Here is a 285449-nt window from a genome sequence, read left to right as displayed (position 1 = left end):
ATTTTTCTGCCAACACCATGCTGTTTTGATTATCATGGCTCTGTAGTATAATTTGAAGTCAGGTAGTGTGATATCTCTGGCTTCATTCTTTTTCCTCAGGATTGTTCTGGCTATTCAGGGATTTTTTTATGGTTCCATACAACCCTGGTAATTTTTTGTTCTATTTCTTTAAAAAATGACATTGGGCCTGACCAGGCGGTGGCGCAGTAGATAGAGCGTCGGACTGGGATGCGGAAGACCCAGGCCGAGGTCGCCAGCTTGAGCGCGGGCTCATCTGGCTTGAGCAAAAAGCTCACCAGCTTGAGCCCAAGGTCACTGGCTCAAGCAAGGGGTTACTTGGTCTGCTGAAGGCCCGCGGTCAAGGCACATATGAGAAAGCAATCAATGAACAACTAAGGTGTTGCAACGAAAAACTGATGATTGATGCTTCTCATCTCTCTCCGTTCCTGTCTGTCTGTCCCTACCTGTCCCTCTCTCTGCCTCTCTGTCCCTGTAAAATAATAATAATAATTTTTAAAAAATGACATTGGGATTTTGATGGGGATTGCATTATAAATTTGTATATTGCTTTGGGTAATATGGCCATTTTAACTATGTTGATTCTTCCAAACCATGAGCATAGACTATTTTTCCATTTCATTGTATCATTTTCAATTTCTTTCAATAATGTTTTGTAGTTTTCAGTATGTAGATCCTTCACATCCTTTGTTAAGTTTGTTCCTAGGTATTTTACTTTCTTGTTGTAATTGTAAAAGGAATTGTTATTTTGAGTTCATTATCCAAAGTTTCATCATTGTCATATAGAAAAGCAATAGACTTTTGTATATTGATTTTGTGTCCTGCAACTTTATTGTATTGATTTATTGTTTTTGGTGGAGTCCTTGGGGTTTTCTGTATATAGGATCATGTCATCTGCAAAAAGTGATACCTTTACTTCTCCTTTCCCAATATGGCTGCCTTTTATTTCTTTCTCTTGCCTGATAGCTCTGGCTAAAACTTTCAGGACTGTGTTGAATAAGAGTAGAGAGAGTGTGCAGCCTCTTCTTGTTTCTCATTTTAGAGGAAAAGCCTTCAATTTTTCTCCCATTTAGTATGATATTAGCTAATGGTTTGTCATATGTGGCCTTTGTTATGTTAAATTACTTTCCTTCTATTCTTATTTTATTGAGTGTTTTAAACGTAAAGAGATGTTGTATCTTACTGAATGGCTTTTCTGCATCTATTGATAGGATCATATGATTTTTGTTCTTTGTTTTGTTAATGTGGTGTATTACATTGATCTATTTCCATATGTTGAATCATCCTTGAGCTCCCACTTGATCATGATGTATTATAATTTTTTTGTATTATTTTTTAAATGTATTTAATTTGCTAATGTTTTGTTTAGGATTTTTGCATTTGTATTTATTAGACATGTTGGTCTGTAGTTTTCCGTTTTTGTGTTGTTCTTGCCAGGTTTTGGTATGAGGGTTATGTTGGTCTAATAAAATGTGTTGGTGAATATTGCTTTTTCTTCTATTTTTTGGAAGACTTTGAGAAGGATAGGTACCAAATCTGCTTTGAATGTTTGGTAGAATTCACTAGTGTATCCATCTATTCCTGAATTCTCATTTTGGGGGAGGTTTTTTTTGTTTTGTTTTGTTTTGGTTTGGTTTTTTTGTATTTTTCTGAAGCTGGAAACAGGGAGGCAGTCAGACAGACTCCTGCATGCGCCCGACCGGGATCCACCCAGCACGCCCACCAGGAGGCGATGCTCTGCCTATCCAGGGCATTGCTCTGTCGAGACAGAGCCACTCTAGCGCCTGGGCAGAGGCCAAGGAGCCATCCCCAGCGCCCGGGCCAACTTTGCTCCAATGGAACCTTGGCTGCAGGAGGGGAAGAGAGATACAGAGAGGAAGGAGAGGGGGAGGGGTGGAGAAGCAGATGGGCGCCTCTCCTGTGTGCCCTGGCTGGGAATCGAACCTGGGACTTCCGCATGCCAGGCTGACACTCTACCACTGAGCCAACCGGCCAGGGCCTTGGGGAAGTTTTGTTTTGTTTTGTTTTGTATTTTTCTGAAGCTGGAAATGGGGAGAGACAGTCAGACAGACTCCCGCATGCGCCCGACTGGGATCCACCCGGCACGCCCACTCCAGGGGGCTATGCTCTGCCCCTCCGGGGCGTCGCTCCATTGCGACCAGAGCCACTCCAGCACCTAGGGCAGAGGCCAAGGAGCCATCCCCAGCGCCTGGGCCATCTTTGCTCCAATGGAGCCTCACTACAGGAGGGGAAGAGAGAGACAGAGAGGAAGGAGAGGGGGAGGGGTGGAGAAGCAGATGGGCGCTTCTCCTGTGTGCCCTGCCCGGGAATCAAACCCGGGACTCCTGCACGCCAGGCCGACACTCTACCACTGAGCCAACCGGCCAGGGCCCTTGGGGAGGTTTTTGATAGTTGTTTTTATTTCCTCCCTGCTTATGGGTCTATTTAGGTTTTCTACTTCTTCATGACTCAGTCAAGGAAGATTGTATAGTTCTAGGAATTTATCCATTTCCTCTAGGTTGTTGAATTTGGTGGCATGTAATCTTTCATAGTATTCTACTATGATCCGTTGTATATCTATAATGTCTCTGGTAATCTCTTCTCTTTCATTTTGGATTTTGTTTATATGAGTCCTTCCTCTTTTTTCCTTAGTGAGTCTAGCCAGTGCTTTGTCAATTTTGTTGATCTTTTCAAAGAATCAGCTCTTTGTTGCATTAATTTTTTCTATTTTTTTTTGTTTTTGTTCTCTATTTCATTTAGTTCTGCTCTAATTTTTACTATTTCCTTTATTCTGCTGACTTTGGGTTGCCTTTTTTCTTCTTTTTCTAGTTCCTTAAGATGTGATGGTAGGTGGTTTACTTGAAGATCTCTCTTATTTCTTGATATAAGCCTGTAATGATATACACTTCCCTCTTATTACTGCTTTCGCTGCATCCCAGAAATTTTGATATATGTGTTGTCATTTTCATTTGTCTGTATATATCTTTTGATCTCTGCTTTTATTTCTTCTTTGGCCCATCACTTTTTAGAAGTATGTTGTTGGTGGTGGTTTTTGTTATTTTGTTGTTGTTTTTTTTACAGAGACAGAGAGAGAGTGAGTCAGAGAGAGTACAGATGGACAGACTGACAGGAATGGAGAGATGAGAAGCATCAATCACCAGTTTTTCGTTGTGACACCTTAGTTGTTCATTGACTGCTTTCTTATGTGCCTTGACCATGGGGCCACAACAGACCGAGTAACCCCTTGCTCAAGCCAGCAACCTTGGGTCCAAGCTAGTGAGCTTTTTGCTCAAACCAGATGAGCCTGCGCTCAAGCTGGCAACCTCGGGGTCTCGAACCTGGGTCCTCTGCATCCCAGTCCGAAGCTCTATCCACTGCACCACCACCTGGTCAGGCTGTTGTTATTTTTTAAAGACTTTATTTATTCAGTTTTCAGAGAGGAGAGAGAGAGATTGATGGAAAGAGGGAGAGAGAGAGAGAAAAGGGGGAGGAACAGGAAGCATCAACTCCCATATGTGCCTTGACCGGGTAAGCCCAGGGTTTCGAACCAGCGACCTAAATGTTCCAGGTCAATAGAAGTATGTTGTTTAATATCCACATTTTTTGTGGGTTTCTTCATTTCCTTTCTACAGTTGAATTCTAATTTTAAAGCCTTATGGTCAGAAAATATGCTTGGTATAATTTCAATCTTCCTGAATTTGTTGATGTTAGTTTGTGGCCCAACAAATGGTCTATCCTTGAGAATGTTCCATGCACACAGGAGAAGAATGTATAATCTGACATTTTGGGATGAAATGTCCTGTAAATGTCTATAATGTCCATTTGGTCCAGTGTGTCGTTTAAGGCCAATATTTCTTTATTGATTTTCTGTCTGGATGATCTATCTAAAGCCATCAATGGTGTGTTAAAATCTCCAAGCATGATTGTGTTTTTGTCTGCTTCTATTTTTAGATCAGTTAGTAGATATTTTGTATATTTTGGTGCTCCCTGGTCTGGTGCATATATATTAAGAAGTGTTATGTTTTCTTGATGCAATGTTCCCTTTATCATTATGAAATGTCCATCTTTGTCTCCGTCTTTGTTACCATTGTTGTCTTGAAGTCAGGGTTGTCAGATATGAGTATGGCTATACCTGCTTTCCTTTGGATATTATTTTCTTGGAGAATTGTTTGCCAACCTTTGACTTTGAGTCTACTTTTGTCTTTGAGACTTAGATGTGTCTCTTGAAGACAGCATATGGTTAGGTTTTACTTTTTGATCCAATCTGCTATCCTGTGCCTCTTTACTGGCAAGTTCAGTCCATTTACAGTTAAGGTAATTATTGACACTTGAGGACTACCTATAGCCATTTTATGTTCTGTTTTCTGGTAGCCCTGTGTCTCATTTGGTTCTTTTCTTTTTTGTTTCTGTGTTGTTTTTGTTTGGTGGTATTCCATACTTGTTTCCCGTTTCTTTCTTTTTTTTTTTTTTTTTTTTTTTTAAGCTGTGTGTTTCAGTTGTGGCTTTCTCATGGGTGGTTACCATTAGGTTATTAAGAGAACAATGTTCTTATGTATAAGAGTGCTTTGTCTTAAGAGTGCTCCTGCACTCCATCCTCCTTTGCTACTGCAGATATTCATCCTCTCCCCTTTTATGTTATTGTTGTTACAGATTATCATTGTTTTTATTGTGATCTTGTTGGAGCTTTTACTTGTATATTTGATTTGTTTTGTTCTTTGTACCTGGTCAAATAACCTCCTTGAGTATTTCCTGCAGTGGAAGTTTTCTGGTGATAAATTCCCTCAGCTTCTATATGTCTATAAAAGTTTTTATTTCTTTTTCATATTTGAAAGATAACTTTGATGGATATAGTATTCTTGGCTGGTAGTTTCTCTCTTTCAGTACTTTGAATGTTTGGGTCCACTCTCTTCTGGCTTGTAGAGTTTCTGCTGAGAAGTCTGATGATAACCTAATGGGCTTTCCTTTGTATGTTATGTTCTTTTATTCCCTAACTGCCTTGAGAATTCTTTATTTGTCATTGACTTTCTTTTCCCGAAGTTAGAAGTGGGAGGCAGTCAGACAGACTCCCACATGCGCTCAACCAGGATTCACTCGGGATGCCTACCAGGGGGTGATGCTCTGCCCATCTAGGGCATTGCTCTGTTGTGGCCGGAGCCATTCTAGCACCTGAAGCCAAGGCCATTGAGCCGTCCTCAGTGCCTGAGCCAACTTTGCTCCAATGGAGCCTTGGCTGCAGGAGGGGAAAAGAGAGACAGAAAGGAAGGAGAGGGGGAAGGGTGGAGAAGCAAATGGGTGCTTCTCCTGTGTGCCCTGACCAGAAACCAAATCCAGGACCTCTACACGCTGGGCTGACGCTCTTCTGCTGAGACAACCAGCCAGGGCCTCTTTGTCATTGATTTTTGACAATTTTATTATGATGTGCCTTGTAGTAGGTCTGTCTGGGTTGCAGTAACTTGGTGTTCTGTTTACTTTTTGGATTTGAGGCTTTAACTCCATAGGCTTGGGAAATTCTCATCAATCATTTGTTGAATAGGCTCGCCATTCTCTTCTCCCTCTCTTCTTCTTCTGATATGCCCATTTTTCTTATATTGCTCTTTCTGATGGAGTCAGACAATTCTTGTAGAGCTCTCTCTTTTTTTAAATTTGTGAGTCTCTCTCCTCTTCTCTCTGTAGCATCTCTAGTTGCCTGTCTTCAATGTCACGGATCCTTTCCTCTATCTGGCTTGTTCTATTAGCCCAAACTTGCTACTTCAGTTTTCAATTTATGTATTGAGTTCTTCATCTCTTTTTAAAGGTTCAATCTCCTTGGTGAGGTGTTTGCTTTGTTTTCTGAGCTCATTAAGTTGCCTTTTGGTATCTTCTCACGTCTCATTGAGTATTTTCAGAACTTCAATTTTGAATTCTCTATTATTTAACTCCAAGGTTTCCATGTGATTGAGATTTTTTTCTGAAGATTTTTTATTTTCTTTCTGAACTATATCTCTGTCTTGTGTAGCCATAGTATTCTATTTCTTCTTCCTTGATGGCATTTGAGAATGGCATTTGAGTTAAGAACCCTAACAAAAAAACAACTAAAGAAAAAAAATTTTAAATACAATAAAAGTTTAAAAAATTATGACAAGTAAAGAAGAAAAACTACAGGAAACAAGATCAAAACAAAAAAATCAAGAATAAAACATCCAGAAGAAAATAAGAATAAAATATATAAAAATGAAAGAAAATGAAACTCAAAAGATAAAAAGAGAATAAAAGAATAAAAAGGAAAAAAATGAAGGCAAATCAATTTCAGTTTTGAGAAGTTTCTTCCAATAGGCATTGCTGTATTACTTTATTATTATTAGCTCTGTGAAGTTCCTGGGCTGTCCTCCACTGAGACGCTGCTGTTGCAATGATGTAGGCAGACTACAGTTGTATTGGTGGGTGGGGCATGTTGTGAGGGCTTTATGGCTTTGGCTTTCCAGCTTTATGGCCCTAGCAATGGTGATCTCAGGCTTCTAGGTGCTCCTTCCCAGGTCTCAATAGACCTGGGGACTTAGACCTGGGGACTAGACGTGGAGAGAGTGGCTCTGGAGAGCTTGCTGTGGGTTTATCTCTGCTACTCTCCTGACCGCAAGGTGAGGGAGGAGGGATCTGGGAGTCTGGTGGCCATACTTTAGTTTTCTTTGTCTCTGCTGAGTGCAGGCTGCAGGCAGACTGTGGGAGCACTGGCTGTGACCCAGTGCTCTGGCCGCTTTGGTTTATCTTCCCCTCTGCTCCTCTGTCTTACCACTCCTCCCAGCAGAAGGAGACCCAATCACTCCGGGTTTCCCTCTCTGTACCCCTAAGACAAAATCCAAATAGCCTGAGCTTCCTTCCTCCCCATAGTCCGGTAGAGGAGGGGAAAAAAGTCACTCCGGGTTTGTCTCCTCTTCAGAGCCCACCACAAATGCGTTTCATCTTCTGCCCCCCTTTCACCCTCTCCCACCTTTCTTTACTCCATTCAGTGCACAGATCTTTCAGGTGCACCTGCGAGCCCAGCAGGGGTTCCTTTGCTGCCTTATAGTTGTTCAATTTGTTGAAATTTCAAGGGCAGAGATCAGGAGCATCTCTCACGCTGCCATTACTCTGCAGCTTCTATTTCTGATCTGCCCAGATGTCCTTCCTTGTAGGCTCTTTTTTTTTTCTGTTGGCTGATATGGGAAGACCTAGGTGCAGTGGTGGGATTCAGCCCATTCACACCAGTTCAGCAGAATCGAGACCTAATTTTTTGTTGAGTTTGGTGAACCTGTTGTTAAAATGGCACTTGTCAGGGTTCTCTCTAAGGTGGGCGCCTGGGTGGCCACCCAATGTAGAAATCACAAATTTACATTCTTTACTCTTTTTTAATGTTCATCTGTGCAAATGCGTATTCTAAGCCCCATAATAATGTTCATTCTATCCACAGGTGAAAACAATTGCAAGTGAGGACGCCAATCAAGAAGCAATATGGAAATATCTTAAGTTTTATTGTTTTTTGTCAGGTATTAATTTTTTATTAGTATTTTAAAATTCTTTCTTATAATATGATCTAGTTTTGTGTACCTTTTTATTGTCTTGTTTAAGTATTAAATGTATGAAATAATAAACTACCTTTTGGTATATCTTTTTTTATACTTAAAATGGCCATTAGGACAGAGAACTGGCTGTTAAATTATTTTAATCCCACCTAGGCTAGGTGAGTGGATGGGCAGGAGACCTGGGCTCTAGCTTGGCTCTGCCCTGACCTGCTTTGTGCCTCTGAGCGAGACCTTGGCTTCCCTACCACACTCTGTCTCCTAGAGTGGTTGTCCTCGTCGGGAAATGACCTCATGAATCATGGTCCTATTCAAACCTCTTAGTCTGATGATATGGTCTGTCAAACCCCAGATCAGGGTTTGGTGACCAACTCCTGGGATGAACGAGCCCGGGGATTTTTCTGACTGTACAATAGGCCTTGGAGGGAGGGCCCGGATTTGACAAGGAGAAGTGGAGAAGAAGAAGGGCAGTGTCCAGAGGAGTGGGTGCAAAGAGCTATGGGGCATGAGGAGTGAACGGGGTGTGGGTGGGCGGGGCGTGGGTCAGGAGAGCACCCAGAGACCAGTGGAGCTGACGGCAGGGGCCTCAAATGCCAGGCTGAGCACTGTAGGAAGCACAGATGGCTTCTGAGAGGGGTGGGCATTTCAGGTGAGCACAGGATCACCCTGGCAGCTGGTGAGAGGGTGGATGGGGACCGAGGCCAGGAGAGCAGTGAGGAAGTGAGAGATGGTGGAGTCCCAAATTGAGAAACTTCAGTGGTGGGCAGGAAGTGGGAATAAGAACCCACTTATCGGTTTTGGTGTTTGGGGAACTTCCGCCTAGCTGCCAGTACCCCTTCTGCAGAGGGCTTGGAGCAGCCCTCGTGGGACCTTCACAGGGTGGCCAGGAGCCAGCAGGAGCAGTTTTGGATTCCATTTCTCAGATGGAAAAACTGATCACCCTGCCAGGCAACCTTTGGCTTGGTCTCCTTCTGTTTGGTCTCCAGTTTCATCCAGCTGGGAGCTCCACTGATGGGCAAACACCACGCAGAATGTGCCGAGTCCGTGGCCGCTAAGGCTGGTTTCAGGCAGTCCCAGAGGCAGGAAGTTCTTTGTTTTTCTTTTTAAGGTCTCACTTGCTGAGTACTTACTCTGTGCCAAGTACTTTGTCAGATGTCTGGCACAAGAACTTCATTTAACCTCACAAGAACTCTGAGGAGGTGCTATTATCCGCATTCAATCGATAAGGAAACTGAAACTCCTCCAATGACTTGCTGAGGTCACACGGCTATTAAATGGCAAGGTCTAAATTCAAGCTCAAGGCTGTCTGACCCCAATGATGACACTTCACCAATGGCCATGGAGGGCCCTAGTAAGTGCAGGGAGCTGGCTGCAGGGCCAAACACAAAAACCAAACCAAACCTCATGCCAGTGCCCAAAGCTAAGGGGGACAGGGAGGACATTGGGCCCATGTCACAGGGATTCCTGTAAGGCTCCCCTGGGACTTCCGCTCCAGGGGGAGGAGACAGTTCCCAAGAACCAGAGCCCAGCACCCTTGGGCCCCTGTGAAACAGGCAGGATGCCTCACGGGCAGCCCACTGGCTCCCAAACAAACACCCTGTCCTTCCAAGCAGAGACCCCTTCAGGAACCTGAGCCCCCTCCCTCTCCCTCCCTTCCCCCAGAGCTCCTCTCACCACTGTCCTGCTCAGACCCTTCCAGGAAAGCTAGCGTCTCTAGCTGGTGAGAAAGCACACACACCCAGATGCACAGAATGTACACGCAGTGTTTTGTTTTGTTTTTAACTCAAGAAAGGGCTTTTATTATTTTTAACTCACTTCCTGAGAAGTTAATTTTTTAAACACTCTTATGGAGTCTGTTCTTCACTTGTGCTACATTCAAAAACAATGATGCCAACCAAAACTTTCAGTGGTGGGTAAACACCCCGTCCAGGCAGTGACCTGGGCAATGAAGCCAGGCCCACCCTTGAGCTCTGCAAGAGCAAGTCCGATGGATGTCACCCTCTCGAAACCCCACCTTGCCAAACCCCAGTGCAGAGATGTTCAGAAAAGAACTTGCAGATCTGTGACTGGCCTCCCGTGAACTCTTTAAAAGTGTTCTTACAAACAGTACCAGATTATTTGTTAAGCCCTGGGTTACATTACCTTAGTGGAGATGAGCAGGGAGAAATGTGGGCCCACTGACACTGGGCCACATTCTGCTCACAGCCTTAAATAGACAGAGAGACTATATTACAGATGCATGTGCTAGTGCAAGACATGCAAGTGCGCTGTGTACAGCAGATGGGCACGCACATGTGTATGTGCGTGGAGGCGCGACGGACACCCACAGGCACAGAGATGATGTGTAGGATGCGGGTACCAGCCCGGCCTCCCTTCCCTTAACACAAGTCCTCCAGCGATTTGAAACCCATGCCAATGACTGTAATCCTTTGTTTGGCCCACGTTTTCGGGGGAGATATCTGAGTTCTGCTTTACTTTTCTTTGGGGGTCAATCTCATTGAGCATTTGGTCAGTGAATGCCGAGCCATTGAGTGATCCCAGGGAGATGATGCTTGCTCCAGCCAGGCCAAGTCCATACACACACTCCAGAGCTCCAGCTCTAGGCACGCTGATGTCGACTGTCCCTGGGGTGAGGCAGTGGCAGAAGGCCCCGTCTCCATGGCCACCTGCCAGCATGTACACCCCACCAAAGCCCTACTTCTAGTGTGGCCTCCAGCCTGGGCTGCTTGTCCTTCATTGTAGGAATGTGAGCGCAGCTTCTGGGGCCGGATGGGGAGGCCAGTGTAGGATTGGGGGTTGGGTTCCAGTTACTTTCGCCTCTGCTACGCTATAGCCCTGAGTCCAGGGTCCTCAGTCGATGTCGGCCCCTGGTGTCTCTTTGACAGCCGTGGCTCTGAGGAACCACAGAGGGAGGGAGTGATGCGGGCAGGGAAGATGTGGTGTTCCTGGTTCAGGTCTCTGCTCAGAGCTTTAGTTCAGCCCATTCTCTGGATAGTGCTGAGTGTGAAACACAATCCACGGAGGTCAGTCCAGCTCACCTGGCTGCGATAATGGTGGGGTGCACTAGCAAACACCCAAAGCTTCGGAGAGGTCATTTGATATTCCCAAGCAGATCTTTGTACCCTCTTGCCCCCATGTTAAAAACAAGAGTAAAAGGCAACAAAACATGAATCTGAATTCTCCAAAACTGGCCCCTGCCCCAGTGAGACCCAGGAACACCCACCAAAGACTCAGAGACTCCATGTTCTCAGCAGACATGAGGCCTGGCAGCAGCCCCCTGAGGTAGACAGGGCAGACCCCTCCATGTGCGTGTGGCAGCTAAGCCAGGCCTGCCCAGCCCCCAGCAGGAGGTCTGTGCAGTGCTGGGAAGCCAGGCTTCCGCCGGCCATCTTGGTTTCTTGCCTCTTGCCTCAGGCCTTGCCAACGAGCCAAGTGGAGTTTCTAAGGCAACATGTGTACCTACCTCCTCCACAGCCTGGGTCCCGCCAGAGAGTCAAGACGAGGAGAAAGGGGGCCCTGCCTGCCAAACCCCAGACGCTACACATTCTCATCCCGTCCCTGGACACACGCAGAGGTCATGCAGCATGATCGGGGAAGGGGAGCCAGGGGAGGGTCCACAGTCCCCAGCCCCCTTCCCGCAGGGGCGGCTGTCAGCAGGAGTGCAGCGGGCCTTCGGCAGCGCAGGATGAGGGTGCTGCTGGGTGGCCCTGGGCGCATGCAGGGGCTCAGGATGCAGCCTCATCTTCTTGGACACCGGGAAGCTCCAGGTTCTTGACCCCTTCACCACACCCATCTTTCCTGTTCAGGGGACACAAGGGGCACAGGGACCTCAGGAGTCAGAACACATGCCCAGGAAGGACACTCTAGTGCACACTCACAGGCATTCATTCCCACCGGCTCTCAAACCCCCCTCAAACACTTCCCCAAGCCCACCACCCTGCATTGTGGCCCCTTATTGGTCTCCCAACCCTAAACCTCTGCCTGCAACTCTCCATGGCTCCCTATTGCCCAGAGGTGAAGTCTAGGCTCCCCAGCCTGGCTTCTGGAGCCTCTCACGATCTGACTCAGCTGACCTCCCTGTGTCCTCAAGCACCCCACAGGCCTTCCGTGCTGGCCTAGACCAGCCCCACAGTCCTGAGGAGAGGGGCTCTGCTGCTACATTTTCTTTGTCTGGTGCACAGGGTAGAGAATACCTGTCAGTCTTGGGATGATGTCATGTATTCAGCAGATTCTGGTATCTGGTATCTGATTCTCCCCCCCCCCAAGACCGTTCTTTTGACCAATGAACAGATTTTGATATCTTAAAAAAGGATCAATCTCATTTAACTCTACTGTAGAGCTTCAATAATTATCCCAAAATGTAAAACAGAGAGTTGATCAAGGACAAATTTGGGATTCTATTATGAAGTAAAACCTGCTTTTCATAATTAAACTTGGGTTACAGAATTCTAGAATTTTATAACTGGAAAGTATTAAGCGTAATACTTAATACAAGGAAACTGGCTTGTTTCCCCACTAACATGTCTATAAAATGAGAATGATTGCCTTCCTCACTTGTATTCTTCCTCCCTTGCAGTCCAGCCCTGTGCCAGGCTAGGTAGATGCTGGATGTGTCTTTAGCCTGTGACTAGCCTGACCCACCACTAGGGGGCGTGGAGTCACAGGCTCTGAACTAGTGTGACCAGAAGTCCAGATTTTGGCTATGCATGTAGTCCTGGCATAGTTAATAATAGCTTCCTCTTTCACTCTCAAAAGTGGCTTCATTTTCACCCTGGCCAGTTGGCTCAGTGGCAGAGCGTCGACCCAGCATGTGGAAGTCCCAGGTTTGATTCCCGTTCAGGGCACACAGGAGAAGCGACCTTCTACTTCTCCACCCTTTCCCCTCCCCCCTTTTCTCTCTTCCACTCCCACAGCCATGGCTCAATTGATTCGAGCACATCAGCTCTGGGCACTGAGGATGGCTCCGTGGAGTCTCTGCCTCAAGCAATAAACATAGCTTAGTTGCAAGCATGGCCCCAGATGAGCAGAGCTTGGGCCTCAAATAAGGGTTGCCAAGTGGATCCTGATTGGGGCACATGCAGGAGTCTGTCTCTCTATCTCCCCTCTTCTCACTTGGAGAAGAAAAGAAGAAAAAAACAGTGGCTTCATTTGGATGTCAAATATGTGCTCCCCTACACTAAGCCCAATCCAGCACAGGGAAGCTCCTCCCCCAGCCCTGGCCAACTCACTGAAGAGACAGGAAACAGGAAGTTCAGTGACACCAAGGCGTGTCCCAAGTCCCACCCCTCAAACCTCACTGACCAGAAAGTTTGGCAAAAGGTTGGTACATGAACATCCCTGAGGGTAAGCAACCTCTGGCAGGGAGCAGACACCAGCTTGTCCATGGGACCCGGCACGTCTAAAGAACCCGCTTACAAGAGGGCAGCCTCATACAGAACCAGTCTCTGGGTCACTTCTGCACGGCACAAGTGAAAGTACTTCTTCCTGCCTGATTAGGCAGTGGCACAGTGGATAGAGCATTGGACTGGGATGTGGAAGACCCAGGTTTGAAACCCCAAGGTTGCCAGCTTGAGCAAGGGCTCATCCAGTTTGAGCACAGGGTCACTGGCTTGAGCATGGGATCATAGATATGACTCCATGGTCGCTAGCTTGAGCCCAGAGGTCGCTGGCTTGAGCCCAAGGTCACTGGCTTGAACAAGAGGTCACTCACTCTGCTGTAGCCCCCCAGTCAAGGTACACATGAGAAAGCAATCAATGAACAACTAAGGTGCCGCAATGAAGAACTGATGTTTCTCATCTCTCTTCTTTCCTATCTGTCCTTATCTGTCCCTCTCTCTGACTCTCTCTGTCAAAAAAAAAAAAAGTACTTCTTTCTGAGAGGCTGAAGTACGTGGGCCATGTCTGGCGCTCCCTCTCTGGGGAGCACGCCTCCACACGGTGGGCTGGAGACATAACTCCTCCTCCCTACAGCTCCCTTCACAGGCCAGAGGAAGCAACTGACTTCCCGGGCCATATGCAGGCCCAGGACCCTCTCACGGCTTTCTGTCTGCAGGTCTCTGCAAAAACTCCAGCAGACTTTGTTGGCATCCCCAACTGACTCTTATTTATTGGGAGAAGATGGACAAGCTGAAGATGAGACTCTCAGTGGTTTGGGGAACTACTTTTCTGACTTCTTGTAGCAGGTGGTAAAGGCACATGCCTGGTTCACAGCAGGGAGGCTTCAGCAAAGGAGGGTTCCTCTTCCCTGGCCCAGTCAGCTGGCCTGTCCAGGCTTACTCCCTGAACAAGCACTTACACAGCGCTGACTAGGCACACGGCCTCAGCAATGGCTGGAGGTAGCATGGGCCGCTCAGAAAAGCAGCTGCTAGCACTACCCCACGCCAGGAAGAGTTGTCAAAAGTGCTCTCCCTGCACAGCCAAGCCATCCTTTTGTGAGGAACAGACATGAGGCCTATCTGCAAACCTCTACCAGGCTGCCATGGGCTGAGGAAAGAGGTACAGATGGGGCCAGCCAAGTCCCCAGGCTCTGGCATCAGCCTGCACAGCCCAGTGACAGTGAGAGCGGCCCCCAGCCCCAGGGAGAGCCCTGCCTGTCTCAGCCCATCAGTACTTACGACAATAAGTTTCCTGGAGCAGACATGGACCGCTCTTCCTTCCGCGCTTGGGGCTCAAACGGGTTTCCAAAGGAACGCTTTCTCAGCATAGACTTAACCAGGATCTAGGCAGGACACATCAGTCAGCATGAGGAGCGCAGGCCTCCAGGCTCCCAAACACGCTGGCAGCCTCTGCTCTGACTCCCGGGGAGCAGCGCTAGCTGGGTCCTGCGGAGGCTCCCTTTCCATGGGCAGAGAGGGGCAGAGTATTCCAGCAGAGGCAGACAAGAGTGCAGGGTGTTGGTGGAGGGTGGATACTGGGAATTGAGGGGAACCCGAGGCAACTGGTGCATGGGGTCTAAAAGGCCAGGAGGACACCATGAGGCATCTGGGATGCCAGGCTGAAAGTGGGGGCTTTATCCTGAGGGCATGGGACATGCCTTCTGGCGAGGTGGGAAGGATGGAGCAGAGGAAAGGCTGTGCCAGGCAGCGCAGAGGAGGCTGTGCAGTGGCCTAGGGGTCATACCAGGAGGGGCTGTTGCACCCTGGCTCTCTGACTTTGTCCCTCCTGCTATAAGGACAGTTCCAGGCCCCTGCCACATACACACAAACTCACACACACACATGCATAGCATCAAGGGTTCATTCACTTGTTTATTCTTTCAATCAATCACTCAATCAATCAACTGTTTATTGAGCACCTACTATATGCCAGACACTATTCTAGGCCCAGGTGATGATACATGCTAAGGCAAAAATTCTTGCCCTCATGGGGCTTATCTTCTATTTGGTGGGACAGGCAATACATAAGGCAAATGGATGGTAGTTAATGATTAGTGCTAACAGAGAAAAAAATAAAACAAGGATGAGGATAAGGTATGACAGAGGAGGCTGGAACCGTAGGTAAGGCTCACTTCTCGCTGAGAAGACGACTGTGGAGTAAAGACCTGGAGGGAGTGAGGTACGGGCCCTGTGGGTGGCCGGGCAGGAGCATCCTGGGAGGGGAGGAGCAGGTCAAAGGCCCTGGACCTTGCAGGCAGCAGCTTATGTCGCATGTGGTCGAAGCTGAGCAAACGGAGGGAGGACAGGAGATGAGGTCATCAGGGGATATGGGGGCACTCAGGCCGTGTGGAGTCTTGCAGGGCAGTTACTCTAAGTGGCTTTTACTCTCAATGATATGGGAACAGAGTCTGAGCTGAGAAGTGACATGGTCAGGTCACCAGGACCCCCTGGTTAAGGGTGAAGGTGAGGGGGGAGGCAAAGTGACAACAGTACTTTAGGAGAAAGGGGACGGTAGCTAAGACCAGGGCAGTGGTCACAGGGACCCCGTGAGAGCTGACTGGCTCCAGGAGCCCCACAGAGCCCCGGAGCTCTACCGAGTACAGGACTCGAGCCGACAGGCCGAGCCGGGCCTGACCCAGCAGACCTGTGGAGCTCTACCGAGTACAGGACTCGAGCCGACAGGCCGAGCCGGGCCTGGACCCAGCAGACCTGACCCACCCACAGCACGCCCAGCTCTCCCCTGGCCTGCGCTCGCTGGGACTTGCTGCAATGCCTCAGTGAAGGCCAGGCCATGTCTCACGGCTTCCAAAACCTCCAAATGACCATCAGGGGCTACAGTAATAATTTCCAACTGTTAACATGGAAGGTGTCCAGAGGAAGAGGAGAAAAACTACAATGGGAGAGGAGAATGAAAGCAGTATACAGGTGGTGCCCAACCAACATGCAGGGGGCCCTGGGCCGCTTCTCCAACGCAGGTTTCCTAGGCCTTGGCACCTAGTGCAGTACCTGGAAACTAGTTCAATAACTGTGGGGAGGAAGGAAGGAAGGAAAGAAGGAGAGAAGGCAGGCAGGCAGGAAGAAAATGCTTCTAGTTATGGTGAACGGTGGCACTTAGCAAAGGCAGTCTGTTTCTTTAAATCATTCGTTCTCCTCACCAAGCCTCCTGGTCTCCCCACCGCAAGGCTGAATTATGCGGCCTCTTTCCCCATGGGCCTCCAGCAAAACAGTGGACTCAGTGGCCTAAAATCGAGGCTGGCCAACCAGGTGGCCTGCTATACCCCCAGAGGGGGTTTAGGCTCTCGCAGAGCAAGTCTCCAGCAGGTGGCCACGCCCTCCCCAGGCCTTCCAGGACAAAGAAGCCATCTGCCCCTCACTCTCTTACCACCGTGGTCCAGCTGGGGATGAGCTTGACCAAGTTCTTCACCTCCTCCTCGGTCACCTCCACCACGCTGCAGTGCTCCTCCTCCGAGGGAAGGGGCTCGTCCCCATTCTTGGTCACCCAGGGGTGCAACTGTGGAGTCAGGAGGGCAGGGAGAGGTCAGGGCCATGGGCACGGAGACCCAGTCAGCCAAGGACCCATGGGCATTTCATGAACAATAACCTTGAGGGAGCCCAAAGTCCTCAAACCCAACGCATGTATGTCCTGGGGTAGGGCTCTCCACAGGGAGAAACTGAGGCCTGTGTGCTGTGTCGCAGCCCAAGCCCTCTGAGTCCCCCACCTTGATGTCCGGCACTCCAATTCTCCTTTCGGGGTTCTTGTCCAGCATCTTCAGGATGAGGTCCTTGAGCTCCTCACTGACCTTTGGCCTAAAGAAAGGAAGGAAGGAGATGAGAGGGAAATGGTTGATGAGGATCCTTTTCCTCCCACCTCTCCCTCCCCACCCTGCTCCAGGGGTTCCCTGATTAGCACCCCAGGGCAGAGGCCCGACCCTCCTTTCTCAGACAGCAGGCGGGACACCCCCCGGGTGCCCAGGTGGGAGGAGGGAGTCTCAGCACAAGTGTATGGACAGCCTTCTTTCTGAGAAGGAAGTAAAGCAGTCTCCCTCCGGAGGCAGAGACCACAGACACCGAGTTCCAGGGCACCAGACACCCTCCCTGGGGAAGCAGTGACGGTGAGGATAACGGGCAGCAGTGACGGTGAGGATAACGGGAAAAGAGTCACTGTCTGGACACCAGGACACCTTTACTGCTGCTCACCACCGTATCCTCTCCTCCACCAGGAAAGAGTCTCACTTGACAGAGGAGACCGGGGCCCAGAGAGGTGAGCGGGTCAGGACACTGCTGCCCAGAGCAGGGCGGGCAGGGAGGAGAGGCACAGGGGGAAGGGAACCAGGACCCTCAGCCCCACACCAGCCTGGACTTCTCTGCCCAGACTGCAGGCTGCTTTGCTACCAACACTCTTGGGGAGCCCGTCCCTCCAAGCCTGCAGGGAAGGAACCCACTCTTTGGACTGCTGGCCCCGGTTCCCTCTGCTGTCCTAGACACTGAATCCCGTTCCCAGGGCCTGGGCCGGGGAGACGGCCCGGCAGGGAGCACCGCAGGAGGAAAGGCACGGGCACAGGCAGTGACAGGGAGGGTCGGAACCCAGCGGGCTCGTGCCGCCAGGCAAGGAGGCCACGTGGCGGCAGAACTCCGAGGGTCTGGAATGTCCTGAATTCCTCTGCCTGTGGAGTTCAGGAAGCCTCGTAAAAACTTTAATCAGAAGATAGGGTGACATTTATTATACTTTATCGAGGTCAGCCTGGCCTGATTGTGGTGGCTGGACTGGGCGTGACCTGACCCAGGCAGGTGCACAGGTGGCAATCCAGCCAGGAGACATATAAGAGGTGGAACTGAGGGGGCTTGGGGACCAGACAGGAAGTGGGCACAGGGGATCAGAGGAAATTGAGGACAACTCCCAGCTCAGTTTGTGGCCTTGGGCACTCTGAGCAGGTGGCAGAAGGGCCTTGAAAACGAAGGAGCTGTGGTAGCCAACATCATTATTGAAGAACCCTGAATGAACAGGACAGTCACTCCGGGCTGAGACCAATTCAGTCACAAAGGAAAGGAGGGAGGAGGGACTGGCTTCAAATGCCAGGCCCACTGATAACTCTCTTCAAGAGACTCCACTTTTCCATCTGTGAAATGGGGCAGCATACTGGCATCTTGAAGCTCCCGAGCACCCCATATGGGGGAGGTGAAGGTTCCATATGGGTCCAAGGTCTGCATGGGGGTGATGCCATTGCCCCTACGGAGGCCTTCAGTGAAGGAGCAATGTGAATGTGTGACATCAGTCACCCCTGCCAACTCCCGGCCTCAGAGCTCCATCTGCACAATGAGACCCATCCGACCCACGTGTCTCAGGGACCCTGCTCCACAGTCCCACCTCTATCTGCTCAGGGGCCCCTCCCAGGGAACAGCAATCCCACCTCCAGATCTGCAGGCGGGGGGTGGGGCCTTCAAAGGGCAAAAGCTCTGCTAAAGATGTGCTTCCCTGGGGGTGGGCAGGAGCCCCCTTGGTGGGCAACTCACTCCTCAGGAAACACCACGTCTTCACTCTTGATCTTCCTGTGCAGGGCCAGGATGTGATCATCGATGAACGGGCACTGCGGGTGAGGAAGCAAAGGATGTAGGCCCAGGGCCGCCTTCACTTGAGACTGGCCCCGCCTCTCCGGGCATGGAGGAAGCTCTAGACCGCATTAGTCAGGAGTAACCTCATCTAACTTTCTCAGAACCTGACTCACAGTAGGTGCTCAACAAACACTGACAGAACCGATAAGTCATTAAGGAAATCATGAGGCTGGATGTACCCACCGGTGTGACAGCCCCCTACAAACAGGTCTCCATTTGTAGGGCCTGGAATTTGGGGACACGTTCACTGAGGTCCCCTCCTGCCCTTCAATGCAGTCACTAGAGTGGGAGCACCTGAGGACAGGGATCTCAGCCAAGTCAGCGTTGGGTGTGTCCCCAAAGCCCAGCTGACTCAGAGCAGGAGTCAAAACCAACTTGTTAAATGAATGAATGAATGAGTGAACGTACGAATGAATGAATGAATGAATGGCATCAAGGGAACCGAAGGGTCGGGAGCACTCTGGCTGGAGAGGTCGTGACTCCACCATCTATATCTGCCCGTGGGATGTCTGCAGCCCCAGGCCTCCTTCCCCTACCAAGGGACTAAGAAAAATGGGAAAACGGGAAAAGCCTCCTTTTTCTTGGTCTTCTCTGAGCCAAGCGGCCTCTTTAAAATGTCCTTTTACTTCAGGACACAAAGGAAGGACCTGCTCCCGTCATCCTTCCTGGTTCAGCTGGTCCCAGCCCACGGTGCCTGCCCACCCATTACTCACCTTCCCATAGACAAAGCAGTACAACGTGACCCCCGTGGCCCACACATCCAAGGCCTAGAAAGGAAGCAGCTCGTATCAGTCCCCCAAAATGAACCAACACCCCTTGCCTAGCCAGTTCCGGTGGGCTACTTGAGAGGGTGTGCAGGGAACCTCCTTCCTCAGTCATGTATTCACTTAACAAACACTCCCAGGCCCTTGCTCCATGCCCGACTCTGTGCTGAGCACTTGGACACAGGGATGACCCAAACAGAGCCCCTGCCCTTCTGGGATTCAAAGTTTCTTTGGAATAGGCCCAAACCAGACACAATGTCAATTCAATGTGTACAAAACTTCCTTCATCTACGAGCTCACCGTCCCTAGTCCCAATGATCCCCTGGAGAAGCCACCGTACATTCCTTCTGACCCCAGAAACAGCGCCTATCCACGCCAAGGCTCGCGTCCTTGACCACCTCCACAGCTCTTCCCAGCTCCCCCACGCTCCGCTTCTAACACGTGTTCTCTCTCCATTTCCCCTTCTGGAACCCCGCCTCCTCCTCTCCGGGTACCTGCTTTCTCTCTTATGCGAATGATTCTCAAATCTCAACCTACATATTCTTGCCACAGATGCCTCATCTGAATCCAATCAGGGAATACCAGACAAATGCAAACTGACATTCTACAAAATAACAGGCCTGTTCTCTTCAAAATGTCAAGGTCAGGAAAGAGAGAGAAGCCAAGGAACTCTGCCAGATTAAGGGGACACCAGAGATGTGACAAGTGAATTAAGCGATGGACCCTGGATCCGATCCTGAACTGGAAAAAAACAAAGCTTTAAGGACAGTATTGGGACAACTGGTGAAATATAAGGTTGATTAGATAATAGTCTCTTGTCAATGATAGATTTCCTAATTTTATCATTGTACTGAGGTTATGTAAGAGAAATGTTCTTGTTCTTAAAAAAATATTCACTGAAGCATTTCATGATAAAACGGGATAATGTCTCCAACTTGACTCTCAAATGATTCAGAAAAATGCCATATATGTACATGTAAATATAGGGAGAGATGGTGAAAAGGTAAATAGGACCAAAAGTCAATAATGGTGAATCTGTGTAAAAAGATACATGTGAATTTTTTTGTACTATTCTTGCAATTTTTCAGTAAATTTAAAATTATATCAAAATTAAAAATTAAATACAAAATCTCCATCTACACTCCTGACCTCTCTCTTGGGCTCCATACCCGCACATGCACCCAAATGCGTCTTGGTCATTGACTCCTCAGCAGGGCACAGCGGGCAGTAGCCTCCCGCAGGCGAGGACAAGCATGTGCCAGTGCCACCCTGACCTGCAGCCCCCTGTTCAGAACGCTTCGCTCACTGCCTCTGTCACTCAGAAGAAAGCCCACACACCCAGGCTTTAAGGCTGCCTAAGCCCCATCACTCCCCAACCCTGTGCCTCTAAGGTATCTAACATGTTCTCTGGGCTCCACCTCCTCCTCAAACCCTCCCCATTCCTCAAAGCCTAGTTCAAGCCCTGCCCTGTCCAAGAAGACTGAGGGCGGCCTCCGACTCCCACACACGCACCCCCTGCCCTGTCCATCGTCCCCAGAAGGGCAGAGCACTGGGCTGTCTGGGCTCTGCCTGCTTCCCAGCACCGTCCAGGACTCAACACAGAGCAGCTGGCATGAGAAACACGGGGACATTTTGCTGGAACACAAGAGAGGCCAAAGTTGGGAAGTCTGTCGGACTCTAGGGAGAAATACATGTGAAGAAGGGGACTGTGTTCGGTGTTCACCCCTGAGACACAAGGACCCTGGCATTCTCAGGTTGGACATGTGGCCTCGCTGTAAGCTACCCCACCCCTTCACCTGAACCCCAACCCAGCCCAGGCCCTGGAAGCCACCTTCCCACTGAAGCTCTGGCCAGAATCAGAAATGGCCTCGGGGGCCATGAATGCTGGGGTCCCAGCCGTGCTGGACAGCTGAGCGTCGTTCCCCTCAAACTGGTTGCTGACGCCAAAGTCGGCGATCTTCACGTGCCCATCGTCCCCCAGGAGCAGGTTGGAAGGTTTGATGTCCCTGTGGATGATCTTCTGGTAGTGCACTGCAGAGAGAGGCAGCTGGAGCCCTGGCCAGGGGACTGCTAGCCGGGGGGCTGCTGCCCGGACCCCCCACCTGGCCGGGGAAGCCTGTCTCAAGCTTCAGGTGAGGAGGAGCCCACACACACACACACCCTTCTCAGGAGGACCTCAGGAGAGGACTTCGGCAGTGAAGGCGCTGAGGCCAGCCCTCGCGGCCAGCAGCAGAGCCACAACTGGGCTCTCAGGAGCCTTTAGACTCCAAGTCCAGTGCTCTCTCCGTGGCAATCAGGGCACCTGTGCTCAGGGGGCAGGTCAGAGGAAACTGGGGAGGAGAGTTCTTCGTAGGCCATCTTTGGCTCACCACCTGAGCACTGTTTGTCTGCAGGCCCACAGCCCATTAAATCTTTCCCCCGCCCACCCCCCACTCAGCCTGGTCAGAGATGCTGCTGCCCCTTGGGCTGAGGGTGGGATTGTGGGGTATCCTGCAGAGGCACCGCCTCAGCCCTATGGCTCTAGGCTGAAGGAGATTCAGAAAGAAAGGGCACCTAAGGTCTGGGGACTGCTGGGATGAACATGGCTGGGTAAGGCTCGACCGTCTCTACCAGGCTGGGAACTCACCCTGCCTTCTGGGCTCAGCACTGCTGGGAAGACACGGGTAGCTCACGCTGAGACCCAGCTGCCATCCACTATAGGCTCCTCACTCAGTAAGTCCTTTCCCCTGGACCAACAGTCCCCAGGATGTTGGAGAGGAGGAGAGATGGAAAGGGAAGCAGGAGAGGGGAGAGGCGTAGAGGAAGGCTGGGGGCCTAGGGAATGAGTGTTATATAACAACAACGAAATCAATGGTCTGTAGTGATTGCATGTGTACCAGGCGCACACAAGGGATCTGACGCCTCAAGGGGCTGTGTATTTGACCATGGCAAGCGGTCTCAAATTCTTATCTCAAACCCTGGCCTCCTCCTTGAACTCCAGGGTCTTTATCCACAGTAGACATCTCACTATATATTTCAGTATTTCTCAAGAACACATCTAATCCAGAACTTGATTTCTCTGTCGGTAATCCCACCACCATCCCTCCTCTCCTCCTCCTCTGGTCTTGTCCATTCAGCTAAGCATATTACCCATTGCTCAGGTCTCTCTCTCAGACCCCACATCCAATTCATCAGCAAGTCCTATGGAACCAACCTCTTAAGATATATTTCAGATCCAACTGCTTCTCATACCTGCATCATTGCACTGGCCCCATCTATGTATCATTGCACTGGCCTCATCTATAAGAATCAGGCCTGCACTGGCCGGCTAGAGCCTCCACTGGGCTCAATTCCCCCAGAATCCCGAGGCAGGTCCTCAGCATCCGGTGCCTCCATTCAGCTGCCTGTCTGGCCCCTGGTACTCACCAATCCACACAGGAAGCCCTTCACCTTGATGACCTGGGTACTGATGAGACTTAGCTTATTTGTTGCTGTTGGTGTTGTTTTTGGGTGGGGTGATAGAGAATGGGATATAGACCCTCAACTGAGAAGTCCCAGGATAGGAAGGGGGTGGAAGACAGGCTGGTAGAGGGTGGTGTCCACTGGTGACCACACCCAGGGTAAAATGCCCCCTTGCTATACCTCAAGGTCCTGACTGGGGACTTTCCACAAAGGCCTCCTCTCTCTGTGCCTCAGTTTTCCCATATATACACAAAGAACATTAATCTGAGGGCATTGGAGTGGCTCAACTAAGATAAAGACAGTCCTGGTTCCTGTCACCTCAACTAGGTCCTCGTTCTGTCCCCCTGGGGAAAGAATATGCTCCTGACAAACCAAGCTAACAGTTTAGACAGACGAGCCCCGCTCCTGCTCCCAAACCAGGCCAGAAGCCTAGGAGTCTGCGGGTCCTCCCCAGACCAGCGCTGGCTATCCCACCTCCTTCATGTCTCCTCCCACTGCCATTGTCCTAATCCAGGACTCACCATCTGTCACTCGGCTACAGCCACAGCCTCCTCCCGAACCAGCTGGTCACCTCTCACCCTTTATCCAGCCACCACACAGCTGCTAGACAGAGCTTTCTAAGATGCAAATCCTATCACGTCTCTCCCCTACTCAAAGCCCTCGGCGGTTCACAGTGCTGACGGAACGAAGTCATGCAAGTCCTCCGTGGAGGCATTCCCAGCCTCGTGGTGTGGCCTGAGCGGCCTTTGTACATCAGTTTTCACTACTCTCCCCACCTTGTGCCTCAGTGAGATTGAACTTCTCTCCATTCTCCAAGAGTATCTGCCAGCTCCCCTCCGTGCCTCTGCCATGTGGCTCTCTCTGCCTGCTGCACTTCCTCCCATCCATCCCTCAAGGCTGGCCAGCGACTCTCTACTCGTCTTCCAGCACCCTGGTCGCAGGTGGCATCCTCCGGGAAGCCTCCCGTGGTCCCTCGGTGCTCTGACAGCCCCTCTGACTCCTCAGCTTCAGCAGGCACTACACTGCATCATCTCCCTGCTTAGATTCCTGTCCCTCCTACTAGAATGTGAGATCCTTAAGGTCGCATCTGGGTCCTCGTCACCTCCCTGCCCCCAGTCATCACTTAGTAGGTACTCATAAATTAATAAACAAACTGAATGAATGAGTGAAGAAAGGAATTTTGGAGATGGTGGCTATGCTAACATCCTCCCCCATGAGCTCTCATCACCTCAGGGCTCCTCACAGGAAACTCGCTCTGCCACTACCCACAGGCTCCATGGCAGGACAGACTCTGGAGCAGCGGGACATAATCTCCTTCCCACATCTCTTGAGGCCTTGTAGACAGAGCCTGAGCCTGGCTAAGAACTCAGCAAAGGAGACAACATCCAAGGCGCAGAACGACTTGATGAGCAGGCCCCAGGAAGGACCTGGCACAAGCCAGATGAAGTGGGTACCACTTCCTTTCTCTCCTCTCCTTTCAGGAGGTTTAGCCCCGCCCCATGTCTATGACCCCGCCCCCAGCTGAAGCTGACTGGCAGATCTGGGCTGACTGACAAGAACTGCTCAGAGCCTTCGCAGCCTGGGCTCTGCCCTCTCTGGTGTTCCATTCCAGGGTCCCCTAACCCCTGTTTCAAGGCAGGGGGCAGGCAGCCCCTCACTCACAGTACTCAAGGCCCAGAATGATGTCTCTCAAATAGAGGCGAGCTTGTTCCTCCAGGAAGGGCTTGTCACAGGGCACCTCCATGACCGGCCTGCGGAGGGAGGGGAGAGGGTGTTCAGCTGAATCAGGTTGAGTAAAGGCAGATAGTGGGTGAAGGGAACAGAGGCTGGGACCTTCAGGTCACTTGGGACCTTCTGGGAGCTCTCTATGCTCAAACAGGTCCCCAGAACTCAAGGTATTAGCTTTTTCCTCCCATATGTGATGAAAATTTAAAAACACACATTGACGCAAATATCTCTGTAATCACTGTAATCTCAAATTAGCTTTATCTTAATTTCAGATTGGCTTGATATTCCTTCTTCTAAGTACTTAATTATCTATTATCAAACAGTTGCAAAGATGCCATATAGAGCAATGTTTTTCAACTGCATGACCCTCGGGTCATGAAATCAATTTAGTGGATGACTACCTCAAGCTCAATCCTCAAAATGCTCTTTTTTCTAATAAAGAAGAATATATCAGAGTATATCATGTAATAATGATATGTGCTGTTTTGTAAAACTTTGGTTTCAGTTACAGATATAAATGGCAATGTGAAACATATTTCTCACTCTGAATGGAGGTCAAAACATTTGAAAGCCCCTGAGTCTTAAAGGGACACCACTGCCTGCCCCCTCCCCACAAAGGTCTTTAGGAAGTCCCTCGGCAGAGAGACAAACCATAGCCTGTATTCAAGGCCCTGGCAGTTAGGGCTTCCAATCCATCCAGGCCCATGCCCGCTATTTCATGTCTGCTGCTTTACAAATATCCTGAGAAAGCTGAATAAGGCAGACATGAGTCAGAACCCTGGGTTTCATCAGTGCCTTGCTGTGTGATGTTGGGCAAGCCACTTAACCCCTCTGAAACTCAGCTTCCCCTCTTGTAAATGAGAGGAAATGAAGTCCCACCCATCCAACTCACGAAATTGTGAAGCTGAAAGAACTCTTTGGGATTTGAATATAGGTAAGAAGTGAATCCCTTCTTACATTTTTTTCTTGAGAAACACTCTTTTCTTCTCCCTCTCTTCCATCAAAATCTTCTTTCCAGATCTTCAAAGCCTGATTCAAAATCTACCCCCTCTTCCAGAGGCCTCCCTGACTATGCTTGCCTCACTGACTTCCACCAGCCTTCCAAGAACTTTCCTCTTGTTCTCTCATTTGCCCCCAGACCAGAGCTTCCCAAAGGCAGGGCCTGGGCCTCTGCTTTCTCCTAGAGTAGCCGACCCTAGGAATAGGGACACAGGAAGGGAAAGGAAGGTCTGGATGAGACTCGACCTGCCTGATTGGAATGGGGAACTCACCCCTTTCTCAGGAGGTCAAACACTGAAAGAAAAGAAAAGAAAAGAAGGTAAGGTGCAGCCAGGCTGGCAGAGCAGGCGATGCCAAGGTCCCTCCCTGTTCTGGAGGGTGGGAGAGGAGGCAGGCATCCGGACATATTGAGGGAGGGATAGGACAGGGTTCCCACAGTATCAGAGAAGGTAAATGGGTAAGAATGGGATCTACTATAAACCTGCCTTATTTGATTCAGCACGGACCCCTTTTCTGGGGCAATGGTGGGATAACTGAGGCTCAGAGAAGGGGCAGAAACTTTCCTAAAAGTCACAGCAGATCGGCAGGTAGGAGAGGGAACGGACACTGAAGCCTTGGCCTCTAATTTGTGAGTCAGCGTTTGTTTCTTCTGCCTCCTCTCCTAAGGGCCTGTAAAGTTCAACCAGGAACCAGGAACCAGGAACTTAATTTAAAATTAGCATTAATAGCTAATATGTCTTCAGAGGCGGATTAAGGTCAGTTGAGGCCCCAGGCACAGAAGAAAATATTGGGCCCCCTTTCATTAGAAAGAAGTGTCAAGTTGAGGTTTTGTGGGGCCCTTCAGAAACCGGGGCCCAGGGCGTGCGACTGGTGCACCTGCCATTAAATCCGCCTGTATGTCTTACATATAATAACTCATTTATTCCTCATATCAACCCCATGAGGTAGATACCATTATTATCCCCTATTTTACAGGTGAGGAAACTGAGGCACAGAGCTATTAGACAGAGTCTGGGAATGCTTCCTGTTTCTACCCAACCCACTGTCTCTGATCAGCAGAATGGGGGCTTGGGAAGATCTGTTGAATCTAACAGGATATTTTGAGCCTGGTTCAGCAGGGCTGGGCAATGGAATCCAGGGCTGGAGAACATGTATTTCCTCCTTGCCCCCTGGAGGCCATGTGCGTCCCCGAGTAGCCCGTGGACCAACCCAGGTAAGCTGCTTTGGGAATGAGCTGGGTCACTCACCCAAATAGAGGTTGTCCTCAGCTGGGTCATCCAAGACCTGATCAGAAGGAGCAGACATGGGGGTAGGGCTTGGGGTGACAGCCCCAGGCCTCCTTGTCCTCACCAGCCCCAGGACCCCCAGTATACTTTGCAGCTATCCCAGACAATGGAGCAGGCACTGTACAGGCACAGACAGATGAGGCCTCAGAACTCTGATGCTTGCCCTCAGCGAGGCCTTGAGAACATCCCAGAGCAGCCTGAGATGACCCCCCCGAAGCCTCCCTGCAGTCCCTGCCCCAAGTGTGTCCTTGGAGGCCTCAGCCACATCTGCTTTCTCAGCAGGATCCCTGGGTCTGTGCTCTATAGGCCCGGGGCACAGTACCCGCCCACTCACCACCCTCCTACCTCGATCAGCTTGACCACATTCACGTGGTCTAGCTTCTTCAGGATGGCGATCTCCTGGTATACCCGTTCCAGGGGCAGTAGCTGCTTGGCTGGTCCTCCCTGGGCGGCCTGGGACCCTCTCGGGGGAGGGCGACCTGTGGCCAGGAAGGGGAGCCAAGCCCCTGTTTCAGGAGTCTGGGCCTCACCGCGGCCCTGCAACCAACCTCAAGCAAAAGTCTTGTAAGACCATGGTCTTGTCCCCAACCCACCAAACCCATGTCCACCCCGGCCTCTGTGCATGCTGTCCTCCCTCCAGTCCCAGTCCTACACAAACTAGCTAGGGACTGAGTCTGCTACCTCTGCTCCCCGGCCAGCCCCCAAGCACAAGACCTGAGAGATACATACGTGGAAAGCCGTACTGCTTCAGTAACTTCTTTTTGGAAAGAACTTTCATTGCCTGAGGAGAGAGGGACAGAAGTGTCACTTGTGTGCAGCCACCAGGGGATAGAACAGGCTGGTTACATGTGGACTGCACTATGTGCCAGAAAGGCACAGGGGGCACCTGCCATCGGCACTAAGGGTATGGCTGGGTGTGGTTAAGCTGGGTGAGGTAGTCACATCTGAGTATAGGCCTTACCCCTCTTCTCCAAAAGCCTTTCTGGGGCTCTCCCCTCAGAGGTATCAGCCTCTGAGTTCATATTCCCAGGGTCAAGAAGCTCACTTCCTTGCATACCCGTAGGGACAGGGAGTTCACCCCCTTCAGTGGCTGTGTTGCCCTCTGTCTTCCCAGAACAGCTTCTGCCCCCGCCCAGGTTTCTAGGGCCCAGCCTGGGCAATGCCTCCCTCCGATCCCCACACTCACATAGTGCCTGTCTTCACTTTCGTTATAGGCCAGCCGCACCACGCCGTAGGCACCCTGCGAACAGACACAGGTCAGCCCTGCCCGGACAGAGCAGCCTCCCCCAGGGCTAGTTCAGGAAAAGGAGAGCTTGAATAGCTCCAGCCCCTCCTGCATCCCATCTCTACCCCCACCACCAACGTGCATAAATTTCAGGCAGATGAAGAAAGGGCCCCTGCGCCTTGGCAACTGCCCCTGCCTGGCTCAGTGCAGCTCCGTGCCTCCCCCAGTCCCTTCTTGTCTTCCATCAAAAACTCTGGGAAGCCTGACCAGGTGGTGGCGCAGTGGATAGAGCGTCGGACTGGGATGCGGAAGGACCCAGGTTCAAGACCCCGAGGTCGCCAGCTTGAGCGCGGGCTCATCTGGCTTGAGCAAAGAGCTCACCAGCTTGGACCCAAGGTCCCTGGCTCCAGCAGGGGGTTACTCGGTCTGCTGAAGGCCCACGGTCAAGGCACATGTGAGAAAGCAATCAATGAACAACTAAGAAGTCGCAACGCGCAACGAGAAACTGATGATTGATGCTTCTCATCTCTCTCTGTTCCTGTCTGTCTGTCCCTGTCTATCTCTGCCTCTGTAAAAAAAAAAAAAAAAAAAAAAAAAAAAAAACTCTGGGGAGTCAGGAATCAGGGCTCATCTCTAATCTACCCCACCTACACCAGTTATTTCCTACAGAAGACAAAATTTTCCTCACTCCCAGGCCTGGGCCTTCCTGTCCCTGTCACACATTCCCAGAGAAGAAGGGATTGCACCAAGCAGAGGATCCTGACAGGCTGCCTTCCGAAAGCCCCAAGTGAAGTTCCCACAGCACCTGGCCTGCCCTGGTCCTACCTTGCCAATCTCACTCTGAAGCTTGTACTGGTTCAGCTGCACACAGTCCTGGGAGAAAAGAGGAAGCATCAGGTAAAGCTTGATCCAGAGGCAGCACTGCTCCCATGTCAGGAGCCTGTTCAGGGATCAATCCTGGCGCCAGGCCCCTCACTCCCAGACCCCAGGTCTTATCAACCTTTCAAGTTGGGGTGGGAAACTTGGTGGTGTTAACACCACTGAAAGTGACAAGAGAAGCCTCATGAATAGGGAGCCATGGCTATGCTTTGCTCTCTAGGAAATAGTGAAGTAAAAATGCCCTTATTTCTGCCTGGATGCTGGGGTCTGGGAGACTCAAATCTATAAGACACCCATGAGCACGTATTTCAAGAAGCAGCTGAATGTGAGACCTAGATTGCATGGACAAGAAGGATGAGAAGAGGGGCAAGAGACCAGAGCCCTTGCTCAGCCATGAAAAGTCAGCCTCTGAAGCCTGTAGACTGCTCAGTGTTGAAATTCACTTTCAGATCTAAGTGGCAAAGACAGAGCCAGGGGGAGCCCAGAGGTTGGAAACACGCTGGCAGCTTCTGAGTCAGAGCAGACCAGAGGAGGCAGGATTAGAGGCGGAAGTTCAAGCTGCGGATGTCTTGGGGTGGGAGGACATTGTGTCTGTCTTCAAATCTCTGAGAGGACTTCTTAGGGGACAATGGAGGGGTTTATTTCCAAGGCCTAGACTGGGTGGGGATAGGAATGGTGGGATTTATAGGACTCAGAGACTGGCTCAGATGGAGCTCCCCTGGGTGAGAAGAAGACTTATGAGGTAGTGAGCTCCTCAACTCTGGGGGTATGCAAACTAAGGACTACTAAGGAGCTCATGAGCACCCCCTAGTTCTTCCTCACAAACCTCTGTATCTGAGATGGCCACGTGGTGGGACTCGATGGTGGGCCTCCGCCAGGCCCGTGGGGAGACGCGGCTGTCAGGCCCTGTGGTGTATGGCCCGGTCTGGGCCTCCAGGCAGCTTCCCGCATGCCGCTCCTGCAGGGAGAGCTTCCTAGCTGAGAGGCTGGGCCGGGCTAGCGGGAGCCTCGAAGCACTGCCAGGGACCAGGGAGGAAGCTCTGGCTCGTGGCAGGGGTTCCACACCATTCCTGGCAGGCCCTGGGCTGCCATCTGCCTCCTCCAAGCGAGCCACATTGATGGCAGCCACTCGTTCCACCAACTCTGTCCGAGGGTCCTGGCAGCAGACTGCTGGGCCCCCCTCCATTGCCACAGTCAACGGGGTCTTCTATGCAGCCTTATTGGGAACCTGAGAAATGAGGGCAGAAAATGCTTCAATTCTGGCCATGGAGCAAGGAGGTCAAATTTCTAGGCCCTTCTCCCATTGTGGCCACAACTCTAGGCATCCTACCTCCATGCTTCGCCCTGCCTATTCACTCTGCCTGGGTTGCCAATATCCAAACTTGGGCCTGTCTCTACTAACTGACGAAATTCCAGGAAATCATCTGGCTCTGTTGCTGCACACCAGCCCTCTAGACCTCAGCATTCCTATCTGTAAAACAGGCATATTCACATCTGCCTTTCTGGCTTCACAGGGAAGCAGGGAGAATCTGATACTCTGGAGTCAGAACAGACAGACATGGGCAGAACACTGGAGGCCTAGCAGCCTTGGGAGAAACAGAGGCTAGGGTCAGCTCAGGCCAGGATCCAGCAGACAGCCCAGTGACTCACCGGCCCCACCCCCTGACAGTAGAGCCTTCCAACTCTGCCATTGCCGCCTGGAAGCTGAGCCAGGCACTGGTAATGCAGAGGCCTCCCTGATGCTCCAGGCCCACTCACCTCCTCCAGGGAGGCCTCTGTGATATTCTAGCCCCCTATCCAAAACCCCTCTCACTGCTTCCAAGAAGAGTTCCCTGGAGGTCCAGCCTCTCATTTCCTCCAGGGAGGTCTCTCCAGGGCCACAGGCCAAGTGTCCTGTTATTTATTTCTCTGCCCCAGCAGAGCCGAAGACCAAGATAGGGTCTATCAGAGGAGGGGCTGCTGCTTTGATGGCTGTCACTGTACTAAAAGGCCATTCCTTATTTTTCCTGGTTTTTCCTTCCAGTTTATTCGTGTGGCCAAAATATTGGCCACATTTCCCCTGACCTGGCCTTACACCCTTCCTGGCCCTAGTGCAGTCTGAGCCCCAAACCAGGCCAGAGATCAAGAACTTGAACCCCAAATCAACCTTTAAACTCCAGCCCTAGCCCTCATCCTTGATCATAGTCCTGGGCTGAACCCTGACACTCAGGTTGGGACTCAGTTTCTGCCTCAAGCCAAGCACAGCTGCCACCTCAGCTCAATGCCCCTCCCCGGGCCAAACTAGGCATCCTCTCAAAACTAGGAAGTGAGTGGACTCCTGACTCTCTGCTCTTCCTGCCTGGTGGTAACTTCCTCAGTCCCCATACAGTGACTTTGAGAAAACGGGTCTCTGTTTCACGCCCCATTCTCCCATCACCTTGTTTTGACAGATGTCAAGGAGGCAGGGCTCCCTAGAGTCCACTGGCTGCAGAGAAGCCTGGGCTGGGTTCTGGTCCTGCCTGCCAAGTAACTGTGGAGCCCTGGGCAGGCTCCTTTCTGACTCTGAGCCCCAGTTTCCCCACCTGTACTATGGACGTGAGGCGTTCCCTTCCCATACTCACTAGGGCCACAGCAAGGCTTGGAGATGGATCATGGGTAGCGGTGTGTTCCAGACCCCCGTGCCCGGCACACAGATTGCTGAGCGACTGGAAGCCGTGCTGTGCTGGAGCTGATATTGACATGCAGAAAGGAAGGGGGGAGGGAATACAGATGGGTAACCGGAAAAGGCAGGGAGGCGGCTGCACCTAGAGAAGTGGACGGGGGGGGGGCACTGGTGAAGCTAGAGCATCAAGGAGGCCTCCTTGGAGGTGATGGAGGAGTGATTAGGGTTGGAGCATCAGAGAGGCCTCTCTGGAAGAGGTGAAAGGGGGCAGTGACTGGGTATCAGGAGGCTTTGGGAACCAGGCCCCTTGAAGGAAGGAAGAAGCTAAAGTTGAAGGGAGCCCACACATCCAACCCCTCCCTGTAGGTGGCCACCCCGCTGCTGCCCGGCCCCCTCACTCTGCAGGCCCTTTATCTCCCACCAGAATTTAAACTCGACACATTAGGGCTCTTGTCTGCCTTGTCTCCATAAGATCATTGGTGTCTGCAGCAGTGCCTGGCACAGAGTAGGAGCTTGAGAAGTATTTGTTGAATGAATGAGTGGTTGCCATAGTGATCATTACAGTCCTATCCCCATTAGGACAGATGGGAAATCAGCCTCAGAGAAGGGACCCCCAACAAGCCTAAGGCCCCAGCCACAGCAGGGAATAAACCAGTGATGGGAGTTCCTGCCCTCTAGTCTGGGACAGGCACCAAGGCACAGAGCCATTACCCACAGAGGGCAAAGGCTGTCCTAGAGCATAAAATTTGCATTATTTCCCTGAGGCTGTTACCCTAGCCAGAGGCCACCCTCATATATCTCCCTTTCCCTTTCTTAGAGGGGAAAAGAGGCCCAGCAAAGGGCAGAGATGGCCCTGGGAATACACAGCAAGTCAGGACAGAGCCTTCCAGTTCGCCCTGGGGCCCTGTTACTTGGATTAGGCTCTGCACCTTTCTGGCTACAAGCCCACAGGAGATGACTGCGCCATGAGCCTGGGTTTTCCTCATCTGCAGAATGGGGTTTTACTGGCAGCCTCAGCTCCCCGAGCCAGTGCTTGTGAGGAGGAAAGGAGTGAACACCCATGTGGGGGCTCAGAGCTGGGCCCGCCACAAAGGAAGCCCGTAAAAAGGAGTTGTTGTGCTGCTGTTGTTGTGACTGCCTGGCACACGCTGCGGCCCAGATGGATGTGCGGGCGGCACCAGGCGGCTGGGAGGGCTGACGTCAGACCTCCACCCTCCCTCCCGCCTGGAGAAAATTCAGGTGACTAAGCACGTCCTTGCAGGAGGCGGCCCGGGAGGCCCCAGGTTCCTGTCTCGTGTCCAGGCGACAGGGCCTGGTGCCTGAGGCTGTGCATGTGAGTGCATATGTCCACACATGAGAGAATGTGTGTGTATGCGCAGGGCTCTGGGCCAGGAGTGACAGCATGTGTCGTGTGTGTGTGTGTGTGTGTGTGTGTGTGTGTGTGTGTGTGTGTGAAGGGTTCACACATAGGCTTGCGTCTACATGGACGCAGAAATCTATCAATGTGGTGTATATGGGTGTATAAGTGTGAGCATGTGCACTGGGGGGTCATGGGAACCTGAACACAGGTCAAGTTTGAACTTCCCACACCATCACCTACTCACCAGCCTGGGGCTGCCCGCGGGGCTGGCTGTGTGTCTTGGGCAGGACCCAGGCCTCTCTGGGGAATCCTCCAGGGGGTCTCTCAAGGCCCTCCCCAAGCTTAGGCCCCCGTAGATGCTTTGTAGAAACTGATTCAGCAGATAACTAGGGGTCACACGGGACATGCTGGGACCCAGACCCAGGGCAGAACAAGGACTCTTCTGGGCATGGGGAGCCTCCAGGGTCAAGCCTAGTCACACTCAGGTCTTCCTTCATTGGGCAAAGACACACCAATGCTGTCTGCGCAGGCTGGGGCTGTGTTGTCTCAAGTCATTGAGTCTCTTGGAGCCTCAGCTCCCTCCTATGTGAATCAGGTAAACAGATACCGTCCTGTTAACTCCCAGGGCTACAAAAGGAAGTGGGTAAGATTGTGGATAACGAAGAGTTCGTGCCCGAGCAATGTGGGACTGGGTTGTGATGGTGTCAGGAAGCCACCGAGCAAGAGCCTTAATATACAAAGTACAACCCCATACCTGTCCCCTGGCCCCAAGGAGGCCCGACACACTACCCCCTTAGACTCCTCCCCCAGACTATGCCCCCACCCCCCCGACGTCTGGCTACTCCCAAGGGATGCAGACTCTGGCTCCAGATTCTGCTTGGCCAGGCCTTTTCCCTAGGCTGTGTCCTATCCACCTGGGTCCCTCAGAGAAGGCCCGGAACAGGATAAGCAGCAGATCCTGCTCTCATCACAGCTGGCAAGCAGCCCTGGCTGGATGACTTCTGGCAGTTAGGCCTCATTCCGAGTGCTGGAAGGCTGCTGTGAATGTCAGGGCCAGGTTGAGCAGAGGACCAACTACAGTCCATGCAGAGAGGACATGGCCCTGACTGGCAGAGGACTAGCCAGAAGGGAAAGCTGTACGGTGGTCTAGCCCCCCAGGCCTAATACAGAAGGTAGCCCTGACGTTGATGAGCTGTGTTTATGCTCCTGACAAGTGTCTGAATGGCCCAAGCACTGGGTACCCTTGGCAGCTCCCGCCTCTGCCTGGGATGACTCAGTCCCCTTAAGGAAGGCCCAGGCGTGTGCTGCTAAGTCATGCTTGAGGATGCCTGCTGCGAGGACACCCTCTTCCACCATCCCTGGGGAGGCCCCAAGCACCAAGGTGGGTCCCGCCCGAGCCTGCACAGGAACCCTCAGCGCAGCCTCAGTGCACCTTGGCTGAAAGTCTCCAGGCTTGACCCTCCACCTCAGCACCTCCTCACCCCCACACTAGGTCTGCGCCTCCGGTCCCGTCTCTTCCTTTCCGTGTTCCTGGGCAGCTCAGACTCAACAGGGCCCTTATTTAACTCAACATGCCCTCCAAGTCTGTTCTTTCTCCTCTGTCTCCATCGCAGAGATGGCACAACCATCCTCCCAGTTCTCGCAGGCCAGAAACCCAGGAGCCCGCCTCATTGACCACCTTCTCCCTTCCGCCCAGCCTCGCTCCCCCGACCCCAACCTTACTCTCTGCTACTCGCAGCTCCCTGAACTGCACACTGGGTTGGGCTGTCAAGAGCACGCCTCCCTCTTTTGTTGCCAGAGGACAGTTCAGACCTCTCTGGGAGCCCTTCCAGATCTCCCCACTGCTGAAGATGTTGATCCCCTCTAAAAGTCCAAATTCAGGCCTCCACTTTCCTTCCCAACTGCTTCAGCTACACAGGTCTCCCCACCTCTAAGCTCACGTCCCAACTGCACCCCACCCCATCCTCCACACCAGCTACTAGAATGTCTCTATCATGTAAATATGGTCAGTTGTCCCAGACCAGGAACTTTGAATCTGGAGGACAGAAGGGCCGGAGACCGAGCCTCAGACTGGGGGCTCACAGACTGGGGAGCAGCCAGGGACACAGACTCCTGGGACGCAAATCCAGAATCATTCATTCATGCAACAAACACTAACTGAGCAACTGCTATACGTGCTGGGTGCTGGGAAATAAAGCAATGAACCAAAAAGATAAAGTCCCTGCTTCAGTTTAATTTCTACTGGGGATAAAAATTAAAAAAAGGAAAGCTTGTAATTAACAGATGATATATCAAGTGGTACATACTACGGAGAAAAATACACTCGTGCAGGGGGATCAAGAGTGAGGGACTGAGGAGTGTTATTTATACAGTGTGGTCAGGAAAGGCCTTTCTGGTACATTATTTGAGCAGAATATGAAAGTGAGGGAACAAGCAGTGTGGATGTCTGGGAAGGGCATTTCAGGCAGAAGAACCAGCAGCTACACAGGCTGTAAAGTGGAACAGTGCTCACTCTGTCTGAGGAACAGCAAGGAGGCCACCGGGGCTGGAGCAGGGTGTTCAGCATGTGACAGGTACCCGATGGCCATCAGAGTTACACCTGAATGCGAAGCCCTGTCATTCACTGTACCTGGCCTCAAGGGTGCCTTCCTGGAAGAGGTAGCATTTAAGCTCTTTCATGACCACTGAGTAAATATTTCAGAGGGGAAGAAAATGGAAATTTACACTGTGCATGACAGACACTGTTTCCTGGCTGGGATTCAGGGATTGGCTAGGGGTGGAGGGGTGTTGTAGACAGAAACCAGAAGGGCCTCAAAAGCCAGAGGAGGGTTTTGAGCAGAAGAATGATTCAGTCCAATGAAGTTTAAAATGATACCTCTGCCTGCTGTGGGAATTGAGGGTGAGAGACCAAGGAGGAAGGTGAGAGACCAGTGTGTCACTGGTCTGTGGGCCTAGGGCATAATCTGGCACACAGTGGGTGCTCAACCTGTATGTGCTGAATGGAGGGAGGGCTATGGGGGAGGCAAGTGCATATTCCCTGGCATCCTCAAGGGCACAAGCTGTGTACTCCTCCTGAACTCCTGGGCCCACCTGGCAGATATTCAACGCCCTACGAACCCACTGAGGTGCAGTCCTGTGACCTGTGACGTTACCTGTGCCCTCAAGACACACACCACCCCTCCGGAACAAAACACATGCCAATGTCCCTGTAACTCGCTTTCACACACCACTCTATCCCTGAAATGCACGCCCCCCCCACACACACACAGAGGCATACTCCATTGCCCACGTGACACACACACACCACACCCGCCTCCAAACACCACACACAGGTTCCCGCACACGTGTGCGCCCTCTGAGCCACCAGTTCTGTGCCAGTCTGGCCCCAGAAACCGCAGCGCCCGCCTCCGCCTCCACCGCCCCCTCCATCCCCTTCCACCCCGCCCCAGACAGGCGAGGCAGAGTAGCTAAAGCTACGCGCTCATCCGTCCCATTCAGCGCCGCCCCCGCCCCCCCCCCACCCCAGTTCTTGAAGGAAGACTCAGGGGAGGGCGGTGTGGGAGTGCTCCACGCAGATCCACACGTGGGTGCACCCGTCTGGGCCCACACCGCACAGACACGGCCTCCCAACAAGAGCTGGAGCGGAGGTGGGTAGGGTAGTGCGCCGGCCATGGACGCAGTCCCGCAGACCTGAGCTAGGGAAAGACGCAGATGGCGGAGCGCTCGCCTAGATGCGGCCCCTGTTGCCGGCGCAGACATAAGCAGGTTCTAGGAGAAACCGCGTAGACCCGGCCCCCAGACATAAGGGATAAGGATCACCGCACGGTCAACGTCCCGGTTGCCCTCGTAAACTCAGCCTGGCAAACCACTCTTCCCTGAAGGCTCCCAGCAGGCGTTCGTCCCCTCGAGCTCCCCAATCCAGGTCTCCATGAAGACCCCTACCTCGGAGCCGGGTGACAGTCTTCACCGCCCACCGGGCAGCCAGGCTCGCTCCCGCGGCGCGCGCCCTGCCCCGCCCGCCTTCCCGGGGCCGGGTTCGCCCAGCTCAGACCGCGGGTGCCCGGGCTCCAAGCAGCGCCGGCTCCCCAAGGCAGCGCTCGCTCCCCCGCCCGCCGCCGCGCCGGGCCCTCTCTCATTGGTCAGACGGCGCGGCCTCCCCGGAGCCGCCCAATCAAAGCCAGGGATTCCCGCCCTCCTGGAGGGGTGGGGCCGCGGCCGGCCCGCGGTTCCGGAGGGGCCCTCTCCGGGATAGGGTCTGGGCCTTGCTATGCTCCCGACGCCCCGAAGCAGGCTGCTTGGAGTACCCCCAAACCCCTCCAGGCCGTGGTCTGGGCTTCCTAGCGGGGCCTGGAGAGTAGGGGTGCTGCCCCCAGAAAATTCTTTCTCCCCTCCAGTTTCGGGCTGGCTGGGGAAAGAGCGCCCCTCCCGGGTGCGGGGGGCGGAGGGTTGAGGCGAGGTGCGTACTAGGGGAGGGTCTAGGCAAGATTGGCGACAAAGGATGGGGTCGTGGGTGAGTGCCAGGAGAAAGGCCTTGAATGGTAGTCAGCAGTTTAGCCATTTGCTGGCTTGGGGGTAAGGGGGACAGAAACAGTTTCATATTTGGGGAAGGGCTCTGTGAGCAAGCGGTAGGAATGGCCTGGCTGAGCCAGAGGAATGGAGGGTACTCTACAGGACAGCCTGACCTTCAAGTGTCTGTTTCTGGGAATTTTCCCCCACATCCCCCTTGGTGAAATCTTGTTCAGTTATGCTTTCTCCACTTGTGAATCCTCTGGCACCTCACACTACCACTCGCCGGAGAAGAGCCCCATATCACTCCCCCAAACCTGGCCTCTTGTGTTTCTGTCTCAATCTGGAGTCAGAAACCTGGAGTCACCGTAGGCTGCCCCTTACCTGCCCCAACCAGTCCATCACAAAGCCCTGCCCATGCTGCCTCCATAATAGCCCTGGAATCCAGCCACTTCTCTCTACCTCTCTGCCCCTCCCTTAGCTCAGGCCACCCACATCTTGCGCCTGGATTGTGGCAGCAGCCTCTTTAGCTTTCCACCCCTATCTAGCTTTACCACCCCATCCATATCAGCTTTCTCTACCTGGCAGCCAGAGCAATCTTTTAGAAACAAGTCCAACTAGTGAGCTCCTGCTTAGAAATCTTCCATGGTTCACCAGTATCCCAAGAATAGGTCCAATTAGCCTGACCAGGCGGTTGCGCAGTGGATAGTGTCGGACTGGGGTGCTGAGGACCCAGGTTTGAGACCCCAAGGTCGCCAGCTTGAGCACGGGCTCATCTGGTTTGAGCAAGGCTCACCAGCTTGAGCCCAACGTCACTAGCTTGAGCAAGGGGTCACTTGGTCTGCTGTAGCCCCCTCTCCCCAGTCAGGGCACATATGAAAAAGCAATCAATGAACAACTAAGGAGCTGCAATGAAGAATTGATGTTTCTCATCTCTCTCCCTTCCTGTCTGTCCCTCCCTATCTGTCCCTCTCTCTGATTCCCTCTGTCTCTGCAAAAAAAAAAAAAAAATTTAAGTCCAATTAAGCCCTCCATACCTCATAACCTCAGTCCTAACTCATTTCAGGGCTTGGTTCAATACTCCACTGCCAGGAACCCTTCCCTCTGACCTCACTGCCCAGTGTGGGTTACCAGCCCTTCCCAGGGACTTCCTTGTAATGAGCATCTGTTTATCTGCCTGTTCCCCCTCTTGGGAGCTCCTTGAGGGCAGGGACTGTGCCTGACTAACCCAGCACAAAAAAATCAAAATACATTTATCAAAAGAATAATTGATATGGTAATTAGGGGGTGGGATATGTGGGGTTGGAGTTCAGGAAAGGAGGCTTGGCCAGAGAAACAATATTGGAAGTTGTCAGAAAGTACCCATAGTTGTATGTAGAGCAATGGGAAAGGGTGCCATAACTCAGAGCAGTAAAGCAGGGGCCAAGGACAGAACATTTGCTTTTAAGGCGGAAAGATTTCTGTACCAGTTTTGACTTAGGCAACAGAAATCCCACATAAGAGCCTCAGGGAAGACAGTCCTGGGCTGGTATGTCAGTTGTGCTCGACAAACACTTTCCAGATGTGGCTCTTTCCACTTACTGCTCCAGCAACCTCTGGGGTATAACACTTATCCTTGTGGTTCAGGATGGTGGCTAGTGCTCCAGCCATCACATACGCATTCCAGGTAGTGGGATGAAGACAAAGGTGAAGAGGAAGAGGGCAAAGGATCCACACCACCTCTCTTTTAAGGAAAGTTCCCAGGAGGTGTCCCATGACAATTTCACATATATTTCATTAGCTGAAACTTAGTCACATGACCTGACCTAGCTGCAAGAGCAGGTTGGGAAATGCAGCTTTCATTTTCAGTAACTACATATTCAGCCAAGAACCATGGGTTGCATCACTATCGAGAGAGCAGATATCAGGACACTTGGTGACTCCACCATGGAAAGAGAGGATAGAGCACTACCGTGTGCCAGTCTCTGTGCTGAGCACTTTTCATATCTTATCCCAACCTGAGTGGAGGCGGTTATTATCCCTGATTCACGGAGGAGGCTTGGCATGTTAAGCAACTTGCCTTAAGGACACACAGTAACCCGAGGCAGGGCTGCAATTGAAACCTGTCTTTTCCCTGCACACCTGGCTGGCTAGAAAATCAGGAGAGGGTCAGTCCTAGAAACTGCCGGAAGGAAACCTTTCAACAAAAGAGGATTTGGTCAACAGTGTCGGAGGTGGACAGGCCACACAGGTTACAGCTAAAGTGTCTGCTCAGATTTGGAAACAAAGGCTGCCGGTAACTTGGCAAGAGCATCTAGAGGTAGGGTGGGGCTGGGGGCTAATTGCGGAGGGTTGGACTCAGAGGGAAGTGTAGACTGGACTTTCTGTAAGGGTAGCAGTGAAGGTGGAGATCTTGACAGCTACAGGATAAGGCACAGAGGGGAGCCAGTGCAGGAGTGGGAGCGGGGAGAGGCAGCCTTTGCTGGGGAGCTCTCTGGATTGGGTAGAAGGGTTGGATACAAAAGAGGAACCCTCTACTCATTCAGAAGATGCAAAAGCAGGTGTGTCTGGAGAAGGAAGACAGGGAAGGAGAGGGAGTTCCTGTCTTGTAAAATCTGAAGTATGGTTCTTGGCTGGGGAGGAGGGCAGAAGGCCAAAGGCCTACAAGCCTGTGCTTTCCAATGTGGTAGCCACTAGCCGTGTGTGGTGATTTAAATGAATTAAAACTGAGTAAACTAAAACATTCCATTCCTTGGTTGCACTAGCTACATTTTAAGTCCTCAATGGCCACATGTGGTTAGTAACTATTATATCGGGCAGCACAGATGGAAAATGTTTCATTATTACTCTTGGACAGCACTGGTCTAGACGGAGCATGGTGATGGGGGTGCCCCGAGACCCGGCCCAAGCTGCCGGTCATGCCCACAGCAGGGCCCTTGGAGAATCCTTCCACACTGTCTTCATTGAAGACCTTCCTGCCCTCTTGGGGATTCCCTCAGAGCTCCCTCCTGGGACCGCTGGCCCCTTCCTCACCTCTGCTTCCATGAGGATACTCCTGAGGTTGGTTCTGCTTGTCCCAGTGCCAGGCCTCCTACCGCATGGGAGGGGCTGTGGAGGATTGGGAAGAGCTCCAGTGTTCAGGGCTGTGCCAGGACAGTGGCCCATGGATGGAGGTGAGCCAACCCCCAGGACTAACCCTGCTAGGCTCAAGGCAAAGTGTCATCGCATTCCCACCCACCAACAGATCCAGAAGGACCTCAGAGATCACTCCGTTCAACCCCACAGTTCACAGATGGGGACTCTGAGTTTCAGAGAGAGCTGGGAAGAAAGCACAGGAGGGGTTTGTCCTCATTTCTTTTATTGTTGTATTCCATCCCTTGCTTTCCCCAGACCTTGTGTTCAGGCAGAGCCGGGCAGGCCTTGGGAGCTGGGGCTGGGCCACAGGCAGGGAGCCCAGGGTTTTGCCCAGGCTCCCACCTGAACAGAGGTAGCTGAGTAAGAATTCACAGCTGAAGGGGCTGTCCTGGCCTGACACACTTGGAGAGAAGCATTTCCCATGGACGTGACATGGTATGAACCAGGGGGTTGTGCTTGGGGGTGTAGGTGTGTTCAGATGGTTGTGTTAGCAGGGCCCTAGCTGTTCAAATACAGTACACAGTGTGGATAGAAGGGGGACGTGCATTCAAGTGAGTGTGCACATCGGGGGCATGTGCACAAAACTCTATGTGGCTGTGAGCACATCACACACCTGCTCACTACCAGCACCTGCCAAGTGATGCTGGCCTAAGCTGTCTGATAGCTGATCAGGAACATTTTAAATGCAGGTCCTTAAGGTGGCCTGAGGAGCTTGCTGCCCTTGCAGTTCATGTGGCCAGCCTCAGACACTCTGGGGCAGGAGGAGGTCTGGGGCAGGCCCAGGGGCCTAGGTGGTTGATAAGCTCCCCGCAGCAGCCTGAGGCCCGTGAGAAACAGGGCTCAGGCAGAGCTCTCCAATCGACCTTTCAGTGGCGCTGAAAATATTCTGTACTGTCTAATATGTCAGCCACCAGCCACATGTGTCTACTCAGCATTTATAATATGGCTAGTTTGAGGTACAAGTTTCTATTTTATTCAATTTTCATTAATTTAAATTTAAATAGTCACCCGTGGCTAGTGGCCGTCAAAGGGGACAGCACGTGTCTAGGCACGGGCAGGGGGATGGAGGGCCCAGAGAGGGAAGCACGAAGCTCCAGTTTAGGAGTGTGAGCGGGGCCCCGCCGGCCCCAGCACCTCGCAGCGGGAGAGGCTGGGCTGGGCTGAGGGTCTCCTGGCAGGGTGCAGAGTTGGAGCCAAAGCTCAGAATTGCACCGGTCTCTCCCAGGGTCCACCCTGAGCTGCCGGCAAGCTAGTGTCTGCCTAGCTGAGAGGGCAGGAGAGTCCCTGAGCAGACCCCTCTACCATGGCTGGGACCCCACCGGAGCCCCCGCTTAAAGCCTCATGCTGCTGCGTCTAGTCAGGAGTCCGGGGCTGAGGGTCAGGACATCTTCATGTTCTCCTGCAGGCCCAGGGTGGAGCTGGTGGCCGCAGGGTCGCGCTCGCCCTGTGTGAGCATTGGGGGGATAAAAGTCAGCTTCAGGGGAATGGCTGACTCTTCACCAGAGTTACAGGGGCCTGAGGCCTCTGAAGGGCCTGACTCAGAGAGTTCTCTTACCACCTCTGGCCCCATGTCCTCCGCATACTTGAACTTCTTCTGCTTGTAGTAGTGCCTCTTGGGCAGGATGTGGAGCAGCAGCAGGTCACAGAGGACCGTGGCCTGGGGACCAGAGCATGGGGATCCTTACTGACTGTGTGACCCTGGCTGCACTCTGCCCTCTGCAGATCTCAGGTCCTGGGAGGGGATGAGACCCTGCAGATCCCCTGGGGGGACCGAGACTGCCCCATCGCACCTCTGTCCTGCCCTAGCTTTGGGCCTCAGTTTCCTCAGACATACAGTGGCTCTCGGGGGCTGGGGTGGGCTCAGTGACGATGGACAGTTACAGTCAAGTTATGGGGTGAGACACTTGTTGCTGCTACTGAGATGTGGAAGAGGAAGGACTGACCCCAGCACAGTGACCCCATGTGCCCAGCACTTACCACTCCGAAGATGCCAATCCCAGAGCCAATGGTAGTCATTGTGGGGATGATGTCAAACTTCCCAGCCTGGTGGGAGGGGAGTGAGAAAAGGGTTAACAGTCCAAAGGGCCCAGTTGGACAAGTCTTCCTCAGAAGCCCTAAGGCCAGGCCTGGGGCCAGGGGGCATCCTCCTGCACTGTCAGCTGGCCCCATAGCCCGCTGCCTGGGGTTCGGCTCTACATCGTGACTCAGCTGCTGGTCAGGAGCCCTGGGTTTTGATCTTGGCTCTGCCTACCTGGGCACCGTGAGATTAGTGGGGGAGGTGTGGCCAGAGGCTCGAAGCCCTACCCTCAACAGTACCCAAGCCCATATGTTATTAGGAGAGCTGCTGTATGAAGTCCACACAGCTCTCTGTTGTCTGTAACTGCAGGTGCCCAGTAGGTGCTCACAGGACCCGGGAGTGTGTCTCTGCTGGCTGCCCTGCACACTGACACTCACCTTGCCGTCCACGAGGATGTCAAAACGAATTCCAAACACCTTGAAGAGGTGCCGGTGGTTGGTCCCGTTCTCCACAAAGTACCTGGCAAACCTTGGGGAAGGGGTGGGGTTGCAAGGGAGATGATGGTGAAGCATCTTGGGTCAGGATCCCAGAGCACCAGGAATGCAGGGGCCCTCAGAGGTCCGTGAGGACAGCCCCCACCCCGCCCCCAACTTTCTAGAGGGGGAGCCACAGGCAGGATCCCAGGCCTCACTCTAGAAATGCTCTACTGAACCCTCACCCTGACTCCCGGTGGCAGCAATCTTCCAAGCCAGTCCTGGCCGGGTCGGCCTCAAGGAGACCAAGAGCCAGGGGCAGGGCTCAGGCCTCTAAGACCTTTCTCTGCTGGCTCCCTGCTCGGTCACTCCAGGAAGTCAGGAGCTGCCCAGGCTCCTCTGCTCCCTTCCCAGGCACACTTGCTTGCCCTGAGGGTTCTGGGGGTATAAAAGCCCACAGGACTCCAGGGAAGGGGACACTGGTGGGGGCCTGGCAGGCACCTGAAGTTAAAGCCTTGAGACAGATTTTTCTCCTCATACAGCCCATGGAACGCGTAGACGGGTTTGCAGTGTCGTACATGCCAGTCCAGGTCACAGTTCCAGTCGATGGTGATGCCTATCACCCCGCCCTGCAAGGACACAGGCATGTAAGGGCCAGGGTTTCGGTGTCAATACGCTACTATCTTACAGGTGGTGCCCGTAGTCTCTTGAAGAGGAGACATTATCTGGCTCAAAGAGCAATACTGAGAAACTGCTTCAGGGTCGATGTCCTGTCACCCTCACTGTCCCATCTCCCAACCATCACCCTCTAGCTTTCTGACAGTTTCTAAAACCCACCCGCTTGGGGCTTTTGCACCCGCAGCTCCCCCTGCTCCCCACAGGGCTAGCTCTTGCTCATTCTTTGCTTGTGTCCCCTACAAGGCCTGCCCTGACTACCAACCCAGTCTAAGATCTGTCCCTTGTCATTCCCTCTGTGTTTTCTTCAGGAACATTTGTCACTTTTAATCATATGTTTATTTTGTCTGGTTATTTATTAATACGTTTCTCCGAAGGCTGTAAGCTCCGTGAGGGTGGGGTTGTCTTTCATTCCCTGACTCCCAAGTTTCTAGCACAAGCCGTAGTGTGGGAGGCAAGTGAATAGTTGTTGAATTAGAGAGAGAGTCTGTAAAGACTTGGGTTCGGAGGAAGAAACTTGAGAAAGCAAAGCTCCTTCAGGCTAGGCAAGGATCAGAGACAGGTAGGGGTGGGCTGAGCAACAGGAGGGTCCGGACCTGGTCGGAGCAGGGCAACTAGGTGGTACGCCAATACCTATAGAGGACGGTGGTGGGTGAGGAGTTCCTAGCGGGGGGTGGCATGGGGATTCTCAGGGATAGGGAGCCCTAACATTCAGCTTTCCGGTCCTGGGCGTCGCTACAGTGTAAACCTCCTCCAGAGGTGGGAAAACTAGGTCCAAAGGCCGACTTTGTTTACCTATTGTCTGTGGCTGCTTTAGCAGCTGACCTGTGTAGTTGAAGCAGAGACCATGTGGTCTGCAAAGCAGAAAATACCTCTGGCCCTTTAAAGACAAAGTTAGCTGACCCCTATTCTAGACAAATGCATTGTGAATTTTTGTATGTGCATGATGTCACAGAAAAGGGGCTGATTTCCATCCCAGAATAAATGACGCAGGAACAGGATAATAACAACCACATGGGAACACAGACACAGGTGGCCACGTGGCGGAGGCACTGAAGTGCTGTCCCACTCCTATACTGTTGCTGCCTCCACTTTGCAGGCACAAAAGCTCAGACACAATGAAGGTAAGAGATTTGTCTGAGGTCCTACGCTTTATAGCAGTGGTAGTCAACCCGGTCCCTACCGCCCACTAGTGGGCGTTCCAGCTTTCATGGTGGGCGGTAGCGGAGCAACCAAAGTATAAATAAAAAGATAGATTTAACTATAGTAAGTTGTCTTATAAAGATTTATTCTGCCAAACCTAGCAAAAATCCGACATAAAGTACTTGGTAATTATTATTATATGCTTTAACTTGCTGTAACTCTGCTTTATAAATTTTATAAGGTAAAGTTAATTCCCTACTTTATAAATCAGCATTACTGTGGAACTGTGGGCAGTTAGAAAATTTTACTACTAACAGAGATACAAAAGTGGGCGGTAGGTATAAAAAGGTTGACTCCCCTGCTTTATAGGGACAGAGATGGGATTTGAACCCAGACAAGTCTATATTCCTTACAAGATACTGCTTCTCTCAGAACCCCAGGTTGACTGCGTGGGTCTTGGCCTCTGGAATTCCCAGGATTTCTCAGGACCAAGGGCCATGGGATTCAAGGGGCTTTTATCTACTAGTTTAAGAACAGTGAGAGTTCAGCAGACATCCAGGTGACAACATCTGCCCACGTCCATTCATTCTGGGCACTTCCTCTGTGCCGGGTGCATGCCAGGCCCTGAGGAGAGGCAGGCCTGACCCTGTTTCCCCAATGTTAGGGGATAAATCCATTATACTTGTCCCACACCAGGGAGGCTGGCAGCTGGATTAATAGCCTGAAAAGCCTTTATGGGCTTGATGATCCCAGGCCCCAGCCCTCTCCACCCGCCTGGTACAATACCTTCTCAGCCAGGGTGCTGAAACTCTGTCCTGACTCTTTTGCCACATAGCCGAGATTAAAGACAGGACACAGTGGGTGTGAGATCTTGTGATAGAGGCACCTCTTCATGTAGGTGGCATCCACCTCCTCCACCAGGTTGCGCCTATGGAGCGGAGGGCATTGGCGGCAGCAGTCTGCCAGCTGGGAGGGTGCCCACCATGCCCTGAAGCTCTGTGGATCCCTCATGGGTTCCAGGAAAAGCCCTTCCACAGCCCTTAGAGACCAAGGGCAGCCCAGCCCAGGGGCCCACTTCCAGAGCTGAACCCACAGGAGCAGAGGGTGACAGAGGCAGTTGAGAGCAGCAGGAGCAGCCTCAGGGAGCCACCCGCATATGTGCCCACTTTTCCCACGAACCTGTTGACCTCGAAGCGTGGGAAGCTGATGCTGTTCTTGATGAAGAGAGTGAAGTTCTCGGCCTCTCGGAGGAGGGCAGGGCTAAAGGAGACCATACTCACTGACCACCTTCCCCAGGAGTGCCCGCGCACCCACCCACCAGCGTGGCGTGGTGTGTGTAGGTGTAGGGGGTGGTGTGAGAGCCTGTAGGGTGCTCCTGTGGCCTTGGGTGAGTAGAGGGTGGGTATCTTGCGATGGTGGACTCTCGGGTCCCTTGATCAGGGGATCAGGGGCCGGGGGGTCTTTGGCCTGGGCTGTGCAGATGGAAAGAGGGTGGGGTTGGAAGGAGGGTGACCTAATCTGTTCCAGGATACGATCCAGATGCCCCCCTGCCTGGGCTTGGGGACCCTGCTCTCAGCTCCCTGGGAGGATAAGGCGTTACCGTGGGATGTCATCATCCACTTCCACAGGGCACCAGCCAAAGATCTCACACGTCCGCACGGTGTCGTTGAAGGCCACACACTTGCCTGTGCGGATGCCTGGAATGGTGGAGAAACCCCTGGATGCCCACCCGAAGGTGGGGGTGCAGAGGAGGCCCCCAGGCCCCACCCCTAAGAGTCCCCATTGATGAGGCACACACAAGCAGAAGCCTGAGGACAGAAACGTGGCTGGGATAGGCAGCCCAAGGTCAGGATGACAGGAGGGGAGAGGGCAGAAAGGGCTTCCTGGTGGAGGAAGTCTGCAGCTGAAAGGGGCTCCGGAGGGGTGGGTCGAAGGGGGCCGGCCTTACCTTGGGCCTTCCTCTCTGCCTTCCCTGGGGTACAGCCGCTGTCATCCTTGCATGTGCCCCCTTCCGGATGCTGGGGGAGGGGAGAGCAGCTGGCCCCAGGCCCCTTGGCTAGGATCCTGAGAGGAGCCCCTCCCGCCCCCAGGGCCCTAGGGAGGGTGTGGGCAGAGTCTCAGAGGCCTTTGGGGTGACTCTTGCTCAAGGACCCTTCCCCCAGAGCCCTCCTAGGAACCCTCTGGGCTCGTGCCCAGCTGCCCCATTGCTGATGCCAGCCGGCAGGGGGTGGGAAGGTTGGGGCTTGTAGGTGGAGCAGGCATAGAGGCTCAGCATCCTCCTTGGCACACAGCCTGGAGGGAGCCTCAGCACCTTCACTGGAGGCCTGTCACTTTATGGAAATCCATGCTGAAATTCCACCACTGGGTCCCTGCAGGAAGCCTATCCAGCTCCATCTTCAACACCCAAGGGGACCTCCTCTTCCATGTTATTTTCCCCTTCGGGCTGGAGAAGGAGGGGTGGGTAGCAGTCCTCACCTCTGCACAGTAGCCCTGGGCCTGATGGGGGGTCGCGATGAAATTGGTCATGACCACGAAGGAGCTGTCCCCCTGGAAGTGAGGGGCAGGACTTGAGCTGGGAGAGCAGCCCCAAGAACCCCAGTACTGCCCGGCAGCTCCCAGAACCCACATGACACGCAGCACGGCACTCCATGCCCCATGATGTCAGAGTGGGACGACAGCGGCGGGCTGTTTCTGCCCCTCATTCACAGTGAGGGAAACCGAAGCCCAGGGAGAGATAGGAGCTGACTGGTCCCACAGGGAGATGGGACAGAGTCCAACCCGGCTGGGAGCCAGACCTTGTGGGTGGAAGGTGTATCCTTAAATTAGCTCACCTGGGCTGGGAAGACGTAGTCAGCCACATCCCAGACCTGGGGGCCCAGGCCTGGGAGCTGTGTCACAGCCAGACCCTTGAGTTTCACAGACACACTGCTGATGAGGCCACTTGAGGTCTGGTAGCCCTTCTCATAGACAAAGACCCACCTGCAGAGAATTCGGAGCAGAGAGGTCATTCAAGGATGGCATGTGGGTATGTGTGCCACTGCCATTTCTGGTACCAGCTGGACAGGTCAAGTCCTTTCCTTTTCCCTCCCCAGATGCATTTCTGAGCGCCTCTCTGCTTCTAAAGCTGCACCTTGGGCTGGAGGCTGGAGAGCCTCACCTGCTTCCCCAAAATGGCCAGGGCCTGAAGTTCCACCATTCTTCTCACTATGAAAATACTAACTCCCAGGGAGGAGAACCACCGAAAGCCTCTTTCAGATCCTTTTCCAAGAGCAGAATTTGCTGGCGCCTGAAAGCCAAGCTTCTTGAACCCTAATCCTCGTTCAGAGTCCTCCTTCCTTCCCGAGGTCCTCCCACTGAGAAACGGCACAGCGTGAAGGCTGAAAGCCTGGGAGCCTCTGGCCCCAGTTGAGGCCACTGTGGGAGTGGCTCAGGCTGGAGGCCTCCCAGTTTTCTTGGGGAATTCAGGCCTCCTCTTCCCAGCATGGAGAACCCCTGTTCCTTTGGGTTCTCCACTTTCCATCTGGCAGTTTCAGCGGGGCCACTTCCCTCTTAGCCCCAGGGGCAGGCACGTGATCAAGGCTTGCCACTCTATGTTCCCTCACCCTAGCAGCAGTGATGGGGCTAAGGGTGGGCACATGATGTGGAGTTTCTGCAATGAGGCCAGAGTTTTTCTTGGAATTACTGGGAAAGAGATATCCTCTTTGCTGGGTGGCTAAGCAAAGTGGCTACAAGACCAAGATTACGGTCAGTTATTTTTGCTGCCTCACAGAGTAAGCTTGAAAATGAAGCCAACTTGGAGGACAGCCAGGCAGGAACTGGCGAGGGGGAGACTCCTACAATGTTGTTTTAGCCCCTGGAACCAGCCATACCTAAAAGCATGAAAAATCTACTTCTGGACTTTTCGGTTACATGAGCTAATAAATTCCCTTCCTTTATTTAAGCCAGTTAAATTCTGTTTCTGTTGCTTACACCTAAAAGTCCTGAAACGCTTCTCTCTGGAGTGTGGTTCTCTCCCTCAAGGGCAGACTCTTCGTGGTGATTCATGTAACTCTGCGTGTGTGCGTGCGTGCCTCCACAGTGCCCATCAGAGTGTGTAGCCTTGATTCCCCCGGGGGCAAATCTGTGAGCGCACCTATGGGCCGGTCTGACTGTGGGCAGGGATACTTTTATACACCCTTCACCCCTCACTCTGCCCTTAGCGCACTTGTCCAAGTAGAGCTCAAAGCCCCTCTCCTGTGCCTTAGAGCTCAAGCTTGGTGACAGAATTCTCCAGGCCTCTTCGTCCCAGAGTCACCGCTAGCGTTCTAGGGGCTGTCATTCTGATCCAGGCCCCAGGAAGGCAGCCCACCAACGTCCTCCTCTCACTTCCCATAGTGCACTCCTCTTTCTTCAAGTCCTTCCCCGTCTTGGCACTGGAGCCAAGCCACGGGCACCTCTAAGTCTGAGCATGGTCACTACTGCCCCCTGCAGGTCCCAGACCCTTGGGTGAGGCATGACAAAGGCTCCCTATTCTCAGTGTCCTGAACCTGTCTCACTGCCTCCGGCCCCATAAGGGAAAGTGGAGCATCACCTACTCCCCTCACCCTCCTTACATTTCTTCCTCCAGGATGGCCTCTGGCTTCATGCTCAAGCTCAAAAGAGCTATTGGGAAGTGGTGTGGAACCTGCTTCATATTCTGAGCTCCCCGCAGGAGAGGTCACTGGCCTCTCTCTTGGCACCCCGATCCTCAACGTCAGCCGCATTTCTCTCTTTGCCTAATACCAATTCCTGACAATATACTATAGATGAGAAAACTGAGGCCTGGGGAACATCTTTTCTTTTTTTTTTTTTTTTTATGTTTTTTTTTTTTTTTTTTTTTTTTGTATTTTTCCGAAGCTGGAAAAGGGGAGAGACAGTCAGACAGACTCCCGCATGCGCCCGACCGGGATCCACCCGGCACGCCCACCAGGGGCGACGCCCCGCCCCTCCAGGGCGTCGTCCTGCCGCGACCAGAGCCACTCCAGCGCCCGGGGCAGAGGCCAAGGAGCCATCCCCAGCGCCGGGGCCATCCCCGCTCCAATGGAGCCCTGGCTGCGGGAGGGGAAGAGAGAGACAGAGAGGAAGGAGGGGGGGGGTGGAGAAGCAAATGGGCGCTTCTCCTGTGTGCCCTGGCCGGGAATCGAACCCTGGTCCCCCGCATGCCAGGCCGACGCTCTACCGCTGAGCCAACCGGCCAGGGCCTGGGGAACATCTTTTCTGAGTCAGAGGCAGACCCCAGACTCAGGGCCGCCAGCCCAGGACTCTGCCCCACTCTGCTGAGCATCAGTGTCTGCCAAGAACCAGAAGTGGGGGGCAGAGAGCAGGCAGCAGAGGCACACAGAGGCCAAACATTGGGGCTGATGCAGCCGCTCTTGTATTTCTGCCCTGGGTTTGTCAGCCCTGGGGATCAATGGAAAAAATCAAATCTGGCATTGGCCTGGTCTGCAGTGGTGCAGTGGAGAGAGCATCGACCTGGAACACTGAGGTCGCCGGTTCGAAACCCTGGCCTTGCTCAGTCAAGGCACATACAACAAATGATCAGTGAACAACTAAAGTGAAGCAACTATGAGTTGATACTCCTCATTCCTCTCCCTATACCTCCTCTCTGTGTAAAATCAATAAATAACATCTTTAAAAAAAAATCTGGCATCAATGACTTCACTTCTGATCATGATAGAATGACCATGGTGCCAGACCCACACCTTCAAAGCCTTGACCCAGCCTTGCTGTCACCACTCTGGGAGGCCATCATGGGGACCTGATGCCAAAAACACCGGCATGTTTAGAAGTCCCTCCCTTTCCAGAAATTCTCTTTCTATGTTCTTCTCAGCAAAACCCTATCATGAGTCGCTCTTCTCCAACAGTCCCTCATGGGAGAGGCCACATGTTGGAATGGCCAAGAGTGGCCTCTGGGGCACAGAGGCTGAGGTTCAGGTATCAGCACTGCCACTGTCCAGCTGTGTGGCTTCTGGCTAAAGACTAAACCTCTCGGCCCTGGCCGTTGGCTCAGTGGTAGAGCGTCTGCCCAGCGTGTGGAAGTCCCAGGTCTGATTCCTGGCTAGGGCACACAGGAGAAGCACCCATCTGCTTCTCCACCCTTCCCCCTCTCCTTTATCTCTCTTCCCCTCCTGCAACCAAGGCTCCATTGGAGCAAAGCTGGCCCGGGCACTGAGGATGGCTCCATGGCCTCTGCCTCAGGCACTAGAAGGACTCTGATTGCAGCGGAGCAATGCTACAGAGGGGCCGAGCATTGCCCCCTGGTGGGCATGCCAGTTAGATCCCAGTCAGGCGCATGCGGGAGTCTTGTCTATCTGCCTCTTCCCACTTCTCACTTTGGAAAAATACCAAAGAAAACACAAAAAACTAAACCTCTCTGAGCCCTGGCTTTCTCAGCAAAACGAGGTGATGCCACCTAGTACAAAGATGCTGTTCATTCAGCAATTATAAGCAAGGCCCATCATGCACGAGCAGTGGGCAGGGCCCCAGGAAGAAGAGTCTGATTGTTTGGGGGATGTTCCTGTGAGTTTCCTTTAAAGAAATTAGCACACATGGGCACATAATAAACAACCCTATTTTCACTGTCTTTACTCTGCCTTCACCGATTCTTTCTTTTCTTTTTTTTTTTTTAAAGATTACATGCTGGTGTTTTTGTTTTGTGTTTTTTTTTTTAAAGTCTATAGGTATTCTTTTTTTATTTTATTTTATTTTATTTATTCATTTTTAGAGAGGAGAGAGAGAGGGAGAGAGAGAGAGACAGAGAGAGGAAAGACAGAGAGAGAGAGAAGGGGGGGAGGAGCTGGAAGCATCAACTCCCATATGTGCCTTGACCAGGCAAGCCCAGGGTTTTGAACCGGTGACCTCAGCATTTCCAGGTCGACGCTTTATCCACTGCGCCACCACAGGTCAGGCACCGATTCTTTCAATGTCCATCTTCCCATGCCCTGGCCTCCACTCCCAGCCCACGCAGAACCCGTGTGAGCCATCACAGACACACTGTATTCCAGGCTTCTAGCTCTACTCTTGATCTCCCCCGAAACTCAGTTCCACACATTCATTTAGTCATTCAATAAATATTTATTTATTGAGCCCTTATTATGTGTCAAGCACTGTTCTAGGCAATAAAAATACAAGAGTGAACAAAACAACTCAAAAGTCTGCACTCAAGGATCTTACATAAATATCTACGTCGCCCGATGCCTTGCGACACACATTCCTTCCCCTGTCCTGCCTCCTGTCCCAGACATCCCACAGATACCTCAAACTTCAGTCAACCCTTTGGAAAAAGTCTGGCAGTTCCTCAAAAAGTTGAACATGCAATTCCCATTTGACCCAGCAAATTCCATTCACAGGTATATGCCCAAGAGATCTGGAAACATATGGCATGCACAAACTTGTACATGAGTGTTCACAGCAACATCATTCATGAGAAACAAAAACAGAAACAACCCAATGTCCACCAGCCTGTGAGTGGATAAACAAATGTGGTGTATGCGCACAGGGAATATTCCATAAAAAGGAAGGAAGTATTGGGACATTCTGCAACATGGCTGAACCTTACAAATAGTATGCTAAGTGGAAAAAAACAGACCCAAAGACCACATATTGTATGATTTTATTTATATGAAATGTCCAGAATAAGCAAAGCAGAGTGTAGGAGGGGGAATGGAGAGTGACAGCTAAGGGGCACAAGGCAGGTTTTTGGGGAGAGTAGTGAAAATGTCCAGAATTAGATAGTGGTGATGGCTGCACAAATTTGGGATTACACTAAAACCTAGTGAATTGTATATATATATATATATATATATATATATATATATATATATATATATATTTTTTTTTTTTTTTTTTCATTTTTCTGAAGCTGGAAACGGGGAGAGACAGTCAGACAGACTCCCGCATGCGCCCGACCGGGATCCACCCGGCACGCCCACCATGGGGCGACGCTCTGCCCACCAGGGGGCGATGCTCTGCCCATCCTGGGCGTCGCCATATTGCGACCAGAGCCACTCTAGCACCTGGGGCAGAGGCCACAGAGCCATCCCCAGTGCCCGGGCCATCTTTGCTCCAATGGAGCCTTGGCTGCGGGAGGGGAAGAGAGAGACAGAGAGGAAAGTGCGGCGGAGGGGTGGAGAAGCAAATGGGCGCTTCTCCTGTGTGCCCTGGCCGGGAATCGAACCCAGGTCCTCCGCACGCTAGGCCGACGCTCTACCGCTGAGCCAACCGGCCAGGGCTGAATTGTATATTTTTAAATGGTGAATATTATAGCATGTAAATTATATCTCAAAACAGAATTTCAACAGAACCAACCTGAATATTTCATTGGCCCACAGAATTTGCTTCTCTGGTACCCTCAGGAAGGATGGCACTAGACCAGGGGTCGGAAACCCTTTTGGCTGAGAGAGCCATGAACGCCACATATTTTAAAATGTAATTCTGTGAGAGTCATACAACGACCTGTGTACGTTAAGCATTATCCAATAAAAATTTGTTGTTGTCTCGGAGGACAGTGGTGACTGGCTCCAGCCACCCGCAATCATGAACATGAGCCGTAGGAAATGAATGGATTGTAATACATGAGAATGTTTTATCTTTTTAACGTTATTATTATTATTATTATTGTGTGTGTGTGTATTTTTCTGAAGCTAGAAACAGGGAGGCAGTCAGACAGACTCCCGCATGCGCCTGACCAGGATCCACCCGGCACGCCCACCAGGGGGCGATGCTCTGCCCATCCGGGCTTCGCTCTGTTGTGACCAGAGCCACTCTAGCGCCTGGGGCAGAGGCCATGGAGCCATCTCCAGTGCCCTGGCCAACTTTGCTCCAATGGAGCCTTGGCTGCAAGAGGGGAAGAGAGAGACAAAGAGGAAGGAGAGGGGGAGGGGTGGAGAAGCAGATGGGCGCTTCCCCTGTGTGCCCTGGCCGGGAATCGAACCCGAGACTTCTGCACGCCTGGCCGATGCTCTACCACTGAGCCAACCGGCCAGGGCTATTATTATTTTTTTTATTAAAGATTTGTCTAAAAGTCAGGTGCAGCCACCAAAAGAGCCACATCTGGTTCGTAAGCCATAGGTTCCCAACCCCTGCACTAGACCAACTCAGTCCCCAGGCTTAACACGTGGGCATCATTCTCACGCCCTCCCTGTCTTCGTGCCCACAGTTTTTGGGTCTCTCCATCTTTCCTGTCCTCCCTTGGCTTTCCTCTGAGGACCCAGGGGGGCTTGCTGTAAGAGGCCGAGAGGAGCTGGGGCAGATGCTGGGGCGACGCCGGGGCAGCTCTGGCATGGAGATCGGGGGCAGGTCGTGTGCCTGGTGGGACACAGGGTGCAACACGGGCCACAGGCAGGAGTTGACCGGACCTGGCACATGCTGTGGGCAGAACAGACTTGGGGAGGGGCAAGACCAAACTCCAAGTCAGAAGAGACTAAGATCAGAGCTGGGCCCGTACTGGGGGCTCAGAGGTTAACCAACATGTAGTCTACAGACAAGTCAGGCTGACAATTTGTGTTTTTAAATTTTTGACCAGGTAAGCCCAGGGTTTTGAACTGGCAACCTCAGTGTTCCAGGTCAATGCTTTATCCACTGCGCCACCACAGGTCATCAGGCTTGCATTGATTTCTCAGTTACATAAGTCAATCAGTATCTCCACTCTTCCTTTTAAATACGGTTTGATCAGGTTTCTGTCTCTAGGAACCAAAGGAGTTCTGGCTAATTCATCCTGACCTCCTTGCTCTCCTTCTGCCCACCCTGTACCCCACCTCTGTCCCATGGAGCCCAACACAGCACCAGGCACAGAAAAGATGTCGTAGAAATGTCTCCAGATACGTTTCTCCCGGCAATAATTTGTATCTGTCCTTATCCCTGGTCAGTGTGCTCCAGGATCCATTTGGAAGTCTCAGGAGCACATGATTTCAAGAGCTCTATGTGGAGGCGCAGGAGACGGGTAAGGACTGAGGTGAGAAGAGAAGAGGCCGGGTGGGGTGCTGAGGAAAAGCCCCTAGACTTTTGTCACCTCCCCCAGGAAGCCTTTCCAGCCTCCCCTCCCCAAGCACATTCACAAATTCCCCTTAGGAATGTATGTGCCACGCTCCTGTGTGCCACAGAAAGATCCTTATCCTCCCCAACCAGAACAACCCCAGGCAGGGACATGTGTCCCTTTGCAAGCCTGCTAGATCACGGATGACAGCCCACTGCCTGCACATCTCCAGTTCCGGAGAGCTCATTACTGCACGGCAGACAGCTCTAACTACAGGTTAACCACCACAATGTCAGCCCCAAAGAATCTTTGCTCAGCCTGCCAGGATCTCGGGCCCACCTGCTCCCTCCACGTGCCCTGGACTTCCTGGAACAGTGCGCTAGACGAGAACACAGCTGCAGTTCCCCGCCTCGGAAGCTTGTCAGGTTCTCAGCATCTCAGCCTGTCTGCCTCTGTCTCAGTAACCCTCTCTCTCTCTGTTCCTAAGTCTCAAAGCCTGTCTCTTCATCTGAGTGGTTGTGCTCCAATGCCTGTCTCTCTGTTCAGTTCTGTCTCTATGGGTGCCCATTCCCTACCTGGGCTGTGCCCTGTCTCTGGTGTCGAGAGTCTGGCATTTCTCCTATGCCCCGTCTGTCCCCCTGTAACACCCAGAAGCCTTGGACAGAGGTGTGTGTGTGGGGGGGGGGGGTCGGGGGAGGGTAATTAAAGAAAGGCTGTCCTTGCCTGACCTGTGGTGGCGTAATGGATAAAGCATCAACCTAGAACACTGAGGTCACCGGTTCGAAACCCTGGGCTTGCCTGGTCAAGGCACATATGGGAGTTGATGCTTCCCGCTCCTCCCCCTTCCTTCTCTCTTTCCTCTCTCTCTAGAAATGAATAAATAAAAATCTTTAAAAAAATAAAAAAAATAAAGTCTGTCCTTCAGTGGTGGGATTCAGCCCATAGTGCTAGTTCACATCAAAATTAGATACCCAATTTTTGTTGAGTTCAGCAAACCGGTTGTTAAAATGGCACTTGCAAGCAGGGTTCTCTTTAAGGTGGGCGCCTGGGCACTTGCCCAATGTAGAAATCACAAATTTACATTCCTTATTCGTTTTTAACATTCATCTGCGCAACAGTGTATTCTAAGTGCCCATAGTAATGTTTATTGCATCCATAGGTGAAAAAATTTGCAAGTGAGCATGCCAATCAAGAAGTAATATGGAAATACCTTAAATAACAATTTTATTCTTTTTTTTGTCCGATGTTATTTAATATTTTTAACTAATATTTTAAAACTCTTTCTTATAACATAATCTAGTTTTGTGTACCTCTTTTATTATTGTTATTTAAGTATTAAATGCATGAAATAATAAACTACCTTTCAGTATATATTTTTTTATATATACTTAAAACAGTCATTAGGGCAGAGAACCGGTTGTTAAATTATTTTAATCCCACCACTGCTGTCCTTCCTTGGGAAAGAGAAATTGTTGAAACTCTGTATAATGCCTTTAGAAGGGTTTCCCCCACCCCTGCTCGGTGGAACAGTTGGGAAATTGAGGACTGAGAGAGTAAGACCAAATCCAGGCTGGTTTCAGGGTGTAGCAGTGGGCTCCTAGCGGAGGGGTCAGTGCAGCTGTGGGCAGTGACCAGACGAGGGCGCCAGAGACAGCAGGAGTCACAGCCCAAGCAGGAGCAGAAGGCTGGACTTGAGGGTGGGACTGAGGGGTGTTGGGAGGGACCCTGCATTCCTGGCTCTGCTCAGTGACTCGGGAGGTCAGTCTCCCTCCCTAAACAGGTTTCCCTTCCAGGATATCGAGGCCGACTTTGGAGCCACACTGTTAGATTCAAATCCTGGTTCAGCCTCTTTCTAGCGGCGAGATCCAGGCTAAATACTCAGTGTCTCTCAGCCTCACTGATGCCAAGGAGACCACATCTATTTAGAAACTGAGTAGATCTTGGAGGGGGGGAGAGGAGGAGAGAGGGCGCGAGGTCACTGGAGTGACTGCTCAGGACTGAACGGTAGCTTGAGGCATATGCTGCACAAGGTGGGGTGGGAGGGCTGTCCCTTCCCCTCTGACAGTCTGTGATCAGCACACAGGAGGTCCTGGCACTGCTCCCAGTGCTGACCTGAAAGCAGACAGAGGGAGCCATAAGGGTCAGAGTGAGGACAACACTCTCCCAGCCTCTGGGTGAGGGGTGAGCGGGAGAAGGCTTTCTTCCCTGCAGGGTCAGAAGTACGTCTCCCGTCTCACGGTGGAGTTTCTGGCCTGTTGCGGGTCAGGCATCACACCACCAGTGCTCCATTAGATAGGAGCCCTTGTAAGGTGGGATAGGGGAAGGCAGAGCTGAGGCCCAGTGGTCAGGAGGCCTCCCTGTGACAGGGACTTACGGCTGACTCACTGGGTGACCTGGAAACCTCACTGCTCCTCCCTGAGCCTCAATCTCCCTCACAAGCTCAAATGACATTGCAGATGTCACACTGGTTTATGAATAGGAGAGAGGAAGAAGCCGAAAGGTGTCATTCCCTGGGCCTGGCTAGGCGGGGCAGAGGGAAGGCTGTTTTGGATGCCACAGGTCCTGGGGGACCAGGACTCTGTTAAGCCAGCCTGGGCTCCAGTCAACAGTCCTGGTCTGGCCCTGCAACAGAAGTGGGGACATGGAGACCAGAGGGGCAGGGGCCTCAGAATCACACAGCAGAGTCAGGTGGGGGCTGCCAGCCACCCCAGACTCCCCAGCAGGGGTTGAGCTCCCTTCAGTGGCCCTGGGGCCTCCAGGAGCCCTCTGAAGAGTTCCTGTGAGTAGACATGACGCCCCCCACAAGGGGGCACATGCATTAGGCACCCAGCTACCTCAGCCACAGGGCATGGACATGTGGGCACCCCAACACATGAGGGCACATGCACCCACACAGAGCTCTGGGTATGACACACATGCATCCACATACCACACACACACACACGTGTGCTCACACAAGCCGCTGCCAGGCCAGCCTTGGCCCCAGGATAGCCAGACTGATTTCAGGAAGACGGCCTTTGCATGGTCGCCAAATTATCCAGGCTGCAGAGGAGTCCCACCCTGCTTCTGTCCCTTACTCCTGGGACAATGGGATAAGTCCCAAGATGTCCAGAAAGGAGCTGTCATCCCTGAGACCAGAATGACCTCCAACCTTTGCCTGATAGACCCCCATTAAGGCATCAGGTGTTTCAAATTTGAGGGTTTCTCTCCTCCAGAAATCTCAGATATCCCAGGATGCCCCTCATTCAGGCAGGGCCCGTGGGAGCAGGGCCTGTCGGATAGGGTGTGGCCTCTCTCAGTACAGGCCTGGTTTAGCTAGGAGGTCAGAGGTAGAGGGACTCTAGCTGTGGCTCACTGGGGCCCTGGCCTCCAAAGCCACTCACCACTTGAGAGAACTGTCACTAGTGTCAGTTCCTCAGAACCCAGCAGCTTTGCATCTTGTTCACCGGAAGACCCAGGATGGCGTTGCTTGCCTCTCTGTGCCTCGGTTTCCCCAGCTGGACAGTGAGTTAGCAGGCTTGCATTCCTTCTCAACAGTGCCATGGTTTGTCAGGAAGGATGACAACACTTGGAGAGGAAGAGGGGCTCCTGGGAGTGATGGGGGGCGTCCCAGAGCCTGGAAGACAGGCCTGGGTATAAGAGGGTAGCAGGGAGGGGGCTGGACTCACCCAACAACGTAGACCAGAACCACCAGCTGGATCAAGCGGAAGATGACGCCCACCTTCTTGTTGCGCACGAGCACCATGCGGGGAGTGTCGTACTCGAAGAAGAAGGCAGCCAGCTCGTCCCGGAGCCGCCGTGCCATGGCGGCCTGCCCGGGGCTGATCGCTGAGCCCCTGCACAGCCTTTGCTCTCTCGGTGAGCAAACACCCTCGTTCACAGCAGTTTCTAGGGCCTTCCAGCGCCTTACAAAGGGCGGGGCAGGGCAGGGCAGGTGGGGCCAGAGGTCAGGAGTCAGAGGTCAGTTGGAGGCTCTTGGGCTAGGAGGGAGAATCCTTGGATGCCAGAGCAGCTTTTGCTCCCTGGCAGGCAATAGACTGTTGGACAGCCGCGCCTGTGGACAAATAAATTCCCAAAGATGGATAAGGGGCGGGGCTGGTAGGGCCACCCGGGCCCAACCCCCTCTGCCCCTCCTGGCTCCGCCTGGACCCTGCTTGGCCTCCGGAAACAGGAGCTGTTGGCAGGAAACCACAGGCCACCCATCACAAGGGAAAGATAAAGCTGTCAGCCCCCTGTAAACCTGGCAGAACAGGACTGGGGGCTCTGGCCAGGGTTTGGGTGGAGTGGCTATAGGATAGAGCCCTCCCCAAACCAGGGACCCATCCCCATATCCAAACATCCTCCCCACCCTACCTCTTCCCCAGGTGGGGAGTTCAGCCCCTGGGGCCTACAGCCAGGAGGGCAGAAGAGGAAGGAGGGCTGCTTCCGGTCCAACTGCCTGACACTTCCGGAGCCGACGGCAGGACCCCCCATCATTGTCTTTGTAGGCCGCCTTCTATCCACCGTCCCTGAGTCCAAGCCTGGCCTGTGCCCAGTCACTCTCAGCGTCAGGTTGGCATCTCCCTTTCCACCTTTCCTACCATCTGCCCTGTCCCAGCCACACCTCCACCTCCCCGAGATGAGCAGAGGGAGGCTGATGCCCAGACAGAGCAAGGGCCACATCTGCCACACATCACTGTTGGGCTCCCTAAGACCCAGCTGGGCAGGCCTTACATCAGCCGGGCCTCAGTTACATACCTAGCTCTGCCACCTGCTGCCTCTGGGGGCTTTGCTAAGTTTTCTGTCCTCTCCAAGCCTGCTTCCTTATCTGTGAAATGGGGACAATAATGGGATTTCCCTAATGGCTGACAATCCTGAGTTCAGAGAACTTGAAGCCACTACTGAGCTTAGGGCACAGCCCCTCTGCAGTCTCTGCCCTCAACTGCCCTCAACCCCACCCCAGGCCCTGAAGGCAGGGATCCTGGGATTCGGATGGGGTGGGGGTCCCTATCAGGTCTCAGAACCCTTAGCGCTGGAGGCCTCCCTCAAACCCCACCTCATTTGCAGATAAAGACAGTGGAGCTCAGGAAGGAGAGATGAGTTGTCCAAGCTCACCCTGGGCTGTATGAAGGACCTGGGTTGAAGCAGAAAAGCCTCTTTGGCTGGCCCTCAATCTAAGCTGAGTGTCCTTAGGGCTTCCTCTGAAGATGAGATGAGCCTGGGTGTCCTCAGAGCCTCCTTGTCCCCAAGTCCAAGCTGCCTCACTCGGAAGGCTGATAGGAGTCTTCTTCCTGGCACGCAGGCTTTTAGCTAGGAAATCGTCCCGGGCAGGGAGCCAGGCCCTGGGCTGGGAACCCTAGCTGTCTGTCCAAGTAGAGCCACTGCTAGACAGCCAGGGGCCCCACAGAAGGCAGACCAAGGGCCCCTTCCAGCACCCCGGGTCGGTTCCCCTGTCAGGCGTCAGGCGGATCAGCCTCACCCCACACAGAATTCCTGCATTCCTGCCAATCTCAAGTTCAGCGGTCCGTCCGACGCCACCTTCAAGGGGGCCAGTAAGAACCACATCCTGGGCTTTTCTAAGGAAAAACTCAGAGATGCTGGGACCAGAGCTGTGGTGGCCACAGCTCCTCAGCCTGGTCTTGACCCCAGACAAAAGGGCCTGTCCCTTTCCCAGCTGACCCTAAGGCACTTGGAACAGCAGGCCTCAGGATATGACCGGCTTGCAATGGGGAGTCGGGTGGATGCTGCCACTGTGTCTGAGCCATCTCTGTGTCCACTCACACATCCCCACGGGGACACCATGCTCAGGAGGGTGGCAGTTGCTAAATAAGGGGAGGAAGGGGGAGAAGGGAAGGGGAGAGAAGGGAAGGGGGAGAAGGGGAGGGGGAGAGAAGGGAAGGGGGAGGGAGAAGAAGGGAAGTAAGTCAGGCAGTCATTCTCCAATCAGTGCCTGTCCCTTCCACACCATTACCATGACCTCCTCCTCCCCTTCCCACCTCACTGCTTCTCCTTCTCCTCCAAGGATCTAGGCTTGCTGAAGGGCAGATGGACCAACAGACAGATGGCCTCCCCTGCCCGGCTAAATTTAGCAGCTCTGTGGTGTGTGGAGGGGGCCCGTGCCTTCAAGGGGGTCTGCACAGGCTCCAATGGGTCCCCTTAGCCCAGGGGTCCCCAAACTTTTTACACAGGGGGCCAGTTCACTGTCCCTCAGACCGTTGGAGGGCCGAACTATAAAAAAAAACTATGAAAAAATCCCTATGCACACTGCACATATCTTATTTTAAAGTAAAAAAAAACAAAACGGGAACAAATACAATATTTAAAATAAAGAACAAGTAAATTTAAATCAACAAACTGACCAGTATTTCAGTGGGAACTATGGGCCTGCTTTTGGCTAATGAGATGGTCAATGTGCTCCTCTCACTGACCACCAATGAAAGAGGTGCCCCTTCCGGAAGTGCGGAGGGGGCCGGATAAATGGCCTCAGGGGGCTGCATGCAGCTGCAAGCCAGGCCGTAGTTTGGGGACCCCTGCCTTAGCCGCTCAGACAGACTTGCTTGGGGTGCATACATGTGCTGCTCTTAGCCTCGGTTCTGACTCTGATACTCAAAACACAAACTGGCAAGGAGGACTGTTTCATTGGGGTTGTTATCACATCCAAAATGTGTCCAAACGAAAAAGAAATAAAAGCAATTACTTTTCTCTTCCCAAATCTCTTTTCTTGCTAATAACTCCCCAAGAGAAACTGATAAGGTCAATGTCTCATTAGTTCCAAGATGCACCTTTCCATCCGAGGCCTGTGCTTTCCTGCCCCTGGACCCAACCCCAGCATTCTGGGGACAGACACCTGTGTTTATTCTAGGCATTGTGGAGGGGGCGGCCCAGAGGTGGCCAAGGTGGGGGTAAGAGTTTATAGGGACACAGTGTTTTTGCCCTCGATAGGTTTTTTTAAAACAGCCCCATGAGGTAGGTGCCAGAATCTTATTTTACAGAGATAAGGAAACTGAGGCTCTGTGAGTTGGGTGCCTTGCCCAAGGTCACACAGCAAGTAGTTCCTATGTCTGCTGGTGGCCAGGACGGAGACTCCCCAAAGTCTGAGCGCTTGGCCCAGTGCCCACCCCAAGACTCCAGCACTTGGGATTCTCCAGACCAGCCTTATAAGCCCAAAGGCCGGGTGGCCAGCTTGGGTACCGGCCGGGCCTTGTAGGGAGACAAGGCTGTGCTGCCAAGCGCTCGGCCCAGGACAGCCTCCCCTGCCTGGCTAAATTTAGCGGCTCTGTGGAGTGTGGAGGGGGCCTGTGCCTATCCTGGAGGCCAGCCCAGGCCTCCAGGGGGTCCGCACAGGCTCCACTGGGGTCTCTGTAGCCACTGAGAGTTTCCAAGGTTGCAGGTGTTCAATCCAACTCTGCCTACAGAGTTCAATCCAACCCCCCACGCCATCTGGGCCTCCCTTGGTGTCCCAGAGAGTCACCCAATGCCAAAGCCCACCAGAGGCCCCTGGAACAGGGCCCTTCCCCTCCCCCCCAATGTAGACTGTCTAGGAAGTTGGGGAGTAGGCATCTGTGGTGTGGCTGCAGCAGGGCCCCCGAGGTTGACTTCTCCCCTTTGCCCAGACCTTGCACGGCTTCTCCGGCTTCTTCTACCCCCTGCTGCTCTGAGCCGGGATTGGCTGGAGCCCCTCTCCTGAGTATCGGAGGCATCACCCTCCCACCACCACCCCTTCTGCTGCCTTTGGGCCACTTCCTCTTGGTCCCGGCCTCTTCCTACCCCGGGATGTGGGTAGGAACACTGAGCACCCCTTAGGAGGTTGGTGTCCTCCCCATCTACTGAGGATGCCGACAGCTTGGCACCCACATAGTAACTGTGTGCCCCCCACACACACACACACCTCCTCCGGCTCCTTTTCTTCTAAATCAAACTGTAATGAGCTATATACTTTACATACAATTCAAATGTATGCATGTTAGGCACAGTTTGCTGAGTTTTGACAAATGCATGTAACCCCTGCCCATCACCCTAGAATGTTCCCTCCTGCCCTCAGCTAGCACTCTCTCCAGCCCCCAGCCCCTGGCGAGCTGCTCTGCCCTACAGATTTGTCTTGTCTTTTCTAGAACTTCACGGAGGTGGAATCAGTGTTCACTGCCTTTGCGTCTGCTTCGGTGACTCAGCCCCGGGTTTGAAGCGCCTCCCATGCCGCTGCTGCTGCTGCTGCATCTCTGGGCTCGCTCCTTTCATTGCCCAGAAGGGTTCCGTTGTGTGGACACACTGCTGTCTGCCCCTCTCCTGTTGGTGCGCATTTATTTGGGCTGTTTCCAGTTCAGGGTTATGATGAATAAAGCCGCTATGGACACCTGGGTTCAGGTCTTGCATAGACGTATGTCTTCGTTTTCTGTTTTCGACCCCCCATTTCTCCCAGTGCAGCCCCCGGTGGGTCCCTCCTGCCCCTGTGAGGGTGCGGCCCGGGGGTGCGGGGAGCTGAAGCGGGCAGAGGAAGGCCGTGAGCATGCTGGCAGCTGCCACTCCTGAGCCAGTGGGAAGCGTGCTGGGGCTGGCCCTGGAATTCCCTCCTGCCCCTGGCGAGCGGTGCTGAGGTGGGGAACCTCTGTTTACCTTGGCTGCTCCATCTTGGCCTGTCGAGCTCCAGGCTACGGGCTGGACAAGGCCAGACTCAGGCCAGCCTGGCCTTGAGCCCCAGTGGTGGCTGGGAGCACCGAAGCCGGCCCACCTTCTCCGGAAGCCCCCTAGGCTTGTCTTAGCTCCCTGCGCTGCCTGTCCACCATGATGCGGCCAGCCAGATGGTCAGACTCTCAGGAACTGCGGGCTGCTTGTCTGTAGGATGAGCCCTAACCCCTGCCTGATCCATCTCATGGAGATGATTGAGCGCCCTGGAGATGAGGTTGAAAAAGGCTTTGTGATCTCAGAGGTCTTCTAGATGGACCTTGTAGAAGGGAGAATCCTGCTGCCCACCCTTGGCTCTATGCCCCCGATCTTGCCCCGTCATCCCAACTAAACCCTGGCAGTTCCTAAAGGCAGGCCCTGTCTTCTCAGCTCCAGCTGGCTTCATGGATGTGTGACCCATGCAGTCACACAGGAGCCTGTATTCAGAAAGGCTCAGTGCTTGGTTTAAGGCTCTGCTGTCATTGTTATGAAATTCTTAATTTTTGAACAAGGGTCTCAATATTTTCATTTTACAGAGTCCTACAAAAGTATGTAGTCAATCCTGCTGCTGGCTGTGTGGGCAGCGCCTGCGTTGAAAAGATGCGGAAACTTCTACAGTGAGTCTGCCCTCTAGAGGGTAACAAGGGGACGTGAGAACATGGCTATTCCCTCCCCAGAGACCCTCCTCCCAGGGGGCAGGGCCACCTGGGTGACTCAGAAGTTGATCTCAAGCAACCTGGCAAAGGCCCCCCAGACAGTGTAAACCAAGAGAGAAGCCTTGGAGACGTACATTTGAGCTGGGCTTAGAGGGCAGGTAGTGGGTGGCATCCTGGGGTTCGAGAGGAAGGAAACAGAGCAAGACTCGGAGACACAACCTACAGAACAGCCAAGGCTGGGCCCTCTGTGCAGCACAGGAGCCCCTGCTGGTCAGGCTCCTGGCCCAGCCCTGCCTTGGGCCAAGCTTTGAACCCCTCCCAGCCTCAGCTTTCTCAGTGGTGACGTGTAAAGTTAAATTTATGTAAAGGTTGTGAACACGTGCACAGTCAAGTGCTGCTCCTGGGAGGAGCAGGCAGTGCTGCCTCTTCCGTCCGGTGTGCCTTGGGAGGTCAGTGCCTCTCCTGCGCCCGGTTTCAGAGGACGACAAGGATCCCTGGCTGGCGATGTGGGAGCCCCAGACGTCTGCTCAGGTTTCCCGGGGTGGGGAGTGGGTCCCGCGGAACCCCAGGTAGATACCCAGAGGGCAGATGGTGGGGCCACCTTCCAGGAACACAGACGCTGACGGTCCTCCGGTGCCCCAGGCACTCAACCTTTATTTCTCTACCAAACTGCAGGCTAGCAGGTGGGAACAGGGTCCTGTCCCCTCCTGCTCCCACTGGGGTCTCCCACCCCTCCCCCCCCAGCAGGAAAGAAGCAGAGAAAGTGCGCTGGCACCAGGAGACCGGCCCAACTCCGCTTCTCTCCACCCCTCCAGAACCCGATGGGGTGGGGGTGGCGCTGCAGAACCTGCAGCCCACCTGTCTGCAAGGCAGGCTGAGGACCAGGACAGCAATGTGAGTCTTGATTTACATATAAAATAATCACTTTGTACACTCTGTAGGAAGGGAGAGGACACAGTCATTTACTCACTGCTTTCTTCTACAACTAAATTTTGTCAAAGGGGCAAAAGCCGAGTTAAAAGATCATTTCTGTCCATCAAACGCTTTTCCTCTTGTTTGACACACTCCACATGGACATGGGTTCCTCCGGCAAGAAAAGGGAGGGAGAGGAAGTGCCCTTTCGTAACTAGCCATTCTGCGTGACACCCTTTCAAGCTCAGTGTGTGGGGTTGGGGCAAAGAGTGAGGCTAAGTCCAGGGATTTAGAATCACTCCGCCGTGCAGACCATGAGATGGTCAAGCACAGGGCTGGGGTGGTAGGCTACAGTTGTCAGGAACCCAAGAATGTCGGGGGTTTCAACTGCCAGGGATGTGGAGGGCAAACCCGGCCCCTCTTGGTAGACTAGGTAGACAGAGAGGGCGTCTGTCGTTGGCTTAAGACAAAACCTGAGTCCAGGAGTGAGCCAAGCAGAGGCAGTGAGGCTGCTATCTCCCAGGAAAGGGGGTCCTTGCCTAGCCTCCTTCCCCCAATCCTGTCTCTCTCTGACCCTTCAGCTCCTTGTACATATAAACAGAAAGAGGCTTAAGCCCTCATGACCCGACTTTGTGGAAGCAAAACAGAGTGCATGGCGGGGTTGCCTGCTGTTGCTGTGCACAGCTGGGCCCAGATGTCCCCCCCTTTCACTCCCAGCTGACCAGGTCCCAAACCAGGCAGTAAGCAAGAGGTCACAGCTGGACAGACTCGCCTCCAGGAGTCCCCTTTTAGTACAGAGATGCCTGTCACCAAGGAAATGCCCAGCCTCCAAGCAAGGGGGAGCAGGCTCCAGAGAGTGCTTGTGGATGTGGGGGAGGGGCAGGGCTCTGCATCTCTGGATGGGCTTCTGGGCAGGCCTCTCCCAGGCCAGAGCTTCGGAGGCCAGCTTCCCAGGAGAGTCCCAGGCAAGTGGAACTGGCCTGGGGGTGGCCATCCCAGCCTCAGAGGGCTCAGCAAGCAAGCAGGCCAGTGCGGTGGCGGGCAGGGCAGGGCGCAGGGCGAATGCTGGGGCACCGTCAGGCTGAGGTACACGCTGGAGACTCCACTGGACTCCCAGCACTCACTTGTGGTCCTTTTCTTCTGGAAGAGAACCCGGGGAATGTGTTAACGTGTATGATGAGCGCACACTTCCAGGTTGGCTCCTTCTGGCCTTTCCATCCTCCATTTCTCCCACGACAGCGCCACCCTCCCACGGCATCCCGCCGTGGACCCCCAGTGGACCCCCAGCCCCTCTGCATCTGCCGAGTTGCCGCCCTGCATATCATACCCGGTTGCTGCCCAAACACATTCCCCCGGTGTCCCCCGACCCCCTGCACTCCGTGTTCCATCAACCCCCAGCCCATCCCAATGCATCGTGTCTTCTTGTATTTATTATTTATTTATTTATTTATTTATTTATTGACAGAGAGAGAGTCAGAGAGAGGAATAGACAGGGACAGACAGAAAGGAATGCAGAGATGAGAAGCATCAATCATTAGTTTTTCGTTGCGCGTTGCAACACCTTAGTTGTTCATTGATTGCTTTCTCATATGTGCCTTGACCGCGGGCCTTCAGCAGACCGAGTAACCCCTTGCTCAAGCCAGTGACCTTGGGCTCAAGTTGGTGACCTCGGGGTCTCAAACCTGGGTCTTCTGCATCCCAGTCCGACGCTCTATCCACTAAGCCACTGCCTGGTCAGGCTCTTCTTGTTTTTACTATTAAGAACCACATCCCGCACCATGAAATCTAGACACCATGGCATCCCTGATGCCTCCACTATCCCATATACCCAGGCCTGCTGATTTTACCACCTACATCTCATGAGCTCATCTCTCCCAGCTGCCCCCAGGCCTCATGGCCTCCCAGCCCTGGCCTTAGCCTCCATTTTACCTCACCATCACCCTCCTGCCCCTGGCATCACGCTACAAATGCAGCTCATCAGTCCCTTGGATGGTTCCCCACTGGACTCAGAATAAAGTGCAAGCCGCCTCCCAGGCCTGTCCACACTCAGCCTGTCCACGCTTCCCCTCCCCTCAGCCCGGCCCAGCCCGCAGGCCTCTGCCTGACAGCTGCTCAGTCACACCTGGGGAGAGCCAGAGGGCGGGGTGAGAGGACCCCCTCAACGCCCTGGGGTTGACCCAGGATCCACAACTCTCCCCAGGACACATCCCTCATAAATCACGGGGAAGCCATGAGCATCAGGCCTCAGCAGAACTTCCCTAAAAGGCCACCAGACTGTCTTGGGAACGTAACAGGGTCCCCTCTCTCACCCCCGCGCCGTCTGGCTTGAGGAGGCCCCAGGGACTGCAGCTGCACAGTGCAGAGCTGTCAGGGCTTCCAGCGACAGCAGGGCACCACCCTTTAAAGCCAAACCTCTCCAGGACCAAGGTCAACATCCCAGGTTAATGGTGGAGGTGGAGCTGTTTCCTGGGACCAGCTCCCCCTGGGCTGGGACTCAGTGTCTCCTCCCCGGACCAGCTCAGTGTAGCTCAGCAGCCTCCCTGCCTTTAGTCTCAACCCATCCCGTCCACCCTCCATGGTCACCCCAGCCCTTCCTGTGCTTCTACCCTCTGTGGCTCACACTGCCCTGAGGATAATGTCCAGAGTCCCTATCTTGGTATTTGAGGCCTTGCCCCACCTCTGATCACACCTCTCCACCCCGCACTCCAAGCCCCAGCCCCACTAGAGATGCCAAGCCACGCTCACCTGTCCCTCTTCCACTGGGCTCCATGCTCCCTTCTCAAACCCCCATCAAACCCCACCTTTTAGAGGACCCACCGCAACCCTGCCCCAGCCCTCCCCGCCAGCGAGGGGCTCCTCCGCCTCCGCCTGGGCCCACTGTCCCGCAGACAGTGCTAGGACAAGCCAGGTAGCCAAGCCAGTGCCCTTGCCCAGGACACAGACTTTCCCTACTGGCCAAGGAAGTTTCTCACTATTAAGTTTTCTGAAGAAAATGTGCCGAGCCCCTTTGGCAGCTGTGGCAGCTTGGGAAGGCTTTTGAGGACAAGAGAGCTGCCGGACCTAGCCACATCCCAGGAGGCTGGCCTCCCAGCTGAATCAGTGTGGTTACAGTGGGCCAGAGACTTACCCGGGAGACCACCCTTGAGCCCTGGCCAGAGCCGGGATGCCTCGGGCTCCGTGGGTGGAGCTGCAGACCTATTTCCCTCTCTTCACCTCCCCAGGGGTGTCCACAGAGGGTGGGCCAGAAAGAACCACTCGAGGGCTAGAATGCCTTGTTCGGCTCCCCCTGCCCCACCCGCAGGCGCCAGCAAGCCTTGCTTCAGCTGAGCACCAACTCCACCCACCTGTGCTCCCCCAGCCCCAACATGCTAGGTCACCCTTTGGACAGAACTGTGGTGGGCCTGCTCCAGAGAGAGAGGGAGAGAGGGAGAGAGAGAGGGAGAGAGAGAGGGAGAGAGGGAGAGAGAGAGGGAGAGAGAGAGGGAGAGAGAGAGGGAGAGAGAGAGACACACACACACACACACACAACTTGTTTCAGTTTTTTAAATAAAATTAAATAAAATACTTGCAGCACCCAGGAGGGCTGGCCAGCGTGGGAGATGGGGGCCAACTGCATGCCTGGTCCCCGTGGAATGACAGGCACAGGGTTTATTTATAGCTCTCCCAGGCACCCTCCCCTGGGGCCGGAGACATTCCTGCCAGAGGTGGCTCTCAGGGACCCAGCGCCCCAGGGCAGGCCGGGCCACTGCTGCCTCTAACCCAGACGCTGAAGCAGTCTGGCCAAGGGGCTACTTCCTTGGCGCCAACTCCCAGGAGCGAGGAATTTCTCGGCCCTGCTTCCTCCCTCTCCGTGCTGCTCTAACTGTGAGCATCTTTCTCACCCGCTCTGAGACCCTCTGGCAGAAGCAGGCAGACGGACACCATGCCCCAGACTACTCCTCTACATGCCGCCCCCATCCCTCTCCGGGCTGCTCTGACTGTGAGCATCTTTCTCACCCGCTCTGAGACCCTCTGGCAGAAGCAGGCAGACGAACACCATGCCCCAGACCGCTCCTCTACATGCCGCCCCCATCCCAGCCCCCGCCATTCTGTCTTCCATTCCTGAAGTAAGGCAGACCTAGAACTGTGAATTCAGAAACAGGATAATTCCACCTTTACCCATCCACAAGGTGGCACCAAAGAGGCCAACCCAGTGTCGTCTGGGGTCTGGGAGGTCAGTGGCCGCCCATTCCATACCTGAGAGACTGTCCCGGGTGGCAGCAGTGAGGTGAGCGAGGCAGCAGCCTGAGCAGTGCTCACCTGGCTGCCCAGTGAACCCAGGGCCCACCCCCTGCAGACGCCTCGGAGCCCCTTCGTGTCCTTCACCTGGTGAGTCAGGAGCACCCCCCATCTGCTCACTGCAGCCAGCTGGCAGATAAAGGCGGGTGGGAGGGGCTGAAGCCTGTCACTCACCATCTACGTGGTTCCGGGACAGGTACTTGAGGGCCTCGTCCAGCAGGATGACGGGCAGAGATATCTGGAGCACCACCACCCATTGGCGCCCGCTCAGTGGGGTCACCTGGAAAATGAGCTGCAGGGGGACGTGTGGTTAAAGGAAGGACTGTCCCCCGCCCCTGCCATCCACCTGCTTCATCCACCCAGGCAGGCTGCAAAGGACTCTTCCTGAGTGCATCCAAGACGCCCCTTACGGTTCCCCCTCCAGATCTCTGTTGACTCACTTCCTCCGCCTGAAGTGCCCTCCCCAGTCCTCACCCACAGGACAAAGGCCCATGGGTCCCATAGGGCAGTGGGAGGGATTCTGCACCAGGAAAGAACGGAGGTCATCTTTCCTCCTGACCCAGCCTTGGGAGATTCCCCACCTCCTCTGTTCCCCAAGAAATCTGGGGGCTCCTGAAAGTGGGGGACACACATGGAGGATGGTCCAAGCACAGGCTTCATTCAGTGAACATCTCACACCTCCCTCTTCTCTGTCCTCCAGGTGCTCCCGTCACAAAGGGGCTCAGGACGGCCCAGCCACCAGCCCTGGCTGCCTGTCAGAGGACTGGGACCTGGTCACCCTGGAGCTGGAGCAGGGCAGGGCAGGGCAGGGCAGGGCAGGGCAGGGCAGGGCAGGGCAGGGCCCGGACTCACGGGCAGGGGCGGCACGAGCAGGATAAAGAAGTGCAAGGCCATGGACACGGTCACCGCCGCCAGCAGCCAGGGGTTCAGCCAGGGTGGCATCCGCAGCAGCGACTGGTTCTCTGAGACACTGCCCAGGGTACAGGGCACTCACTTTGGGCCAGGCCGCAGGCCGCCCCACTGTAGGTCGTAGATGCCCCGTGTGGAGGTGCAGGGCGTAGCCTGAGCCTCAGCATGTCCCTGATCGGGCCTAAGGACTGGAGCACTTCTGGGAGGTCAGGGCAGTAGAGGTGTGTCACGGCTGCCTGCTCAGCCCCCAGTGGCCTGGCCCCTCTCTCCATCTCTCAAACCCAATCCTGGCCCCTCTATTTCTTCAGACCTCTTTGTCTTCTGGGTCCCAGTTCTGGCCCTCATTGACACTTAGAACCCTTTATCTTCAGACCCTTTATCTTCAGACCCAGTCCTGGACACCCTGACCCTCAGACCCCAATCCTGAAGTCCCTGACTCTCAACCCCCAATCTTGGACACCCTAACTCTCATAGAGCAATACCAGACACCTCTGACCCCAATCCTGGGCCCCAGCTGACCCTTAGCTCCCTACTCTGAAGCCTCAGGCCCCATGCCCTCACCCCCAGCGCCAGGCCCCGCAGCCCGGCTCACCTGTTGAGAGCGTTGCACATCTCGATGGTCACCAGCACAGACAAGGCCATGGTCGTGGGGAAGCGGGACTCGAAAACTTCGCAGTCAATGCCGGCAAAGAGCGGGTTGTCTTCAGAGCACTTCAGGAAGTTCCTCTGAGGGCACGGTGGTGGGGGCAGGCGGGGCAGGGAGAACAGCGGTCAGGGAAGGCGCTGGTGTGCGGGAAGAAGGAAGCCTCTCCACCCGCGGCCCACACTGAGGACTCAGGACCAGCAGTGAGCAGCACGCCGCACGGGGTGGGTTGAGGGAAGGGCGCTCAGCCCAGATGGGGGCAGATGGACAGCACCGTGCCGGGGAGAAGGGCAGACCGTTCTGGGGCAGGGGGACAGTGGGACGGAGAGAGCAGGGCATTAGGCTGGGGAGTACAGCAGGGGGCCCTGGAGTCAGGGGGCGGGGCCGGGCTCTTCCTGGAGTGGGAGTAGTGACTGAGAACACTGAATAAACAAACACATAGGAAAACCAGTCGGTAAAACCATGCTTGCATAGAGTTCTCCTCTGGTGGGTAGAAGGGCAGGGCTACACGTGCCCTGTTCAGCACTATTAAGATGGATTCCATTCACGCCTCCTTCCATGTACGCCACTGACACTGGGCTCTGCCAGACCTGCCCTTTGCTTCGGACATGACTAATGAACTGCCAGGCACGGTCTCACTATCCCGCTTCTATCTAATCAACAAGAAGCTCTCAGGGTTGATAAGGAAGTGGCCCTCACCCCTGCAGCCTCGGGGGAGTTTTCTTCCCGCCCGTCAGCCTGGCTCACAGGATCGGGGTGATAAGATGCTGGACTGAGGCCGGGCCTGAGGACTGGGCTTATTCTCTTGCACATCACAGGGCACAGGCGAACATGTGTAACCATTAAACAGCTCCTTTGTCCCGGACCATAAATTTGTCCTCTGGAGACTCCTCTGAACTCAAGAGGTCTTCTAAGCTAAGGGGTTGAGAAACTGGGCCACATGCTGTGAAAATAACCCTCAAAGAGAAACCTGTGAAATGACTGGAAGTCTGACCTCCATGTTCCCACACTGCAGAACTGCGGGGGAGGGGACTCTATCAGCCAGAAAGGGCCACTGACACTGTCCTCTTCTCTTTCATGCAGGATATGAAAAATTATAAACAACTATGGCTTGGCTAGATTTCTTATTTTAATAAAAAGATGGAGAGTCTTAGTTAAATCAACAGCAAGATTTTCTCCAAAAAGCAAGCTCCAGGGTTTTGGACAAGTACATGTTTTTATTTGGTGCTGATCATAAACTTTGAACCCACCCCATGGCCAGGAAAACCAAGTGCTCTGCCCAGTTGGGCCCTCCCAGACTGTAGTGGCCTATGCATACACGCGCGCACACATGCAACGCACTCCTCCCACCTGGGCACGTGCACACTCAGATCCTTATGCACATGTGCACAAGGGAGAAATTTCAACAGGATCCTATCAAGATGTTTCCATAGATCTGTTGCTCTTGTCATAAATACCCTGCCCAGTTTAGACCTTCTGGGTTTCACCAGTGAGCACCTGCCGTGCATGCATGATACTCAGGTCATAGGTCACAGTGAGGCCTCCTAAATTGTTAATTATGAGGTGCTCAGGGTGGGAACTCTGTCTAACAGGTCCGCTGGGAGCCCCTGTGGAAGTGGGGGCCTGTTTTGTTGGGGGGAAGCCACTGCTCTGCCTACTCCTTTCCTGTGCCTCCCTGGCTATTTCCCATTTACCTTATCCTGCAAAGCCCTTCTGGATTAAGTGTATAACTTAACACTTACACAGCTCTTGCTATGTGCTGTGTTGGTCTAATCACTTTACAGGTACTTAGTTAATCCTTTCAATAGCTCTGTGAGATAGGGACCATTATCCATAGCAGGGGTCCCCAAACTACGGCCAGCGGGCCACATGCGGCCCCCTGAGGCCATTTATCCGGCCCCCACTGCACTTCCAGAAGGGGCACCTCTTTCATTGGTGGTCAGTGAGAGGAGCATAGTTCCCATTGAAATATTGGTCAGTTTATTGATTTAAATTTACTTGTTCTTTATTTTAAATATTGTATTTGTTCCTGTTTTGTTTTTTTACTTTAAAATAAGATATGTGCAGTGTGCATAGGAATTTGTTCATAGTTTTTTTTTTATAGTCCGGCCCTCCAACGGTCTGAGGGACAGTGAACTGGCCCCCTGTGTAAAAAGTTTGGGGACCCCTGATCCATAGCCTGTGCAAAGTCACAAAAGCTAGCATGTGATAGAACTAGGCTGGGAACCTGGGCCGGCTCCAGACTCCATGTTCTGTGCTCTGAACCGCTCTGCTGCCTTTTAGCAGCTTAGTCCAGGAACCATGGGGCTCTGGGCTCCTCTCCAGAAACTCCAACTAGAGCTGAAAGTTCTACCTTAGGTCTAACCCTTGATCACCTCTGAGTCCCACAGCCACCTGCCTTTTCTCTGATCAAGCACTTGTCACCTTGAATTGAGACTGCCCATTTCCACGGCTCTCCCTCGCCAGATTATCACTCTTTGCAGAGACGATGCCTGCTCAGTCACTGCCACAGCCCTAGTAATCTGTGCCTGGCACAGAGTTGGTGCCTAACAGCCATTACTTGACCAACTGGATAAATGAGAAATGGGATGACCAGAGGACTGCTGGGAAGGTAGCACTAAGGGGACTGGAGACTGTAGTGTATGCCGAGCATGACCACCAGGTGTCTGGTTTGGGTGACAGGTATGCAGTGAAACTGAGATACAGACGGAGGAGATTATTTAGTAGAAAGGTGATAGATTTGATTTTGGACTTGGTGAGTGTTACAGGTCTGGGGCTATCCCAGAGGTGATAGCCAGCAGGATATATCAGGGTGGGGTCAGAAGATTGGGGGGTGGGGCTTGGTCCTTGAACATTTGAGATCTGCAGTTTGAAGGATGGTAATAAAGACAGGGTGGACCTGACTGGTGATGGCGCAGTGGATGGAGCATCGAACTGGAACACTGAGGTCCCAGGTTCAAAACCCCCCGGTCGCTGGCTTGAGAGCGGGCTCAGCCAGCTTGAGTGTAGGTTCACCAGCTTGAGCGCGGGGTTGCTGGCTTGGGCATGGGATCATCAGTATGATCCCAAGGTTGCTGGCTTGAGCCCACAGAATGCTGGCCTAAAGCCCAAGATTACTGGCTTGAGCAAGGGGTCACTGGCCCACAACTAGCTTTGCTAGAATGCCAGGAAAGCTCTTGTAAGCAAAGGAGATACACTGGCTGCTCAGTCAGAGGGACAGACTGACAGAGCTGAGGGTCTCCTTGCTTGCTTCCAGAGCTGTGCTGAGCTACGGCAGCCCCATGAAGGGTATCTGTCAGCCAACAGACTTCAAGAGATCAGTGGTCCCTTCCCCGAGAAGCATGTTAGTTATGGGGGGGGGGGCTGGCAGATTCCTGATTTCCTCAGTTTGACCCTCTGCCTGAAGTTCCATTATTGAGGGGCTCATATTTCTGAGCCTTCAATGTTTCGGCGTTTCCTCAATAAAGGTAAGACATTTGTGGGCAGTTATGCCCCTTGAGTCACACCCCCAACCCCAACTAAATGACAGGAAGAGGAGGCAGACTCTTGTCTGGCTTGAGGGTTGGGCTGTTCTTTCTAGTTTTTTCATGGCTTCTTCTTCTTCTTCTCTTCCTTTTTTTTTTTTTATGTGATAGAGACAGACAGAGGGATAGATAGGGACAGACAGACTGGAAGGGAGAGAGAGATGAGAAGTATCAATTCTTTGTTGCGGCACCTTAGTTGTTCACTGATCACTTTCTCATATGTGCCTTGACCAGGGGGCTACAGTAGACCGAGTGACCCCTTGCTCAAGCCAGCGACCTTAGGCTCAAGCTGGTGAGCTTTTGCTCAAACCAGGTAAGCCCACACTCAAGCTGGCGACCTCAGGGTTTCAAACCTGGGTCCTCCGCGTCCCAGTCCGACTCTATCCACTGCGCCACCACCTGGTCAGGCTCCCGTGGCTTCTGAGCTTGGCACTTCAGGTGGCGAATGTCTCTATGTGTGCATGGGGGTGGGGAAAGATAGCCATGGGCCAACCACAGGGTTCTGGACCCCTTTTCCCCGAAACTCCCACTCGGCTGTGAGTTCTACCTCAGAAATAACCCCAGCAAGACTCCTCAGCTGTCCCTTGCTCACCAGCTGGTAGAAGGTGATGTGAGGTCCCTCGGCATCATACAGGAACCACCAGGTGGCAGCAGCCACTGTGGCCAGGCCGACGTACACTGCAGGGGGGGGCAAGAGGAAACCAACTACAGAGGACAACAGTGGTTTTCTGGAATTCAAGTCCCCTCCCTCATAATGCCCTGAATTTCTGTCAGGGAACCACCCTCTCCTTCTCTAGGCTGCGTAGTCTTCAGACACCGACCCTCAGTGCCAGTGGTGGGCGGTGACTGGCGATCAGTGATTGGCTAAGAGATAAACAGGCAATTTGGGCCAATAAGAACAGGCCTGAGACTTCTATCATACAATGGAGGAAGTAGGATAATAGGCTCTTTCTTCTGTTGAATTTGGGATTGTCATAAAGGAGGCAAGAGGTCTGGAGCTGCAACAGCCCTTCCGCCGCCACAAGAAGCATGGAGCTGAGGTGGAGCCAAATATGCCACACTTCTGTCTGAGGCTCCGATCCAGCCATGCCTGAGGCATGCTCTAGCCTTTTCAGTTACTTTTGGCATAAGCCAGGCTGAGTCATCCTGTCTGCGATTTGCAAGCCTAACTGCCACAGGGTCTTAGGAAACTCCCGAAACCTCACTGAGGGCGGGGCCCCCACTTACCTCCAATAGCCAGATACCTAAAGAAGAGCCAGCCACTGATGAGGGCCTCGCGAGGGTTCCGGGGCAGCTTCTCCATGATGTCCAGGTCTGGTGGGTTGAAGCCCAGGGCTGTGGCTGGGAGACCATCTGTCACCAGGTTAACCCAGAGCAGCTGCACAGGGATCAGGGCTTCAGGCAGGCCCAGAATTGCCGTGAGGAAGATGCTGGAACCAGAGTCATAGGCTCTAGCCCCCACAGATGGAGGACCCAGCTCCTGCTCTGCTCCATAGCCTGCCTTGCTCTGCTAGTTCTGATGTGTATATGCAACTCTGCCTCACACCGAGCCACCCCTGCCTCCCCCAGTCCCAGCCCTGGAGCCTGGACATATCTGCTCTTCAGGCCTCTCCTATTTCGGACATAGTCCTCTATTTTATCTTTTTAAAGTAAATTTATTGAGGTGATACTGATTAACATAATTACAAAGGTTTCCGGTATATAATTCTACAACACATTTCTGTTCACTGTATTGTGTTCACCCCCAAGTCAAATTTTCATCCATCACCATTCACTCCTGACACCCTCCTCTTTAGGGGATACACATGTGGGCAGTGCATGCCTAAGCATATACACATTTGTTCACAGACATGAGCAAAGACCTTGAATGGGCCACATAATCTCACAGACACAAGCAAACACCGACACGCTTGCCCCCATGTGCAGAGATGCAGAATTTACATGTGTCCAGGCACATGTGTGTTCACCATTCCCCACAGCCACCTTTCACATATGAACCTAAGCATGTACACAATTATACCCCTACACAAATCCTCTGTGCTTGAACTCACACCCAAAGATGCATCAGAACACACATGCACACACGTACACATACTTCTCACTCAGGTACACACATCATATGTACACTACATGGACACACACAGACACATTACTGCCCAAAGGTGGTCTAATTCTCCCATCTTGTGTGACTCTGAAAGTGGAAAGGTTAGGGCTGGGAACTAAAGGATGACGGGACTTTTTAGTTTCTTATCTCCTTAGGGACTGGGGCACACCAGGGCCTCAAGAAGAACAAGGTGTCCCTGTATTGGACCACCCGAAGTGTGACCCTGCAAGGCCCCAGCCAGGGCATCACAGGTCCCTCCATCCCTGCAGGCCCCTCCCAGGAACAGGCATTTCCCTGGACCTGGCAGAGCTGGTCCAGGGGACTGGGGAGAGGCCTCACCAGACGACCTCACCGACATTGGAGGAGATGAGGTAGCGGATGAACTGCTTCATGTTGCTGTAGATGGCCCGGCCTTCCTCCACCGCAGCCACAATGGAGGCAAAGTTGTCATCTGATAGTACCATCTCTGCTGCTGACTTGGCCACAGCTGTGCCGGAGCCCATGGCAATGCCGATCTCTGCTTTCTTCAGGGCTGGGGCGTCATTCACGCCATCTCCAGTCTGAAGGCCAAGTTAGGTGGGTTCAGACCTGAGGAAGTTCCTTCTACCTCCCCAACTCCTCTCAACTCGGCCTATCACCAAGCTCAGAGGATGTCCCCAAGAAAGCAGACAACTGAACAGAACAGATGGTGAGGTCATGAGCGTAGAAACCGGGCTAGGGATGAGGCTAAACTGAAGGCAAGAAGTGCGAACAAGGACAAAGCTGAGGAGCAGATCAGGTCTAAGGTTGGGGAAGATGGGGAAGTGGGATGGGGATGAGGGCGGGTCAACGATGAGTGCAGGGATGAAATTTAGTTTGGAAGTAGGGCAGAAGATAAAACTGAAGTTAGGGACAAAGTTCAGGTCAAATCAGGAACGAGGTCAAGGTTGTAGCAGAGGTCAAGGACTAGGTAAGTATTGTAGTCAAGGTGAAAGTTGGAGCCAAGATGAAGGTCAGAGCCAAGCCTGGACTCAGGCTCAAGATTAAAGTTAGATTAAGGTAGAAGTCAAGTCAAAGTCAGAGGCCAAATCAAGGCTATGGTCAATATCAGGAGTGATGTTATGGTTGAAGTTGGAGGTTAGTCAAAGTCAAGATTAAAAGCCAGATCAAAGTTGCGGTCACCATAAAGTATTGGGTTAGGAGAAATCAAGATCAATGTCAGGGATCAAGTCAGGGTCCAAGTCAAAACTAGAACCCATATCAGGGTTGGGCTAAAAGTAAAGAATCAGGCCCTGGCTGGTTGGCTCAGCAGTAGAGCGTTGGCCTGGTGTGCGGGGGACCCGGGTTTGATTCCCGGCCAGGGCACATAGGAGAAGCGCCCATTTGCTTCTCCACCCCCCCCCCTTCCTCTCTGTCTCTCTCTTCCCCTCCTGCAGCTAAGGCTCCATTGGAGCAAAGATGGCCTGGGCGCTGGGGACGGCTCCTTGGCCTCTGCCCCAGGCGCTAGAGTGGCTCTGGTCGCGGCAGAGCAATGCCCCAGAGGGGCAGAGCATCGCCCCCTGGTGGGCAGAGCGTCGCCCCTGGTGGGCGTGCCGGGTGGATCCCGGTCGGGCGCATGCGGGAGTCTGTCTGACTGTCTCTCCTCGTTTCCAGCTTCAGAAAAATACAAAAAAAAAGATAAAATAAAATAAATTAAAATAAATAAATAAATAAATAAATAAAAGTAAAGAATCAGATTAAAATGGTTAAAGTCAAGGTCAGGGACCTTCTTTGTGAAGGTCAAAAATAAAGTCAAGAACAAAGTTTTAAGCAATCAAGTCAAGGTTGGTCCCTAGTTCATTATCCAGGTCAAGGCTGAACCACAAGTCAGGATTTAAGTGAAGGCAAAAGCCTGGGTTAGGCTGGAGGTCAATATTAATAATGGCCAGGTCAGGGGTGAGGTCTAGGTCAAAAGTGGGATCAGCCTGATCAGGCAGTGGTGCAATGGATAGAGCAGCGGCCTAAAACGCTGAGGATCCAGGTTCGAAACTCCAGGATCACCAGCTTGAGCACAGGCTCACCAGCTTGAGCTTGGAGTTGCTGGCTTGAGCATGGGATCATAGACATGACCCCATGGTCACTGGCTTGAGACCAAAGGTTATTGGCTTGAGCAAGGGGTCACTGGCTCAGCTGGAGCTCCCTGGTCAAGGCACATATGAGAAAGCAATCAATGAAAAGCTAAAGTGCCACAATGAAGAATTGATGCTTTTATATCTCTCCCTTCCTGTCTGTCTGTCCCTGTCTGTCTGTAAACAAACAAACAAACAAGTACATAAAATAAATAAAATAAAAAATAAAGTAAGTGTGACCTGTACTGATGTCTACAACTTTGAAATGCATTTAAGAAAAGATGGATTAGGCTCTGGCCAGTTGGCTCAGTGGTAGAGCATCAACAAGGCATATGGAAGTCCCGGGTTCTATTCCGGACAGGGAACACAGGAGAAGTGACCATCTGCCTCTCCTTCCCTCCCTCTCCCCCCTTTCTCTCTCCTCTTCTTGCAGCAAGTGGCTCAACTAATTCAAGCATGTTCGCATCGGGCGCAGAGGATGGCTCCATGGAACCTCTGCTTCAGGCATGGTTGTGAGCACGGCCCCAGATGGGCAGAGCATCAGTCCCAGATGGGGTTGCTGGATATATCCCGGTCCAGGCGCATGCGGGAGTCTGTCTCTCTGTCTCCCCTCCTCTCACTTAAAAAAAGATGGATTAAGGATAGACAGATGGGCCTGACCAGGCGGTGGTGCAGTGGATAGAGCGTCGGACTAGGATGTGGAGGACCCAGGTTTGAGACCCCGAGGTTGCCAGCTTGAGCACAGGCTTATCTCATTTGAACAAGGCTCATCAGCTTGAGCTCAAGGTCGCTGGCTCGAGCAAGGGGTCACTCGGTCTGCTGTAGCCCCCTGGTCAAGGCACATATGAGAAATCAATCCAAGAACAACTAAGGAACCACAACGAAGAATTGATGTTTCTCATCTCCTTCCCTTCCTGTCTGTCTGTCTGTCCCTATCTGTCCCTCTCTCTGACTCTCTCTGTCTCTCCCACAAGAAAAAAAAAAGGGTAAACAGATGGATAGGTATGTGGTAAAGCAAGTACAACAAAATATTTGTAGAATCTAGATGGAGGATATACAGGCAAAATTATTTCAATTTCTTTTTGTGTTTGAGATTTTTGTAACAAAATGTTGAAAAAAACCAAGAATGAAGCAGAGGCAGGTGTTCACGGGTTGCTCTTTCCAAGCCCTGTGGCAAGTGCTCCCCCCGCTCCTCACGACCTCTCCCAGGCTCCCATCTAGTGGCCTCACCATGGCGGTGATCTCGTCAAAGGACTGGAGGTACTCCACGATGCGGGACTTGTGTGCAGGTTCCACACGGGCAAAGCAGCAGGCCTTGCGACAGGCATAGCGCTGCTCCTCAAGGCTGAGGTCATCGAATTCACGGCCTGTGTAGGCCTTGCCTTCCACGTCCTCCGTGTCCTTGAAGATGCCAAGTCGACGGCAGATAGCTACAGCTGTGCCTTTGTTGTCCCCTGTGATCATGACCACACGGATGCCTGCCTGGTGGCAGCGTGCGATGCAGGCAGCCACCTCAGGCCTCGGAGGGTCCAGCATGCCCACGCAGCCCACGAAAGTCAGGTCCGTCTGCAGAGAGGGGGTATATGCAGGTGGGGCCTGGGCTATCCTCAACAGGCTGCCTGCCCAGCTGCTGCGGGCAAATGCACGCTCCAGCTCGGGGGCCCTGCCTGGTACCCACCTCGTACTGTACAAACTTGCTGCAGTCATCCAGCTGCATGTCTTCCTTCCTCGGGGGTGCATCCCGGGTGGCCAGGACCAGGCAGCGCAGCATGTCCGAGCCTGAGCCCCAATCCCGGATCTTGGCTAGGATCTGCTCCCTGGAGGTGGTGTTCAGGGGTACTGTGCGGCTCCCCACTCGGACTGAGCTACAGCGTTCGATCACACTCTCGGGAGCCCCCTGAAGCATGGGGAGAGAGGCAACTCCATCAGTCAGGATCCCCCCAAAACAATTGAGGAAACTGAGGCCCCAGATATAGGAAAGGCCACCCAAGGGGATACACAGCAAGGCAGGGAACAGAATCCATTTTTTGGAAGCTCAGAGTGGGAACAAGTGGGCCCCACTGTGAGAACACCTGAAGAAATTGTGGGTCGGGTCACATCCGCCCAAGGGGGGCACCCTTCCCTGACCAGCCTGTCCTGGGAAGACAGCTGCAGTATTTTAGGGGTGACAGCCCTCCCGCAAGGCCTGCCTGTCTGCCAGCCTGGTGCAGCTGGGATCCCAACTCTGTAGAGGGCTCAGCAGCGGGAGGCAGGCTGGGCCCTGCCTGGGCACCAGAGATAGAGCCATGCTGAGGATGCGGTGGGTGTGGCTCTGGGAAGGTGCCTTGGGGGTGGTAGGCTCCTCAGGGACCTCACCTCACGCCTGATAACAGCCTCTAAACATTCTATCAGTGCCTTCTCTTTCCCCCAAAGGCACTGCTAAGTGTTCAAAGCAGCCCAAGCTCCCCATGCAGAAGCCTTTCATTTCAAAAGGGCCCAAAGCCTCCACTGTAGGGTGAAGTCAGGGCTGTGATTCCTACTTCAGGTGCTGGTGCAACACAGGAGGTGCTGCGGTCAGAGGTCTGGGTGGGGCTAATTCCTTCCCTCTCTGGATGGAACAAAAAGCACCAAACACAGGCACCACCCACCTCTACACCCCCAGTCAAAGGTTAAGGGCTTCTGAAACCTTCTAGCCTGCCCCTGATATTCAGATGGGGAGACTGAACCCCACAGAGGAGGCTGGGTGACCCCAAGGTCCTATGACGAGGCAGTGCCGCTCCTCTCAGAGCTGGGGCTACGGCAAGGGGCAGGCTCAGCTCCTGTCCCTGGCTTTACCTCCACTGAGTCTGGATCCTGCTCCCAGTTCCCCCAGGCAGGCTGAGCACCCTCGTTCTGGATTCACTGCTTTGTCAGTGGGCCTTACACCTCCCTTAGTCTCCCACAGCTGCAGTCTTTGGCTCTAAAGGATTAAAGACCAGGTACCCTCGGGGACCCCAGGTGCGCAGAGGCCCCAGGTCAGTCAGACAGGTCCCACCTTCACAAACATCTTGCTTCCCTGGGCCAGCAGGCCAGTGCGGGTGGGCGTGCAGTACACCGACATAGACTTCCGGTCTCGGGAGAACTCCAGGGTGAACTCCTTTCGCATCAGCTGATTGATTACCTGTGGGGCCCAAGTGGGTCAGGGTGTGAGGGGCAGAGCCAGAGACTCACTGCTTTCTCACCAGCTGCTCAGCCCCAGAACAAGCCTCTTGTTTCCTGTGGGATGATGTCTCTCCTCCCCTGACCCTGGCCTTTGAAGCCCCCATCTTCCTTTCCAGCCCCAGAAATGCCAAAAAGTTATCAATTTCTGACGATGACGTGCACTTCCCAACTCCATCTTTGACCACACCCAGTCTTTTCCTCTCTTTTCTTCCTAGCCAAGTATTACCAGGGTCTGAGGTCTTTCCTCCTCCCAGAGGCCCCCCAAGATTTCATTCTCCTCTCTCCCTTCTCCAGACGCCCCAGCAGGCCCAGCCGCATGACTGTGGCCTAAACCCCCCACCATGCTCACAGCATTGCAGGCGCCAGCTCGCTCCACCCGGGACAGCACTTGCAGGTTGGTGTCAAACACATTCATCTTCTCCACCAGGCAAATCAGGGCTGTCTCTGTGGCCTCTCCCACCTTCTCATACGTGCCCTTGGCCTAGCAGGGCACAGGATGCAGGGAGTGAGAGGTAGGGTGGCCCTCAGAGGGGCTCCCAGCTTCACCTCCCATTCACTCCTTGCCCCCTGGAGCTCCTTCAGAGAGTCACCTGTAACCTCCTTTGCACCAAATCGTAAGCCCTTCCCAGCCCAGCTTACCTAGGGGCTGGGTGGTGCCTGGCACTGGTGTTCACATTCCCTTCCGACCCTCCTTTTTCCAGACACCAATGGCCTTGCACCCTCCCTGCCCTCTGCCACCTCTTTGCTGGCTCCTGCTCAGGCTCCTTCCCCAGTTTCCTTCCTCCTCCTAAGCCCTGCTGCCTGGATCTTGCTCCCACCTTCTCTCCCTGAGGTCTCATGTGCCTCCTGCCGCCACCACTTTTCACGTGTTCATGACTGCCAGTGCCCAGCGGGCCAAGACGTCTCTCCTGAGTTCCATGCCCACCTTCCAATTGCTGCCCATTGATCTCTGTTCTCTGGGGACCTCAGGCTGCCTCTCCTCTCCCTACATTTGCCACTTTGGTGACAGTCCCAGCCAGGAAGCAACCAAAGCAACCCTGACCTCCACCCTCTTTTTCATCCAACCAGTTACCAAGTCCCAGGATTTGGGCTCTAAGTCTCTCTCTGACCCATGCCTTCTCCCATCTTCCTCCGGCCTGGATGACCACACAGGGCTCCCTGGCTGCTGGCTCCCATGTTGCCCTGTCTGATCTGTCCTCCACACAGAAGCCTGAGTGATATTTTCCAATTTAAATCTGACCATATTGCCTCCTTGCTTAAAACGCTTCAGGGGCTATCTCCTAGCCCAGCCTGGCATTGGGCCTGACGTGGTATGGCCAAGTCAGGAACACCCTCCTGCATGCTCCATTCCACGGCTCCAGCCACAGGGAAGAGCAGTCAACGCCTAAATCACATCATGGTTTGCTGGCCTTTTCTGGGCTGTGCCTTCTGTTTTATACACCCACCCTAAGGGTCCTGCCCCTCAAAGCACAGCTGGCCCGTCAGCCCTTATGTTACAGCCCCCACACACACACAGTCCAAGCTCCCCAAGGCAGGGTTCCAAATCCAGTCCAGAAACAGGGAGGGGTGGCAGTGCTTCTGGGGTGTGGTACTCCAGAAGAGCAGGAACCACCAATTCAGGGAGCTTTGAGACTGGGCGAAGAGTCTGTCCTGGGAGCTTGGGCACTAGGAAGATCATCAAAGGGAGTGGGGACCCACCTCGTTGTAGTCCAGTGCGGAGTCGTTGCACAGGGCACAGATGGTCGCCAGCTCCACCAGCCCATCGAACTGCCCGCAGCGTACGGGCTGCTCTCCCTGCAGCCTGAGGAGCCAGGCGGTCAGTACACCGGCCTGGGCCCCGCCCCTGGAATGTGCCCACCTTTTGGCCCCGCCCCCAAGAGGCTTCGCCAATGGACAATTCTCAAAGATTTCCTACGTAGCCCTGCCCACCAGGGAACCCCGCCCACCCTCGCCCACCACTCACACTTGGCCTTCGGGAGCATAGGTGGTGCCAGAGATTGTGAACTCATGCAAACGGCAGGCGTCAGCTTCTGCCTCGGCTACAACGAACATCTGGGGATGGGGAGTAGAAGGGCATGCTGAGGTGGGCCCTCACTACCCTCCTCCCTGGGCAGCCAGTCTGATCCCAAGTTGGGTGCCTGTGGGCCTCCCCCTTAGAGCACCCGCCCTTCCCTCCCCCGAGCGCAGGGAGATGCAGTGTAAGAGTACAGCGTCGGGCTGAGGCGGAACCCCTCTGCTCTGCCCAGGTGTGTCCAGTTAGGACTTGTCCGTTGGCTCTAAACCCCTGAGGGCTGTGTGTGTGTGTGTGTTTAACAGAGGGGGGAGGGGCAGATAGGGACAGACAGGGAGCGAGATGAGAAGCATCAATTCTTCCTTTCGGCACCTTAGTTGTTCATTGATTGCTTTCGCATCTTTGCCTTGACTGGAAGGGCTACAGCAGACCAAGTGACCCCTTGCTCGAGCCAGCGACCTTGGGCTCAAGCTGGTGAGCCTGTGCTCAAGCCAGTGACCTCAGGATTTTGAACCTGGGTCTGCCACGTCGCAGTCCGACGCTCTATCCATTGTGCCACCGTCTGGTCAGGTTAGACTACCCCCCTCCACCCCACCTGAGGGCTTTACAAGACACTTCAATGTTCTGGGGGCAGCTCCGAGCTTGACAGAGGCCTGAACTGGGGCAAGAAGTCTGGGTCCTTGCCCATCATGCAGTGTGACCCTGTAAAGCACCTGAGCCTGTTTCTGTACTGGTAACTTGGGGAGAAGGTGTAATCAGCACCCAGCTGCCCCTCCTTTCCCTTTAAGGGGATGAGATGAGTTCCTGGTCTCCAAGGGTGGAAACCCACACCCTGTCCTGGGCACAGACCCCTCCTGCCCAAAAGTGTCTGCAAACAGTGAGTTCCCGCCCGCCGGCAATGCCTACTGGGTCACCCAGTCCCTACCTGTGCACCTCACAGATGGGAGCTCTCCCCTCCCAGAGCGGCCCGTTTCCTGTGTGTCAGCCAGCTCTGGCAGGGAGACAGTTCTTGCTTCCTAGAAACTTCCTCACTACACATTCCCAAACCAATGGCCAGCCCAACACCCAGCAGGGGCTCAGTAAATGTCCTTGACTTCACACTCTCCTCCCTGCTCCGAGGGGCAGCCCTCCAGTCAGCACGGTCCCTGAGAAGCCCATCATCCAGCACGTAAGATCTCTACAACTTTCCTGTAATGTGCTTTTCATGTCTTTATTTCAGTCAAGGACCACTCTGTTCAAATGAAGTCCTACTAGGGATTTTAGCGAGTCAGGAGCTACAGAACAGTCAAGCTGCTGGTGCTCCCATTCCCTGCCGCAGCCTCTGATGGGCTTTGATAGTGTTTTAAAGTCTCAGATACAGAGCCTGAGTATAAGGCCTGGTGGGCAGATTGTGGGAGCAGGGTTGGGACAGGACCGACAGGGGATCCAGAGACGGGTGGCAAATCCACAACCTTCACCATCCACCCCACCGACCCTTCTGTTCTATGGGCCTGCTTGAGTCTCAGCCAAAATCCATGGAGCATGTGAGCAGCAGGCCCAGGATCTGGGATCAAGTACCAGGGAATGAATAATTCCTGCCCTGGCCCTTCCCAGGTCACTGGAGCTGGTATATCTGATGACAGGCACTGACCACAGAGAGTCACGGTAAAGCAGGGCAGAACCGGAGTCTAGGCCCAGCTTGGCTCAGATGCCTTACGGCTGTACTTGACCTCCTCCTGTGTCCTTTACGGTTACCTGGCAGGGCTTACACACCCAAATGTCAGATGAGGAAACTGAGGCTCACAGATGGACAATGACCTGCCAGAACCCTACAGACCACAGGTCCTAGAGACACATGTCCAGCCAGGCTTTGCTGCTCTGCCCCATGAAACCCTGACTATTCCCCACCATGGGGGCAGCCTATAGGTTTTCTCCTTCATCCCCAGCCAAAAAGAAGCCAGGGAGAGACCCAGAGAGGAGCTCAGCCTGCCAAGCAAGCACCACACAGCAACACCAGTGGGACCCCAAGCTGGCCGTGGACACTGACCCGGCAGACAGACATCTGGTTGGTGGTGAGTGTGCCTGTCTTATCAGAGCAGATGACTGAGGTGCAGCCCAGGGTCTCCACAGAAGGCAGACTCCGCACAATGGCGTTCTTGCGGGCCATGCGCCGTGTGCCCAGAGCCAGGCATGTAGTGATGACAGCTGGGAGGCCCTCAGGGATGGCAGCCACAGCCAGTGCCACGGCAATCTTGAAGTAGTACACAGCGCCTCGGAGCCAGGAGCCGCCGTGTGCTGGGTCAGCAAAGTGACCAATGTTGATGACCCACACAGCCACACAGATCACGGAGATGGCGCGGGACAGCTGTCGCCCAAACTCATCCAGTTTCTGCTGCAATGGCGTCCGCTCTGGCTCCATGGCCGCCATCTGACTCCGGATCTTACCCAGCTCTGTGTGCAGGCCTGTGGCCACTGCCACGCCCACCGCCTTGCCAGATGCGATGTTGGTGCCCTGGCCAAGGGATGAGGGAACAGCTGTTTAGCATTCGCTCAAGGGCCCGGGACCCCTGACTCTTTCAGGCCAGAGTAGGGCTCTTCTTCCTCTGCTTGGCTTTCTTTCACTCCATGTCACTTAGTGTTCCTGGACTTATGCAACTATGCAGTATTGAGTTATTGCTGTCGTCCCCAGGATAGTGTCAGCTCAGTGAAGCAGGGACTTGGTGCAGCTTATCCCCCAGTGCTTAACATGGGGCCGGGCACAGAGCAAGCACCAGACCAACACTGACATTATGATCAACCAGCACAGCATAGCACCAACCCATCAAAATATCCGTAAACAATGCACCCATACAGGAATGTGACTGATTGTGAACCCCAGTAAACCACCCATAAATATTTACTGAAGAATCCAGAAAACTTGATCTTAAGTCCATCCATTCCCAAGGCCCCAGGAAAGTCCTGAGAAGTCAGGACTTTAAAGGCCACTGTAAGGGCCAGCCAGCCTTGAGCTTCTGTGTCCTTTTCTGAAAAATGGTCCATCAGAGGCCCAAGACACAGCTGCTCCAAGAAGGCTAATAATTTAGCACCCCTTCAGACAGGTGCACTGGGCTGAGGCTGGAGAGGGTGGGTGCTGGTGGCCGCCTCAGCTTCTCTTCTGCACTGAGAACGCAGCTCCCGCCCCCCACCTGCAGGCCCCTCAGCTAAGGAAATGACCTGCAGTTAGCCAGGGCATCCTCCTCAAAAAGCTCCTTAGAGACAGCTGCTGATTCCTGAGCATGCTCCTTTGAGTATCCTCCTCCCCACCCCGCAAGGCTTCCCTGCATCTAGGCAGGGCACAGTCCTTAGGAAGAGCTGTGGTTCACTTCTGGGGAGGTTCTGTGGTCCATTAAAGCTTTGTGCCCTGGGCCACTGCTGACTGACCCAAGCCATCCTGTGGCTTCCGTGCTCAGCTTCAGGCTGTTGTCGGGCAGCCTGTGAGCATCACTAGTTAAGTCCCTCTGTGGCCACAGGGCAGGTCACTCCCACCAGGGCTGAACTCATTCCTCTCCCTGAAAAGAGCCAGGAGGCTTGGTGTTGTGACTTAGGGGGTTGGTTTTCCCACAGGAGAAATTCCTGCCATCCTCCATCACGTTAGCAGTCCTCTTCCCTCTAGATTCTCCGTTGAATGACTGTAAACCAACTCTACCCCTTTGCAGATTAAGGCAGGATAAGCCTATGAGGTAAGAGGAGACGCTCTGGAGTCGGAATGTCTAAATTCACATCCCAGCTCTGCCACTCACTGGTTGTGTGACTGGGGGCCACTTAACCTCTCTGCTACTGTTTCCTTGCTAGAAAATGCATATTAAAAAGCCATTGTGAGGTGTAAATAAATTAATGTGGGCACAGCCTTCAGTAAACACAAGCTACTATTTTACGTTATGAATTTGTATATATTGGCCATAATTGATGAGATTCTTCCCTATAGAGCTTTAACCGATTCATATAAATGTTATTCCAGGCAAAGGCCCAAGGACTTACAGAAAATAGCATGTTCTTCTTGTCCTGGTTCACAGCTCTGGGATCTGGCACGGCATCTGTGTGCTTGGTCACGGACACAGATTCGCCTGGTCATGGAATCAGAAGTCAGGAGCCCCATGTGAAGACACACCCATCGGTGCCAGCCCAGCCCCCACTCAGTGCAGCCTCAGGGCCTCACCTGTCAGGATGGACTGGTCCACTCTCAGTGTGGTGGACTTGATCTCAATGAGGCGGAGGTCAGCGGGCACTTTGTCTCCCACTGTGGAGAGAGAATGGCTCAGCCGAGTGTGGCTTTGGGTACCCCTGCCCCAGGTTCCAGGGAAAGCCAGGAGGCCCCAAGGCTGGGGCCGTGAAGTGGGGCCCTAAGCTTTGATCCCTCAGGTGGACCCTGTCCCCTGGCCTACAGTCTCACCTGTCCAACAGGGTTTGGGCTGAATAGCTTTGGAGAGATCTACATATACCACCAGAAAGATGTGCGCACAGAGAGGAATGGGCTCGCTAGCATCACACAATGAAAGGAAGATACCCCCAACGTACCCGCCACTTCCACAATGTCTCCAGGGACGATGTCCCGCGCACGGATCCTCTGCACGCCAGGTCGGTAGGAGCGGATCACCTTGCCCATCTCAGGTTCATACTCCTTCAGGGCCTCGATGGCACTCTCGGCATTGCGTTCCTGCAGAACACGAGGCGGGCAGTGGTCAGCCCCTGCCGGCCCCAGCAAGCCACCCTCCTAGAGTCACAGCCTTGGGGGTTGGGGTGGAGCCGGAAGCAGAAAGACCTGCCGGACTCTAGCACCAGGTAGAGGTCACACCTAGCAGCCCAGCCCCACCCCCATGTCTCCCACCTGCCACACGCCCACGACTGCATTGGCCACAAGGATCAGCATGATGACCAGGGGCTCCACAAAGGCGGTCGTGGTCTCCTCGCCCTCCTCAAACCAGGCCAGCACCTGCCGGGATCAAAGCTGGTGAATTTGGGTTACGCTGTGGGCCAAGGTCTGCTCACCACTTCATTTGTGCCCTGGGTCTCCTGTCTGCTCCCCTGCTTTGGGGGAAGATACCCCTGGGAAGCCTTGGGCTTAGAGGGGGCTGCTTGAGAAGGCCTTGGCTTAGACACCGGCCTCTGCAGGCAGTGACCGCCACAGCCCAAGTCCCACGTGCCAACTTTTAGGGAGTGGGGCAGTTGACAGCTGCGGGTCTCACTGTCTGCCTAGCTGTGGCTTTTCCAAGTGTGCCCATATCACCCTTGGGAACTTGTTAGAAATGCCATTCTGGGGGTCCATCCCAGATGTTCTGAGTCAGAAACTCAGGGGTGGGGCCCAGCCGTCTGATTTAACAAGCCCGGATGACCCTGCTATAGAGGCTCACTCTCGAAGTCCGATGGCCAGAGAAACACGATTCCAGCCAGAGCCCAGGCCTGAAGGCAGGGGACCTAGTTCAATCTCATCCCCATCTCCTGGCCTCATTGGGCACTTGTCAGTCCCCTCTACTGTGTCAGTGTGTCCTTCTGTACCAGCACCCGTTTGGCTCAGCCATTTTAAGATAAAATGTCCTCGGTTTCCACAAGGACAGTGAGTCTCCAGGGGAGCCAGACACAGCTGGTGAGAGAGGAAGAGTCGGTCCCACCCAGGGCCCCTGCTGGGCACAGGGCGGGAGCAGGAATCCTGTCCACCCTCAGGGCAGCCATTTGCCTGCATTACCCTTGGGTCCCTGCTGCTCAGTCACTGATGACAACGATGCCCCTCCCGACCAGCCCACCCTAGCCCCATGGCCGTGCGGGTCCAGGAAGAATCTGGGCAGCAGGGTGGGGCAAGAGCAAAGGGGAGCAGCAGCCCCAAGAAGGCTGCAAGAGGTTAAGGTCCAAAGTCTTCTGAGGGGCACAGGGAGCCACAGAAAGGGGCTGTTCTTTCCTGGCGACATATGACAACCTCTGGAGATTTGCTTGTCACAACTGGCGGGGGGGGGGGGGGGGGGCTGTCACTGGCATCTGGTAGATGGAGGCCAGGGATGCTGCTAAATATCCTACAGTGCATAAGACAGCCCCAAACAAAGACTCATCTAGTCCAAAATGTCAGCAGTGCTGAGGCTGAGAATGCCTGTGCCAAGACAGGAAAGGGCCGACGCTCTGACAGCCAGGGCGGACAGATGGGAGTGGGGTCCACCGAGGGGGCTGCGAGGGTTCACAAGGGACGCTGACATCTGAGCAAGGCAGGGGTGGGTGGGGCCAGGGGTGTCAATAGCAGAGAGGACAGCCCTGTGCCCAGAGCCTGAGGCTCTGAGCACCGCCCGACCTGGCTTTCCCCTCCTCCCACCGGGCTGCCCGATGCCGTGGGATGGGGACCTACTTACAAAGGAGACCAGGGCGGCCAGCAGCAGGATGCGCACCAGAAGGTCCTCAAACTGCTCCAGCACCAGCTCCCACAGCGACTTTCCTGAGAATGGGAACACGGTGTGAGACCCGGGCCCCCGACCCCCTTCAGAACCAGGACACCCTCGAAGACCACCTGGCCTACTCCCTCTCTCCCATTCAAAGAGGGAGAGCCTTGAGAGGCAGAGCTCAGGGGCTCAGTAGGGCCTCACTCTGTCAGGGAGGGGAGGACACAGCATGACAGTGAATGGCCCCAGTGAGTCTCAGGCCACCCAGTGGCCTCGCCGCCCACCCTAGCTCAAGCCTCACCTTCCTCGGTCGGGAGCTCTGCAGGATCCAGCAGTCACGGGAGCCATGCGGAGACAAGAGATGACTGGGTTATGCAGTGGGGCCTTGGAGGGTTCTGAGCAGCCCCTCCCACCCTGCCCACCTGGACCACGGCGAGGGTCTGGACATGCCCCACAGCACTGTGCCGTCACAGAATGGATGGTCCGAGCCCGGGCGGGGGAACCCCCCACCCCCAACCCCGCTCTGGCTGCGGAAGGTCTGGTGTGGCCTGGCTTACCTTAGGACCAGCCCTTCCAGGCCCTCCAGTCTAGAGGGGAAAGGAAGCAAACCGGATAAGGGACCCCATAGCCACACAGCAAGTTGGTAGCTGCCTTGCACGGCTCTTTCTCAGATGGCTACCTTGTCCTGTTCAATGTCTCCCACCCTCACCACTCAAATTTCGAACAGGAGCTTGGGCTGCCTCTGACACACCTGCTCCTCTAGGACCACCAGGATGAGGTCTGCAGCACAGCCCGCCCTCTGCGCTCCACCCCACCCAGGGCGTCCCCAGCACGCGACCCCAGCAGCCAGCAGGCAGGCCCTGAGGAGCCCTGCACGGTTCAGCTCCTAGTGGCCCGGCCTAACCAAGCCCTGCCTCCTCTTGTCCCTTGCTCCTCCGAGGACAGACTCCAGGCCAGCGGCGCTGGCATCACTCCGGAGCGTGTCCCACTCTGAGGCCCCACCCCAGGCTGGCTCTCTCTTCCTCCTCCTCCTTCCTGACACAGGTCCTTGCACTGTCCACCTGTTTTTGGCTTGAGTACCTGCCAATCATTTTTCCCATTGGAGCCCTCTCCCAGACCACCTGTTGGGAAGGTCTGGGGTCTGCACCTGGCAGCTAACCCATGCAGAGTACCAGGCAGCCCACTGGACTTCAGGAATCCAGCAGGGAAACATATAACCTAAAAATACACTTTCTAGCATTTTCGCCAAAGTCCTATTTTAGGACAACGGCTGACATTTTCCGTGGAAAATGTAATCTCCAGTGTCCTGAGTTGAGATTAAAATCAAACAGACTTTTTCCTTCTGATCTATTTAGCTGAAGTGAACAGGAAAGGCGGGGGCAGGGCCAAGCCTGGTTTCTGGGCCAGTTCTCCCATGGAGTAGGGTCCTATAGAGGTCGCCTCAGCCACGTTCCAGCCTCCGCACAGAACAGTGCTGACCTCAGGGCACACAGCCACTTCTGCTGCGCCACCCAGGAGACTCCGAAACCCCTCACCTCCGCAGGTACCTTCAGGGCTCCTGACCAAAGGGACTTTATCTAGAAGTCTCACTTGAACCCCTCCTGCTGTCTCCCTGACCCCTCCCTCCGTCAGGCTCATATTCCCTAGAATACCTTATTCCTTAGGGCATTTTTTTCTGGCAGGAGCAAGGCCTGGGGTTGGGAAGCATGTCCTGGGACAACAGACCAGCTTTAGTCTCCCTCGAGCCACCTTCCCCTTACCCCTCAAATTCTTCCCACACCCTTCGGCATGGGTCCCCGCTTCTGCTCTCTGACCCACAAGCTGGCCCAGGACCCGTTCTTTGGTGGCCATTATGCTGTCCCCCAAATACAGCACGTCCTCGAATGCCATTTGGTTCAATGTTACGTTGTAATGTTGATGAAATGCCACAGGAACTTAATCCTTGTTTCTATCAAGCAGCCTGTGATAAAATTGGTTTTGTTACATATCGTTTTGCCAGTTTCAAGAACCTGTGGACATTAGCGGAAAACCTGCAGTACTTCTGACTCTCCCACCTGCAGGTACATAGTAAGACGGCACTTCCCAGCTCCCGTGTGACTGGTGAAAGGAAGGACCTTTGTTAGTTCCAGGCTGTTGCACTGAACTGCTGGTGGGAGGCGCCACGAGGGTGCCGTGCAACAGGACTTCTGTGGCGATGGAAGTGCCCACAACTGTGCCACACAGTAGCCACCAGCCACAGGTATCTTTTGAGCACTGCGGATGTGGCTAGTGTGCCCGAGTAACTAAATTTCAAATTTTACCTAATTTTCATTCATTTAAATTTAAACAGCCACATGCAGCTAGGGGCTGCCGTACTGGACAGCGCAGGTCAGGCAAGAGCTTTGTCCGTCTGCCACAGAAACCAGCAACCTTTGAGACGGTGTCTGCTCTGTGAAACTGCCTCACAGAGTGCGGAAGACGCAGAGCCCCAGATCACCTGCCACTGGCATACATGCATACATACAGAGTGAGTGCGAAACGACCTCTACTATTTTAAGCCATTGAGACTTGGCGGATGTTACAGCAGCAGAGCGTAGTTGATCTTGACTGATTTCCCCTTCTCCCCAAACCTGGCTCCTACCACAGCGCTCCCCTTCTACCCTCACCCACTGTCCCTGGGGGAGGCTCAGCCAGGCAGGAGGTCACAGCCGACCTCGCACTTGCTCTCACACAGGCACATACATGTGCTTCTAGTCCTGCCTGAGCAGCTGGCTCCCTGTGGGGCTACGGGCCTCATTTGGAAGATGAGGGTCCACCCTACCCTGAAGGGCTGCTGTGAAGATTATCATTAACATGAATAAGAGCCCCTCTTACTGAGCACCGGGTGTGTACCAAGCAGTGTGCCAGGTGGAAGGCACTGGGTGCCGGTGCCTGAGAAGGCACTCCATGATGCAGAGCAGCAGAGTTACCCTGTATTAGCGCTGAGTATGCCAGGTGCCATGCTAGTTCCTTGTGTGCAGTACTCTGTTGTGATTCTCAAACATGAGGAAGATACAATTATTATTCCTTTTTTACCAAGTGGACAACTGAAGCACAGAGAGGTTGAGTGACTAATTCTTGGTCACCCAGCTGGGAAGTGGAAGTAGCAAGAAGGGTTTTGAGCTCAGGCAGTCTGGCTCTCAGCCCCTGCTCAGGATGTTCTGCACTAACTCCTAGGCTGTCTTGCCTTCCCACCCTGGTCTCTCTACTTCCCCCAACCAAGGTCACCTGAAAACACCTGGTGTCCCACATCCTTATTGTTGAACTGGATGGTCTCATCCCATCAACTGGCTCATCCCTCTATTGTAGCCCCCGAGCCACCAACTAAAATCATCCCTGTCCTAAGGCTCTGCTGTGCTCACAGGGGCTGTTTGGAGGTTACTAGGCCCTGCCAGCACAGGCCTGGTCTGCTGCAAACTCCAAGCCTGCCAAAACCCTAGACGACCAAGTCTCCTCCTACGTGACTGAGTCCCAGGGCTATGGAGCACCTTCCCAGCCCCTCTCCAGGAATCCCTGCAAGATGCCGGGTCCCCTTGCTATGTAGTGGCGGGGAGGGCTGAGCCAATTCACCTGTCAGACACCGACTTGTTAAACGGGGAGAATGCCCCACCCTGTCCACCTCTTGGTGCCATCCACCAGGTCACACAGGCAAAGGCAGTAACAGGAGGTACTGCTCCTTCCCAGGTCCCGACTGGGCCAGCCCAGGGGCGTGCAGCCCCCCGTTCTTCTGGAATAGTAGACCTCTGGACCTCTCACTAATGGCCTCCCCGCTGACCTCTACTCTGGGTCTCTGCTGCCAGACGGAGAGAGCCCACGCCCATAGATGCCTGGTGTGGGGCTGGCCTGGGGGCGGGGGGAGTCTGTGAGTTAGCCTGTGGGTCCTGGGGGGCAAAAGAGGACGTGGTCAGAGAAGCTTCATGGCTTAGAGCAAGGAGTTGGTCCAGAGGGCTTGAGTTCAAATCCTGTTCTATCTCTTGGTAGTTCTGTGAACCTCTCTGTGACTCAGTTTCCCCCCCTGCAAAATGGGGAAAATCACAGTAACTACCTCATAAGGGCAGTATGAAGAGGAAATGGTATGCTATGCATAAAACACTCAGAATATGCAGAGCACACAACACACACTCAATAAATATTAGCCAGAACGATAGTTATCAGAATGTAAGCTCCATGACAGCAGGACTTAGTTAAGTGCAGTGTCCCTAGTACCTGGAACAATGCATAGGTGCTCAATAAAAATCCATAAATGAATGAAAGACCCTGTCTCTGCCTGGCTTATAGACCTTCAGTGGCTCTCCCTGGCCTGCAGAATAAAGACCAACCCGAGCATGGCCTTCAAGGCCTTCCTAGATCTGGCCCAGCTTGCCCTTCCAGAATTACTCCCGTATCTCAGACATACGAGATACGGCCATCAGCCAGCCAAGCTAGATGCCTCAGGATCGCCACTGCCTCCCCTGGCATCCCCCCTCCAAGATTTTGCTGGGGCCATGTGCGGGGTACCCTCCCGCATCTCCTAATCTAAACCCCAGCCTCCCAGGAAGGTTTCCAGGGGGAAAGCCCCTCCCTCCCCTGGTCACCTGGCCCTCCTCTCACCAGTCATCAGTACAGGGGCTGCCCCACCTGGGTGAAGCTGAGTCACCCCTGAGTCCACACAGAGCTTTGCAGAATTGTTTACTCAGCCCAGGGCCCAGGAGAAGGCAGGTACAGAGCCAAGGCTGCCCCCAGGATCCAAGCACCACCTGCTTCCCTAATTCCCGTCTCTTGACTCCTTCCTTCTCCCTACATTGAAAACTGGTATTTCAGCTTCTAAATGTCAGTTCCAGCTGGGAGAGGCAAGTGCTCACCAAGGTCTTCCTCAAAGTAAATTTACAAAGCAATTAAATTGTCACTTGCAGAATAAGGGAGAGGCCCTACCTGGGCAGCCCCGCCCAGCCCACCTGGCCCTACCCAGGTCTCCAGGGCCCACCTAGAGTGGACGACCTGTCCCTGCACTGCAGGGGGCCTTGGGAAGCACATCTGGCTCTACGGGGTCCACAGCCTGCACAGTGATCTGGAACTACAAAACCCGCAAAGGCTGTGCTCAGCATCAGCGCACCAGCTGTGCTGTGGACAGAGCTGGCCCTGTCTCAGGAAGTTCCACGGCACGGAGAGTTCCGAGGGGGCGGACCTAATGCTATCCCTGGAAGATGCTCAATTTGCCCAACAAGGGCATAAAAACCAGGGTGAAGTCGGAAAGACTTGGGGCTTCCAAATCCCTGCAGACAAGCCCCGCACTCTCAGATTCAAGAGTCATTTCATGTCTGCAAGGCCCTGAGGGGTCTCCTCGGGACGCGGAGGCCAAGGACAGGGAAAGTCTGCCTGAGGCTGGCAACTCAGATCTCTCCCTCCTCCCTGACTGGCCTCACTCCTCCTGGCCTGGTTTCTGCGGGCTTCCCAAGAGTTCCAGTGGCCATTCGGGGCCTGAGCTGAGGGCAGGAGATTCGACCAGAGCCGACACCGCCAGCAGGAATCTATATTCGGACCATCCCTCCCACCTGGCAGCCGAAGCCGTCATACCCACTGCACAGATGGGCTGTGAGAGGCCCAGGAAAGTGGCTCCAGCCCCATCCCAGCCTCTCTCCCAGCTTCCCTCACTCCCACCCACACCACTGGGCTTTCCAGGACCCTCGGGTGTTGGCCTGCTTGACAGGACATGCCCGACCCAGTCTGCCTCCTGCCTGGCCTCACGTCCAGCAAAGGTGATGGGCAGCCTGTTCACGGACACAAGGAAATCAAATGGCTCCTAAATAATGGGGGGAAAAAGCCCAACCTGACTTGGAAGCAGAGAAATGTAAAGTAAAACCATGAGAGGACACTTTTCTATCAGATTGGCACAGATTAAAATGTCCAGTAATGCACTGCCTTGGTCAGTTGGTGCAACTTTATGGAGAACAATTTAACAAAAACTGTCCAAAGTTAAAATGCACACGCCCATTTTATCCAGCATTCCACTTCTAGGAATTCGTCCTTTGGTGATATTCACAAGTGTGTGAAATGACATGGGATCAAGGATATGCCTTGTAACATGTGTGACTGCAGAGGCTGTGGAACAACCCAAGCACCATTAAGCACAGGTGAAGCCTTGGCCAGATAGCTCAGTTAGTTAGAGTATCATCCTGATACTCTAAGGTTGAGGGTTCGATCCCTGGTCAGGGCATATACAGGAACAAGTTGATATTTCTGTCTGTCTCCCCCCTTTCTCTCTCCAAAAATCAATAAATTAAAAAAAAAAAAAGCACAGGTAAAGAAATGCTGGAACAGCCACACGGTGAAGCCCAGCAAAGCCACTAGGAAGCCCAAGGAAGCTCCCCAGGGCACCATCTCCCAGAGTGATTGTCACATGGAAAGCAGGGGTGAAACAGCACTAGCAATCCACCCTTTTGTGTAAAAAAGACCATAAATCACAGATTCGGATGTGTACATGTGTAGAATATCTTGGGAAGGAGACACAGAAACGGGGACACTGGGAGTTCATGGTTGGGGACAGGGCTGGGGAGACTTTACTGTATACATTTTTTACCCTTTGAATGTTGTCCTGTGTGCACACTTTTTTTTTAATTCAAAAAATAAATCTAAAGGCTGTAGAAATCCCCCCTGCCCTAAGGAAGCTGAGCCTTGGGCACCCGCAGGGAAAGTCGGGCTCACAAGAGGCGAGGCGCAAGGCACCTCCTGCTCACTGTCCTGTTGGGGCCTCAGGGAACACATCTCTAGGCCAGGGTTGGGACAGGCAGTGTTTGCTGTGCACAGGGGACTCCTGGCTGGTATACACTGACCACACAGCTCTGAGGTAGGAGGGCAGAGTCCCCAGCCCTCGCCTCCCCTGGCAGAATTTGCAAACTTCAGGACTTAAGCAAATGACTTCCTTGTGGTTTTGAGCACTAAAGACCTTGCAGGTGCATAGATTCCTGGGGGGACGCTAGGCCCTGGGTGTTTCCCCCCACCTGCAGGTCAAGCCTACCCCCCCCCCCAGCTTCTGGCCCAAAGCCAGGCTCAGTCTCCTCTGCTACAAGAACAGATGATTTGTTGTATATGAACTCTCATAAACCACACTGTGACATGGGTCCTGTTGTAAGCTCTCTTAGGACAAAGAAACTAGGTGCAGAGAGGCAAAGTCTTATCCAGGATCACACAGCTAAAAACAGGCAGAGAGCTAGGGTCCAAACCCCTACCAGCACCACCCTAGAGGCTGTGCCAGTAGAAACTACAGAACACCCACGCTGCCTCCTCAGGCAGGAGCTGGGCAAGGGAGGGTGAGGCGAGAAGGGACAGCTTCCATCTATCTCCTCACTGACCACTTCCAGAGCCCTGGAATGCTTCCTGAGGAAAAGCCATCAGTGACCCGAGAGAAGAGCCCTCTGGGGTTCCACAGGGGCTGGGGGGCACAGGTGGAATAGCTCCTGCCTACCTGACCCCAACTTCTAGCACAGGCACCAACACCAGGGTCCCAGGGCCTGTAGAAACCGTGAGCCCCTTGTACAGACAAGTGAGGCCCAGAGAGGGACAGCCAACCAGCAGCAGCTCTACCACTTGCTCTGTGACCTTGGGCAAGTTGTCTACCTTCCTGGTGCTTCAATTATCTCTTCTGTAAAATGGATACGATAACAGTTGTTTTCAGGAAAAAATATGAGATGAAGAGTGCTAAGAACAGTGCCTGGCACATAGTAAGTGCTCAGTGAGCATTAGCTTCTAATTACTGCTACTCCAAATGTACTATCAAAGCACAGAGGAACCAGAGGAGCAATTAATAGCCCCCTAAATTTCCCTAATACATATACCCTGATGCACCCCCCCCCCATGCACATCTACCTCTGTGGACCTACACACCATACCAACAGCCTCATCTCTCATCTCACACAGATGCTCAGTGGCCAGGCCACCTCGCCCAGACAAAAGAGCGTGGGAGGAACTAGGGACTCCCTCCTCCCCAGCCAGGCACCTTCTGCTGGACCCAACCAAGGCATGGGGGCTAAAAAGGAGAACAGTGTTGGCTAGAGTCATACAGGGCAGAATCTGTGTGATTCTGGAGGCAGAACCAAGGGCTGGGTCTCCAGTTTCCCTTGGAAGTCAGGACTCCCAAACTTCTCAAGCTGGAGGCCGCAGCGGCACAGAGGCCACAGCGGCACAGAGGGAGGCCACAGCGGCACAGAAGAGGTTGTGGACCCTCAGACCTGCTTCCCTGACCTCCACCCACGCCAGGGTCGGAGACAGGCCCAGCAGCCTGCTGTCCTGAAACGAGGACACCCTCCCTGCCAAGTCACTAATGGGGGATATTAAATAATATTTATCTCCCTAGTTCCTCCCACAGCGCAACTAAATATAGCAACTATTTTTTTTGAAAAAGGATTTCTGCTCCAGAAAGATAATATTTATATAAGAGGTGGTTTTTATACAGCAATACAAAACCCACACTCCCTTTCTGACAGCTCTTCTTAATTTTTAGCCATTTCGGAGCAGTGAGACACTCCGGCCAGAGCACCTTCCCCTCTGGCTGGCTGGGAACCCTGAAAGAATGAGGCTCCAAGTCCCTAAAGGACACAAGTGCAAGATGCACTAAGGGATGGAGGGCACATTTCCACCTGGATTTCCAGCACTCTGCAGGTGGATGAAGGGGTGGAAAGTTCTGCCTGCAAGTCACTTGGGGAGGGGTCCTCTACACCTTCCACGATCACAGGGCCTCCAAATGTGCTAGAGACAACAACTGGACAGTCCCTGGCATTTGTTGTGCCTTTTGGCAGATGGAGAACCCCACACTAAGATGAGGAAGAAATGATACCTCTCCCACCCAGACTGTAACAGCTTGAAGGTTCCCTCCCTGCCCAGAGATGGGCAGGCACCAATCTGGGTCACCCCGGAGTGAAAGGCCTCCCCAGGCAACTCCCTAAGTGAGGCCTTGAATCTGCCACCCCCGGGGGGGGGGTCTCTTGCCTCTGCAGTTCAGAGCCCCCATCGACTCCCGCCAGCCACATCCGCCTCGGGTAGCAGAAAGAGGAAGACCTGGGGTTGGGGGTGGGGGCAGCAAGGCTGCCAGCGGACAAGCTGCACCTTCTGAACGTTTTATTGAACTCTCTCAGGGGAGACCCCTGGGGACAGGCTGGTTGGCTGGGCCTGAGTTCCTGGCTGGTCTCCCGCCAACCGAACTCAGTGTGTGCACCTGCACGACGCGGTTGGGTTGCAGCGCGGCTCGGGGTTACATCGCGCTGACCGCCGGTGGGGGTGGGCTAAGCCTTGCAAGAGTGGATGGGGCCGGGGTGGAGGTGGGAAGTCTGGAAGGACTGTACAGGTCCCTGCGGCTGGAAGGAGGGAAACGGGGAGGGGAGCCTGGCGTCCGGTCCCAAACCCAGAACCCGCCCACCCACCACCCGCCGCAAAGGTGGCCGCGCAGCCTCGCCGGTGCCCCAGGAGTATCTGCAGAGGTTTCCGGAGCCCTTGCTTCCTGCCCTCCTGCGGGAGCCGAAAGCTGGGGGTAGGGGTGCTGCTCCGCGGCCGCGGTGCTGGGGGAAAACTGAGACCGCGGCGCGCGCGGCTCCCGCTGCCCCGGCCCGGCCCGCGGTCTCACCGTTGGGGCCGTAGCGCTCCCGCGCGCTGGTCACCTGCGCTGGGCTCAGCCCGGCCTCAGCAGTTACCGAGAAGTGGCTCAGCACGTCGGCGGCTGGGAGCAGGTGCGCCGCCTCCATGCCGCCCGCCCGGCCGTCTGCGCCGTCGGCACCGTCGAGGCCGCCTCTACGTGGGGCTACTGTGCGGAGCGTTGGGGGCTCGGGCCCGAACGGGCACCGCGCAAGGCCATGTCTGCACTGGGACCTCCCCGGACGGCAGTGACAGCGCCGGCCAAGGCCCGAGCCAGGATGCTGCGCCCCGGGCTGCCTCCCTGGGGCGGGGCGGCGAGGAGCCCGCCCCGCACTCACACCCCTTCCGGCCGCCCTCAGAGCCGGCCGCTCCGCCCCCGCAGCGCCCAGGGGCAGAGAGGCCCGGCCACCGGCCCATTCTGCAGAAGAGGTAACCGAGGCCGCTGGCTGGGAGAAGCCAAGGGCCAGTGGCCCGGAGGGGACTTGGCTTCTGTTCTGCAAGAGTTCTGGGGGCCCCCAAGGGCCTAGAGCCGGGCGGGCTTCGGAGCCCGGGGTTTCTGAGCTCTTATTTTGAGCCTTCGGTGTTCTGGGAAGTTGCAAAATGCAGTTGTGCATAGAAGGGCTTCCTACCCCCAACTCAAATTCTGCAGACCCTAGAGGAACCCAGGAGGCCTGTGAATAAGCCTTTCTCCTCCAGAGATTACTTGATGTTTTCTTCTTTTAACGTTCGTGCTTTCTTCTTTCTTTTCCAGATATCCATAGATTAGTAGTTATACCTCATACAAGAAGAACCTCTAACAATGAGCCAGTATATAAGAAAGTAAACCAGTCTTGTTACCTTAGATGCACATCCTCACCCCAGCAGGAAATGTAACTGCCTGGGCGGGGCGTGGGGCTCCTTAGAGACGCCTGAGGGGTGGGGTGGAGGCCGCTGGCCTGGGTCCCCAGGGACAGTGGCCCTGCCAAGGAGGGGAGCGTCAGAGGAACCCCCCTCTAGTGCGCCCTGAGCTCCAGCCTCTCCAGTGCTGCCAGAAGAAGGGGCTGCAGTTAAGTGAGTAAATTGTGGGGAGGCAGAAGCACTCACCCTGCCAATAGGAGGAACAGAGAGAACAGTCTGTTTGGCATTCCCTCCATCTTGAGAGACGCAGTCTGTCTCACCCCACTGGCCATCTTAACCCCCACCACTTGGCCTCTGCTGCCAGAGCCTCAGTCTCTGGGATCCACCTTGGCACACCAGGTCATGGATTCCAAGATTGAGCCCACCCAGCCAGCTGTTCAAACCCCAAACCCTACAGTGCCTCTGCAGCCAGCAAGCCTTCCCAGATACTGCAACTGTGTGTGCGTGTGTGCGCGCATGCGTACACACACGCACACATCCCAGCTTCCAGGCTGGCCCCAGCTAGCTGAGACCTACCCAAACTATGTGTGCTAACAGCTTCCGACCTCCTCCTTCCAGGACAGGGATGTGGTGCTCCTCCTCTGTCTCCCCTTTGCTATGCCTCTTCGAGCACAGAGACACTTAGTGATGACCTGGGTGGACAGAATGATCCAAGCCTCTGCTGCCTTCCATGGTCATCCAGACTGACTCCCAGGACCTCAGCTGGGTCTCAGCCTGCACCATGGAGGTAGGGAATGCTGCTGGGTTTTTGGCTGTGGCTCCTTCCAGCCTGACATTTTAGATCTCAAGTAGAATATCCCTGGTATTTCCACCCTGTCCCTTTCTTCTCACACCACTGTGGTCCATAAGGACAGCCCCACCTGTATTCCTCAGTTGCCAGGAAAAATGTTAGCCAGGGCTAGGTGGAGACAGAGCCCTACAGCTCCCTGCTAGAGCTCTCTCCCAGAAACATGAAGCCTTAGGCATTCAAGCAGCTGTGCCTCTTCCCGCACATACACATCCTGGGGAATGACTCCCCTGTGCAGCCCCAGGGACCTTAACCCCAAGCCTCTCCCATTTCACTCTACCCTCAGGTGTCAGGGTGTTCGCTAGAAGGCAGAGCCAGAAGGCCTGCCTGTTTGCTCTGGCAGGCTAGCTTATGTTCCCCTTCTCCAGCCCACTCCACCCCACTCTGCCTCCAAACCACCAAAGGCACGGCAACAGCTGCCAACAACTGTGGTCCCACCTGGCAGGCTCACACACCTGTCAGTCTGCCCACCTGTTTGGCTGCCCCCATGACAACTTCTGGGCATGCCTCCAAGCTTCCACAGAATCACACACAGTCATTTCACACTCAAACTACCTGTCTGGTTGCTGGTGTACCCCCAATCATGCCCTCTGTCTGTATCTAGACAAACAGCTGGTGGCCAGGGTGACATGGTCACAGGCATGCTGCCCAAAGGACAGGTCTATCCTCCCTACCTTCCAGTTGCCATGTACAGAGAGCTCCAAGCTTGGCACCCAGACCCAACTCTTTCTAACTCCCTCACAAGACAGATGGTGGCAGAACCTACCACCTCTCTGGCATGCCTGCCCACCTTACCTGAGGGGGCCAGATGGAGCGTGGGGAGACAGATAGCTCTTCCCTGGAAAGATTTGGACACACGAAGATAAGGGTGTTGCAGGCAGAAAAAGTAGCCTAAGTTGAAAGTGGGAAACCTCAGCTGTGTGCCAGAGACAGTGCTTCAATCCCTTAATATGGCTGGATCACAAGGAGCATGAGAACAAGTATTGGGAGGGTATATCAGAGAGATAGGGGTAGGACAATGAAAACCTTGATTGTCCAATAACAGTCTGGATTTGTACTGCAGGCTTTTTAAGCAATAAAGATATGGGGTCAGATTTTCCTTCAAGAAGCTGGTGTGGGGGAAGGAATTGAACGAGATAGCAGAAGCTGAAAGAACCCCACATATTTCTGGGGAAAAAATGAGAAGATCTGGACGAAGGCCGAGTGGGGACACGATGGACAGGACCTGGTAATGGATTAGATTCAGGGATGAGAGGAAGTGAGGAGTCACAGCCAACCTCTGAGTTTCTGGCTTCACTAACAAGTAGGTGAGGGGTTCAGCCCTGAGGTGGAGAAGCAGCAGGTTGAGGTCCTGAGAGGAGTCAAGGAGTGCATTGGGGACCCAGTGGAGTGTGACGGGTCTGGAGGACTCTAGGTGGAGGTGTGTACAGGCAGCTGTGTGTTTGGGGTTGAAGAGGGAAGCCATGGAACCTCCCGCACTCCAGCTGGGTAGACAGGAAGGGCCCTGATGAGGAGTCACTCAGCCATAGGCAAATGAGCAGAGCCCACCTAACTCTCTCTTGAAACTTTAAGCGTTGACCCAGGAGGACCATGGGTGCTAAGACCAGAGTTAGAGCACTAGAATGAACATCACCTGAAATATAGTGGTGGGAGAGCAGGGAGGAAAAGAAGTCTATGTGAAATAAGAAATTGAGACAAGATACCATATGGTGTCAGAGAGAGAGAGAGATTGAGAGAGATTGAGAGAGAGATTCGTTGTTCCACTTATTTATGCATTTACTGGTTGATTCTTTTATGTGCCCTGACCAGGGATCAAACCTGAAACCTTGGTGTATCCGGATGATGCTCCAACCAACCACGCTACTCACGTTATTTCCTTGAATTCACCAACCACTTATATTAAAAATGATGCCCAAAAGGAAAGGGAAAGATAGGGCACCCGAGAGCTCCCTGTCCTTTCAGTCCTTCCTGACCCACCAGTAAGCCTGCAGTAGAGTTGGGGTAGGATGTGTGCATATTAAGAAGTGAAGTAGCCCTGGCCTTATAGCTCAGCTGGTTGGAGGATCACCTCGATGCACAAAGGCTGTGGGTTCCTTCAACAGTCAGGGTGCAGACAGACAGATGTTCCTGTCTCTTTCTCTCTCGTTCTCTAAAATCAATCATTTAAAATAAAAAAAAAAAGAAGTGAAATAAAACATGTAAGAGCTGTGCAGCGTTCCCACGGTTCTGGTCAAAACAAAATACGCATGTGTGACAGGCTACGAAATACAATTTGTGTAATTTTAGTGACTACACATATGAAGTGCACTTAATATTGCTTTTTTTTTTTTTACAGAGACAGAGAGAGAGTCAGAGAGAGCTATACATAGGGACAGACAGACAGGAACGGAGAGAGATGAGAAGCATCAATCATCAGTTTTTTGTTACAACATCTTAGTTCATTGATTGCTTTCTCACATGTGCCTTGACCGTGGGGCTACAGCAGACCGAGTAACCCCTTGCTCAAGTCAGTGACCTTGGGTCCAAGCTGGTGAGCTTTTGCTCAAACCAGATGAGCCCGCGCTCAAGCTGGTGACCTCGGGGTCTCGAACCTGGGTCATCCGCATCCCAGTCCTACGCTCTATCCACTGCGCCACCGCCTGGTCAGGCTTAATATTGCTTTTAATACTTAATATTGCTTTTATTTCACAAAATAAAAATGAATGGTAAAATTCATGTTAATAATTTAAACTTTGAGCCTGACCTGTGGTGGCGCAGTGGATAAAGCGTCGACCTGGAAATGCTGAGGGCGCCGGTTCGAAACCCTGGGCTTGCCTGGTCAAGGCACATATGGGAGTTGATGCTTCCTGCTCCTCCCCCCTTCTCTCTCTCTGTCTCTCTCTCCTCTCTTTCTCCCCTCTCTAAAAATGAATAAATAAATAAATAAATGAATAAAACTGTGTGTGTCAACTATTAAAAAAATAATAATAATTTAAACTTTGAATTTTTTGTTACTTAGAAGATTAAATAGCAAATAAGAAAAACACCAAAGCCAGTAAAGAAGGGACTGCAGAAAAGAGGAAAAGTTTTGTATTTTAGTATCTTTAACAGCACTTTTCCCCTTTTTTTAGACGGGTCCCACATTTCCATTTTGCTCTGCATTTTGCTCTGGGCCCTGCAAATTACGTAGCGGGCCCTGTCCCCATTTCATTGAAAAAGAAAGGTTCTGAGAGGCTCCAAGAGCCTTAGTGACATGCTCAAGGGCACTCATTGGGATTCAAACCCGGGCTAGTCTGACTCCAGAGCCAGTCGCCTAAGTACCCCAGCAGCCTGCCTGTCTGGGAGCCCCTCCCAACGTACAAGGTCAATCGAGTTCTGACTGGGCAGAGAAAGGTGTTCTCCTGCATGCTCCATTGCCCCTGCCTTCTGCCTAATGCCACCACCTGACCTCAGCCCCACCTCCTCTCTCAAGCTGAACCTTCTGTTCCTGGCCTCTCTGCCTCTGACTTACCTCCATATATGAAGATTGCCCAACTGAGCTGATGTTGTCATTACTTTACTCCTCTGCTCAAGAACCCTCCTGAGCTCCCTATTAGCAGCAGGACAAAGTCCAAACTCTTCAATCCAGCGATCACAGCCATTTACCAGTTGGCTCCTACCCATGTGCAGACCAGCTGATCTCAAGCTGCCCCAGACTAGCCTTGCACACCCTAGTTCCCCTCGTTGTTCACGCTGTTCTCTGGCCGACGGCTCCTGCAGCTCTTCTCCCTAGAGCTTCTCCCCACTTTGGAAGCTCCTTTCCTTGGCTACCCCAACCTGTGTGCTCACACTCTTCCCTGCACACTTTTGACTGTCTCTGAAGGAAGCCCCATAGATCAGCGCCTACCTCCCCCTTGTACACAAGGGGAAACTGAGGCCCAGAGAGACGATGGGACTCAAATGGGCAGGGAGCCAGGAAGGCCAAGGCAGAGCTTCAGCTGGAACTCCCTGGCCATGTATCCTGTCCTGGTGGCCAGGGCAAGGACAGTCTCCTCCAAGGCCCGGGAGTGACACTAGGATAGCCTGGCTGTACAGGGGCTCCACCGCTGCCCTAGGGAAGGGTCTTCAGTAATAGTTCAGGGGACAGGTGCAGGGCTAGGGTTTGGGAGGGCTGGAGGCAGAAGATCTGGGTTCTAACCCTGTCACAGATTGCTTACTTTCTTCTTTCCTTCTTTTCTTCCCTCCCTCCCTCCCTTCTTTCCTTCCTTCCCAAACATTTATCAAGGACCCAGTCCGCAGTGGCACAATGCCAGGCCCTGCAGCGATGGCCCTTCTCCCTGAGCTCACTCCCAAGAAGAGAGTCGCTAATCCCAAGCAAACACAGGTACAAACAGACTGCAGGGTGGTCAGTGGTGCCTTGAGAACATGGCAGGGCGGGGAGATGTCTCCCAGGCAGGGAGGTGGGGGACAGCTCCTGGAGAAAGTGACACTTTTGCTGAAATCTGAAGGAACAGGGGAGGGAAAGGTGTTCCAGGCCAAGGGAATAGCCATTGCAAAGTCAAGTTAGCCTTGAGGCCTTGGAGGTTCCTGCCCGTCTCTTAGCCTCAGTTTCACTAGCTGTCATGTCAAGGCAGGGTGGGCAGGGGGAGTGGTCCAGGCAGTGGCCATCCTTCAAGAAGACAGGCTGTGGTTACTCTTTCACCCCAGTTTGGTTTGTAAACGGGTTTGACTTGAGATGCAAATGGCCCTAGAAACCCGGGAATCTCCCTCCTCTTCCCAGGGTCATCGGGACTCACGGGCAGGTGTCCCAGGCTCCCAGCGCCCCTGCTGTCCACTGTCGGAGCCCCCTGCCCACCCACTTTAGCAGTCTCCCTCTGGAGGAGGGCAGGGAAGACTGCCTCCCAGCTGTTCAGGGTGGGGGACCCCAAACCCAAGTACTTTTATTTTGAAATTTCGGGCTTGGGGACTCCTGAGCAAGTCTCTGCCGCACCCCCCTCCACACTTCTCCCGGTCCTAGGGGCCCACTTGGCCTGGAGCCACCCTCCAACTTCGTCCTCAAAGAGGGTGACCCCCGCTCTCCCCTGCTCTCCCCTCCCCTCAGCCCTGGCCCTCAGGAGGTGTCAGCTTTCTCAGCCCACCATTCGTCCTCACCACTTCCTGTCTCCACCTTGCCACTCTGGGGCCACTCGAGTTTGCTGCACACGGGAAGGTCTTGCGCAGGCTGTCCCCTCTGCGGGAGCAGCCCTGCTTTCAGTGCTCACTCCTACTAGTCCTTAAGGCCTGGAAGCCGCCCCTCAACCCTGAGGCCAACGGGGCTCCTGTAGCCCTCATGATCCCATCAAGCCCATAGCACCCTGGGGTTCACTGCCTGTCCACAACCTCGAGGGCTGGCACCTGGCCCAGCTCACCTCAGTTCCCAGGAGATGTCAGGGAGGGTGTTTGAATGACTGAGTGAAGGCAGAAACACTCCAGAGCCGCTCCCTGAGAAGGGGAGCACACTGGCCTCGAGGGTCTGGGGAAGGAGAAACTTGTCAGCCGCAGGACAGAGCAGGCACCCAGGACCCCTCTACTGGCCCGGGACACCTGGACCGATGGCCTCCTTCCCCGTGCATCCACCTCTGCAGGAACGCCTGCACAAGGCTGGAGTGGGGGCCTCCGGCCAGGCTGCTCACTTCTCAGCTTCTTTAGGCAACTTCCTGTCCTTGCCCCCTTATCTCCTAGGCCAGGCTGAAGATAGGAAGTCGTCCTCTCCCTCCCAGTGGTGGACAGAGACACCCGCTGGACCTCAGGAAGGGGGGAGTGTATCATGTGAGGGTGTGCCTGCTCTTTCCTGGCCTGCCTCCTCTTGCTGCTGCTACCAGATTCCTCTTCCTGAAGCAGCCATGTTGCTACTCTCTTGCTCAAGTGTCTTCCATGGCTCCCTATGGTCTTCCCAATTAAGATGAGGTTCTCAGCCCTGCCCCCTCAGCACCTTGAACTTCAGTCACTTTGACCTGTTTTCCCCATCCCTGCTCCAAGATTTCCGCCTTCCTGGTCTTTGCTCATGCTGTTACCTCTACTTGTTCTTCTCATCTGCTCCTGTCTAAACCCTCCTCACTCGTCAAAGCCCGGCTCAAATGCCCCCTTCTTCAGGAAGTCCTCTTTGACCCCTTGTAACAGAGTGAAATGCTGGCTTTCTCTGGCTCTTATTTCTAGCCTGCATTTCTCTCACTGCCTTCAAGGGAATAGATATGCTAATTATTAGATGAATTCTGCTTGAGGCTGGAGCTTTTGGCAAAGATCTACAGAAGCCTCCAGACTGACTCAGATCAGCAGTGGTCAAGGGACTGGGAAGCAAAGAGATTTAGAGACCCCTCCCCCAACTCAGCCCCTCTTCCTTGGATCCTGTTAGTGCCTGGGTGTCACACACGGCCCATCTCGCCCGTTTTCCCTTCCCTGGACATAAAAGAAGACTGAATTCTGGGCTCTCTTAAGATGGATTTGGGGAAGCTATAAGATCCCATCTTTGCAAGCAGATACCTTCTAGATCAATAAACCTTTCCCAACTCCACCCAGACTCTGACGTTTTAAATATTGGCCCTTTGAAACATTGGGTGCCTGACCTGTGGTGGCGCAGTGGATAAAGCGATGACCTAGAATGCCTGAGGTCGCAGGTTCGAAACCCCTGGCTTACCTGGTCAAGGGACATATGGGAATTGATGTTCTCTGCTTCTCCCTCTTTCTCCCTCTCTTTCCTCCTTCTCTAAAATGGATAAATTTTTAAAAATTTAAATGAAACATTGGGCATACAAACCTTGAATCTGTTACATCCTGAAATGGGAGCCTCCTGAGAGACCCGGCATTTGTGCTCCTCCGTATTTGCCTGAATCCTCATCTGCAACATCCAAGCTGCGTGTCCCTCCAGGACAGGAGCTGCTTTTAAATCATCTCAAATTATTATAAAGTTTCCCTCTAGATTGGGAATCTCCTGAGGACGAAACTGAGTCCATAGCACTCTTCATTTTATCTCAGTGCCTAGCCCCTGCTCTGATACTTACTAGACTCTCAAAGACATTGGTTAATGAGCAAGTTTCTAGCCAGTGCAATAAAAGAAGAAAAGGAAATAAGGTGCAAATACTGGAAAGTGAAAGACTAAATGAGTATAATCATATCCACAGCTGTGAACATATATCTACCTAAGGGATATATCAGAGTTAACACTCCTATTGTATGCCTAGGTGTTTAAGGCCCAGTGAGAGGCTGCAGTTTGCCCAGGGTCACACAGTGGGTGGGATTCCCTCCCAGCTCTGAGCTTCTTCCTCTGCTACAATATCTGGCCCTAAAGCATACTCCCTCTGTTAGTCTAGGGCCGTGCCTCTCAGCACCTGGCCAATGAGGTAAGAGGCCCTGCCTGGCTGGGAGGGGGCTTATTCCAGGCCATGCCTGACCGGTATGCCCACAGGGCCTCAGCTGGTAGTGGGTTGTAAAAAGATAAAACACAAAACCCCTATTTGCCTTGTAAATGGTTACACCAGACCAGGCTGTAAACCTCAGGCATGACTTGAAAAGGAATTGGAGATCTGAAACTTGCTTCCTGGTGTGGGGAAGGCCTTTGGCCTGGGGGCACCTGAGGGCAAAGCTTGTCTTGGTCAGTCCATGGGCCTGAAGTGCTGTCCCTGTCCCTTGTGTGTGAGAACAGAGGCAGCTGGTTCAGCCTCACCAAGAGGGTGCCTCCAGGCCTGGCACTGAGCAATGGGGGCTGGGCAAGTCCTCAAGCAAGGCTGGGTCCTCCTGGGCACTACCCTGGGCACAGAATCTGAGAAAGACCTCTGCCCTCTGCACCCAGGGTCTCTGTGCAATGAGGTTGGGACAGACGGTATCTGGAGCTCATGAGATTCCTGGTAGGAATTTGCTCACACTGCCCACACAGGCGCGAAACCAGGCTGAAGTGGCTGGAGACCTGGGCCTGCCCTTGACTCCTGGGCTTGGGGCAGAGGAAAAACTCAGGTCTTTTTGTGGGCCCCTCACTACCTGTAGTCATGGTATCCATGAGGACCCTGGCCTGTGCTTTACAACACAGGGCCCGGGCTATGCTGGCCTTCCCTCCTCACTGCCCTTTCAGGCTTCTCATCAGTGGTGCCAGGTCTCCGCCCTGGTGTTCCCTGCATGGCAGCCAGCCCAATCCCCCGGGGATATCCTGTCATTGTGGCCCAGAGCCTGTGCGCTCCCTCTCTCCAGGTCAGTGCCAGTACTCTGGGTCCTTTTCACATCCTCAGGTGGGGCCAAGAGAGGTTAGGGAAGTTGGCAAAGGTACCCAGAGCTGGGCACTGGGCCCAAGACACCTGATGCGTGGTACGTGGTCAGCCCGCGGGCTGACACACAGGCGGGGCTCTCTGCCCTGTTGCTAGCCCTATGGGTGACCTTGTATGTCTTTTACTTCTCTGGACTCCCTCCCTGAGGCCATGACATGGCAGACCCAGCCCAGGCCCAGCTGACCCAGAAATCTGTGTGACCAGTGAGTATGGTATCTTCAGAGTAGCTAGGTGTGCTGGCCTTCTGGACCAAGAGTAGGGGGAGTGGGGGTGGGAGGGGAGCTACAGATGGGCCCCATCCCTGGCTTCCATCAACTACTCTCCATGAAAATGCCTACATTTGCAAGTTGCATTCCATTTGCCTTTAATTTCCTGGAGTCACACCCACCTCATTGGCATACCCAAATCAGCTTAGGCCCTTCTGGGACTTTTGTTCACAAATCTAGCTGCTGGGTAGGAGGGGAGGTTGGTATCCTGAAGGGGAGGTCTGCCTTGGGCACCTCACATGCTCTGAGGGTATAAAATAATAGCTAATGCAACCTCAGTGCTGTTAGGTGCCGAGCACTGGGCTGAGTGCACTGTTTAATCTTTACAAACAGCCTTTAGAGCAGATTTTCTTGTGCTCCCACTTTACAGAGTTGTGCCATGAGGTAAGGACCACACAACTTGTACATGGGAGAGTAGCGCTTTGAACCCAGGCCATCTGGCCCCAGAGCCCAGGCTTTTAACCACTGTGTCATGGGTAGAAAGAAGAGTAGCATATCCCTTGCCTCAGGTCCCTAAACAGTACAAGGCTAAGGTCCTAACATGGCTCTGACTCAAGGCTCCTGCTCGTGATCACTGAGTCAAGTGGCCTGGTGAAAGCTCTGAGGATGGGCCAGGAACCCCTTGGCCCTCAACATGCCCTCAGTACTCTCTTCAAGGTCCCCAAGATAGTAGTCACCCCCCAAGATAGTAGTCACCCTTGACTGGGGAAAAAACTCCACCTGAGAAGTCCATGGGCTTTGGTTTTTAATCTTAACTCTGCTGTGTGATCTTGGACAGGTGACTTCACCACTCTGAATCCCAGTTACCTCAGCTATAAAATGGGAAACATAGTAGTCCCAATTCCACAGGTCATTATGAGTGCTAAGTGAACTAGAGTATGCAGAGTGGTCAGAGTGGGCCTACTGGGCCACAGATACCCGTCTTTTTCTTGCATCCACTCCCAGGGACCCAGTCTGGTTCTGTCCTCTGCTTCCCAGACACCCCTGCTCTGATCAACCATCTGTGACCTGACCAGGAAGCGGGCCAAGGGCAATACCCTCCCAGATCCTGGAGGCAAGAAGCCAACAGGCAGAAACAAAGAATTTTCCGTGGCTCCATGGTTAACGACGAACCGACACTCTCAGGGCCTCAATTATTCTTTCACCCCCCCCCCCCCCCGCTCCTTCCCCCAAATTTCCATCCTTGGTGATATTTACATTGGAATTCTTCCCAGAACTTTAGGAACCCAGAATGGGTACGTGGAAAACAATGCAAGAGGAGAGATAGGTGTGTTTTCTAAAGGTAGTGTTGGCTAGTTTGTACTCTCTTGGTTTTAAAACATATTTCAAAGCAGCAAGTATCAAAACTAAACAAATCTGTGTTCAAATGAATGCAGCTGGGGCTCCATCAACTGGAAGACGCTGTAGAAATACAAAGGTGAAGAAAATGTGGTTCCTTCCCCCAGGAGGCTCACGGCCTGTGGTGGCTACGCTCTCAGAACGCGCTCTCAGAGACAGACCCAGGATTACACCCCTAGTTGTTCCCAGTCGTGTGATCTTGGACAAGGTACTAAATGGCTCTGAGTCTCTGTTTCATCATTTGTAAAATGGGAATAATACTAAGCCCCACCTCAGTGGACTGTTTCGAGTTTCACTGAGAAAATACACGGCATTGTTAGCTGGCTATCCCGCATAGGTGCCTCCTTTTTGCTAACAGTCCTGACTTTCTCTAGGTAGCAAACCATCCCAGCCCAGTACATGAATCATGACTAGTTTAAGCCAATCACAGCGATGCCTGTCCTCTTTCCCAGTTCTTTGGCCACTGAAGACAGCAACGAAACCCACTTTCTGGCCAATGTGGTATAAGGGGGCTTCCTGCATAAAATAGAGAATGAAGCCATGATTTCCCTGCTACCTGCCTGGGAAGACTAATGATACCTGGAGCTGCAGCAGCCGTTCTGTGCCCATGCGGCATCCAGCTTGAGGATGTGAAGCCCACATCCTGAGGACAGCCAAGGGGAAGGAGGTGGGCAGAGGAGGCACTGTTGAGCTGCAGAACAGCCAGAGATGACCTACATCCAGACTTCTTGTTCTGAGAGATGATTTTAAAAGCTTTTATCCAAAGCATACACACACAAAAAGATGGCCTTGGGTGTGGCTCCACTGGAGACACCAGGACTATCCCAGGCCTGGCAGGAAAGCCAGTCTGACAGGTGAGGGCATCTGGCTTCCTACCCGTTCCTGGAGGGTTTCAAGGAGAACATCATTCACCCTCAGGTTTTGCTTGTGCTCTGACTTTGGAATGGTGGAAGAAACAAACCCAGGCATGTGTTTGAACCAGACCTGCCAGAGTTACCCCAGCTAGATGGCACAGCTGGGCAGAAGCCAGCAGACCAAGGGGCTGCCCCGCCCCGCCCCCAGTTCTCCTAGGGAGAACAAAGAAAGGAAAAGGGAGAAACGCAGCCCGCTTAGAACCTCAGTGATTAATTACAGTCTTAATTTATGAACAAACTATGTTCCCTACCATACGCCCTCCTGTGACTTCTTGCGATGTCCCAGCCTGGAGTTAACACAGGCTCTGAGGTGAAACATCTCAGGAGCCGGCTGAATTTTACATTAAATGTCAGTGAAGGTGGGGAGGGTCTGAAACTGTGATAAAGGGCAACGTCCAATCAGTATGAATCCCATTTGGGGTCCTGTCCCCCCCCCCCAAAGCTTTCTGATTAGCTCTGGGATGTAAATATTCCAAATCAAGGATTTTTTTTTTCTTTTTAAACTGGAGGGGGGGTGGTATGGAGATTAAGAGCACAGGCCATGGGGGTGCAGTGGGGAAGAAGGCTGTGGCTCTGTCCCTCACCCTGTAAATGACAATACAATAGAACCTCAGGTATCTGACCTTAGTGCCCTCCCCCCACCGTTGCACAGATGCGACGCGAATCCAAAAGCCAGGGACCTTCCCCCCCCCCCATGGGATGCCAGGCAGGCCACACAGAGGGGCAAGGGCTCCAGTACTGACGAAACAGGGGGTGCTGTCAGCGAGACAATAAAGGAGGGCAAAGGAACACATGACTTGTTTGTGTGATGACATTTTCTGCCATAAATGTCAAGAGAACAGCTACAGATTAGGAACCACGTGGGTGGGGGACGCTGTTGGCAGCAGCCACACACTCTTGCTCACGTGTGGCAATGTCGGGACCTGGCCCCAGCTCGACCGGCGCCCCCAGAGGCACACGCAGCCGGGCGTTGCTGGGGAAAGTGGAGACTCTCCCTGACGATGAAACATACATAAGTGCACACAGCCTGAGAGGGCTTCCTTACGAGCCTATTACACTAACAGTCAGGTGAAGATAATAAAACAGTCCTGTCAGGGCAGGAGGAAACAGTGTACTGCTAGGGTCTTGGATGTACTCATTAAATTGGTCATATCTTTCTAGAAAGCAATCTAGACCCATGCAGCACAGTCTATGCCCTTTAATCTGATTGTTCTCAACTAGAAAATATGACCTTTCCCCACCTCTTTCCCGCCCCCTCAGCCCCAGTCCATCACCGCCCAGCCAGCGCCCGTCTAGCTGCTGCCAGGAGGACATCAGTGTGGTTTCAGCAGCCCAGGCCCAGGTTGTGTGCCGTGTCCTCCTTCGGCCTCCTGAGCAGAGCCTGGATCTTTCCCAGGGCCCAAACCAAATGTCAGTAAATTCGCATCACGAAGCCCTGACCTCAGCCCCAAAGTTGAACAGTAAAGCGCTGACCTAAGGCTAAGTCTGGGCACCATGGACTCTGCACTGCCAGCCCTGCCAGCCCTGCCCGTGGGCACAGCTTGATGAACCACAGGCCCAGTCTACCCCCAGCCGGCCTGACAGGGGGCCCTGGGGTGGGGGATCCCCTTGCAGGCTGCAGGACCGAAGTGTTGGCTTCTCAGTAGCATGGCCTGGCTTGGATGGGCAGCCGGGTTGCGGGGGGGGCTCCCGGCAGCTGTTGAAGAAGGTCCTTGGTCCTCCCAGGGGCAAATTCTAACCGAGGGCCTTATCAGGGGCAGGGGTGCCCTTGCCCTCAGCTGACAGGTAGACACTGTGCCAGTATCTGTGAATCCCCATTTCAGCACCAGGAGAGGATGAACAAAGTCCTCAACCCCTGACCTGGAGGGAGGATGAGAGCAGGAGCTGTGGAGGAAGGGAGGGGGCTGGGAAGGGTGGAAGACCCCACACCGATCATCACAGGGAGCCTGCATTGCTGGGGCTCCGGGAACCACAGCTGCAGGGGCCCAGCCAGGGCTCAGCCCTGCTCCCAGGCTTCCTGTTCACTGTGTGAGCTGTGGCAAGTCCCACCGGTCTTAGGCCTGACTTCTTTTCTGAGGCGTCTCCTTCTCCAGGGGAACTAGGAGCACTTGTAACAGAACATTCCGACCCCTCCCAGCCTGGGGACAGATGCACAGACACCTGGTCAGATGGCTGGCCCTCACCCGCATGACAGCAGCTGCCTGCCCTTTCCCCTCCAGCCCGGGAGCAGGAGATGCCCGGCCCAGTCTGCGCCTGGGACCACACCCGCTGTGCAATTTCCGGCAGATCCCAGCCCCTCTTTGGACCTCAGTTTCCCCTCTTGCACAGTGACTGGGGATGGAATGTATAGGCCTGTGATGTTTTCATGCTGTTTTAGGCAGAAACTTTTTCACAAAGGAAGCCTTCCACAGAGAGATAGCAGCAGGCATGGTCTTGGGGGTGGGGATGGGGAGGGGATGGAGAAGGCGGGGAGGCTGAAGCTGGAGCCTCACTTGTTCCCTACAATCTCTGAGTAGAAGAGTCCCTCTCAGCCCCTTGCCCTGTGGAGTCTCTGCCCCTCTGGCCTCGATCACCTCGGCAGCACAGCAGCAGCTGGACAGGATGGTCTCGCGAGCCCTTTAAGTCTCACTCATCTCAGGGCCTCGTGAAGTCTCCCCAGCTGCAGCTTGGGCTTCCTCATGCCCTGGGACCAGGTGACTGTCCTGCGCTGGCCCCCACAGCTCCACAAGCACCTTTCCTGGTTTGCCTCCATCCTTCTGGCCTAGCTTCCTTGGTCCCCCCAGTCCTTAGTCTAAGTGAGGAGCGACCGATAGAGGCCAGCAGGAAGCCGCCACATTCCTGGGATCTTCCAGAGAAAGGGGAGGGTTATACAGAAGGTCCCGCCTGACCTGTGGTGGCGCAGTGGATAAAGAGTCAACCTGGAAATGCTGAGGTTGCCAGTTCAAAACCCTGGGCTTGCCTGGTCTAGGCACATATGGGAGTTGATGCTTCCTGCTCCTCCCCCCTTCTCTCTCTCTCTCTCTCCCCTCTCTATAATAAATAAAATCTTAAAAAAAAAAAAAAAAAGAAAGAAATAAGGCCCTGGCCAGTTGGCTCAGTGGTAGAGCATCGGCCTGGCATGCAGAAGTCCCGGATTTGATTTCTGGCCAGGGCACACAGAAGAAGCGCCCATCTGCTTCTCCACCCCTCCCCCTCTCCTTCCTCTCTGTCTCTCTCTTCCCCTCCTGCAGCGAGGCTCCATTGGAGCAAGGATGGCCTGGTGCTGGGGATGGCTCCTTGGCCTCTGCCCCAGGCGACAGAGCGACGCCCCGGAGGGGCAGAGCATCGCCCCCTGGTGGGCATGCCGGGTGGATCCCGGTCGGGCGCATGCAGGAGTCTGTCTGACTGTCTATCCCTGTTTCCAGCTTTGGAAAAATACAAAAAAAAAAAAAAAAAAGACGGTCCCCATGGGCCCAGGAGAGTCTGGGCTGGACATGGTGGACCAGTCAAGTCTCTTTCCGCATCCCAGTCCAACGCTCTATCCACTGCGCCACCGCCTGGTCAGGCTCGAGTCTCTTTCAATTGCAAGGGACACAAACCAACTTAAATGGACTGAAGCACAAAAGGAGAATTGATTCATTTCACTGAAAAGTCCAGGGGAAGAGATGGCTTCAAAAATGACTAAATCAAGGATTCTCAAATTATGCCTTTAGGAATTTGTCTCTCTCCATCTCTGGCCTATTTCCTCTGTGGTGTCTGTTTTCAAGAGGGTTCTTTCCTCGTGGTGGTAAAAAAGCTGCCAGCACTCTACCTACCTTCCCACTTACATGTCCATTCCAGAGGAAGGAGATTCTCCTTGCCAACAATTTCATCAAAATACCCTGATTTAAAACAGCATGGTATTGGCAGAAAAATAGACACTCAGACCAATGGAACAGAATAGAAAACCCAGAAATAAAACCACATATATATGGTCAAATAATTTTTGATAAAGGGGCCAACAACACACAATGGAGAAAAGAAAGCCTCTTCAATATGGATCAAAGATCTAAACATAAGACCTGAAACAATAAAGTACATAGAAGAAGACATAGGTACTAAACTCATGGACCTGGGGTTTTTTTTTGTTTTTTTTTGTGTGTTTTTTTTTTTTTGTATTTTTCTGAAGCTGGAAACGGGGAGAGACAGTCAGACAGACTCCCGCATGTGCCCGACTGGGATCCACCCAGCATGCCCACCAGGGGCAACGCTCTGCCCACCAGGGGGCGATGCTCTGCCCCTCCTGGGCGTCGCTCTGCCGCAACCAGAGCCACTCCAGCGCCTGGGGCAGAGGCCATGGAGCCATCTCCAGTGCCCTGGCCAACTTTGCTCCAATGGAGCCTTGACTGCAGGAGGGGAAGAGAGAGACAGAGAGGAAGGAGGAGGGGGGGGGTGGAGAAGCAAGTGGGCGCTTCTCCTATGTGCCCTGGCCGGGAACCGAACCCGGGTCCCCCGCACGCCAGGCCGACGCTCTACCGCTGAGCCAACCGGCCAGGGCCATGGACCTGGGTTTTAAAGAGCATTTTATGAATTTGACTCCAAAGGCAAGAGAAGTGAAGGCAAAAATTAATGAATGGGACTACATCAGACTAAGAAGTTTTTGCTCAGCAAGAGAAACTGATAACAAAATAAACAGACAGCCAACTAAATGGGAAATGATATTTTCAAACAACAGCTCAGATAAGGGCCTAATATCCAAAATATACAAAGAACTCATAAAACTCAACAACAAACAAACAAACAATCCAATAAAAAAAATGGGAAGAGGACATGAACAGACACTTCTCCCAGGAAGAAATACAAATGGCCAACAGATATATGAAAAGATGCTCATCTTCTTTAGTTATTAGAGAAATGCAAATCAAAACTGCAATGAGATACCACCTCACACCTGTTAGATTAGCTATTATTAACAAGACAGGTAATAGCAAATGTTGGAGAGGCTGTGGAGAAAAAGGAACCCTCATACACTGTTGGTGGGAATGTAAAGTAATACAACCATAAGTATGGTGGTTCCTCAAAAAACTGAAAATAGAACTACCTTATGACCCAGCAATCCCTCTACTGGGTATATAGCCCAAAAACTCAGAAACATTGATACATAAAAGACACATGCAGCCCCATGTTCATTGCAGCATTGTTCACAGTGGCCAGGATATGGAAACAACCAAAAAGCCCATCAATAGATGACTGGATAAAGAAGATGTGGCACATATACACTATGGAATACTATTCAGCCATAAGAAATGATGACATCGGATCATTTACAGCAAAATGGTGGGATCTTGACAACATTATATGGAGTGAAATAAGTAAATCAGAAAAAAACAGGAACTGCATTATTCCATACGTAGGTGGGACATAAAAGTGAGACTAAGAGGCATTGATAAGAGTGTGGTGGTTACGGGGGGAGAGGGAGAGGGAAAGGGGGGGGGGAAGGGCACAGGGAAAACTAGATAGAAGGTGACAGAGGACAATCTGACTTTGGGTGATGGGTATGCAACATAATTGAACGACAAGATAACCTGGATATGTTATCTTTGAATATATGTATCCTGATTTATTGATGTCGCCCCATTAAAAAAATAAAATTATTAAAAAAAAAAATCCCCTGATTTGAGTGTCATATTGAGCTCCCATGGGACCAATCCTTGTGATGTTCCAATTGGCTACATGGAGTCATGTGCCCTGAACTGAAGGTGGGCGATGCAGGCAGGGGAAGAGGTCAACACAAGGTGCTGAGCTGGGGTTGCTTCCCCAAAGCACAGTCCAGCTGCTGAAGCTGGAGGAAAGGGTGCCGAGCAAGCAGGAACATGGAGGGCCACCTCTGCTGCGGGAGCATGGCAGGTCAGGGACCTCCTCAGGGGCGCTGAGAGTGGGCCAGGTCTGTCTGAGCTGCTTTGCCAGTGCCTGAGATGAGGGGAGGAGGCTACAGGCTGGCCTCAGACTCCAAGGAGCCTCAGCAGCAGAGCAGACCACCGAGGAAGGCGGGACGACAGCGAAGGGTGGGCGCTGAGCGAGGAGCAGCCCAGGGACAAAGCCTGACGGGATGATGTGGGCCCGTGGCCTTGAACAAGTCTCTCTCTTGGGAGGCTGGGAGACTCTTGAGGGAAATGTTTTTCATTAGTCTTAGAAACTGGAAGTAGTAACTTTCTTAGACCAAACCAACACCATCCCCAAGCCCTGAGAGGGTTCAGGGGTCCAGCCACTGCCAAAGACATGTGGCTACAGCTCTCATGAGGAAGCACAGTTTGGAAAGCCACCGCCTGCCTCTCTTTCCAGTTCGAACCTCAAAGTGCATTATCATCCATTTCTGTAAACATGCCCCTTCATTGGCCCTTCGTAAGGGAGGACAAGAGGTGTGTCATCATGTCGTCAGTTTTATCCATTCCACTGAAGCTTTCTGATTCTAATGCCTTCCGAATGTGAATACCTCCGAGGAGCTGACCCTGCCCATCCGCTCCTGCATCCGGTGTGCCAGGGTTTCCCAGACACTAGCGTCTCCCTGGGGATTGAGAAGGGCTGTAACTAAGCAGCCCAAAGCAGTACTGAACTACACCCAGTTCCACCTGGGTATTCATGGCTTCTTGCTCTGGGTGTCTTTGAGGTCAAGGTCTGGAAGATGAACGATGAGGGCTGTCCCCAAGTCCTTCTCCAAATGATAGTTCAAACTGAAATTCCTGCTGTTTCTCTACAGCGCCTCTGGCTGGGAGAGCAGGGGGCCCAGTGGTGAGCGCTGAGAGTCCAGGTGCTGCCCGGGGCCTTGGCCCTGGCTCGCCGGGTGAATTTGGGGCCCTCCTCAGGCCACCCCTTGGGCCCTCCAGGTCTGTGTTGGCAGATTGCTGGCTCCACTGTGAGTGTAGGCCAGGCCGCAGCCTCCCTGCCCTGGCCTCCACTGCCACCTCCACCCGGCGGTTCCCATGGTGGCGGCCCGGTTCTCTGTTTACTCGGCTCTCTGTGTGTGATTTTTCCACAAACGGCCATTGAGAACACAATGCCAGCTTCCCCTCAAGGAGGTGTTGCCAAGCCCACGCCCGCCCGTGGCCAAACAGAGAATGTGACTGCAGGGAGTAGGGTGGGGGGGAGGGGGATGCTGACACCAGGCAGCTCAGACTCCCCGGGCCCCTGGACCTAGACCTTGCCGCCTGGGAGGGTGCAGAGAGCCCACCTTAGAACGGGTTTCTTCCCCAGAAAGATGCGGAAAACCCTGAGCAAGTCACCTCCCCTTGGAGATGACTCCCAGGCCGTAAAATGGGTCACATGCCAGCCTGGTGGCAGCTGGGAGGCTCCAAGCACTCACACGGAGAAGGGTCTGCCCTGGCTCCTCCCAGAGAGGCAGCCCCAGAGCTGAAGGTCGGGGAGTCCCAACAGCAAACACTTCCTGCGGCGGCTGGCTCCTGACCAAGCCCACAACCAGCCAGCTCAGGTCAAACTGATAGCGCGGCCTTCGCCCTGACCTCCTGTCCCCAGCTGGGAGCAGGACTGGGTTAAAACGCCAAGATACGAATCCTACTCCTCGTTGGGTCTTCTGTAGCATTGTAAAATAACAATAATAGTAATATGCATGGAAATAATTAGTAAATAAGTGTCATTAAACATCCTGGGCACCTGCTCCTCAATTGTCCTAAGATATGAACTGATCCTTGGCATACAACATGCGCGGGGCATAGTCTAGGCACTTTGGATGACTTGACTCTCTTTACTCCCCTGAGGTGTTCATCCTTGACAGCTTATCCACGGGCTCAGGGGCCCAGAGGCTCAGAACAGTGAAGTGACTTGCCCAAGATCGCACAATCGAGTATGGTAGATCCGGGAACTGAATGAACCCTGACAGGTGGGTGAATTCTTGGGCCTGCTCACTGCATTGTGCTGCCTGGAAATGCTGATATCCATTGTTTTGATGTGAGAGGTAGGACCGATTTTTTTTTTTCCAGGAGCGGAGAACAGTCAGGGAGCTGCTTAATGCTTAAGCCTTTGTCACCCTCTGAGGATTCATATCCCCAGGGTTGGACAGGCAGCGTGAGTGAGGAGCCCCGGGTTCCAGCCCTCCTGTCTCCTCAGTCCTGTCTCAGCCTCACCCCACCCAGCCCCAGCCTCTGGGCTCTTGGCTCAGCTGACCTTCCCCTTGCTCGGTGGGGGGCTCCCCTCCTGAAGCCAGCTTGCCTATCCTGATCCCCTCATTTCAGTGCCCTCCCACTTCCCCAGCTCATTCCCCTTCTTGCTTTGTCTTCTTGTCCTGCCATAATATTCCTTTCTCCTCATCTGTCCTTTCCTATTCTTTCAGACCCAAACCATCCTGGCCTGAATTGCGTCTGGCATTTAGTAGACCTATCTTTTCTAAAATGGTGTGTGTTCCCTCCCATCAAGGTTTGCTGGGAAACTGGGAGACACCTACCCTAGGGTCTGTGTGTCTGGTCAACTGAATACCCACATGCAGAAGAGTGAAAGTATATGTTACCACATATAACAATTAAATATTCATATGCTCTGGCTGGGTATCTCAGTTGGTTAGAGCATCATCCTGATATGATAAGGTTGTGGGTTTGATTCCTGGTCAGGGCACATACAAGAATCAACCAATGAAGCATTGGCCAGCTAGCTCAGCAACAGAGTGTTGGCGCGGCGTTTGGAAGTCCCAGGTTTGATTCCTGGCCAGGGCACACAGGAGAAGTGCCCATCTGCTTCCCCCTCTCCTTTCTATTTCTCTCTTCTCCTGCAGTCAAGGCTCCATTGGAGCAAAGTTGGCCCAGGTGCTGAGGACGGCTCCATGGCCTCTGCCTCAGGCACTAGAATGGCTCTGGCCGCAGCAGAGCAATGCCCCAGAGGGGCAGAGCATCGCCCCCTGGTGGGCATGCCGGGTGGATCCTGGTCTGGGGTATGTGGGAGTCTGTCTGCCTCCCTGCTTCTCACTTCAGAAAAAATACAAAAAAAAAATAAATTTAACCAATGAATGCATAAATGTGTGGAACAACAAATTGATGTCTCTCTTTCTCTTTCTTTCCTTCACTTTCCTCTCTCTGTAAAGTTGATAAATAAAAAAAAATTTTAATTAACTATTCTTGACCTGACCTGTGGTGGCACAGTGGATCAAGTGTTGAAAGTGTCGACCTGGAATGCTGAAGTTGCTGGTTCGAAACCCTGGGCTTGCCTGGTCAGGACACATATGGGAGTTGATGCTTCCTGTTCCTCCCCCTTCTCTCTCTCTCTCTCTCCTCTCTAAAATGAATAAATAAATAAAAATGAACGGTTCTTAGAGAAAATGGGTAAATCTTCATAACCTTGAATTTTACATTAGTTTCTTAAATATTATAGTAAAAGCAGAAGCAACAACAAAAAATAAGAAATTGGATTTCACCAAAATTAAAAACTTCTGTGCATCATAGAAACTATCAATATTAAGAGAGTGAAGAAAAAAGTTCACAGAATGGAAGAAAATGTTTACAAGTCATATATCTAATAAGGGTTTAGTGTCCAAATGTCACAGGATAAACAGAGTGTATTTTACTATTACCCAAAAGTTTCTGGAGAGAGCATTGCTTTGATGTTAAGACATAATGGTAGAGAATAAAAATTTACATAAAATTTAAGCTACCATGGAAGCTATTAAGAATTTGGAACCTGAAGTCCTACATTTGGGGCAATGTGAGTGCAACTTCTTGCTCTTCAATGAGGGAATTGTGTGGGAAAGTTCCCACAACCTGCAGGACTTTATGGCTGGAAGGATCCAGAGGGCTGGCTTGCTGGGCAGGCTGTTAGGGAGACCGCAGGCAGGGACAGCAGCCAGGAGGAAGCCTGGACCTCCCTGGGCTATGGATTCTGAGAGGAAGAGACTGGGTCTGCCCCATCAGCACTGTGTCTCTGGGCCTAGCACAGCACCTGCCTCCTAGTTCACTGAATTAGTTAGGTCTTTTTTGGTTGCAAGTGACAAAACCCCATCTCAGCCTGACCTGTGGTGGTGCAGTGGATAGAGCGTGGCACAGCAAGGTACATATGAGAAGCAATCGAACAACTAAAGTGAAGCAACTACAGAGTTGATGCTCCTCACTCTCTCGTCACCCTGCAAAACCAAACAAAACAAAACAACCCAAAAAACAAAAAGCCGTCTCAGAGTGGTTGTGCAAAAATGGGAAATTCTTGGTTTATGTGACTGAAAAGCCCAGGGTAGCTGGCCTCAGGTTTGCGACACCAGAAAACAAAACATCAGTGGACTTCATTGTTAGGCTCTTGACAGGGGCTGCAGAAGGGCCACCAGCAACTCCAGGCTGCTGCTCCCTTCTCGCAACAACCCCAGCAGAGCTAGAACTTTTCTTTCTTCATAGTTACCGCTGAAGTCCCAGGACCGAGTTTCATTGGAATGAATTGGGTCCCCTGCCCAACCCTGGACCAGTCACTGTAGCAAAAAAAACAGAAGGCTCTGATTGGTGAGGCCTGGACCACATGCCTGCCACTGCCAGGTGAGCCACAGGGAGAGAAAAAGTTCTATGAGAGGAGGGAAAATACCAAGAGCAGAGGCTCAGCTTGCAGTGTTCACATAAACGCAGGTGGAATTAAACACAAAGGCCAGGATGCCCGGTTCAGTGGAGAGTGGGGTTGAGGCCTGCCCAGGGCAGCAGGGCTGGTGAGGGGCTCAGTGCCCATGCAGTGTGCTGACAGGCCCAGGAGGCTGTCCAGAGTCAGGGCTCTGTGAGAAAAGGGCAGCTCCTGTTTGTTCCAAACTCCCAGTGCCTCTCAGGCAACCTGGAAAAACACAATTCCCCAAGCAGGAAACCGGAGCATATTCCAGCCTGGAGCCCAGAAAGCCAAACCCTGTGACAAATTTAAAAACAAAAATTGAAAAAGCAAACTCTCACAATAGAACATTAAAAAAAAACCCTTTACTTTCCTTTTTTATTATATAGTACTACACATTGTAGAAAAGATTTCAAAGTACAGATAAGCAAAAAAGATAAAATTTCCCATAATTTCACTACCAATGATGACCAATGTGAATATTTTACTGCAATTTTTGTCAGACTTTTCTCTATAGGTAAAAAAAATTTTTTGTCAACATTTATAATGTTTTCTCACTAAGTAATATATTGTGAACATTTTTACATGTTAATAAATACACATGTACAATATTATTTAAAACACCTACATAATATTTCATCTTTTTTTTTTTTTTTTTTTTTTTTTCATTTTTCTGAAGCTGGAAACGGGGAGAGACAGTCAGACAGACTCCCGCATGCGCCCGACCGGGATCCACCCGGCACGCCCACCAGGGGGCGACGCTCTGCCCCCCAGGGGGCGATGCTCTGCCCATCCTGGGCGTCGCCATATTGCGACCAGAGCCACTCTAGCGCCTGGGGCAGAGGCCACAGAGCCATCCCCAGCGCCCGGGCCATCTTTGCTCCAATGGAGCCTTGGCTGCGGGAGGGGAAGAGAGAGACAGAGAGGAAAGTGCGGCGGAGGGGTGGAGAAGCAAATGGGCGCTTCTCCTGTGTGCCCTGGCCGGGAATCGAACCCGGGTCCTCCACACGCTAGGCCGACGCTCTACCGCTGAGCCAACCGGCCAGGGCCTATTTCATCTTATTTAATAAAGTTTCTATGTGGATGTTTTCAAGGTCTTCAGTGTCAGAAAAGACACACCTCAGCACGTTGGCCAATTATTCCACGGATGAATTTCCAGAAGGGGCCCATTGGGTTCTAAGGTCTTGCTCCATTAAAGCTCTAACCTTGCTGCTGAGGCCTCTCTGGACAGTGAAAGGGGAGGCTCAGGCTGGCTCCCTACCAGCACTGCAGGGCCCGGTGATCCACACCCACCCATGTGCAGCTTTTTAAAATCCTTGCTGCAATTTCTGGTAGGTAAACAGTTGCCTCTTTTTTTTTTTTTTTTTTTTTTTGCATTTCTTTGATTACTCTTGCAGGTGAGCATTTATCATTTGCTTATTGGTCATTCTATATTTTTTCTTTTGGGACTTGTCAGTTTCTCACTTCACCATTTTTATTGATGGGTTGATCTTTGCCTTATTGATTTGTAAGGGATCCTTCTAGATTATGGAAAACAACTGTTTGTTGTACATGTTGTAGCTATTTTTCCAGTTTATCACTGATCTGTATGTCTAGCTTTATGCCAGTATCACACTCTCTTGAAATTCTGTTGCTTTGTAATAAGTTCTGAAACTGAGGGCTTGAGTTCTCCGATCCTTTTTCAAGATTCTCTTGGCTATTCAGGGTCTCACATGAATTTTAGAATTAGCATGCAAATTCTTCAAAGAAGTGAGGTGGGAATCTGAAAGAGATTGTACTAGGTCAAATTGGGGAGTATTGCCATCTTAACAGCAATAAGTCTTCTGATCTATACACATGAGACTTTCTATGTATTTAGATCTTTATCTTAGCAATATTTTGTGGGTTTTTGTACTATAAATTTTGCACTTCTTTTAAATTTTTCTTTTTTTTCTTTTTTTTTTTTTTAAAGAAAAGAGACAGGAAGGGTAAGAGAGAGAAAGGGAGAGAGATGAGAAGCATCAACTCATAGTTGCAGCACTTTAGTTGTTCATTGCTTCTCATACGTGCCTTGACTGGTTTCTTGAGGTAGTTTTGATAGTTTGAATCTTTATACAAATTTGTTCATTTTATCCAAGTTAGCTAATTTATTGGGATGCGATTGTTCATAGTATTAATTTATAATTATTTTTATTTCTGCAAGGTTAATAGTAATGTTCTCTCATTCATTTCTGATTCTAAGAATTTGAATCTTCTCTCTTTATTTTCTTGGTCCAGCTAAAGGTTTGTCAATTTTGTTGATCTCTTCAATGAACCATCAGTTTCACTGATTTTCTCTGTTTTTCTATTCTCTATTTAATTTGTTTCCACTCTAATCTTTTTTTTTTTTTTTACAGAGACAGACAGAGAGAGAGTCAGAGAGAGGGATAGACAGGGACAGACAGACAGGAATAGAGAGAGATGAGAAGCATCAATCATCGGGTTTTTTTGTTGTTGTTGTTTTTTTAAACCTTAGTTGTTCATTGACTGCTTTCTCATATGTGCCTTGACCATGGGCCTTCAGCAGACTGAGTGACCCCTTGCTCGAGCCAGAGACCTTGGGTCCAAGCTGGTGAGCTTTGCTCAAACCAGATGAGCCCCCGCTCAAGCTGGTGACCTCGGGGTCTCGAACCTGGGTCCTCTGCATCCCAGTCTGATGCTCTATCCACTGCGCCACCGCCTGGTCACGCGTTTCCACTCTAATCTTTATTCTGCTTTCTTCAGGCTTAATTAATCTTTAGGCTCTGATCACTGCCTTAAAGTAGAAGGTTAGGTTATTGATTTGAGATCATTCTTCTGTTAATGTAGGCATTTACAGCTATAAAAGTCCCTTCACTGCCTTAGTTGCTCGTTGGTTTTTGTATCTTAATTTTATTTATTTAATTTTATAATTTTATTTTTGGTTTGACCCATTATTTATTTAGGAGTATGTTGTTTAGTTTCCATATATTCGTGAATTTTCCAAATTTTTTCAACCAAATAACAATTTATTTCTAATATCATTTCAGTATAGTTGGAGAATATCCTTTGTGTTATTATATCCTTTTAAATTTATTGACATTTGTTTTATGGCCCAGCATATGGTCTGTACTGGAGAATGTTCCATATGCATGTGTACATTCTGCCATGGTTGGGTGAAGTGATCTATGGCTGTCTGTTATGTTAAGTTGATTTATACTGTTGTTCATCTCTTCAAATTCCTTTATGATCTCCTGTATCATTCTTCTATCCATTATTGAAAATGGAGTATTAAAGTCTCCAACTATTATGGTTGAATTGTTTATTTCTTCCTTCTTTTCTGTCAGTTTCTGCTTTATGTGTTTTGGTTTTCTGTTATTAGATGCATATATGTTTAGAATTGTTCTATCTTTCTAATGAATCAACCCTTTTATCATTATAAAATGTCTCTATCTCCGGTAGCATTTTATTTTTTGGGTCTTAAAGTTCTTTTGGTCTATTAGTATAGCCACTCTAGTTTTCTTATAGTTGCTATTTTATGACATATCTTTTTTTAAATTTTTATTTGTTGAGTCCCTGGCCAGTTGGCTCAGAGGTAGAGTGTCGGCCTGGCGTGCGGAAGTCCCGGGTTTGATTCCCGGCCAGGGCACATAGGAGAAGCGCCCATTTGCTTCTCCACCCCCCCCTTCCTTCCTCTCTGTCTCTCTCTTCCCCTCCCGCAGCCAAGGCTCCATTGGAGCAAAGATGGCCCAGGCGCTGGGGATGGCTCCTTGGCCTCTGCCCCAGGCGCTAGAGTGGCTCTGGTCACAGCAGAGCGACGCCCCGGAGGGGCAGAGCGTCGCCCCTGGTGGGCGTGCCGGGTGGATCCCGGTCGGGCGCATGCGGGAGTCTGTCTGTCTCTCCCCGTTTCCAGCTTCAGAAAAATACAAAAAAAAAATTTTTTTTAGTTGTTGAGATTAGAGAGAGAGAGAGAGAGAGAGAGAGAGAGAGAGAGGCAGGAATATCAATCTATTCCTGTCTGTGCCCTGATCAGGTATTAAACTGGCAACCTCTGCATATCAGGGCAATGCACCAACCAACTGAGCTATCTGGCCAGGACTGTGTGACATATCTTTCTCAATCTCTTTACTTTCAATCTACTTGTATTTTTAAATCCAGTCTGATAATTTTTCTTTTGATTGCATTGTTTGATTCATTTGCATTTAATGTTGTTGTTGATCTAATTGGATTTATGTCTGCCAACACTTTTTGTTTCCATATGCCTCATATTTTCTTTGTTCCTCTATCCTCCTTCATTGCTTTCTTTTGCATTAAGTGAATATATCTAAAGTAGCATTTATGTTTCTTTAATTATTTTTTTCACTATATATACCTTGCATTATTTCCTCAATTGTTGTTCTAAGGCTTACTATATCTATCTTTTTTTTTATTCATTTTAGAGAGGAGAGGGAGAGAGAGAGAGAGAGAGAGAGAGAGAGAGAGAGAGAGGAGAGACAGAGAGAGAAGGGGGGAGGAGCTGGAAGCATCAACTCCCATATGTGCCTTGACCAGGCAAGCCCAGGGTTTCGAACTGGCAACCTAGCATTTCCAGGTCGATGCTTTATCCACTGCGCCACCACAGGTCAGGCCTTACTATATCTATCTTAACAGAATCAATTTCAGATTTATAATACAGGGGGTCCTTGGATTATGACAGTCTCGACATATGAAGTTTCGAGTTTACAATGCTCAGTCCCATAAAAACTTTAAAACAATTGAGACGTGAGCATTTCGATTGTTATGGATATCTTCCAATGTTATAGGCAGATTTTGGAAGATGAAGTCATCAACCTTCCAGACTAGCCAGGAACAATTCTTTAGGAAAGTAGTGAGGCCTGCAACAGATCCTGTACCCTCCACATCAGCTGCTTCTCAAGATGAAACACCTGTAGTGCAGGTAGAATCATCTCCAGCATCTCCTACATGTTCCTTAGGCAATCCTGATTCTCCTGACCCCGTATCTCCAGCACCTTCTGCAGGTTCTCCTGCCTCCCCAGCTTCCTCCTCCCATATGTCACTCTCTCCCACCTGGCAATGCCCCTTCCAATTTGCAAGCCAACCACAGGAATAAAGGTAAGGAATCTTTTTACACTTATTTTTTTCTGTTACTACAGTACAGTATATTTATGTCCTTTTCTTTTTTTCTGAGGCTCAGTTGTGTTTTCATGTTCTAGATTATGATTTTACAACTGTGATAGGATAGGCAAGTGACTTAGGTTATGGTGTGTTTCGACTTACACCAAAATTCAGGTTACGTCACTGTCATAGGAACGGAACTGTGTCATAATCCGAGGACCCCTTATAACTCTAATGTCTGTGAAAACATATAGAAACATTACTCCTATATAGCTGTTTCCCCTCCGCCTCCTTTTCTGTGGCATCATTGTTATATGTATTGCATCTATAAATGTTACAAACCCAACAACAGGCTGTTATAATTATTACTTTACATATTTTTATGACATTTAAGAAATCTGAGAGAAGATGAGAGCAAGTATATATTTATAGCTTTTATTATATTAATCTTTTATTTATAATTCCTGGTTCCATTCATTTGTTCCTGTGGATTTGAGTTACCATCTGGAGTCATTTCCTTAGCCCAGCATAGCTTTGCTCCCACCCATCTCCTTTTCCTGTTATTGGCAAATATATATATATAACATTTCTACATGCAATAGGCCCAACAATACATGATTACATATCATTTTATACTATTGATGCTTAAGTCAGTTTAGAAAGGGAAAAAATTCATCTATATTCAGTTTTATATTTACATTACTACCTATACCAGTTCTCTGTGTCTTTTCAGATGGATTCAAATTACTATCTGGTGTCACTTGCTTTCAGCTGTTATTCTTATTGGGGTTCCCTTCTCAATGACACATACGTTTTCTCTTGCTGCTTTCAAGGTTCTCTCCTTGACTCTCAGCTTTTTTTCTGTGATGAGTCTTTTGCGGGTCTCTTTGTATGCATACTACTTGGACTTCATTGAGCTTCCTGAAAATGTAGGTTTCTAAAAATAAATTTGGGAAGTTTTCAGGCCTTCTTCCTTTGAATATTGTTTTCTTCCCCCTTCTCTCTCTCCTCTCCTTCTGGTGATCCCATTTTACATAGGAGGTTCTGTTTATTTTCCTTTATTTTTTTTTTCTGTCTGTCCTTCGACCTGCATACTGTCCATCCATCTATCTCCAAGTACACTAATTCTCTCTTCTGCCAGGTCAAATCTACTATTGAGCCCCTTGAGTAAAATTTTTATTTCAGCTACTATCCTTACCAACTCCAGAATTTCCACTTGGTTCTTTTAAAATAAATTCTATTTATTGATATTATCTATCTCTCTCTGTTCTTACCAAATCTTAGTAGATTTTCTCAGCTAAGTGTTTCTTCATTTGCTGCACATTCTCAGGACTATATCCAGAGAGTTTAAATGGTAGAGTGTTTTAAAAATAGTTTTACCAGTTTTACTAGAGAGTAGTGCTATCGGATCCTCCATTAGTGGATATTTAGGTCTTTCTGTTTTTCACTCTTACGAACAAGCTGCAGTGAACATTGCGATACACATTTGAGCACACGTCCTAAAGTTTCTGCAGGGTAAATTCTTAGATGTGCAGTTGCTGGGCTGAGGGTAAGTGCTTTCAGCATTTGGATAGATCCTGCCAAACAGTCCTCCAGAAAGGTAGCACCAGTTCACACTCCCACCCACGTGCGAGCCTTCTGAGTGTGGTAGAGTTTTCTAGTTTTTGCCAGTCTCATGGAATAAGACAATGGATTTACATTCCAATTACAAATAAGACTGTACATATTTTTAATCTGTTTATTAGCCCGTTGTATATTTCCCCTCTGGAATTTATAATGATGTAAAGTGTGACATAGGAATTAAAATTTATTTTGTTTTCAAATACAATTCAAAATGCTTACAAGCTTTCCTCCTCTTCGCAATAGTTCTAACTTTTATATAGACAAAGTTGTTTTGCATAGTCTCTTGTATGGCTTCTGTCTTTGCTATTATGCTCATTGCCATTGTCCCTGTTGAGCAGAGGTCTTTATGCCTAGCTATCCATGGGCCTCCAGTGGTGAGGCTCTCACTCAAGTTCTTACCAGAGGCCTGACCTGTGGTGGCGCAGTGGATAAAGTGTCAACCTGAACCGCTGGGGTTGCCGGTTCAAATCCCTGGGCTTGCCTGGCCAAGACCCATACAAGGAAGCAACTACTATGAGTAGATGCTTCCTGCTTCTCCCTCTTCTTTTTCACTGCCCTCTTTTCTCTTCCCCCTCTCTCTAAAAATCAATAAATAAAATCTAAAAAACAAAATGTTTTTAAATAAATCCTAGAGTTCATAAAAAATTTGTTTTAAAAAAAGTTCTTACAAGAGGCTCCCCTTGCTTAAGGAGCAGCTCAGGGCCAGCTCCCTCAACACAAAGAGAGGGACCGGGTTGCTATTCGTAGGAATGATGGTGGGTCATGTTTGGGACCCACGCTCATCCATTTTGCTTTTTTTCTAATCCATTGTTTTATTTTATTTAATTAATTATTTTTAGAGAGAGAGAGAGAGAGAGACAGGGACAAACAGACAGGAAATGAAAAAGATGAGAAGCATCAAGTCATAGTTGCGGCACCTTAGTTGTTATTGATTGCTTTTTCAAATATGACTTGACCAGAGGGGGTTGGGAGCCCAGCCAAACCAGTGATCCCTTGCTCAAGCCAGCGACCTTGGACCATGCCAACGACCATGGGGTCATGTCAAGCTGGTGAGTCCGCGCTCAAGCTGGTGAGTACATATTCAAGCCAGATGAGCCCGTGCTCAAGCCGGCGACCTTGACGTTTCAAACCTGGGTCCTCAGCATCCTAGGTCAATGCTCTGTTTACTGTGCCACCACCTGGTCAGACAATATTTTTTAAAAGATTATTTCATTGATTTTAGAGAGGTAGAGAGAGAGGGGGTAGGGGAGGAGCAGGAAGCATCAACTGATAGTAGTTGCTTATCATATGTGCCTTGACTGGGCAAGCCCAGGGTTTCAAACTGGCAACCTCAGCATTCCAGGTTGACGTTTTATCCACTGCGCCACCATAAGTCAGGCATAATTCATTATTTTATTTTTTAGGTATTCTTTTATTGCTTTTTGTTATCTTGCCTATGTTTATTTTCCTTTTTGATTTCTAACTCCTTGACATAAAATTTTAGTTCATTTAATTCTGCTTTCTTTATACTAGAAAAAATGCACTTCTAGTTAAAATTTTCCTAGAACAAAACTTTGACTACTCCTACTCACTACACACACACATTTAAAATATATATATTTCTTCACTATCATTAACTTAAAAATAATATGTAATTGCAGTTTCGACTTTCTTTTGTCACTAAAGAATGACCTAAGAATAGCTCCCTCCCAACCCTCATGGTTGGGTTTCTAAACCTTTTGTTAATAATATCTGGTTTTATGGCATACAATTTCTGTTTTAAATTTGTTATTGAGATACATGTGTAACATAAAATTTACCACTTAAAAGAGAAACACAATTCAGTAGTATTTAGTATATATATTCACCATGCTGTCCCCCTATCCCCACTATCTAATTTCAGATTATTTCTGTTATCAAATTTCTGCTTCAAAAAATATTTAATGAAAACTCTCTCATAGGTGAACACACAATACAGTGTACAGAGAGATAGATGTGTTGTATAATTGTGTGCACCTGAGACCAGCTAACCGTTAACTAGTGTCACTCCAATAAATTCAATAAAAAGGAAAATAAAATACAGAGAAGAAAATCCACTCAAGTAAAAAGGGGGACTCTCACAGAAATAAAATACAGAAACAGTAGCTGGACTTCAAAGGAAAATAAAGTAACAGGTCTGAGCAGGCGGTAGTGCAGTGGATATAGTGTTGGACTGGGACACAGAGGACCCAGGTTCAAAACCTCAAGGTCACTGGCTTGAGCGCGGGCTCATCTGGTTTGAGCAAGGCCCACCAGCTTGAGCCCAAGGTCACTGGCTTGAGCAAGGGGTGACTCACTCTGCTGTAGCCCCCGGTCAAGGCACATATGAGAAAGCAATCAATGAACAACTAGGTGCCACAACAAAGAATTGATGCTTCTCATCTTTCTCCCTTCCTGTTTGTCTGTCCCTATCTGTCCCTCTCTCTATCTCTGTCAAAAAAAAAAAAAGAAAGAAAGAAAAGAAACAGGAAGCCACTCTTGGGCTGTGAATCATTATTGGACCTCTTTTTTCTTATTTCCAATATCTACCCTGCAGATGAGCTTCCTTTGCTTGAGCATGGCCCAACATGACCATAGCCCCAACTTTACATAACTCCTTAGATCCAAAGTTCACTACAGTATTGGTCTCCTAAAACTCGTATTTCCAAAAGGACCAGATTGCCATAGTTTGGTCAGGTGTTCACTCCTGGTCCAATCACCAATGTGGCCTTCAGGAATGATTACTTGCTCACCCCTCCAGCTGGCTGGGAATGAGGTCATGCTCCCTTAAAATGATTATTTGGGAAGTGACACAATGTCCAGCATATCTAATAGAATGACCTGAAATAGGACCCACTTTTAGGAATCTTCCGTGAGCACTAAAATAGAAGGCCCTCTCTGCGGGTACAAAGCATGCACACACGCACACACAAACACAGGTGCACACCCATACTTACCAGATCAGTGGTAAACTGCTGCCCTAAGACTCTTGTACAGATGGATGGTGGTAACCGTGTTGTGACGTAGCCAGCATGTTGGTGCCATGAAGTAAAGTTGGGTGGATCAGTGTCCCTGTATAAACTGGGCATTCCCACTGCCCATTGGTCTGAGAAGAACTGGACCTGGGAGAGAGTGAGGACTTGAGACAGAGGCTGGTCTGAGTGCTTCAGACAGTGGGAAAGGCGATTCCTTCGCCCTCCTGAATCCTGAAGGGCACACCTGTGTGTGTGGAGGGCATGTCCTCTCAGTGGGGAGCCCCTGAGCTATGACAAGAGCTAGCTGGTCACCTGCAGTAGACTTGGCTCAGCTGTGACCCCTGCCTGTTCTACCTTGATGAAATGAACTTTGACAAGCTTTTCAGCCCAGCCATGGCTGTGTGTTGTGGAGATCAAAGGAAAGGTCTGTCCACACCCAGCCTGCAGGGTAAAGGAAGCAGAGGGCCCGCAAGCCAGCATTACATGGCCTCAGGATCTCCTGAGACACCCCCACCTGAAAGGGAACCCTCAGGGACAGGATGCAGGGGTCAACTGCCCCTCCTCTCAGGAAATTCTTCCTCCATAGCCAGTCTTGGAGAAGGGGAGCTTTGTCATGAAAGCTTCCTTACAATGCTGCTGTTCATTTTTTTTAATAACCCGCTAGTAACTGAGAAAGATGGTACTTCCCATTACTATGGTTTGCCCAATTCTCCACACATTTCTAGCAATTTTATAGCTTGCCCAATTCTCCACACATTTCTAGCAATTTTTGCCTTACATAACTTCTTGTGGGATTTGGTGCAGAAAAGTGTTATTTTTTAAATTGCAAATTAAACTATACATAGAATATATTGATACATAAAATGACTTTTGGCCTGGTTGAATTTTGTTCCTGAGTGACAATGCCTAACACCAAATGACCATGACTTTGTTTGCATCTGCTCTGTACCCTTGTGCTCATTCTTCTCCATTTCACCTGTTTGTTTTTGAATTGGTAGTTTGGGGCTGTTTCTCTCCACTTAAGTGGTAAATGTCTACACTAATGGATCTGCTGCCCCCATATTCTGGGGCACCTTACCCGGCAGGGTAGCTAAGTGGTTGAACAGATGTGTTGATGTGGCTCACAGGGTGTGTGGGGATCTCCCAGGCACATGTTCTGCCTCGTTGTCGTGGATGTGTGTTGCTCAGCAGTTCTGGGATGACAACTTGCAAATTCATGGGTCTCCCAAGTAGTTTTTTAAACATTAAGCTAAATCATAGCTAGAAAACATCAGTTAACAACTTAGGGAAGCCTCACATGAAGACAGTGAGAAGCCCTCTCCACTGGGGAATCAGTGTGGTCAGCACTCAGGTCCAAAAGGAGAAGAGAACCATCACCTGGTTTTTCATTTTCACCGTCATGAGAACCCAACAGGGAGGCAGAGCAGGGGAGTGGCGGGGAGGGAGTGGACTTGGTGGGTGGGGACAGACAGACTGACCTGGCATCATGAGCCCTTGGAATCTGGAGCCAGATGCAACTCTTGGACCTTCCAGTTTTGTAAATCAATAAATTGTTTTTAAGTTAGTTTGGAGTGGGTTTAATGTGCAACTGAAGCAGACCCTGGGAACTCAGGCAATGCAAAATAACCCAAAATTATTGCGGAAACTCACTGAACAGGAGCCAAGGTGCATATGCAAGAATCCCTAAGAAAGAGAAGAAAGTATAGGAAATGTCAGTCTCCTGAAGGCATATGGTCAGACAAGAAAGAAGCCTTTAGAGTCCTTTTCCAGATAGTTGTATTATTTTTTGATACAGTAAGACTTAATTAAACATGTGGTAATTTTATAAAGGTAAGCTGCTATATGGACTCTGAATTCTTATCAATAAATTATTATAAATAGGTTTTAAAGAAAAAAAAGGTCTTGGTAATTGCTTCAGCTTGATGCTGTCTGTGGCTCAACTAGACACTGTTGGGGCCTTTCTGATTTCAGGAATCTCTATGTATTTACTTTTCCATATACTGTTCATATTACTGTGATAAGACAGAGAACTGTGACAGTTTTTCAACCTATTGGAGCCAAATTGTTGCATAAATTTGGGAAATTCTTTCAGTTGTAAAGGATCACCCAACAACAAACATTCTTTGTCTCTGTCTCACACATATACACACACTAACCTACACCTGCAGGTTGTCAGTTCTAGGGGTCAATGTTCAAATAATGTAATTAAGGAGTCTAAACTCTTCTGCTCCTACAACCTCCAGTTTCCCAGAGGGCGACAAGATTGCCGTAGGAGGGCCATGTGGCATGCTCTCCTACCACAGTCAAAGGGAACAAAGCCAGATAGCTGCCTTCCCCAAAACCTCCCCTCGGCTTCAGCTTAACTCTCTCCAGCCAGAACCGGGCTGCACAGGTATGCTGCTGGCGGGGGGCCGGGACACTGAGCATCCAGCAAGTAGAAATGGTTACCGAGAATGGTTTAAACTGATCATGACTTTCCTCATGAGGTAGTAGGTCCTTTCTTGAGATTCAAGTACCTCCAGTCACCACCTGCAAAAATCTGGATGTTAGCAGGAAGTAGAGGAGGGTGTAGGAAAGGGAAGCTAGGTGAGAGAGAGGGTCCACCACAGGCACATTGGGCCATGTGTAGCTGTGGCCTCAATCTTGACCAGGTGGCTTCTAGGCAGCTCCAGCATCCAGCATACTGCTGATTTATTGAGTGAATGAGCACCTGCACATAGTGGTGACAGCTTTGGGGCTGAGCATCAGAACTGAGCTGGTCTGGCTCTGCTACCACTTCCTGTGCGACTCCAAGCTGACCTCTTATAGCTTCTAGTTCTTCTGAAATGAGGAAGCTCAACTGGTTGAACTGTTTCCCTTCCCTTCCATTCAAAATTGCCTTTGAGCCTGACCTGTGGTGGCACAGTGGATAAAGCATCAACCTGGAATGCTGAGGTCGCTGGTTCAAACTCTGGGTTTACCTGGTCAAGGCACATATGGGAGTTGATGCTTCCTGCTTCTCCCCGCTTCCCTCTCTCTTTCTCTCTGTCTTTCCTCTCTAAAATGAATAAATGAAATCTAAAAAAAAATTTGTTTTAATTACCTTTGACCTTTGCAACTTTCTATTGTTTATTCGTGGATTAGTCTCAGCAGGTAACCTTCACACTTCTGCTCCTGATTTCTAGGCAAGCAATCAGTCACTCATATCAGCAGCTCCGGGCTCAGATAGACAGACCAAACAGCCTGGTTCTCCTGACCAACTTTTCAGAGTAAAGGCCCAGGGTTCTCAAGCCCTTGGTGAGGTGAAAGAGGATTAAAATGTTATCACTAGGACCTAGAGACTTGGGGTTGCACAGGCCCTGGAAGCATCCAGTTCTGCTGAGCCTCAGGCCCAACCAGCTTTCCTTCTGGTCTCAGGGATCGTGAGGGCTGAGGCTGTCCCGGCCTCCCGGGATTCCCTGGAAGGCAAGGCAGTTGGGGGCTTTAGGGGGATGTGTCAGTCAGATGCTGTCAGGACAGAATAGGCCATGAAGGTTAGTTAAGTCCAGCCCCAACCAAAAAGTCTATCTTCTCTAATTCCCAAGAGATAGCCCTCAGTGTCAGGAATGCTGAGCAAGAAGTGGCCAGCCAGAGAATTGAGCGAGGAAGTTGAGACCCAAAGGGAGGCCCAGCTCTGTATTTAGTGAGAAGCAAGGTTCAGAAGCACGTGACAAGATGCTTAAGGAACAGCAGGCCCAGGATTGAACCTGTCTTCCTCCTCTCTGTTGGCTGCACACTGTGTCCTGTGTGCCACAGGAGGTAAAAGATGAGCAGGGTGGGGGTGGGGGGATGGGCTGGGGAGGGCTGACTTGGGGATGAGAGCACGCGTGAACCTGAGCAGCTGTGCAGAGGGACAGACAGGCCTGCAGTCCAGGCTTATTCAGGTATGGTGGGAGGTGCAGCCGGGAGCCTAGAACCTTTCTGTTCCTTTCAACCCAGAGGCCTTGAGATTCTAGAATTTCTATCAGTTTGGGATTGGTAAAAACTCTTAAGTATAATCTTCACAGGAGAGGCAGAAGGAGGGGAAGGAGGAAAAAAAGGCCCACACACAATTTTACTTTTTTATATAGAATTTGTACAATATATTTCTCATTTGCATATTTTATCCACACCTTAACATCCTTTTTACAGGCTGAACTCAGCTGATATAATCAAAATTGTTTCTTTCAACCAAATAGGAAAAATTCAAAATCGTAAACCCGTAAGAAAACAAATTAAAGACGATGACGAAAATAAGTCACTCCTCATTAGGGACAGTGTCTGTTATACATGATTTGGAACAGAAGTTTCTTTACAGATTAGGCACATGTTTCCATACCGTCTTCATTCCTGCCAGTTCCATCTCATCCCGGGCCGTCCTGCCTCCCAAGAAAGATCGAAGGGATGTTGGTATTGATGGAAATGTTCGGTCAGATACTGCTGGTACCAGCTGCGGACCAGGAGCTTAGGGAGTCACCTGCCTCAGGAGCGCCAGGAGAGCAGAGCCTGGCTCGGCAGTGCCACCCAGTGGCTGGAAGCAGAGGCAGGGTGGGATGCAGAGATGCCAGGCCAGGAGGGCCTTGCCAGGAGAGAGCAGCAGTTGTGTGTGAAGGGAAAACTTCGGCTTGTTCTATGCAAATTAAGTACAGAGAGACCAGAATAACAAGAGTGGTATATAGAGAGAAGCTGTGAGGAGCCCCGTGTTTATTTACAATTTATCTTCTTGATGGGACGATGGGAAGCAAAGCTGGTGGCAACTGCCATGAGGGGCGTGAGCCCTGCCCTGCCTGCCGGTCCCCACTGTACAACGAGTCAGTTGAGGTATGGAGGGGTGTGGGTAGCACGGCAAGGTCAAGCAGTGAGCTGCACCATCTCCACGTCTGTCTTCCAGGGGTCCATCAGTGAGTCTGAGCCCTCGGTGGGGACCTCTTGTTCTCTGGGATTTCCCTCCTCACTGTGAATCCTATTTGGGTCTGGGTGCTACAGAAGGTATGGCCTCCTCTGAGAATGCAGGCAGAGCAAAAGATGTGAAAGGAAACACTTCTACCAAGCCAGTGGCACCTGTCTTATCACATCCTAACACCGCGGCCAGGCTTGGGCTTTGCTGACGTCAGGGTCATGAGCCTCAGGTCACCAAGTTTCAGGACCTGCTCCCTCGGTTTGTCCCCTTTGGATTCTTCCTTCCACAACGTCTCCCCAAGCAGCTGGGGTCTGGCTGAGGACCTAACTCTAGGGCTGCAGGAGGTCACTACCCCTCGGCCTCCTGACCCAGAAGGCAGAGTGCTCTTGCAGTGAGACCTGTCATCCTCGGCCTTTCCAATCCAGAGACGCGCAGAGCCTGCGGAGGGGGCTTTGGAGCCTATGGCAGTGCTGACCCGCTCAACCTGGCCCTGGCTACGAGCCTTCCTTGAGTTTGGTCCTGGGTGGTGAGACCAGCTGAGGCCCAACACCTGCCCTTAAACTGCACAGCCTCAGGCATTCTTCATGCCCACGAGCCCCACTGAGGCTGTGTACAGCCTATATGCCAACCCAGCTTCACAAGCCAGAGTGTGGCTTTGGAAAGAGGATAATAATCAGCACTTCAGGGCAAGACTACACCATAAAAAAGAAAGAAAGAAAGAAAGAAAACAGCATTCATCAGAATTAATGTAATTATTGCTAGACAAGTGATAGCCAAATAACCACGCAGAGTCCCAGAGGTGGATGTGCTGAATTACTGCGACTTTGGGGCAGAAATAAAATCATCATGTGGTTTTTGTTTTGTTTTGCTTCTAAAATAAGTTCTCCTCTGATAACACCTCAAAAGTTTCTTTAGGTACAGAAGCTAGAGAGATTCCTCAAGTTCTACTGTCACACAGACCAGTTTGTCCCCTGAATGACTGTCCCTCTGGTCATTCCCTTGAGGCCCTCTCAAGGGAGTCAGTAGTGTAGTTCTGTTCTAAAAACATGAGGTGGAAACTGAAATATATTAAAACAACAACTGAAAAAACTTGGATGTGCTGGGAGCCAGTGTGTGAGCGACGCCCATGCGGCCTGCTGGCAGTTCCCAAGGGCACTTGTTCTCACCGAGGATTCTCTGGGACGGCTGTGGCTGGGGAGCTGGCATGGCACACCGTCCCGTGCTAAATGCTGGGGACCAGGTGGTGGCAGGTGGGCTCTCACCGGTTTTGGGTTGGATTACCAAGTCTCAGGAAGCAAAAGCAAGAGAGGAGCCCCAGACCGGTGCTGCTGCCGGAGGCCTTGCTGAGAGAGACCGGCTCCATGCGGGCCGGTCTTCACCTGAAGGCCAGGTGCAGGCAGTTCCAGCGCAGCTGCGAGAACCTTTCCAGAGAGGCTGCTTCCAGGTCTTCCCTGGCCTGTGGCTGCCGCAGGGACAAGCCCTGGAGAAAGGTGGTCTCTGAACGACCTTCTCCAGGGCCTCGCGCCAGCCCTTGCTGAGTAATTTTGTACTGCTATGCTTATTCTCACATGCTACGGTGTGTGCAGGTGTCTAGCCTGGGACACGGGAAGTTCTTGGAGATGTGGCTGCTCGGCGTTCTGATTCGAGTGGACGTGGGAGCTCAAGGAGAGCCGGGCACTGACCCCACAGGACCTTTCCTGAATGAGCTCAGATATCTGCGCCAAGATCCCTGCGGTCAGAGGAGCTGGTTCCATGCACACCATACCGAGAGCTAACACTCGACGTTCCAGAGGCGGGTGGCCTTGTTTGGGTAGTTGATGGCCAGGCTGACAGCAGCAATGTTTTGCAAAGCCTGAGGAGAGAGAGAGTCATTGCCAGTGACCAGAACCATTTCCTTGCTCAGCTCCTTATGTGCTGGCTGAACAACACCCTTAGTTGAGCACTTGAGGGGGGCAGGGGCAAGGAAGCCAGAAGCCAGATACGGTTCCCCTCATCTGGAGGGAGAACCTGAGTCTGGAGAAAGAGACAAAAGCTACTGAAACCGCACGAGGACTTCACATATAAGGCAGAAATCATCACTGCTCTAAGAGAAGGACAGGTGCAATGCTGGGGGGCTCCATGACACAGAGGACACTATCTGCGGGGGTGCAGGTGGGGGTCTGGAAAAATTCTTTAGGGAAAGGGAACAGCACAGAGGTGCAGAAGGGAAGACAGAGCAGCCAGTGCTGGGGACCAGGAAGCAATGTTGGGAGGCTGCTAGGAAGGTGGGTGCCTTGGAGCCAGCTCGAGGCTGGTCTCCAAACTCAGCGCAGCAGGAATGGAGGACTGGCTGGAGGAGGAAGAGGCAGCACTGGTCCAGCAAAATAGATGGGCTGTGGGGAGGGTTTGGAATGACAGTGAGGAGTGGGACATGGGCACAGGCAAAAGGGAGGAGCCCACAGGGATATGCAATGTTAACCTTTCAGTGCCAAAATGGTCAAATCTCAAAATTTCATTTTGTGTCACACAGCTGGGGGTAGTGGTGGCAGTGCTGGGAGACATCTGTTAGGAGGGGAAGGGGTTTTTACTCTGCTTACAGGTTTCAGGAGAATTCACACAAACTCTTCCACAGTTGATGGGGGGACCCCTGCTTTTAAGCAGGCATCTGACCCTTTTTTGTTGGAGGAAGAGTTCACTGAGAAAGCTTGGCAGGAAGAGCGGGAAGCCCTGGCTGGGAGTCCCTGCCAGATGCGCACTTGAGTGTGACCCTGGGCAAATCTCTCATTTCTCCGAGTTTCAGTGCCCCTATCTGCCCGCTGCGGCAGTGGGACCACGTGCTCTGTGATATTCAGGAGTCTGTGAGCCTGAGGGTCTCAAAATGGAGTCTGGGGCCTGCGGGTTCCTGAGACTCGTTCAGATAGTAAAAACTATTTTCACAATAACACTAAGACGTTATTTTGCCTTTTTCCCTTTCATACTCTCACAAGGATACTGTGGAACTTCCCAGAGGCTAGTGTGTGGTAATACAAGTGAACACAGGAGCCTACACGGGCTCCAGCTGTCTTCTATTAAGGCGGACATTGAAGAGAGCTGCAAGAACGGAACACAATGCCACCCCTCTGCCTTTCACAAAACATGTCACTCATGTTAACATGAAATGGGTTATTTTTTAAAACAAATTGATAAGTAAACATTTAAAATTTTTGTCTTAATTTCTAAATTTCAAATCTAATTTAATTTCCAAGGGTATATTTCAATATATATAATGCACATAAATAAAAGCTTTTTGGGATCCTCAATAATTTAAAAGTGTAAAGGAGTCCTGAGACCAAACCGCTGTCAGCAGAGGAGTTCTAGCAGGGAAGAAAGTTACATCCCAAAATATCTGAAATCTAACTCTATGGAAACTTCAAGGATCTGCCAAACTGTAAATTTAAGGCATTGGTTGTTTTGGTTTAAAAGACACAAATTCTTGCTAGTGTCTTCTGACCCTACAGTTTAATATGAATGACACTGATAAATGGGCCTCAACTGCTCTCTCTGACACCAGGAGGAAGTGACTGAATTGGAACGGTGCTCCGTGTAAACCCTGGGTGGATTCTGTATGCATGCCCCAAGCTCAGAGGCTCTTGTCCTGGCCAGGGTGATGGGACAGCCCCCGCAGGCTGGCAGCCACCTAAGGCCAGCTCCGAGGGGAAGAGTACCTGAGCTGCACAGCGGAGAAGGTGGTCATCGGTGGTTAAGGCCAGCAGGTAATCCTGCAGCAAGCCAAGCTCCTGTGGAGAGAGCACAGTGCAGCTTTCACAGGCCACCTAGGAGACCCCCACCCACAACCACAGAAGCCTCGAGTGGGTGATCAGTGCACAGTACACCAGCACCTCACAGAAACCTCCTCACTCAAGAGCCATGGAAGGAGCTGGGCTGGAAGGAGCCAAGTGCTGGTTCCAGGGGGCTCTGCCCAGGATGACAGGGTGGGGAACCCCTCCTTGGATCAGTGTCCTCATGTATAAAATGAGGGGGGATAAGCTCAAGAACTTTGAAAGGCCCTTCAATCTCTCATATTCAATAAGTCTTTTGTGCTGAGGGGAGGGAAAAAGAGGAGGAAGAAGAAAGAACCCATCCGTTTTATTTTCCAAAACTTACTGTTGTCAAGTGCTGGTCCACACAGTTTTCCCTTGGCCTTAGGCCTGATAAAATAAGCATCCCGGGTGTTGCCCAGGCTGGGAGGTAAGAGCCTCAGACTGCAGCCCCTCAGCCTCCCTATGTGGCTCAGCAGAAACCTCAACCATACATACTCAGGGATTGGGATGGGGCTGGGGTCTGAGCCCTGCCCTCTGGCCAGGGCAGCAGAAGTAACAGAAGTACGTGGTGGTGCTGAGCCCTGGCCCAGATACCTGGGGCAAGAGGCGGGGCAGGGCCCTCACCTGCGCGCGGTTCTCGGTGACAAAGAAGAGCTCGGTGAGGGCACGGTGCAGGGGCAGGAGGATGCCTGGCTGTGTCACGTCCTCAAACAGGCTGTACTCCATGTGGGTGAAGAGCTGCCACAGGGGCTTTAACAGCGAAAGGTCACAGAGGTCGCTGTGGGAGGAAGTGGGGTCAATTTACTGAGGACCATGTCAGACAGATGGTAGGTAATGAGAACTGCAGCTAGGACTCTCCCTTCCCCCACATCTAAAGTTATTACAAGATAGTCCTCTAAAAAGTAGCCAAAAAATATTCACCACTAGCAAAAAAGGAAAGGGGCAAAACCAAAACTGCAAAACAGGACTCCAAGGAAACAGGGGGTCCTGAAGCATATTCATGTCCATCAACTGCGCATTTCTAAAAATAGCTCTCAAAAAGAACTCCCAATGAGAATGAAAAATATTTCAAGTTAAATATTAAGTGAAAAAATAAAACTGTTTATATAAAATAAAATTTAAAATGAAAAAAGAAAACTGCATTCACAATATTGTATAACCACCTTAAAAACAACAGTAAACAGCCCTGGCCGGTTGGCTCAGTGGATATAGTGTCAGCGTGGTGTATGGACATCCTAGGTTCAGTCCCCAGTTGGGCACACATGAGAAGGTACCGTCTGCTTCTCTTCCCCCTCCCTTCTCTCTCTTTCTTCCCCTCTTACAGCCAGTGGCCTGATTGGTCAGAATGTTGGCCTCAGGCACTCAGGATAGCTTTGTTTGAACATCAGCCCCAGACGGGATTTTCCAGGTAGATCCCAGTTGGGGGGCATGTGGGAGTCTGTCTCTTTAATCTCTCCCTCCTTTCACTTAAAATTCCCATTTACAATAGACTAAAAAGAATAGAATACTTAGGAATAAATTTAACAAAGGAGGTGAAAGATCTCTACACTGAAAACTATAAAACACTGGTGAAAGAAGTTGAAGACACCAATAAATGAAAAGATATTCTATATTCATGAATTGAAAGAATTAATATTGTTTAAATGTTCATACTACTCAAAGCAATGTACAGATTAAAAATTCTAATAGCATTTTACACAGAAATATAAAAAATAATTCTAAAATTCATATGGAATGACAAAAGAGCCTGAACAACCACAGAAATTTTGAGAAGAATAAGGCTAGAATTATCACACTTCCTGATTTCAAACTATATTATGAAACTACAGTAATCAAAAGAGTATGGTATCAGCTTAAAAACTGACAAAGAGATCAATTGAACAGAATAGAGAGCCCAGAAACAAACCCCTGCACATATGATCAATTAATTTTTGACAAAGGTACCAAAAATATGCAATTAGGAAAGGACAGCCTCTTCAATCAATGGTATTGGGAAAACTAGATATCAACGTGCAAAAGAATAAAACTGGACCCGTCTTACATCATACATAAAAACTGACTCAAAATGGACTGAAGACTTAAATGTAAGATCTGAAACTATAAAACTCTTAGAAGAAAACAAGGATAAGCTCCTTGACACTGGTCCTGTCAATGCTTTTTGTATTTGATGCCCAAAATGAAAATAAACAGTGGACCTACACCAAACTAAAAAGCTTATGCACAGCAAAAACAATAAATAATCAGCAAAATGAAAAGGCAACCTACTGAATGGGGAGAAAGTATCTGCAAACCACAGATCTGACTAGGGGTTAGTATTCAAAATATGTAAGAAACTCATACAACTCAATAACTAAAAACTAAATAGCCTAATTTAAAAACGGGCAAAGCATCCTGGTGGCAGCAGTTCTTTGATGCCAGAATGTCCTCTTTTGAGACACCTGCCTAATAGAAGCTGATGAAGCTGATTCTAAATTAGCAAAACAAAGCTATTCTACTTGTTTGTATCCTTTTGAGGATTTTACGACAAAGATTCAAAGTAAAATGAGTTGAGCACTTTTTAAATACTGATTTTAGGCTCATTTTCTATTATCTTTTAAGTGGATCTCACAATACTTCTAAATGCCTTACATGTGAATTAGGGAGTCTGGGTGTTTGTATTAAGAGAACCATGACTGCTGCTGCTTCCGTGGTGATGTTCCTCTGATGATGCAATATGTAGACCTGGTGGTACTCTTTGTTGGGTCTCAGTTCAGAGGATCTGCTAGTAAAGGGATGAACTGACTGTTCTAGGAAACTGGAAAGGTCAATGGAAAGAAAATGTGGATAATATTTGTGTAACAGGAAAGGCTCTGCAGAGGAAAAAATTGGGTAGAGGATCCAAACAGACATTTTTCCAAAGAAGACATAAAAATGGCAATCAGGTACATGAAAAGATGTTCAGTATCACTAATCATCAGGGAGATGTAAATCAAAACCATGATGAGATACCACCTGATGGATCTTATCAAAAAACATAAGAAATAACAAATGCAGGCAAGGCTGTGGAGAAAAGAGTGAACCCTTGTGCCCTGTGAGGTGACAGGTGCGCTAGCTCGATGGCAGGAACCCTTTCACAGTGTATATATCTATCAAGTCATCATATTCTATACTCTAAATATATTACAATTTTATTTGTCAGTTATACCTCAATAAATCTGGAAAAAAGAAATAAACTAATTCTAAAATTTATGTAGTCAGGCAGGGTTAAAAATAGCCAAGACAGTATTGAAGATGAAGAACTATGCTGAAGGATGTGTACTATTATATATGTAAATCTGCTATAAAGCTACAAGATTTAAAAAACAATTCTTTTATTTATTCATTTTAGAGAAGAAGAGAGAGAGAGAGAGAGAGAGAGAAGGGAGGGAAGGAGGAAGGGGGAAGAGCAGGAAGCATTAACTCTCTTATGTGCCTTGACCAGGCAAACATGGGGTTTCGAACCGGAAACCACAGCATTCCAGGTCGATGATTTATCTATTGTGCCACCACAGGTCAGGCAAAGCTACAAGATTTAAGACAGTGTGATACTGGCACAAGGATAATCAAAAAGACCAGTGGAATAAGAGACTAGACACAGATCCATGCACATATGGGTGCTTATTTTGTGGCAAAGATGGTACTGGAGTGTCCTTATAAGTCAAGTAGAGACCCATGTGAAAAAAACTAATTTTAACCCCTGCACCTAATTATCATTCACTAAAATTCATTCCACATTGATTGTAAATCTAAATGTGACAAGGAAAACAAACTTCTTGAAGGTAACATAGGAACATATCTTTATGAGCCCAGTGTCAACTAAGGCAAAAATGTAAGACAACAAAAGCACTAACAGCCTGACCAGGCGGTGGCGCAGTGAATAGAGCGTCGGACTGGGATGCAGAAAACCCAGGTTCGAGACCCAGAGGTCGCCAGCTTGAGCGCGGGCTCATCTGGTTTGAGCAAAAGCCCACCAGCTTGAACCCAAGGTCGCTGGCTCCAGCAAGGGGTTACTCAGTCTGCTGAAGGCCTGCGGTCAAGGCATATATGAGAAAGCGATCAATGAACAACTAAGGTGTTGCAACGTGCAATGAAAAACTAAAAGTGAACGGGCAAGCCATTGTGATAGTTACAATATAAATACCCAGTAAAAGACTCGTAGCCAGAAGGCAGCTTACCTGTGGGTGCAGCATCGCACGATCCTCAGAAGTAGGTGAATGGCTTTTAACCGCTGATGACCAGTCTGGCGACAGGCCACACCCACCAACCATTCCCAAATTTTGGCCAAGGGGAGGTGCGGTACAACTCTTTCTTCTGACAACATTTGCTTCAAAATCTCAAATCCTGAGTAACCCCACAAAACAGATATTTTAATAAATAGGATATAACAATTGATCATTAAATTTTGCCTGAAATTATACCTTTTGTAAAAGCAACAAAGAGACATTTTCATTTCCTCTGTTTTGCAAAAATGCCCTAGCAAATTCTAAAAGAACAAGTGTCTTTCTTAGGTGGTCTTCTCTCTGGCCATTCAGGTTTACAACTAACCAACTAAGACATATTCAAGAGTGACAAATGTGGGGTTTGTGAGACAAATTTGTGGTATTCTTAGAGAAAAGTAGCTGCTTTGATTTTAACAAAGATCAATGACATAATGGCACTTACACCCACAGTGTGTCCCTGGCAGGGAGCTTATGCAAACAGCAAGAGAGAGGCACACACCTGTCTGGAATCGGCCCAGGTGTCCAGCCGTCACAGTGAACTTGTAGCCCCACTCAGTGTTGCTCATGTCAGAGGTGAAGCGGTAATATAGAGTATCACCTGGGTCACATAAAAATCATAGACAGGTCAGGACAGTGCAGTAACAGGGAATGACAGCAAATGAGGCATTTCTGATGAAATATAATAAACCTGGTTTTAAATCCTCCTATAATTTCCCTTGTATTACATTTAAAACTTAACATTAAGAGTCGATATAAGCAAGTATAGCCTGATCAGGCAGTGACGCAGTGGGTAGAGCACTCACCTGGGACACTCAGGACCCAGGTTTGAACCCCCAAGGTCATCGGTTTGAGTGTGGGTTCATTCGGATTGAGCGTGAGCTCAACAGCTTAAGTGTGGGTCACTAGCTTGAGCAGGGGATCATAGACATGACTCCATGGTCGCTGGCTTGAAGCCCAAGGTCGCTGGTTTGAGCCCAAAGTCACTGGCTTAGCTGGAGCTCCCCAGTGTCCACATATGAGAAAGCAATCAATGAACAACTAAGGTGCCGCAACAAAGAATTGATGCTTCTCATCTCTCTCCCTTCCTGTCTGTCCCTGTCTGTTCCTCTCTCTCTCTCTCTTGCGGGGGGGGGGGGGGGGGGGAAGATAACTAAGTATACCTGGAAGCTCAAAATCTTTCCATTTCTGTTGAGACCCACTGAAATTGTGTCGATCCTGCTGAAAGTCACTGCTGCTGGACATGGCTAATTCATCACAGCCTTCCTCTGTATTGCACTGAGAATCAAATTTGATTGAGAGGTAGATTGCACCAGGAATGTGGACTTTATCCTAGGGAGGGGAAATGAGAACACTTTTGTCATTACTGGTCAGTAACTGAGGGCTTACCTCATGCTAAGTCCTGTGACTGAAACTGAGGCTATAAGAATGAGTGAGTCCCAACCCTGCCTGCCAGGAGCCAGGCCTAGCCAAACAGGGAGTGTGCGCATGGGCTGCACACACAGTAGCAACGACACCTGTGCAGACTGGGGCATGGCAGGCAGGCTTCACTTGGAGGAGAAGGGGAAAGTAGAAAGAGTCACAGCAAAAGGATGTCTGGGTTGTTTTGAAGAATGATGAGGACAGGAGGGGCTTGTCAGAAAAGGACGACTGGCAGGAAACAAGGTGAAAAGGGGATATGACTGTATGGGGTTACACTTCAGGCAAATGGAACAGCTCTGGAAAGTCTGATGTGTTTAGGGAACAGCAAGGAGCTATGGCTAGGATAAAGGGTGAACTTTGTGAGTCGGTACTCTTGGGCGGTGGGACAGGGGTAACATGTGACCCTGGAGAGACTGGCAGGAACATATGTGAAAGCCTGGTGCACTAAATAAGGTGTTTAGACTTTTGAGTGGCAAGAGCTCTGGAAAAGCCGTAAGCAGGAGAAAGCCTCAGGTTTGGTGTCATGTGAGGAGCATTCTGACAGCTGTGTGAAGCCAGGCCAGGCTGTGGCAAGGCCAGTAGTGGAAGAGTGAGGAGGCCAGAGAAGGGGAGGAGAGTCAGGGTGAAGATAAGGTGACCCTCTTTGGGGTAGAACTTGGTAACTCACTAATGTGCCTACACAGGGCTGGGGGAGTTGGACTGGACCCAGGAACATGGAGAGGTTAGAAGGAAGAAAGTAAGGAGGTTTACATTTCCGCAAAACAGAATCTCAGCTGAGCAATACCCAGGTTCTACACAAGTTTCTCTGTCATCCACCACTGTTGTGATAGGATGCTGGACCCTCAGAAGTGTATGCCTTGCCACCCCCAACATTTGAGCAGGGCTAAAGAAATGCAAACTCCTACCTCCCCCTGTCCAGGTACAAAGTTAAGGACGGAAAAGATAAGGCCTTTCAGTTCTGAGTCATTATACAAAGGGGTGTAGTCCCCAAGGTATGCCAGGTCATCAGGAGACAAGTAGAGTAAGGGCTGAACCCAAACCCACACTCAGACCCACTGCTGGAAGACACCAAGGATCCACTCCAAGGACCTTGCTGTAGGAAAAGTACACTTTCCTCCAGGGCCAGTGGCCCACTGTTGTCTATTAAAACAAGGTCAGGGTAAGAGAACACTTGGTTGTACAAGATCTCAGGCTTTAGGGAGGCAGACTGCAGCTAGACTCACTAAGCACTTTCCCAGTGAGGGCTAACCAGAGGAGAAGAGCTGCTTGGGAGGCAATGAGATTCTTGCTCCCAGCAACCCTGTGGGTCCTGACAGCTGCACACCCTGAGGCTGGGCGAGCCTGGCCAACCCTGGGCCTTACCTCAAAGTTGGTGTTGTTGTTATATGGGTGTTTCGACTCTCTCACTTGCACCTCCATTCCTGGCTCCTCCATGAACTGGCAGGCAGCCAGGGCCATGGTCCCCAGCATGTTTTCTCGGCAGCCTTGGAGCACCTTCTGCAGAATCTGGCGGGACACGAGGCAGGGAATGTCAAGGCCTGCCAGTGGCAGGGCTGTGGAGCTGCCCCTTCAGGAAGAAGGGAGAGTCTATTTCAACCCAAGACCCTTCCAAAGGGGCTGGTATCCTGCACCCTGCCCCTAGTCCCTCAAGCCACCCTACCAGCCAGCTCTCAATGGAAGGGGCCCTTGCTGTAAACCACGACACTGCAGCACTTTCAGAACAATTCTTCTTGAAGGAGGTCTGAAAGAACCAACAGGACTAACCAGAGAGGGTCCTGGTCCCTGAAGAGTCCTGAGCCCAGCAGGGGGATAGACATGCAGATACACAACTACAGCACAATGGAATAAAGGCCCAGACTGAGGTACAGGATTAGCAGCTCCATGGGGCAACAATAAGGGGAGGGCATGTTCAAGACGGTGACTAGCAGGGGCTAAATTCCTTCCTTTTATCACTTCCAAATGAGAAGTGACATGCCAGCCATTCCAAGGCTGTGAGGCTGTGAAAGGATCTCAGGGACTTAGAAATGAGTGGTATTCTAATGAGATAGGCAAATTAAGGGTTAGAGGATAAATTCTAATGAATCCTCATGTACTGTGTGCGTGCATGCGTGTAGGTGTGTAGCGAGAGGACAGGATATGGATGAAGAAGGTAGTAAGTATGGCTTACTACCTGCATTTGGAAACTGGGAAGGTGGTGATAAAACTTTCTAGTTTGGCCAGAGACAGTGCCTAGGGTCCCTGAGTTCTAAACCCTTTTCTGCTATGTGGATCCTTCATGTCTACACAGTAGGAGGTAGAAGAGATGCTTCGAGACCTGTGAAAGATAGCTAACCCAGCACTGCTTTAAAAGACCAAGTTGAAGATTTGATTTAAAAAGAAAATAGGCCCTGGCCGGTTGGCTCAGTGGTAGAGCGTTCGATTCCCGGCCAGGGCACACAGGGTTGTCTGCTTCTCCCCCCCCCCTCCTTCCTCTCTGTCTCTCTCTTCCCCTCCCGCAGCCGAGGCTCCATTGGAACAAAAGATGGCCCGGGCGCTGGGGATGGCTCCTTGTCCTCTGCCCCAGGCGCTAGAGTGGCTCTGTCGCGATAGAGTGACACCCCGCATGGGCAGAGCATCGCCCCCTGGTGGGCGTGCCGGGTGGATCCCGGTCGGGCGCATGCGGGAGTCTGTCTGACTGCTTCCCCGTTTCCAGCTTCAGAAAAATACAAAAACAAATAAAAATAAAAAAAAATAAAAAATAAAAAATAAAATAAAAAATGGCCTCTACCTGTCAAAACTGAACCTAAAATCAGAGCATTGGACTTAAGAGACTGCAGACCCAGATGAGCCCCATGTCTGCTGCCCGGAAGCGGGAAGCCTTGCAGAAGCCTCCCAGCTTGATTTCTTCACCTCTGGATTGCAATGCAACACAAGTGTAAGTGCTGGCACAGTATCTGACCTGAGGTAGACATTTTAGGAACGATGGTTGAAAAGAGAAGACACAAACCATCCTGGAAGTCTTCCTGTATTATGGAAACAGGGAATCAGAGTTGTAATTAATCCTGTCCCCTGGGCTTCACACTAAGTGAGATGCTGGGGGACACAAGAAGAGACAGGCTAACAAAAAGAGTTAGATTCCAAAGTGTGAAAACAAAAAGGAAGAACTGCAAAGACAGGTTTCATGAGGTCATTATTCCGAGCACCAAGTCTGTCCTAAGGCTGAGAACTCAGCTCTAGGCCAGTACTTGGGAAAGTTCAACAGTGACCCTATCCTGCCTGTGTTGCATTCACACCTGTCTGGGAGTCCTAAAGCCACACAGGTAAGCTCGCTCCCAAAGGCACTTGCTAGAGAAATTTTGTTCAAACACTGGGGGTGGGGGTGGGGAAGGGACAGAGGAGGAGCAAGTGGGAGAAGTGACCAGCTTGGCCTGCTCAATTACCTTCTCCCACCGGTGCTTTTCTTCCAGTTGCATGAACATATCAAAAATGTAGGTCATATGGGCAGGGCCACTTAGCTCCAGGATGTCCTCACTCACTGGCACGTGCCTAGGCCACTCAGCGAGCAAGGATGCGAGCACGTGGCGGGCATACAGGATGGCTGTGGCCTCATTCACACGGAAAAGGTAGTCCCGGACAGCCCTCTTGCTCTTGCAGTTCAGCTCCTTGTGCAGGAGGGTGGCGCTCTTGCTACGGCGCTGCTTGGCGTAGCTCTGCTGCAGTTCACTCTCTGTGCTGGAGATCAGCTTCTGGGTCACGGGGTTGGATTCAGCAGTGGCCTTGTCGCAGAGTGTGGGCCGGGACTGCAAACCCAAAGACACCACCATTACAGAGGCCTACCCTTCTCACAATTGGGGGTAGGGTGGGAGTCAGGGACAGACATTTTGTTTCCAAGGTGGAGGCGACATACCAAGCACGGTAAGATAATCATGTCTGTATCCACAGCTTTGGCACTCTGCTCATCCAGTCTCAGACTCCTACTGGGTTGCCACTTCTGAGCCAGCGTCCGTATCCTTTCATCTGTGGTGAGCTCATCGCCATCAAATCTTGAAAGAAGAAACACAGAGTTGAGTATGTAAGTTATTGAGCAAGGCAAGAGTTTAACCTGCAGTGAAACTTGTCAGAAATGTTGATCAGAGTTATTTCTGTTACTTTGCAATTACACTGTTACTTTCCATATTTTGCAAGCTAGATTCACAGTGTTCATTTATACTCATGCACACAGATGTGCACATATATGCCTTGTGGCAGAGAATGCAAATTGTCCCTCAGGATCCATCCCTCCTTTCTTTTAGAACAAAGTTCCCTGAAGTTTTAGCAAGATACAAAATCAGCCAGCAAGAGACATGGTTCCCACCCCCTTGCAGCTAGAACTTAGGTTCTTACTAATGGGAGGCTAGGGAGGTCATATGTGCCACTTCTAAAACCCACCCTCAGACAAGTGCACTAAGGAGGCGTTCCCTTCCCCACTTTCCCCCTCTCCTCTGCACTGGAACAGAGAGGTGGTGTGAGTGAGTCAGCTCTGACCACACAAATGAGACCAAAGTGGGTCAGTTTGTGGAAGAGAGCTGCCCACTCACCCTGGACTGCTGTCTATCCCTAGACTGTTCCCTCAGAGGAAAAACAAATTCTATCTTCCTTGACCCATGACATTTCTGAGTTTCTTAGTTACAGCAGCTTATTAGGCTGTGCCCTAACTGATGCAACTCTGCTTCATCTCACAGAGGATTTGAGAGAATATATAAGAAATATGTATGGGAAAATAGAAATATGAAATAAAAAATAAAAGAAACATCAAGTTGGAATTGGATATAAATTAGAATAGTTAGTCAAAACTAGGATATGGGGATAGAGGATATTAGTTGCAGATAGCTAAAGTTCTACATAAATTTAAAAGCTGGGCCCAAGAACTCGCTCTGAATTTCCTGTCCAAGAGAAAGGAAATATTGTTAATTTTATAATAATTCTTGAAGAAAATACATGAATATGCAGTGGTAAAATAATAAACAAACAAAATAACACTTTTGAAAAGAAGGCTCTGCATCCACTCTGCATTGCTTGCTCCCTGGGATGACTGATATACAAGAGAAACCTTGGTATCTGTCTCCATTTCTACATCCATAATGAGTTTACTCTCAGAAGCAAACTGTAAATGTAAGTTTTTCCAAAGGAACATACAACACAATTCAAGACAATCCATGCAGTATATCACAGCCAATTTTTTTTTTTTTTGACAGGGAGAGTCAGAGAGAAGGACAGATAGGGACAGACAGGAAGGGAGCGAGATGAGAAGCATCAAGTCTTTGTTGTGGTATCTTAGTTGTTCAACAATTGCTTTCTCATATGTGCCTTGACTGGGGGCTACAGCAGAGCAAGTGACCCCTTGCTCAAGCCAGTGATCTTTGGGCTCAAGCCAGTGATCATGGGGTCATGTCTATGATCCCATTCCCAAGCCAGTCACCCCATGCTCAAGCTGGTGAGCTTACATTCAAGCTGGTGACCTCCCGGTTTCGAACCTGGGTCCTCTGCGTCCCAGGCTGATGCTCTATCCCTGCGCCACCACTTGGCCAGGCAGTACAGCCAATTTTCACATCAGCTTATGAAGAACTAAAAGCCAGTTCCACTCCTGCTTCTTGGCCTATCAGGAGTTTTTCTCCAGCTCTAGTTGAGGAGATTAACAACGTTCTGCCCTCATGTGTTCTCATACTCACTACACGTCAGCTGCATCTAAATGCCCCTTACCTTTTCTGAACTTCCAGGAAGAAGGAATCCGTCCTTTTCATCTGCAGTTCGTATATGGCCCGGAGGATGTGCAGAGGGGCATTGAGGGCATCGTGAGCCATCTGCAGGCCATGGAGAGGAAGTGGTAGAGAGACAATTTAATGTGCTCTAACATATTATCCATAATCTAAACTCAAAAGTGGTAAAATAATTATTTTATCCAGTTAGCACAGGTTATAATTTAAGATCATATGAGGAACTAAAGCATATAAAATTATAAGCCCTAAAACATGGATTGTAAAATTTGCATTACTATTCTAAATTCAAAGGAAAAATATAAAACATAGAAGCACCAAAAGAAATATGTTAACAGAATGCAACCCTAATAGTCAATAATTATCCACCACACTATATTCATTGCTAGCTTCTCTGTAGCTACCTCACACTCAAGTTAGACAACTGGCACATAAATCTAAGTATATTGTACTTTCTTCTAATTTTTTTTAAAAAAAACTGTACTTGTTTTTCTGACATCCATCCCATACTGTTTTACACTTCATATAGTTAGACCCTTTGAGCTCAAGCCCTCACCCATTTTCATATCAATCTGAGGAACAGTGGATTATCCAGGGAAAGTAAAACAGTATGTCTGAGAAACTGATTTGGGGATTTATGGATGGGCCTGGAAATTACATGCCAAATTTTACATGTATATTTGAATGTGTAGTTTATAGGAGAAAAGATCTAAAGCCTTTGGGTCCATGAACCAAAAATATTAAGAACTACTATGGTAAGGGCCTTTCCATTCTTCAGAATCCGTGCTGTACAATACAGATCGATTCTTTTTTTTTTGTGTGTGTGTGTGTGTGTGTGTGTGTGTGTGTGTGTGTGTGTATGTGTGACAGAGACAGAGGGAAGGACATATAGGGACAGATAGGGTCAGACAGACAGGAAGGGAGAGATGAGAAGCATCAATTCTTTGTTATGGCACCTTAGTTGTTCACTGACTGCTTTCTCATATGGTCTTGACCAAGGGGCTACAGCAGAGCAGGTGAACCCTTGCTCAAACCAGTGACCTTGGGTTCAAGCCAGCGACCTTGGGCTTCAAGCCAGCAATCTTTGGGCTCAAGCTAGCGACCATGGGGTCATGTCTATGATCCCAAGCTCAAGCCAGTGACCCCGCACTCAAGCTGGTGAGCATGGGTTCAAACTGGATGAGCCCACACTCAAGCAGCGACCTTGGGTTTTCGAACCTGGGTCCTCTGCGTCCCAGTCTGATGCTCTATCCACTGCACCACCGCATGGTCAGGCAGATTAATTCTTTATGAAGTAAATTTTCAGGACATCAGACTGAAGCATTTTCATGTGGAGGGTAAAACCATGATCCAAGCCAAAAAGAATCCATTCCTTAAATTCTATTTCTGTGCCCACACCATGACCCAAGAACATACCAAGAAACAAATTCTGGTAGGCTCATCCAGGCTTTCGAGAGGGTCTAGTTTCTTCTGCTCTGGCTCACTCGGGCTGCTGACTGACCGTTCCACCTCCTCCTCTTGGTCCACTCGTTCATCTAGCTCCAAGTCTCCACGCTCAGCCAAGGTGTTGATCTCCTTTTTTGAGGAGTATAGCATGATGGACAAAATCTACATAGAAAGAAATTTATGCAGGGCAGGAAAGTGAGTGTTTAGTAGGTAAGACAATTACACATATCTTTAACCCTCAAGGGGTAGAAACTATTTGACTTAACTTTTTAAAAGATGTCAGAGTTCACAAAAAAGAATGGAAAATTAGTAAAGAAACATGAAAACATGTTCAATTGTACTTGTAATCAAATAAATGCTAACTAAAACTATAAGGGAACTTTGTGTTTATTAACTTTGCCCCTGATAGTTTAAATTGATACTATCCTTTTAGAATGCATTTTGGTGAACTGAGATCACCTGATAGACATTTTTCTAAGTTGCTAGTTTTTATAACCACAATTTTTAATGGTTGCATATGATATAAGAAGGTGAATTATTTACCTAACGAACTATAAAAATGTTTGTAGTCTCTGACCCAGTAACTCATCTTTGAGGAATAATGTAAAATACATAAAAAGTTATATTCATGAAGCATTAATGATGCCAAAAAATTGAAACACCTGTACACATCATATGGAACCATTAAAAATGATGGTTATGAAAACTAACAAATTAGAAAAATGGTTATCAGGTGACCTCAATTTATCTGAATACCATGCTAATTGTGCAACCTAAATCAATCAATCTATCTATCGATCTACCTATTACAGATACAGAAGAAAAAACCGAATAAAGAAATACACAGAATACTAATGGTAGCTGTGTTTGGGGGGTAAAATTGAGTTTTTCTTTCTTTTTTTCAAATTTTCTGCAATGTGATTCTATTACTGGAATAATAAAAACATTTAATTTAAAATATTCCCTAAGAACAAGAGCTCAAATCTTCTCCAGGTTATCAATTAATATGTTTCAGTATATTTTCTGAAAACCTAACCAAATCCTCTGTTTCAACTGCGAGCTGTTTCTTCAAGTGCAGGCCTCTGTGGGACTGAGAAAGGCCGGCTGAGCACTCCCAAAGAGCAGCAGCCCTTCCTGGACCTGAAGCTGGCACTTGGTACAGAAACTCCACAGCGAACCATGTTCTATTAAGAACAATCTAAGGCCTATGGGGAATAGTAATAGAATGAGAGTTATCAACTAGCATCCTACAAAAATAAAAGTGATGACAGATTTAGAAACTGATTTTAGCTCAAAGGAACTTTAAAGGGAAATAATAATTCAAGGGAACACTTTATTATCAAGACATAATGTTTCCATAAAGTACTTCTTTTCCAGTGTCCTTTGAACAAACAAAAAATTCATTTTCCCTGACAAGGGAGGACAGGTATCATATTCCTATTTCCAAAAGGGAAGGTAAGACAGTTTTGACAACTGAAGAATGAGAGTGCACAAGAAGAACAGCTATAACTATCTGATGAGCCTAACTCCCAGGCTGGCAAATCTGCACCAGTTAGCAGCAGGAGGGGCCACCTTTATCCCTTACTTCCAGGTCCCGGAGCAGCCACGTTTTACTGAAGCCAGTCCCTTTGCTGCACCTTTTCACCAGCAGCTTCAGCAAATCAGTCTGAAAGAAGGTAGCATGGGTCTCTTCAAAATCATGAGTCTGCCGAACAGAAAAAGAATGCTTTACAACTGCCTCAGAATGAGGAAGGTAAGGGTTACTAGGGAGAAACAAGTCTCCTTCAGAAACTGGTCTCAGCCAGTGGCCCAAGGTCACCCTTAAGTGAGGAGTCAGCAGGAAGGGTAAAACTCTGAACATTAGCCATAACCTATATCTGTTCATTCACTCAACAAATATTTCTGAAACCTAGTACCTTCTATGTGCTAAGTCCTATGCTGCTAAGAACAGTGGTTTTACGTTCCTCATCTATTTGCTACCTTCCAAAAGCTTCACACTGCTCTTTAAACTAAAATCCAAGTTCCTAGTCATGGTTGACAAGGTCCTACAGGCTCCCTGCCTGCTTCTGTAGTCCAGTCTGGTTCTTCTACACTATCCTGAATCCCTGGAGGTGTTCTTTCTGCTCCCTGACAACCATGCCTGTTCCTGGAGTTTGTTACTCTCCCAAAATGCAATGCTCTGCCTAGACTCCTTATCTATCACCTCAAATTTTATCTTCTCAGAAAGGCTTTTTCTGACTCATGATAGTTTTCCTTGCAGGCTTCTTGCTGTCTCGCTTACAATTTAGACTGTAAGCTCCATAAAAGCAGGGACCTGCTTTCTAGTTCAAAACTACATACTCAGTTCCATCTGGCACTTGGTGCTCAAAACCTTCACAGAATAAAGGATTCAAAGACAGAAATGGTTTGTGTCCTCAGGAAGTTTATTTTCTCTTGCCTACTATAATGTAAACAACCAAAACCATAGCAGGTTGTGGTAAATGCCATGATATCAACAAACAGCGGATGTGTAGTGTCAATCCTAAAACTACAAACTCAGGGCTGGACCAGAGCAGAAATGCCATCTAGTCTGGTCTCACTGTGGTGCTTGATACTTTCCATGCTTCCTCGCCAGTGCTGCCAAAGTCAAGTAACTTACACACTTTTCAGATGATATCCTTCTTTTATGACTAGTTCTGCTGGGAAGGCCATACTGAAAGTGATCCCTTCCTCCCCATTCATGCCCCTCAGAGAGCAGAAGAACTGAGTTCCCATAAGCTAAGGCTTCTCATCCCCACACCAGTCATCGCCCAGCTCTAACCTGTCTGCCTCCTCCCTCCCCAACGGACAAACCTACTGCTCAAAGACCCTGTAGGATGCTAGCCCCCGTCTTTTTCCTTCATCTTTTCTGATGATGAACCAGAAAGAGCTGTGGTTCCAAGGGAAGTGAGAAAACATTTGGTTCATTTTTCTTTTAATCTTCCAAGGTTATGTGCCCATTAGGCAGTAGTGCCTGGTTCCATAAAACAGTACTACAGAAAACCAATTATCAAGAAAATTATGTTTCTTCTTTAAAGTTATTCTTGTGCAAGGCCCCAACCATTTCTTAAAATAATCAGAATCTTATGGTTAAGCATCCATTGAAATTAGATGGTATTTCCTTCTAGTTAATGCCCTGTAGATGTTAAATTATAGCCAGATTAGGTAGCAAATGGGAGAGGTTCACCATTACCTTTAGTGTTTTATATAATCCTTTGAGGGCCAGGGACAGGACCCAAGTTGCTTCCACTGCTTCAGGACAGTGGCTGTCCATGCTGGTCTGCAGAAGGTGACTGGCGATAAAGGCAAAGTGCTGGGAATATTGGCTCAGCTGGGTCTGAGAGTCACTGCATTCCTGTCCTCCTCCTTTCTGGACCAGCTGGTAGTCCTTCACTGAAGGATGATGTCAGATGGGAAAAGAAGGCACCAAAAGTACAGTTAATGCCTCCTGCAGCTATAAGTTTCTTCCTCAATAATGTGCCTTGCTGAAGCAAGAACCACAACCCCCAAAACACAAATCTCCTGTCTTCAAACTTAGCCAATATTTTTAAGCCCAGCTTGCAGGTAAGTACAAAAATGGTACTGGACCACCTAGTCACCATGCAACTGAAAAAGGAAATTCACATTCCTACTACTGTGCACAAACAAGTTTCTCCAAAAATAAGATAAAGGTGGTTAAAGAAAGCTCTTAAATGCAGTACACATGAGAGACTTCCACTTTTAAGCAAGACTAAGAAAGAGGGATCAAATTTACTCTTCTACCTCAAACAACCAGAACACTGAAAATTTATGAAACAATGGTTTGCAGACACTGGACAACATGTGGTACAGGACTATGATCCCTGAGAGAAGGGGTATAAACCACGTGAGCCCTCCAGTAGCTCTCATTATCTGGAGATAATTTCTAGGCTGCAGAGCAGGTAGTGAAAATGCAAGCAGAGTCCAGCAGCTCAATGAATTGAGGAGACAGAGGTTAGTAGTGTTCAGGAAATCAAAGCAACTAAAATTTATGGGGTAGAATGCCACAGAGAAGGGAGAGAGAGGGTGACAGGATAGAGGAAGAAGGAAGGGAGAGGGAAGGAAAAGGGAAGGGAGAAGGGAGGTAGAGAGGGCCTTCAAATTTATCCCAATAATCATTGTTTCAAAGAAGGAAAAAGAAGCTCAGGGATCCGTAACTTGTTTTGTAAATTAACCACACACAGCAGCAAGAACCAAGGTATCTTCATTGATTTCAGAATATGCAGAGGTGAGACAGCTTTCTCCCATTTTTAAAAGAAATAATTATGCTTGGGACCTGTTTTCCTTTTCCGAGTTTTGACATCAACGATCACAGCCCTGTTTTTCTCAGTAAAGTGCTTCAAGATGATCACATTATGTGGCTCATTGGCATTATCCATATAAACACAGCGGGTCCCCACACATAGAACCTAGAACATGAAAGAGAGAGACAGAAAAAACAACTCAATAGCACACAGAGCCTGACCTGTGGGGTGCAGTACATAAAGCATCGACCTGGAACACTAAGGTCACTGGTTCAAAACCCTAGGCTTGCCCACTCAAGGCACATATGGGAGTTGATGCTTCCTGTTCCTCCCCCTCTTCTCTCTCTCTCTCTCTCACCTTCTCCCCTCTCTAAAATGAATAATAATAAAAAAATAGCACAGAGAGACAGGAAAGAGTACTCAGTAAGACAACAGCCCAGCCCCTTCTGCTTGTGCCTCTGACTTCAACAAGCACTCAGGGATAGGGTTCTTCTCATCTCCAAGGCCAGAGCCCGACAGAGGCCTGGCACAGAACTAGTTTAAGTGTTTTGCTGAATGAAGAAGCCATGATTTCAAATCCTCTTTGTCCCAACCAGTTGAGATATAAAGATTAAAAATGAGATCAGGATGAATGCCAAAGTGAAAAACAATTGTATTCTGAAGTGCTTTGTAATTTACTATATTACAGTTACTATTATTCAAAGCCAACTACTGGCTAACAAAATGAATCAAATAACTAAATTGTTGAAAATGCAAGTTAAGCCTGACTAAGTGGTGGCGCAGTGGATAGAGCGTTGGCCTGGGATGTTGAGGATACAGGTTTGAAACCCCAAGGGCGCTGGCTTAAGCGTGGGATCATAAACACGACCCCATGGTCGCTGGCTTGAGCAAGGGGTCACTCGCTCTGCTGGAGCCCCTCTGAGACAAGGTACATATAAGAAAGCCATTAATGAACAACTAAGATGCTGCAATGAAAAATTGATGCTTCTCATCTTTCTCCCTTCTAGCCTGTCTCCCTGTCTGTCCCTCTCTCTCGTGTGTGTAAAAAAGAAAAAAAAGGCCCTGGCCGGTTGGCTCAGTGGTACAGCGTCGGCCTGGTGTGCAGAAGTCCCGGGTTCGATTCCCAGCCAGGGCACACAGGAGAAGCGCCCATCTGCTTCTCCACCCCTCCCCCTCTCCTTCCTCTCTGTCTCTCTCTTCCCCTCCTGCAGCCAAGGCTCCATTGGAGCAAAGATAGCCCGGGCGCTGGGGATGGCTCCTTGGCCTCTGCCCCAGGCGCTAGAGTGGCGGCTCTGGTCGCAACAGAGCGATGCCCCGGAGGGGCAGAGCATCGCCCCTGGTGGGCGTGCCGGGTGGATCCCAGTCGGGCACATGTGGGAGTCTGTCTGACTGTCTCTCCCCATTTCCAGCTTCGGAAAAATACAAAAAAAAAAAAAAAAAAAAAAAAAAAAAAAAAGCAAGCTAAACAAACCATCCCATAATCTTGAAAATATATCAGTATTATACAAGCAAATTATATAACTGAGGGGAAAAAAATTCCAAAGATATATGCTATAGAGACTTTGATGTGTATGATGAAGACCGAAAGAGGTGGCCAGGCCCACAGAGTGATGTACCTGGGGGAAGCCGACCAGCACCAGCAGGGTGAAGATGTTGGTGTGCTTCAGCTGGAAGGGCAGCTGCTTGATGCAGTGGTCAGTGAAGGTGGCAATGACGTCACGCCACAACGGGGCACTGTTGAGTGACCGCAGGATCTCTGCCATGGAGCATGCCCAGTCCAAACCCACCCGGCTGGAAGGCAAAAGCTCCATTAGGTGGTTATGCACAGGATCCAAGCTCAACCCAGCAAAGCTCACTACACTCCAGGGCAAACCCAGAAGCATGCCAAAGAGCTGTTCATTAGTTATTTAAAAATTACCAGAATGATGCTTTCCATATAATGGTAAGTGGGGAATAAAAATCAAGATGTTACTTGTATATAAATTCAGCCTACATTTTAAAAAATCTCTATAAAAAGTTACACACATGTTGAGCTTGTGTACATTTATGACAGAAAAAAAGCTTGGAAGAAAATATATATATTTTTATTTTAATTTAGTTTTCCTTCTTTTTTTGTTGTTGTTGGAAGGAATATATTAAAATAGCATCAGATGCATTAATATGGGTATAAGCCAGGGTGATCTTTATTCTTCATTTCTGTTTTACAAATTTGGTATTATGATCATTACTTTTATAATGAAAACAGATCTATTTTCTTCAACTCCAAAACCTATACTTACTGTTCTCAGGGAAAAACCACCCAGAGAGTTGAATCAGCAGACAGTGCCCAGACTGCACAGCTGTTTGAATGTGGGTTTTAAGCACAGTTTAATGTCTACTGACAGCATTGCCAATAAAACTAATTCTATTTTCACCACAGATTCCCAGACAACAGCACTGAAGCGCATTGAAATCAATCAATAAGCAGACCATTAACCTAAAGAAATGAATACCCAGGTAGAAGTAGAGAGGGGGTGGCTACCTGTCCAGACACACAGCTCCCAGGCTGAAGAGCAGATGGGTGGTTTTCCAGCCATCTGGCACAATGGAATTGTCCCCTGCAGCAAACAGGTTGTGTTTGGCTGAGAGGACCTTGATCACTGCTGCATCTACTTCTGATGGTAAAAGGCGGATGATTAACTGGCCAAGAAGACCTAGGGTGAGGTGGTAGGTTTCATTTAGGTGGCCGGCGTTTGAGATGACAACCTGAAACATGAGTGGGAGGACGTGCTCCAGGTCTATCAGGGGGACTGTGGGATCCTGCTAAAAGAGGGAGAAAAATCAGTTCAATACAAAACCTATACAAAAACACCAATTAAAGACTCCATTCCCTCATGTTTTATTTTCAGCTGGCGTAGGGTCAAAGGAATTACTCAGTGTTTTTCTCAAATAGCTTACATGCAATCAATTGTAAAATAAACATTCCCAGGTATCCTCTTATAATCCTACTTCTAATTTATAATCCTACCCTCAGGGATACACAGATGACTGCTATTGACAGCTTCAGTATATGGTTTACAAAAACTTCTTTTTCTATGTATAACACCACCTCTCTTTTTAAAAGAAAATGCCATTGGCCTCTTACCGACTTTAAGGGAGGTAACATGGCTGCCAGTAATCCCAAAATCCTCTTCTGTGAACACTCAGCAAACACCTGCTCAGGGCTTGGAGTAACTGCCTTTTCCTCGGTGGGCTTCTGAGATGACGCTTCTAAATTTTCAGCATCTGAGTTGTAAAATACCAAACTTTTAGATTTTTCCAGCTTCTCTATATGTACAATGAGGCAAGTAAACCACTGCACTGTCCTTCACTGTGCCACTAAAGAACAAAGCTTGGACTTTAAAACCTATTGCTAAACATGTCTGCTCAAGGAGGCCTACCCTGACTACCATATTAAACAGGGGTCCCCAAACTACGGCCTGCGGGCTGCATGCGGCCCCCTGAGGCCATCTATCCGGCCCTCGCCGCACTTCCGGAGGGACACCTCTTTCATTGGTGGTCAGTGAGAGGAGCATAGTTCTCATTGAAATACTGGTCAGTTTGTTTATTTAAATTTACTAGTTCTTTATTTTAAATATTGTATTTGTTCCCGTTTTGTTTTTTTACTTTAAAATAAGGTATGTGCAGTGTGCATAGGGATTTGTTCATAGTTTTTTTTATAGTCCAGCCCTCCAACGGTCTGAGGGACAGTGAACTGGCCCCCTGTGTAAAAAGTTTGGGGACCCCTGATATTAAATATAGAGCCTTCCCATTCTCTCTCCCATCCCTCTATAACCGCCATTCCCCTGACCCTGCTCTTCTGTACTCACAGTATTTAACTACTGTTTAACATACTATGCCATTACTATTACTGTGCATTGTCTGTCTTCCTTTCCTTTTTCTTTCTTTCTGTGTGTGTGTGTGTGTGTGTGTGTGTGTGTGTGTGTGTGTGTGTTTTAGAGATGTGTCACAGATACCTAGAAATGTTACTGGAGCATGGCAGGTCCTCAATCAATACTTGATGACTGAAGAAGCTATATGTGAACCAGGATGCTGATCCTCAGTGAAATCAGACTAGAGTAGACTTTGATGACCTGGGCTAACATGGGACTTTGATGACCTGGACTGACATGGATTGTCAGGCTGTTTTCTGGAACTTAGAATTATATACACTGCAGAGATAAGCATCAGCCCCTTCTGAGAGCTGGCCCCAAAGACAGGACAGGATACCAGGAGCTCACCCCTGCCTCCCTAAGCTGCCAGAGGATGAGCCCACAACACCTCCATCTCCCAGCTCATCAATTTTCCCACAACACAGCTCTGACCTTGCCACTGCTATCTCCAGGAGGATGTGTGAAGCCTCCCCAGCACACGGACCTCTCCAGTGCTCCCCTCCATCCGACACACCTGCTAAGGGATGTCTCTCCTGTATTTGTCTGGGGGTTTTCCACTCAGGGGCCTTTGATCACGTTCTTTCGGCTCTGAATGCCCTTCCCCACAGCAGATCCTAGCACTTTCAGAGTCCCCTGAAGCCCTTCCTTTAAAGGCTTTATATGAATACAACATGTTCCAGTTAGATACCAGTCACTGTTAATACCACTTACCCCTCTCTTCCGAACAGAATCACATTCCACCTCAAATTACAGTTACCTGCACCTTTGTCTTAAACCCTCCCAGACAGCTCCAGGAGGGCAGGAGCTATGTATCTGTCTGTCTGACTTGGCCCCTGTTTCATCACCAGGGTCTTCCACAGTGCATGGCACACAGAAGGCACTCAGTAAATTAGGGAATAAACAAGGTAGAAAGCAGGCAAAGCGAAGGAAAGATGACTTTCAAAATATAAATATTATCAGTTCCATTTGACACAGAACTAAGGAACAATGCACCTTTAGTTTGCTAGCCAATTTTATTGACTTTATTTTTATTTTATTTATTCGTTTTAGAGAGAAGGAGGGAGAAAGAGAGAGAGAGAGAGAGAATATAAAGGGGGGGGGGGCAGAAGCATCGACTCCCATATGTTCCTTGACCAGCCAAGCCTAGGGTTCCAAACTAGCAACCTTAGTGTTCCAGGTCAATGCTTTATCCATTGCGCCACCACAGGTCAGTGCCAGCGAATTTTAAATTGTGCAACCAAGAGCTCAGGGCTGAGTATGTGTGCATTTCAAGATGAGAGAGGTCAAGGGAACAGTCACATAGTCTACCTGAAAGGCCGGCAGGTGTGCTGGCATCTGCAGGTGAGTCTGAGATTTGGGTCTGGCATAAAGAATCCTTCGTTAATGATACACTTTCATTCGCTTTATTTATCTGCTTGCAATCCGAAGGTGTGGCTTCCTTATGACCACTCTTTCCCTAAAAACAAAATGGTGAGTGTGAAAGAATTGAGGTTTGTTATTACAAAAGTTTTCTCATTAATATTATAACACAACACTTAAAATCATTAACCAATCAGTCTTCACAGACTAAAATAATTCTAAATTCCATTAGAAAATGTCCTTCATTTCTAATGATAAATCCATACTCTAAGACAGTAATCACTGCATCACATCCCATCAAACATCTTCCAAATGGCCCGCAGTCAGAGCCTGCAGTCACATGAGCAGTGGCTCTATTAAAATCCATAGTACATTCTATTTGGCTTTTAGAAGCCAAGTATGAAAAGTTCTCCTCTTGGGATGAAGGAAGAAACAAAGGTGTGAATTTCCTTCTGGCATACTAAACTGATTGACACTATTGAGAATTTCATTTCGGCAACAAGACTTGTCAAGGCGGCCCTCAGAAGAGCTGCAAGGGTTTTCTGGGCTCAGAAGTCTGGTGCTTAGCTGTCTAGATTAGCAAGGTGACAGCCCTCAGCCTGAATTTCTTCAGGACTCACTCAGCATCACCCCAAAACCACTTGCACTACCTGGGCCCTCAGGATGCTTTTTCCTGTCATCACAGGTTTATACATGAAGAGCAGATCACGCAGGAAGCCTACTGTGCATGGTAAAGGAACCCCAGCTCCAAGAAGTCAGGGAAGGCAGGACACTTTGAATGCAAAGGTGAAGTTTTGTACACCAAACCCTCATGAGAAGAGCCTGACATTTCCCTTGGGCAGCCACTTACCAGCCCCTCTCTGGATATTGGGACCTCAAAATCAATACTATACTCAATACCCTCCTAAGAAAAGTGGTTATTAAGATTGTTTTGCTTGACTGGTGGTGGTGCAGTGGACAGAGAATCTGCCTAGGATGCTAAGGTCCCAGGTTCAAAACTGCGAGGTTGCTGCCTTGAGCATGGGATCATCAAAATGATCCCATGGTTACAGGTTTAGCCCAAAGGTAGCTGCTTGATCCCAAGGTCACTGGCTTGAGAAAGGGGTCACTCACTCAGCTGTAACCCCCACCCCCATCAAGGCACATATGAGAAGTAATCAATAAACAACTAAGGTGCCACAACTATGAGTTCATGCTTCTCATCTGTCCCTTCCTGTCTCTTTCTCTCTTTCTTGCAAAAACAAAAACAAACAAATAAAAAAACCAGACTGTCATAAAAGGGGACTGGGCAAGCCATTTGCCTTGTAAAATGTCCCCTTTGAAAAGACCTCCAACACCCATATTCTCTGTACCATGTGGCACCTTGTGAAAACAATATAACTCCAAAGTTCTGGATAATCATTTTACTCCTGATCTTTCCTGTTGTCATAGGACTCCCAAGTGGCACCCAAGGGTGTCTCATTACTGGCCCGAGGCCCTTATAGATAAAATCCCCTGGTTGATGCTTCTGGCTGATGTTAGTTTCTTGGTTATTTAAAACAAAAAGTAGCCTGACCAGGTGATGGCGCAGTGTATAGAGCATCAGCCTGGGATGCTAAGGTCCTAGGTTTAAAACCACGAGGTTGCTGGCTTGAGTGTGGGATCATCGAAATGATCCCATGGTCACTGGCTTGAGCCCAAAGGTACCTGATTTGAACCCAAGGTCACTGGCTTGAGCAAGGGGTCACTGGCTCAGAAGGAGCCCCCAGGTCAAAGCACATAGGAGAAAGCAATCAATGAACAAATAAAGTCTACAACAAAGAACTGATGCTTCTCATCTCTCTCCCTTCCTGCCTGTCTGTCTTTCTCTGTCTCTCTCAAAAACAACAATAACAGGCCCTGGCCGGTTGGCTCAGTGGTAGAGCGTCGGCCTGGTGTGCAGGAATCCTGGGTTCAATTCCCAGCCAGGGCACACAGGAGAAGCGCCCATTTGCTTCTCCACCCCTACCCCTCTCCTTCCTCTCTGTCTCTCTCTCCCCCTCCCGCAGCCAAGGCTCCACTGGAGCAAGGTTGGCCTGGGTGCTGAGGATGGCTCTGTGGCCTCTGCCTCAGGCGCTAGAATGGCTCTGGTTGCAACAGAGCAATGCCCCAGATGGGCAGAGCATCGCCCTCTGGTGGGCATGCCAGGTGGATCCCAGTCGGGCGCATGCGGGAGTCTGACTGCCTCCCCGTTTCCAGCTTCAGAGGGATACAAAAAAAAAAAAATAAATAAATAACAAAAACAAAACAAAAAAACAAAAAGTAGTCACTAGAGAGAGGAAGGGAAGGAAGATACCCTTAATGGGGGCCTGGAATTGGCTAGAAACACGAGGGAGTTTAAAAACAAGTGATCTGTACCTGAGGGCCCAAATGGGATATGGTCCTTATTACAATCATAGTGGGGACATTCAAGTTCTGTTGTGGGGAAAGTGCTGGGAACTGCAGCTCTTAAGAGACTAAGCCAGTGCTCGCTTTGGCAGCACATATACTAAAATTGGAACAATACAGAGATGATTAGCATGGCCCCTGCACAAGGATGACATGCAAATTCATGAAGAGTTTCATATTTTTAAAGATCAGAGTGGAAATAAATGACATAGAGGCTAAAAAAAAAAATACAAAAGGTCAATAAAACCAAGAACTGGTTCTTTAAAAAAGTACATAAGATTGACGAACCTTTAACCAGACTCATCAAGAAAAAAGAGGACCCAAATAAGTAAAAGTAGAAATGAAAGTGGAGAAGTAACTTACTGACACCACAGAAGTACAAAAGATTGTAAAAAAATACTACGAGAATCTATATGCCAAAAAATTATACAACCTACTAGTGGTCAGCTCTTTGGCCCCTTAAGTGTGGCTCTTTCACAAAATACCACATGTGGGCGCTACCTTGATAAGGAATGTACCTACCTATATAGTTTAAGTTTAAAAAATTTGGCTCTCAAAAGAAATTTCAATCGTTGTACTGTTGATATTTGGCTCTGTTGACTAATGAGTTTGCTGACTACTGACTAGACAAAATGAATAAATTCCTAGAAACATACAATCTTCCAAAACTCAATCTGAAAGAATAAAAAAACCTAAACAGACCAATTACAATAAATGAAATGGAAACAGTTATGAAAAAACTACCAGCAAACAAGTCCTGGCTTCACAGGCAAATTTTACCAAACATTCAAAGAAGAACTAACTCCTATCCTTCTCAAGCTATTCCAAACAATTCAAGAGGAGGGAAGATGTCCAAACTCATTTTATGAGGCAAGCATTATCCTCATTCCAAAACCAGGTAAAAACACTACAAAGAAAGAAAACTATAGGCCAAAATCCCTGATGAAAAGAGATGCTAAAATTCTCAAGAAAACATTAGCAAACTGGATCCAGCAATACATTAAAAAGATCATACATCATGATTAAATGGGATTTATTTTGGGGAGGCAATGCTGGTACAATATTTACAAATCAATAAATGTGATTCATAACATAAACAAAATGAAGGATAAAAACCACATGATAATTTCAATAGATGCAGAAAAAGCATTTGATAAAATCCAGCACCCATTCATGATCAAAACTCTGAGCAAAGTGGGAATACAGGGAACATACCTCAACATAATAAAGGCCATCTATGACAAACTGACAGCCAACATCATATTCAATGGGCAAAAATTAAAAGCAATCCCTTAAAGGCCCTGGCCGGTTGGCTCAGTGGTAGAGCGTTGGCCTGGCGTGCGGAAGTCCCGGGTTCGATTCCCGGCCAGGGCACACAGGAGAAGCGCCCATCTGCTTCTCCACCCCTCCCCCTCTCCTTCCTGTCTCTTTCTTCCCCTCCCGCAGCCAAGGCTCCATTGGAGCAAAAGATGGCCCGGGCGCTGGGGATGGCTCCTTGTCCTCTGCCCCAGGTGCTAGAGTGGCTCTGGTCGCGACAGAGCGACGCCCCGGAGGGGCAGAGCATCGCCCCCTAGTGGGCGTGCCAGGTGGATCCGGTCGGGCGCATGCGGGAGTCTGTCTGACTGCCTCCCCGTTTCCAGCTTCGGAAAAATACAAAAAAAAAAAAAAAAAAAGCAATCCCTTAAGATCAGGAAAAAAACGGGTGCCCCCTTTCACAACTCTTATTCAACATAGTTCTGGAAGTCCTAGCCACAAAAATCAGACAAGAAGAAGAAATAAAAGGCATCCAAACTGGAAAAGAAGATGTGAAACTTTCATTATTTGCTGATGACATGATACTGTACATAGAAAACCCTAAAGTCTCAGTCAAAAAACTACTAAGACCTGATAAATGAATTCGGCAAGGTGGCAGCATATAAAATTAATAATCAGAAATCAGTGGCATTTTGATACACTAACAATAAACTGTCAGAGAAGCTAAGAAAACAATCCCCTTCACTTATTGCAATAAAAAAAAAACAACCAAAGAGTAAACTTAATCAAGGAAGTAAAAGACCTGTACTCAGAAAATTATAAGACATTGAAAAAAGAAACCAAGGAAGATACAAGTGGAAGCATATACTGTGGTCATGGATAGGAAGAATAAACATCATTAAAATGTCTATATTACCCAAAGCAATCTATAGATTCAATGCAATTCCTACTAAAATACTAATGGTATACTTCACAGATCTAGAACAAATATTCCAAAAATTTATACGGAACCAAAAAAGAATCTGAATAGCCTCAGCAATCCTGAAAATGAAGAACAAAGTGGGAGGTATCACACTTCCTGATATCAAGTTATACTACAAGGCCATTGTAATTGAAACAGCTTGGTATTGGCTTAAGAACAGGCATACAGAGAACTCAGAAATAAACCCACACCTTTTTGGTCAATTGATATTTGACAAAGGAGAAAAAAGTATACAATGAAGTAAAGACAGTCTCTTTAATAAATGGTGTTGGCACTGCTGGTGGGAATGCAGACTGGTGCAGCCACTGTGGAAAACAGTATGGAGATTCCTCAAAATATTAAAAATCAAACTGCCTTTTGACCCAGCTATACCATTTTTAGGAATATACCCCAAGAACACCATAGCCTATATGAAAAGAAGAAATGCACCCCCATGTTTATGGCAGCATTGTTCACAATAGCGAAGATCTGGAAACAGCCCAAGTGTCCGTCAGTGGACCCAAGTGTCCAAGTGGATTAAAAAGTTTTGGTACATATATACTATGGAATACTACTCAGCCATAAGAAATGATGTCATCGGATCATTTACAACAACATGGATGGACCTTGATAACATTATACTGAGCAAAATAAGTAAATCAGAAAAAACTAAGAACTATATGATTCCATACATAGGTGGGACATAAAAATGAGACTCAGAGACAGGGACAAGAGTGTGGGGGTTATGGGGTGGGGGGGGGGAGGAGAGGGAAGGGATTAGGGGAGGGGAGGGGAACAAAAAAAACCAGTTAGAAGGTGACAGAAGACAATTGGACTTTGGGTGATGGGAATGCAGCATAATCAAATGTCAAAATAACCTAGAGATGTTTTCTCTGAACATATGTACTCTGATTTATCAATGTCACCCCATTAAAATTAATTTTTTTTAAGGTTGGTTTTTTTTTTTTAAGATTTTATTCATTATAGAGAGGAGAGAGAGAGAGAGAGAGAGAGAGAGAAGGGGGGAGGAGCAGGAAGCATCAACTCCCATATGTGCCTTGACCAGGCAAGCCCAGGGTTTTGAACCGGCAACCTCAGTGTTTCCAGGTTGACGCTTTATCCACTGCGCCACCACAGGTCAGGCCTAAAATTAATTTTAAAAATTAAAAAAAAAGCCCACAAAACTTAAAAAAATAAAATAAAAATAAAAATAAATGGTGTTGGGAAAATTGGACAGGTACATGCAAAAAAATAAAACTAGACCACCAACTTACACCATTCACAGAAAAATAAACTCGAAGTGGATAAAAGACTTAAATGTAAGCCGTGAAACCATAAAAATTGTGGAAGAAAACATAGGCAGTAAACTCTCTGATATCTCTCGTAGCAATATTTTTACCAATACAGCTCCACTGGCATGTGAAATAAAGGACAGAATAAACAAAGAGGACTATATCAAACTAAAAAGCTTTTGCACAGCAAAAAATACCATTAACAAAATAAAAAGACAACCCACAAAATGGGAGAACATATTTGTTAATACATCTGTTAAGAGGTTAATAACCAAAATTTATTAAGAACTTCTAAAACTCAACACTAGGAAGGTAAATTCAATTAAAAAATTCAATTTGATTAAAAAATGGGCAAAGGACCTGAATAGAACTTCTCCAAAGAGGACATACAGATGGCCAGGAGGCATATCAAAAAATGTTCAACATCAATAATCATCAGAGAAATGTAAATTAAAACCGCAATGAGATACTACGTCACACCTGTCAGAATGGCTCTTATTGAAAAATCAACACACAACAAGTGCTGGTGAAGATGTGGAGAAAAGGGAACTCTCCTGCACTGCTGGTGGCAATGCAGACTGGTGCAGCCACTGTGGAAAACAGTCTGGTGTTTCCTCAAAAAATTAAAAATGGAACTGCCTTTTGACCCAGCAATCCCACTTTTAGGAATATATCCTAAGAATCCCAAAACACTGATTCAAAAGAAGAAATGCACCTCCATGTTTATGGCAGCATTGTTCACAATAGCCAAGATCTGGAAACAGCCCAAGTGTCCATCAGTGGACAACTGGATAAAAAAGCTGTGGTACATATACACGATGGAATACTATGTGGCCATGAAAAAGAAGGAAATCTTACCTTTTGTGATGGCATGGATGGACCTGGAGTTTATTATGCTAAGTGAAATAAGCCAGGCAGAGAAAGACAAGTATCATATGACCACACATATATGTAGAATCTAATGAACATGGTGAACTGAGGAACGGAATAGAGGAAGAGGCAGGGTCACAGGGAGCAGAAGGACAGCTGTCAGAGGGAGGGGGCATGAGGGGATGGGATCAGAGAATGTAAAGGGATTACTGAAATTATATATACATAACACATAGGTACAAATAACAGGACAGCAAATCTCAGAGTGAAGGGGGGAGGGGGTCAGAAGTAGAGGGGCAAAGGGGATCTAATGGGGGCCATGTTGTTGGGCGGGTGTTATATTGAGTGGGATACTTGAATCCATGTTAACATAATAAATTTAAAAATTTAATAATAAAAAAAAGAGACTGAGCAGGGGATAGATACCCTGGGTATACCCAGATGCTGATGGGAAGGGGACCCAAAGGGTAGGGACACCCCAGGAAAAAAGAATGCCCTGGGAACTCCTTGGAAAACAGTTGATGCTAGTCTCTAGGCAGGGGAAGCCTAAGATAAGCCTGAAACATATTCTGTCTCAAAAATTAAGGAAGTGCTCAAAGACTAATGGAAACATCAAAAGGACACAAAAGACAGCTGACCAAATAAGGGATAATTTTAGCATCAAAATAAATAATGAAAAGTAATAGATTTTAATCCATTGAATAAAAATATTCACCAAATCCATTCTGATATAAATGACAAGTAAATAAATGAAGAGCACAGTGCTCATGGGTAGCATATATGATGCTGGGAGCTCAGGAGAAGATATAATTATTCCCAGGGAGCACTAGTGATTTATCCTGTCTCTGCTGATAATGTTTTCTCTGCCCCACCATAATCTGTGGTGGTTAAAATCTGCCTGGAGAAGGGATTTTGGGGTCAAAAATGTTGACACCTGAGAGATAGGCTTGAAGATTATGTCACCTTTCTTGTGCTGGCTCTCTGGCTGAAAGAAGCCAATAGAATTTTCAAATTTTTGCTAGCTCTCTCTGCTTTTGTCTTCCTTTAAATGACAATGGGTTTCAAATGAGCTATAACCAAAGAGTGGGTGGGCTAGTGGGTGATCCTGAACTAGTTAACATGACATGTTAGGGGCCCTGGCAGCATCAGCGCTGCTTTGGAGGTAGAATCACAGAAGCTGTATGCTGGGCTCTCTCACAAAACAATCTTTAATGTCACTGACGCAGGTGACACCTGGATCCAGAAAGGCTTTTTGTTCTATTTCTACAAGTATATGAAAACAACTGTGTCTACCTGGTAACAGTAACCACTTGGTGCCCCCTATTTGCTGGCTGAATATAAAAATAGCTTCACATATGTGGTATTCACCATGGGCCAGGAGCTCATCTCTTTAGGTGCATAATCTTGTTCAACCCTTACAAAAAACTACAAGGAGGCAGGTTAACAGTAGTTAGCACTGATATGGAATTACCTGAGCACTGTTTTAAGTACTTTACATACATTAACTCAATGTGTATAAGTATGCAAATCCTCACGACAACCCTATGGAATACGTATTACTATCACCCATTTTACAGATGAGAAAACTAAAGCAAAGAGGCTATAGTAATATGCCCAAGGTCTGACAGAGGAGAGATCTGAGCCCAGGTAATCTGGGTCAAGTCTGGGCCCTTAACCTCTTTGCTCTGCTCCCTCATGTCAGTGGCTCTCTGAGTTCAACCTGTGAGTCTGCGCAGTCAAGAATTATTATTTACCTTGCAGTGCACAAAAGGGCCTGCACCTGTCAGTTCCTCCACAACCTGGAGAGCTTCCTTCTCTAGCTGCTCCTCTGAGGTGCGGGAGGGCACAGTGACTGGGGGGATCTGATTTCCTGGAGTCGAGTTACCATCCGGCAATACACCAAGAAGAGCTATAGCTTTAAGAGCTGCATGGGAAGCAAATAAGAGAATGGTTACAAGTTTTTAAGAAGGGTGATTTCCTGTAAATGCCATATCACTTTGCTACTTTATGGAAATAAATGACTGAATTCTCTACAAACCAAGCCAAGGAGTCCTCAGTACAAACCTCCCTGGCTATCCAAATCTATTCTGCTCCTGATTTCAGACACCAGAAGTTTGGATAGCGAGGGCTACCTATATTTTATTAATAACAGAAGACAAAAGATAAAATAGAATCACCTCTTTAGAAACTCATACCCTGGCCAGTTTGCTCAGTGGTAGAGCGTCGGCCTGCATGTGGATGTCCCGGGTTCAACTCCCAGTCACACAGCATACAGGAGAAGCGACCATCTGCTTCTCCACCTCTCCTGCTCCCCCTCCTCTCTTGCTCTCTCTTCTGCTCCTGCAGCTGTGGCTTGATTGGTTCTGGTTCAATCGATCATGTGGGCCCTGGGAGCTGAGGATGGGTCTGTGGAGTCTCTGCCTCAGGTGCTAAAAATAGCTCAGTTGTGAGTGTCCCCAGATGGGCAGAGCATTGGCCCCACACAGGGGTTGCCAGGTGGATCCTAGTCGGGGAGCATGTGGGGAGTCTGTCTCTCTATCTCCCTTCCTCTCACTTGGAAGAAAAAAAAAGCATAGAAAATTATAAACATTAACATTTTTTAGTAGCCCCACACAACTGCAGTTCTAAATTCCTACTGGTAAATAGATAGAAAATAGCTCTGAAGCACTGATACTTGACCTCTTGTGACCTTTGATAGGTCTGGTTTCCTTAATGTTTACTAGAATGGGGTTTACATTATTCTGAAAGGAATTTAATTGTCTCAAAATTTTAACATTCATGATATTTTCTCCTTAGCACCCCTAAGTCAAGTCAAAATCATCTAGACATTTTATTAGTCAAACTATTTCAGTTATAAATAGATCTCATCTAGAACACATTTGTGTGTAGAATCCAAGTTTAAAATAAAGGGCTGAACTCCTTTGGCAAAGTTAAGTCTGATACATTCAAATATTTATACTAAATACTTCATCCACAGACATCAAGAGTTTTCATTATTAATTAATTAATTAATTTTCTTTTTTAAGGGGAGAGCGTGAATGCAGTCCCCCACTACCACAAATAATGCAGTCGAGTTTCCCACATTTGGGGAAATCGCAGGGGTCAGCACATCCGGAGTGCAATGGATAAACCTCGCCCTGGGAAAACCACCTTCGTGATCATGGTATCTCCCCTGCCAGGTAAGTATCATTATTAATTTATTTTACATCTATGTGGACCGATTTTAGAGAAACTAAATGCTACTTTTTTTTATTTATTTATTTATTTATTCATTTTTAGAGAGGACAGAGAGAGGGAGAGAGAGAGACAGAGAGAGAGAGAAGGGGGGAGGAGCTGGAAGCATCAACTCCCATATGTGCCTTGACCAGGCAAGCCCAGGGTTTCGAACCGGCAACCTCAGCATTTCCAGGTTGACGTTTTATCCACTGCGCCACCACAGGTCAGGCCTAAATGCTACTTTAATGCCAACATTTCTCTTAAATGCATCCGGGAATTTTAAATCAAGTTCCATAGCAGGGTGAGCACATGGTGTGGATGACTGGATTTTGTAACCTCTGAACAGAGCAGTGTTTCACTCCGGCTGGGGCTTTTCCTTCATTAGCAGATGCTTTGGTTTCCATGCATGAGGAACAATTACCTTTTCCCTGGTGAGCCTTCATGAGACAGTCCCCTACAAGCTGCATGCACCGGCTCCGCAGGGTAATGGCACTGCTGCGGGCCTGGGGGTCTAGCTTTTCACCATCCACTTCCTCTGAGCTGGCCAGGTGGGCACTGTAGAGAGCCAGGGCAGCAAAGAGCAGCCAGGCATAGTTGTGGATGTAGGGCTGGATAAGCCTCTGCCGGTCGCTGATCCGGATGGTTACCATTGGGTGGGCCGTGATACTGTGGGTAGGCAAATGGCTGCAAAGGCAAGACAAGTTTAAGGCCCACATCTTTGTGAGGCTCCCAGAGAATAGGGCCTCAGGGGAACACTGCACGGTCACAGAGAGTATTCACTACCTCTAAGGCTACGAGTATTGAAAATTTAAAGATAAGTAGGGGCCCTCACCCAGAAAAATGAACAAACACAAACACTGTACAATCATTTCAGGATTTCACAACTCCCGGAAGACTGTCTATGAAAACCAGAAGACATAAGAATTCCTTATTGAGACATTTTGCAGGGTATAGCTATGTAGCATTTTGGTAATCTGAAAAAAGCCCATAATTTCTAGAGATGGATATGAAGTAAGTAGAAAAGCAATGATTTAAGGTCTGTAATTTGCTAGAAAATACTTTAAAAAAAAAAAAAAAAAGGAAGGAATAAGCTAAGCACACATAACAAAGTCTTATTTGCTGAGTCTAGGTAATGGGTATTATGGGATTCACTGTACTAGTTTCTTTACTTGTGGGTGTGTTTGAAATTTTTTATAATAAAACTTTTTTTATTATTAGAAAATACCAAAGAAATAGCCAAAGAAAGCAGGGTTAGAGGTCATCTGAGACATACCCAAAGGAATATTTCTTTGTTGCATAGCATCCATAGCAAAGATCAAAGTCATCGCACACATTGCAATTCATTCTCCGGCCTATGATCAAGCCCTGGCAGTGGTCACAGGTAAACTCCATGTTGACCATTTCATGGTCATCTCCGTGGCCCTCAGGCTTCACCCCACCTGGAGGAAACAAATATCAGTATGAGGTGGATTGGGCAAAGTGTTCTTAGGAGGGTTGCTTCCAAACCTAAAGCAACCCCAGAAGCACGGCTGTTCCCAATTCACTGCTGAGACATCGGGAGCCACAGGCATCTTCTGGAGACCAGGGCATTCTGCCCAGTAGCCCCGAGCATATGTGAACAATATTCTCAGCACAGAACTTCTTACCAATGGTATTGTGGACTGACCCCCTTTTCCAGTGCAACACAGAGACTGGTCAAATAGATTACCAGTTTCTATTATGACCAGCATTTGGCAGAAACAAGTCCACTTACCAATTTGGGAGCTATCTCCCATGACCCCTCCTCTGACAAATATTAAGCATCTACTGTGTATTCCTGGAACTAAGTATTGAGGGGTGATCAGGTTTTTGCTCTTTCATTTTCATTCCAGAATTAGAGGTGAAAACAGACTTCATAACCCCAGACCCAGTGAGTGAGAAAGAATGCAATCACAAAAGAGACTGACTGCTCTGGTTTCCTTCTTCCTCTGAGTCCAGTGGGTCTCCAAACACTGTCATAGACTCTGCTCACTGCTCCTCACATCTGACCTACTTCTCTTCCCATTGTCACAAACCTAGTCCAGGCCCTAATTGCCTTATGACTACTATGACTTCTAAGAGAAACTTTTATGTGGACAGAACCAAACTCCCTCCAGCATAGCTCTGATCATGTTAACCCCCCGCCTGAAAAACCTTTCCCGCTGTCTACAAACTCATTCCAATGCCTTAGCCTAGTATCTCAGGGTCCCACAGTCTGATTCCCACCTGTCTCAATACTTCACTCAGCTGGACACTTGAGCATGTCTATGTAAATATACTACAGGTGCTCACTCCTCTGGTCCTGGGCTTGCTCTGCTCTGGATGGGGATGCACTCTCCATGTTTCTTTCACATCACTCAGTTCTAACTTCTTCGAAAATCAATGCACACCCTACCTCCTCCACAAGCCTTCCCTGCAGCAGTGACTGCTACTGAGGCAGGATAGTAAGAAGATAATTCCTTGGCAAGTAGAATGAGGAAACTGAAACAAATAGTTGAACAAATTGGCCAAGCAATTTACAGCCAAACACTGAAGGCCACTTCCCTTGAAATAACATGTAGGTCTCAGTTGTAGTTTAGCTCCAGGCCTACGTGGGCAACACCAGGACCATCTACAAAGACTAATGACTCCCTGACCTAGGGCTAACCAATCAGTAAAGACCACAACCCTGAAAGGACACACGTGGAAAAGCTGATGAGGGCCCTAGCCGGCTGGCTCAGCAGTACAGCGTCAGCCTGGCATATGCCAGTCCCAGGTTCGATGGCTCAAATGGTTCGAGCTCCAGGCGCTGAGGAAGGCTCCATGGCCTCCCCTCAGGTGCTAAAATAGCTCAGCTCAGCTGCCAAGCAAGAGCAGTGGACCCCAAGGGGAAAAGCATCCCCCGCTAGTGGGCTTCTCAGGTGGGTCCCAGCCAGGGTGCATGCAGGAGTCTTTCTGCTTCCCCACCTCTCACTTAAAAAAAAAAAAATTACATGGAAAAGCTGGTGAATATTCTATTGAAATCCCTCCTAAACTCGCAGTCTTTAAAAACCCTCAAAACAGCCTGACCAGGCCGTGGCACAGTTGATAGAGTGTTGGACTGGAATGTGGAGGACCCAGGTTCGAGACCCCAAGGTCGCCAGCTTGAGCGCGGGCTCATCTGGTTTGAGCAAAGCTCACCAGCTTGAACCCAAAGTTGCTGGCTCGAGCAAGGGGTCACTCGGTCTGCTGAAGGTCTGCGGTCAAAGCACATATGAGAAAGCAATCAATGAACAACTAAGGGGCTGCAATGAAAAACTAATGATTGATGCTTCTCATCTCTCTCCGTTCCTGTCTGTCTGTCCCTATCTATCCATCTCTCTGACTAAAAAAAAAAAAAAAAAAAAAAAAATCTGTTAAAGCCTGATCAGGCGGTGGCGCAGTGGATAGAGCCTCGGACTGGGATGCGGAAGTACCAGGTTCGAGACCCTGAGCTTGAGCGCAGGCTCATCTGATTTGAGCAAAAGCTCACCAGCTTGAGCCCAAGGTCGCTGGCTCGAGCAAGGGATCACTGGCTCTGCTGTAGCCCCACGGTCAAGGCACATATGAGAAAGCAATCAATGAACAACTAAGGTGTCGCAATGCGCAACGAAAAACTAATGATTGATGCTTCTCATCTCTCCGTTCCTGTCTGTCTGTTCCTGTCTATCCCTCTCTCTGTCTCAGTAAAAAAACCAAAAAAAAAAAAAAAAAACCCCTCAAAACAAAGGATCCAGCATGCCAGCACCTTTTCTTTTCCCCTTCCCTCTTATCTTCCCCCACAGATGTGCATCTCCTAAACTTTAAGGGTCTTCACTGAGAATTGCAATTAGGGTAGCAATGAGCAGCGGCAGCTCATCCTGGGCCAACCCCCTGAACCTGTCTCCAAGGCCTCCTTTTCTCTGACTCCCCAGTGTAGGCTCCTTTCTTTCTCATAGGTTTCTAGAGAGCCAAAGCAGTCCCTCCTAGGCTCTCCTGTTGCTTTTTCTGTTCTAGACCCTTCCTTGTTTCACTGTCCCCAACTTTAATAAACTTACTCTCAAAATTCTGGACAAAGTCAAGAACCCACATGCTACCAGCCTGTCCAGTAATATTTCTACTTCTAAACTCTTCCTGAATAATCTGTATTGCTCATCTGTATGCACACTCAGTATGCACACTCTAAGACAGACCTGCCCAGTCTCTTGCTATGATTATTATTGCTTCTAGGGAAAGGGCTGCATCTTTACGACCAGGCCACATATACAAAGAGCACTCAACTGCTCAATACTGTCAATCTGCTTTACCTCAGCACATTTTTTTTTTTTTGTATTTTTCTGAAGCTGGAAACGGGGAGGCAGTCAGACAGACTCCCGCATGCGCCCGACCGGGATCCACCTGGCACGCCCACCAAGGGGCGATGCTCTGCCCATCTGGGGCGTTGCTCTACTGCAACCAGAGCCATTCTAGCGCTTGAGGCAGAGGCCATAGAGCCAACCTCAGCGCCCGGTCCAACTTTGCTCCAATAGAGCCTCGGCTGCAGGAGGGGAAGAGAGAGACAGAGAGGAAGGAGGGGGGAGGGGTAGAGAAGCAGATGGGCGCTTCTCCTGTGTGCCCTGGATGGGAATCGAACCCAGACTCCTGCACGCCAGGCCGATGCTCTACCACTAAGCCAACTGGCCAGGGACCTCAGCACCTTTAAGTCAAGAGTATCAAGATTTTTTTTTTTAGAGCAAGAGATACAGGGAGAGACAGATAGGAAGAGCGATGAGAAGCAATAGTTGTGGCACTTTAGTTGTTCACTGATTGCTTTCTCATATGTGCCTTGACTGGGGGCCTCCAGCCAAACCAGTGACCCCTTGCTCAAGCCAGCAACCATGGGGTCATGTCTATGATCTCATGCTCAAGCCAGTGACCCTGTGCTCAAGATGGTGACTTTGGGTTTTGAACCGAGGTCCTTAGTGTCCCAAGCTGATGCTCTATCCATTGCGCCATCGCCCTGGTCAAGGAAGAGTTTCAAGAATTTTTGAAGTTTGTTTTGCCTATGTGTGTGTATCTTACTACTTCTAAACAATGCATGATTCAAAGGGAAAACTAATTTCTTAGAAACTTAACTGAAAGTCCATTCATTGGTCATGAGTATCTATCAAATGCCTACATACAGCACGTTAGAACATGAAAGCAGGTCAGGTAACAGCTCGGAAATTTATGATTCAGCTAGGGAGATAAGCTCAAATTTGCCAACAAGTCAAAGAATAACACAGGCAGTATTTTCATTTAGTACAGTGACAGTCTAAAAAAGGACAAGATCACAGAAAATAGAAACGATGATTACTTTGGGGTATGGCATACTCAGACTATGAAATTTACCTAGGAAGCAAGTTTTGCAGAGATCCATGTCACTGCACTGCAGGCACCGGTAGCGATGCCAGGGGGCAATCTCGTCACACCCATCACAAGAGATGTCCACATTTAACAGGTCACAGTAGCGAGCAATAAACATGTGCATCTGTAAGGTGAAATAAACATAATTACCACAGACTTTCTGATATGGCCACTATTCATTAATTAACCCATCCTTTCACAGGTACTTAAGATATCACAGGCATTGTACCAGGTGGTAGGATTAGGACATGAAGGAGTCTAGTGTCTAGTCAGGAATTCCCTCAAGCAAAGAGATGACACCATACAGTATAATAAGGGCTTTGATAGGCATATTCAGGCGGCCTAGAGAACACAGAAGAGGGACATCAATAGGTGTTAGGTTTTTTAATTCCTCAATTGTGACCTGAAGGACAAACAGGTATAGCTGGGTGGAGGGCATGCCAGATAATAACAAGTTCTACAGGAGGCAGAAGGAAGTTAGAGGGTGGTCCCTGAAAGGGAGTATTAAGGAGGCAGACTGATATGGGGAAGGGTCAGGAATGACACTCAGATATCTGGCTTGGGTACGTGGCTGGACAAGAGTAGTATTCATAGTTATAGAAAACACTGCAAAAGAAGCATTGTTTACTGGCACTTAAAAAGAAACAGTAAGGGCACTGTTTCATGAACAAACAAAGTGTTTTACTGGATAGTACCTGGGGGCCACAGTTTATCTTTATAGCTTGGAAATAAGGGAGATGAATCATTAAGTCACCATATAGTAGTAGATCTGAACAAACATGCCAAGTCACACAGAATGGTTCCCAGTAAGGTATTAACATATACCAGAGAAACATTGCAAAGGCCAAGTTGGCATGCTCCATCCAAACACCATGGAAATGCTATATGAGCAAAGTAACTGGCACATAGTAGGCATGCAATACGAGGGAAATTAATGGATCTGAGGCAGCAGATGCTTGGCTTGATGTGGTGGTGACAGATAAACATCTAATGTGGAGAGATGGACATGCAGGCTATCTGAGCCTAGTGCCTTACACCTCAGAATCACAAAACTCTGGGTCCATGTACAAATGGCTGCTTCCATGCTCACCAGGCAACCTTCTGATTGAAACATGGCTTCCCATGGTGCTTACCTACAGGAGAGGCCAGGGCATTCAGCAATTCTACTTCTCACTGTAAATTAATAAATTGGCACCTACTGAACCAATTTTCTATGAGTCTAGTTTTATAGGAGGAAGCCACTCCCTGAGTGTGGTCAAGTCCGTACTTGAGGCCCCTCGGGCTAAAGACCATATTCAGTGACAGCGGACTCACTAAGGTACGTCTGCCCCTGCGCCCTCTCAGGAGACAGCCTGCTGGCGCTCCCCTGGCCGCCTCTCCTCTCCGAACGCCTAGCAAACCCTTTAGATTACTCTAGGTGAAATGTCTTACTTTCCTCTGCTTCTCTGGGTCTTCCTGGGCTATTTTTTCATACCAGGCCTCAAACATGCCATCCTGACACTCATCCATCCATTCTGAATTCTGCTTGGCATCAGCAAGCTCATCTTCTTCACTCCATTGGCTGAAAGAAGGACACAAAGAGAGAAAAGCATGCCTCTCCCAACAATCCAGGGAAGTGCTGGTTAGTAGACTGTGTCCTATGGGTCTAAAACTTATGAGGTATTTAGAAAATTCTGAGGGGAAGAGGTCAATTTGCTTTGAAAACTCCCAGGATTTTCTGGTAGTTTGGTAAATATATACCAGTAAAAAGGGAGGTGCCCTTTCCTGGGCAAAAGACATTGGGTGAGGAACTAGAACTTAAAAGGTTGTACCTACACAGCATGATTTTACTTCATAGCCTTTTGTGGTGAACCTACTATGTGCCAGGCACTGGAGCCAAATAAAGTGATTTTTAAAAATGTCTGATTTGGTCATGCTCAGCATACCTTAGTGGTATCAGCCTGAGAAGGGAATCAGGAGACCTGGGACTTTGACTCTCCTATAGCTGCTGCCAAGACCTTGACACAACACTCAGGCCCGCCCCTCAGTTTCCTCATTTCAAATAGAGTCTCATATAGATAATCCATGGGCTCCTTAGATGCAAAATTATAAATTTCTATTATTTCGGTTTATAGTCAGTTTTTTTTTTTTAATTTATTCACTTTATTTATTTATTTTTTTGTTCAGAGAGAGGGATAGACAGGGAAAGACAGGAACGGAGAGAGATGAGAAGCATCAATCATTAGTTTTTCATTGCGCGTTGCAACACCTTAGTTGTTCATTGATTGCTTTCTCATATGTGCCTTGACCACAGACCTTCAGCAGACCGAGTAACCCCTTGCTGGAGCCAGCGACCTTGGGTTCAAGCTGGTGGGCTTTTCCTCAAACCAGATGAGCCCGCACTCAAGCTAGCGACCTCAGGGTCTTGAACCTGGGTCCTCTGCATCCCAGTCCAATGCTCTATCCACTGCACCACCGCCTGGTCAGGCGGTTTACAGTCAGTTTTAGCAACCAGAATTTTAAATACAAAATGACTTGCTGGACAGCAAACACAAAATAAATGACCAACAAACACACATTTGTTCATTTGTGTGTTCTGACAAACTGACTTTAGGCCTGCTCAATCTTAGCTCTGGGCTAGGTGCTATCAGGGGCTGGGAGAGCAAGGATCTGGTCCCACCCCAAGGACTGACTCTATCTATCATATAAGTGCAGAGAAGCTTGAAACAATGAGCGGACTGACAGGTGAAAAGCCATTGTGTGATGCCCCGTGCTGTGTCCTGCTCTCAGCCAAGAGCACCCTCTGGCAGTAAGCAATGGCTGAGGCTTGGTAAGCAGACACAGCTTTAATTCTACCTCCTTTCCTCAAAATATCTCTGCGGAGTGAAAACTATTCCAGTGTTAACTCATTCATTTATTTCATCCTAATTCTCTCCTCTTGCTTTTCTTATTCCATTCTCTTCTCATTTCTACCCACGAGTGGTAAATGGGCAACTTGAGCAGTGTGGAAAGACACTCATTAAAAGTGGAAAGAGGCCCTGGCCGGTTGGCTCAGTGGTAGAGCGTCGGCCTGGCGTGCGGGGGACCCGGGTTCGATTCCCGGCCAGGGCACACAGGAGAAGCGCCCATTTGCTTCTCCACCCCCACCCCCTCCTTCCTCTCTGTCTCTCTCTTCCCCTCCCGCAGCCAAGGCTCCATTGGAGCAAAGATGGCCCGGGCGCTGGGGATGGCTCCTTGGCCTCTGCCCCAGGCGCTAGAGTGGCTCTGGTCGCAGCAGAGCAACCCCCCCCCCCCCGGAGGGGCAGAGCATCGCCCCCTGGTGGGCAGAGCATCGCCCCTGGTGGGCGTGCCGGGTGGATCCCAGTCGGGCGCATGCGGGAGTCTGTCTGACTGTCTCTCCCTGTTTCCAGCTTCAGAAAAAAATAAAAATTAAAAAAAAAAAAAAAAAAAAAAGTGGAAAGAGGCCCTGGCCGGTTGGCTCAGTGGTAGAGCATCGGCCTGGCGTGCAGGAGTCCCAGGTTCGATTCCTGGCCAGGGCACACAGGAGAAGCGCCCATCTGCTTCTCCACCCCTCCCCCTCTCCTTCCTCTCTGTCTCTCTCTTCCCCTCCCACAGCCAAGGCTCCATTGGAGCAAAGTTGGCCTGGGCGCTGAGGATGGCTCTATGGCCTCTGCCTCAGCTGCTAGAATGGCTCTGGTTGTGATAGAGAAACGCCTCAGATGGGCAGAGCATCGCCCCCTGGTGGACATGCCGGGTGGATCCCGGTTGGGCACATGCGGGAGTCTGTCTGACTGCCTCCCCGTTTCCAACTTCAGAAAAATACAAAAAAAAAAAAAAAAAAAAAGGAAAGAAAAAACCTTCATATACCATTTTCACTCATACCTTAAGTCCTTATAATGTACAAGCAGTTATAGTGGCTAAAGCCACATATACATATAACAAAAAAATACAGAAAAGAATTCTCCAATTTAACAAGTTATCCCAGAGTCTCCAAAAATGCAAAGGATCCTCATCTTCCGAGTGTACAATACAACCACCACCACCTAACTTACAGGTCCAAACACTGGGAAATAGAAGTCATTTATTCTTCACAACAATCCTGTGAGGTAGGTGCCATTATTATCTCTAGCTCTAACGATGAGGAAACTGAGGGGCAGAGAGGGTGAATAACTTGCTCAAGGTCATCCAGCGTGTATGTAGCAAAGTTAGGCTATTACACAGAAAGCCTAGCTCCAGAGTCCATGCCCTGAACCCCTATGCTATAATCCTTGTATTTCACACTCTACTTTAGGAACTGCGAGTGTGGGACTGTTCTTACCTGATCACACTGTCATGCACACTTATATTTTCTTGTGACATTTTCATGAGGAGATCTGGTAATTGAATGTCAACAAAGAAGGTGAGATCACTGGGTTCCCAGCCCATATCCAAAAGATGAAGCAGGGCTGTCTGAACACAGGACAAGGCAGGCAGCAAGGACCTAAAGAGGCACAAAGGGCAAAATCAAAGCTGTATATCACCAACAGAGACAACAGACCAGTGCAAGTCAGAAGCTGGTTTGGCTGCAAGTGGAAAGCACAAAGGAACTCCAGATTGATGGTGTGGGTTCCCTCTTTAAAGGACAGCTTAAACAAGAGTTCTGAAAGCACAGCATAAGGTTTCCACCTTCTGAGACACCATTAAGATGGTTTCTTAATCCCATAGGGCAGTGATTTTCAACCTTTTTTTTTCATGGCACAAACACACACTAATTACTAAGGTCAGTGCCCCTGACTAAATACAACCATTTTCATCTTATGGCACAAATAAATTAGTTACTAAGGAAGAAGAGGTCAGGGCCCCTTTTTCTTTAGTAATTAGTTTATGAGTACATGAGAAACAAAGGTTGAAAATCACTGCATAGGGGATGTTTGATGGTAAAGGGCTGAGTAGTTAAAATCACCTCTCAATAAATAGCAAGAGAAGGCCAGCCCCAACTTAGGTTATCAACTTAGGTGTAGAGAAGAACCATTTGATTTAGGTTTCTAAACCACTTACTATGGAGAAGACTGGGGAGTGGCTTTATTAGTTGTTTCAAAACGGTACATAATATATTAAAAATTGAAAATAATGTTACAAATCCTTAGATAAACCAAGGGCCAACCCCTTTTGAAACACTGTACACATCATACAGGAAATAAATCTGGGAGAAAATATACTAATGAGTTAACATTAGCAATTAGCTCTAGATGGCCAGATTAGGGGTTATTTTCATTTCACTCTTTGTACTTCTCTGCATTTTCAACACTGACTTCAAGTCAGAAAAAGCAGAAATAATTTTTTCTCTAGAAATTATAAAGTTATCCAGTACCTGTCATTTGTGCTATTAAATCCTTTAATTGCTTTGACCAAAAAGAGAACAAATCGATAGTAAGTGTCTCGAATTTCTTTGTGGAGATCTGCACCACAGCCTTCCAAGTGTCCAAAATAACTAGAAACAGAGGAATTCACCAATCACTTAATTGTCAGAACATCATTTACTTAATAATCATATTCCTTACATGAAAAAGAGTAAGAAAGAAGCAAGCTGAATGAAGGGGCACTGAAACTTAAGTAAATACAAATACAATAACTTCAAGAAATAACAGACAAACATCAAGAGAGTCCATCTGCCTGGGTCAAGAGGGCTGCCCAAGGAGTATGGAAATACTATCAATCTTCCTTTATTAATATAAAAACCACCCTCCCACCATTGCCTGAGTGCCAGATAATGTATTACATATTTTTCACAAATCATCTCATTTAATCCTCTGTACAGAGTCAAGGGACTGCCCACCCTTCTGCCTCCCTTCATTGATGACTTTAGCACCAAGCTCAGTCTTTGCTTCTTGTTACCTTGGAGACTTCAACACCCATGGGAATGATGCTCCAATCCCTGTGTCCCTGGATTCTCTGCCAATTTCACCTCCAGTGATCTTCTCAAACATCCCCTTAGCCATACCAGCCTAATGGTCACTTTCTTGGCCTTGTCATTACAGACATTATGTCATTATGTCTGAAATCTTCACTCCAGAGCATCCTACTCTGACCACGACCTCTTATCCTGCTAACTGGCTCTGGGATTCCCACAACAGCATCTTCAATTCCAGGAAGCCCCACCCCATGCTGCTGCCTCACGCTTACTATCTACTATACCTGCCACGCTTTCTCCTTGCTCTCAGCTAGAGTCCATGGTCAATTACACCTTAAAAATCGCCAACTCCCTTGCTTTTTCCCCCCTCCTTTCATGTACTTGCCTAAGAAATCTTATACCAAAACAGCTAAGTGTTCCTGGAAGAAGCACCACACAAGACCTTAAATATCATCAACATGCTGATAGTATCCAAATTCTATTCTTACTCCTGGCTTTTCTCCAAAAATTTAGGCTCTTATCTCTTATTTTTTTTATACCTTTTCTTGGATGTGAAAGAAGTACTATAGTTCAAACTTAACTCAGCCAAAATAAAACTTTTGCGTTTCACCTCAACCTGTTTCTTTCATACTCTTCCTTTCAGTAAAATGCATCACCATCCACTCAATGGCCAAAATCCTAGGAGTTTCTTTCCCCAGTAGAACAAGAATCTTGTCTTCCTCATCCACTGCAGTCTGTATATACGATACCTAGAACAGTACCTGGCATAGCCAACACTCAGAAAGTACTTATTGAGTGCATACTAGAAAGACCTTGTGAGGTACTTAGATTAATATCATTACTATAAATGAGCATTAAATTTATCTTATAGCCTCCAGGAGTCAAACAATGAATATAGGGAAATAGGAAACATAATATAAACTGTCTGGTAAAATAAAGCTGATAGACTCATCAGAAGAAATAAACATGTTCCTGGTATTCCTTACTGAAAGTATAAAATAGAATTCATTTTTCCTAAGGATGAGAGAATAAATTGACCAAAAACATGTTTGTTTCTTAATGGAAATGATAGAATGATTAGTTAGAGAAGACAAAGATTGCTTTAAAACAGCCCCTGCTTGTTTTCCTTGCAGATTTGTAATTTGTACTTACTTGGTGAACTCTTTCTGGCAGGTCAGAAGTTCCAGCAGAAAAAGAATATAAGGCGGATGGAAGCAATGAGGCTGCCCAAGGGATTCTGCACAATACTGAATGATCCTCAGGACTTCAAGAATGCTTTGGGCTTGGGCTTTTCTCAAGGAAAGAACCTTTACAACACTGGAGACAGAACTCAAGTCAGGAACACCCAGAAAGCTCTTGAGCTGGGGCAGAAATAAAACATACCCCCACCCAGGTTCTGAGGCCATTTAATACCACAGAAATACTACTGTGAGGTATCAGAAACATCTCTCAGGTAGGATATCAGTAATCGTTTGCTACTTTTAGTCTTTACTCAGCAGCATTACAAATCAGCTCACACCACCTGTTCAGAAGCCCAATAACCCACATGAAAAAATTACTTAAAATGAAACCTTGATATATTTTTTAAAATTTATTTTAGAAAGGAGAAAGAGAGAGAAGGGGGGAGAAGCAGAAAGCATCAACTCCCATATGTGCCTTGACTGGGCAAGCCTGGGGTTTCAAACAGGCGACCTCAGGGTTCCAGGTCAACGCTTTATCCACTGCACCACCACAGTGGTAAGCAAAACCTTGATATCTTTACCTCCCCAAAGAGAGAAAGCCTTAATTCTTAAGACAGGAAATTAAAACATAAAATATTTCCAGAGATGTAGGCTTAATGGCAAATAATTTTGACAGAAAATATCAAGTTCTAAATTTCTCCCAGGGTTAATAATATAAGGCAAATTTGTAAGTGGCAACTACCAAAAGAAATATTTCTTTATCCTAACAGTATGTATTGAGATATAATTCATGTACAGTATTATGTACAAATCTTAAGGGAAAAAACATTTCTTGAAAAGGAGAAATAAATCACCAATTATTTTCCTTGAACATTCTAAAATAAATCTTGATCTATCCTTGAAGTAGTATTTTCTTATTTTTAACATGAGTTTCAAGCCTTTGAGTAGACTAGGGACCTATAGCTCGAGAAAAGAAAGAGCTGGAAAGGTCACGCCTGGCTCACCTCTCGTGGGAGAGTGACTGATCTTTAATGAAGTCCATGACATCCTTCAGCATGGGGTATTTCTCTTTCACTGTGGGCACAGGTCTGGCGTCCTCCATTGAGCGGAAGGAGAGCAGCCGGAGTCGCCCTCGGGTGAAGGGAGGCCGCCGAGTGGGAGTGGAAGGTGATGAGGGTTCCTCAGCCGCAGCAGAAGACACTTCTGTGGCAGGAGGGCCGCTGCCCGGCAGCAGCTTTGGCGGGACATCCACGCCAGCACTCCTGTCTCCCGCAGCAGGGGGAGTCACTTCGGTGGGTGACACTGAGGCTTGGAAATGCTCTTCCACCACAGAACTTGTCCTTTGGCGCTTGTCAAGTGGCTGCAGATGATCAGTTTCATCTGAAGTCACCAACCTGTCACAGTTTTCTTTTGAACTTACACCCGTGGGCAAAAATTTTAGTAACAGAAGACTCTTCTGAATACATTCTTTTGCTAAATGCAAAAAGCAAAAACGATAATGAAAATAAATCAAAATTAAACTTATTCCTAGTTTTAGAGAGAAAATTATCTATATAAACTATAATTTCGGACAAGAAATACCTCCATTAATACAGTGATATACATATCTACCTACAGAATACAATCAAATTTTATCTCATTATAAAAACCAAGAACTTTTCACCACTATTAGCACACTAAAAAAAAGTTTTATTGTGAACACTGTCAAACATATCCATAGGCAGGATAGTATCAAGTCCCCTCCGCACAGCCCTCTCCCAAGGCCAGGCTACCACTCCCCACCACCATGCACCTTCCAGGCATCACATTATTTTGACTATAAAATCTTCAGTATATTTCTCTAAAAAAAATAAGCTTTTAAAAAGATTTTATTGATTTTTAGCAAGAGAGGAAGGGAGAGAGAGAGAAAGGAGCATTGAGCTGCTCCTGTATGGGCCCTGACTAGGGATCTAACCGGCAACCTTTTTGCTTCCGGATGATGCTCTAACCAACTAAGCTATCTGGCCAGGGCTAAAAATAAGTTTTAAAAAATAATATAATAATGATATCATTAAAAAATTAACAGTAATTCCTTTAATATCACTGACTATTAAATTTCAGCACACTTTTCAAACACACAAGATGGAATTCCAAAAGCACCTGACACCTCCTAAGGGAATTAGAATGCAGTAAAAAAGGTTTCTACATCCTTGCAAACTACATTAAGTGCCCGTGTGACTTTCCCTAGGTCAACACAGCTTCAAGTAAACTATAGAGAAAGCAGGCTGCTGGTTTTGTGTGAAGCAGTAATGACACTGGAGTCAGCGTACTCACCCAGGCTCTCGGGGTTCACCTCGGCAGCTTCTGACCCGCGTTTGTCTTCTGCCTCGTTCCCCGGGCTCACCAGGGACTTCTGCTTCATCTCTAACTGGGGGGGAGGATTTGAGCCACATAATTAGGCTGTCAGACATGGTGGCGAGGGTAGCCACAGCAAACTACTTCAAAAGCACACAATGCTGAGATCATGGAGTCATTGCTCAGCTGATGAGGACACAGAACAGCTGTTTTTGTTAGTCCTAGAGGTAATCCAGGCTGCGAAGCTGTCTAAAGGTGTATCTGTAAAACTACCTTCTTTTCAACTATGTGTTATTTGGGAGGGGTTTGTACCATGACTCTATTATTTAAAAAATTCTAGAACACTGGAGCTGGAGGTGCCCTTGTGTAAGCCTGAACCAGTACAGATAAAGCAGACGTCCAGAGAAGTGAAGGGGCTTCACACATCCAGTGTGCTACAGAGGTTGGGGCAAAATTTGACTTTAGATATGATCTTATTCTACCCTGAATGAGGGGGTACCTCTAAGTGATGCCTAGATGGCCAGACAGACGATGGTGCTCCTAGCACCAATGCAGGCAATGGTCACAATGTGACCACAGTGCTGACAACCCAGGCAAAAGGCTATGTGTGATTTATGAGAGACCAAAATCTTGGAGAGAAAGCTGGCATCTTGTCCAACTGTCAGCAGTCTATCCTATGCTAAACCAGAAGCACAATCTACAATGTGCCTTGTCAACTGCCAAATCTTTTTTACTTGAACAGTTATGTGATAGCTGACTATCAGACACTCTATTTCTTAAACTACTATTGCCTTGGTTTCTCTGTCAGCACGCTCTTCTGAGTATCCTCCTTCCATTCTGATGACAACACCTTTTAGAGAGATCCTGTTCATGTTGACTTCCATCTATCTGTTCAGTATTTTTGGACACCAAGTATGTTTCAATTATTGTGGATTCTGTCCAAGGCTGTGTGCTCCTGGATAAACTCATACATTTTTTTTTTATGTGCCTTGACCGCGGGCCTTCAGCAGACCAAGTAACCCTTTGCTTGAGCCAGCGATGTTGGACTCAAGCTGGTGAGCTTTTTGCTCAAACCAGATAAGCCCTCACTCAAGCTGGTGACCTCAGGGTCTCGAACCTGGGTCTTCTGCATCCCAGTCCGACGCTCTATCCACTGTGCCACCGCCTGGTCAGGCAAACTCATACATTTTTTAAAAACTATTATCAATGATTTGAAGTTCTCCTATCTCAACCTTGACATTTCCATGATGCAACAGCTATTTAGACGCTTTCATATTTACTAAATTCTCCAGCTAGATGCCCTAGCTAATGAATATGTCCTCATACTCAACATGTCCCAAAATGAACTTACCTGCCCACTCTCAGATCCAAGACCATCTTTCCTCTCCTGGTCAGTGTTTCTGTCACCCACCAAGTCACCCAAACCAGGAAGATGGGAACCGTCCTAAATTTCATCTTCCTGTTCACCACTCACAACAATCACAAAGTCTAATTATTTTATCATCTAAGTAGCAGAAGCCTATTCTCATCTAATGATCACAGTCTCCTACTTTCAATCTCATGATCCATCCTCTACTAGATTAAAGATTATTTTCCCAATTACTGTACAATATTTAAGATGATTGTCAATATATAAAAAAGAATACTGATTTTTGGTATTCATCTCCATACCCAAGAAATAAAAATAATTCTCCTGATTTTTGTGTCTATCAATTCCATGCATTTGTATAATTTTACTACATATTTATGTACATTACACATAGATTTGGTTGGTGTTTAAGCTTTCTATAAGGAATATATACCTATGCATTCTTCTACAACTTACTATTTTTTGCTCACCATCATGTTTGAGACCATCCATGCTGATACATATAGCTCTGTTTCATTCACTTTCCTTGTGGTATAGTACTGCTATTATCATTTTACATTATAATATAGTAGTATATAATATTATAATATACAGTCTTTTTGTCCATTCTCCTACCTTGATCTTCTAGTTTACTGCTGTCACAAAGAATGCTGCAGAATCACTCTTCTAAAATGCAGAAAGGCCTCTCCCCTGACTAAACCACAAGTGGCTGCCCAGTATCTAAAGGAATGCTTTCCCTCTGGTCCAGAGATTCTACAGGGTGCCCTTTGGGGTTACTAAGGATGTAAGGGGCTCAACTGAATCCTGTCTACTCTGAACAGTCTCAACACTCACCAAACTATTATTTCAAGGGTTCTATATTATTTTACATTCATCACATCGCTAAACTTTAGTTTAAAAATATTCCTAAAATTGTATTCTTAAGAAGAGTTACTCATCTAACTTCCACAATATCAAAAATAAATAAATTTCATGATATTATGGTGGGAAATTATAAAAATCACATGCAAAGGAAAATCTTACCATCCATATTCGAATCCCATCTGCCAAGGAATACACCTGTGCAAACTCCTCAGTCAGGGCTGTCTTGCCCCCACTGTTTACTGGGGAAAAGAGAGACCAAGAGATTGTATTCAGTTAACACAAACCACTACTGCAACATTAAGCATAAACTACCTTCTAATCTAACCAACAGAAAAGTTCTTTCCCTGACACGCACACATTGGTGGTTAAAAGAGGCTTGGGAGAAAAAATGATAAATTAAGCCACAAATAGCTGTAATGAGTTCTGTGTTACTTCAAACTAACTTTTTTCAAATGGACAACACGTGAAACGAACATACTATTAAAGTTAGTAAAATATTAAAAATAAAAATATGAAGATACACAAAATATTAAAGGTAAAAAAGACTAAAAGGGAGTAAAAGATAATGATTGACATGCAAGTGTTCATGATTTATATTAAGTAAAAAAAAGCTGGTTATAAAGCGCTATAAATGAAATTGTCTTATTTAAAAAGAATATATATTAAAAACATAATTAGTCTGACCAGGCAGTGGCACAGTGGATAGAGCGTTGGACTGGGATGTGGAAGGACCCAGGTTCGAGACCCTGGGGTTGCCAGCTTGAGCGTGGGCTCATCTGGCTTGAGCAAAAAGCTCACTAGCATGGACCCAAGGTCACTGGCTTGAGCGAGAGGTTGCTCAGTCTGTTGAAGGCCCGTGGTCATGGCACATATGAGAAAGCAATCAATGAACAACTGAGGTGTCGCAACGAAAAACTGATGATTGATGCTTCTCATCTCTCTCCATTCCTGTCTGTCTGTCCCTATCTATCTCTCTATCTGACTCTCTCTGTCCCTGTAAAAAAACAAAAATCAAAAAACAAAAAAAACCACAACTTAATTAAATTTAATTTTTAAATTAAAAGAAACATATATAGGGTGGGGTAAAAGTAGGTTTACAATTGTTTGTATGAAAAATAATAGTTGGCCCTGGCTGGTTTGCTCAGTGGTAGAGTGTCAGCCGGCATGTGGATGTCCCGGGATCGATTCCCAGTCAGGGCTCACTTCTCCACCCCACCCCCTCTGCTTCTCTCTCTCTCCCTCCCCCTCCTGCAGGCATGGCTTGATTAGAATGAGTTGGCCCTGGATGCTGAAGATGGCTCCATGGCCTCCACCTCAGACACTAAGAAGAGCTTGGTTATTGAGCAATGGAGCAATGCCCCAGATGGGCAGAGCATCGCCTTCTAGTGGGCTTGCTGGGTGGATCCCAGTCAGGGCACATGTGAGAATTTGTCTCTGCCTCCCCTCCTCTGACTGAATAATAATAATAATAATAAGATAATAAATAATAATACAGGAATAAACTCTGTGTTTCATGTACTACTATCTGTAAACTTACTTTGGCCCTACCCTGTACATATACATGTGTGTGTGTACATATATACATACATAAATATAACTGGATAAAAGGCTAGGTAGATATATAGAAAAATGTAGTAGAGGTGTTCTCAAAGTGGTGAGATTATAGTTGATAATTATTTTAAGCTTTTCTGTATTTTTAAGTTTCCACACAAATGGGTATTATTTTTATAATTAGAAAAATGACAAAAAAATTTTTTAGAGAAAGACCTGCCCTTTCTCTTCATCTAAAAACCAAAGGATAATATATGTACTAGAACAGTGTGAAGGTGTTATTAAACCAATGTGTAATGCAATAAATATTTTCTGAATGTCTAGAATATGCTGGGCTCTAAATCAGGCTCTAGGAATACAATGCTGAAAAAAACAGATATGGTCCCTGGCCTCACGTATCTATTAGTCTAGTTAGGAAACTTCTTCCATACATTTCTAACCCAAAAGAATAACCAATTTTTAGACAAATATGAGCAAATTAGCTAGACAAGGACCATTCTCTAGCTCAGTCTTAAGGAACCTACAAATTGCCCTTAAAGTCAGGAATAGAAAGAACTGAAACCAAGTATGTCTTCTTCAAAGCAACAATGGTAGGTATTCTCAGAAAAACCTGTTTTCAGTAAAATATTTCTAATTCTCTACTGCAAATAATTATGTGATATATGAACATGATTTGAAGAGGAACTGTAGAACTCTCTCCCCCGTCGGAAACTTTCTGCTTCTCAGCTTTTAACTCACAAAGCTTTTACCCCTCTACTGAAAGTTCCCACAGGTAACAATGATCGTCCAGCTCTCTAACTACAATTTGATTATGAAACATATACTGAATTTTTTTTTTCCCAAAACCATACAGGTCATGTTGTCCCCCATCCCCCAGTAGAGATATAGTCTTCCTTAAGACAGTTGTTTCCATAAATTACTCATGTCTTAGTATAGTTTTATTTATTTGAGGAACTTCTTAAAGGAGATATTAGTATTTGAGGGAGTAATCAAGAAGTTTTGGAAATCAGGAAATAAATTCTGCAATATGAGATGCAAAGAACTCAGCAATACCAGTAGCAGTTATAATCATTTCAATATTAATATCAATAATAATGATAATAAGAGCAACAGTCAATTACCTACTCTTATGGAAGGAGGTATCTGTTCCTACTTACTTCATCTGCACTATGGAAAGAACACAAACCCTGCCAAAGTGCTTGGGAAAACCCCATACCTCATCTTTAGGTAGGGTCTGAAATGTTTTTCCTCTGAAGGATTATAAATGGAGAAAGACTCTCCTACTGTGGGCCCTGTCAGGCCGCAGGCTACATACATAGCACATACACAGAGACAGTAGCCCTGGCAGAAAGAAATGGTGGAGCAGGCTGTCAACAAAGGAAGCCGAGCAGGGATGGTGCTACAAAGAAGCTGCAAGTCTAAAGAACATCAACAGTTTTCTCCTTAGTTATGGACACATTCAATTACCTAAACAATTTTTTTAATTGGAATTTGTTAGAATGTTGGAGCTCATCAAATCTAAACATTTACAGATAAGGATACTAAGGAGCAGAAAGGCTGTCTGATTAACCTGAAGCTGCACAACTTCTAGTTTTTGAGCTGGTACTATAACCAAGTTAAGGTTTCTTTCCATTAAACTTCTTGGTAGTTTTCCATAAGAATTTTAGATAAAACAGATTACCTGCTAGTTAGGAAACTCAAGGCTACTTGCCATATACTCCAGCCAGCTAACTATAAATTGATCATCAATCTTTTGACTGGCAAAGTAGACCTAACAAGATCAAGTCTATAATTATTGAAATAGTTTTATATTTCAAAATATTTTATTCACTTAAGATAAGCTTTCTTAAAACTTAGCAATTGGCCTTCGGATTAAAAATATTCCCTGTAATATAAGTTACCATATTTTTGCAGCTTCTCATATAAGCCTGGAGTGCGATACACCAGAGCAGCAAAGGTGGCGTTCACAGCTTGATCAATAGTGGAACCAGCAACTATATCTGTCTTTGGGGCCTGTTTTCTACATGCCTGTATGAATCCTTTGAAAAGTTCTGAATATGGCCCACAGAAGTTCTGGGCAGGATCTGACTGTGCAAATTCAAGAAGAAAACGGTGGAAGGGATCATCAGGGATGTTCTTAACCTGGAACAACATCAACAACAAAACCATCACGTTTAAGACATTTGTTCAAAAAATAAAGTTTACTAAACACCTACTAGGCCAAAGCAAAAGTATAAAACACAGTGCATACTCTCAGGAAGTTCAAATCTATTTTGGGGAGATCAGACAGGTATATGGGTTAAAAAAAAAAGGTAAACAAAAACAAAACATTAAAAGCATTAAAACTGGCATTACCATAAAGCAAAAGATTATGAAGTACCAAATGCCTAGAAGGGACACTCACTGCTGAGAATTCACAGGAGAGAATTCCTGGCAAGTTAAAGTAATTGAGAAAAGCCTTCTGGAGAAATGGGCTTTGGACTGGACCGTGAAGACTGGGCAGTTTGGCCCTGAGGAACATAAACATTAGCAGAAGTTAAAGAGTCAGCAGGGAGACTGACCTGGCCTGAAGTCTCAGCTGGGGAGTGGTGGGAACTAGAGTCAGATAAGTAAGGTGAAAGGAGACTGTAGAGAGCCTTGACTGTCACACTGAGGAGTTTAGACTTCTCCCTGTGGGCAATGGGGAGCCATTAATGGTGCTTGGCAGTGGAATGACAAGATAACGCAGTATTTAAAAAAATATATTGGTAGGTACCAATGTAACAATGCAAGTGCAAGATGAGGGCCTGATAAAGATGGAGACAGAGGGAATGAAAAAAGATGAACATCACAAGGAAAAATCCATAGGGCTTGCAACTGACTGGATAGAAAGGGGAGAATGAGGTGGAATAAGGTGATGCCAGGGAATAGCGACTCAGTGCCCAGGAAAACAATAATGATGCTAATAGAGTGTGCATTTGGGAGGGGGGACATCCTGGGTTTACACTTCTGAGTTAAAGGGAGTCGGAACACTAAAATGAAAATACCTAACAGGAAGATGAAGGTACACGACGAGTCTGGGAGAAGAACCGGAGCCGGACACTGACATTTAGGAACTACTCACACAGAAGTGACAGCAGAAGAGAGAAGAGAGGATGGAGTCTGGTGGGCTGTGGGGAAGCGAAGAAAGTCTGAATTAAGCCTACCCTTTAGAGAAGTCGAGAAATAAGAGAGGTCAGTAAGAGGCGGATGTAGCAGTTAAGATGTGAGAGAAGACAGTGTGCTAACATGGCATCAAAAGAAGAGAGTCTGAGGGACCAAACTGAACAGAGAAGTAAAGGAGAGGAGGAGTCCCTGCATTCAACAATTAACTGAACAACTTGAGGGTGGGGGTGGGGTGAGGGGAGAGGGGAGGAGGGAGGAAAACTAGTAGAGCAGAGAAGGGGGAAGGAGAGATAAAAAAGAGACAGTGGGTAAACCTATTTAGTGTTTTATATACTATAAGCCTAAATAATGTGCTACCATTCCATGGAGAATAAACAGTACAACATAAATCATTTACTCTAAAACTTAACTCAATGGAGACTAGAAATAGACTAAACTTATTTGTTTAATAACTTCATCAAGATAGACTGACTGAGCACTAAAGAATTATCCATTCATTATTTCTGAGCACACATTACACACTGGCCCCTGTGGTAGACAGCAGGGACACCAAATGAAAGAGAAATAGTTTCTGCCCTCAAGGAGCTAACAGCTTATAGCGGGTGATTAGATAAAAACACAAACATTTATAACTTAAAGTATTAACTATTAGTAAACATTTTCCATTCCAAACAGAAAGACAACAGAAGAGTACATACCTCCTTACTATCCTGTTGTGGATGAGTGGGCCAGCTTGCTCCTAATCCCAACTCTGGACAGATTTGATGCCTGAAGACAGGTTTCCACAAGGGGGAGTTTAGGACTAATGTCATTTTTGCCTGAGGCACTGCCATGTTACTTCCTAATTCTGGAAAGAGAAGGTTTATGAGAGCTCCATTTTTTCCTTACTGTACTAAAAATCTTTGAACTGATAAAGAAAAGGTTTAAAAAACTTCGGACATTATTAAGTCTTGGAGGAATTCACCCACGTTTACTAGAATGTAACTGTAAACTTCATGAACGTACTCCCCAGATGGACCCAAACCATATGGATGGCCTGAACGGTGCCCTTCCAGGACAGTTCGGACACAGGGAGCTCTGAAATGACTAATCTGCACAGCAAGCTGAAAACTGCGTGTGGGGTAGGAATGTTTAATTACAGGGAAATGGTCACAATTTGTAAACTGAAGTTAAAATAATAATAATAATAACTAAATAACTTATCATATATTTAATTATTTCTATGTCTGTTACTCTAAAACTTAGCTCCATGGGGACTAGAAATAGACAGAAAAAACAGACATAGAAAAAAACTAGGTGGAAATAAAGGAAAATGTTAATAGCTATCTCTGGGACTAAACATTAAGAATGGCTTTTCTCCATTATATACTTTTTCTATACATATTTTACTTTTATAATCAGAAAAACTCAAAAATCAGAAAAACTCAAAAATGATATAAAGTACTCTAGAAAAGTTTTATTTTATGTAATTTTTATTTCTTGGATGAATTTCATAACTAAGTTAAAGAAAACCCTTTAAGACGAGATCCACATTCACATATTTACATAACTACCCACATAAAGGGATATAAAATGAATTGATCCCATACCTCTACCTTCTTGTTGCAGTATACAACTCACTTACAGAAAAAGAAATGATGCGCTGCTAAAAACCAGCTCCCTCCCCACTTTTCCTCAGCCGCGGTGTCAGACATTTTATTATGGGTTCGGTTTAAAGGAAACCGAAAGGGAATTTTATCAGTACCTTTGCTCCTCCATTGTGTGGAGGCAACTTAACCAGAGAGAGTACCCCCTGATTTGTCAACGTGGCTGCAGCAGGAAGGGAAGGATGGGCATGCAGACTTACGATGCACAGACTTGAGTGCCATGCACTGGGAAGCAAGGCGCCCCATCAGTCGGGAGACGAGAAGCTGCAAATCCAACCCCCAAGACACAGCAACATCAGGTAGGCCATATGCAGTAACAGTGAATTTGTAGCCCCACTCATTGTTACTGCTGTCTGAGTGAAAGAGAAACTGTAGCCGAGGACCAGCCTTAAAGGTCACTTTCTAGAAATAAACAAAAAAGTGATGTGGTCAAACTGATTTGAGAAGGCAGCATTTCAGTAAAAAATTAGAATGTTCTTCATGACTCAAAAAATCTAAACTTAAAATTGGGTTATAATTTCACCATTATATCTTATCACCCCCACCGAAGCTACTAAAGAAGATATGTACAATGGGGGATTAAAACAGAAGAAGCAAAGTCGGAAAAAACTGCTAATCAGTTTTCTAAACCTTGATACACACCTGCCCACTGCCTACTCAGCCAGAGCTCACACTTATCCATTTCTTTGCTCCCATCCATCACCATTGACAGCAGAGGCAAGGTCAACAGTGAAGAACAGAATCTTCCTGCCCCAGAGATCATGCAAACCTAATTGTGAGGTGGGCTCTTGGTTTTCACTACCACGCCTGGGCCTTCCTGGACCCACTGGCCCTTCTTACTAAGGATCACAACTCCCCATTCACTCTGGACACTGTGATAAAAGCAGGGGCTGGCAAACTTTTCCTATGAAGAGCCAGATAGTAAATCATTAGGCTTTCTGGGCTATAAATCTCTGTTCTGACTACTCAAGCTATAGATAATACATAAACAGTGGGCATGGCTGTGTTCAAAAAGCACTTTATTTACAAAACAGGTGACAGAATGTAGTTTGCAGAATCTGATATAAATTCTTTCTTTTAGAAATGTATAATATAAATGCTTCTCTTCAAAGACCATATACCTACTACCCTCTGGGGGATGCCAAAAGGAAAAGACCTGATGCAGGAAGCATTTTCTCTCCTTCTGAGAATACCACTCACCTGCGGCCATTTATCAGTGCCAACTTTTGTGTCATATCGTGTTTTACCACCTCTAGTGTCGGTAAATTCCAGATAATCATACCTGTGAAAGCATAATCTCTATCACTTTCTTTCTCTCAATTTTGGTGTGTTATTGCTTGGGAAAAAAGAAATGTGAGTTTTACCTTTTTTCAGTTTCACATCTCTCATCAAATTCCACCTCAAAATAGGTTGCCCCTGGGCTAACAAAGACAGACACCTCATGGCAATTATTTTCATAGTTGTGGGCAGACTCCTTAGTCCATGTATGTAACACCACTGGCTGTTCCTGTTGCCAAGTCTCTACATCCAGCTATGCAAACAAACGAGTCAAGAAAGAAAGGTTTTTATCACTTATATCCAGCCATACACAGTAGACTGTGTTTTCTGTATCAGTGATTCAGACAGCCTTTGACATCCCTACACAGATCATCACAAAGGATAAAAATATACCTGACAGCCCTAGCCGGTTGGCTCAGCAGTAGAGCATTGGCCTGGTGTGTGGAAGTCCTGGGTTCAATTCCCAGCCAAGGCACACAGGAGAAGTGCCCATCTGCTTCTCTACCCTTCACCCTCTCCTTTCTCTCTGTCTCTCTCTTCCCCTCCTGCAGCCAAGGCTCCATTGGAGCAAGGTTGGCCTGGGTGCTGAGGATGGCTCCATGGCCTCTGCCTCAGGTGCTAGAATGGCTCTGGTTGCAATGGAGAAACGCCCCAGATAGGCAGAGCATTGCCCCTAGTGGGCATGCTGGGTGGATCCCAGTCAGGCGCATGTGGGAATCTGTCTCTTTGCCTCCCTACTTCTCACTTCAGGAAAAAATAAAAAAATAAAAAATACACACACACACACCTGACATTCCCACCTATGTATATAGCTCATCATGCACTTACAAATCAGCAGAGTAGACATGTGGTTTTTACTGCACTGTAATGATTCTGTAATTAGCTTTTATTTTCTAATTATAACAGAACTATTTCTTACAAATCACTACTAGCATGAATTTATGGTGGAAAAAGCACTGAGTTAGAAATTTAAAAACCTTAAATCCTATTTGTGCCTTTGGCAAATTTGAGCCCATCAACTCTCCTCCCTCATCCCCCTTTTTAAATTTAGTCTTTGCCTTTTTACCTTTAAAACAGGCTTTCTTTCTTTTTTCTTTTTTTTAAGTGAGAGAGAAACAGACAGACACAGACAGGGACAGAGAGACAGGAAGGGAGAGAGATGAGAAGCATCAACTCTTTAGTTGTTTATTGATTGCTTTCTCATATGTGCCATGAGGGGGGAGGGGTGGTTCCAGCTGAGCCAGTGATCCCTTGCACAGGCCAGCAACTTTAGGCTCAAGCCAAAGACCTTGGGCTCCAAGCCAGTGACCTTTGGGTTCAACGATGGGGTCATGTCTATGACCCACACTCAAGCCAGTGACCCCATGCTCAAGCAGGCGACCTCGGGGTTTTGAACTGGGGTCCTCAGTGTCTCAGGACGATGTTCTACCCACTGTGCCACCACCTGGTCAGGCAAGACCAACCCTTCTAATTTGCCTTTCAACACACATTTTCACTTCCAGACTTTAGTCTAGTTATTTACTTACATGGTTTTTTATATAACTCAATGTGTTATAAAATGATGAAATCAATCTATGCACAGCTTCCTCTGTGTCTCCTTTCAATCACTGATAGCATCAAATCAACTCAAACTGGCATTTATCCTTGTTGGTAAAACCATTGATAAAACACAGGGGGTTGGCCTTGGCCTGTGGCTCAGTGGGTAAGAGTGTCACTTTGGCGTATGGACATCTTGGGTATTAATTCTTGGTCAGAGCACAGAGGAGAAGCAACTATCTGCTTTTCCTTCTCTCTCCTCCTCCCCCTTCTTTCCCTGTTCCCTTCCTGCAGCCAGCGGCTCCATTGGTTCCAGCATAGCCCTGGGTGCTGAGAATAGCTCTGCTGGCCTGAGAGCATCAGCTCAGGAGCTAAAAATAGCTTGGTACTCAAGAATTGGCCCTAGAAGGGGTTGCCAGGTAGATCCCGGTTGAGGCACATGTGGGAGTCTGCCTCACTCTCTCCCTGCCTCTCACCTAAAAAATATATATATATATAAGGGGTCCTCTAGACGCAACTTATTCATCCATGTAAATCTGTACACATGGTAGGTTTCACATGGTAGGTTTCATTAAGTATGGTTGCATCACTAAGAGGGGATACACAGCAGGTTCAAGGGCCAACACGAGTTACCTTATTCAGTCCTCCTTCAGGGTCACTGCAGAGCCTCTTCAACAACTCTGTTAGGGTACTGAATTCCCTTAAGAGTGTGCAGTGGGAAATGTCTAAAGGGCAAAAGTCCAGCAGAAAGATTACCTAAAGGAAGATAAATGAAAAGTGTCCGCCTCAGGCTCTGTTTGGGGATACAGGTCACCAAACCCCACCTGCCCTTTAAAATGGCTGCCACTCTGTCTTACCAGTTGACGAGCTGCCATTGAAAACACCGAATTACATAATTTTTCTACTATGGTTTTTCCACTATACTGTGACAAAAGGGATTCCAAAATCACTCTCATGCTTGCCAGAAACTGTTCCACATCTACCAAAACATAAAGAAAACAATATTTTACAGGGTTGCAATATCGCTTCCTTGGTCATCATCAAGGGCAAGCCATCACAAGCCATCACAAAAGCTGTAAAGGAGAGTCCACATCAGAAAGACCATGAAGTGTCACACAGATGCTTCCTCTGGGCAAGAGAAGCAGTGCAAATCTCAGCAAGAGTACCTTTAAAGTGAATAATTCCTTTGATTTTACTTTTTTGTTTCTGCTTCTGTTCAAAGAAGTAGAGACATCATTTCTGTAAGTGAAGTCACATCGATGACCAATCCCACTGCTGATTTCCCTTTGTTTACTACAATGGGCCCATCATTAGGTGTGCCACACAATGGGACAAGCTTTAGGTGGCAGGGCTCAACAGTGTAAGCAATTTTTGTCACAGCTGCTGAGACCAAATTTGATGGAAATTTTCCACATACAATTTCTCAGAACCTGCTGACTTACATATAATTGTCTGTGGGTTTACGGGACATGAATCTGAGTAATTTTGGTAATAAGCAAACATCACCACAGTGCTCGCACACCTTAGACTTTAAAAGTTTGAAACTTTCCTCTTTCAACAACTTGATGAAAACAAGGATGATGGACTACTAAAGAGTATATCATCTAGGAGTGCTGTCTGATTAAAAGGGAAATGTATAGGCTGTGAAATGACCCAACCCTACCTTTAAAAACTTAGGCATAAAAAAACAAAACAAAAAAAACCAACTTAGGCATACTACCACACTCACAGTAAACTTTGGGCAAAAAGATACACTACAGAATTCTATTTTAAGAACAAAACAACCCCAAACTAAATCTGATTTGTATTAAGAAAAGAAAACCATATGCACATTCAGTGAGTGAGTACTAAAAAGTGAGAACATACACAGAGTCAAAACCCAAACACCTCTCTGTTTTCATGGATTTTTGTTCTGAAACTCACATTTTTCAATAAGGTCAATGGCAAGCTCTTTGGCTCCGGGGTCCGTGCTCTTCAGCTGCAGGTAGCACCAGGAGAGCAGGCTGCCTTGGACAGACCAGAAAAGAGAGAAGAGCACAGAGCCAACCTCTGCTTGGGCCCTGCTGAGCATCAACAGTTCACACTACAAGGGAGGAAACAAAGAGAAAGTGTTTACAACAAGGCCATTCACTGTATGCAGCCAAGGGCATTTTTTAAGACAGCAGCTGTCACTGGCAAAAAAAAAAAAAAAAAATTCTAGGGAAGTGGGAAATGGTCACAAAAGAGCCTTCAACCCAGAAGTGACCAAGAAAGAGATATTATGAAACCTCTTTTGCCCTTAGCTTTTCAGAACCTTCACAAATGGTGTTTACACTATCACTATAAGGCTCCTTCTGTCCCTCAGGAACTTGACTCCACCAATTATCGCTTTTCCCTCTCACATCTTCAAATCCCCTTTCTCTCTGGCTCCTTCACCTAAGCATTCAGTCAAATCGATTCCACCTTAAAAAACAATTCTTTTTCCCCTATGGCTCTCTAACCATCTTCTTTATTCTCAGATGTTGCTCTGAAGAGTCAGTCACCTGATATCCAGGAATAAACTCTTGCACATAAGATCACAAGATATGTTCATATCATAATTGCTATGTAATTACCCTAAACTGGGAACAACCTAACTATCCCTCCAAAATACAGAGGATAAATTAATTGTGGCATATTCATAAAGGAAACATTGTGTGCACATGCATCAACATGGATGAATCTCAAAAACGCTGCTGAGTGAAGAAAACATGTCACAAAAGTGTCTCCTCATTTATTTGCAGAAGCTGGCTAATTAGGAGCCAAGGCAGGCTGGGAAACCTCATATGTAATGGTCACAGGATCAAAGTAACATGCATACTGCAAAGGAGTGCTAAATGGGGAGGCACAGTGACTGCTGTATTATATATATATAATATATATATATATATATTTATTTACTTATTTTTTTACAGAGACAGAGAGAGAGTCAGAGAGAGGGATAGACAGGGACAGACAGACAGGAACAGAGAGAGATGAGAAGCATCAATCATCAGTTTTTCGTTGCGACACCTTAGTTGTTCATTGATTGCTCTCTCATATGTGCCTTGACCGTGGGCTTTTAGCAGACTGAATAACCCTTTGCTCAAGCTAGCGACCTTGGGTCCAAGCTTTGCTCAAACCAGATGAGCCCACGCTCAAGCTGGCGACCTTGGGGTCTCGAACCTGGGTCCTCCGCATCCCAGTCCGACGCTCTATCCACTGCGCCACTGCCTGATCAGGCATGACTGCTGTATTATGTGCTCCTAAAAGCATAAGGCAAAGAGAACAGAGAGCAGCCCTCAGTTACCTCCCGAGCAGCAACAGAGAGGAGCGTCCTCATGACTGCCAATACTTCGCTGATATTCATATCAGCCAGGTCGCTCTTCTCAGGTAAAAGCACAAGGCCGCCTGGATCCTTATCACTGAAAGAACAAAAACTAGTCATGACACCTTGTTTCAGGGAGTGGAATTACATGCTTTTTATATTAAAAGATTCAAAAAAAGAACCTAGCAAGACTTCAGTGTCAGCTCAATGGGATGTGAGAAATTTGGGTCAGGAAAAAAGTCATGGTCCTGCTGGGTGTGGGCTACTGTCAGTCCACATTTGTCCTTATGTAAGCATGGGCCCATAAATCCTCAAGTCCTTAGAAGAGATTCCGAGGAATGTATCTGATGAATAAATCACTTTGACCGCCAATAAAAAATACACCTAACCTGATAATTACTAACTTGACAATCTGGGCTAATCATTCCTGTATCTTCAAAGGTTCTTTACATGACAACCTAGACCTCTTTCATCATCCCTGATACTCGACTCTGAACACATTTCATAGAGCCCTCTAAGTCTGACATCCACATCAAGCATAGTCTGACTTGCAGAACTAATAGCTCAGGCTATTAGTTCTGTCTTCAAGAGTCTAAACCTTCACTAATGCAGCCTACAAGCCCCTTAGTCAAGCATGCAGAACCCTCCAAGCCATCCCCTCTGGCACACATCTCTTGCTAAACTACCATTCTGCAGTTGGCTTTTAAAGTAATTGGGTTTTTAGACTTCAGCACAGGACTTCAGTTTTTGTTTTCAAAGATTACTTAGAAAATGAAGTATTCAAAGAAATCCTTAGTGGGTTCAACTCTAAACTGTCTTATAATAACTGGGACTTAGATTAAGCTCTGGACAATACTATTATTCTCCCACTACTTTAGTCATTCCTGTGACACATGGTATCTCACTCCAGAAACCTGGCTGAGCAGAGAGGGGAGAATCTGGTTACTCCAAAAGCACATGAAAAAGAGGATAGACTTTGAAAAGATTTAAAATATTGAGCAGTTGAAAGTAATTAATAAACTTACCTAAAATATGTGCACAGTGAGCGGAAAGTGAGCTGCAGGGACTGCTTGTGTTCCTGCTCAGTGACATTTTTCTAGAAAAGAAACTGTACATTCAGAAAATCTATTCCATGACATTCCAATGACTTACAACAGCACAAAATGCCACTGCCCGTTGTTGCCAAGCATGAGGAAGCCAGGGTTGGTAAACTACCTCAGAGTGCCCACCTAACACCTGGCATAAAGCTCATCTAAACAGAAGATGGCAGGCTTACTTTTGTTCACTGCTAAAGTTAACATCGAGTTTTCCTGCAGGAAAGCTTGATGCAAATGTTTAAGATGATTATCTCCAAAGGATGTATATATATATATTTTTTTATCACTGAGCAGGCATTTGCAAAAGGAAAGAGCAGGGACCAGGTGCATTTCTTGCAAACTTTCTGTTTTTAAACAGAATCTGGGTTTTCTCTATATAAGCAAGAACGGCCCATGGTGGCAATTATAGAAATCATACCTCCTGATGGAACGACTAGGCTATAGTGGGAGTACTTTAATATTTTCTTAATTCAATTGAACTCCTACTGCTATGCAAGAAACTGAGGGGAATTTGAGACCCAGGGCCCTGACTGACACAGGAGGGTGGGAGAGATAGGATATGGTTACAAACAACAGCAGTGCTGTTTAAATCATCAGAAGGAGAAGGAAAAACAGAACCCTTACCACTTCTGTCAGAGGGATGAGCAAATGGAAAGTGAATGAGCTGCTCTGTTAATAGACAGCAATGTCACTCAAGGGGTCATATGTACTCTCTGTTTTTCACTATGGGACACACACCAGTAAGAAAATTATTTGCTCAGCTGCCTACTAAACTCTTCTGGCAATAGGATAGGACTGAGCTCCACCCATAGTCCACTGGGTCAGGTCAGGGATGCTGTCAAAGATTATAACTCAAAATGTGAAAACTGGACCCTGCTGATATGCAAATTTTTCAGACAGTTGAAATATAACCAAAGCTCCTTCCTCCTCTCTGGAACCTTTCTCAATCATTTAGCCTCAACATGATTCTCTTCTAAGTGTACATGGGTTTAGTTTCTCCTTGTGGCAGGTGTTCTCAACTGAACTGAAGACCTCTGGCACTGGAAACCACATTTTATGCTTCCTTTGTTCTGTCCTTTATTTTTATAGGCTTTTATGCATTACACAGAGTAGTTTTATTACATTTATTAATTAGCCGTTGCATATAGGAATGCCTTTTCAAGATGCTTTATCTAATTTTCAAACTGTTAGTAGTAATTCTATCAGATGCTTATGTACACAGGCAATAAAAAATAATCTATAACCATATTAATAAATAATTCTTATTTGTTTTTGTTTTCGTTATTTTGAAAATTTCTTTTCCCAGTTCTACAGCACTGGCTAGGCCTTCTCTCTCTCTCTTTTTAAAAAATTTTATTTATTCACTTTAGAGATGTGAGAGGGGAAGCGAGAGAAGGAGAGAAGGGCAGGGGAAGGAGCAGGAAGCATCAACTCCCATATGTGCCTTGACCAGGCAAGCCCAGGGTTTCGAACTGGTGATGTCAGAGTTCCAGGTCGACACTATAGCCACTGCGCCACCACAGGTCAGGCCTGGCTAGGCCTTCTAAAATGTCATATTTATCAGGAATAGCATCTATATCAGGGGTCCCCAAACTACGGCCCGCAGGACACACGCGGCCCCCTGAGGCCATTTATCTGGCCCCCGCCGCACTTCCGGAAGGGGCACCTCTTTCATTGGTGGTCAGTGAAAGGAGCACATTGACCATCTCATTAACCAAAAGCAGGCCCAGAGTTCCCATTGAAATACTGGTCAGTTTGTTGATTTAAATTTACTTGTTCTTTATTTTAAATATTGTATTTGTTCCCGTTTTGTTTTTTTACTTTAAAATAAGATATGTGCAGTGTGCATAGGGATTTGTTCACAGTTTTTTTTATAGTCTGGCCCTCCAACGGTCTGAGGGACAGTAAACTGGCCCCCTGTGTAAAAAGTTTGGGGACCCTGATCTATACTTTTAACATAAATAAGTACCATCAGGGTGAAGAGATGGGTCCGTTGGGTCTGTCGATCAGGAAAGAAGACAGCAGCTCCATTGAGAAGAGTATTCCTGACTTCTTGTTTTAATATTTCCATGGGCACAGAGTCTCCATCCACCCTATCCACCACTGACAAAAATGAACAGTGGAATCAGCTTTAATATATTCCATCTATTCACTTACTCTCTATATACTTATATATGTATGTATCTACATTAACTAGTCTATAAACTCATTACTCTCCATTTTGTAGTTTATACCAGAGCAAAGAAATATTTCTGTACAGGCTAAGCAGTAAAATTATTTTTTGTTTGTTTACACTTAAATAATGATTATAACTACTAGTATTAATCTCCTTATTTCCCTTTCCTTTTGAGGCACAACTTGGCAAAGACTTAATAATAACTTACCATGATCACATGTGTTTTATTTTCAATTTATTATTATAATATCTCCCCCTCAATCTACGAAACTCTTCCCAGTGTCTTAGCTGAAGTAAGACTGAAGAGTGTGATAATAACTTCTCTCAGTATGACACAACTATATATCAGAAACCAGGACAAAGTTATTGCTAATGAATGAACACTGAACTCAAAATAATGATTCAAAAGAAGATCAAAAGGAACACTCATTTTCCAAAGAAGGATCCCTTTCCTGTGCTTGCATGATCACAGGAACCCTGCTCCCCATAGCAAGGGGCCCTGCAGGGGACTAGCACAGGACCACACTAGGGAAAACACTGATCCCTACCATCACATAAGTGCGAATAGAGCTCCTTGGCGGCCTCCAGTTCCCCAGGGCTCTGGCGGGGAGTCTTTGCATCCTCGGGGGCAGCCGGGGAGTCTCTCTGCAGCACGGAGAAGCAGCTCTGCAGGAGCTGCAAAAGCAGGGTTTGGGCACAGATGCATTCTTCTCTCGGGCTACAGAAAGATAAAGAACATCAGAGAGCAAAAAGGCAGCTGCTTTTACCCTCCAAAGACAGTCTACAAGGACTCTCCTCTAGGCACCAGGTTCAGTGAAAAGAACACCAACCCAGAGGAATGAAGGTGGAATGAAAAGAATACTGTACTAGGTAGTCTGCAAAGTCAGACCCACCTGACTCTGCCCACAGTGGGGCAAAGAAATACATTTCTAATCCTGTTTCTTCATCTGTAAAACGAGGGTACTGCTGTAATAATTGACCTGCTCATCCCACAAAGCTGTAAGGATAATTATCCACTTTTTTTTTAAATTTAGTGAGAGGAGGGGAGGCAGAGACAGACTCCTGCATGTGCCCCGACCGGGATCCACTGGCAAGCCCACTAAGGGGGCAATGCTCTGCTCATCTGGGGCCTTTCCCTGTTGCTCAGCAACCGAGCTCTTCTTAGCACCTGAGACAGAGGCCATGGAGCCATCCTCAGCGCCTGGGGCCAACTCGCTCCTATCAAGCCACGGCTGTAGGACAGAGGGGGTAGGGTGGGGAGAGAGTGAGAAGCAAGAGGGTGAGGGGTAGAGGGCCCTGGCCGGTTGGCTCAGCGGTAGAGCGTCGGCCTAGCGTGCGGAGGACCCGGGTTCGATTCCCGGCCAGGGCACACAGGAGAAGCGCCCATTTGCTTCTCCACCCCTCTGCCGCACCTTCCTCTCTGTCTCTCTCTTCCCCTCCCGCAGCCAAGGCTCCATTGGAGCAAAGATGGCCCGGGCGCTGGGGATGGCTCTGTGGCCTCTGCCTCAGGCGCTAGAGTGGCTCTGGTCGCAACATGGCGACGCCCAGGATGGGCAGAGCATCGCCCCCTGGTGGGCAGAGCGTAGCCCCTGGTGGGCGTGCCGGGTGGATCCCGGTCGGGCGCATGCGGGAGTCTGTCTGACTGTCTCTCCCTGTTTCCAGCTTCAGAAAAATGAAAGAAAAAAAAAAAAAAAAAAAAAAAAAAAAGAGGGTGAGGGGTAGAGAAGCAGATGGGCGCTTCTCCTGTGCCCTGACCAGGAATCAAACCCAGGACATCCACACGCCGGGCCCACACTCTACCCCTGAGCCAACTGGCTAGGGCCTAAGGATAATCAAATAAGAAAACGTTTGTGAAAATACTGCTCAAGCCCGACCAGGCGGTGGCGCAGTGGATGGAGCGTCGGACTGGGATGAGGAGGACCCAGGTTCGAGACCCCAAGGTCGCCAGCTTGAGCACTGGCTCATCTGGTTTGAGCAAGGCTCACCAGCTTGGACCCAAGGTCGCTGGCTTCAGCAAAGGATTACTCATTCTGCTGAAGGCCCACGGTCAAGGCACATATGAGAAAGCAATCAATGAACCACTAAGGTGTTGCAACGAAAAACTGATGATTGATGCTTCTCATCTCTCTCCGTTCCTGTCTATCTGTCCCTACCTATCCCTCTCTCTGACTCTATGTCTCTGTAAAAAAAAAAAAAAAAGAAAATACTGCTCAAATAAAATGGTTTATAAAAATGTACAATTTCTTTAAAATATTACTTTTTTGTTATATCTATAACTAGGTGTTAAATTCCATAATAACCAATTCTTTTAAATCAGAATAATAAACTAGTAGGAAGTAAAAAAATTTAGAAAAATATTGTCCATTCAGAATAGCAAAGCTCAGTGTCTTCAGTTGTGTTTATATGATTATCACCTTATAACAAATTCTGACCTACTTTTGCTTTAATTTACTGTAAAAATTCCAGAAGATCTGCAAATCAAGACCCGTGAAGTCCAGAAAAGATTTATATTTTAAGCCACTCTCCTTCTGCTGCACCTAAAAAATTATAAAGACCAGAAAAATAAAATTAAAAATGCATTTAGAGATATACCCTAATGGTTCATTTACTTCTCATTGTTAAGAAATGAGGTAGCCACACAGGTAAAATTCTTATATAATAGATGCTTACTCTTAACTACTAAAAAGTCTGTGAATAACTATTTTTGGTATGAAATTTTCTAAAATATGCATGTGTGTGTATGTGGTATACATATGTATGTAAATATATCTATACATATTACACATACACACACACATGCACACGGAGACTACCTGACAGCATAAACACCACATCCCAAACATAAATGAGTCTTTATTGGATGACGATTACTGCCCAGGACTATATTCCAGTATATTTGGACCCTTCCCTGAATGTAGGCTAAAAGACCAATTCTGCTATAAAATGCTCCTGCTATTTCTAAGCCTCTCTCTCTTATTTGCTGCTTTCTGCTGTGATAAGAGAGCTTGAATAACAAAGAACAAACAAACCATATATAGGTAGAGTCCCCAGCCTCTGAATGTGCCCTGAGCAGAATAAAGATCAGGAGTGGTCACTGAGGCACATCACAGAGAGGCCACCACTTAATTCCTGAGATAAATGATGTTTGCTATGGTGATGGCTGTGAGACTCTTCCTTTGAGTGAGCTGTCACTGTGTTTTTATTAGTGATTGTAGAAGTCAGTATCAAAAACAAAAATGGTTTCAAATTCTGACATTATTTGGGTACATTTAGTAAACAAAGAGAATGCACCTACAGTTCAGGAATAATTCTCCTTAAAGAAGACATAAATCCCATAAACTTGCTTCACCTCCCCATTCTAGCACTGGCAATCACAGCTGGTGATCTCTAAGATTCATCTGTATGTCTATTCTAGGAACCCTCACAATAATGGGCATATGCCACTTAGTCTTCCACTGACTGATGCAGACTATCCCACTGTGCTTGGCCTTCCAGTGTCATCACAGCACGATGCCTGCCATACTCATGGCTCCAGCAGGGCCAGGTTTCATTGGTTGGTATGCATTTCTCTGAACACTGTCATTTATTTTCCCAAGTGTAACAAATGAGGAAACACTACCAGGTCGTGGGCAAGCAGCTGGATGAACTGAAGGGTCCTAAGGAGCAGTGTGGCCCCACAGACACTCTCCTCCACGTCCTTTCTGCAGTGAGCACAGATGATGCTCTGTGCTGCTTCTGCTCTCGCAGGCCGGAGGTACCCACTGATGCTCAAGCCTTGTACTCCCAAGCGCTCTGCTGACTCCTGACGGGTGCAGAGGAACTTCACCATCAAATACTAGAAAGGACAAAAGAGATTTAAGGTGAAGAATTCAAAAGTCCTGGATATTGATGGGAGGGAGATAAAGGCCTTTCTGGGAAGTTTCTCATATGACTTTAACAATTTATGAGATACCACTGGGGACACAAATATAAGCCCAGCATCTATAACAAACAGAAAAAAGACAGTATGAATGCTGAATGAAGTCTGGTTTGGGGAAAGACCACAATAAGAGAAATGACATTACTCCCTCTTCAAGGCAAAAACAGGATTAACACAGGATAAATAAGAGAAGGGTATTTGCTCTGTGGCACAGTCATTCTGAACAGAAATCAGATATATGGCAGAAACAGTCCATGAATGCCCTCAAGAGTTGTCTCAAAGTCCCCAACTGATATACGCAACCCATGTGCTGGGTACTCAGGACACAGCCTCGTCTGCTCCAAGTTAAAGCCATTTCCAAAACCCAACTTCTGTGCAGCAAACTATCTGCTTCTTACAGTGAAAGCTCCCTGATTGAGGGCTTGTCAGAATCCAATATTATTCAACTGCATACATATTTACTGAGTATCTACTACTATGTTTAAATCCCAAAGATAGTTCTTATTTCTCTATTTAAGCATCTTACTAAGATTTACATTAAAGGTTAAAAAAATTAACCAGACAATTTCAAAGCTATGGAAACACATCTCTTGCATTTATGCCTGTGTACTCGCCATTCTCTCAGCCTGAGCTGCCTTTCTCCGTACATCCTAGCCTTGCTAAAGATGACTGCTTAATCAGCTTTCGGTACCTGGCATCACACTACCTTTCCTGGGAATCCTTCCTTAGTGAACTCCAGGCTAGGTTAAATATTTTTCTTCTGGGCTGCAAGAGTCCCCTGTGTATCCCCTTATTGCAGTCCATATCACAGTGTCACATACATCTGTATCTCCCACTAGACCAAGCACTCCTTGAGGGTCATAACCATGTTTGATCACCTTGAGGGTTCCAGTGCTCGCACGGGCTGGTGCACAATAACCACTCGATGAATACCTACAGAATAAAAGGAGGGGAGTGGGCCAATACGAGGAGGCTGTGGCTCAGGAATGCTTACTTTGGCAACTCTGCACTGCTGCAGCTTGACCTCTGCTTCATCCCACTCTTCTTCTAGCTCAAACCAGCCAATAGGATCATCCTCTCCAAGGTCATCAGATGAGCAACCGATCCTGCAAACACAAGAGTAATCACAAACATTTTCCTATTCCTAAATTTCTCAAGGGTCCAATGAATAAAGCACCATCTAAGTGACATTTAACTTGTTAATATGGCCTGTCAATTAACATATAGGTAGTTTGTGATAATTTCGTCTCCATTTCTCAGCCTCCTCAACTGTGAAATGAGAATTATTATCAGTTCCAAATATAATCTGAGAACTAAAGAGAAGTTAACTTTTCTAGATAACTGGCTTATCTGAAGAATGAGACATGAAGTCAAAGCATCTTAGATGAGCTTCTCAGGAGTAAGGTATAATGCAACAGCTGATGTGTGTTTCTTGAAAGAGCCAAAGGTGAGGCAGGTTCAGTTCTGTCTTCCTGGCTAATGTATGTGTGACCAGCCTGAGGTTTGGGCCACTTGCAACAACTGAAGGGTAAACTGGGGAGCTCTAAGATTCTGGAGCTCCAAAAAGGGAAAACTTCAGCCTTCAGGAGCCTCAGTATTTTTTCCTATTCCTTAAAAGTCCTTGCAGGAAAGCATTCCAGCGTCAACTAAAGAAGCACAACTGTGTGCCACTTCTCGGTAAAAATGGGACACATGAATGGTACTCCTTTTCAGGAATTAAATAACTAAAACAGAGAAAAGGCACTCTTTTCAAGTTATAGTTCTAAAACTTTATACTATTTAGTCTGTGATATAGCTAATAAGCTAGCATCACATGAGTATTCCGTATGGGTAAAAAAAGCAAACTCAGGAATTTATAGCAAGAAGAGGAAAATGACAAAGGACCCAGAGTAAGTTCTAAAACAGAGGGAAGCCCTGGCCGGTTAGCTCAGTAGCAGAGCGTCGGCCTGGCGTGCGGGAGTCCTGGGTTCGATCTCCGGCCAGGGCACACAGGAGAAGCGCCCATCTGCTTCTCCACCCCTCCTTCTCTCCTTCCTGTCTGTCTCTCTCTTCCCCTCCCACAGCCAAGGCTCCATTGGAGCAAAGTTGGCCCAGGCGCTGAGGATGGCTCTGTGGCCTCTGCCTCAGGCGCTAGAATGGCTCTGATTGCGGCAGAGCATCGCCCCCTGGTGGGCATGCCGGGTGGATCCCGGTCAGGTGCATGCGGGAGTCTGTCTGACTGCCTCCCCATTTCCAACTTCAGAAAAATACAAAAAACAAAAAACAAAACAAAACAAAACAAAAATCTCTGAACATAAAACAGAGGGGAAAAAAAAATGTTCTCTTCTGAATATATCTTTCTTAGCATAAAACTTTCACAATATAGACAATCCTAAAACCACCAGGACAGCTGGTATTCTGTCTTATCCCCAAATTCTGTCAATGAGTTTCATCACTATTATGGTTGAGGATTTTAAAATTTACTTTGAAGAAATCTTTGAGATACAGAGAACTGGCAGGTATCAAAAAGCAGAGAGAAGAACCCTGTTTACTCCACCATACAGCTGGCAAGGTGGAGAAAAGAAAGCCAGGGCTTAGTACTGTTATGTGCATAGAGCAGCCAAACAACCAGTCCTGGAGCACGTTGACTGACCACTATTCAAACAGAGGGGCAGGAAAAAAAGGCAAAAAGACAGATGCATGTACATGAACGTTTTGATTTCCAAACTGGAAAAATACTGATAATAATTAGGCCGACCAAATCAGGATCCAGAGTAGTTCAGGCTGAAATCAGCAGGGGAGTAGCAAACAGACCTACATTAAGGTTAAAAAAAAAAATCACCCTATATAAGATGTGAGAGATCTTGTTTGACAGCAGGTTAAAGGAAAAGGGCCTATTTTAATATGTCCCAAGGGTAGGACATAGCTGCTTAAAAACACCTGCAATGTCTAGTTATTATTTTAAAAGAACACCTTTTATAAAAGAGATATTTGTGTGATGAGAGGGAGATATTAGGAGTGAGAGAGAGTTGACCATTTTCCTTAAGAGGGCTGAATTAAGGCCACCAAGTTGAAATGACAAAAGTAGTTGTTTTTTTTTAAAGCGAGATAGACAGAGACAGAGAGAGGGACGGACAGGCAAGAAGGGAGAGAGATGAGAAGCATCAATTCTTTAGTTGTTCATTAATTGCTTTTTCCTATGTGCCTTGACCAGGGGGCTACAGAGAGCGAGTGACCCCTTGCCCAAGTCAGCAACCTTGGACTCAAGCCAGTGACCTCAGGGTTTCAAACCTGTGTCCTTTGCATTCCAGGCCAACGCTTTATCCACTGCGCCACTGCCTGGTCAGGTTACAAAGGTAGATTTCAACTGAACATATTCTAATTACTAAAGTGAGGTGAATTCTCTATCATGAAGAGTATTCTAGAGAGGCTGAACAACCATTTGTTAGGGATGCCACCAAAGGAATTAGAGCAAGGAATTTTCCAGGTCCTTGCTACTCAAAGTATGGTCTATGGATGGGGAGAATCAGGGTCACCTCGGAGCTTGTCAGAAATGAGTCTCATGCCCCACCCAGAACTACTGAATCACTTGAGCTTAGCCAAGGCCGGGAAACAACCCAGAACTACTGAATCAAATTCCACATTTTAACACAATCCTCGGTGATTCATTTGTACATTAGAGCTTGTACAGTACTAGATGACAGTTAAAGGCTTCTGTTAACTCCAGCACCTCGTAATACAGTAGCAAAAACCATAAGTCTAGGGTTCAGGTCCATGAATTTTGTAGTAAGCGGGCAACTGCCCAAAGACTTCTGCAGCTAAATCCAACAGGTCCATTCCTGGTCTTGACCTTATTGATTCCTGGGTAACATTTGACATCACTGCCCACTTCCTACTTCTTCTAACCTGGCTTCATGATGACACATCCCTAGCTTTTCTGCTGCTTCTTTGGCTGTTTTTATCAGCCTCCTTCTCTCTTTTGCCCTTTAAATGCTGGTACCTCTCAGCATGTTGACCTAAGGTAACTTCTCTTCCAAGCCCACACATTATTCCAGAATGAGCTCTTCTAATTTGTTTTAAATTATCATCGAAATGTCTCTCATATCTGTACTTTCAGTACAAATGTCTTTCAGGCACCTAACCTGTTTAACCAACTAGCTACTGAATATCTCAAAGGCTTCCTAAAACCTCAAATTCAACAGGACCAAAACTGAGCTTACCATCTTCCTCACCAACCTACTTTCCCCAAGGTACATTCTATCTCACAGAAAGACTACCAATGTTCCCACCTTGCCAAGCCAAGACCCCAGGACTCATTGACGCCTAAGCTTTCTTCCTTCTCCAGGTCTACATTCAGTAACTGAACTGAACTAGCTTCTAGTGGTCTCTTCAATCAGTCCCATGCTGCTCTTGCTGCTCTAGCTGAGATCACCCACACCTCTCTGGCCTCCTAAGAGATAGTGACAGCCTCCTCCATTTTGTCCTACTCCATGCTCACCCTCCTCCAACACACACCATAGCCAGCATGATTCAGAGCAGTGCTTCTAAAACACACCTCTGATCTAGTTCTTCTTACATAACACTCTCCACCCACTGCCTGTCCCCACCCCTCGCAGCGCTTTAGGGATAAAGTCCAAACCCTGAAACAGAGAGAGAAAGACCTTTAGCTCTTCGGCTTTCATCTTTCACCACTCTCTACCTCACAGCAGACCACAGCAACATGGGACCTGTCAGTCCTTGACCATGCCATACTTCACTTCTGAGTTCTCAAATCTGTTCTTCTCTCTGCTCAAGACCATCTCCCTCTACTTCTTGAGGCTAATTCTCTCTAACTCTCCCTTAGTTCCTACCATAACAATACTTCCTCCAGGAAGTTTTCCCTGATCAGGTCAGGTGCTCTGCCACATGCTCCCAAAACACCATACCTTTTCCTACCAGGTATTCATAATACTATGATGCTACCAGTTTTATCCTCTGTTTCTAAGCTAAGCAGGAAGTTCCACAGAACAGCAACTGTGCCAATTTGCTCATCATGGTGTCTAGCAACAGGTCTAGCACATAGTGGGGGCTTAATAAATATTTTCAATATAAGCATAAATAGAAGGAAGAAGGTTGGAGTATGGGTAAATTTCCCAGTGGCAAGCAATCAAGACTAAAGACTTCAGGCTACACACAATTCAGGCATGAATCATTTACCGAGCCATCTTGAAAATGCATGTGCCTGGTCACAGAAGGGGCCGAGTAAGAGTCTGTGGATAAATTAAAATACACATCTGCAGATATGCTGTTAGAAGTAATGAATGCTCATGGACACTGAGGGTGGATTAGGGAAACCTTTTCTATAAAGACAAGAAGGCATATTTTACCAGTAAGAATGTACACAATCTTGTTAACTACAAATATTTTTATTCTCTTTCTTACCTGCTTTTTACAAATTGCCTGAATTCCTGAAGCTTCCACTTATTATATTTTTCAAACCTTTTGAAATGTTCTTCTGCATGAAATTTATCAGATGATGAGTTATAGGCAAACACCAACCCACACTGGGCACCAATGCCACCACGTCGAACCTGGAAAGAGAAATTTAGATAAAGTACAGCAGAGGGTCAAATTTCTGTGGTTTGGTTTCCAAATAATATGGTTAACTTCAAATAGCTTGAAGCAAAAGCAAACCAATGAAATGATCTTTCAAATACATTAAGTCCTGAGAGATCCAATATGGTAGCAGAGCTGGTGGAAGTTACCTTCTCCTCCTAAATACAAATCGGAATTAAAACTCAATTACAGGTCTGACCTGTGGTGGTGCAGTGGGTAAAGCGACGACTTGGAATGCTGAGGTCGCCGATTCAAATCTCTGGATTTGCCTGGTCAAGGCACATACAGAAGCAACTACTATGAGTAGATGCTTCCTGCTTCTCCCTCTCTCTCTCCAAAAATCAATAATAATAATAATAATAAACTAAATTACAGAAAAATCAACCGAATAACAAATTGAAAACTAGCTGAAAAGAAGTTTTATAACAGGACATACGGAAGAAGCCATGTTGAGACTGGTAGGAAGGTCAGAAACTCAAAAAGGGCTGGCCCTGCTCCCACACCTAGCAGTTGAGAATCCGGAAGGATATTTCAGCTGCAAAGATCCCTCTTAAGGAGCAAGGCGTCCCAACACCACACTAGGCTTCGAGCCCAGAGCACCAGAGGTAGGAATAAGAGCCCCATAATATCTAGCTATGAAAATCAGCAGTCATTCTGTCCATCAGAATCCCAGATGCCCTCTTAAAGGGCTAACACACAAAATCTTGCTCTCGGGAACTTACCCTGGGCTCTGGCAAAAGAACGACAGTTCAAAGTAAACTAGAGACAGTCAGGGAGAGAATGGGTTGTGTGGTCTTGCGGAGAGGGCTCTAGAGATAGCCACCATTGTCCCTGTGCTGAGTCCTCCCAAACCACCCACAGGTGCCATCTTTCCAGGGGCGAGCACTCCCCTCCATAGGGTGTTGGCCTGGGGAGATCCACTGGCTCCACCTTCATATCTCACTGTGGCCCCACCCTGCCAAGCTCATGTCCTGCCAAAGAATCAGCTAGTTGTGAGCAGCCCAGGCCCACTGCAGTCTTTCTTGGAAAGCTCTTGAGCAGGTCTGGGAAGACAGGGATTGTTGTCAAACACACAGGGAGAGACTGAGTCATGTGGCTTTCAGGTGAGGGCCAATTTTCCCCAAGCATCCTGACTTGGTGCCACTGTTCCTGTGCACAGCATCCCTCCACATGGCCAAATCATAATATGTTTTAGCCTGATTAACTCTACTGGCCTCATCCTGATGGCTCCCTGAGACCCTGCCTCGCTACAAAGGTTCACAGTCCCCAGGCAGGTAGCGCCTAGCCTTGGGGTACCCTTACCCTTAGACTTCTGCTGAATGGCCACAGACCCAGTGTTGGTGCCAACTTTGAATCTGTATCAACCAGGTCAACATCACTTATCTCTACCTGGGGACCTGAACCTACCTCAGGGAACTAGCATATCACCAGTGGCTCTTTCAGTGGCTGAGCTTAACAGGCAGCTAGCAGCTGGAAACCAGATCTTGGGGTATCTTGGGCCTTTTGCTGACCTGCTCCAGGCTCAATACTGATGGAAGCTGGCCTCAGTACATAGGTTGGCCCCTCCCACACACACCCAGGCCCATCTAAGGCAGCCACCAATCACAGATCACTTTGTAGCTGGTCACAGTGTCTGACATTGACCTGCACTGGAGTCCCTCCCAAGAGGCTCCAGAACCAACACGTCAAGTGGTGGGTTTCAGACCACATCAGAGCATGACCCAGTTAGCTCCACAAGCAGCACACCCAGAGGGAGATCTCAGCAGACACCTGACTTTGCTGAGACGAATTCCACTTCATGGTGTCAGTCCCTGCACAGCAGCTCATATACTGTGGTTGGGTTGGGATCAATCCTCACAGTCAGCCAGCCTGAGGGTCAACTCTACCCACAGACAGACCAACAGCAATCAAGATTCAACTACACCAGGAGGGCTCACATAACCCACACAAAGGATATTCCTGGAGCACCTACCTCATGTTATCAAGGAGAATGTATCACTGAGTACCACAGGACATCAACTACGTTAGGTCACCCTACCAAGACCGGGAGATTTAACAGATCTACTTAATATACAGAAACAAAGCATTTGGTCAGCCAAAATGGGCCAAAAAGAAACATGCACCAAATGAAAGTACAGGAGAAATAAAAAATATTAAGTCCTGGAAAAGTTAGAGAGCTGTACCCCAAAAAATGATTCTTTGCTTTTCTCAATCCTTATATTAACACCATTCACAGATTTAACAATTTATTCACCTCTGTGCCTGCCCTCTGCTATAGGCCTGCCAAAGAAAAATCATTAAATATTCAGTGAAAAACCAATCATATGGACCTCCGAACTGTAATCCTGTTTTTAAAAACAGTAGTAATGGCTGTGGCTGGTTGGCTCAGTGGTAGAGTTTTGGCCTGGCCTGTGGAAATCCCAGGTTTGATTCCCAGCCAGGAGAAGTGCCCATCTGCTTCTCCACCCTTCCCCCTCTCCTTTCTTTCTATCTCTCTCTTCCCCTCCCACACCCAAGGAGCAAAGTTGGAGCAAAGTTAGCCCGGGTGCTGAGAATGGCTCCATGGCCTCTGCCTCAGGTGCTAGAATGGCTCTCATTGCAACGGAGCAATGACCCTGATGGGCAGAGCATCACCCCCCATGGGCATGCTGGGTGGATCCCGGTCGGGCCGCATGTGGGAGTCTGTCTCTCTGCCTCCCCACTTCTCACTTTAGAAAAAATATAAGCAGACCAACAAACAAAACAGTAGTAACATTGCTTAAAAGAGGTAGCAAGAGAGTTACCATAATTCTGATCTGTGTAACTTGGAAGGCAGATTCAGTTGCTGTAGAAAAAATAGTACTTGCTCTGGTTTTTCCAGTCTCTGTAAGAAAACCTGCAAAAAGGAAAAAACTAAAGTTAGGATGACTGACTCAGTTGTTATAACCCTAAGAACTAAGATCAACAAAAACAAACTATATGCTTTGAGGTAGGGGGTAACCAGTTCATCAGGTAAATTCATGGAAATCTGAAAAAAATGTCTCCTCTGTACAGATTCAACCCCACTAACAAACTAGGTAACAGCCTACTGCCCAGGTACAACTTCCTCAGGGCAGAATCATCTCAACCATACAGGTAGCCCTGCTCTGAGGTAAAAATACAGGAATAAAAAGTTTATAAAAATTGTGACTTAAATTCAAAGAAACAAAAGGCTAGACAATTATTTTTCTGAGCCATTCCTAAAACCATGACTGAGAAAGGACTGTGAAAGACTTTGAATTGGAAAAAAAAAAAGATTGCTGGGTGTTCTGTGTAGCAACTCTTTGGGTTATCTGCACCTTTCATTATCTCTGGGCTTTTTTACAACTCTAAATTGTAGACTAATGACAGTAATGCAAATCATTCTGATCCACAAAAATAAAACTTCTGTTCTATGGAAATGCAGCTGATTATTCCTTATGAGTACTGACCAATTATATATTTTCCTATCAGCGGCCCTGGCCAGTTTGCTCAGTTGTAGAGCGTCGGCCTGGCGTGCAGGAGTCCCGGGTTTGGTTCCCAGCCAGGGCACACAGGAGAAGCACCCATCTGCTTCTCCACCCCTCCCCCTCTCCTTCCTCTCTGTCTCTCTCTTCCCCTCCCGCAGCCAAGGCTCCATTGGAGCAAAGTTGGCCTGGGCACTGAGGATGGCTCTGTGGCCTCTGCCTCAGGCGCTAGAATGGCTCTGGTTGCAACAGAGCAATGCCCCAGATGGGCAGAGCATCGCACCTGGTGGATCCCGGTTCAGGCACATGCGGGAGTCTGTCTGACTGCCTCCCTGTTTCCAACTTCAGAAAAATACAAAAAAAAAAAAAAAAAAAATTCCTATCAGCATTCTTATTGGTCTATGTGTATTTTATGAATTCTTTGAACTGTTTATAACATCTTACTGGTTCCTTCACTAATTAATGACATAAATAAAAAGTTTGACATGTTCATTTTATATCTGTAGGAGATCAGTGTAGCTTTTTTGTTATTAACTACCTTTAATAATTCACAAAAATGTCTGCTGCTAGACCCCAGGCTGTCTTTTTCAAACCTCTGGAAATGCTATAACTCACACACCTGCTAAAGTTAGGACTAATCATTCTTCCTGGGACCATGATTGCTCTCAACCATTTTGCCTTATCAAGATGAAAAGACTAAAACCAGTTTCATGCTTCTTTTATTTATTTATTTATTTAGTATTTTTCTGAAGTTGGAAACGGGGAGGCAGTCAGACAGACTCCCGCATGCGCCCGACCGGGATCCACCCGGCATGCCCACCAGGGGGCAATGCTCTGCCCATCTGGGGTGTCGCTCTGTTGCAACCAGAGCCATTCTAGTGCCTGAGGCAGAAGCCACAGAGCCATCCTCAGCGCCCGGGCCAACTTTGCTCCAATGGAGCCTTGGCTGCGGGAGGGGAAGAGAGAGACAGAGAGGAAGGAGAGGGGGAGGGGTGAAGAAGCAGATGGGCACTTCTCCTGGGTTCCCTGGCCGGGAATCGAACCCGGGACTCCTGCATGCCAGGCCGATGCTCTACCACTGAGCCAACCGGCCAAGGCCAGTTTCATGCTTCTTATTTCAATACACTGAATTCAATAAAACAAAAATTTGTGAAGGTGAACCTCCATAAGACTACATGCAAAATTTGTCACCATCACCAAGAAAATTAAATCCAAAGAAGCCTTTACTAATTCACACAGAGAAGCTATTATATGGTCTAATTCTACCAAATAGTAATTCTGTAGACAATTTAAAGAAACTATATAGGCAGAAAATCACAAAAATTCCACTAAACAGTAATAGTAAAATGACATAAGTTATTGAACTGTCACTTTCCCAGGGGTTGGGATGCCTCTATCCAATCAATTCTATTGTAAAGGCTAAAGTACTGCCTAGAAATTAACTGACTAGTCAGCACTTTTAATTAGTCTTCAAGTAGCTGACATTCTTTTTAAATAACATTGCCATGAAATACACATTTATGCACTTGTAAGGGAAAAAAATAAATACATAAATAAAGATATAAGGAAATAAGTAGAGTTTTAAAAGTAAATAAATAAAACCTTTGTGCTTCCTTTCCTTGGGAAAAACCAGCTCATGTGTCTAATTGTGATATTTAAAGCTGTATTTGTTTTGACACCATGCCCCCTTCCCAATTTATTCTCTTAAAATGCCAGGAAGAAATAACCAATCACAGATTTAAGGAATTTAATAAATCTACCCCTTCATTTATACTGGCAGCACCCTTCTAGCTTTAAAATACCAGACCAGTGGCCTTGGCCTACAGAAAAGTTAGCCCTCTGAGTGTCCATGTTTCCCTGGCACTCTGGGCAGCATGGGGCACTTGTCAGAACTGATACTTCCGGCAGTTGGGGAACTTACAGCATATTAGTGAAAAGTTTTCCCTCTATAAGGGGAAGAAACCAATCACTTCTTAAAAGCTACAGTACTGGCTGTGAGCAATCTCTCCTATCCCACCTATGTCCGCAGGCTGTTTTTGTAGAGCAAGGGGGACAAAGTCTACCCGGAATTACAAGACACAGACAGTGATGGCTGTGCAGCAAGTGCCGGAGAAAAACTGAATCTCCTCCGTATACTCATTCACATCCCACACACACAACCAAATAACAAATCCACAAACTACTTGTTCACAAAATCCATCCATCCCAAGGAGGAGAGGAGGCAGATAAGACACAGGAATAGCAAAGTATTCAAGTCAGAGGAGCCAGAGAGCTGGCAACTGCTTCTAATCGCTACAGAAAAAATTGTGGTCCTTTCAGATTTAGAAATGTTAAAAACCCATATACTGATGTTTAAAAGAATGAAAATACTCTGTGTAATATTTTACGTGTCATTATAAATTTGTTCAAACCAAGAGTGAACCCTATGTAAATATGAGTTGGTGCTTCTCTCTTCCTTCCGGTCTCTTTCTCTAAAAAAAAATGCAAGAGTGAACCCTATGGACTTTGGGTGATTATGATGTGTCCATAATGTTCATCCTTGGTTAAAAAACATGTAATTTTCTGGTGAGTAATGTGAATAATTGGGGAAACTATGCATTTGTAGGAACAGACAATATATGGGAAATCTCTGTATCTTCCTCCAATTTTGTAGTAAACACAAAACTGCTCTAAAAAAATAAAACCCTTGCCTGACCTGTGGTGGCACAGTGGATAAAGCATCGACCAGGAATGCTGACGTCTCTGGTTCGAAACCCTGGGCTTGCCTGGTCAAGGCACATATGGGAGTTGATGCTTCCTGCTCTTCCCCCCTTTTCTCTTTCTTTCTCTCTTTCTCTCTCTCTCCTCTCTCTCTAAAAATGAATAAATAAAATCCTTAAAAAGAAAGAATAGAGACATGATTTGAAATGATTATGAAAGCAAAATAAAATAAAAGAGAAAATATTTAGTGGATGACAGTACAGTATAAAAAAATCCATACTAGTTTCAAGAAGATTCTGCCTTATATGCTCCAGAAACAAAAATCCCAGTTCTTCAGAAAGTCAAGGAAAAATGCAGAGAGCCTTTGGCAGAGTGGTCTTGCCTTTACTGGATGGAGGTGGGGGAAAGGGCAAAGAACTGCCACCATTTCCTCCCAACCTTACTTTGGATGCAGGTGTCTGCGGTGGCCCTCAGTAGGCGGGCAATGGATGCAGTGCAGAAAATGCCTTTGCAGAGGCTGAACTGCTCAGAAAAGACTTCAGGAAAACTGTCTACTGCAAGAATCTACTGCAGTGGTTCTCAAAGTGTGCACCCTAGAAGATTTCCAGGTGTGCCCTATGTTATTCCAGAGAAATATGTGCCTGTTGGGGACAAAAAAACCAACAGGGATTTTGGAGTTTAGATTTTTGGGGGACAGAGGTGTGGGGAATTGGCTGTAAGCTGACAGTCTGCCCAACCCCCCACCTCACTTGCCTAATTACGTTGCAAAAGGCTGTTAAGCTGTGGTGCTGGATTGTTTACACACACACACAAACACACACACACACCCTGTGTTCCCTGGAAAGACTGGAGGCAAGTTTCTTCTAGCCTTTGTTTGGTGTAAAGTTAAGATGATATGTATGGTGGGGGTTTTCTGCACTCAACACAATTTTTTATTTATTTATTTATTTCATTTTATTTTTTTACAGAGACAGAGTGAGAGTCAGAGAGAAGGATAGATAGGGACAGACAGACAGGAATGGAGAGATGAGAAGCATTAATCATCAATTTTTCATTGGACACCTTAGTTGTTCATTGATTGCTTTCTCATATGTGCCTTGACTGTGGGCCTTCAGCAGACCATTAACCCCTTGCTCAAGCCAGCGACCTTGGGTCCAAGCTTTGCTCAAACCAGATGAGCCTGCGCTCAAGCTGGCGACCTCAGGGTCTCGAACCTGGGTCCTCTGCATCCCGGTCCGACGCTCTATCCACGGCACCACTGCCTGGTCAGGCTGCACTCCACAATTAAGACTAAAAAGAGAGGAATTCTTCAAAGTATTGACGAGGAAATGAGAGTTTGCCTTTTAAATATATGCCCAAACATTGAAGAAATAACTAGGACATATCAGGCTCATGTTTCTCATAAACACAAGAATGAAAAAACTTAACACATTCGTGCCAGGACCTGCCAAATTTACTAAATCTTACTAAGAATGTATCTATATATATAAAAACATAACTTTTTTGTCTTTTTTTAATTATTCAACCCCTCTTTTTTACGAATTCTAAAAAGCATAACTCAAAAAAATGTAAGAAAAATGTTTTTTAATGTCAGAATAAATTTAATTTTGTCGTATTTATTTTGTCTAATTACCATAAAAGCATGCTTGGACTTTATATTTTTTTTCTTTAATATCTGAATTATTATAACATATTTCTCAGAAATTTGTATATAGTGCACCTACAATTATTTGTAGGATTTTAAATGTGCCCCGACTTCAAAAAGTTTGAGAACCACTGGTCTACTGTTTAGTAAGACTACCAAGTAGAGGAGGTGCAATGGGGAAAAGCACATTTTTCTAGGTCTTTACTTCTCTAGTACTAAGAATGAATACAGGAAATAGGACAGAGAAGAGGGGACCACTGAGAATGCATGAGGTCTGTATTGCTATGAGGAGAGCCATGGGGAAACCAATATCAAAGCAACAAAGCTAGTTCCTTTCAATGTTTGAAAACTGCTGTAACATTCCACTTCCTTTACTGAATTGGTGATATTCAAAGCAGAATAGTGGAAACGGGACAAATACAGGAGACTAATCAGCTGGCCAACAAGATGGATGAGGAAAAGACTCACAAACACACCCCTGGATGAGGAGAAAAGTCTACCGCAACATTGAAGAGTACATCAGTGATTATCATGTTGACACTGGGGAAGTAGTGAGCCTTCATTTCACACACTTCAAATGCCATGTTGGTCATATCTAGAAATAACCTTTAAAATTATGTTTCAGCTCTATAGTGCTATTGATCCACCGAGTTTCTTAATACTTTAACATAATGTAAGGACAATCTAAACTTTAAGAGGTAGCTTTTTATATCCCAAGAGGAAGAGTCCTTGCTTTTCAAAACCTAAGGCTTACAAGTACTTTTGTTACTTGGTGATTGACACCTAGCAGATTACAACGCTGTAATAAAGAAACCACACAAATGCTCTGGGACCACTGCCCAGTAAAAGACAGCCTGAAGTGACAACTGCATGTCCTGAAAATTTCAGACCAGCTGCGACTTCAGAAATGTCTAGTGAGCTCACCATGGCCCTTTTCATTCCCTGGAAACAGACCCACCACTCACCATCCCTTGTCCACGGTTCAACAAGGAGGTTTTCAGGTCCTGATTTCTCTTCTTTCCCTTTGACATCACAGGCCTGCAGAGTCAACTGGAGAGGCTTACCTGATCAAACAAAACAGAACGCGTTAAGCTACCATTACCAGAAAAAATGAAAGCTAGCGTGCACATCAAGGAAATGGAGTGCCTGTGGCCACTCAGACTGCTGACTAAACATCTACCCATTTAAAAGTTAAAACAGCCTGACCAGACAGTGGCGCAGTGGATAGAGCATTGGACTGGGATGTGGAGGACCCAGGTTCGAGACCACGAGGTCGCCAGCTTGAGCGTGGGCTCATCTGGTTTGAGCAAAGCTCACCAGCTTGAGCCCAAGGTTGCTGGCTTGAGCAAGGAGTCACTTGGTCTGCTGTAACCCCACCCCCTCATCAAGGCACATATGAGAAATCAATCGAACAACTAAGGAGCCACAACAAAGAATTGATGTTTCTCATCTCTCTCCCTTCCTGTCTGTCTGTCCCTGTCTGTCCCTCTCTGACTCTATCTCTGCCACAATAAAATAAAATAAAATAAAAGTTAAAACAGAAAAGTAATGTTAGACAACAGTTGACACTATCTTTTGTGCTTTTCTGAAAGACAGAGTACAGCTTATCTCCCTAAATGATTTTAAGAAGAGCTCTAGAATAACCACTATTCAAAAACAAAGCACACTGTAAGATAGGGAGTAATACCATAGACTCAACATATTTGGAGGTGGGAACATTACCAAGATACTGTTTTGGAGCCAATAATTAATTTTTACTGTAACTGCATTTAAATATATAAATAATGTCTTAGGGGTTTGGTTTTTCTTTAAAACATATCTAGGCAAATTTTGAAAGTTTTAAGAATTATAAAAATCAACTTTTGCTAAAATGATCTGGAAACTTTTCTTTTTCTGTTTTAACAATATAATGAATACCATTAACCTCTAACCTAACTCAGAACTAGAACATTACCAATAATGAACATTCCTCAAGTAGTGCTCCCTATCCAGTGCTCCCTGCCCAAAGAACCACTGATCCAAATTGAAAACTTTTCTGAAGAGTGTTTTCTAGACACTACATATCCCTTCTATCCAGCCATACCTGCTACAGCCCCTCCTCCTGAAAATGACCTTCCCAAATTTGGGGGGGGGGACTGAATTTATAAGACATCAATTGTCTGACTTTAAAAATTGAACATAAAATAAATTAGCTGACATTAAGGCAAAGGTACAATTATCATGGCAGAAACATCCCAGTGATGCTTCTATTACTGAAGAGTTTGGGATATAATACCATACTTTGCGGACAGAAACTTTAGCACTAGAGGCTGACTGGTAAGTAAGCTGTTCTTCATATGCCAATTGTAGTCATTTGTGTTGAGAAGGATCAGGAGGCCCCGTTCTGGGCAAAGAGGTAAGTGGATCGCCCAGGAGGGGAAATGATGGCAGGCATGTATGTATATCCATATATCCTTCCAACCAGCCATCATAGGGATGCATTCTAAGACAAGGAACCTTTGCACTGTGTCAGGGCTAGTTCCCTCCCTCCTCCAATGAGTAGTACTCCAATTTCCCAACCCTCTTGGTCTACACAATGAGACACTCCTGGTTTTCACCAAAAATGGCTGTGGCCAAATGGAAATGATTAGGCCAGTAAATCCTGGAAGTACAGCCTAGTGGATACTCAGGTCCTCTCCTGCTGATACTGCCATAAATGAACCAACATCCCCCTTCTCCCTGCCAAAGAGGATCTGTTTATCCAGGAATTATGGTATAACTACAACAACCCAGTCCAAAACTACCCAGAAAGATAAGAATTTGCCTGAAAGTCCCACATGGACAACGGTTTTATGATTTGTCCATCACACCTAGGTCATTTACCATATTTAAGGAGTAGGTTCTGCCTAACTGATGCCATGGATGTGATGAGGGATGAGGCATCATAGAGTGTGTCCAGGTGGTCAGTGACAGTACACAGGGAGCTCAATACTTTAGCAACACTTCCTCTTGCAAGTGCAAAAGCCAGAAGAGTCAGCTCCACCTCTGGAGTAGAACAGGAGCTATAAACAGAGAGCAAAACACTTCACTTCTTAAAACCACGAGACAATCCAGGTAGTGCAATCCTGTGTGATTGATCACCTGAAGTACAGTCAACCTGCCATATGTTTTTGATATGCTTATCAGAAATACTTTTTTCAAAATCCTTAAACTAAAGAAAAACTAAGTCAACCCAGTGAATCAGGTAATTAAATCCTCACTTCTGTAACTTGAATCTGTAAGTATTAAATAATAAATATAATATCAATTTTAACAAGTCAAATCTTACAAAACAAAAATAAGCAGCTGCAATGAGTCTGTGCTATTAAGAAGGTTTGGGTAATGATTTGGTTTGGCCAGAGTGTTAAGGATGTATTCCTTCTAGCTCTAAAAGCATATCCTAGATCTACTCATCACACTTCTCTGCCTTTTTAAAACACATTACAATGAAACTTTTATAGGCAATCAGGCTTTTCAGTAACTAAAAATAAAATGAACCACAACCATTTTTAGTGGTGATCTTTAAAAGATTATATATATATATATATATATATATATATATATTACATATTTTATATTATTTATATATAAGTATATATATTTTTTAAAAGGTCTAACAAGCATATATGCCCTCTATCCCTCACAAACCTCACCTCATTAACCTTGGTTTTTACCTAGTTATCCTTATGAGGAAGCTGTCCACTTCTTCTAGCACATTGGGAGACAGGAAAGTTGAGACATCTGTAGATCCTGGTGAGAGGGAAAGTGGAGGCATGTGCTGCAGTGCCTTCCTAGAAGTGCAAAATATAAAATCAAGACAAACTCAGGCAAAAAATAAAGTTCATAATATACTAGACAAAAAAAAACTGTTAGAAGTTTGTCTTGATTAATCCCTTATAAACAAACTGAACACAGTACACATAAACCACCCTTTTTTCCCCAGCAGTCATAGTGCCAAGTAGTTTAATAAGGTTTCTTTCTTTCCTTCCCTCCCTCCCTCCTTCCCTCTCCGCCTCCCTTCCTCCCTCCTGTTCTTCCAGTTCCATCTCCTTCGCTTATTCAACTTCTTAGAATCACGTATTTATTTTCAACAGTGTAAGCAAAAGATATATCCACTCTACAGATAAACCATGGAATTCTTAGAAAACCTGACCCCGGGGCTAATAACAGTTTGTGGTGCAAGAAAAAAATTCATCTTAAAAATAAATAAGTTGGGCCTGAACAGGTGGTGGCGCAGTGGATAGAGCGTCAAACTGGGACACAGAGGACTAAGGATGGAAACCCTGAGGTCGCTGGCTTAAGCGCGGGCTCATCCAGCTTGAGTGAGGGGTTGCTGGCTTGAGTGTGGGATCATAGACATGACCCTATGGTCACTGGCTTGAGCCCAAGGTCACTGGCTTGAGCAAGAGATCACTCACTCTGCTGTAGCCCCACAGTCAAGGCACATATGAGAAAGCAATCGATGGACAACTAAGAAGCCACAACGAAGAATTGATGCTTCTCATCTCTCTCCCTTCCTGTCTGTCTGTCCCAATCTGCCCCTCTCTCTGACTCTCTCTGTCTCTGTCAAAAATAAATAGTAAATAAATAAATAAGTCAGCCCTAGCCAATTGGCTCAGTGGTAGAGCGTATGCAGATGTCCTTGGTTCAATTTCCGGCCAGAGCACACAGGAGAAGCAACATCTGCTTCTCCACCCCTCCCCTCCCCTTCTCTCACTTTCTCTTCCCCTCTTACAGACATGGCTTGCTTGGTTCGAGCTCTTTGGCCCTAGGCACTGAGGATGGCTCCATGGAGCCTCTGCCTCAGGTGCTAAAATAGCTAAGTTGTGAGCACAGCCCCAGACAAGCAGGGCATCGGCCCCAGACAAAGGTTGTCGGGTGGATCCTGGTCAGGGCGCACGTAGGAGTCTATCTTCCCTCCTCTCACTTGGAAAAGAAGATAAAATAAAAATAAATAAATAAGAAAAATGAAAAGAAATAACTAAATTAAATCATCATACACATATGATCTTAACATCTATGGTTTCTAAAGATGTATCATGAATTGATTTTCAAGTAAACATTAGCGTCTATCACCTTCTTTATTCCTGCTTGTGTTTTTTTTTTAATTTTTATTTATTCATTTTAGAGAGGAGAGAGAAGGGAGAGAGGGAGAGAGAGAGGAGTGAGAGACAGAGAGAGAAGGTGGGGAGGAGCTGGAAGCATCAACTCCCATATGTGTCTTGACCAGGCAAGCCCAGGGTTTCGAACCGGCGACCTCAGCATTTCCAGGTTGACGCTTTATCCACTGCGCCACCACAGGTCAGGCTATTCCTGCTTGTGTTTCTTGACCTTTCTATCTTTTTTTTTAAATTGACTTAAAGGAGAAAAACAGGAAAGAAGAGAGAGAGGAAAGAGAGAGATGAAAAACATTAACTCATAGTTGCTTCACTTTAGTTGCTCACTGATTGCTTTTCATACATATCTTGACCAGGGGGTTCAATCCAAGCCAATGACCCTTTCTCAAGCCAGTGACCTTGTGATCATGTCAATGATCCCACGCTCAAGCCAATGACCCCATGCTCAGCCAGCCTGCGCTCGAGCCCATGAGCCCACAAGCCTGTGCTCTAGCCCGCAACCTCAGGGTTTCAAACTGGGGAACCGAGTGTCCTGGGTTGATGCTCTCTATCCACTGTGCCATCACCAGTCATACCCTTTGTATCTTAATGTCTACTTAAACGTTTCTCTCTTGTCTTCTCTTACATTTATCTTTATGAATCCCCCAATATCTTCACCTTCTCTGGGCTAGCAGTCATCTAACAAATTTATGCAACAAAAAAATTACTCAGTCCTACTCTGTGCCAGCAATTGTGCTAGATGAGCATATCACAAACAACTTGAAGGAATGTAAAAAAAAAGTTCAAAATTTTATAACTCATAGCCATTTTATAATAACAGTAATAAGAATCCCTGAAACAATTTTATTTCCACATTTTAAAACAGACAATACAGCAAGGTTAAATTTTTTTTTTTTTTAAGTTTTTATTTATTTATTCACTTTAGAGAGGAGAGAGAGTGAAAGAGAGAAGGGGGAGGAGCAGGAAGCATCAACTCTCATATGTGCCTTGACTGGGCAAGTGCAGGGTTTCAAACTGGCATTCCAGGTCGATGCTTTATCCCACTGCGCCACCACAGGTCAGGCACAGCAAGGTTAATATGTCAGTTTCCTCTCTATACAGTGAGCTGCATTAGTAGGGCAGCTACACTAAAATGCAGTTGATCAATGAGACTAAATGCAATGAGTGGCATGCAATGGTCTACTACATTTATTTCCACTAATACAGGTAAATACTTTTGTTTCACAATATTATTTCTCTCACTTATTTTTCCTCATTGATTTTTTTCAATAATTCTTAACTTTTTAAATAATTTTAGATCACTGATATTTAAAAGTTATGAGTGAAAATACCATGGCAAATGAACTATTATAAATGTTTAGGAATATAGACTTTAAATATACCTATTTTCAACAATTTGCCTTATCTTCATAAAAATAAGGTAGCATGTTCTTCTTCTTCCCTTCCCTAAAAATTCAATCCATAAAGTGCGGCTGTACATTGTAGGCACTCATGTGCACTTGGGTGGATGGGGTGCCAGGGTGGCCATAATGGGGTGCTGGACTGGGGGACTGAGCAGGATGAAAATGCTATCTGTGCAAAGGGACAGCCTGGCATAAAAGGTAAGCGCCAAGCAGGGTGAAGAAAATGACCTAGCACTGGGCCAGCTAGCTCAAGGACAAAAAGGGCGGCCACACCAGCAGCCCTACAAAAGGTATTGGGTGGGAATGGGGTGAGGAAGGCATCCAGACAAGGGCTGGGAGATGGGAGACTTATTATAGGGGGGTTGATTTTAAAAGTAAATATATCAGAAATGATAACAGCCAGGATTTTCACTATCAGAGAAGAAGTTACAAATACAGAAAGGGAGAAAACTAGAACACCGTAGTGCTGGGTTAGAATTGGAAGTATCAGTATAAACTTAGTTTTCAGTGTTACAGATATAAAAATAAACATAGGTATAAATGTGTACATGTATACCCATGTGTATTATTTATATACAAACATATATTCCTCCCTCTCTCCCTCACTCCCTCCCTTCCCTCCTGTCTTTGAGAGAGAGGCAGGGAGCTAAAAAGACAGGAACATTGAGCTGCTCCTGTATATGTGCCCTAACCAGTGAATCGAACCCTCAACCTTGGTGCTCTGGAACAAAGCTCCAATGAATTGAGCTATCCAGCCAGGGCTACAAACATACATTCCTACCTGTGTCCACAGAGAGGGCCTGAGAGAACAACACCCCAAAAGCAATGAGTTTAGTTTCTAAATACCATTCTCCACTAAAAGGGACCACGATGCCTTAGAAAAATGGCTGGCTACAGGACAAAAGCGGGGAACATTCAAGATAAATCTGGAATATTTTGTTCTTGAAAGTAAGGAAGTGCTTCAAGAATAACTAGGACATGTCAAAAGAACACCTGAGCTAGATTGAAAGGGTTTCCATTGGCCAAATATGGGAATAATTGCAAACAAATTATTAAATAATTAATAATAAATAAATAAAATAGGAATCAAGCATTCATACCAACAAAGTTTAATGAGGAAAGGGATATATACATAGTCCAAAAGTACCTCCTCGCAAAATATTTGTTAATTACAGAGAAAAAGAATTCTTTCAGCCCTGGTCAGTTAGCTTAGTTGGTTAAAGCATCATCCAGATATACCAAGGTTGCAGTCTGATCCCCAGTTGGCACAAACAAGAATCAACCAAAGAATGCATAAGGGTGGAGCAACAAATTGATGATTCTCTCTCTCCAATCAATCAATCAATCAATCAATCACAACAACAAAAAGAAGAATTCTGCAAGTGGTGATGCAATGGATAGAGCTCTGGCCTGGAATGCAGAGGACCCAGGTTTGAAACCCCAAGGTCAACAGCTTGAGTGCAGGCTCATCCAGCTTGAGTGTGGGCTCACCAGCTTGAGTGAGAGGACTCTGGCTTGAGCTTGAGATGATAGACATGACCCCATGGTCATTGGCTTGAGCTCAAATGAACCAAACCTGGCTTGAAGCCCAAGGTCGCTGGCTTCAGCCCAAGGTCATTGGCTTGAGCAAAGGGTCACTGGCTCTGATGCAGCGACCCCCCACCTCCTACCCCATCAAGGCACATGAGAAAACAATCAAGGAACAACTAAGGTGTTGCAACAAAGAATTGATGCTGGCCCTGGCCGGTTGGCTCAGCGGTAGAGCGTCAGCCTGGCGTGCGGGGGACCCGGGTTCGATTCCCGGCCAGGGCACATAGGAGAAGCGCCCATTTGCTTCTCCACCCTCCCCCTCCTTCTTCTCTGTCTCTCTCTTCCCCTCCTGCAGCCAAGGCTCCATTGGAGCAAAGATGGCCCGGGCGCTGGGGATGGCTCCTTGGCCTCTGCCCCAGGCGCTAGAGTGGCTCTGGTAGCAGCAGAGCGACGCCCCGGAGGGGCAGAGCATCGCCCCCTGGTGGGCAGAGCGTCGACCCTGGTGGGTGTGCCTGGTGGATCCCGGTCGGGCGCATGCAGGAGTCTGTCTGACTGTCTCTCCCCGTTTCCAGCTTCAGAAAAATACAAAAAAAAATAATAATAAAATAAAGTATCTTCTAAAAAAAAAAAAAAATGGAATATACAAATTGCCCTCACGCTGGCAAGAAATCATTAATAATAATGGCAATTATATTATTTAATAAAGTTTATTGACGGTAAGAAAAATTTGTATTTTGTTTTATTACAAAAATGAACAGAACTTTCCGGTAGACCTTATACAATACCAATACTTCATTACTTCATTTCTAGTGAAGCTGGTTGTTTCGCCTTGTATGTTACTACGGGGTCTTTTTGCCCTAACAGGTTTTTAAAAGAAAATTTTCAAAAGTACTCTACATTTAAAAATAAGTTAGTTTAGTAGCCTTAAAAAAGATTTCACTCATTAGTGAAAAGAGCCCTCTTTGGACTCTGGAGTCCAAAGTCCTAGATTTAAACTGGTCTATCACTGTCTGTTCATATACTCAGGGAAGGTCACAATATCCTCATCTATAAAATAAAGATAATTTTTACAGGTACATTTCACAAGTCAGTAAATAACATAGAATAGCTGAAAGTGCTTTATCCAACATGAAGTGTATATAAATGTGAGCAATTGTTCCCCAATGGATAAGAAACAGAATGCATGTGTGACTGCCTTACAAGACTGGAGCTGAAGGCATAAACAGGAAACAACACAGCATGTGGAGCCAAGCTGTTAACTAAGTCTCCATGATCAGAATGATCAAAGGGTGCTCACGATCAGCCCCTATCGGGTTAGAGGAGACTGAGTGCACCTTACCATAACTGGAAAGCAGAGAGAATGACTTACTGAGTATTGCGCAGCACTGTCTGGACAAAGGCAGGATTTGTCTCCATGGAAGCCGTCACCAGAGAAGTCAGCAGAGACCAATACCATATTGCAGAAGCATCTGAGACTGAGACCCCAGACTTCTTAACTCTCTGAAAGCCAACAGCCCTCAGACCATGAATTCTAGTGTCACATCCATCGCTAAGACAACGCTTTATGTTAATCTGGACATCTGTCAAGCGCAAACAACAAATTCAGTATTGGATTAACTTCTTCAGTTCAGCAAAGCTAGGCTCCCAACTAAAAAAAAAAAGAGCAAAATAGTAATTCACATTTCAAAAGTAATTCTGAAGATATTCCTTGATGCCAGAAATAAATAATGTGAGCAATGGAGCTAGGATATAATAAACTTGTCAAAAGAGCATTGACCAATCTAAGGAATTATGGAATAATGTACAAAATTCAGATGGCTTAGAAATGGGCACCTGAAACCTATATAATTATGTTAACCAGTGTCACCCCAATAAAGTCATTTTAAAAATATTAAGGGTGCCTTAAATCTTTACATCACAAAACTCCTCAGGAATTTATGAGTCTTATTAACATAGAGCATTTTTAAAATTCTTATTAAATACGTGGTAAGATGCCCTGGCCGGTTGGCTCAGTGGTAGAGTGTCGGCCTGGTGTGCAGGAGTCCTGGATTCAATTCCCAGCCAGGGCACACAGGAGAAGCGCCCATCTGCTTCTCCACCCCTCCCCCTCTCCTTCCTCTCTATCTCTCTCTTCCCCTTCCGTAGCCAAGGCTCCATTGGAGCAAAGTTGGCCTGGGTGCTGAGGTTGGCTCTATGGCCTCTGCCTCAGGCGCTAGAATGGCTCTGGTTGCAACAGAGCAACGCCCCAGATGGGCAGAGCATCGCTCCCTGGCGGGCATGCCGGGTGGATCCCGGTCGGGCGCATGTGGGAGTCTGTCTGACTGCCTCCCTGTTTCCAGCTTTGGAAAAATACAAATAAATAAATAAATATGTGGTAAGAAAATTTTTAGAATTTTTCATTGAGTTCTGAAATTTGGATTTAATTCTAAAACAGTAGCTAGGTCATAGTAGTTGTAAGAATTTCTTTTTAATAATCAAGTCCAAATAGGTGACAAAGGCATGGCTTACTTTTAAGAGCTGTCATAATTTCTTATTTGGGTTGGAGAGGAGAAGGTGAGAAGTTAAAAAGGACAGACTTAGAGAAAAGACCACCACAGTATAAGCAAGGAAGCTTCTATTCCACAAGCTTACTACTTCTTTGCCTAGGGGTGAGACACAAAGACTCTACCTCCCTAGGCCTCAGTTCCTTTGAGCAAAGTAAGAACACTTCTTTTGGCCCAGGAAAGCATTAGAAGAAATGAGACAAAACATGAAGCATTCCGGTTCCCTGAATGAAATAAGCCTGGAAAGAAATCACAGAATTGTGATTATTTCCAAAGTGCTATGTGTGAAGCAAGGTTATAATAGTATAAAAATGGAAACAACCTACATGTCCAAGACTAAAAGGACTGGTTAAAATTAAGGCATATTCTTACAACACTAAATAAAGGTGTGCATGAATATATGATATGACAACATGTTAAAAAATTACAAAGAGCATGTACGGAGTATCACTATTTTTGTTAAAAGATATATATATATAGAAGTAAATACGTATATATATACAACCATATATTTTATTTTTAAAATGTATATATATGTATGTGTGTATATGTGTATGTGTGTAAGCACATGCACACATGCACATGTAAATACACAAATACAAGAAAAGGTCTGGAAGGATGCACACCAACAAATTCACAGTGACAATACCCCTGGGAGGGGGAATTTGAGTAATAATTGTTAATCCATATTTTTCTAATTTTCTAGTAAGAAACAAGAATAAATATTCTTAATTTAAAAACGGCTTTATTGCTTTTCTATAACTTAAAAACAGAGAACAGATGAAATAATTTCATGTGCATGATGAGAAGCAAATCAAATCTCCAAACAACTGACAGCTTCTACACCTCAGAGATCTTCCTACTAAGAGAGTTTATTTCCCTCTTCCCGCCCAGTCCCCTCAGTTCAAAGGGCAAGATGCCTCTTGGTTGACTCACAGAGCTGACTGATGTTGGCATTTTCCAGCAGTGTCACATAGCCGGTGACATTGCTAGGAATGTGCACATCACGGACTTCCTGAAGATCGCTGGCATTCCTCCCCACAGCTACTGTCACCTGCTGTGGCATGTAGCTCTGGTCAGTAGCAGCCACTGCAATGGATAGGTGCCTAAGCACAACATCTGGCTTCATTTTTAAACTGGAAAAAATGGAGAACAGAAACTACAAATATTTATGTAAGCTGAGAACTGGCAGGTTCCACAAGTTTCATCTCCATGAACTTATATTTGATATTCCCAAAGATGATTTTCCTAAAACCACCTAACTTGAAATGCTGGCTCTTAGTTTCGAAGTCCCTATGGCTTCCCCAAGTCTCTAAAATTCATTTCTCTACAAGATTAATCTTATATTTACTTTTAAGCTATCAGTACAGGCAGGGAAGTACAATAGAACATTCTAACAAAATCCTTCTACCTGGCAGGAAGTAAATTCTAAACTGTCTCCAAATAACTAAGGATATTTCCTCATCTATAAATTAGATGGTTAAAAGCCATATATATCCTCTATGAGAAGACATGACAATTATTTCTGTTTCTACCAACTGAAAGCCCATTCTCTAAAGGAAGAGATAAAAATTAAGATATTAGCTTCAGAACTTCTAGAAATATTAGAGTTTACTGTTATCAATACCACTTCCAGATTCCTGACCATCCCATTCTCTCCTCCTTTTCTAAAGTAGTCAGCTTAGTTGACTTACAGATTTTAAATGTATAAAAGAAAGCTTAAAAAGTGAAACTATATCTGCTGTTAGAAAGTACTTGCCCTTGTGATACTAATTTTCCTAAGAACCTAGTGAAAAAGATCTGAAAGTAGTATCATAAAATATTAGTCAAATGCTATTTTCTCCTTTAAAATGCCAAGTAAAGAAATTACCTATGTTTATGACTATATGAACCAAGTTACAATAATATTACATGATTCCCTTTACTTGATTCTTGATTCTTCATAGTCACAATAAGAAAAACACAAGGCAGTTAAGTAGAAAATACTCTAAAATTTTAAAATATAAATTTTGAACACATTGATAGGATAAGAGAAAGAAAACAGGTAATTTTCTTGAACTTTCACTCAAAAACTGGTATCATACCACCCACCGAATCCAGTGTGAGCGAGCACTGCCATCTGACTGCCAGAAGGATGACGTTTCTCCATTTGTCATCTTGTCGATGTCTGCAGGGTTGGAAGATGTTTCTATATAAGCATAGCACTTTGCTACTGACTTGAGTTTATCCATCTCTGGGATTCTAGTTAGATCTCCAGGGCTTTCTGCAAGGAAAATCAGATTTAGCATATGACATCTCTTTCACAAAGGGAATAAAGGGGGTATTTAAAATATCTAGCCCATTTCCCCAGCTGCCAATAAGGTGCTCGGTCCTTCCAAGGAAGCTAAGGCCAAATTGGGGTGAGGCCCTCACTTCATCCAGCGACCAGCACTATGCCAGGCAGCGCTTGCCCAACACTTGCCCACACCACAGCCTCCCTCTCAGAGCTCGTCTCCATCTACTTGGCCATCATCGGCATCATGATGAGGTGACAGTGACAGAGGATAAGATAAATGTCTTATTAAAGTAGATGGACTAAGTGTTGAACCTTACTGGCCAGGCTGCTTTGCAAAGGCTCTGGCCAATCTCAACATCAGGAGTCTCATCTGCAGTGGATCCGCCCAGCAGCTGGTACTGCACCAGAAGGAGGTCCTGCCTCTCCACCACTGCACCCAAGGTGAGGAGAAGAAAGTGGAGGCCAAGAAAGAAGAATCTGAGGAGTCTAATGATGAAATAGGTTTTTGTCTTTATGACTAAACCTCTTTTGTAACACATTCAATAAAAAGCTGAACTCTGGGGGAAAAAATCTAACAGAAATATGACTGGTACTTGGCCATAGGGGAAAAAAAAAGTTCCTTAAAACCTCTGTCCAAAGAACCCATATAAATCAGAAGTTGGTGAAGGATTGATATATTTGTAAAACTATGCCAAGAGAAGAAAATGGTATTTATAATTTAATTTACATGTCTTTAATTATACTTATAATTAATTATAGTTTTAAGCCACTTGTTTTTATTTTTCTGAGTATGAGCTAGCTGGTCCTATCTATCCTTATCTATTTCCCATCAGGTTACAAGTGTTCTTATCAATTTAAATAGTTTCCATACATTATATAATATGTATATACATATATATAATAGGTAATATTTACCGAGTGTTTATTGTGAGCTGGGCACTTTTCCATACATGTTCTATTTTTAATTCACTTGGAGATGAGGACACTAAGGCACAGAGAATTTAGTAATTGCCCAAGGTCAGTGTTAGTAAAAAATTGAGTCTGTCATAATATGTTACAAAATATATTTTTGTTCCTTAGAAGGTCATTTGTCTTTTTACTGTTTATACTTTTTGCTATACATAAGTTTAAATCTGCATATAGTCTAATTTATTAATCTTTTCTTTTATAGTTTCTGAGTTTCCTGTATTGCTTAGAAAGGTTTTTCTGTCAGGGTTTTTATACTTAAAAGTTTTCATTTTAGCTGAATTTGATAAATTTCTGAAATTCATTTTAGGGAATATTAAGAACCTAGTTTTATTTTTTTCTCCAATGGCTAACCAGTTGTCCTACCCCATATACTGACTAATTCATCTTGCCATCTGATCTGTAATACTATGTCTGCTGCTACATTCCCACACTTACTGGACTCTACTATTCCACAGGCCTGTCTATTCACATTATCAACTTTTGTTGCCATTACTAAGTGAGTCTGTAGTGGTTTCTCTCATTTATTCAACAGCTACTCATAGAGTACCAATTAAGTGGCAGGTACAGTTCCAGGTGCTAAGGGTAACGAAGTGAACAATACAAACAAAATATAAGTAAATAGTAATGCTACAACTTTAGATAATGGTAAGTGCAATTTAGAGCATTAGACCTGCAAAGGTGATAGCAACCAAAAGGTGGGGGATGGGGTGTGGGGGACATTAATTAGATAGAGTAATGAAGTCACACACCTGAGCAGACACCTGAATGACGAGAAACCGGTGTGTTAAAAGGGAAGGGAGGAAAGAAAAAAAGAAGGGGGAGCAAGAAGGGAAGGGAAGTGGGGAGAAGAGGGGAGGAAGAAGGAAGTAAGAATGAGTAGATCACTTTCTCATATGACAAACTGGTCACTATTATATTTTAAGAAATAAAGGCAGGGAGAAGGGGTGGCTCATCCTGTTACTAAATACTACTTTTAAAAGAAATGATGACAGAGCATTTTCAGGACACTCCAACACACACACACATACCCTTTTCTTTCTGTACCAGTTCTTCCAGAGCCTCCTTCAGGACAGAAGACCTCATGGTGCACATGTTATTGCAGTGGTCCAACATGGGGTAGGGGATGACCATACTAGAGAGCCGATTGCGATGCAGGAAGCGCAGTATCATTGACGAGTGAACACCCAGGCCCTCCTTGGACTCCGAAAATATGTCTATGAAACCTAAGCACACAAAATCTATTTTTGTTGTTTGCAGGAACCCACCACAATAGTTTCCACATCCCCTGCCTGGTGGCCTAGCTGAACTGGCTAAATTAAAAGCAGCCATTAAGAATCTTCATTGATATTTTCAACTTTAATCATTTAAAACTCTAAACAAGTTTTTAAGAAATGACCAGTGGTAATCTCAATTTTAAAAATTAATTTCATTTGCATTTGCCTGACTGGTGGTAGAGCAGTGGATACAGCATTGACCTGGAATGCTGAGGTTGCCAGTCCAAAACCCTGGGCTTGCCTGGTCAAGGCACATGTGAGAAGCTGCTTCCCGCTCATCCCCTCCAATTTCTCTCTTTCTCTCTCCTCTCTCTATAGTCAATAAACAAAATCTTTTACACAAAAATAATTTCATTTGCATTCAGTAGAACTTTAGAAGACTTAGAATAATGATTATTTGTTTCAATCCAAATGTCAAAAACTTATAAGCACTTAAATATTAACTATTAACTATAAGTTTTTGCCTGGTCTGTGGTGGCACAGTGGACAATGCATCAATCTAGAATGCTGAAGTCACTGGTTTAAAACCCTGGGCTTGCCCAGTTCAAGGCATATATGTAAGAAGACACTATGAGCTGATGCTTTCCACTCCAACCCACCCTCCTTTTTCTCTCTCCTCTCTCTAAAATCAATAATAAAAATCTGAAATAAATAAGTAAATAAATAATTATTATAAGTTTTTAAAGAAGTTTTACATATAGAATATGGGCTAGGAATAGTTTTTCACACTAGAGCATAAAAGCATAAAAGCTTTTATATGTAAAGCTAAATAAGACAATAATAATAACACAACCACTATCCTGACCACAATTTCCAATGGCATTTTACAGTTTATCAGGTATTTCCACACATTTCATCTCATTTGGGTCTCACAGAAAGGCTGGGGAGGATCAAGGAGGGCACAAAAGGTAGTGGCATCCTTGTTGTGCAACTGAGGAACATGAGGTTCGAGTGACACACCGAGACAACAAAAAAAGGGTAGGACTGGGAACACCCCTTTGCACTCCCTTCAAGTGTTCCTTCCACGATTTGAGTTTCTCTTTCCAACGTGCCTCCTCTGGACTCTGTGCCATCTGTCCTTCCCTCTGGCCACTGTCCAGGCTCTGACCTTCACCTACCCAGATTTTCCACATGGCTCCCTATGCTGCCCCTTGTCTGACAATAACCCAGGGATCCTTACGATAACATAAAACAGACCATGTCTACACCTGTTTAAAATCCTTTTATGGGTCTCCATAACCTACAATAATATTACTTGATTTTAGATGCCCATAACCAAGAAGAGGGTTAGGATTAAGTGAAGAGAGGAGAAACAAGGCAGCTTTTTCTGGAGATCAGATATACTCGTAGATTTGGGGGGATTTTTTCTTTTTTTACCTTTTTTTTTTAGAGAGGAGAGAAAGAGAGAGAAGTGGGGGAGGACTTCTATATGTTCCTTGACCAGGCAAGCCAGGGTTTCGAACAGGCGACCTCAGCATTCCCAGTCAACACTTTATCCACTGCGCCACCACAGGTCAGGCCCTTTTTTCACTTTCTAATGAATTGTAACATATAGAACAATAAGTACACACATTATAATTGTATCACTTGATAAACTTTCACAAACCTAACCAACACCCAGAGCAAAACTCCAGAAGTCTGTACTTGAAATTGTTTTTTATGTATGTGTAAAACAAACATATATTAGAGTGGATGAAATGCTGCAATAGTTGTTAAGATAAAATGTGAAGCTGAGGAGAAATTTTGCACTTGAAGCTACTCATTTTGATTATGCCCCCTATGCAAACCCAGAAGACAGTGGTTTGACCTCTCAAGACTCAAAGGTAGATGCCATCCCTTGCCCTCCTTCTCCAGTTTTTCTTTTCTTAACAGACTCTCACAGTAACGCCCAAACCTCATATTATGACACTGCTCATACACTGATTTGCTCAGAACCCAAGTGAAAAAACAGACTGATTCTGTAATAAGAAATATTTTTTTCATATGCTGAAACAAACAATGAATTCAATAAAGGTGCTGTCTCTCTTTTAAACACTAAACACCAATGCAATGAGATATAAAAGGAACAAATTTTAGCCTGGGTTAGAAAGAGGGACTGGGAAGCTGAAACCCCACCACAGAGGTGACCTTAGTCTACTAAGATTTGTCCTAAGATTGTGATAAAACAATTCTTTTAGGTTGGGTGTTGACAGAACACTGTGAGTTGAAAGTCCAAAGTCATGACCCTGCTATGTAAGTGTCTTGGGATCAGGACCCCAAATTCTTCTAACCTCATCTCCCCCTCTCGCTAAAGTCACCCAGAGAAACGACCTCTTAGTATTATCTGTTGATGGATTCCTGGTCTCTGCACCCTCTTTCCTCTCCTCCCAAAACATCTCTTTGAGGTGTCCAAATAAAATTCCTAATGCTGTCACAAGCTATTAATGCAAAAGTGGGAGTAATATGTAAATACAAAGATATAAAGCAGCTAAACATAACTCAAAGCATAATTTTAACTGCCATGAGAGTAGGAAAAAGTTAACACATATAGGCTATCTATAATGTTTTATAAAAATTATATAACTAAAGACAATTTGAGGAAGAATGGAAATATGCATTCTTCATTGTACAGAAACCATCCTTTCCTAGCTTAATACATTCTCAGCAGTAAGCCAGATAGGTTAAGGGCAACAGATTTACAAGTATGTATTTATCAAATCTGCCTCTATCTCTGCTCCATCTTGGTTCTACACTAAGTATTATGACACCAAACGCACAAAGCAGAAAAAATTCTTATATAAGATAATCAGAAACTAAAAAGATGGTGAAAAGTTCTTTTTTATTCCTTTCAAATTTGTTTTCTCTCTGGGAAAAAATAAAAGGCAATTTTATCATAATGAGTCTATCTTCTTAGTCCTCCCCCCAAAAAAAAAACATACAAAACATAGACAGCTGACCAGGTGGTGGTGCAGTGGATAGAGTGTCAGCCTCGGACAAAGAAGACCCAGGTTTGAAACCCCAAGGTCGCTGGTTTGAGCACAGACTCATCCAGCTTAGATGTGGGCTCATCAGCTTGAGTGTGGGATCACAGACATGACCCCATGGTTGTTGGCTTGAGCCCAAAGGTTGCTGGCTTGAAGCCCAAGGTCACTGGCTAAAGCAAGGGGTCACTTGTTTGGCTGGAGCCCCCCCAGTCAAGGCACATATAAGAAAGCAATTAATGAACTAAGGTGCTGCAATGAAGAACTGATACTTCTCATTTCTCTTCCTTCCTGCCTGTCCCTCTCTGTCTCTGTCTCTCTCACTAAAAAAAAAAAAAGGCAAAGTTTTTCCATATGTACGGTGTAGAAAAAGTATCACTTAATTTCAAGCTATTTTTATTCTTAAAGTTCAGAGTGAAAGCTTTCTAAAAAAAACAAAACAAAACACTGTCAACCATGTGCCAAAAATGTGCTAAATGTGGGGACACAGCAGAAATAAAAGAAAAGGTCCCTGACTTCCCAGAGCTCACAGTATAAGAGTAAAAACAGCCCTGGCCAGATAGCTCAGTTGGTTATCTGATCTTCCTGAAGCACAGAAGTTGCCGGTTTTATCCCTGCTCAAGGCACATACAGGAACAGATTTATATTCCTGTCTCTCTCTCTGTTTACCTTTCTCTCTCTCTAAAATCAATAAAATAGACATTAAAAGAGAGAGAGAGAGAGTAAAGACAAGAGCATTAACAAGTAAGTGATTAATTAGCTAATTACAATGCTGGTATATTGCAAAAAAAAAAAAAAATGCAGGATGCTAAGAGAACATTCAATAGGGGCCAGAAAAGGCTTCTTGAGAGAGTGAAAGAGTGAAATAAAGACAGCCACAAGAAAGGTAGTCTCATGACAAAAGTTCATAAAAATGGAAGAACTGCTCAGCCATCACTGTATTGGGGGCCGAAAGAGATGAGTACACTGAACAGTAAATCAGATCATGTTCCTCATGAAGCTCTTCTATTTCACGGGGCCCACAAGCTTGTCTACTTACAACCCAGAGTATAGCAAAGATCAAGTTGGCTCGAAGGGAGTGCTCTTTAGCATTCGGCACTCAGTTGAGGGCCTTACCTGGGACAAGAGAACAGGCCTGCAGTTGTCTGATGATGTGGCTCAACTCCCCTTGTAGATTAGCTCCACTGGAATTCTTGAGGGCCTCCAACATGCTCTCAGCATCAACTGTACCATCACCTTCAGCATCAAACTGGGCAAAGGCCTACAAAAAAGAGATACAAGAAAATCAGGTCCACTCCAAATTTTGTAAAAGAAAATTTTTTTTTACAATTCTCTCTCTCTCTTTTTTTTTTTTTTTTTTTTTTACAGAGACAGAGAGAGAGTCAGAGAGAGAGAGAGAGAGAGAGATAGGGACAGAGATGAGAAGATAGGCGAGAGATGAGAAGCATCAATCATCAGTGTTTCGTTGCAAAACCTTAGTTGTTCACTGATTTCTTTCTCGTATGTGCCTTAACCGTGGGCCCTCAGCAGACCGAGTAACCCCTTGCTCAAGCCAGCGACCTTGGGTCCAAGCTGGTGAGCTTTTGCTCAAACCAGATGAGCCCGCGCTCAAGCTGGCGACCTCGGGGTCTCAAACCTGGGTCCTCTGCATCCCAGTCCAATGCTCTATCCACTGCACCACCGCCTGGTCAGGCTTGTTTTTTTTTTTACAATTCTTAAGATCAATTATCTTGTTGTTGCAGGAAGATCCCACATATGTAATTCAAAGAACAAATAAATTCAAGAGAGCAAATCACTGTGTTTGCAGAATGTATGTATATAATAAGTATTATTACATATATATACAATTTTATCATCTCACCTTTTTTTTTTGCATCATCTCACCTCTTTTGAGAGAGTATTCTCCCCTCCCCTAAATAATTTCAGAAGAAAGCAACCAATGCAGAATTTTTCAACTGGTTACAAGGTGTTAAATACAAAGTTAGAATTAGATAGAACTGGCTTAGAGTAGCATCTCACCTTTATTTAGGCTTTTCCTTTTAAACACTCTTCTGACATGACAGCTACCTTGATTTACCTACATCACAGACCTGTTTTCACTGACATTTAACCATAATCTAACTTGCTCTCTACCCATGTTAGGGCCTTCTGGGGAACTGGGTACAGTATGGGGTTTGGTTTGAATCCTGCTCTGTCACTAACTGGCTATGTGACTTTATAAAGATTTCTTCACCTCCATAAGCCTCAGCTTCTTGATCTGAAAGATGAAGCAAGTATTACCAAACTCACAGGGTGCTGCCTGTGTAAGTAACATGTGAACAGAGCCCAACAGAGTGAGTGAGAGCACAGCAGCAGTGCAGGCATTCCCCTTCTGTCTAATCTGCAATGTTGCCCCTCCTTTGCTCTTGACCCCACCCTCTCTCACATCCTATAAGACGTCCTATTCAGCAACTGCCCCCTCTCCCCAGATCTCAAATCCTCCCTCATCAGTGGCTTCTTTCCTTCTAATGATACACTCACTCACAGACATCCCTCACTAGGAAATATTTTAGAAGTCTTCTGCCTTCTTTTCTAAGTAATCCTCTCTCTTTGTTAAGGTTCCTGCTCCTTTTCTTTATTTTCCTCCTTCATGAAATATAGAAATGTCTCATTGAGGTTTCATGGGAAATGTCTCACTGAATTTTCATGACTGACACAATTACCCCATTTTCATCACAGACTTCTGAACAATGCAAAGTTGAATAGGAACCTATACAACCCTTTGTCTTTGGTTCTAAAAACCAAGGGCATAAATGAAGGAAAAACAACTTGTTTACCTCATGTTCTATTCGTCAATAAGATTTTCCCCAACCCCCTTCATCTGCTTTCTCTATCCCCACTTCCCCCTTCTCACGGCCATTTAAACTAGTCAATCGGGAAAGAGTAAGATTGTATGGTCAACACCCCAGCCAAGGGGGCAAGACCCAGCCAAGGGCCTGTATTAGGGATAAAAACAGAATTCACACACACCCCCAACACACGCTTGCTGGCTGGCTTTCACTAGCGGCAGCATGCTCTTCTGCAGAAGTTATTAAAGTTGCCTTGCCAAGGTATTTTGTCTCCATGAGTCTTGCTTAATTGCAATTCTAACAATTTGGGGGCTCCTCCATTCCCTTCCGGAGGGGTTTGGCCCTCTATCGAGGGAGACGCATCTCATTGCTCCCTTGCAGTGGCCCTCGACTAAAGGGATGAGTCATCCCAGGTAGTGAATGAACCCCAGACTCTCAGCAATGAGAAGGGGCCCTAAAAGGTGATACTGTGGCGACCAGGCAACTCCGTGCATGGACCAAGGTAAGAAAAGTTGCAGGTGCAGCAAAGAACTCCTTGGTGGTTGGGGAGAGGTGCAGGAGGTGGTGTGCATGTGTAGGGCTGAAGCACAGAGTGAGTGTGGAGTGTCCTGATCTGATTCACAGTTTTCTGGTGACCTCACATGGTTTAGGGTGGTATCAGGCAATGCTTGATCCAAGATGGGGGTTTATACCTACCCACCAATTGCTAAGAGGCACCCAACATCCCCATAAGGGGGGTGGCTGGAGACTGATGAAGAAAATGACAAAAATGCAAGAAACCTCCAGGGAGGGGTTTTGAGCCTCTCTCAGGAGTCATGTCACAGTCAGGATAGGATGTCGCACCTCTAAGATAACAACTAGAGACAAAGATGGTACCAAACAAAAGGGAAAGAAACTTCCCAATATTTCACTGGGCCAAATGCCCAGTTACTGGAATAATCTCTGAATGATGGGGAAAAAGAAGCAACAAATGATATCAACCTAGGAGAGCCCAGATGTGGATCTTTTGAGGCCTAAAGTAAGTTCTTGTATGCAAAATTGCAAATGTCGGCCCTAATATTGAACTAAATAAAATAGTTTCATTCCTGTATTCAAATGCTCTGGGCATCGTTGCTTTAAATTAGAATATGTAGGGAGTGCTCATTTAAACTTAAATACAATGGAATTTTGGATCCTCAACTTGTTTCTTGGTTTTGTACTCTGTAAGGTCTTGCCATACTAATTACTGTGCTGTGCTCGTTGTTTTTAGAGTTAAGGGCCAAGTAGCAACTCTGCTATCAGGTTTTTGCAGGTTTTATTTATGTGTCATGCTCATGTCTCTGTACTGTAATTGTCTTGTTTGTATGTGAAACTGTACTCAGGTCTGTGAAACAGGAGGAATCAATTTCAGTTTGAGAGCTCTAGTCTGTCTCATCTGTCTGTCTGAAATTCTTACTATTCTATGTGAAAAAAAAAGTTAATAATTCAAAGTGGGGAAAGATCTCACCCCTCTTTCCAGACAGTAAAACTCAGAAAAAAACCCAACCCAGGCTATTTAAATATCTTAAAGCCTCTTCCTGGAGGTCTAAAAACTGTTGTAGTTTTGAGAATAGGAGAATTAACACCTGTCAGGACTGTGCAGACTGTGAAAATGGGAGGGGTCATGCCAGGACCTCAATGTAAAGGGAAAAAAGGGCACTTTTAAGGCCTTGGCCAGTTTGCTCCAGCCCGGCGTGTGGAAGTCCCGGCCTTGATTCCCTGCCAGGGCACACAGAAGCGCCCATCTGCTTCTCCACCCCTCCCCCTCTCCTTCCTCTCTGTCTCTCTCTTCCCCTCCCGCAGCCAATGTTGGCCCGGGCGCTGAGGATGGCTCCATGGCCTCCGCCTCAGGCGCTAGAATGGCTCCAGTTGTAAACAACACCCCAGATGGGCAGAGCATTGCCCCCTAGTAGGCATGCTGGGTGGATCCCGGTCGGGTGCATGCGGGAGTCTGTCTCTCTGCCTTCTTGCTTCTCATTTCAGAAAAATACAAAAAAATAAATAAATAAAATAAAATAAAATAAAATCCAAGCAGTGGCTCAGTAGCCTATCCCCTCCCTTCATTTCGGTCATCCTAGAAAGCCGCTAAGGACAGATAAGGAGTCTTGCCTTCTCTGCAACTATTAATAATGCTGGAAAATATAAGTTATTCCAAACTTTTTTTTTAACTGGTGGTCTAGAAAAGCATTTAATACTACTACTAGTTTAATTTAATTAATGTTTTTTAAAGTTCTTAAATGTTTGCCTGGGTTTAAAAAAGGTTCCTGTTACCTCTGTTATATCTTTTGAAGATATGTTTGTTTGCTAATGAAATATGTTCTGTCCATGTAAAACAACTTCTAAACCTGTAAGAACTTTTTAAATTAATTTAGTTGAGCTGTTTTTGGAAATCCTCAAGATGAACCTAAAGGTTAAGGTTTGAGGACCTAGGTTAAGGCAGGACAGGGGATAAATAATGGACAGCTGGTTTTAATTTTGGCCTTTTCAATTGGAACTATTAACTGTGAGTCTGAACAAAGAAGGCCTTTGCTGGATAAATGAGAGCATGAACTCGTTCAGCTCCAAAGATAAGGGGCACTTCCTCCCTTCAGCTCAAATCTTGGGTATTCTTAGGTGAATAAGAATCTCTGTGCAGGTGTCAAGAGGGCATTACTCCTCATAATGTGTAGGTCGCCCCACGGGGACTTCCAAATTCAATTGTAATTGAATAACTGACTCATCTGGGAATGCGCACATGAAGGTTGGTTACCCAGCATTTCGAGTCCTCACGGCTGTATTAGGCAGACAGGGAGAGAAACCGAGACACATAAGAGAGTTTGAGAAGACTTGGGAGGTGCAATTCCCTTGGAGCTCAATTCACAACCAGCACACTTGAACCCACTACACAATATCCCTAGAAATTTGTTCAGACTCTGCAGATATACAAAGAAAACTAAAATTAACATGGGAAATCATACCTTTAAGGTTGACAAGCACAAAGGACACCAGCCTTCTGTTAATAATCCTGCAGGTTCACTTTCAAGTATCTATTGAAAAGGAAAATTTTCAGCTTGAAGCGGCCAAAGTGGGTTCGCAAAGAAATTGAAATTTTAACTGTGAGAACATGTGGTCCTGGCTGTTCTGACTTATTCCAAAAAATACATTTACTGGTTTCTAAGAGCCAAGCAACAATTACTAAATAGGATTTGCTGAGAAACCCTTGTAGAGGAGTCTGGAGTCTGTTTTCACTGTAAAAAGCCAGGTCACCTTACAAATTATAGGAAACTGAAATGGTATTAAAAATATATATACAGTACAGGCCCTGGCCGGTTGGCTCAGTGGTAGAGCGTTGGCCTGGTGTGTGGAAGTACCGGGTTTGATTCCCAGTCGGGGCACACAGGAGAAGCACCCATCTGTTTCTCCACTTCTCCCTCTCTCCTTTCTCTCTATCTCTCTCTTCTCCCACAGCCAAGGCTCCACTGGAATAAAGTTGGCCTGGGGCTGAGGATGGTTCCATGGCCTCCGCCTCAGGCACTAGAATGGCTCTAACTGCAGCAGAAAAATGCGCAAAAGGGGCCAAGCATCACCCCCTGGTGGGCATGTGGGATGGATCTGGTCAGGCGCATGCAGGAGTCTGTCTGTCTCCCTCCCCCACACCCCACAAACTTCTCACTTTGGAAAAATACCAAAAATAAATAAACACACACACACACACACACACACACACACACACACACACACACTGGTACCTTGAGATACGAATTTTATTCATTCTGTAACCAAGCTCGTAAATCAGTCAACTAGTATATCAAACTGCTGATACTGGACCCGTGCGCCAACATGCCAACTAGTGGCAGCTTCCCGAATCATGACTTGTATCTCGGAATTTCACTCGGATCTCGAACAAAAATACGGACCAAGTTGCAGCTCATGTCTTAAAAAAAATTCGTATGTTGGTCTGTTTGTATTTCAAGGCACCACTGTATAAATATATATATATATAGATATAGATAGATAGATACATATATATGTATAATAATGGAAACAGAAGTAAGCATATGGTTGTCCCAAGGACTATGGAAGACATTTTCCTTTCTCCTTACTAGGAGAAATTAAAATCATCATTACAAAGGGAAATTGCTAAGGTCCTTGTAAATACTGGGGGCTACTTTATCTGTTCTTAACCTTACCCAACTAAGTTGCATCCTGGTTCAGAGTAAAGCTTATGTGCAAATGGTAGAAATATGTAATCAACCAATGACTGTTAAATCAAAACCCTTCCCTTTCCAAGAAGGAAATATTGAGGGGCAATATATATTTTGTTGATCAAGTTTGCCCCAGTTAATCTAATAGGGTAAAATGTATTTAGAAGTAAATAAAATACTGTACCAATTGGGAAAATAATAATTTTAAAGAAATTTCCATGAAAGGAAAATAATCTTGAGGCTGAAGGTTTGTTGCAGGACATTCCAAAGCAACTTTGGGCCTTTTTCAGTACAGATATTGGCAAGACTTGCCAATATCCTTTAAGATCTGATGCACGACCTGACCTGTGGTGGCGCAGTGGATAAAGCGTCGACCTGGAAATGCTGAGGTCGCCAGTTCGAAACCCTGGGCTTGCCTGGTCAAGGCACATAGGGAGTTGATGCTTCCAGCTCCTCCCCCCTTCTCTCTCTCTCTCTCTCTCCTCTTTCTCCCTCTCTCTCTCTCTCTCTCTCCTCTCTAAAAATGAAAAAAAAAAAAAAAAAGATCTGATGCACGAGTAGCTGGAATTAAGACCGTTATACTAGGTTACTTAAAAGGGGGATTTATAATTCTATGTACAAGCCCTTGTAATTCTAGCTTTCCAGTAGAACATATTTATATAGAATCTCAAAGCTATAAATAAGTTAGTTATTCCCAGACATCCTGTGGTTACAAATCCACATAATCTATTACCAGCTATTCCTGTGGATTGCCAATATTTTTCAACAATAATCAAATCACACAATGCCTGTTTGAGCATGTCTGTAAAATAAAAGGACAGAAACACCTCTTTGCTTTCACCTGGGAAAGTTATAAGTTTAGTTGGACAGTAATGCCCCAGGGATATACGGAGAGTCCCCCCTATTGTTTTAGATACTAAAAGCTGACTTTTAGTCAGCTGAATTTTCCAGAGACTTCACTCTAATCCAATATATAGATAATATACTTTATGTTCTAGGACAAACTCTGATTCTCTTTACCTACAATAAAATACTTGGGTTACCTCACATTTAAAAATGGGATTGGGTAAAAAGTAAAGTATATAGGGAGGAACAAGGCAGTTAGCAGTTAATGGTTCACATAACAGTAACAATGGGGGGATCTGTTGGCTTCTGCTCTGGTGGGATGTCTGGTCTGATGGAAAAAGAAAAAAAAAGACCCTTACATTCCAAAAGCATGTTATCAGGTACATTATTGTAGGTGCAGAGGACAACAAACAGGCTTGAGTGGAAGTGAGCATTGACCTTTGTTGAGAGGGAACCCCTCCCTAGGAAATGACTGCCTGCCATGAACTACTTTCGGCTGAAAGGGTTTGATTTAGACCACCCTGAGTGTTTACTTTGGGTCTCAAAAGTTTGCAGGACTCACATGAGTTTGTCAGGTTTAGTTCATGGCCCCACCTTTTTTTTTTAATCCACAGTTCATAAAAGTATACATCTAAAATTGCTAATTACTAACTTAGTCCTCATTGAAAGTTAAGGGTTTTAGAAACAGAATTCTGATTAATTAGAAAGAAACTGTATAGTTTTAATGATAAAAGGTATAAGATATGAAGGTGCTTTTGAAAGGAAAAGGAAAAAGGTAAGTTGTTCTGAAAGATGGTTATTTCTGAATAGAGAATAAGGTTTGTGCAGGTTGTAGAAGGTTTGTGCAGAGGGAAGGAACTGAGAAAGTGAGCAAAGGTGAAAAAAGGGGAAGAAGGAGAAAAATGCAAGTTGACTAGGGCAAGGAGAAGGAAAGGGAGAGAACAAATGCTTTAAATGTAGAAAGTCTGGTCATTTTAAGAAAGAAGGCCCAGAATGGGATAAAGAGAAAAACCTGATTCCCCTCCTGATGTTCAACGAAGAATAGGGGTGTCTGAGGCTCTTCTACTCCCATGGGTCCTACCCAGAGCCCCTTGTAAACTTAGACATGGGACCAATTTATTGGGAAGAGATTTAATGGTAAAAGTAGGACTAGGACTCCAAACTGAAAAGGGGGCCCTCCAAGCCATTCTCTACCTAGTAACCATAGTAGAAGTGAAGGGTTTAAAACAAACCCTACCAGACCCTGGCCAGTTGGCTCAGTGGTAGAGCATCAGCCTGGCATGTGAAGTCCCAGGTTCAATTCCCAGTCAGGGCACATAGGAGAAGAGACCATCTGTTTCTCCATACTTCCCCCTCCTCCATCTCTCTCTTCACCTCCTGCAGCCATGACTCAAATGGTACAAGAAAGTTGGCTCCAGGTGCTGAGGATAGCTCCATGGCTTCACCTCAGGTGCCCTGAGCAACAGAGCAGCAGCACCAGATGGGCAGAACATCACCCCCAGTGGGCTGCTAGGTGGATCCCGGTAGGGGCGCATGTAGGAATCTGTCTTGCTGCCTACCTGCCTCTCACTTAATATAAAACAAACCCTAGTAATAGAAACAGAATACCAAGATGCAAATTCCTGGGTAGAATGGATCAAATATTCTGTCAGCACCCTAAACAAAAGTAACTGTTATGCTTGTGCTACAGGAAGACCAGAGGCTCAGCTAGTCCCATTTCTACTCGGGTGGTCCTTGGTCCCTGATGGTCTGAACTGCATGGTAGCCCTGTTCTGACATGCTACTGCCTGGTAAAACAAGTCACGTCAGTCGTTATTGCTGCTATTTCCTGAGGTCAAAGGCCCTGCAGGTCAGCCCCCGAGGGCTATTAGAATGCCTACTCCTACAGCCAATTTTTCTTCATGTTTCTCAAGGTGAGGGTACAATTTGGCCTTTGTAGGAAATCTAACTCAGTAAAGTGAAAGCTGACAGTTTACAGGGCTGACAAATCAATCTGCCCTTATAATCCCCAGAGCTGACGTTTGGTGGTATTACGGGACAAGGATCTATGAGACTTTACCAGTCAGCTGGGGCAGCATTTGCTCCCCAATATAACTGGCCATCCCTTTTACCCTGGCATTTGCTTCCCCTCCTAGCTTGTCACAGAACAGGCAAAGCAAAAGGAGTATGATTACTAGCAGAGAGTCATTCGACCCTTACACACACACACACACACACACACACACACACACACACACACACACAGGCTCTATTGGAGTTCCACAGTGGGTTCCCAACAAGTTCAAGGCATGGAATCAAATTGCAGCTGGATTTAAATCAGCCTTATTCTGGTGAGTAACCATAAACAAGAATGTAAATTGGATAAACTATATATTATATATTATAATCAATAAAGATTTGTCAATTACAGTAGGGATGTGATTAAGAAAATTGCAGAACAGTTTGGTTCTACCAGCCATATGGCCTGGGAGAATAGACTAGCTCTAGATGATACTAGCAGAGCAACGTAGAGTGTGTGTTATGACTGAAACTCAACATTTTACCTACATCCCCAATAACACAGCCCCCGATGGTACCATTACCAAAGCCTTACAAGGACTGATGACCCTAGCAGATGAATTAGCTGAAAACTTGAACAATGGTTTGGAAAATGGAAAGGACCAGTACCTCTGTAGTCAATGCCCTAATAATTGTTATTGGAGTCTTGATTCTTATAGAATGCTGCCTCATCCCATATGCTCAAGGCCTAATTCAGAGACTGATCAAAACAGCCATAATGAAGCAGAGCCCTCCCCCTTACTTTAACGAGATGCTATTAATGAACACCGATGACCAGAGCCAACTTCTGCTTACCAAGTTTGAAGAAAAGAATGAAAACATATTAAGAATAGGGGGGACTGAAGGAAAAACAGTTTACCTCATGTTTTTTTCTTCAACAGGAATTTCCCCAACCCTCTTCATCTGGTTTCTCTATCCCCACTTTTCCCTCCTCCCTTCGTGAAGCCATTTAAACTAGCCAACCAGTTAAAAGTAAGATTATACGGTCAACACCGGAGCCAAGGGGGCAGGACCCAGCCTAGGGCCTGCATAAGGGATAAAAACAGAACCTACCCCCTTGCCCACATGCTTGCTGGCCAGCTCTCACTAGCAGCAGCGCACCCTTCTGCAGAAGTTACTAAAGTTGCCTTGTGGAGGTATTTTGTCTCCATGTGTCTTGCTTAATTGCAACTCTAACATAAATGTAGGATGAGGGACAGAGATTGAAAGCAAAAAGATCTCAGTATTCTTTTGTCTCTACTTAAGGTGACAAGATTATCCAAAAAGTTAATGTGCTCAAAGGCTATACTAATCAAGGCATAACGGAGGAGGAAACAGGTTGCATGCAATGGTTACTAAAATCCAAGCCAACTCAGACTCTAGACTAGGTGCCAAAGGGGTATCATTCCCCCAATCTGCCATGTTCTTTCTCACTTCAACATATTTGCACATGGTATACCTCTCAACTGGAATACAGTGGTCCTTCGTCTTTGCAGGGGTTAGGTTCCAGAACCCCCATGTAAAGCCAGTAGTAGCCACAGCCACCATCACAGCTGCCTGGCCTGTGCAGGTTTGCATTTGATTCAGACAGATGGTAATGAAACAACGGAGCCAAGAACTGGTGGGCCATTATCTTTAATCCTAGCTTGCACCCGGTGGGCAAGAAAATACACACAGTGGGAAAACACTTCCCTTTCCAGTCAGGGCTCCCAAAACCACTGACTCATCTGAGTATTCCTAGAATCAAAGGTTTCTACCTCACCAACCTTATTCACCTCTGTTCCCCATGTCCTTCTCTCTGCACAAAATCTGCACAAACTGGCTTCTACTTCAGCATTCCACCATCTTGGCTGCCTCTTCTCTGCAATGCTGATGACAGGATCTGAGCGAGAGTGCTCCTGGTCTGCCTTATCTTATAGTGTAGAAATTATAGCCTTTAAGCCAATATATAAATAAGAAAGTCTCTGATACAAAGCAACTTATCTGAGGCGTAAATGGGATTCCTCATAAGAGTGCACCACCCCCTATCATGCAACAGTCAAGGGTGTGGGGAAAAGCTTAGTTTTGAAAAGATCTTAGGCTATAATGACTTTGCCAGCTTACAGCTTGTCTTCCACACCCCATGCAAACTATAAGCGAGCAAACATATATATCATATTTACAAACTTATTTGACTGACACCCCATGATAGGCGAAAATCCACAAAGTAGCGACCTTATGTTTATTATTTATATATATTTGAAGGCTTTATAAACCCTCCCCACACTCTTATAAACCTTTCCCACACTGTTATTAACCTTTCCCACATCTTATAAATATTTCCTATGCTCTTAAACACTTTCTATACTCTGAAACCTACCTAATTTTAACAACATATAAAATTCTATATGGGTACTCACCAGTGAATATACAACTTAAATGATAATGTTTTAATTGACATTTTTATATTTTTTATTGTTTTCAATTTTTTTAGGCTAGAAAATGCTTATTTTACCACAAAAATAATTAAAATAATAAATATATAAAAATACCTATATACCACAAAATCCCACAAATAGGGAAAAATACGTGATACAAAATTAGATATATACAATTAAAAAATCTGCGTTACAGTGAGACCACGAAAAGTGAACTGCGATATGGCGAGGGACAACTGTATCTCTTTTCTCCTTTGCCTGGCAAATCCTTCCAGCCTCTCAAGCTCTGGTTCATGAAGCCTTTCCCAAACACCATGCTACCAGTAAATGCTTCTTTGTGGTCCTTGAAAGTGAGAAGGGCTTAGGATGGAGCAAAGGGCTAAAGGGGAGAGAAACAGAAGGCAAACTCCCACATACAGGAGAAACAGTGAATGGACATGGCTGTGGAAAGACCAAAGTGTCAGGCTAGTATTTGACACTGAAGTTTCTAAAGCAAGATAGTCCATGATGAAGTGACATTTTAGAAATAAGGAAAAGGCAAAACAGATATGACCTTATATGACCTTTCTTCCATAGTTCTCTTAGATCATGAATTTTTCCAAAAGAAGCCAATACCACCATCCTCCCCACCCCCCAGCAAAGCACCCAGGGCCAAAATAACCTATAGTTCACCCAGGATCTTTCTCTTCTAAACTGCCTCATCACCGTTTATGGCCATCACTTACTGATGACTTCCTGTGTGCTGGAGTAGTATGGGGGGGAGGGGGGCTCACAGCCTAGCTGCAGAACAAGATCACACAGTGTGCTCTAAGTGCCAAGTGACAGTGACCTATACAGAACAGGAAACAAAATCCTCAAGAGTGGGGCTAGAAACACCATTATATACAAGCCATCAGAACTATGCCACAGGAAAGTCTTGGTCCTGGCCAGGTGACAGTACTAAGGCAAGAACTGAGAAAAGCAAGGTCCACATGCAGGGCAAGGGAGGTATTCCACTGGGCAGAGCACAGGGCTTGTGCAGGGGGACAGAGGTAGATGAGCTCAGACAGGGAGACAGGCCAGCCTGTGGGCTCCCACTCATTCAGAGGATTCCTCAGGCAGTGGGGGCCCTGCGGGCTCTGAGCTAAGGGTAAGCAATGCCTGTAGACTGCCTCATCCTTATTGTGCATACAGACATCTCACACTGTCTTGAAGGGGTAGAGCAGTGGTCCCCAACCTCTTCTGGGCCACGGATCGGTTTAATGTCAGAAAATATTTTCACGGACCGGCCTTTAGGGTGGGACAGATAAATGTATCACGTGACCGAGACAAGCGTCAAGAGTGAGTCTTAGACGGATGTAACAGAGGGAATCTGGTCATTTTTAAAAAATAAAACATTGTTCAGACTTAAATATAAATAAAATGGAAATAATGTAAGTTATTTATTCTTTCTCTGTGGACGGGTACCAAATGGCCCATGGACCGGTACTGGTCCATGGCCTGGGGATTAGGGACCACTGGAGTAGAGAATAACAATTGTGTACTTATGTTTGCATGGTTCTTGGGCTCGGAGCCATTTTAAATTATTTGATTAATACTTCCAACATGATAAAAATTTTCACTAAAATTATACTTAACTGATTCCTCCAACATCAAGAAATAAATTACGCAGCGGTAGAGCGTCGGCCTAGCGTGCGGAGGACCCGGGTTCGATTCCCGGCCAGGGCACATAGGAGAAGCGCCCATTTGCTTCTCCACCCCTCCGCCGCGCTTTCCTCTCTGTCTCTCTCTTCCCCTCCCGCAGCCGAGGCTCCATTGGAGCAAAGATGGCCCGGGCGCTGGGCATGGCTCTGTGGCCTCTGCCTCAGGCGCTAGAGTGGCTCTGGTCGCAATATGGCGACGCCCAGGATGGGCAGAGCATCGCCCCCTGGGGGGCAGAGCACCGCCCCTGGTGGGCGTGCCGGGTGGATCCCGGTCGGGCGCATGCGGGAGTCTGTCTGACTGTCTCTCCCTGTTTCCAGCTTCAGAAAAAAAAAAAAATAAATAAATAAATAAAAAAAAAAGAAGAAATAAATTATGAAAAGGTTATAGATTGACTATAATATACGAGATTGGAGAATGAAGACTACACCATATCCAACCTGTTAAAATTAAAACGAGGGCACTATGGGGGAAAACACTGAGTGCTAGCTAGGAGCCAAGACTGCTAATACAATAAGTGAATAAAAATGGTCCTTCCCTCAGGGTTTACAACCCAATAAATTTCACAAAGCAGGCACCAACGCTAATTTGGCAAATTAATAAATTAAGGCCTATTCATATTAAATTCCTACTATGGACAAAAAAGGAGCCACAGATGAAACCTGACAAGCACAGGGGAGGCCTACAAGGCAGCCTTACAAACTCAAGAGACCTAAAAAACCACCGAGGATAGATCAAAATTAAAACTCTCTAACTAAAAGCAGTTCGTGACAGGTAGTCATGTCCTAAGGCAGTATTTTCCCTAACAAAAGTCAATGTTTACCTTACTTGAGCCTATCTGTTGTCTTTTTGCATCTACAATACATACCTGATAACATATTTTTAAAATGTAAGAGAAACATGCCTTTGAAAAGTAAAAGTAATTTTCTTACAACCAATAGAGCAACGCCCATAAAGCCCGTTATTTTTTTTTTTTTTCCTGAAGCTGGAAATGGGGAGAGACAGTCAGACAGACTCCCGCCTGCGCCCGAACAGGATCCACCCCCAGCACGCCCACCAGGGGCGATGCTCTGCCCACCAAGGGGGATGCTCTGCCCCTCCGGGGGCGTCGCTCTGCTCCGACCAGAGCCACTCTAGGCCTGGGACAGAGACCAAGGAGCCATCCCCAGCGCCCGGGCTATCTTTGCTCCAATGGAGCCTCGCTGCGGGAGGGGAAGAGAGAGACAGAGAGGAAGGAGGGGGAGGGGTGGAGAAGCAAATGAGCGCTCCTCCTATGTGCCCTGGCTGGAAATTGAACCCGGGTCCCCCGCACGCCAGGCCGATGCTCTACCGCTGAGCCAACCGGCCAGGGCTCATAAAGCCCGTTATTGTCATGTTAATTTCACCATCCAATACCTGCCAATGTAAAAAAAATATTGTTCCTTTTTATCCAATACCAGAGATTTCTATCTCCTGCCTCCTTAATTTATCAACAATGGATTTCATGTAACTCTTTTCCTCTTCCCCTTTGATTCTGATGTATAAAATAAGCAGTAAAAATGCCATTTTCCATTTGCTCTTCCTGGCAACTGTCATCAGTTTGGCTCAAATAAACTCATAAAAATTCTTAAGGTTTGGGTGTATCCTACATTGACGCTATCTTAAAGCCATCTGCTATCAGCCTGCGCTCAGCAGTTTTTCTGCCCTGGAGTCCACATGATTTTTCTGGAAGCATATCATATTAAGAGCACAATATCTAATCTCTAATCTCTAATGTCAATAAGAATTTAATTTTAACTCTATTTTTCTTCTACCTAGGAGTCAATTAAACACTGCTCCCTGTAAGCAAACCAGAGTCCTTCTCCACGGACCACACCTACCATGAGAAAAGGCATGCTGTACTATAAAATGATAACATTTCAGACTTTGGTCCATGGAACAAATCCAAGAACTTCTTTAGGACACCACCTCAAGCAATTACGGTCACAGAAATGTGAAGGCAAGACAGCTGGGTGGACATGAAAAGCAATGCAAATTAGGAACCCAAAGAACCAACATGTATAACTTAGAAACTCTTAGTGTTACAATAATAAATAATGTACACTGATAATAACCTGCTCCATAGTGCTAGCTCTCGTAAAATAACGAAAAATAATTCATCATTTTAGTTGCCTCTATAAAGACATTTTATTATTTTACAAAAATGCTTAAATTTTTATTAAAACACATTTTCAGAACCTTACATTTGGAATTAACTAAAACACAGAAATGTGTACTTAATCAAATCAAACACAGACTTATTTTTAAAGCCAGAATCAAATGCATAGCTAATATTTTTTATTATCAATTATTCCTTACTTATAATATAATATAAACAGGACTACAACTGTGAGATGATTTTGAGGTTTTTAAACCTTGGCTAAGCTTTCATTTTGAGTCAGAACCATTCTCTTCAAATAACCAGTGCTGGCCCTGGCTGGTTTGCTCAGTGGTTGAGTGTCAGCCTGGTGGGTAGATGTCCCTGATTCAATTCCTGGTCAGGGCACACAGAAGCAACCATCTGCTTCTCCCCTCCACCCTACTCTCTTCTCCCACAGCCATGGTTTGATTGGCTGAGCAAGTTGGCCCCAGGGCCTCTGCCTCCGGCACTAAAAATAGCTCAGCTGCCAAGCAACAGAGCAATGCCCCAGATGGGCAGAATATTACCCCATAGAGGGCTTGCCTGGTGGATCCCACTTGGAGTGCATGTGGGTGTCTGTCTCTCTGCCTCTCCTGTTTTCAGTTGATTAAAAAATAAACAAATAAGCCTGACCAGGCGGTGGCGCAGTGGATAGAGCGTCAGACTGGGATGCGGAGGACCCAGGTTTGAGACCCCGAGGTTGCCAGTTTGAGCGCGGGCTCATCTGGCTTGAGCAAAAAACTCGCCAGCTTGGACCCAAGGTCGCTGGCTCGAGCAAGGGGTTATTCGGTGTGCTGAAGGCCCATGGTCAAGGCACATATGAGAAAGCAATCAATGAACAACTAAGGTGTTGCAATGTGCAACGAAAAACTAATGATTGATGCTTCTCATCTCTCCATTCCTGTCTGTCTGTCCCTGTCTATCCCCCACTCTGACTCTCTCTGTCTCTGTAAAAAAATAAAATAAAATAAATAAAAATAATTATTTAAAAAAAATAAAAATAAAAACAACCAGTAGTAACCAGTAAGAGTAATCAAATTTTATTAACAACCCAAGCCCCAACCTTTCCTATCCCAAATTTGTCATACTAGCCTCCTAACTGATCTGCTTGGGTCTATTCTGACGATTCTCCTACAAGACAGCCACAACCATTATGGCACTTTATTTAAAACTTCACTGTTTCCAAACTCCTAATTAACAAAGTATGCAAGGAACTTCCATAATCTGATCTCTGCCTACTTCTCTAACCTTGTTCTCCTCCTGTTGTAATCTATGATCTACCCACATGAGTAAAACACTGCTAATCATATCTGGCCTGACCAGACGGTGGCACAGTGGACAGAGAGCATCAGCTTGGGATGCTGAAGACTCAGGTTTGAAACCCTGAGGTTGCTGGCTTGAGCATGGGCTCACCAGCTTGAGCACGGGATCATGGACATGACCCCATGGTCACTGGGTTGAGCCTAAAGATTGCTGGATTGAGCAAGGGATCACTAGCTCTGCTGGAGCCCTCCAGTCAAGGAACACATGAGAAAGCAATCAATGAACAACTAACGTGCCTCAACAAAGAATTGATGCTTCTCATCTCCTTTCCTGTCTGTCTCTCTTTCTCTCTCCCTAGCTTAAAAAAATTTTTTTTTAAATAACCCAGTAATCGTTTTCTCTCTCAGTAATTAAATCCTGAATTTTAGCTGAATATATGGCCATGGAATAAGGATATTTCCCAGGCTCCCTTGCACCTATGTGACTGGATTTGGACAATGGGATAGGAGCCATACCTTTAAGAAAGGAGGCGTGGCCTTTCCTTCTCTCTTTCTTTTCCTAATGGTTGGAATGTGGAAAGTAACAACTGAATGAGTCACTTGGATCACTAGGTAGAAAGTTCCTATGGAGGATAACAGCACAAGATGGATAAAGCCAGGTTCTTGATAACTGTGAAACTGTCATATCAACCCTGGACTGCCTACTTGGCCTCTTACATAAGAAGCTTCTTTATTGTTTAAACTACTGTTGCACTGAATTTTCTGTCCCTTGAAGCAGTTTTTTTTTTCTTTACAGAGTCAGAGAGAGAGAGTCAGAAGAGAGAGGGATAGACAGGGACAGACAGACAGGAACGGAGAGATGAGAAGTATCAATCATTAGTTTTTCGTTGCGTGTTGCAACACCTTAGTTGTTCATTGATTGCTTTCTCATATGTGCCTTGACCGCGGGCCTTCAGCAGACCGAGTAACCCCTTGCTCGAGCCAGCGACCTTGGGCTTAAGCTGGTTTTTTGTTTTTGTTTTTTTTTTGCTCAAACCAGATGAGCCCGCGCTCAAGCTGGCGACCTCGGGGTCTCGAACCTGGGTCTTCTGCATCCCAGTCCACTGCACCACCGCCTGGTCAGGCTGAAGCAGTTTTGTTTAACCCTAATATCATACCATTCTTCCAGATTCTCCATTATCTGGACTCATGCATGCAATTCCCTCTGCTTTAAACACTGCTAACACCTTCTGCTCCTTGTCTGCTTTCATCCTTCAAATCAGAGCTGAAATGTTCCTCACAGGTAAGTCTTCCTTGATTCCCTTGATGGAGTTAAATACTCTTGTTTGGCACTCGGTAAATGCCTAACAAATATTTGCTCAATGACTTAATAAATAACATAAGTCTTTGCATGATTTCTGGACCACACCTCTAGTATTTCTTGGCTTTACATTACAAGACTCCCATAAACTTCACCTGTAGCTCTATTCCTGCCAGACACTCTCATAATACACTGTTTGTCTACATTCTCTTTTGGACAATTTGGAAATGTGCCAATCCCCTCAACAGATCCACACAACTTTCTTGCATGGTTTCACTGTCTCATAATATACTATATACATATATAGCATAATATAGGACTAGAGTAGCAAGTATTATGGGTATTCTTGGAATTTAAAAATTAAAATGAGGCCCTGGCCAGTTTGCTCAGTGAGTAGAGCATCAGCCTGGTGTACAGACATCCCAAGTTCAATTCCTGGTCAGGGCACACAAGAGAGATGACCATCTGCTTCTCTCCCCTTTCTCCTCCCCCTTCTCTCCCTCTTCCCCTCCTGCAGGCAGTGGCTCAACTGGTTTGACCACTGGCCCACACATTGAGGATAGCTCATTTGGTCCCAGCATGTTGGCCTCAGGTGCTAAAAATAGCCCAGCTGATTTGAGCATCAGCCACAGATAGAGGCTGCCCTGTGGATCCCAGCTGGGGCACATGTAGGAGTCTGTCTCACTATCTCTCACTTAAAATAAATAAATAAGTAAATAAAAGAAATAGCAATCTTTTTTTTTTTTTTTTTTACAAGAACAGAGAGAGAGTCAGAGAGAGGGATAGATAGGGACAGACAGACAGGAACGGAGCGAGATGAGAAGCATCAATCATCAGTTTTTTGTTGCGACACCTCAGTTGTTCATTGATTGCTTTCTCATATGTGCCTTGACTGTGGGCCTTCAGCAGACCAAGTAACCCCTTGCTCGAGCCAGCGACCTTGGGTCCAAGCTGGTAAGCTTTTTTTTCTCCTCAAGCCAGATGAGCCTGTGCTCAAGCTGGTGACCTCGGGGTCTCGAACCTGGGTCCTCTGCTTCCCAGTCCGACGCTCTATCCACTGCGCCACCGCCTGGTCAGGCGAAATAGCAATCTTGATGTCAAACTATACTACAAGGCTAGAGTAATCAAAACAGTATGGTATTGGCATAAAAACAGACACATAGATCAATGGAACAGAATAGAGTACAGAAATAAACCTATGCTTATAGAGTCAGTTAATATTTAACAAAGGAGGCAAGAACATACAATGCGATAAAGACAATCTATTGAAGAAATGGTGTTGGGAAACTGGACAGGTATATGCAAAAAATGAAACTACCTTCTTACACAATACACAAGAATGAATTAAAAAGAGATTAAAGACCTAAACGTAAGGTTTAAACCAGGGGTCCCCAAACTTTTTACACAGGGGGCCAGTTCACTGTCCCTCAGACCGTTGGAGGGCCGGACTATAAAAAAAAACTATGAACAAATCCCTATGCACACTGCACATATCTTATTTTAAAGTAAAAAAACAAAACGGGAACAAATACAATATTTAAAATAAAGAACAAGTAAATTTAAATCAACAAACTGACCAGTATTTCAGTGGGAACTATGGGCCTGCTTTTGGCTAATGGGATGGTCAATGTGCTCCTCTCACTGACCACCAATGAAAGAGGTGCCCCTTCCGGAAGTGCGGTGGGGGCCGGATAAATGGCCTCAGGGGGCCGCATGCGGCCCGCGGGCCGTAGTTTGGGGATCCCTGGTTTAAACCATAAAAATCCTAGAAGAAAACACAGGGAATAAAATTTCTGACATTGCTCTTAGCAATATTTTTTCTAATGTATCTCTCTGTTCAAGGGAAACGAAAGAGAAAATAAGCAAATGTGACTACATCAAACTAAAAAGTTTTTGCAAGGAACAGAAACTTGCACCAAAATGAAAAGATAACCCACTTAATAGGAGAATGTCTTCCTGATACATCTGATAAGGATAAGTTTATAAAAAAACTCGTACAAGTCAACACCAAAAAACGTCAATAATTCAATTTAAAAAATGGGCAGAGGAGGCTGACCTGTGGTGACACAGTGGATAAAGCATCAACCTGGAATGCTGAGGTCACAGGTTTAAAACCTCAGGCTTGCCTGGTCAAGGCACATACAAGAAACAACTATGAGTTGATGCTTCCTGCTCCTCCCCCTGCCTCTTTCTCCTTTCTATAAAATCTTTTTTAAAAAATGGGGGGGCCCTGGCCGGTTGGCTCAGTGGTAGAGTGTTGGCCTGGCGTGCAGGAGTCCCGGGTTCGATTCCCGGCCAGGGCACACAGGAGAAGCGCCCATCTGCTTCTCCATCCCTCCCCCTCTCCTTCTCCTCTCTGTCTCTCTCTTTCCCTCCCGCAGCGGAGGCTCCATTGGAGCAAGGTTGGTCCAGGCGCTGAGGATGGCTCCATGGCCTCTGACTCAGGTGCTAGAATGGCTCTGGTTGCTACAGAGCAACGCCCCAGATGGGCAGAGCATCGCCCCCATGCCGGGTGGATCCCAGTCAGGCACATGCGGGAGTCTGTCTGACTGCCTCCCCATTTCCAGCTTCAGAAAAATACAAAAAAAAAAAAAAAAAAAAATGGGGGGAGGGACGGAGGACCTGAATAGACACTTCTCCAAAGAGGATATACAGATGGCCAATAGACACATGAAAAGATGCTCAACTTCACTAATCATCAGGGAAATGCAAATTAAAACCACATGGGATATCACTTCACAACTGTCAGAATAGCTATCATCAATATATCAATAAATAAGTGTTAGTGAGGGTGTGGAGAAAAGGGAACCCTCATGTACTTTTTGGTGAGAATGTAGATTAGTTGCAGCCACTATGGACAACAGTGTGTAGCTTCCTCAAAAAATTAAAATGACCCTAGCCGGTTGGCTCAGCGGTAGAGCGTCAGCCTAGCGTGCAGAGGACCCGGGTTCGATCCTCAGCCAGGGCACACAGGAGAAGCGCCCATTTGCTTCTCCACCCCTCCGCTGCGCCTTCCTCTCTATCTCTCTCTTCCCCTCCCGCAGCCGGGGCTCCATTGGAGCGGAGATGGCCCAGGCGCTGGGGATGGCTCTGTGGCCTCTGCCTCAGGCGCTAGAGTGGCTCTGGTCGCAACATGGCAACGCCCAGGATGGGCAGAGCATCCCCCCTGGTGGGCAGAGCTTTGCCCCATGGTGGGAGTGCCGGGTGGATCCCGGTCGGGCGCATGCGGGAGTCTGTCTGACTGTCCCTCCCCGTTTCCAGCTTCAGAAAAATACAAAAAAAAAAAAAAAAAAAAAAGAATGAATTCTTACCATTTGTGACAGTATACATGGACCTGAAGGGTGCTATGCTAAGTGAAATGGCACCCAGAGAAAGACAAATAGCATATGATTTCACTTACATGTGAAATCTAAAGAATAGAACAAATAAAACTGAAACAGATTCATAGATATGGAGAAGAGACTGATGTTTGCCAGAGGGGAGGAGGTTAGGGGACTGGGTTAAAAAGGTGAAGTACCAATTGGTAGTTATGGAACAGTCATAGGTATGTACAGTCTAGTTAATATAGTCAGTAACATTGTAATATCTATGGTGTCAGGTGGGTACTTGAAATATATAAAGTGTATATGTCTGTCTAACCACTATGCTGTACACCTAAAACTAATACAAAATAATATTGAATAGGAACTGTGATTGAAAAAAACATGGAGGCCTTTCACTAACTAATATGACCAACATTTTCTAGAGCTGGGAGGTCTTAAAGGTCTTTTTTTTTTTTTTTTTAAAGGAAAATGTAAGAGCTCTGGCCAGGTAGGTCGGTTGGTTAGAGCAGCATCCCAACACACCAAGGTTGCAGGGCTGATCTCCAGTAAAGGCATGAGAAGCAGTCAGTAAGTACACAACTAAATGGAACTAAGTAGAACAACAAGTTGATGCTTCTCTCTCTATTTTATTCTTTCTCTCTCTCTCTCTCAAGTCAAGGGAAAATTTTAAGAAGAATCAAGCAATAAATGCATAAATAAATGGAATGACAAATTGATTTTAAGTAAATAAATAAAGGAAAATATAAGAAACATTCAACCCACATTATCTGAATTTTATGGCCATGTACAGGAAAACATACTTAAAATATTTTACAAGCCTTTGGTTTTAAAGTGTACATTACCTTTATGGCATTACAAGTAGCTGTTAGTTACTGTTTTATATATTTACCTTTCATTGACATTGTAGATGGCTTACTCATTTTCAAAAATTAAGTGCCTTTCTGTTATAACATTGTAGAGTTAAATAAATAGGGTCCCAAGAAGGGTTGAGAGGATAACACAAACAAAAATCAAAAGATCTGGGCCCTGGCCAGTTGGCTCAGCGGTAGAGCGTCGGCCTAGCGTGCGGGGGACCCGGGTTCGATTCCCGGCCAGGGCACACAGGAGAAGCGCCCATTTGCTTCTCCACCCCCCCCCCCTCCTTCCTCTCTGTCTCTCTCTTCCCCTCCCGCAGCCAAGGCTCCATTGGAGCAAAGATGGCCCGGGCGCTGGGGATGGCTCCTTGGCCTCTGCCCCAGGCGCTAGAGTGGCTCTGGTCGCGGCAGAGCGACGCCCCGGAGGGGCAGAGCATCGCCCCCTGGTGGGCAGAGCGTCGCCCCTGGTGGGTGTGCCGGGTGGATCCCGGTCGGGCGCATGCGGGAGTCTGTCTGACAGTCTCTCCCCGTTTCCAGCTTCAGGAAAAAAAAAAAAAGATCTGAATGACTGTCTCAGTTTTGCCAAGGATTTACTGTGTGACCCACCCTGGATCAGTTCTCCTAACTCTAAAATGAAGTGTTCAGTACAGGTAATTTCTTAGAACTCTTCCCTGGAAAATATTTTGTTGCCATATCGACTTGCTGTGGGTTTTTTTTCTAATGTTTATTGTATTGATTTGAGTGAGAGAGAGCGGGAGGAAAGGAGAGAGGAAGAGAGAAACAGGAACATCGATCTGCTACTATTGCCCCGACTGGGGATCGAATGGGCAACCTCTGTGCTTCTGAACGATGCTCTAACCAACTGAGCCATCCGGTCAGGGCTCAACTTGCTGTTAATGATTTAATAGAGACAATGTTGGTAATTATGCCAAAAACGATATAATTACAAGCATTCACAGGAAACCTAGTATTTGCCTATAAGTTTTAGGTTCTATGGAGGTTTAAATTAGTCTAAAATATGGTCTTCAAAGATCTAAAGGCAAATGTGATCTTGGAAAAGCTAGTTTTTGCCTGAGGAAAATGGCTTTTAGAATGTGTTTCCAGTATATGTTACTCCCCTCCCACTTTTGCTAGGTGCCCACACTGAATTCAGAAGGTGCTCTGTAAAACTCCACGGCCAATAAAGCAGAATGGTTTTCACTGCCACTCTCTTGCTCACTTCATCTCCTTTCCCTTAAACTGTTCTGAACCCAGATACTAAAGCACCAGAGAACAGCTCATCAAGCGTCCGGCAACTGCACAATTATCTTTACTACAACAAAATGCAAAGACACTGGTCTTGTTCACTTCCTCACAGCAATAACGGCCTAATCTAGGCTTCCCACATTTTAAGTAAACGGTTAAAGAAATCTGTAGCCGCCTCCAGTCGTGCACAGGCTGTAAGCACCCCATGTAAATTAAGTCCCGGCAACCCCCTGCTTCCATCCTCTGACCCTGCGGACTCCACGGGTTCCTGCCTGGCCTCTCCAAAGCCACAGCCCATCTCCTCACGCCCTTGGGGGCAACCGCCCTGCCCCCCAGCCCGCCGTCGCCAGTCAGCCCTAACCTCCTCGAACTGCTCTCCGGAGCAGCCGGCGCCGCGAGCCTCCAACAGTTCCCGGAACTGCTCCAGGGTGACGGACTCTTCACCGCGACCCAGCCGCTCTTCCAGCCAGCGCAACAGAGCGCCGTGGTGCCTGGACACCAGAGACTCGCAGGGCGGCGAGGGCCGCAGCGCTGCCGCCGCCTCGCGCAGCCGAGCCGGCTCCAGCAGTGCTGGGGCTGGTGGCAGCGCCGGTCCGGCGGGGCCCGGGCCGGGGGTCATGCCGGAGTCCGCGGCCCAGTCCTGGTGCGGGCCCCAGCTCTCGCCCCCCGCGGGTGCCGCTTCGTCTTCACTACTATGACTCGGAGCGTTCCCCATGGGGTCTCGGTCCCGGGCTCCCGGCTCTGCCTCTGCCGCCGCCGCCTCCTCGCCTCGACCTGTCAACCTCAGCCAGTACCCGGCGGGCGGGGACGGGGAGGGGACGCGGCGGCGGCTGCGGCTTCCGGCTTCCTCGCCGTCAAGCGAGGACTGCTGTCGCTAAGGAGCCGTCAAGCGGATTCTACCCGCTGTCGTGAGACAGCTCGCCGAAGCGTGGAACAGCAAAGGGTGGAACTCCGAGTTGCGAGAAGGCGCGGCTGTCAGATTCTGTGTCATCCCGCAGCCTTTGCCACCATCTTTGTTGGGGGCGGACAACCTGCAAGCCAAGAAGGCCTTTCGCTGCTCAGTTCTTCAGTATCCTTCCACGTTTACTAGCTGTGCTGAAAGAGCCGGAGCCAGGGAGTGAACTTTCGCCAGAGGCTTTCCTTTCAGACGACAGTACACCTCAGTGACAGGCGGACGAGGGGGAGCATAGCGCCGGTGACGTCGCAGCCAGCGTCTACGCCATCTTAGTTGTGGGCGGAGAGGCGGCACCTGGGAAGCGAAGGGAGTGCGGCCGTCTGAATGTTGCGTTGGGGCGGGCGCGGCCTCTGGCTGGGCCTGGCCGTAGTGGCGGCAGCCGTGATGGTAGCGCGGCTGCCGGGCTGGTGGAGTCCTCGCGCTGGCTTTCGCCTTCTCATACCCGAGGACCTGGCCCGCTACCGGGGCGGCGCTGGGGACCCAGGCCTCTACTTGGCATTGCTCGGCCGCGTCTACGATGTGTCCTCTGGCCGGAAGCATTACGAGCCTGGGGCTCACTATAGCGGCTTCGCAGGTATTAGCGACGCGGCTCACGCCCTTGCCCCCTCCGACTCCAGCGCGTAGCCGCCTGCGCGGCCTTCATTCATTCATTCATTTATTTATTTGCTTTTTTCCTCCCTATATTCATCAGACCAGCGTGGGGGCCGGGCTCAGCTGCACCATCCTTCCAGTCTGTCACTCGGCGTGGCTACAGCCAACAGTTCCTGGCCTCCTCTCCCTGTCGTGTCGCGTCGTTCTTCCTGACTTACCGGGGAGAAACGCGTCTCCCGCCTCTTGTTAGTTACCCATGACCCACCCACAGAAAACCCTGGATGGATACCGTTAGAGCCACACTGCGTGGCTCTCAGGGCACAGAGATGGATGAGACCCTGCCCCTGTCGAGAGTTTCCCTGCTGATTCCAATCATCTCCTCAGTATGTGCGGATCCAAGTTTTCCCCTACCCCGAGTTTCCCCTAAGAATGAATGGTACATTTGGTTTGAGTAGTTCTTGCTTCTAGAACAGATGCACTTGTCTTCCTTTCTTAAAAAAAGATTATGAGGTTAAAGGGCAGGGAAGGAGTCTGGTCATCTTTACAATCCTTCAGCACTTAAAGCTGTGCATATGTTAAACCTAAAGAACTCATGTCAAATTAAGATTATTCTGCTGACCTTATTTTACAGCTGAGGGGATTAAAAGGATGTAATTTGCCTAAAACCCTTACATCTAAGTACTAACAGGACTTGGACTAAGACCACCAGCTTATTACTTTTAGAGATGTTGCCTTACCAGCCTGGAGGAATGACTATCTCCCAGATTTAAAAAGAAAAAAAGAAAAGCAGAGCTAGCTTTACACTTGTCGTTCCTTACCTTAGGGAAACTGGGAAGCTGTCTCTCATACTTAAATACAAGCCACTTCCTTGTATGTAGGGAGAACTTCAGAAACAGAAGCATAGACAGAAAAGGAATTCAGTTGGTGTTGCCAGGCTCCTCAACCAGTTAGGCAGGGGGCTCACCAAGAGCTACACCGTGAGTTCGTGAGTTCGTGAGTTCGAGGCGGAGCTGGGACTGGAATCCAGGGTTTTATTTTACCTGTCAGGAGAGGGTACTTTTTGGTGCACTCTCCTGCCCTACCCTGATGCAGCTGTCATGGCTGTATCCACAAGTGGGAGAACACAACCCGTTTCTGGGGTGATATTTCTTTTGCAACGTCCTCTACTGTCTGCTAAATTCCTTTGTGCCAGTTATTCATTCATTTATTGACCCACTACCATGTAGCCTGCCTGTGCCAGGTGCTGAGGAATCAAAGGTTATAACATGCTCCCCACTGCCCATAGTCTAGCAGTGAAGCAGATTATTTAAATTGATTTATTCATTTGTTTGTTAATTCAATATTTTATTTTTTTATTAAGATGTAATATAAAATCCATTCCTTTAGCATGGATAATTCAGTGGTACCTAATGTAGTCAGAAAGTTGTGCAAACATCACTGCTATCTAATGCCAGAACATTTATTTCTACCACCCTCCCTTCAAAAAAGAAACCCCATATCCATTAGCAGTCACTCTCCATTCCCTTCTACCCACAAACCCCGATAACCACTACCTACTTTCTTTCTGTAAAGATTTGCCTATTCTGGGCATTTTATAGAAATGGAATCATACATGTGGTCTGTGTGACTGACGTATTTTACTTAGAATTTTTCAAGATTCATCCATGGTGTATCAGCATGTATCAGAACTCTGTTCTTTTTTTTTTTTTTTAATTGATTGACTTTAGAGGAAGAGAGAGAAGCATTCATTTGTTGTTCCATTTAGTTGTGCCTTCACTAGTTGGTTCTGATATGTATCTTGACGCGGGATCGAACCTGCAACCTTGGCGTTTCTGGATGATGCTCCAACCAACCGGCTACCTGGCCAGAGCCACCGTTGCTCTTTTTAATTTTTTCATTGATTTGAGAGGGAAAGAGAAACAGGGGAAGGGCATAAGAGAGAAAGAAGCATCAACTTGTTCCACTTAATTGTTCCATTTAGTTGTGCACTCAACGGTTGCTTCTCATATGTACCCTGACTGGGGATTGAACGCGTGACCTTAGCGCACTGGGATAATGCTCTATCCACTGAGTAGCCAGCCAGCTCCTCCATTCCTTTCTACGGCTAAATAACATTCCATTGTATATAGATATACCACTTTTGCTTATTCATCATTTGTTGGAATTTGGGTTGTTTGCACATTTGCCTATTACAAGTAATGCTGCTATAAATATTCATGTGCAAGTTTTTGTGGGGGTGTGTTTTCAGTTGTCTTGGGTACTTACCTAGGAGTCGAATTGCCAAGTAAATCGATATTTAAATTTTGGTAAAGAGAGACAAATATACAGTGACAGAAAATTATTTCACTTTGGGTGATGGTTATACAACATAATCAACAATTCAAAAGCTGTAGAAACGTTTACCTGAAATGTATGCACTCTTTTTTTTTTTAGATTTATTTATTTATTTATTTATTTTTAGAGAGGCAGGAGAGAGAAAGAGAGAAGGCGGGGGGAGCCGGAAACAGCAACTCTCATATGTGCCTTGACGAGGCAAGCCTGGGGTTTCAAACCTGCGACCTCAGTGTTCCAGGTCGACGCTTTATCCACTGTACCACCACAGGTCATGCCCTATGTACTATTACTGCTCAGTGTCACCCTGTTAAATTTAATTTTTTTTGTGTGTGTGTGACAGACAGAGAGAGAGAGGGACAGACGGACAGGAAGGGAGAGAGATGAGAAGCATCAATTCTTCATGTGGCTCCTTAGTTGTTCATTGATGCTTTCTCATATGTGCCTTGACCACAGTGCTACAACACAGCGAGTGACCCCTTGCTCAAGCCACCGACCCTGTGCTCAAGCTGGTGAGCCTGTGCTCAAGCTCAATGAGCCTGCGCTCAAGCCAGATGAGCTTGTGCTCAAGCCTGCGACCTTGGGGTTTCAAACCTGGGTCCTCTGCATCCCAGTCCAACACTATATCCACTGTACCACTGCCTAGTCAAGCTGATCTTTTTTTTTTTTTTTTTTTTTTTTTTTAACAGAGACAGAGAGTGAGTCAGAGAGAGGGATAGTAGGGACAGACAGACAGGAACAGAGAGAGATGAGAAGCATCAATCATCAGTTTTTCGTTGCGACACCTTAGTTGTTCATTGATTGCTTTCTCATATGTGCCTGACCAGGGGCCTTCAGCAGACCAACTAACTCCTTGCTGGAGCCAGCGACCTTGGGTCCAAGCTAGTGAGCTTTTTGCTCAAGCCAGATGAGCTGAGCCTGCGCTCAACCTGGCGACCTTGGGGTCTCAAACCTGGGTCCTTCCGCATCCCAGTCCGACGCTCTATCCACTGCGCCACCGCCTGGTCAGGCTAATCATTAGTTTTTCATTGCGCGTTGCAACACCTTAGTTGTTCATTGATTGCTTTCTCATATGTGCCTTGACCGCGGGCCTTCAGCAGACCAAGTAACCCCTTGCTGGAGCCAGCGACCTTGGGTTCAAGCTGGTGGGCTTTTTGCTCAAACCAGATGAGCCCGCACTCAAGCTGGCAACTTCGGGGTCTCGAACTTGGGTCCTCTGCATCCCAGTCCGACGCTCTATCCACTGCGCCACCGCCTGGTCAGGCACAAGCTGATCTTTTTTGAGTTAAATATGTATCGCATGAAGAAGGACCTAATTTCATTCTTTTAGATGTGGCTATTCAGTTGTTCAGGCACCATTTATTGAAAAGATTATTTTTTCCCTCTTTGAATTGTCTTGACATTCTTTCTGAAAATCAGTTGGACGTTTCAGTCAAATGCTTACTATTGTACTGAAGAACAAGCACTACCAGACACCGAGTAATCAATACTAAAGGAGTTTGGTGTTTCCCTTATAAAACTTGCAGACTAGTAGAAAAGATAAATATTCAACAGGTATCACATAAACAAAGAATTATCTTTGTGATGAGTGTTAAAAGGAAAACATACTGCTGTTACCAGAGGTCATAGAGCACAGAAGCGAGGCATGGTTGGTGGCAGCTGGTGCAGGGTCCTGATTGGACTGGCATGTTACGGAATTTTGACATTATAATAGAGCAAAAGGAAGTTATTGAGAATTTTTTTTTTTTTTGTACTTTTTCTGAAGCTGGAAATGGGGAGAGACAGTCAGACAGACTCCCGCATGCGCCCGACCGGGATCCACCTGGCGCGCCCACCAGGGGCGAGGCTCTGCCCACCAGGGGGCGATGCTCTGCCCCTCCGGGGCGTCGCTCTGCTGTGACCAGAGCCACTCTAGCGCCTGGGGCAGAGGCCAAGGAGCCATCCCCAGCGCCCGGGCCATCTTTGCTCCAATGGAGCCTTGGCTGCGAGAGGGGAAGAGAGAGACAGAGAGGAAGGAGGGGGTGGGGGTGGAGAAGCAAATGGGCGCTTCTCCTATGTGCTCTGGCCAGGAATCGAACCCGGGTCCCCCGCATGCCAGGCCAACACTCTACCGCTGAGCCAACCGGCCAGGGCTATTGAGAAATTTTTAAGCAAGAGAATGACATCGGCCATGACCAGGTGGCTTAGTGGATAGAATGTCTTTCCAGAGAGTCAAGGTCACAGCTCTGATCCCCAGTCAGGGCACAAATGAGAAGCAACCGATGAGTGCACAATTAAATGGAACAAATAAGAACAATGAATTGATGCTTCTCTCTCTCTCCCTCCTCCCATTCCTCTCTCTCTCTCAAATCAATGGAAACACTTAAAAAAGAATGAGCCTGATCAGGCAGCGGTGCAGTGGATAGAGCATCGACCTGGGATGCTGAGGACCCAGGTTTGAAACCCCAAGGTCGCCAGCCTGAGTGTGGGGTCACTGGCTTGAGTGTAGGATCATAGACATGATGCCATGGTTGCTGGCTTGAGCCCAAAGGTCGCTGGCTCAGCTGGAGCCTCCCGGTCAAGGCACATATGAGAAAGCAATCAGTGAACAACTAAAGTGCCACAACAACAAAGTTAATTCTTCTCATTTCTCTCCCTGTTTGTCCCTGTCTATCCCCCCCCCCACTAGAAAGAGAGAGAATAACATGGTCAATTTGTGTTTAAAATATCAGTCTTAAGTGTTCTATGGAAAATAGATTAGTGGGGAGAGAAGGGATGTAGAAAGGATTGCTAGGGGTTTATTGTAGTAATTCAGATGAAAAATGATGACAGCCTGGGCTGGCTTAGTGGTAGATTGAGAAAGATGGATACAAGAACTACTTAGGAAGAAATTATGGGACATGGGGACGGATTGGATGTAAGGGATAAAGGAAATGTCAAGGACTGCATTTCTGGATTGAGCAACTGGTTGGTATTTACTGAGCTAGGGATTACTAGACTAGTATGTTTACTGGGCCTATGGCTACTGATGAAAATGTTCATTGTGGACATTTTGAACTTGTGATGTCTATAATACATCTAAGTGATGCTGAGTAGACAATTGGATATACAGCTCTGCATCTCTAGAGAAGCCTAAACTAAAGATACCAATTAGGCAATCTTTGGTGCAGAAGTGCTATTTGAAACCACAGGAGTGGATGAGAGTGTCAGGTGGAGGGTGTGGATGGAGTAGAGGAGGTGTACAATAATTGATCTCTGAGGCTGGTAGAAGATGAACTAGTGAGGGAGGAGGGAAACCAGGAGCGTAGCATCATAGAAGCCAGGGGACATGGTCAGCTAAATTAAGTGTTGCTAAAAGTAAATGACAGAATGTGATAAATGCCAAAATGTGTGTCCAAGATCTACAAGCATCTGTGACAGAGGAGGGGGATTAGATTTGCTTGGGGGTGGAGAGTGGGGTTTTCAGATATTTCTCAGAAAAGAGATTCTTTAGTTGGTACGATGTCAGTGATTTATAAGTTAATCTACCGGAACCCTGTCTCCTGCAGGCCGAGACGCGTCCAGAGCGTTTGTGACTGGGGACTACTCCGAAGCAGGCCTTGTGGATGATATATCTGACTTGTCATTTTCTGAGATGCTGACACTTCAGAATTGGCTGTCATTCTATGAGAAGAACTATGAATTCGTTGGTAGGTATTCCACAGGTCGTTTCCAAAGATTTCACTTAGTTTTCTTGCAATTTTTTTTAAGGGACTAGAATTCTTCAGGGCTTAGATTCAAGGTTAAAAACTGAAAATTACCCAAGAATTTTGCACCTTGAACTCTGGTTGTTAGTGTGGCAGTGAGTCCCAGAAGGAAATGGCTGGGGCACCATCTCCCTCCCTCCTAATCTAGTGCTCCAGTGCCAGTGGTTGCCTGCTCCACCCTGTCAGCCAGCTCCAGGACGGCAGCATCCTTGTCTCACTGTGTTCCAGGCATCTGGCTTCAGCTCACAGTCAGGAAGGCTTGAAGCCTAAGTTTGTGTGCAGTTTTGACAAGTATCCTCTTGTTTTGTCCTCTAAGGAGACAAACGTTAGTGCTTGTGTCCATCATTAATGCATTGTGTCTCAGGTGGAAGTTATGCTGATCAAATATTTGTTAAAGGTGGTTGTGTAGGGCATGGCACTTGGTACTTACCGGTGAGATATGAGGGAACTCACCTCTTTCTTTTTTTCTTTTTTTGTATTTTTCTGAAATTGGAAACAGGGAGGCAGTCAGACAGACTCCCGCATGCGCCCGACCGGGATCCACCCGGCACGCCCACCAGGGGGCGACGCTCTGCCCATTCGGGGCTTCGCTCTGCCGCGACCAGAGCCACTCTAGAGCCTGGGGCAGAGGCCAAGGAGCCATCCCCAGCGCCTGGGCCATCTTTTGCTCCAAGGGAGCCTTGGCTGCAGGAGGGGAAGAGAGAGACAGAGAGGAAGGAGAAGGGGAGGGGTGGAGAAGCAGATGGGCGCTTCTCCTGTGTGCCCTGGCCAGGAATCGAACCCGGGACTTCCGCACGCCAGGCCGACGCTCTACCACTGAGCCAACTGGCCAGGGCAGAACTCACCTCTTAATTGGAATACCTAACAGTGTCCTAAGAAAATGTTAGTCACAGAAACTGGGATGTCGGCAGCGCCATGGAGCCTCGGTTGGCCTCGGATAGTCGGTCCCCCGCTGTCCCCGCCGGTGGGCCGCCGCGCGCGCCCCGGCGTGGTGCGGTGTGCCCCACCGCGGGTCGGGACCGGGGTCCAGTGTGGAGAGCCCCTCGTCCTGGGAAACGGGGCGCGGCCGGAAAGGGGGCCGCCCCCTCGCCCGTCAGGCAACGCACGTTCGTGGGGAACCTGGTGCTAAACCATTCGTAGACTACCTGCTTCTGGGTCGGGGTTTCGTATGTAGCAGAGCAGCTCCCTCGCTGCGATCTATTGAAAGTCAGCCCTTGACACACACACAAAAACAAGAAAAAAAAAAGAAACTGGGATGACTGGATCCCTTTTCCCTATCTGCTGCAGCTTCAGCCTCCCGCTAGAGCCCCACTTGGACATAGCTGACTTCCTGAGGAATGTCAGTGTCCTTTCACCTTCGAAACTAGTCTAAATTGGAAGAGTGCTTTCTCTGCCCCTGAGTGACTGCTTCTGTCATGACTACTTGGGTTACCTTTTCTGAGAACCTTGCCATTTTTACTAACTCCTCTGCTCCCTCCATGTCCAACTGGCCATGGCTTTTTTCATAACCTCTCAAGTTTTGTTTTCATATCCTCCCTCCTCCATACTCACCACTGTTGGCCTTTGTCACCCCAACCTGTAGCACCCCTTGTTTGTTTTCACCCAGTCTGTCCCAGTTCATTCCTGAGACCACAGTCATGTCTGCCATGGAAGGCACTGGCCTCTAGCCATCTGTCTTTCAGAAGGTGTGGTTCTCCCTTTCTCCCATGAGCTTGGCAAACCAAGGTTGAAACATTACTGGGTTAGTAATGAAAAGAAAACCCAAAACAAAAGAGTAAGAATGGAGTCCTGTGAGTGGGCAAAGGATGTCAGACCAAACATGTCATACTGGTGTGTTTGGTGAGATAAGTGAAGTATTCTTGTTTGAACAGTGTTAATATGTGGGGAGAGGGGTAGAAGGGGGATATATGGTTGGAAATGCTCCAGAAGGATTTTAGTTTGTCAGGGTATATTTAAATATCTACTGTGGGTAAGCTATGGTTCCAGTCCTCATGAGGAGCAAGAATGAGCCGAGCGCAGTTCCTGCCCTCTGTTAACTCATTCTTTAAGAAGAGGTTGTGGTAGACTCTTTCAGGGCACTAGAAACCCTCAGGACATGTCAGAGGATGAAGATGTATTATGTGGGTGCACACCGAAGTAAAGACAACCAGGAAGCCATCTTGGCAGCCAGATGGCCAGGCCTCATGGGAAAATGAGATGTCGTTCATTTTTTGGATACAGCAATGACTTGAAGACCCAGCCAATGGCAACCAACATTCTCACATTTAGCAGCTGCTAAAACCCTTTGTTGTCTTTACTACTACCGCCCTCTTTTAGGGTCTCATGTCTAAAAGTCACCATGACAGCCTGTCACCGTGCATACAGAGACCCTCTATAGAAGAAATTCTTGTGCTAGGCCAAGTTATAGATCACAGGCCTGGGACTAGAAGGCCCTGACCCCTTCATTTATTCTAATAAGCATTTAAAATGAATGCTCTGTACTAAGCTGGGACCTCATGGTAGAGAAAGATATATCATAAATAAGTAAGCAGATCAGACAAGTCCAGGTAGGGATATGAATAAAGTAAAACTAATGTGATGCATGTTTGGGGGTGTGGTACCTTTAGAGAAGATGGTCAGGGAGGTCTCTTGAAGGAGATAATCGTTAAATTGAGACCTGGAAAGTAAGGAGCCAGCCATACTGTGATCTGAAAAAAGAGTATTTCAGGCTGAGAGAACAGTGGTGCCCAAGTGAGGAGCAGCTAAGCATGGTCAAAGAACAGAAAGGAGGCCAGTGTGCAGGAGACTGACATATAGGAGGGAGAGAATAGCTTGAGAAGAGGTTCGGAAAGCAAACAAGTCAGATGGCTGTGGAGTCTGGGAGGCCTTGATAAGAAGTTTGTATTTTATTTTTTATTTTTAAATTTATTTAAGTGAGATGAGGGGAGATAGACTCCTGCATGCACACTGACTGGGATCCACCGTCTGGGGCAATGCTCTGCCTATCTGGGGCCATGCTAGCAGCCCAGCGAATTTTAGTGCCTGAGGCAAGGCTCTTTGGAGCCATCCTCAGTGCCTAGGGCCAATGTGCTTGAACCAATTGAACCATGGCTGCGGGAGGAGAAGAGAGAGAGAAGGGGGAGGGGAGGAGAAGCAGATGGTCGCTTCTTTGTGGAGAAAGAACTGTGGGAAGGTATGAGCTGAAGGAGAGACGCCAGTTGGAAGGCTATTGTAATCCATAGTTTGAATTAGTGAGGTAGCAGTAGACATGGGAAAGAACAGAATCGGGGTGGTGTTAGAAGGCTGTAAATCAAATTACACTAAGATTTGCTAATAGATTAGACATGAACAAACAGAAGCATACATTTGGATGTGAAGGAGGAGGCATTAGAGATCCAATGCTCCTAATCGAAGTAACAAAAGCCAAAAGTGATGGAAATACAATTGGAAAAGTCCGGATAGGGAGTTGAATTTGAGAGGGTGAACTCAATCTTGGGTAACTAAATGTAGTGCCGCTGCGATCTAAGTCAGTTCTCAGGGACTGACACAGCCAGGGCAGGAAACACTACTTTGTCCTACCTGATCAAACCTTCTAAAAGTGCTTTCTGCGATTCTCCTGCCCTGTGACAGGTGCTGCCTGTGAAGGCCACTTACACTCAGGGCTTGGAAATGGAAGTTCCTGCACCTACGGAGAACTGGTCCCCTTTTGGCTTTGGCCTACAGCTCTCTGACCACTTGCTGGCTGCTGCCATAGCTTAGACCTTTAAAAAGCTGACAATAATTTAAACTAAAACCAGTTTCTACTCAGTATATCTACCAAAGGATTGAGCAAGAAGAGAATGGTGTATGGGAGAGCATGCGCTTGAGGTCAGCCCCACTACTAGTTTCATAGATTCCCCCTGTCTCTCTCCTATGAATGTGGGAACAATGATTACTCTCTATAGGGTTATGAAGATTAACAAAATGTTAGTGAAGTACCGGCATAGCAGCTGACACTGAGAAAATGCTCAACAAGTGACTGATTTATAGTTATGTGAGACAAAATAATTCAATGTGGAGAAGAACTGAGCCACAAAAATGTGACACAGTAAGCCATTTATTTGTCAAACACTTATTGAACCTCTACTGTGTGCCTCAAGCACTGTGGAGCATTAAAAAATTTATCACACATTGCTCTCGGGGATTTAATGTCTGGAAGTGAGATATTTTAGAATTTCCTCAACAGATCATGCTACAACTACAAAAGGAATGCTTCTATCTGGAATCTTGTAAGATGTTGAGATACATCAGGAAAGAAGGAGCCAAAGTCCCTCCAATGTGAGGTTTTTAAAATATTATTATTAAGTGAGAGCCAGGGAGGCAGAGACAAACTGCCACATGTGCCCTGACTGGGGTCTACCTGGCAAGCCCCCTATGGGGCGATGTTCTGTCCATTTGGGGCCGTTGCTCTGTTGCTCAGCAACTGAGCTATTTTAGTGCCTGAGGCGAAGCCATGGTCCATCCTCAGCGATGGGCCAACTTGCTCAAATGAGCCATGGCTGCTGGAGGGGGGAAGAGAGAGAAAGAGAAAAAAGGGAGAGGGAGGGGTGGAGAAGATGGTTACTTCTCCTGTGTGCCCTGACTGGGAATCAAACCCAGGACTTCCAAACTCCCGCCTGATGCTCTATCGCTGAGCCAAACGGCCAGGGCTCCAATATGAGTTCTTAAGCACCCAATGGCCCTGGCCAGATAGCTCAGTTGGTTAGAGCATCATCTTGAAATGCCAAGGTTATGAGTTTGATCCCCAGTCAGGGCATATACAAGAATCAACCAATGAGTGCATAGATCAATAGAACAACAAATTGATGTTTCTCTCTGTCCCTCAAATCAATTTTAAAAAAAGAAGAGAAAGAAAGAAGTACCCAGTAGGCTGCTGTAGCCGTGAAATCAGAAACCCTGGGAACTGGAGATTTACTACAGCTGCCTGAGAAGCTAAGCATCTCTTCATGCCCACCTCCCACTGTTACTGACATCAGCTTTCCTGTCACCACAGGAAGGGTGGTAGGAAGGTTCTACGGAGAGGATGGGCTACCTACGCCAGAACTGACCCAGGTGGAAGCCATGATCACCAAAGGCTTGGAGGCAAATAAACAGGAAGTGAAAGAGAAGCAGAAGTTTCCACCTTGCAATGCGGAGTGGAGCTCAGCGAGGGGCAGCCGGTTCTGGTGTTCCCAGAAGAGGTAAGCAGGCTGCCTGCCGTGCACCCAGATCCAACTTCTAGGTTGTCTGTTACTCAGTGAAGCCATGAGTTGATTTTTCTTTTCTTGTGGGAGAGACAGAATCAGAGAGAGGGACAGATAGGGACAGACAGGAAGGGAGAGAGATGAGAAACATCAATTCTTCGTTGCGGCTCCTTAATTGTTCATTGATTGATTTCTCATATGTGTCTTGACTGGGGGCTACAGCAGACCGAGTGACCGCTTGCTCGAGCCAGCGACCTTAGGCTCAAGCTGGTCAGCCTTGCTCAAACTAGATGAACTCGTGCTCAAGCTGGCGACCTCGGGGTCTCGAACCTGGGTCCTCCACATCCCAGTCCAACGCTCTATCCATTGCACCACTGCCTGGTCAGGTGCCATGAGTTGATTCTTAACCCAGGGCAACTTTTTCAAAATATATGTGCTTTGACATAGTGATTCTCAATTTTTGGCTACCTGTTACAATCTTCTGGGGCCTGGGCAATTTAAAAAAAAAAATCACTGATAGTGGGACTTCACTCCAGACAACTGGATGAGAATATTAGGGATGAGATCTGGGCATCTTTTTTTTTTTTAATTCCCCAAAGACCCTGCTGAAGAACTCTGGCCTGGGAACGGGGAGGAAGAAGTCCTGTTTTCTTACTTTGGCCTATTCGTCCTTCCAAGGGCCTCCGTTTGTATTTGTCAGCACAAATCTTTCCTGCCTGTAGGAGACAAGGCTGAGGAGGTGGGCCTGGCCACTGCAGGGACACTGAATTGCTGTCCTAAAACTGAATTCTGTGTAATTCCAGTAGGAGTCCTTTCTTGTAACAAGAAACTGAGGTGAGCTAGATTAGATGTCACAGGGATTATTACCAGTCGGTTAGAGGAAGCTGCGGGGAAAAATCTTTTTCCTGCTTTAACCTGGATTCAGATACAGTTCAGGTCCCTCAAATCTCCTTTAGCTTTGAGAAGGGGGAAAGGCAGGCAAAAACTGGACAAACCTTCCTGTCCAAGGGCCTGAAAGTAAGAGCCCAGCTCTTACTAGGGGTGGTTGGTGGGACCTGCCGGTGCTTATCAAAGTGTTGCTCTCCTGCGGGGAGAGGCTGTACGTTTGTGGCCTCCTTGAGGCGGGGACTTGGGGTGGGTGAGAGCAGTCAAAGCCGCTGTGTCCTCTAGGTCCAGCCACCACACCCATCGCGTATCTCCTCCAGCTCAGCTCAGGGCAGCAGGGCGAAGGGAGCAGGAAGGAAAGCTCCTTCTCTCCTGGCCACCAGGTGTTTTGTTTTGAATTTTTAAATTTTATTTGTATTGATTTTAAAGAGAGAGGAAGAGGGAGAGAAACATCAATGTGTTGTTCCACTTATTTACGCACTCATTGGTTGATTGTTATGTGCCCTGAGTGGGGATCAAACCTGTAACCTCTGTGTATCGGGACGACATTCTAACCGAGTTAACTGGCCAGGGCCGTCCTGGCCAACAGTTTTGAAGAGATAGCTTCTCCAGAGTTATCATGTAAAACCCCAGAAAGAGGGGTGCTATGAGAACCTGGCCTGCCCACTTTAGGGAGAGGAGCGAGGACAAACGTGGGCCTTGCTGGGGCACATGTCTGAGCGCAGGTGGCTTCAGGGAGTGCTGGTCCTACAGAAGAGGAACCCAGAGGCTTGTGTGGGTTTAGATGCCCGACTTTGTTCCCTTAGAGCAGCGGTTCTCAACCTGTGGGTCGCGACCACGCCGGGGTCGCGACCCACAGGTTGAGAACCGCTGCCTTAGAGAGCCTGCCTCCCTCTCTGCCCCCCACAGCCCTCATCTCTGTCTCTGTGTAACCCCTTCATGCTTTCACGACCAAGTTGCTTAGGCTCTGCCTTCCCCACAAAGCTCTTCCAGACCAGCTCTGGAATTTGGCCCTACCCCTACGCCCCCACCCAGTTCATTGTTAGACTGGGAGAAGCAAGTGCAGAAGGCAAGGACTGGGTGTGTGTGGAGTAAGGCTCACTGACGATGGGATGGATGGTTGGAAAGAAGGGGGGGGGGCATGTCCGCCCTTCCCTGACACTGGACAGCCTTGTTCTTGGGGAAGCTACAAGTGGGTTGGTTTCCGACGGGGTGGCAGAGTTTCTGGAACCTATGTGGGGCATCACTTCCAAAAGTCTATTATTATTATTATTATTATTATTATTATTATTATTGGAGAGGCGGAGAGGCAGAGAGACAGACTTCCGCATGTGCCCCCACTGGGATCCACCCAAGTCCCCTATGGGGTGATGCTCTGCCCATCTGAGGCCATTGCTCCACTGCTCGGCAGGCAACCAAGTTATTAGCACCTGAGGCAAGGCCATGGTGCCATCTTTAGCACCCAGGGCCAACTTGCTCAAATGAGCCATGGCTGCAGGAGAGGAGAAGAAGCAGATGGGCGCTTCTCCTGTGTGCCCTGACTGGGGATCGAACCTGGGACTTCCACATACCAGGCCGACACTCGACTGCTGAGCCAACTGGCCAGGGCCAAGAGTCTCCTCTTTTTTTGGTAAAGCCTGTGAGTCCATGGAGACCGAACTCAGTACCCTTAGTTCCTTCTTCCCAGAACAGGAGGTTGCTCAGGCTATGCTGGACCAGGTGACATCAAGAACTGCACTTTTGCAAGGGGCAGGAAAGGGCCTCTCAGAGAAGGCTAATCGTTAGGCCTCGTGTTGTTGCCTCAGTTGTCCACCCCTACCCAAGTGCCCAAGACCCTAAGATCAAGACACAGCCCAGCACTAGGATATATGTGGTGAGAAAGGAGGAGAGACTCAGAGCCAGACACTGCTTCTGAGAAGCTCACAGGCCAGTGGGAAAAGCCTTTCACAGGTGTTACCACCAGTGCAGGAAGTGCTGCCTCCCAGAAAGGCACAGGGGAGAGGCCAGGCACAGTAAGAGGACGATGCCCTGGACAGGGGAAGCTGGAGGAAGTTAGAGCACAAGGTTTCAGAGTCTGAACACTACAGACCACCACCTTGGGAGAATGTCATGATGGCGAGTGCAGTGACTTCTACTTTTCCCCAGGCTCTACTCGCTGCTTCCTCCCATCCCCTTCCCAGACAGATTCATGAGTTCATGCTTCTAAGAAGTCCCCTTTCCTTCTGTCTCCAGTGGAGGTGTGAGCAGAGACTGGATTGGTGTCCCCAGGAAGCTGTATAAGCCAGGTGCCAAGGAGCCCCACTGCGTATGTGTGAGAACAACTGGTCCCCCTAGTGACCAGGTGCCGGACAACCCTGCACACAGAAATCGTGGGGACTTGGACCACCCCAACTTGGAGGAATATGCAGGCTGCCCATCCCTGGCCATCACATGCTCCTTCCCACCCTAAGCTGGTGCCCCATATGTAGATAACCCACAGAGAAGCCTAATGGATCCTTGACTCGTGTACCCAAGGATGGCTCCCAACATCAAACAAGAGGGTCTGGAAAGACTCTGGCCTCTACAAGTGTGACCCATGACCAGTGGTGGGATTCAGCCAGTTTGCACCAATTCGGCAGAACCGATACCTAATTTTTTGTTGAGTTCGGTGAACCGGTTGTTAAAATCACACTTGTAATCAGGGTTCTCTCTAAGGTGGGCACCTGGGCAGCCATCCAATGTGGAAATCACAGATTTACATTCCTTACTCTTTTTTAAGTGTTACTCTGTGTTCATCTTCACAACAGAGTGCTCTAAGCACCCACAGTAATGTTCATTCCGTCCATAGGTGAAAAAAAATTGCAAGAGAGGACGCCAATCAAGGAGCAATATGGAAATATCTTAAATAACAATTTTACTGTTTTTTTGTCAGGTATTATTTAATATTTCTTCATTAATATTTTAAAACTCTTATAATCTAGTTTTATTTACCTCTTTTATTGTTCTTATTTAAGTATTAAATGCATGAAATAATAAACTACCTATTGGTATATCGTTTTCTAGGACAGAGAATTGGTTGTTAAATTATTTGAATCCCTCCACTGCCCATGACCCCTCATCGTGGGCTCACCATTCTGGTAATGAGGCCAGAGCTTGGCAATCTGCCTACTACTGGTCAGCCTGTTTGTGTCACTATTTCCCTAGATCTACTTGCCACCCTCCTTCAGAGCCCTCAAATATTAACAGGCACAAATATGACCAACTTAAAAATAACTGGACGATGGCCTGGTCTGTGGTGGCGCAGTGGATAAAGCGTCGACCTGGAACACTGAGGTCGCCGGTTTGAAACCCTGGGCTTGCCTGGTCAAGGCACATATGGGAGTTGATGCTTCCTGTTCCTCCCCCCTTCTCTCTCTCTCTCTTTCTCTCCTCTCTAATGAATAAATAAAAAAACAAACAAAACAAACAAAAAACTAACTGGACGGACAAGCAAAGGGCTCTGAACTCCAATAGCATCCTTCCCATAGATTCCCAGTCTGCCTGGATCAGCTGCTGGCCCAGTTGGGGCACTGGCAGAAAGGGACTACATCATTCCCTGACCTGACAACTCAGAAACCAGAAGACACATCCAGAAAAAAAGGAAAAACAAAAAGCATCAATACTAACTTTCAGGTTCTCCACTGGCTTAACTTGTTACCTTGACTTGTGTAATTTCTCATCTGTAAGACCGCTTCACTGAGGCAAGCTTGAATTTACAGCCAGAAGCCGCTTCAGGTGATATGAGCTGGTTCAATGCAGTGAGAGGTGACAATAAAAGAGAATAGAATTCCAGAAGTTGGAAAAGTTTTTGCTTATATGGATGCAGCAGATCCAGATGCCTCTTATTTTATTGATTTTTAGAGAAGGAGGGAGAAGCAGGAAGCATCACCTCGTAGTAGTGCTGGTTTGTGCCTTGACTGGGCTAGCATGGGGTTTCGAACCGGTAACCTCAGCATTCCAGGTTGATGCTTGATCCACTGTACCACCACAGGCCAGGTAATCCAGATGCCTCTTTAAATTTAAAGGATACTGTTTCTCTTTGAAACACTAAAAATAAGGTGTGGTGTGTTTTCAAAGGGAGAATTTGGCATTTTTGGCAAAAGGTAGTTTCAGAGCTCTAACAAGATAATTGGTTAGCGCAGCATCTAAATTTGGGTAAGGCTGCAAATGCCAATACAAACAGCCTCAACTTAACGGTGGCGGGGCTTGAAGCTTCTCCAGTGGGTTGTGTCCCAGTCATCTGTAATCTACACTTCACAGGTTTCATACCCATTACCTCCTGGATTCTGTTCAGTAGAGGGGTCAAGGAGTGTTTCTGCTTCATAGATGAGGAATAAAACCCGGTGCTGTATTACCCTCATGGTCTCCTGATCTGAGCCTTCACCTCAACACCTTCCCTAATACCCTCCTCTCTTAATTTAAATACCGTATTCTTTCTTTTTTCTTTATCATTATTCTCACTAAATAGCTTTTCAGATTCACTGAATAGAAAATGGAAGAGCTGTCTCCCCTACATGGGCAGTGTCATGGTTCAGTGCCCTGTGGCCACTGTTCCTTATACCAGATTCTGCCCTTGACTCCTGCAGCCCCAGGATCTTCCTCCCTTGCCCTTCCTGTACCCTTTAACCTCTGCCTGCCTCCTGGCTCTTCTGACTAAATCCTCTCACATCATAAATGAATCACTCCCTCAACAGCACTTGATTGCATAGCACCTTATCTATTCCTGTCATAGGTGAGCTTTCTAAAAAGGCTACATGTACTCACTATCTTTGCTCCTCCGCCCACATTCGCCCAGCTTCCGGACCTTCTCTGCTCAACAGCAGGATCATTTCTGTATCGGCCAGTCCTGTGGCCACCCCTTAAAAGCCTCCTGCTCCATTAATGCTTTCCCACTAGCTCTTCTCACTTCTCCTTCAGTTACCATGTACCCAGTCCAGATGGCTTTCCAGGCATTTCTGTAGGCACCTAACTCCACATTGCTGGTAGTCTGCGTCCTCTCCCTCATGATTCTAGTTCCCCGTAGTGATGGTTCCACCGTCACCATCTATACCCACAGCTCCTTCCTCTCCTGTGCCCCTCCTCCCATCTCCAAGGCCTGGCAGTCCCACCTCCTCAGTTCTCTCCCTCCCATTCCCTCTTTCCCATTCCCAGAAGACCTCCTCTGGTTTAGGTGGTCATCTCTCACCAAGTTTACTTTAGGAACCTAACTGTACTCCCTGCCTCCGCTCCACCCTCCACCCACACTGCTGTGAGTCACCTTTCTTGATGACCAAGACAGTTCCCATAAACCTCTTCAGTGGCTCGCTGTATCTATAAGGATCAAGAGCTAACTTGAGTAGCGTGGCACCAGAGGCTCTTCCTGTGGTCAGTCTCCTGTCCCTCCCCACCCTGCCGGTTTCCTCCAGCTTCCACCTCACTACACTGTGCCTACAATGCCTTCACCCAGGCTGTACCTTCTACCTGGAATGATCCAAACTGAGCTCAATCAGCACCTCCTGGGAGTCTTCATTAACCACTAGCCCACCAGGTGGATTCAGATGCACTTTCCCCTAGGTTCCCATAACACAAGTTCCATGTGTTCACTTCTCAAATAACAAATTCTGTAACCATGGATTTCCTGTCAGCCTCTCACACTAGACCACTCAGGTTTGTACTCCTACGCCCAGTCCCTAGAGCTCGCGGTAAGTGTGCAGTGAGCTCTCGTTTTGGAGGTGAGGCAGCCAAGGTCCAAAAACTTAGTAAGGGCACAAAGCGGAGATGAGCCTGGAACTCAAGTTTCTCATTCTAACTCAGTGCTGTTTTCACTCCTGTGTAGTTTGGTATGCCTCTGCCCTCCCCAGAGCAGGAGCGAGGCCCTGAGATTAGGATCTTGTTCTGCCTTCCATACAGTCCTGGAGCTCAGTGCCTGAGGCATCCCTGCCAACTGGAAGCAGCCCTCACCTCCAGGTAACTGGGAACCAGTCTCTGCCACTGCTATGGTCATCCATAGTCATTCAGCAAATATTTACCAAGCACCT

General features: G+C 47.7%; 5 protein-coding genes, 1 long non-coding RNA gene, 2 other non-coding genes and 1 pseudogene across 13 annotated transcripts; 4 read left to right on the top strand and 5 right to left on the bottom strand.

Annotated features, from left to right (window-relative positions):
* Positions 1-9325: 9325 nt before the first annotated feature.
* CAMKK1 (calcium/calmodulin dependent protein kinase kinase 1) lies at positions 9326-36932 on the bottom strand. Of its 2 annotated transcripts, XM_066363427.1 has the most exons (17): positions 36801-36932; positions 31458-31564; positions 29684-30085; positions 28804-28851; positions 27940-27993; positions 27483-27534; positions 27099-27232; positions 26715-26751; positions 25740-25761; positions 24403-24491; positions 21131-21330; positions 19249-19302; positions 18437-18510; positions 16645-16732; positions 16308-16436; positions 14165-14268; positions 9326-11348 (listed from the first exon to the last, which is right to left on the bottom strand). In XM_066363427.1, exons 3-17 carry the CDS (start codon positions 30041-30043, stop codon positions 11276-11278), a joined length of 1518 nt encoding a protein of 505 aa, XP_066219524.1. In that variant the 5' UTR covers positions 30044-30085; positions 31458-31564; positions 36801-36932; the 3' UTR covers positions 9326-11275. The 2 variants fall into 2 exon arrangements, with proteins under 2 accessions (XP_066219524.1, XP_066219525.1); XM_066363428.1 differs by lacking the exon at positions 31458-31564.
* Positions 36933-40699: 3767 nt separating this feature from the next.
* Positions 40700-58814, bottom strand: P2RX1 (purinergic receptor P2X 1). The gene is made up of 12 exons (XM_066363447.1): positions 58446-58814; positions 47618-47765; positions 47262-47333; positions 46735-46804; positions 46387-46483; positions 45966-46046; positions 45573-45714; positions 43470-43597; positions 42933-43023; positions 42456-42521; positions 42034-42135; positions 40700-41922 (listed from the first exon to the last, which is right to left on the bottom strand). The coding sequence occupies exons 1-12, from the start codon at positions 58580-58582 to the stop codon at positions 41857-41859; spliced, it is 1200 nt and encodes a 399-aa protein (XP_066219544.1). The 5' UTR covers positions 58583-58814; the 3' UTR covers positions 40700-41856.
* LOC136391682 (uncharacterized) lies at positions 58534-63104 on the top strand. Its single transcript, XR_010748882.1, has 3 exons — positions 58534-58635; positions 59142-59328; positions 62868-63104. It is a non-coding gene; the product is annotated as an uncharacterized lncRNA (long non-coding RNA).
* A 2838-nt stretch (positions 63105-65942) lies between these two features.
* Positions 65943-100007, bottom strand: ATP2A3 (ATPase sarcoplasmic/endoplasmic reticulum Ca2+ transporting 3). Of its 3 annotated transcripts, XM_066363437.1 has the most exons (22): positions 99703-100007; positions 90394-90411; positions 90066-90148; positions 88562-88666; positions 88252-88390; positions 87893-87973; positions 87715-87800; positions 85745-86209; positions 83671-83759; positions 83406-83508; positions 82057-82188; positions 81541-81666; positions 80206-80424; positions 79758-80093; positions 76780-77000; positions 75564-75766; positions 74929-75014; positions 70762-70895; positions 70113-70230; positions 69442-69552; positions 69172-69266; positions 65943-66122 (listed from the first exon to the last, which is right to left on the bottom strand). In XM_066363437.1, exons 1-22 carry the CDS (start codon positions 99818-99820, stop codon positions 66059-66061), a joined length of 3132 nt encoding a protein of 1043 aa, XP_066219534.1. In that variant the 5' UTR covers positions 99821-100007; the 3' UTR covers positions 65943-66058. The 3 variants fall into 3 exon arrangements, with proteins under 3 accessions (XP_066219534.1, XP_066219532.1, XP_066219533.1); XM_066363435.1 differs by lacking the exon at positions 69172-69266 and having other exon boundaries at positions 65944-66122; positions 69435-69552; positions 99703-100005; XM_066363436.1 differs by lacking the exon at positions 69172-69266 and having other exon boundaries at positions 65944-66119; positions 69435-69552; positions 99703-100005.
* Positions 100008-136444: 36437 nt separating this feature from the next.
* Positions 136445-266579, bottom strand: ZZEF1 (zinc finger ZZ-type and EF-hand domain containing 1). Of its 2 annotated transcripts, none has more exons than XM_066363407.1 (55): positions 266088-266579; positions 242691-242835; positions 238369-238563; positions 236188-236359; positions 235033-235232; positions 232923-233133; positions 227178-227294; positions 226348-226526; positions 224451-224549; positions 218460-218551; positions 215503-215651; positions 211097-211208; positions 209803-210018; positions 208620-208720; positions 206732-206901; positions 205977-206110; positions 203936-204006; positions 202893-203007; positions 201509-201668; positions 200443-200564; positions 200219-200341; positions 198136-198302; positions 197972-198053; positions 196972-197173; positions 195824-195972; positions 193883-194123; positions 190590-190669; positions 188177-188270; positions 186868-187336; positions 185835-185999; positions 184143-184262; positions 183111-183272; positions 180245-180374; positions 178799-178937; positions 174708-174873; positions 173856-174118; positions 171973-172142; positions 163385-163532; positions 161290-161429; positions 160687-160967; positions 159782-159956; positions 158198-158330; positions 157097-157296; positions 155471-155590; positions 153856-154047; positions 152426-152526; positions 150594-150729; positions 150127-150486; positions 148070-148213; positions 146449-146617; positions 145788-145886; positions 145244-145409; positions 141675-141828; positions 140955-141026; positions 136445-139123 (listed from the first exon to the last, which is right to left on the bottom strand). In XM_066363407.1, the coding sequence occupies exons 1-55, from the start codon at positions 266439-266441 to the stop codon at positions 139043-139045; spliced, it is 8907 nt and encodes a 2968-aa protein (XP_066219504.1). In that variant the 5' UTR covers positions 266442-266579; the 3' UTR covers positions 136445-139042. The 2 variants fall into 2 exon arrangements, with proteins under 2 accessions (XP_066219504.1, XP_066219505.1); XM_066363408.1 differs by having other exon boundaries at positions 160687-160964.
* On the top strand, positions 165918-166024 carry LOC136396417 (U6 spliceosomal RNA). Its single transcript, XR_010749704.1, has one exon. It is a non-coding gene; the product is annotated as a U6 spliceosomal RNA (small nuclear RNA).
* On the bottom strand, positions 173242-173405 carry LOC136396224 (U1 spliceosomal RNA). Its single transcript, XR_010749618.1, has one exon. It is a non-coding gene; the product is annotated as a U1 spliceosomal RNA (small nuclear RNA).
* Positions 236529-236892, top strand: LOC136394233 (large ribosomal subunit protein P1 pseudogene; annotated as a pseudogene).
* An 85-nt stretch (positions 266580-266664) lies between the features above and the next one.
* CYB5D2 (cytochrome b5 domain containing 2) lies at positions 266665-282235 on the top strand. Of its 2 annotated transcripts, none has more exons than XM_066363419.1 (4): positions 266665-267255; positions 273131-273271; positions 278340-278526; positions 281595-281718. In XM_066363419.1, exons 1-4 carry the CDS (start codon positions 267006-267008, stop codon positions 281692-281694), a joined length of 678 nt encoding a protein of 225 aa, XP_066219516.1. In that variant the 5' UTR covers positions 266665-267005; the 3' UTR covers positions 281695-281718. The 2 variants fall into 2 exon arrangements, with proteins under 2 accessions (XP_066219516.1, XP_066219515.1); XM_066363418.1 differs by having other exon boundaries at positions 266683-267255; positions 281647-282235.
* Positions 282236-285449: the final 3214 nt, after the last annotated feature.

The sequence above is a fragment of the Saccopteryx leptura genome, chromosome 2 (genome assembly GCF_036850995.1).
Source record: "Saccopteryx leptura isolate mSacLep1 chromosome 2, mSacLep1_pri_phased_curated, whole genome shotgun sequence".
In the NCBI taxonomy this organism is placed as follows: Eukaryota; Metazoa; Chordata; class Mammalia; order Chiroptera; family Emballonuridae; genus Saccopteryx; species Saccopteryx leptura.
Note: the sequence above shows the minus strand (reverse complement) of the source record. Positions and strands in the feature narration are given on the sequence as shown.

Excerpts from the sequence above, each read along its gene's own strand:
- P2RX1 (XM_066363447.1), bottom strand. The coding sequence starts at position 58,582 with ATGGCACGGCGGCTCCGGGACGAGCTGGCTGCCTTCTTCTTCGAGTAC. Across the intron at positions 43,598-45,572 it reads TCAGCACCCTGGCTGAGAAG|GGCGGGGTGATAGGCATCAC; the intron begins GTATTGTACCAG and ends GTGTCCTTGCAG. Across the intron at positions 42,136-42,455 it reads GGATTGGCATCTTCGGAGTG|GCCACGGTCCTCTGTGACCT; the intron begins GTAAGTGCTGGG and ends TCTGGTCCCCAG.
- ZZEF1 (XM_066363407.1), bottom strand. The coding sequence starts at position 266,441 with ATGGGGAACGCTCCGAGTCATAGTAGTGAAGACGAAGCGGCACCCGCG. Across the intron at positions 242,836-266,087 it reads CCGGAGAGCAGTTCGAGGAG|GCCTTTGCCCAGTTTGATGC; the intron begins GTTAGGGCTGAC and ends TCTTTTTTGTAG. Across the intron at positions 198,303-200,218 it reads CTGAAGGAGGACTGAATAAG|CTGGATGTAGAGACTTGGCA; the intron begins GTAACTCGTGTT and ends TTGTTTGCATAG.
- ATP2A3 (XM_066363437.1), bottom strand. The coding sequence starts at position 99,820 with ATGGAGGCGGCGCACCTGCTCCCAGCCGCCGACGTGCTGAGCCACTTC. Across the intron at positions 70,896-74,928 it reads ACATCACCTTCTACCAGCTG|AGGAACTTCCTGAAGTGCTC; the intron begins GTGAGCAAGGGA and ends CCGTGCCCTCAG. Across the intron at positions 69,267-69,441 it reads AGTACCTGTCCCGGAACCAC|GCTGCTGCCTCGCTCACCTC; the intron begins GTAGATGGTGAG and ends AGCACTGCTCAG.
- CYB5D2 (XM_066363418.1), top strand. The coding sequence starts at position 267,006 with ATGTTGCGTTGGGGCGGGCGCGGCCTCTGGCTGGGCCTGGCCGTAGTG. Across the intron at positions 273,272-278,339 it reads GAAGAACTATGAATTCGTTG|GAAGGGTGGTAGGAAGGTTC; the intron begins GTAGGTATTCCA and ends CTGTCACCACAG. Across the intron at positions 278,527-281,646 it reads TTCTGGTGTTCCCAGAAGAG|TGGAGGTGTGAGCAGAGACT; the intron begins GTAAGCAGGCTG and ends TTCTGTCTCCAG.
- CAMKK1 (XM_066363427.1), bottom strand. The coding sequence starts at position 30,043 with ATGGAGGGGGGCCCAGCAGTCTGCTGCCAGGACCCTCGGACAGAGTTG. Across the intron at positions 14,269-16,307 it reads TCCCCAGCTGGACCACGGTG|ATCCTGGTTAAGTCTATGCT; the intron begins GTAAGAGAGTGA and ends TGTCCTGCCTAG. Across the intron at positions 11,349-14,164 it reads GCTCCAGGAAACTTATTGTC|GAAAGATGGGTGTGGTGAAG; the intron begins GTAAGTACTGAT and ends TCCCCTGAACAG.